Source organism: Nerophis ophidion, linkage group LG23 (genome assembly GCF_033978795.1).
Source record: "Nerophis ophidion isolate RoL-2023_Sa linkage group LG23, RoL_Noph_v1.0, whole genome shotgun sequence".
Taxonomy (NCBI): domain Eukaryota; kingdom Metazoa; phylum Chordata; class Actinopteri; order Syngnathiformes; family Syngnathidae; genus Nerophis; species Nerophis ophidion.
The window spans coordinates 1,248,319-1,536,676 of NC_084633.1; the positions used below are offsets into that span (position 1 = coordinate 1,248,319).

Sequence of the window (288,358 nt, forward strand, 5' to 3'; positions counted from 1 at the left end):
ATCAATATGAAAACACTCACACAGTATCAGTACACTGTCAATACAGGTAGTAAATGTGCCGTACACTCACTAAGGCGTCCTTTACCCATCACTAGTAAATGGCATCTGACCGCTTAACAAAATAGAGAACACTGCTCTGGGTTGTGTGTATTTCCAATGACTTGAAACATAATTGTAACTATACATATAATTGAATTGCAAAATGTTGGTACATTTTACTGCATTTGACATGTGTAGTGAAAAACCATGTGGAGAGTGGTTATAGGGTCCAGGCAGGGTTAGTGTAAAGACAACTAATGTTACAAATATCAGTAGGTAAGTATGTTGACATACCTTGGCCTTAAGTACTTCTGTGTCCATGCTGTGGTTAGCTTTGAATATCTTTTGTGCTTCTTGTTGAGGCCTAAGGAGAATTGACAAAAAAAACTTTACAAGACGCGCTGCATAATCTGACAAAACTATCAATGGCAGACGCTCACAGGCTCAGCTGTTTCCAACGCTGGAAGAAATCATTTGAGGACATTTCAGTGGGCTGAAAGAATTTGTTGATGGTGACGGGGAGCTTGAGGGTCAAGTTTTGCAGAGCTCCTCCGTATCTGTAACACACAATACATTTGACCTTTGTGGCCTCAGACAATTTAGGGATCTCTATTTGACTCCTGCATAAAACTGTGCTAAATGAAAAAACATTTTTTGGTGGATATTGTTCAGTGTCTCATTTGTGTCCAAAAGACTAGTTTGTGTAAGTGAACCAGAGGGACTCTATTTTACATGATGTACCATGATAGATGGATAGTACTTTATTGATTCTCCTGAAGGAATAAATAAAGTACTATATATCTATCTATCTATCTATCTATCATCTCAGAAATATGTGAGAAATTTGTTGTCAAAATTGGATCTCGAAATGATCATTCACGCGTTAATTTCGTCTCGTATTGACTATTACATTTCTCTTTTCACTCTTTACAACAAGTCAACGCGAAAGAGACTTCAGACTGTACAAAATGCAGCTGCCAGACTTTTGAGCCCATACACCCCCATTCTTCATTCTCCCTTCTCCAGTCTTCATTGGTTTCCAGTTAAATTCCGCATTGAGTTTAAACTTTTAGTCCTGACATTCCGTGCATTGCATGTAGGGCTGGCCGATATATACGATATATCGCAGGTTTGTCTCTGTGCGATACAGAAAATGACTATATAGTAATATTCGAATATACGTTCTCACACAGGACTTTTAGCTGCGAGTGTGTACTTCAGGCTCTCCTCGTTCTTTCCTGTCTCTCATTCTCACAGACAAGCAGGCGCACATTCTTACATACGTCACATACACACCCTCGCAGGGCAGAGAGGTAGCGGCGTGGCTAACGCTAGCTGCTAACGTAGCCGTATGAGAGAAAAGATGGTGCGGATCTGGTAACAAATGAAGGAAGACTTAATTCCCAATAAAAACAGCAGGGTTTCCATCGTCTAGCGTTGGTTCGGCTTCAAGGGGGAATATGTCGAAAAGACAACCGTAATTTGTCAAGTGTGGGGGGGAAAAGCGTTGCTATAAAAATTAGCATTGCTGCTAATATGTAGCATCATTTGAAAAGTCACTCGCTAGAGAATGAAGAGAATTTCATAATCTAGGTAACATACCACATAGTGAAGGACGAATACTATTTCATTTCTTATTATGCAGCTCATTTTTATTTGACACTTAAAATGTCTCTTACTTAGTTGTGATTTCCCTCTCTGCATGAAAGTTTAAAAGTAGCATATATTAATGCAGTATGAAGAAGAATGTTTTAATGTAGACACATAGAATCATCATACTGCTGTGATTATATGCATCAAGTGTTCATTCAAGGCCAAGGCAAAATATCGTAATATATATCGTATATCGCGATATGGCCTAAAAATATCGCAATATTAAAAAAAGGCAATATCGCCCAGCCCTAATTGCATGGTTGGGCCCGTCAGTACATCACTGACTTGCTATGGCCCTACTCTTCACAGCGCAGCCTCCGGTCTTCAGACCAGGTCTGAAGTCCCCAAAACTAATTTTAAAACCCATGGCGACCTGGCATTACAGGCTATAGCTCCCAGACACTGGAATAATTTGCACCAGTCCCGCAAATTATTTACAAATGTTTTAAGAAACATTTGAAAACTTCTCTTGATTAGTAAAGCTTTTAGTTAATTACCTTTTAACTATCAATTTTAATCTACTTTGTATCCATTTTATGATGTTGCCCCTGTTGTTTTGATTGAATTGTTGTTTTACTTCACCTATGTTTTCTACACCGCTTTGTGATTTTATCTGTGAAAAGTGCTTTATAGATAAAATGTACTTACTTACTTACCATAAGTCAATGCGTCACAAAAAATGTTGTTGAAATTATAAGCACATGGATGCTATAGGTCTTTTAAGCCTATGAAAACTAGGTTTGTTTATGTCGACGTGTGGTTAACTTCATCATTATCACTAAGCACCTCGAAACAACAACATCAACGGTATTACTGTCTAGATACACAGCATTACCAGTTACTTCCTGTTCAGGGCAAAATAATATTCAAAATAAAAGCTTTAGATTATTGTATCACAGCAATAATCATTTGTCTCTAGTTCAAGTAACAAATGTGTATACAATGGCTAGTTTCGGCTTCGATTTCGGTTATGTTGACAACCGCTTACGTCAGTCAGCTTGTCCCATGAACAGGTTAATTGTTCAGGAAGTGCCCAAACTTTTCCCCATATTAGTTTAGATAGAACCCACCTGAACTTGATGTTGAGCAGTGGAGCATCAGAAAAGTCAGTCAGACACTCTATGTTGAGGACTTGCTGGATTTGGGCTCCTCCCTCTACCAGTGGCTCCACTGGTTTGGTCTGTACATTGAGCTGTGGCTGGCTGTTACGGACCATTAAATGTCTTCTTACTGGGTCTAAATATTTTAATCAGTGTCACTTATAAAACCTTTGCAACATCAGGCATTTGCAAGAAAACGCTGTCAAAGTGATAGAGACAATTTCTATTTTAAATGGTATAACATCATACTGGTCCACATGTATCCTGCTCGACAGAAATGAAAGGATATGAGACTGCAGCTCTCCTGGACAGCTGACTGTGGTGGTAAAGCTGGCAAATTGCACCGATGTCTTGTTCCCATAGAATAAATACATTCTCCCTACGAAAAAGACAACTTGTTAAACAACACAGTAGGCTCTTGAAATACCACACTAAAAGTGCCTGCCTGGCATTTATTTGGTCATGGATGATCTTTTATGGATCTACGTAATCAATGTATTTCATTTCTACCCGAGTGTCATTTGGTTTTGATTTATTTATTTTATTTTTTCAAGTCAAAACATCAAACGTTAATTTGTAATAATATAGATAACTACTATATTGTGCATGACTGGTTGATGGAGGGTTTTGAAGTTGTTTTAGAGGGCTTTTTAGGGCTACAATGGTAACTCCTATTAACTGCATCTTCCAAGCATTTTTTATCATCTTTAGAATTCTTAAAAAAAAAAAAAAGAAAATAAATGTATGCTCCTGTCTCTCATAATGATTGTGAACGATAGGCAAAATTCCAAAAAAGTGCAGTTCCCCTGTAACTGAATATTATTTGAATATTTGATGCAGCAAACTATTCAATTATTTTGGTCATTTTAACCCTTTCCGAAACCAATATTCCAATACCTAAAATGTAATATTTGCTTGTCACTTTGACTTTTGATGTCAAAGCAGTTTCGATTTCCATCAATCCATTTTCTACCGTTTGTCCCTTTCGGGGTCGCGGCGTTTGCTGGAGCCTAACTCAGCTTCATTCAGGCGGAAGGCAGAGTTCATCCTGGACAAGTCGCCACCTCATCGCAGGGCCAACACAGATAGACAGACAACATTCACACTCACTTTCACACACTAGGGCCAATTTTAGTCTTGCCAATCAACCTCTCCCCAGGTGCATGTATTTGGAAGCGATTTAAGGGGCTTTATTTGTCATACCCGTACACATTTGAACATACACAGTACGAAATTTGGACTTTGTTTGTAAACAATAATACAGGTAGTCAAATCAATTGGCAATTGTTCAATATTATGAGGCGATTATACTGTACATTTGCACGGTCATATCATACAAGTTACAAGCGGCCCTTTGAAGAATTAGAATTAGAAATACTTTATTCATCCCTGAGGGGAAATTAAGATTTTCAGCACAATCCCATTCAAGAGCAGACAAACATTATAGGGAGACAAAACAGGATCGCTGACTGGTATGCCAACTTCCGCAGCCCCTTATAAAAAAGGTTAGAAACAGGTAAACACTGGGAAGGCCTGGGAGAGCGATCATTTTTTCCCATTTTATGATATAATAATTGGGAGTTTTGATTAGCTGTAAAAAAGATTAAGAAAGCAACACTTACACTATTTCAGCATGTGTGTACTCTGTAGTAAATTTATAGAGTAAAAACTATTACACTTTTTTAATTGAAAAAGTCTGAGATGCACCTGTATATTTAGAAAATTTTTTTTATAAAAAAATTATTTAGGGACTGATTTCTTTCGTAAGTATTTATTAATTATATATTATTTTTTGTATAATTATGTGTATCATATGTCCATACTTTAGGGACTGTATATTAAACAGAGAAGTGTTACACACTAAATAGACCCAGATGGTGCATTGGTAATGACCAAACGTTTATTTATCTACTCAAGCAGTATAGTTACTCACCGAGATTTTGACGATATTCGGACTTGATGCCAATCTGTAGAAGCTGATTTTCAAACAGAACTCCATTGTTCTTACACACAAACCTGTTAGATGATAAAAATCTTAATTGAAATGATAACTCATGGAAAAGCAAGCAAACACCACAACAATGACACATAGTGATTGATGCCAGGGTGGGTTCAGTATAAGGGTAAAACCAGATCCACAGGAAAACTTTTTCCCCTGGGAGCACCTGGTTAAAATTATCATGCTATATGGATTAGTGCGTTACTTTGTTCCTAACATTATAGCGCCATAGGCCCATCTTGTCTGATGAGGGGCTAACAATGGTTAGCATCCAGGTTGCCAAAGCCTGAAGGATATTATTAGTTTTGAATTCTGTTTTTCAGGTGAGATGAAGGCAAGAGAACAAACTACTACCACTTTTTAAGATGGGACAAAAAAAAAGTACAGTGAAGCATTTGTAGTGATCATGGACATGTAAAAAGAAGTTATCCACCATAAAATCAAGTTACATCCTCACAGATTAAGACATCTGACCAATTTTGTTATTGAAGTCAACAGTAGCCATATTGAACTATGCAGCGGGAACAGAAACGCAGGTACTTTTATTCCGATAATACCGCAACAATAAAATAATATCCATATCTGGGTCCATGATTATCATCACACGTTTGTTAGTAGCTATGACTCGTACTTTCCTGTGGCGGCATCATTTTTCCGTCCACGCATGACGCAATAGCATCTGCGCAACATTTATTAGTGTTATTTTGTTTAGTTTTTCGGTATGTTTTACTTTTATAGCTGAAACCTCTATTTTTCATACCAAGATGGCGCTGCGGATGGCACCACAGTATTGTGCTCTCTTGTAGTTGTTTCGTTTTAATTTGTTTCTTACATTGAACAAGGAGAACAGTATACCAAGTCAAATTCCTTGTGTGTTAAACATACGTGGCCAACAAAGTTGATTGTGATTCAAAAGAAGCAACACACACTTGAAATGATCATCTGTTAGACGGAGGAAGTCTAAACATTTTCCGAGGGTCATAGAAAAACCCTAACGGGCCCCTCTAAAGTTGACAACATTGGTACTTACTTCATAGTTTTGGGCCTAAAAATGTTGTCCAAAGGTAAAATTCCTCCCAAAATAGACAGTTTTGGTTTCAGGCGTGTTTTTAACGAGTTTCAGCACATTTTGAAACGGCCATTTTTAGATCCAAAATGTGGGCGGTTACTGCATCAACCCGCTGACGTCACCCACAGAACACTAGAGGCAATTGGATAGTCTTTTGGTAGCATCTTCATCCCGAATCACATCGTTTTCGCGCATATTTTAAAAGAATTAGCAAATATGGCTGCTAGATGCATTGTTGGAGGTTTTAGCAATACAAAAAAGAAGGTGGGTCAGCTCGTATACATTTCCAAATGATGGGAATATGAGGACGTTATAAACCTCCCCAGTGAAATTGACTCACACAAATTGTACAGACCAGGAGAGAGGACTGTAATTTGCGGTGATCAATTTAATGATTCTGACTTTGAATAAGAAAGGTATTGGTCAAAGTTTGGATCGAGAAAAATTTAAAGACTCAGACCAAATGTAGTACTGAAAATCAGGAACACCCTTGAGGAAAGAAAGACTGAGTCAGGAAATCCGGAAAAAGGGAGAAAGAAGTGAAGACCTGGCGCTTAAAAAATGAGATAAGGTAATGTTAAAGTACCAATGATTGTCACGCACACACTAGGTGTGGTGAAATTTGTCCTCTGCATTTGACCCATTCCCTTGTTCACCCACCGGAAGGTGAGGGGAGCAGTGAGCAGCAGCGGTGGCTACGCCCGGGAATCATTTTGGTGATTTAACCCCAACCCTTGATGCTGAGTGCCAAGCAGGGAGGTAATGGGTCCAATTTTTATAGTCTTTGGTATGACTCGGCCGGGATTTGAACTCACGGCCTACCGACCTACCACAAGGCCACTGAGCAAGTTAGGTAAACTGCTAGTATTCTTTTTTTCTCATCTTCTACTGATATTTTCCTCAAGATATTTGGGGAAATGCTGAAAGAGCATAAAACAAAGGTTCTGGTGTTTAGTGAAGAGAAGATGTTAGAGAAAGGAAGTCTGGAAATGGAGATTCGTTGATACAAATGTTAGGGGAATACAAATAAAATCTACCGGTATTATAATTATAATTATTACTTCTTACTTGCTCACAATGTTAACTACATCAGTTTTGAAGTAATCATGGACCCAGGCAACAAAAACAAGCAAAATATGTGATTAAAATTCAAATGTAATATGCTTTTCTGCACACTGTCTATGCGGGGAAATGGGCTTTAGTTCTGCGGATGATGGCCCACCAAGAGGGGGCGGCATGTCAAGTCTGGTGATGGGAAGGGGGCGTTCAAAGTACATTTACTGGTAGTTATCTACTGATTACTCAAACTAATTGATATTACGGGAAATGGCCGGCAGATTAATTTCCAGAAGCAAACAATACATTAAGAGAGCTTGTTAGTAAAATGTTGGCCATCCTTGAGGATGTGTGCGGATTACATTTATACGTTTTGTATATTAAAAATACTCAAACCAACCCAATGTAGATCAATATATGCAAACATCAACATCTTCCAACGCACAATAATGTAATATTTAACGTCATTTATTTTATTTCTAGACAATTCCAATTCAATAAAAATAAAAATATAAAAAATCAAATAATCAAGGGGAAAAATATATATATCTTCTCTGACAAGACAGAGTGCATGCACATAAAGAAAAAGCTTACTTGTTAAGAAGTTCATCAGCCTCAGACATAGGGGGAGCAGGATCCTCAGAGGGAGGAGCAGAGCTGAAAGACCACAAGACGCAAGGACGGAGAGACAGACAACAGAAAAAGGAGAGTCATAGATGTGTGTGAAGAAAAAGAAGACATCCACACAACACATGCACACAGGCAATGCGATGCAGATTTGTTAAGAAGAATAGAAGAGAAGAGGAAAAGGGATAAAATGCAGAAACGGTTAGTAACAGCATACAAAAATATTAATTACAAATACTAGCAGTATGTATTTGGACATTTTCTGATACAAATTGAATGAGCTAAAAAAGATGCTAATATTCGGCTTTGACAAGGTCATCATTTTACATGCAACACAGACAACACCCTGCAAAGACAAATATATAAAATAATGTAAAATCAGGACTTAAAATGTTTGCATTTGCAGTTTAATTGAATCTGGAACCAATAGAATAGAAAATGGGTAACTTTCCAAATACATTCAGACTGCACTCTACCACAGGCACAGTTCACATAACTAAAGCAGTGCAGTACACACATGTGTAGTAGCTTGATGCCAATTACTGCTTTGGTGTGCAAAATACGTTCGTGGTTTTTTTTTCTTCCTGTTGTGGAATGTTATTGTATAGACGTCGAGTTGCAGTGCATGTACTCAGAAATGTGTTTTGTTCTATTGTCTATGTTGTGCATTTAGTGGCCTAAACAAATATCTATAGCCCTTAAACTTTACCACATTTTGTCACGATGCGACAAACAAATACGATTGGAATTTATGTGAAAGACCAACACAAAGTGGCACCACTTGTGAAGAGTAAAGAGTGATACATATGATTTTGTAAATAGTTTTTTGTTTTTTTTACAAAAAAAACAAAACACAAAAAACTGATGTACAACAGTAATTAGCCCCTATAATTCAATCATTTGTGGTATCGCCTTTTGCTGCCATTAAGCTCCAAGTCTTTTGGGGTTAGTATATACCAGCTATACACATTGAGGCTGACATTTGTGCAACAACAGCTAGTGTTTTTAAAACAAACAGCAGTTTTCAGACATTGCCGCATATTCTCTATTGGATTTAGGGCTGGACTTTGACTGGGCCATTCTAAAACATGCATATGTTTCCTTTTAAACCATTCTATTGCAGGTCATTATCCTGCGAGAAGGCAAACCACCGCCCCAGCCTCAAGTCCTTTGCAGACTCCAAAAAGTGTCCTTTCAAGATTGCACTGTATTTGACTACAGACATCTTTTATCAACTTTTACTATTTTTCCTGTTCTTGCTCAAGAAAACTTGGTTCCTGGTTTTCTTTCAACTATAAGCTTTCCTCTTGCCAATGTTCCATCAAGGCAAGATTTGTGTAGTGCAGTTTCCTCCACCTAGGCTGTGGTTCTCTGCATTTTAACCTTAAGTAGCCTTTTAGTTGCATCTCTGCTCTTTGATCTCTTCGTTCGGCCTGTGTGTTTAGGTAGACGACCGTGTCAAGATGAGACAAATCTTTATTGTAACCTATCCCTTAGGGGTGTGAATCTCTGGGCACCTAACAATTGGATCCGATTCCAATTCCTGGGTTGACGATACAATTCAAAATTGATTCTCGATTCAAACCGATTCTCGCAAGATATTATTTAGTATAATTATAATGTTGTCTGCCTCTCTCATTCTGGTAGCACACGGAGATGGCCTAAAAACGTATTTTTTTAAAATGGATTCTCATAATCGATTTTTTAAAATTATTCATAGATTTAGAATTGTGGTGAATAAGAATCGCAAATCGGATGTGAATCGATTTTTTTGTGCTCAGCTACTAACTCTGCTTTAAAATGTTCCACAACTTTATCTCTGACTTGGGTGGTGTGTTCCATGTACTTGTGTTTGCTCCCCAATATTATCAAAACAAACCTCTGTGGCTATCAAACCAGCTGTATTTATACTAAAATTATTAGATTACTGTAGACTAATTAATAAATCGCATCAACATTTGACAACAATTAGGCAACCTTTAAAGAATTTGGAGTAAAGGTGGATGAATTCATTTGCATACCACACCATTCAGTTCTTTATTGGTTAAAAAAAAAAAGAAGTTAAAATCATATGTTTCATTTTCCTTGTACTTCACTATTTGTGTGCTGCTTTGTGTTGGCATTTCACTCAATGAAGATCTGCAATCTGTATTATTGGTCACTCATTCTTAGTTTTTAATTACATCTTACTTTTGCTACTGTATGTAAAAATCTGCACTGCAACCACTTAATTTATGTTACATTGCACTAATATGTAATTTACTGATAAAATATCCCTTCTTGGTGAATAGCTCCTTGAGACATTTGTGATTAAGGGATATATAAATAAACTTTGATTTATTGAATTAAATCTTGACAAATTCTGGATTTTTTTATGCAAATCTAAAGTGAATGTGTCAGCAAGCTACTTATTAACAGAAACATACATGAACAACATTCTACGATATCAATGACATTATGACAGTTTGATGGTGCCATAATAGTGCTTTTCTAGCTAATGTCTGTAGTTTACTACAAGGCCCTTACTCCGAGTCACAAGAACCCTCCACCAATAGGGAGTCAGAGGTCTCGGTGGGCTGTTCCAGATCTCTGTCAATGTCCAATCATGGTATAGGTCGGAGGACAGACGCACACAGACACACACAAGCACGCAGGAAAATAGAGAGAAGGAAAGGAGAGAAAAAGACCAAAGAGTCACATACACAGTAAGTTCAAATGAACAGACAAGTAAAGTAGACCTGCCAACCAAGGAGTAGTCCGCATTAACTCTCACTAAGAATCTTATGAAAAACAATTCAATAATCTGCTGACAACATTCAGTACGGCATTTTGGATACAATGTTCGGCGTGTGTTAAATAATATATATTACACAACACAAAGAACTAGTTCACACACATTCGAGGCACCCAAAACCCTTCGGAGTGACAGGATCTGCACCACTGAAATTAATTTAGCGGCAGAAGGTCAGCTGCGCGGTATCAAACACTTCTAAAGTAAATATGTACAACATATATGGGCAGGATGGATCTCAAAAAAATAAAACATTGTCAACTGTTTGATTTTTTTTTTTATCAATAAGGAATCGTTCCTAATAAAAATTAGGATTAATACAAAAATTTTTTTTTTTTTGACAACCTAATTCCTATTAACTTCCTTTGGCAAGATTGACATGTCCATCTATCTGTACAAGTATTCATTGACATCACTATAAAATAAAACGTAATTTTTAAGAATTGCAAAGATACATATATACATATTTTAAACCTGACTAATATCTAAATACATTTTTCTCCGGGTTGACAGGTCCCTCTATATTGGACAAAGATAGAGCAAAGTACAGCATGTCAAGTCAACCATCACACATAATTCACAATTACAGTAGTTGAAAAAGCAGTCTTACTGGACAAACATATAACACCAAAAAACTGTTTGAGGACAACAACGTGACAGAATCTATGATCCTCTTTATGGTCCAAAACCCTTTTTGAGAGGCTTGGTTTAAAATAACCTTTAAATATGTTCAGCAACTAAGTTCCCACTTTCTACATTAATTTTAAATTCAAGGTTCACTACACAAAAGAGAACTTGAAACATGGCCAATAAACACAGATCCCTGAATTGGATTACTTAAAATATACACAGAGGAGGTAATGTAACATTTTCTTAACTAGCTAACCAACAACACAATTAGGCTTGAAACCACACACAGTATTCAAAAGGCTCTACAGCAGTTTATACTGGACTTTGTCTGAGAGACCACAATGGAGTCTACATTTGCTCATTCGATTGACTTTTTACCTTAGGAAACCATCATCATTCACTGCAGTAGATTGACTTTTTACCTTAGGAAACCATCGTCATTCACTGCAGCAGAAGGTGCAGCGGGCCCTGCTTCAGAAAACACATCCACCAGTAGGCTACCGGCACTGGTTGGAGCCGTGCCAACAGGAGGTCCAGAACGAATGCCGAGGAGGTCTGCTGATGGTGATGGGGTGGACTGGAAGAAAGGTTACACTTAAATCACTTATTTTAGTAAGATGTTAGAAAGACAAATACTTGCTATTAGTAGAGGTTACATGTCAAGGGCCCTTCAAAGGAGAAAAAATAACTAGTTGGACTACAACTGGCGGACTTGTGCAAAGCTTTAATATCTATGGAGATATCCGCTGACGTCACCAATTGGAGAAACATCACAAATGGGGCAGATTCTAAACGGCTCATTTGGAGGAAGTATGAAGGAAGGCAAGATTATTTTAAAACCATCTCCACAATGCCACCATGGTTTTGATATCAAATGTGCAGGACTTATGCAGATTCCAAATACACAAAACAGGTACCAATCGAGAAGAATGGTTGGTTTGGGATAATAGGTATCCTTTAAGACCTAAAAATGTCACTTATTTGACATTTGCTTTTTGAAAGAGACAATCTAGAGGGTCTGAACACTCACTAATGACTAAATATAGCCGCTAAGTTGGCAACACTGATCCCTTTTCCTCGTTCTGATGGCTCAGGTGCCTACGAGTGTTGAAGCAGAGGTACCATCCTGCATCCAACATTGACATCCTGCAATCAGACAGCTCCGCTACAATATAGTGGGATATTATCTACAATATGTTAATGAGGGTAGCAGGTGGTGCTGACTCTAATTGTGACGGTCAATATATATTATACAAGTAAAATTATGTTTTAGATTGTATTTAAACATGAAGTGAATTAGAGCTGTCTTAAAATAGTCAGAGAGCTGACTTGGATGAATCTGATAGGACTATCAACCTCACAGTCAACTGATATTAATATTTGATGGATTTGATTGACTTGTGAGACAATGACAGCTGCTGGATTCATAGCTACAGCACTATTTTTCCCCCGCAAATGTTCACCATCAAACAACTTCAACATTATTTACAATGTAAAGCAGACAAAAGAGATCTGACAGTTAGAGGAGTGAATGCTGGATTGTGTGTACTGGTCTGCGTGTGTGACTGCAACTCAAAGTAGGCCGCAGAAAGTCTGCTTACAGCATTGGAGGCAGCCATTGCTGTTGTGTCGGGGCCCCGTTCACCGCCCCCATTCAGCTCCCCGCCTTCCCGTTTGTTGTCTTCAAGGTCTGTCACGGACACTGCACCAGGACCCTTCTTCTTCTTCAGCTTAGCCAAGATTGAAGATTCTCTCTCTGGGAAAGGAGGCATCTCCTCCAAAACGGTTGCCTAAAAAAACATGAAAATTTATGGAATGTTGACTTCAAAAATGTCAGGAAAGAAAAAGAGACAGAGGAGGCCAAAGCAAAACGCTAGTCATCTAGGTTGCACAAATGCCCAAAAGTGAACCAGAAAACTAGAGGTTCTAGAGGTCGTATCGGTCAAAAATCTGAGAATCAATGTGCTGGACTAATATTCTAATTTTGAGAACAAGTAACATTTATTTGTCTATTTCATGTCAGTTACAGGTTTCTGAAAGAAAAAAGGCCCTGCTGTCCAAAATACAAATGTCCTGCAATGGATTCTGGCTTTTAGGAGGTTAACAACACCTTGTAAGTCTTACTTTCCCAAATGGCTCTTCCTAAATTCAAACAAGCAATGTGTCTACACTGGTCCAAGTTCCTCTATACAACAAGAGCGCTTTGCTGTTTTTAAAAGCTTGTTTACTGCAAAAGAGCTATTCAAAGATATGACAGCGCTAAAATGATTTTAGAAATGTTCTGCAAAAATGTAAGTCCCTTCCAAGTTTTGAACTGAACCCAGGTGCCGGTCTGGTATCATTCCTAGACCGGATTTGAAGTAAATATTTTTGTGTTGGAGTGTTTCGACCCCTCCACTCATTTAATTGTCCCCCTGCATATTGTTAAAACAAAATTAACTCAATTAAAAATACTATATCTTACTACATATTACACAAATTAGCTTTATCTCTGAAAACACAAATCGTATATTTTGATGTTCTGTTCAGATATATCAGCATATACTGATACATTGGATTGGTTAGCATATTTGAAGCAGAAAATGGATCAATCTGCCCTTGCAATCTTCAATTGCTATGTATTCGACCACCTTTTGACACTCTTAGTCTTTAGATCAAACTGAAACTTTTAGTTTGAATAGTTACCCAGTAGCTTTTCTGATGCTCATTGCAACTTTACGGATGGGTTGTTTTTTCCCCCCTCCATTTTCAATATTAAACAAAATTGCATCCAACAAGAACTAACCAAGACATCGGTGCTGGCAATAGAAGAGAGCTTCAAATACTCCACAGCACGCTGCTGCAGTTCTACATCAGAGTTACGAATCTGGCTGTCGCAGCGCAGAACCTCCTGGATTGTAGTCTTAGTCTCTGGGAACAAGTTGATGAATTTGATGTAGGCTGACAGCAGCAGGGCACGAGTAGGCACAGAGCACAAATGGAACTTGGAGTGAAGGAGATTGAACTGGACCAAGGGGCTAGAAAAAACAACAAGTTACTCTTAGTGTTGCTAACGAAATATTATGCTGTTATTGAGGTTTAAAAAAAAAAAAAAAAAGAAGAAAGAAAAAAAAGACACCTGGAACGGGGGTCACCAGCAATGAGATTACCAAATTCTCCCAGAATGTATCCTCCAACCTTCACCATGTTTTCATGACAGGCAGGGGCCTGAAGGGCCTGAAAGAAAGAACCACTTATATTACATGCCATGATAACATGATTAAGGGCTATACAAATAAATATTGATTGATAACAGCAGGAACATCCTTGTGCAGTAAAACCTCTTAAATTGACATCTCTTGAATTAGCCAACTCACGCCGACATTAGCAGTTGTAAACACAACCCAAAAAAATATTGTATGCACATTTATCAATTAAATCAATGACAAGGAGAATTTGGAAAATATTTTTGAACCTACAGCAGTTTGGTGACTTTACCTATCCCTAATGTCTGCATTGACAGTTCAATGTCGGTTATTCCACCTTTTACACCACCCCCACTTCAAACACTAGAGTGCATGCATTAACAACACACTTTCAGAAGGTCAACACTCTTCAATTGCTATGCACAGGCCTATTTACAACTGATCTGAGTAGGGTTGTGCAGTATACCGGTATTAGTATAGCACCGCGATACTAGTTCATTATTTTCGGTACTATACCGTCCTTGAAACGCCCCTGCGCCCGCATCGAAGTCACGTCATGACATTGATGGATTACGAGTAGAGGATCGCGTTCGGCGGCACACAATCACAGAATACTTACAAGCAGACAGTGTGTAGACAGAAAAGAGAGAATGGACGCATTTTGACTTAAAAACTAACTATAAAGGTGAAGTTATAACACTGAAACGCCCTAAGGAAGATGTGCTTTAAGACATGCCTAGCTAGCTAACGACTAACGTCCATCCATCATGGCGACAAATAAAGTGAGTTTCTTACAAGTATCATCTCTGCAGGACGAGGAATAGCTAAACACGCTTCACAGCACACCGTAGCTCAACGGCATCAAATTATAAAAAGAAAAGCCATTGGTGGATCTATACCTAACATCCGCTGTAATGATATGAACAAGTACAGGCGCGTATCTAGTCGATACTACTATGATTACGTCAATACTTTTGCCATCACAACATCTTCTTTCGTAAAGTTTATATTATGTTTATAAACTCAGGAAATATGTCCCTGGACACACGAGGACTTTAAATATGACCAATGTATGACCCTGTAACTACTTGGTATTGGATTGAATTTGTGGTATCATCCAAAACTAATGTAACGTATCAAACAACAGAAGAATAAGTGATTAAAGTTAAAGTACCAATGATTGTCACACACACTAGGTGTGGTGAAATTTGTCCTCTGCATTTGACCCATCCCCTTGATCACCCACTGGGAAGAGAGGGAAACAGTGGGCAGCAGCGGTGCCGCGGCTGGGAATCATTTATGGTGATTTAACCCCCAATTCCAACCCTTGTTGCTGAGTGCTAAGCAGGGAGGCAATGGCTCCCATTTTTATAGTCTTTGGTATGACTCGGCCAGGGTTTGAACTCACAACCTGCCGATCTCAGGGCGGACACTCTAACCACTAGGCCACTGAGTAGGTTATTACATTTTAACAAAAGTGTAGATAGAACATGTTAAGAGAAACTAAGCAGATATTAACAGTAAATGAACAAGTAGATTAATAATTAATGTTCTACCACTTGTCCTTAATAATGTTGACAAAATAATAGAATGATAAATGACACAATATGTTACTGAATATGTCAGCAGACTAATTGGGAGCCTTTCTTTGCTTACTTACTACTAAAAGACAAGTTGTCTAGTATGTACACTATTTTATTTAGGGACTTAACTGCAATAAGAAACATATGTTTGATGTACCTAAATATTTTTAGTTATAATACAGCCAATAATTTATTAAGAAAAGTACCGAAAAGAATAGAAATATGTTTCGTTCCGGTACCGAAACCAAAATCTTGGTATCGTTACAACACAAGGTCTGAGGTTCCTTAACTGTTTAGAGGTCTCTTTTAAATTGCACATATTTCCTTTCCTGCACAGGTTATGTACATTTCTTTATAGAAGGATGACTCTATTTTTATGTTCAATTGCACACATTAAAGTTTGTAATTTGTTTACTCTGAATCATATAAGAGACCTTTTAAATCTGGTTTCGGGTTTATTATACGCGGAAGGGAGGGTAAGGGATACAGCGGTCATATTTTTACAGTTTATTGTAACTAATGACTTGCATTATGCTACTGGATGTCTTGAATTTCCGTCGGGATCATTGAGTATCTATCTATCCATCTATATAGGGGGAGTCATGAAGTCATTGTGTCTATTGCGCCCATATAACCCATTAAAAAAAAACATTAAAAAGTGTCAACAATACTCCACTTATGTTTAGTGATCTTTTTAGTGAATTTGTGAACTTTTTAGAGCGCTTTATAAGCTGAATAGAGTGACTTCTATTGGGTCCATTGTTGGCTGACTTTTGAAAACAAGTTAGAGTATATAAAAAAAACAAACGTGTGCTTGTTTTACATAGGTATTGTGAATGATGAGCAAAATACTTTCCGCACTATAAGGCGCATCTAAAAACCTAAAATTTTCTCAAAAGCTGACAGTGCGCCTTATAATCCGGTGCGCTTTATATATGGACCAATATTGAGCAACAACATGTCTCACAACTACGGTAAGCAGCCACCGATTTCATTTTCCTCCATAGGAGAAGAAGCACAAGGTGCATGCTGGGATATATGGCTGTGCCGTTTCATTTCCATTTGTGTTATGTAAAGACCCCAAAATGGCTCCTATTGAAAGACATGATTTCAGGAAAGCAGGAATTGTCACTGAACTGCTAGACAGCAGCAGCGACACTGACTCCATTAAAGATGTCTCGAAATAGTGCAAAGCAATAACAATATATCAATTACTCAACATTGCTCAAACGTTAATGTCACACAACACAACACACAAAATAAACAGGTAAAGCCCACTTTATTAAGTTATCCCTCATCCATGAATCCCTCAAATTCTTCTTCTTCAGTGTCCAAATTAAACATGCCACAAGAGGTCTTGCAACTACGATATCAGCAGTCTACCTAATTTCCCCCGTAGAAGAAGAAGTGTGCTTCTTCTACAGTAAGCAGCCGCCTACCTTATTTTCCCTTGTAGAAGAAGCGCTTGGTGCATGCTGGGATATATGACTGCGGGAGGCGTGCCGAGTTTAAACTCAAGGCGATCAGTCACACAGTAGAACACGGGAATAGAGCAGCAGCGAGAGATTAACATTAACAGCAGCGACACTGACTCGTTTAATGACGACTTCGACGAGACGTAGCCAGGAATTTTGGATGCTGTATTCGCCCAACTGTTTGATTCGAACACTGAAGAAGAAGAATTTCAGGGATTCGTGGATGAGGAATAACTTAATAAAGTGAGCTTTACATGTCTATTTTGTGTGTTGTGTTGTGTGACATTATCGTTTGAGCAACGTTGAGTTATTGATATATTATTGCTTTGCACTATTTCGAGTGTTACTATATTGTCATTGCACTAACGTTTGATTTACCGTAACAGTATCAGACTTTTTTTTACGTTTTTATTGAATCAGGGAAAAAAATAACAAAACAGCTGTTTATTCATTTTGGGATTGAACGGAGTTGTCAGAACGCTGGTTTGTAATCTATTAATTAAGTTTGACTGACCTATCTGACTGTTTTGTTATAAGTAAATGATAAATGGGTTGTACTTGTATAGCGCTTTTCTACCTTCAAGGTACTCAAAGCGCTTTTACACTACTTCCACATTTACCCATTCACACACACATTCACACACTGATGGAGGGAGCTGCCATGCAAGGCGCCAACCAGCACCCATCAGGAGCAAGGGGGAAGTGTCTTGCTCAGGACACAACGGACGTGACGAGGTTGGTTCTAGGTGGGATTTGAACCAGTGACCGTCGGGTAGCGAACGGCCACTCTCCCACTGCGCCACGCCGTCCCCGTTGACATTCCCTTTAGCGCAGCTCCATCTAAAGGGTGCATAACGTAACCCCAGCCTCTACTGTAGCATCTATTCTATGCGCCTTATAATGCGGTGCGCCTTATATATGAACAAAATATTGAAATAGGCCATTCATTGAAGGTGCACCTTATTATCCGGTGCACCTTAGTGCGGAAAATACGGTACATGAAAACATTTCAGGTCCCCTCTAAAGCACTCATCCTTTTTACAAAGCTTCTATTCAAGTCAGTTTCAAGAATGTAGAACTGAATCCATTCATTTCCTACCGCTTGTCTTTTTTGGGATCGCGGGGGTCGCTGGAGCCTAATTGTTTATCTCAGGATATCTCATTAAAGTAGGTCTTCACATATTTTTCATGACAGTAACCCTAATAATGTTAACTCAATGAACAATCCTACCGCTCAGCTCACTCAGAAGTTCTCGGCTCATTGCCGAACATCTGGAGTTTCCTTTTCATCCCATAAGCTCGTTTTGATTAGAAAGTTGTTAAAGTTGGCACATAGTTGCTAAGTCATACTGCCACGCTTTACTTTTTGAAAACTCTCGCCATTTCAGTGCCGTCCTTGCTCTTTTTACAGTCCATGTTTTTGATTTGTACTCTCTCACAAGCTCTGCATGAGCCAGACTGACGTGTTGTATAGTAACGATTTGCTGTACGTTAGAAAAAAATCCGTCAGTGCAGGCAGGAGGGACAGCGTCCAATACAACTTCCTGCTTGTGGCTTGCATACTTGCCAACCCTCCCGATTTTCCCGGGAGACTCCCAAATTTCAGAGCCCTTCCGGAAAGTCTCCAGGGGCAACCATTCTCCCGAATTTCTCCCAATTTCCACCTGGAGAACTATATTGGGAGCGTGCCTTAAAGGCACTGCCTTTAGCGTCCTCTACAACTTGTCGTCACGTCCGCTTTTCCTCCATACAAACAGCGTGTCGGCCCAGTCACAAAATATATGCGTCTTTTACACACACATAAGTGAATGCAATGCATACTTGATCAAAAGCCATGCAGGTCACACTGAGGGTTTATACGGCCTATAAACAACTTTAACAATGTACACCCGCCCCCCTACATTGTAAAGATGGGTTTCTATGTTGGTTGTTTGTTCCATTTTATTTTATAATTAAGTCCACCATGTTTACATGGTTAAGTTTTTAGTTATGTTACCTTGATTTCAGCTATGGTGTCATTTTGAACATTGTTTTGTCTGTATATTATATGTGTAATATTTGAATGATGATAAATTAATGTGTTGTGGCAATTGTGGATGTCTCCAATGCGACGGTTTGAGGAAACAGTTGCTTTTCCAAACACATCTTTAATGGTGAACTGCTAACATGAGAATGCTCAACCAAAAGTGCTTAAAGTTTAATGGCTTTGTAAATATGCTGAGACAATATATTTATTTTATTTTTGGCCAAAGTAAAACAAAGCAAACAATCTGAAGTTGTCTTTATTTTTAAGTTATAATGCCAAGATTTTACCAATCCAGCTCACGTGGAAATGGATTTTCCTCCATGCAGCATCTGAGCTAAAATTAGTTTGAGACCCCTGAGTTAAAAGGAAATGAGCATTTAATAGTAATTATTGCGTTAACTTTGACAACCCTATTTTTTACATAACTTTGTGATAAGTGTCAATGATGAATTTAAAAATACAACAAAACATATCAACATACTCAGAAACAGGCTACTATCGGCTGCAACCACATTAAAACATCAGCAAACTCAACTGTCCTACTCGTCGCGCACCCAAGCACACAAAGGCAGGACATGTTATGTTTACGGCAGTCAGAAATAACAAAACTCTTAATGCTACACAACTGCCAGGTCGCTACAGTAAGCCACAGTGATAAAGAACCACCTGTATTGTGTAAAGTTGCAATCAAAGTAACGTACCTCAAAGACCGTCTTAGCAGCATAGCCTTGGACATCATCGCGGTTAATGACAATCTGGATGACACGGTACCAGACCTCTTCACTGACATAGTCGCCAGCAATACGGATGAGGTTGAGAATGGTGTCAACGTACCACGAGTAATCAACAGCATACTTCTCAGCCAGTATGGCTACTTTGAGCACCTGGTAGACAACAAAAAGCTCAGTTATTAGATTGTGTTGACATAATTCTTGAATCAAATAGATTTGTTTTTAGTAAATCAATCTATTTAAATGCTATTGTTCAGGCTGAATTGCCTTAAATATTTGGCACTGAAGAGAAATTATCTAGAAATCTCATGTGGCAGTAGATCTAACCTAATTTAGTTTAATCACTTGAGTGTACAGTAACTACAAAGATAATAGCCCATTCTTATTTGAGCGGTTTTACGCACCATCTCCTCTCTGATGGAGTAGTCTGCTGTCTCTAGGTAACTGAGCATCTCAGCTACGATCTGTTTGGCATTGCTGCGATCGCACATGGCATACAACAGATCTGCCGCTCTCTGTCGAACACTAACATCTCTCTCCGTCTGCAGACACCAAAAAAGAATTTGTTAGAAACCAAAAGATGGGGAAACGGTAGAGATAAATCTATCAAACGGAAATATTAGGTACGTAGTGTGTCAGATGTATTGTATGGTTTTCCAAACAGGTTGTGATTTGTTGGAAAATGGAAACGGGTCATTAAATATAGTGTGGATTTAAATCAGAATGTTATTGATACACTATAAAACTCTAATTTGATCCTATATTCAAGTGCAATGCATCACCTTTAGGGCATTTATGACCGTCTCAATGTGCGTCTTGACTGCTTCATGTGAAAACTCAGAACTGGCCAAAGTACACATGCTTTCCAGAGCCAGGTAGCGCAGGTTAGTCTCTCTGTGCTGCAGGAACTGGCCCAGTTGATTACAGGCTCGCACAAGCAGATTGGGCTCACTGTGCAGGACAACATACCGTGGAAAGAACATTTCAGAAAAACACAGTTACAGTGGAACCTGCTTTAGTCAGACACATTTATGTCGACAACCCGTCTATGTCCACTAACTGAACAAGTGACAGTCCAGTTTTTTCTTATTACTAAAAAGTGCCTGCTGAAGTTGGTGTCGACACACGTGGATGACTTCTTTTGTTTACAAAAAATGAGGCCCAGAGGTATAATTTCTTTGAAAAATCAAAGCACCTTCACTTTAAAAAAAACTTCTAAATAATACCTTTTATTTTTCCACAGCAACTTTAGGATGTTAGCTACTGGAAGAAAGATTTTTGCATGTACAAAAGCTTTGTGACATGCAGCAGCTCAGTTAAATAAGAGTATAACATTTATGAAATCACAAGAATCTAAATAAAATATGCACAAATGAAAAAAAAATGTGTGTAGGTTAAAAAGCCTTTATCAACGGCCATTCATTTTAAAGCTAGTTTCGGTTAAGTCGACAACCGTTTGTCAGACAGTTCGAGGGCAGTCGACATAAATGGGTTCTACTGCACAAAAATTCAAAATTGTATCCTGTAGTGGTTATGTATGTTTTCTGTGTATTTTCTTGCACTAAAAATAAAGTTCATACCCTAAACACTTACCTGTCATAGTGGATGATCAGAGAAATAGCCTCAAAAAGGATTGCATTCTTAGCATTAGAATGCTGCACCTTCTTTGACTTGGGTGGTTCCTGGGCCTTGTTGAGGATGGTTTCTAGACACTCCACCAGACGGCCCTTTACAGCTCCATCTTCAGGTGGAGGATAGCATTGCAGAAGACGCAGAAGCTTACAAGAGAGCCATGGTGCTGGAACAAAGTAGTAGGTGTAGTCCTGCAGGTCGGTGGAGGCTGATGACACAATCTAAGTAACCATTATTACATGTTAGAGAAATAGGGGTGGTAATATAAAAACAAAAAAAATCACATTTGAATCAGGATTCTTATTTTTAAGGCCATATTCACGCTTACCTCATCGCAGGGCCAACACAGATACACAGACAACATTCACACTCACATTCACACCCATCCATCCATTTCCCACCGCTTATTCCCCCCTGGGGTCGCGGGGGGCAAAGGAAAACCTTCAGCAAATAAAGTGGAACATAAACGGCTGCATTACACTGTCAAGGAAGTTATCAAGTTAGACAAACATTGAACAAGTCAATGTTTTGTCACGTGAACAATAGATTTATATTCTGAACTTTGTACAATAATAATGTATTTCCAATCCAATCCAATCCACTTTATTTACATAGCACATTTAAACAACAGGGGATAGGTTGATTGGCAACACTAAATTGGCCCTAGTGTGTGAATGTGAGTGTGAATGTTGTCTGTCTATCTGTGTTGGCCCTGCGATGAGGTGCCGACTTGTCCGGGGTGTGCCCCAAATCATCACTTTCAATTACCGTATTTCCTTGAGTAGCCGCCGGGGCGCTAATTCATTTAAAACCTCTTCTCACTCCTGCGCTTATTCAAGGCATGCGGTAAAAGTAAGCAGGCGCTAATAATTTTAAAACCTCTTCTCACCCCCGCGCATACCAATGGCATGCAGTAAAAAATTGAGTGTGTTAAAACATTTTTTTATAAAAAATTATTCTACGGCCGCGGCCCGGTGGTTGAGGACCACTGCTCTACAACATGTCATTGCGCCCATCTTTGCACCATGCTATCTGCGTGCCAGTAGGACACATGGATTTCGCAGCTTCTCATACGAGATTGCAATGCATACTTGGTCAACAGCCATACCGTTTACACTGATGGTTGTGATATAAACAACTTTAAAACTCTTACTAATATGCGCCACACTCTGTGAACCCTAACCAAACAAGAATAACAAACACATTTCTGGAGAACATTGGCTCTGTAACACATTATAAACGCAACATAAGATTTACCCAGAATTCCAATGCATCCATGACTCTTGGCTATATTATACACTCGCCCCCAACCCCGCCCACCTCAACCGACGCATGTTTTGGCCATGTACATGGGGCAAACGACAGGGAAGGGGCCAGCATCTCCAACATGTGTGCTCAAATCTAAACGTGCCTGGATTCATGAACAACATTGCATGTTATTAGTAGCATGTTCTGCATGACAGTAAATACAATGCATTCAGTTCAAGTGCGACTTACTCTGCTGAGTCGAGACACCGCCAAGGAAACACAGGTCTTGAACTCATCTGGATTCTTCTGGCTCAAACAAGTGATAAGTGAGATGGCTGCAGTCACCACTCCCTATAAAAAAAAAAAGGGTGAATAAGTGTTAATCCTCAGTGATACCTCAGTGCAGCAGATAATTGACAAAAATCCTTTATCAATAGAAATAGAAAATAATTGATATAAACTGTTTATTTCAATTAGATTTACAATGTCCTTATAGTTACAGGCACACTTTTTGCCTTGCAGAGAGCACAATCAAACACTTACCATTCCCAGTTTAAAGCAAAGAAAATAAATCAATGAATATGCAGGGGAGCGAATGCCGGTGGTGATCAACTTTACTTAGACTCATATAAAAAGTGGCAGCGGATAAAAAGCCTGTAAAAATTACTGTCCCACAAAATGAGTAATATTATTAGGTCTGCTTACTGGCGGGGGGCCAGTTCATTGCCCAAGGACTGCAATGTGCCCTTTAGAAAAATACAGAGCCATATTTGCTTGGGGCACACTTCCATCATTGCATTGTATGAGGATTTAGCTTATGCACATATGTATTATATTGCTTATGTATCATTAGAACACTCAACGTATCAGTCTAAATAAAATAAATAAATGGGTTTTACTTGTATAGCGCTTTTCTACCTTCAAGGTACTCAAAGCGCTTTGACACTACTTCCACATTTACCAATTCACACACACATTCACACACAGATGGAGGGAGCTGCCATGCAAGGCACCAACCAGCACCCATCAGGAGCAAGGGTGAAGTGTCTTGCTCAGGACACAACGGACGTGACGAGGTTGGTACTAGGTGGGATTTGAACCAGGGACCCTCGGGTTGCGCACGGCCACTCTCCCACTGCGCCACGCCGTCCCTTATGGAACATCAGTAGTAATTTTTCCTGATTAAGATTAATTTTAGAATTTTGAAGACATGTTTTAAATAGGTTAAAATCCAATCTGCATTTTGTTAGAATATATAACAAATTGGACAAAGCAATATTTCTAACAAAGATATATCATTATTTCTTCTATATTTTCCAGAACAAATATTTTAAAAGAAATTCAAAAGACTTTGAAGTAAGAATTAAATTTGATTCTAAAGATTTTCTAGATTTGCCGGAATATTTTTGGGGGAATTTTAATCATAACAAGTTTAAAGAAAGATTTCACAAATATTCTTCGTCGAAAAAAGAGAAGCTAAAAATGAAGATTCAAATTAAAATGTATTTATTATTCTTTCCAATAAAAAAAAAAATAATTTTCTTGAACATTGATTGAAATTGGCAGGAAAGAAGAGGAAGGAATTTAAAAAGTAAAAAGGTATATGTGTTTAAAAATCATTTTTACGGTTGTATTTTTTCTCTTTAAAATTGTCTTTCTGTAAGTTATAAGAAGCAAAGTAAAAAAAATAAATGAATTTATTCAAACAAGTGAAGACCAAGTCTTTAAAATATTTTCTTGGATTTACAAATTCTTTTTGAGTTTTGTCTCTCTTAGAATTAAAAATGTCGAGCAAAGCGAGACCAGCTTTCTAGTAAATAAATCAAATAAAAAAAAAATTGAGGCAGCTCACTGGTAAGTGCTGCTATTTGAGCTATTTTTAGAACAGGCCAGCGGGCGACTCATCTGGTCCTTACGGGTCTAGAAGTGTTATTTCCTAGCAAACAAATTAGTCTATTATTATGCAATCAATATTTTAAAATCTTTTAATTTAAAATCCAATTAAACCCAATTCTTACCATATGTTGGTCATTGAGAAGGTGCACCACGCGGGATGTCCACTCCCCCATCAGCACCAAATCAGGGGATGTCTTATAGAGGCGCAGCAGACAGAGGGCAGCTGACTGCTTCACACTATCCATGGTATCACTAGGGAACAACGTTGAAGTTAAGTGTAGCCTCAAGGCGGCAAAATGACAAAACCACCATAAAAAACAAAATCAGATGTCTCCCACTTACCCAGCAACCAAGATGCGCGGGATTTCACTGGCGAAGGCCTCCGCCATCTCACGGCTGCCAACGTTGGCAATGCAGTGAAGAGCCAGGCACATGAAAGTGGGGTTGCGGCTGGACAGGTCATTTTTGATGGCGTTGTTAATCAGACGGATGAGCTCACTGTTGCTGTTGACCAGCACTGAGATGAAGAGATAGCCCTGGAGAATGAGAGGGAAGGATGAGATAGGAAAGATAAACAGTACCATTGCTCAACACAAAATGACCCAATCAAACATGTTCCTATTATGCACTCTCTGCAATCCCAATAAAGTCATACTATTTGTTTTTAATACACAGTGCCAGACCCAAACATACCTGATTTAAAGATATATTTCATGTCAAACAAGTCTTTAACTTGTTCTTTCTTTTACCCAAAATTATCTAGCCTTATCGCAAATGTCTAATTTAAATGGCATTTTTAATTTGTGTCTATGTAAGTTTGTCAGTGGGTCACAATTTATTATCTGCTTTTTCTATCTGGAGGAATTGCTTTAAGTAAATGAGATTATTAGTGTAATGCCTTCTAATATGAAAGCTGTATCTCTGTTTATGGAAATGGTAGACTTCACTGCATTATCAGGCAGATGGACAGGACCATGTACCGTAGAGTAAGCCAAGGTTTACAAATGGGTCTCCGGGCATGACAACAGACAAAAAAACACACCCAAGGCAAAAAGGGACTGTATCAAGAAGAAGCAAATTATCACATCATAATCCTCAAATGGCATACCCAATCTACAGACTTTAATCCTATTGAAAATTAGAGGCATACATTTAAATTTACACAATCAGAGATTGTTTTCCAATTGACTAACATTAATAGTTATTCAAATCTTAAAATCACAATAAAAAGGTCATATGTGGTTAAGCACTTTTTCTTGCAAGAGTTATCAAAAGAAGGGAACATTTGAAGACAAGGAATAGACATAACTACTTGTGCTTTGCAGATAAAAATTATAAATGGCACAATGGGTGATTAAACGTAGACTTCGTGACACAAAATAACCTTTTCTTTAGAATGTACAGCTCAACTAGCACATTTTCTTATAATCTCTATTGAGTTGCACATGTGAATTGGGCCAAGTGGATTTGTGTGGAACCCTGTGGGAACTCAAGGAATGTGGTGTAGTTTTGGACCTGCTCGTCACAGTTCCGTGGAAGTTGGGTCTCATACAATTCAGATATCCAGACCTGCCAACTTTAAGGAATTGGCCCTTGGGCCACAGTTTCGACAACCCTGTTTAATGGCTCATCAAGGTTGAGCGTGTGAAATGATGTCAACTCACATGAGCAACCAACTGTTGTCGACTGTATAGCTTGTTAGCCTCAATCATCCCAAGCGGTAATTAAAAAGAAAAGGGAAGTGTTATAAGAGCTGAACTTAATCATGGCTAGACAAGGAAACATCACTTAATTTGGCTGTGCCACAAAAACATTGCAAGTGCCCTTTAAAATCTTTTATAACCGTGGTTACCTGAAAGGCTGCGTGGGTTGCTTAACGGTTAGTCAAGACATATGTCAATGCAAAGAGGAGTATGGGAACTTTGACTGGTGTGCTGGCTGGTACATTTCACTACAAAATACACCCTAAAGGGACTTCAGATATTACTGTTACCATGCTTTGAGCAAATAAATGACGTGAATTCAATTAAATCATTCGGGGTCTTTTTTAAGTTGCTTTAAATTATGCAAGCAAATAACCTAATAACCTTACTCATAATTAATCTACATTCGAAAGTGTGATTATTCTAACAAAAAAAATATTATCTTTTAACTGACAGCACTAATATTTACATGTGTTTATTTATGGATAATGAGATGTGTATATTGTACAAAAGAAATCCTATATGGGGAATAAAATGCATCAATTGCGATAATTAAAATAATTATTATAATTGTTGAGCAATTAAATCAAATTGAGTTGTGCCCCAGATGATGCACAACTGCACACTTACTTATATTTTAAAATATGTCTTAAGTTCAAAGCCCTTTGGCTGTACAATTCCGAAGATGAAAAATAGGCCTTAAAAGTTGAGTTTGAACTGTCACCACACGACATCAATATTTCCGTCTAAGAGAACAAACACCAAAAGGATTCTCCACAAGTATGCTTTTTCTTTAGTGTATACCACTATGCACTGAATCAGTCTGATTCACTAAATACATATTTTTTCTATTTTCACAAGTGTATGTGAAGACCGTGAACTTGTTTACATGCACTCTCTAATCCGACCCTTGGCCAAATGCTATGTGCCTCCACCGTGCTGTAGTGCAGTATTTCTTCACCATAGGTTCATTGTTGGGCCTCCAAAACATATCTGTTTTTCAGCTGTGGTCCATATGAGCCGCTACGTAACTCAGTTCTAATACACATTTCCAGTCACTTTGGGCAGTAATGACAATATCAAACAAACAAAAACAGTCTGGAACTAAAGTCATAGAAAAACTTATTTAGAGCAAAAGACCATGCTGCATTTATTTTCACCTAAATTTTAATGACAGTTTATTTGAGAAACATATATCATCATCATTATTGCTATTAATTTTGTTAGAAAGCACATATTTAACACTGCATAATTGTACGTAAAAAGATTTTTTTGACATAAATGCTTTCCCTGATGTTACAGAAAGAGGATTATGTGTAAGCTTGTCTGCTCTTCTCATAAAATAAGTATTCTATTTGTCAAGCTATTTACACAATGTTTGGCTTTTGGGCAGACATATCTTTTCTGTCATCTTCATGTCCATCCATCTCTGTCGCTTTGTTATTTGATTGAATCAGGGAACATGAAACCCGCGACGTTTTTTCAATGAGTCCATGCTCCGAGTGGGTTTCAGCAAAAAAGGAACTTTTTTTCATGCAGGGAAAAAGGGCTAGTGGTTGAGAAGAGGTTGTTTCTATCTAATTCACTATATTTTTTTAATAGTAAATACTGGGCGAAGCGTGGCTAACTTGGTATAGTGGACAACCAGCAACTTGAGGGTTCCTGGTTCGATTTCATCTTTCACTTCACCTACATTTCTCCCAGTGCCACACTGGGGTAAATGCAGCATAAATGTAAATATTGGGTTTCTAAATATTAAACGCTTTGAGTCGCTAAAGTAAAAACACTAAATAATTATAATTCAGTTCACTCCACATTATGTGTATATATTGTGTTTGCTGATGTAGTGTGAAAAAAACAAAAACAAAAACGATACCAATAAAAAGACAGATATCGGCGCTGATAATCCACCCAGCCAATAATCGGTCGCTCTCTAATTTCATTCTTATGTCACTAACTAAAGTAAGATTACCGAAGTTGGCTGTGACTGTTTTTCCGCACTTGCTGAAATATTGTCATTAAGATACAGACAATACTTTTCATGTTATCTCGTACTGTTATGATTGTTTTCTACTTGTGACTGACTAAAGAAACTCAGGCATATTTAACTCCGTTTTAATTCCATTTTGAAGAAAAAAAGTTGTGATGTTAAAATATGCCTATCGGATATGTTTCTTACCCACGGGGATGTGCTGAGCCGGATTTAAAGGGTCTTCTTCGTAAGCAATTCGCCAACTATTAAACATGTTAGTTCTTAAAACAATTTCTTACTTCAGCTTCAGTATATTTATTTAATTGGTCTGCTTGTGGGTGTAATCACTCCCCATCTCTCTGGCTTTGTCTTCTTTGCTTGTAAATTTGACGTTTTTAAGTAAAATCATCATTCAGAGAGACAGGCGCATTTGTGGAAAGTTTGCTCAGATGATACCTTGATCAAAGAGTATACATGCATAGAGAACTGGACTCAAATCACATAATCTAGGTACAGTGGAACCTGGATTTACGAACCCCTCTAATTGTAAACGTTTGGATCGGCCCAAATAGACCTCTGTGCGCGAACGTTATTCTGTTATTCATTTCAATCTGCCTGTAGACAAACATTGGGCTCATCATTGTTGCCGGAGGCGTCACTTGCTGCACAGGACAACACACGCTGGTCACTCAGTTCTGCAGCAAGTGTTACTGCTTTCGCCATTCACCAAATTTGTTCTATTTTGCCAACTGAATATGGTCCAAAAAGCCAACAAACAAGCCTGGAAAGAAAGACAGATTTGCTGTGGACTAAAAAGGACTACCTGTATTTATGAGGAGTAAGGCCAATAACGACAATACAATGGGTCATTACAGACACATTTTAAAGCGCTGTCAAAAACAAGTCACGCTGGACAGATTGATGGTGTAGCGAGGACCAAGAGTCCTACTCAAGTTGGTTAAGTGGGATCAACACAACAGGAATAGATGAGAGTGAACCCCGGAAGATAATGACTTTCTTTTGGCTTGGAGAAGCACTACTGCTCCTCCCCCGACACCTCCTCCCGATATTTTTGCTCCCTCTCTACGTTAATCATTATTATTCATCTCTTTTCGCTTGCATGCCACCAATATTTGCCTACATAAGGTAAAATTTATTTGACTTTTTTAAGTGCAGCAACATTGTTAGATGTTTTTAAAAGCACCAAAAAGGGGCCTTTAGTGTGTGTGCGCGTGTTGACAGTGCAGCTTTCTGCTGATGTCGTGTTGTTTGGATGATACTGGTAAGATATTGTTGATCCATTATTCCATTATGTTTGAGATTATATATATATATATATATATATATATATATATATATATATATATATATTTACGCACACGCACACAGAATACATAAACTTTATACTGTCTCAAAAGTGTGTATTTTTTGTACTACAATTGGGACTTTTGTTAAGGCTAGAACCATTTATCTATGTTTACATACTTTTTTTTGAGAACACTGCTTCACTGAACGAATACAAACTTTTCAGTTTACAAATCATGTACAAGAAACAATTACGTATGTTAATGGAGGTTCCATTGTATACTAATCAGATTTTTAAATATAATTACTTTGTTTACCTGTGTTTTAAAGCTGGTTTCAAACCAATACATACATAAATTGAGTAAGTTTTTGTGAAACATACTGAGTGATGGCAAACAAAAGTGATGAAAACCATAGAGCCAGAGATGGACTTTATCCCCACCTGGGAATGTGGTATGCTCTGTCCTGACTGTTCAGCACAATAAGGCTTTAGTGTCAATAAGTTGAACATTTTAACAATAAAAGAACAGAATACACCTCAGAAACTCAGCTGCATCAAGTATATGCACTTTTTACACTTCAAGTGTTAAGAATGTTAAAATGCTCTTACCTATACAGTAAATAATGACCTAACAGATTAAAAAAACACTTAAAAACAAATTTAAAAAATCGCTTTTACATGATTTCCCATAGACAAAATGTGTCTGTCAACCAGAATGCCGGCATAGGATGTGTTTGACCTTAGATGCTTCGCTGTGCTACTAAAACAAAGACCTTTACGATAACTTACAATCTGCTTTTCTGTGTACTTGTTGGAACTCAGCAGGTTGACCGCCTCCATGTGTCCAAAGTCAATATCATGGCCAAGCAAAAAGATAAACAGCAACTTGCAGACATATTTCTTCTTGCTGTAGCCATCAAGAGCCTTGTCCCCTTTAAATTTGGAGCGAATGTTGGCCAGCTCCTTATTGATCCGTTTGATCTCCGCTTCCTTGCTTTTACCTGCCATGGGGAAAGACAGTGGTAGAGTGTAAATAATCAATAATATTGTAGCATTGTGGCTTAGGCCAATTCAACAGGATACTTTCAAACCAATTAATCATGCTACATTTGATGCCACTTTTCGAAAACATACACAGAGGGCTAAAACAAATACCCTTTGCGCTATTTGTTCGCCCTCACTTAACAATAGGGATGTGTACCTTTCACACTTCAATCGATACAGTACCATTTCCCCATACCTTACGGGTAACAATTTTTGGTACTTTTGATTGTGTCCAAATGTGTTAATAAGTGTTAATTGTTTAATAGTATTAAAAAAAAACATTTATTTAAGACTAGGCCGTGCTGCCCAGTTATTTGTTTTCTTACTCTTGTGGTGTAATATTGTTTGTGACATTTGAAAAAATATATATAAAAAGAGACAGCAGAAAAAAGTAAATTCATATTTGTAAATATTAATTTTTCATGGTTTTTACTCACAGTTTGTCTCCTCAGCATCCAATTACAATTACATGCACATGGGTCATGGATCAATTATGCAAATGAGAAAGTGGTGTCAACACTACCAATCATTTCATTTTTCATTTATTTCAGGCAATGACAGAAAAAGTACAAGGTGGACAACATATAATAATATTTATTAATATGATGCAAAACGGAATGTACAATATTACATGCTTTTACTTTGAAGTTTACTTCAGTCTAAACAATAAGTCATTGTGTGCATGTTGTAAAGCACAATGACCAGAACTTGATAAAGCTAGTTGTTGACATGGGCTGGACCCATCATATATGATTATGCTGAGATAGGCTCCAGCCCCCCCAGCGACCCTGAAAGGGACAAGCGGTAGAACATGGATGGATGGATGGATAGGTGGAGTGTTAACATGGATGGGCTACTTCTTGGTTCATGAAAGATTATGAACAGAAATGAATGCTGCCACTGTAATTTGTGGGGGTGGACAGCCCTATTGATGTAAATAACAGCTCAATTTATCCAGATCTTAACCAAAATTGTGTAATTTTTGTTGTGTGCTAAACAACATGTATTTAGTTAGCCCAACGACCCCATCGCTTCTGTATAATGTAGTTCATAAATTCTTTAAGAGATTTGGTATGTATATAAAACATTCTTCCAGTAGAGTTCTCTGTCTACCTGGTTTAGTGAGTATTCAGTTAAGAACATTCAATTTCAGCATTCCTTTTGGATTTAATCTCCCGCTGTAAATCTACAGCCCTTCAGCAACTTAACTTTATACTCACCCATGCAATATTTAAAGAATATTTAAAACAAGCGATTGGCTTAACGCTAGATGGATTAAATTCAACAAGTCTATTATCTGGATATTATTAGCTATCCTAATTTAATAATCTCCTTGCTAATTTCTCTTTTTAGCTGCTTATTCTCTGCTGTATCACAGTTCCAGTTAGACTTCTGTTTAAGTGTAAAATGTATATATTTTCTTGTTAACTCCTTCACATTCAAGCTAGCTTAGATCCACAACTAGCATAGGTTTTCCTCTACTCCTCACTCCACTTGTGTGTGTGTGTCTGCACTAGATCTGCATTTCAAATATGTCAGTATTTCATATAACATACATAAATTATCGGTATTTGGACATTTGTCCATTGATTCAGAATCATCCACATATCATTTGTGATTCATTGAAAGTTATTTTTGCACCTCTACTTATAAACATTTTAAATTCCCAATCAAATCTACTGCATTATCTTACCTTGTTGTAACCAACAAAATAACCTTGTCTAATATTGTGTGAAATAAGTAACTAATATGTTACTTATTTTTTATCTACTAACCCGAGTTCCAAAGGATGCGAAACGGCAGTGGAATGTCATCGCCACAACGGAGGACTCTTTACGTTTTAATAAAGTTAATGTGTCCGCTGCTCCACCACATAGACAGGAGCCAGATTACGTGGTTCGGGCATTTAGTCAGAATGCCCCCAGAACGACTACCTTGGGAGGGGTTTAGGACGCGTTCGACCAGTAGGAGACCACAGAGAAGACCCAGGACACGGTGGAGAGACTATGTCTCCCAGCTGGCCTGGGAATGCCTCGATCTCCCCCGGGAAGAGCTGGACAGAAAGAAGTCTGGGCTTCTCTGATTAGGCTGCTACCCCCTCAACCCGACTTCGAATTAGTGGAAGAATATGGATTGATGGTGTCCGTTTCAAACCACATGCAGAACGGCACCGACATGGCAGAGATGTTCGGCATCTCCGCGCTAAATATACTTATACAAAGCTTCTATATATGTCGGTCGTCGACACCAATTTGTTCAATTTAGCTAAAATCTGATTGTGATGTACTGGAAGTCATGCACAAACACCAAATAAAGTATCCGGTTTACTTTCAAAATAAAATAGTCTAAGAAAAAAATCTAAGAAGCATATCCTGAGCAGCTACAGTATATGGGGGCCTGTGTGAAAATACCATCTGATAACAAGGACCGGGAAGCATGGGAGTGGTTTGTAGTTGTTAAACCATGTGTAACACTTGCCAGGAATGATGTTACTGTTATGTTGTTGCTTGCTACAAAAAAATTAAGTTGTAGTTCTGCAAGGCAAAAGATTGTTGTCTTTTCTACATGTCAGGTCAATAAAATGGTGTTCATTTAAAAGAAAGGAAAGGCAAAGTGCTAAAACAAAAACAAAAAAACCCTGGTTTATGTATGGAAAAAAACAGTTCAAATAGCAGCAATAAAAACAAACTACCAAATCAACTTTTTCACAAAAAAAAAGAAGCACTTTTGTGATGATGTAGTTAAAAAGCTGCACCCTAGTATATTCACTAAATGACGAATTCCTGGCAGTTTTAGCACTATAATAGACGCATTGTATAAAATTGTATCATTTATTAATTCTTAATATGTTAGCTATCTAATATACCAGTATTATATGTTTAAGCTTATGATACATCCGCATTGGTCCACAACGCGTCTGATTGTTACTGTGCCTTTTATTTCTTGCATTGCAAATGGACGTTGCTTTGATTTACAAACACCGTTTCCATATGAGTTGGGAAATTGTGTTAGATGTAAATATAAACGGAATACAATGATTTGTAGATCATTTTCAACCCATACTCATTTCTAATATGCCATAAAGACAACATATTTGATGTTCAAACTGATAAACATTTTTTTTTTGCAAATAATCATTAACTTAGAATTTGATGCCAGCAACATGTGACAAAGAAGTTGGGAAAGGTGGCAATAAATACTGATAAAGTTGAGGAATGCTCATCAAACACTTATTTGGAACATCCCACAGGTGTGCAGGCTAATTGGGAACAGGTGGGTGCCATGATTGGGTATAAAAACAGCTTCCCAAAAAATGTTCAGTCTTTGGTGTAGTGGGTAGAGCGGCCGGCGAGAAACCTAAGGGTTGCAGGTTCGCTTCCCACCTATTGAAATCCAAAAAATCGCTGCCGGTGTGTCCTTGGGCAGGACACTTCACCCTTTGTCCACGGTGCCGCTCACACTGGTGAATGAATGATAGGTGGTGGTCGGAGGGGCCGTGGGCGCAAACTGGCAGCCACGCTTCCGTCAGTCTACCCCAGGGCAGCTGTGGCTACTAATGTAGCTTACCACCACAAGCTGTGAATGAATGTTGAGTCCCACGTCTCTGTGAGCGCTTTGAGTGTTTAGAAAAGCGCGATATAAATCTAAGTTATTATTATTATTATTTTACAAGAAAGAATGGGGTGAGGTACACCCCCTTTGTCCACAACTGCATAAGCAAATAGTCAAACAGTTTAAGAACAACGTTTCACAAAGTGCAATTGCAAGAAATTTAGGGATTTCATCATCTACGATCCATAATATCATCAAAAGGTTCAGAGAATCTGGAGAAATCACTCCACGTAAGTGGCATGGCCGGAAACCAACGTCGATCCCTCAGACGGCACACTATCAAAAATCGACATCAATCTTTAAAGGATATCACCACATGGGCTCAGGAATACTTCAGAAAACTACTGTCGCTAAATACAGTTTGTCGGTACATCTGTAAGTGCAAGTTAAAGCTCTACTATGTAAAGCAAAAGCCATTTATCAAGAACATCCAGAAATGCCGCCGGCTTCGCTGAGCCCGAGATCATCTAAGATGGACTGATGCAAAGTGGAAAAGTGTTCTGTGGTCTGACGAGTCCACATTTCAAATTATATTTGGAAACATCGTGTCATCCGGACCAAAGGGAAGCGAACCATCCAGATTGTTATCGACACAAAGTCCAAAAGCCAGCATCTGTGATGGTATTGAGGTGCATCAGTGCCCAAGGCATGGGTAACTTACACATCAGCGAAGGCACCATTAATGCTGAAAGGTACATACAGGTTTTGGAACAACATATGCTGCCATGTAAGCGCCGTCTTTTTTTATGGACGCCTCTGCTTATTTCAGCAAGACAATGCCAAGCCACATTCAGTACGTGTAACAGCGTGGCTTCGTAAAAAAAAAAAAAAGGGGTGTGGGTACTTTCCTGGCCCGCCTGCAGTCCAGACCTTTCTCCCATCGAAAATGTGTTGCGCATTATGAATCGTATAATATGACAGCGGTCCGGGGACTGTTCAACGACTGAAGCTCTACATAAAACAAGAATGGGAAAGAATTCCACTTTCAAAGCTTCAACAACTAGTTTCCTCAGTTCCCAAATGTTTATTGAGTGTTGTTAAAAGAAAAGGTGATATAACACAGTGGTGAACATGCCCTTTCCCAACTACTTTGGCAGGTGTTGCACCCATGAAATTCTAAGTTAATTATTATTTGCACAAAAAAAAAAAAGTTTATAAGTTTGAACATCAAATATCTTGTCTTTGTAGTGCATTCAATTGAATATGGGTTAAAAATGATTTGCAAATCATTGTATTCCGTTTATATATCTAACACAATTTCCCAACGTATATGGAAACGGGGTTTGTAGAAACATTTAGCTGACGTCATGACTTTGGCTAAAATAACAGTTATTTTTCACTTTACTTTGTCTTACTTAGCTAGCTAGTAAAGTACAAGCTAACACTCTTACCGAGGTTGAGACCGCATCCTCCCTCCGGACATCACACATCATGCCACCGCTTTAAATGCTCGCACATCACAGATGTATAGCTGTAAGAGCATGGTCCTCTTTGCTAAATGAGCAAGGTATCCATGTTTTTAATAAGAATAGTAGGAAGTATTCTCACACTGTACATGTTTTCACTGGCAATGTTTTTGAGAGTGGCGGCGGGGACCCGCTTCAACCCAGAAAAAATCAAGTGATGACGTTTCAACTATTGTCGACAAATATAATGTTTAGTCGACCATAACATTTCGACCATCGTTGCACCCCTACTTTACTTCAGTGTTTACTTAATGGTGAATGGGTTATACTTGTGTAGTGCTTTTCTACATTTGACACTATTTCCACATTCACACACACATTCCCACACTGATGGCGGGAGCTGCCATGCAAGGCCCTAACCACGACTCATCAGGTGCAAGGGTGAAGAGTCTTGCCCAAGGACACAACGGACGTGATTCGGACGGCGGAAGCCGCGAATAGAACCAGGGACCCTCAGGTTGCTGTCAAGACCGCTCTACAAACCGAGCCATGTCGTACTGTTTATCATGTGATTATACGCGGATTTGCGAGACCTCGTATCTTGAATTGCCAGCACACATAGGGGTGTGCCCTTCCGTGGCGGCTATGTTTTGCTGCCGTTCCGCATCCTGTGGAAATCAGGGGTTACCACCGCATAATGTGATTTTGCGAGTTTTAGTTTTTCGCTTCATTGTAGTTTTGAAATATCATGAGAGTGACACTTTGGACACTCCCATGTGACAGGATAGAACAAAAAACAAATCAAACTTCTTGCATTGTGTAATAGGGTACCAAATGGAAACGGTTAACATGGTTGTATTTGATCAAGCCTCGTTGAAAACTCTGTTATCCCTCCTGGAAACTGTAATTACTAACAAAACAGATCAGAATAGATTGTTGCTTTGCAGCCAACATGGCCAGGGCAATACACATAAAGCTTTTTGACACTTTAAATAAAAAAATAGTACACACCACTTTAAATCTAATTTAAAATATTTGTATGCTTGTGCAATATTTTAATTTTCCTGAAGGAACCCTACTGAAGGAATCAATAAAGTACTATTAAAACCTTTAGTACATCAGTATGTCGAATTAAATTATGGAACGGATTATCCACCCATCCATCCATTTTCTACCGCTTGTCCCTTTTGGGGCCGCGGGGGGTGCTGGAGCCTCTGTTAGCTGCATTCGGGCGAAAGGCGGGATACACCATGGACAAGTCGTCACCTCATCACAGGGCCAACACAGATAGACAGACAACATACACACACTACGGCCAATTTAGTGTTGCCAATCAACCTATCCCCAGGTGCATGTCTTTGGAAGTGGGAGGAAGCCGGAGTACCCGGAGGAAACCCATGCAGTCACGGGGAGAACATGCAAACTCCACACAGAAAGATCCCGGGCTCGGGATCTTTTTGTGTTGAACCCAGGACTACTCAGGGTCTTTGTATTGTGAGGCACATGCACTAACCCCTGGACCACCGTGCTGCCTTGTAACGGATTAACCAAAGAAATCAAACTAAGCACCATATGATTCAGTTTAATTGACTGTTCAAACAATAAGTGTTCACAAAGTACAAAGAACAAGAATTATGATGAACATCTTGAAATAATTTTTCCCCATTGAGACAAAGTATTTATGTAAGTAATATTTTATATGCTTACTATGGTATACTATGTATTTATCATTTGTTCACGGTTCTGTTACAGAGAAAGAGGAAATGGGATAAAATTGCTATGGTATGAAACGGGGTAGGATTAAATAAACTCGGCTTCTTCCCACTTCTTTTTGGACGTGCTGTAATGAAACAACCCGAAATGCGTGTGATGCATTACATTGTATCGTATGCATATTCCAAATAAACTGAAACTGAACTGAACTTTGGTAAAATGGACATGTTAGAACGCCGTGTTATAAAAAAGGGATAGGATTAAATAAGCTTGCCTTCTTCCTACTCCTTTTCGGACGTACGGGTAGGATTAAATAAGCTTGGCTTCTTCCTACTCCTTTTCGGACATGCTGTAATGAAACAACTCGAATTGCGTATGACGCATCACATTGTATCGTATGCATGTTCCAAATAAACTGAAACTGAACTGAACTTTTGTTAAATGGACATGTTAGAACACCGTGTTATAAAAAAGGGATAGGATTAAATAAACTTGCCTTCTTCCTACTCCTTTTCGGATGTACGGGTAGGATTAAATAAACTCGGTTTCTTCCTACTCCTTTTCGGACGTGCTGTAATAAAACCACTGGAATCGTGGGATACATAACATTGTATCGTATGCATGTTCCAAATAAACAAACTGAACTGAACTTTTGTTAAATGGACATGTTAGAACACCATGGTATTAAAAGGGGTAGGAGTAAATAAGCTTGGCTTCTTCCTACTCCTTTTCGGACGTGCCCGTAATGAAACAACTGGAATTGCGTGTGATGCATTACATTGTATCGTATGCATGTTCCAAATAAACTGAAACTGAACTGAACTTTTGTTAAATGGACATGTTAGAACGCCATGGTATTAATAGGGGTAGGATTAAATAAGCTTGGCTTCTTCCTACTCCTTTTCGGACATGCTGTAATAAAACAACTGGAATTGCGTGTGATGCATTACATTGTATCGAATGCATGTTCCAAATAAACTGAAACTGAACTTTGGTAAAATTGACACGTTAGAACGCCATGGTATAATGGGGTAGGATTAAATAAGCTCGGCTTCTTCCTACTTCTTTTCGGACGTGCTGTAATGAAACAACTCAAATTGCTTGTGATGCATTACATTGTATCGTATGCATGTTCCAAATAAACTGAAACTGAACTGAACTTTGGTAAAATGGACATGTTAGAACGCCGTGCTATGAAAAGGGGTAGGATTAAATAAGCTTGGCTTCTTCCTACTCCTTTTCGGACGTGCTGTAATGAAACCACTGGAATCGTGTGATACATTACATTGTATCGTATGCATGTTCCAAATAAACTGAAACTGAACTGAACTTTTGTTAAATGGACATGTTAGAACGACAAGGTATAAAAAGGGGTAGGGTTAGTAAAGCTTGGCTTCTTCCTACTCCTTTTCGGACATGCGGCAATGAAACAACTCGAATTGCGTGTGGTGCATTACATTGTATCGTATGCATGTTCCAAATAAACTGAAACTGAACTGAAAGACATGCACCTGGGGATAGGTTGATTGGCAACATTAAATTGGCCCTAGTGTGTGAATGTGTGTGTGAATGTTGTCTGTCTATCTGTGTTGGCCCTGCGATGAGCTGGCGACTTGTTCAGGGTGTAACCCGCCTTCCGCCCGATTGTAGCTGAGATAGGCGCCAGCGCCCCCCGCAACCCCAAAGGGAATAAGCGGTAGAAAATGGATAGATGGATGAATGAACTGAACTTTGGTAAAATGGACATGTTAGAACTAGAAAAAAGGGGAAACAACTGATTGCTATCAGCGTTGGTGAATAGGTGCCCAACAAGGATGCAAAAAAAATTTAAAAATACATGTACTTACAATTCCTGATGTCCGAAATAAAAACAGCTAATCCTCGCATTCCATCTCCTTTGGACACAGCCGGCATTTTTGCAGGTTTCTGTCCGGCCTAAAAGGTGGAAAAGGAACCGCTGCTGGTCAGCTTCTTCTTCGATGGAGAGGACTTGGAGCGTAAAGGCAAGCTATTTAGCACAACTAGTAAATCGCCCCCCCCCCCCCCCAAAAAAAGGTGTACTTAGCTGTTACAATTGTTGTATGTCTACACAAGGTCTTAGCGGCGGTGACCAAGGAGGAGCACGGTAAATAAAACCTTATCCCCGTTAACTGTCTCCTTTCCGCAGGCGATGTCAAGCTATTTCATTCAATCCTCCTCGGGCGACGATTTCAAAAAAAGCGACGGACACGACACACGGCAACGGGAGTTAACTGTCGTTAAAACAACATAATGCGTTGAATATTGTTGGTAATGTTAGGCGAAGAAACGTTGAGGAAATGACCGCACCGTTAAGTTAGCACGCAGCGTTCGGCTAGCTAGCTAGCTAGCTGGCTAGCAAATAGCCTTCAAATACTGCAATACATCCCAGGTTGACCGAAACAACGCCGTCGTCAGTCTCGGTGGGTTGCCAAGCGGCGGTATGAAAGTACAACGGTGCTCTCTTTTAGCGTGTGGCGCCAAAAAAATTGGGCGGAATAGGAGAGATGGTGTAATTTGTACCCGTTGTAAATTCTCCAAGCCTTCACCCCGCTGCCTGGATAAAGCTCGTGACAGCAGGACGACCGCGGGACCGCGCACTGAGGCCCTCGTGCACGCGCATGCTCATCCAAGTCCAGTAGGCTGCCAACATGCATCCATCATCAATTCATTGTTTATTGTCAATCGCAGTGGTTCTCAACCTTTTGTGAACATTTTTTTAATTAAGGTACCCCTTAATCGGAGCAAAGCGTTTTTGGTTGAAAAAAAGAGATAAAGAAGTAAAATACAGCACTGTCATTAGTTTCTGATTTATTAAATTGTATAACAGTGCAAAATATTGCTCATTTGTAGTGGTCTTTCTTCAACTATTTGGAAAAAAAAGATATACAAATAACTAAAAACTTTCTGAAAAATAAACAAGTGATTTAATTATAAATAAAGATTTCTACACATAGAAGTAATCATCAACATAAAGTGCCCTCTTTGGGGATTGTAGTAGAGATCCATCTGGATTCATGAACTTAATTCTAAATATTTCTTCACAAAAAAAGAAATCTTTAACATCAATATTTATGTAACATGTCCATAAAAAATCTAGCTGTCAACACGGAATATTGCAGTGTTGCATTTCTTTTCACAGTTTATGAACTTACATTCATATTTTGTTGAAGTATTATTCAATAAATATATGTATAAAGGATTTTGGAATTGGTGCTATTTTTAGAATATTTAAAAAAAAAAATCTCACGTACCCCTTGGCATACCTTTAAGTACCCCCAGGGGTATGCGTACCACCATTTGAGAACCACTGGTCTATTGCAGTGGTTCTCAACCTTTTTTCAGTGACGTACCCCCTTTGGACATTTTTTTAATTCAAGTACCCCCTTGAATTAAGTTGAAAAAAAAAGAGATAAAGATGTAAAATACAGCACTATGTCATCAGTTTCTGATTTATTAAATTGTGTAACAGTGCAAAATATTGCTCGTTTGGAGTGGTCTTTCTTCAACTATTTCGAAAAAAAAGATATACAAATAACTAAAAACTTGTTGGAAAATAAACAAGTGATTCAATTATAAATATAGATTTCTACACATCAATCAATCAATCAATGTTTACTTATATGGCCCTAAATCACTAGTGTCTCAAAGGGCTGCACAAACCACCACGACATCCTCAGTAGGCCCACATAAGGCCAACGAAAACTCACACCCAGTGGGACATCGGTGACAATAATGACCCAGTGGGACGTCGGTGACAATGATGACTATGAGAACCTTAGAGAGGAGGAAAGCAATGGATGTCGAGCGGGTCTAACATGATACTGTGAAAGTTCAATCCACAATGGATCCAACACAGTCGCGAGAGTCCAGTCCAAAGCGGATCCAACACAGCAGCGAGAGTCCCGTTCACAGCGGAGCCAGCAGGAAACCATCCCAAGCGGAGGCGGACCAGCAGCGCAGAGATGTCCCCAGCCGATACACAGGCAAGCAGTACATGGCCACCGGATCGGACCGGACCCCCTCCACAAGGGAGAGTGGGACATAGAAGAAAAAGAAAAGAAACGGCAGATCAAGTAATCATCAACTTAAAGTACCCTCTTTGGGGATTGTAATAGAGATCCATCTGGATTCTTCTTTGAACTCCTCCACTTGGGGCAGGGTCTCCTCCCCAACCCGGAGATGGCCCTCCACCCTTTTCCGGGCGAAAACCTAGGACTCTTGTTCACGAGTGGGGGTAGAGTGGATCGTGAGATCGACAGGCGGATCGGTGCAGCGTTTTCAGTAATGCGGACGTTGTATCGATCCGTTGTGGTGAAGAAGGAGCTGAGCCGGAAGGCAAAGCTCTCAATTTACCGGTCGATCTACGTTCCCATCCTCACCTAGGGTCATGAGCTTTGGGTCATGACCGAAAGGATTAGAACACGGGTACAAGCGGCCGAAATGAGTTTCCTCCGCCGTGTGGCGGGCCTCTTCCTTAGAGATAGGGTGAGAAGCTCTGCCATCCGGGAGGAGCTCAAAGTAAAGCCGCTGCTCCTCCACATCGAGAGGAGCCAGATGAGGTGGCTCGGCCATCTGGCCAGGATGCCACCCGAACGCCTCCCTAGGGAGGTGTTTAGGGCACGTCCAACCGGTAGGAGGCCACGGGGAAGACCCAGGACACGTTGGGAAGACTATGTCTCCCGACTGGCCTGGGAACGCCTCGGGATCCCCCGGGAAGAGCTGGACAAAGTGGCTGGGGAGAGGTAAGTCTGGGCTTCCCAGCTTAGGCTGCTGCCCCCGCGACCCGACCTCATCGCAGGGCCAACACAGATAGACAGACAACATTCACACTCACATTCACACACTAGGGCCAATTTAATGTTGCCAATCAACCTATCCCCAGGTGCATGTCTTTGGAGGTGGGACGAAGCCGGAGTACCGGGAGGGAACCCATGCATTCACGGGGAGAACATGCAAACTCCACACAGAAAGATCCCGAGCCCGGGATTGAACCCTGACTACTCGGGACCTTTGTATTGTGAAGCAGACGCACTAACCCCTCTCCCACCATGAAGCCTGAACTTAATTCTAAATATTTCTTAAAAAAAAAAAGAAATCTTTAACATCAATATTTATGGAACATGTCCACAAAAAAATCTAGTTTTCAACACTGAATATTGCATTGTTGCATTTCTTTTCACAATTTATGAACATACATTCATATTTTGTTGAAATATTATTCAATAAATATATTTATAAAGGATTTTTGAATTGGTGCTATTTTTAGAATATTAAAAAAAAAAATCTCACATACCCCTTGGCATACCTTCAAGTACCCCCAGGGGTACGCGTACCCCCATTTGAGAACCACTGCAATAGACCAGTGGTTCTCAAATGGGGGTACGCGTCCCCCTGGGGGTACTTGAAGGTATGTTCTCAACCTTTTTTCAGTGACGTACCCCCGAAAATGTCCACAGGGGGTACGTCACTGAAAAAAGGTTGAGAACCACTGCAATCGACCAGTGGTTCCCAACCTTTTTTCAGTGATGTATCCCCTTTGGACATTTTTTTAATTCAAGTACCCCCTAATCGGAGCAAAGCATTTTTGGTCACTGAAAAAAGGTTAAGAACCACTGCAATAGACCAGTGGTTCTCAACCTTTTTTCAGTGACATACCCCCTGTGGACATTTTTTTATTTCAAGTACCCCCTAATCGGAGCAAAGCATTTTTGGTTGAAAAAAAGAGATAAAGAAGTAAAATACAGCACTATGTCATCAGTTTCTGATTTATTAAATTGTATAACAGTGCAAAATATTGTCTTTCTTGAACTATACATAAATATATTTATAAAGGATTTTTGATATTTGCCCAGCCCTGGTAGTCAAAACTGTTAAAATATAACAATTTAGTGGAATATTTGACATGGCTTATCATGTTTAAAGCAAGAAGTTATCAATTTTCTGCAAATATTCAAAGTTTTTTGTGGGGTACAACCTCAGACGAACGGCAAAATATAAACACGCTTTAGCACTTGGCACAAGGAAAAGTTTTTGTGTCTCAATCTGTGGGGTGAAATTATGGAACAGCCTGAGTGACGAGCTGAAACACTGTTCAAACATTGGGCCTTTTAAGAAATTGTACAAATCTATTATTTTGGTCTGGTATAGGTGCAGCACAACGGGACAGGGGTTAGTGCATGTCCCTCACAATACGAAGGTCCTGAGTAGTCTGGGGTTCAATCCCGGGCTCGGAATCTTTCTGTGTGGAGTTTGCATGTCCTCCCCGTGAATGCGTGGGTTCCCTCCGGGTACTCCGGCTTCCTCCCACCTCCAAAGACATGCACCTGGGGATAGGTTGATTGGCAACACTAAATTGGCCCTAGTGTGTGAATGTGAGTGTGAATGTTGTCTGTCTATCTGTATTGGCCCATTTTTTAAATTTGTTCATTTCTTCCGTTATTATTTGTATTATCTTCTGTGTGTTCTCTCCTGAACAGAACGTTTATATAAAGATTAAACATTCTTGGTCCCAGTGTTGATCCCTGGGGTACACCACGAGATATATCCAAGATATATTGTATTAAAATATCATGATTAACTGTTTCCAATGCTGTTGTTAAATCCATGAATTCTGCGGCTCCACATTCTTTACCCTCTATTGCTTTGGTAATTTCGTCTGTTATTTTGATTAATGCTATTGATGTTGAGATATTTTCTCCAAATCCAAATTGGTCCCCCACGAGCATCCCACTTTTGTTGATAAATTTATCTAATCGGCTATTGAATAGTTTTTCCACAATTTTGGAGAATTGTGGAAGTAATGAAACTGGTCTGTAGTTAGTGAACTGGTGTATGTTTCCATTCTTATGAATTGGTACAACTTTTGCAATTGGAGTCAGCGTTGTAGTCAACAAGCTCCTTCATTTTCGCTATCCTCATGTCGTACCTGGACATGCATCCTCTACTGTTGCCAATTCTAATACCAAGAAGTGTTGAGTTTTAACTTAATCTGTTACTCGCGATGGAAGCTCAAAACACTACAAGAAAGATGACAGGGAGAAGACTCTCTTGAAGTGGAGCCACGTAAATAAGACCGCCCACAAAACAGGGCGTCTTGGACAGAAAATAGCTTTAAAACAGTCAGCAGAACATGATATATGCAAAATGTTGGCCAAAGAACCACCATTATGTGCTGTGTAGACGACAAAGAAGAGTTTCAAATGTGGAAAAACATACTACAAATAATATCTACTTAATGGCGCTAAATACCAGTACCATTATGCTCAGGAGGCACAAGGCATTAAAACAACGTTGAGAACTTGTGAAATTAGGTCCTGACGTTGAGCAACTCAAACATAAAGTTGGAGCAACACGATTTTTGACAACGTTTAATCACTGTTGGGTTTTGACGTTGATTTGACCATTCAACTTTGGTAATATCCAACGTTCCCCCTGCATTTGTAAACTGCTCACGCAATTGCACACTGCTCACGCGTCCTCTGCGCACGGCCAATCTAGGCCGCACACAAAATCGAATAAAAATATAAGCGTATAACACTGTGCACGTCTGCCGTCGCTCACAAGTGAGCCACTGAATGCTCAAGGAGTTTTGGCATTTGCTCACACATGAAAAATTGGAGGGAAAATTGGTAATATCCCAACCAACAACGTGGAGCCAACGTTAGACACCAACGTTGTTGTCAAGCTTGGTCAAAAGATAGGACTCAGATGCAGAGTAGGGATTAATTCGGCCGACTTTTTTTTAAGAATGGCACCTGAGTGGTGTTTTGTTATTGGACTTTTGTGCTCGTCACAGATTGTCCATAACGAACACCATGTTCAAACGAAAGGGTGTCCATATGTGCACTTGGCACCAGGACACCCTCGGCCGCAGTTCCATGATCAACTTTGTTGTTGTGTCATCGGATTTGCGGTCTCATGTTTTGTACACTCGGGTGAAGAGAGGGGCGGAGCTTTCTACCGATCACCACCTGGTGGTGAGTTGGCTGCAATGGTGGGGGAGGATGCCGGACAGACCTGGCAGGCCCAAACGCATTGTGAGGGTTTGCTGGGAACGTCTGGCAGAGTCTCCTGCCAGAGAGAGTTTCAATTCCAACCTCCGGAAGAACTTTGAACATGTCACAAGGGAGGCGCTGGACATTGAGTCTGAGTGGACGATGTACCGTACCTCTATTGTCGAGGCGGCCGATTGGAGCTGTGGCCGCAAGATGGTTGGTGCCTGTCATGGCGGTAATCCGCAGACGGGTACCGACAGGCCAAGCGGTGTGCGGCTTCAGCGGTCGCGGAGGAAAAAACACGGACATGCGAGGAGTTCGGGTAAGCCATGGAAAACGACTTCTGGACAGTTTCGAAGTGATTCTGGACCACTATCCGCCGCCTCAGGAAGGGGAAGCAGTGCAGCGTCAACACTGTATGGTGGGGATGGTGTTCTGCTGACCTCAACTGCGGATGTTGTGGATCGGTGGAGGGAATACTTCGAAGACCTCCTCTATCCTATAAGCACATCTTCCTATGAGGAAGCAGTGCCTGGGAAATCTGTAGTGTGCTCTCCTATTTCTGGGGCTGAGGTTGCCGAGATAGTTAAAAAGCTCCTCGGTGGCAAGACCCCGGGGTTGGATGAGATCCGCCCGGAGTTCCTTAAGGCTCTGGATGCTGTGGGGCTGTCTTCGTTGACAAGACTCTGCAACATCGCGTGGACATCGGGGGCGGTACCTCTGGATTGGCAGATTCGGGTGGTGGTTCCTCTCTTTAAGAAGGGGAACCGGAGGGTGTGTTCCAACTATCGTGGGATCACACTCCTCGGCCATCCTGGTAAGGTCTATTCAGGTGTACTGGAGAGGAGGCTACGCCAGATAGTTGAACCTCGGATTCAGGAGAAACAGTGTGGTTTTCGTCCTGGTCATGGAACTGTGGACCAGCTCTATACTCTCGGCAGCATCCTTGAGGGTGCATAGGAGTTTGCCCAACCAGTCTACATGTGCTTTGTGGACTTGGAGAAGGCATTCGACCGTATCCCTCGGGAAGTCCTGTGGGGAGTGCTCAGAGAGTATGGGGTAACGAACTATCTTATTGTGGCGGTCCGCTCCTTGTATAATCAGTGTCAGAGCTTGGTCCGCATTGCCGGCAGAAAGTCGGACCCGTTTCCAGTGAGGGTTGGACTCCGCCAAGGCTGCCCTTTGTCACCGATTCTGTTCATAACTTTTATGGACAGAATTTCTAAAACTCAAAATATTAACAAAGGAATTCTGGATCAAGATATTCAAACACGAGACGAGGCAAGGCATGGACAGGATGCTAGAGAGGCACGAATAAACGAGACAGTCCGGCACAGAACAAAGGGAGGCGTGGGCTTATAAGACACATGAGGGTAATGGGGAACAGGTGGAAACAATCAGGGATCAGGGATGACGTCAGACTGATGACACAAAAGGAAGGGCAAGTGACCTGAAAGGAGAGGAGTTACTCTTCAAACTAAAATATACAATTCACAAGACAGAAGAACCCAAGACAAGACATCCCTCAACACGGTGTGACAGTTGTCTCAATTTACAAATTGAGACAACGTTGTTGCAATGTCAGTTTGAAAGGACATGTATGTATTATTAACGTTGTATCAATGTCTTGTGCCAGACTGAAAAAAGATATCAGCGCCTCATTTTGGTGCTAAATGAATGCAGTCTCAGCCACTACCAACAAGTGCTTAGCGCTGGTATGGTGCAAGTAGTTGTTTTGTAAGTAATGTGGTGTCCCGACAGAAGCAGACAGAGTCTGACACTCTTTTTAAAATTCAATGCTGACCTTCACACACCAACGGCAGCCCTTAAAACACCGCTAGTGCTGCAGCGCTAGGCTGGCCAGTAGCCACTGCACACATCAACAACACAGCACTTCCGCATTATGCGTCAATGACAGTTCCTACAACCAAAGTTGCTTTCATGAACACTTGGAATTATGAGTTTCCACATTACACCACACTTAATGCATGTTCTTTATGTTCTGTATTGCTACAATAATTATGAAAATTTGTGTGGATTTTTTAAAATGTAATATTTAGCTGTCACTGAATATCAATCAATGTTTACTTATATGGCCCTAAATCACTAGTGTCTCAAAGGGCTGCACAAACCACAACACCAACCACTACGACATCCTCGGTAGGCCCACATAAGGGCAAGGAAAACTCACTCCCACTGGGTGTGAGTTTTTCTTGCCCTTATGAGAACCTTGGAGAGGAGGGAAGCAATGGATGTCGAGCGGGTCTAACATGATACTGTGAAAGTTAAATCCATAATGGATCCAACACAGTCGTATATATAATTGTAGTATTTGTTCAACTTGAATGTCACAAAATTCCATTAAAATAAAAAGGCATAAGCGATTGGGTTATTTTGCCAAAAAAGTGCATGTTTTCAATTTCTAAGTACAGTTTAGGCACTTGCACCATTTTAAAATGCCAATTTGGTAGTATCATTGGTTAAAATGTATACAATATCCATCCCTGGTGAACAGTGGAACAGGAATCAGTTTCTGAGGAGGAGGCGTTGAACAAAGGTTGAAAGTCCATGCAGAAAAACACAAAATTTAGGCACAAAAGAAAACTACAATCAAAAATAAGCACCATGATAAGCATAAAAAAAATAATGTAAACAAATCTCTAATATCTCAGTAGTATTTTTATTAGACAGTTCTGTGTTTGATAATGTAAATACTCTTCACTCTATCTGTTACTCCTGCCTATAGCCTAGGTTTGACCAAAGAATTAAATTTTTTATTGTGGGTGTGTAGTGTGTTTTACCTTGATTTGATACATGTACAGCATGTTATGTATACGTAAAAATGGCCTGAGCAGCGCAGCAGGGGCAATGCGGAGAACGGCAAGTACCCCATTGAAATTGCTGAGTTTTTTCTTCTATACGTTTGGACGACTTTTCAAGACCCTTAACAAGCACAAAAAGTCCACATACCTAGCAGTTGCATAAGGTATGGCAAAAAAATATATTATTTTGTGGGTCCCGAAAATGAAATTTCTAAATTGGCTCTCCAACACCTACTTTAAATGAGAAAAAATCAGCCTCTCCTACTATTTTAACGTATCGACAGAAAAATCGCAGGACACGTTTATCATGACGAGACGCACAAAGAAATCTCAGGAACCCATACCTGAAAAAAAACGGTAAATCAGGCATCTTGGCTTTCGTCTACCGATTTTCGGGGAACAATAGGGGTCGTACTTTAACAAACTAGGACTTTGAGCAAATGAGTCGGGGTTAAAATTACAGATACTACACATGCAGGCTTTTTTTGATTCATTGATTGATACTTTTATCAGTAGATTGCACAGTTCAGTACATATTCCGTACAATTGACCACTAAATGGTAACACCCGAATAAGTTTTTCAACTTGTTTAAGTCGGGGTCCACGTTAATCAATTCATGGTACAAATATATACAATCAACATAATACAGTCATCACACAAGTTAATCATCATAGTATATACATTGAATTATTTACATTATTTACAATCCGGGGGTGGGATGAGAAGTTTTGGTTGATATCAGTACTTCAGTCATCAACAATTGCATCAACAGAGAAATGGACATTGAAACAGTGTAGGTCTTACTTAGTAGGATATGTACAGTGAGCAGAGAACATAGTGAGTTCAGATAGCATAAGAACAAGTATATACATTAGAAATACATTCGATTATTTACATTAGGTTATTTACAATCCGAGGAGATTCGATGTAAATGGACCCGGAGGGTATTAGAGAGAGAAGGTGCGAATCTGGTAACAAATGAAGGAAGAATTAATTCCCAAGAAAAACAGCAGGGGGTCCATCGTCTGGCGGTGGTTCGGCTTCAAGCGGGAAGATGTCGAATAGACAACTTTATTTTGTCAAGCGTGGGGCACAAGTGTTGCTACCAAAAGTAGCATTACTGCTTGTACGTAGCATCATTTGAAAAGTCACCTGCTAAAAACTGTTTAATGAATACAGTTTTGGTCAATTGACTTAGTTGTGATTTCCTTTTCTGCAAGAAAGTTTAAAATGAGCACATATTAATGCAGTATGAACAATAATGTTTTAATGTAGACACATAGAATCATCATACTGATGTGATTATATGCATCAAGTGTTAATTCAAGGTTAAAGCAAAATATTGTGTAACACGATATGGCCTAAAAATATCGAGATATTTAAAAAAAGGCCATATCGCTCAGTCCTAAGACAAGCGCTTACTCAGTGGCCTAGTGCAGTGGTACTCAACCACCGGGCCGTGGCCCGATTGGTACCGGGCCGCAGAATAATTTTTTATTATTTTTATTTAAAAATATATATATAATAAATAAATAAATGTTACTTAAATCAACATAAAAAACACAATATACACTTACAATTAGTGCACCAACCACTAAAACCTCCCTTTTTCATGACAAAGAAAAAAAAAAAAAAGGATTCCCCCCCTCCCAACCCCCCCCCTCGCCACCACTCCCCCCCTCACCCCCCTGGGCCGCGGGACAACTTATTAAGCGTTGACTGGTCCGCGGATACAAAAAGGTTGGGGACCACTGGCCTAGTGGGGAGAGCAGGGGTCGGGAACCTTTTTGGCTGAGAGAGCCCAGAATCCAAATATTTTTAAATGTATTTCCGTAAGAGCCATATATATTTTTTTCAACACTGAACACAACTAAACGCGTGCATTTTTAAGTAAGACCAACATTTCCAGAGTATAATATGTCTCTTATTCTTTGTAATAACATTGTTATTCTGAAGCTAACTGTGGAAGGGGCGTGGCCTGCGGGCCTGCAGCGAAGCGGGGGGATGTAAGGACCGGCCTCGAAATCAGCGACAGGTGCGTAGATGGCCCACCTGGGCCTTGTTATCTAATCACCTTTCGCTCTGTTTATAAGCAGCGGCCAGGAGGAGAGACAGGGTTGGGGCTGGAGCCTGAGTGCGAGCGAGAAGGAAAGACAAAAAGAACATTGCTGTGAAGCAACTGAGAGAATTATTGAAAAATAAAAACATATTGTAACCCTGAAACAGGCTCTCATGTCAGTGCTTGGTGGTCTGAAGAACCCCCAGGAGGGCAAGCCCCACTCGAACCAATGATAAATAACTTCATACCATTAACGCAACTTCTTGAACAGGTGCGGTAGAAATGGATGGATGGATTAAAAATGCACGTGAATGTTTTATATTTTTTACAATATTTTTAGCACTGATTACAAGTGGAATTTTTCATTACTTATCGTGTTAAGCAATGTCAGCTCAGATTTATCCGAGAGCCAGATGCAGTCATCAAAAGAGCCACATCTGGCTCTAGAGCCATAGGTTCCCTACCCCTGGGGTAGAGTATCCGCCCTGAGATCGATAGGTTGTCAGTTCAAATCCCGGCTGAGTCATACCGAAGACTCTAAAAATGGGACCCATTACCTCCCTGCTTGGCACTCAACATTAAGTGTTGGAATTGGGGGTTAAATCACAGCTACTGCTCCCCTCACCACCCAGGGGGTGATCAAAGGTGATGGGTCAAATGCAGAGAATAATTTCGCTACACCTATTGTGTGTGTGACAATCATTGGTACTTTAACTTTAATTATCTGAGTGTTCACAATGTACTTCAATTCTGTTCATGACCAGCTGTAGTTAGTTTCTCCGAACACAGGGGGCGACACCACACATTGCCAGTCCCACTCGAGCTACCAAGCTGCGAAGAAGAGCGAAAGCAAGCTTTCTTAGGCGGCGCAAGGACAGCTGGACTCTGTTCGAGCTCACTCACTGAGGCCGCAGATCGAAATGGCGGCGCCACCAGAGAGGATGGAGGTACAGTTGTTTTAATTCTATTTAACAACACGACTAACTGATCATTTGAAGATGTTTTGCATTTAAATCTGTCGCCTACTTGGTATAGATACACGTTTTTATTTATTTTCCGCGTTTAGCTGTTTTGTTAGCACATTACGCACCGGGTGATTCATCCATTTTAATTTGGCTATGAACCTTAATAAATTGCCTTATATGAAAAATGTTGCCAGATATAAGCTGTCGTCTTCATATTCGTACCACCTTATAGTCTAATTCGTCTTTTAAATCATTTTAAGAGCCAAACGTTACATAAGATAATCCCGCTTTTGGGTTCGGTGTCTTAAGTGGAGACCGCATGGGGACCAACATGTTAGCTTCTAGCTAGTTAGCATCATTCAGAGGTGTTGAGTCATTCCTCTGCGGTCAATGTTTCTAAATTGTTATGGATTGCTTAAAGAATGTAATTCATCGCGTTCAGTTTTTTTATGGCCGTGTATAATTAATTTCGCATGGTGTTCACCATCGTCCATTGTTGGCGGGCGAACGAGTGGCATTACAACGGCAGAATAACACAACGTGGTAGCTAAACTTTACCTCAAACACAAACATGCGAGGGAGAAAGCGGCGAGTATATCAAGTTATTAAAGTCTGTCGTTTATGTCAATATTTTTTATATAATGTCCAACCTATTGTGCTAGTGTGATGAAGGCCAAGATCACGTCACAGTACTTTCACCATGTGCTCCATCCTTTGTTAAGGCAGTGGTTCGCAACCTTTTTTCAGTGATGTACCCCCTTTGAACATTTTTTTTAATTCAAGTACCCCCTAATCAGAACAAATAATTTTTAGTTGAAAAAAGAGATAGTTTTTCATCAGTTTCTGATTTAATAAACTGTATAACAGTGCAAAATATTGCTATTTTGTAATGGTCTTTCTTGAACTATTTTGAAAAAAATATGTAAAAATAACTAAATACTTGTTGAAAAATAAACAAGTAATTCAATTATAAATAAAGATTTCTACACATAGAAGTAATCATCAACTTAAAGTACCCTCTTTGGGTATTATAATAGTGATCCATCTGGATTCATGAACTTAATTCTAAACATTTCTTCACAAAAAAAAGAAATCTTTAACATCAATATTTATGGAACATGTCCACAAAAAAATCTAGTTGTCAACACTGAATATTGCATTGTTGCATTTCTTTTCACAGTTTATGAACTTACATCCATATTTTAATATATTTATAAAGGATTGTTGCTATTTTTAGAATATTTTAAAAAAATCTCACGTACCCCTTGGCATACCTTTGAGAACCACTGTGTTAACCTATACATTCATTGCATAACGTGCGTAGCTGACAGCATTTGTTCTATACATAAAAAAAAATGTTCGAGATTAACCATTGTTTTTCAAATTACTGAAATCAATTAGTTTTTCATTTGGATTTATATTTAAATCTGAATAGTGAAATTTAATAGGACCATCCAAAGGTCACTACCTATGTTGTTTGGTAAATTTATTACAAAGGATAAATAAAGATGGTGCACAGTTAAATAATATAAGCTTGTATACATGAATGACCCTTCAGTTAGAATAAAATAGTTCTAGCATTCCTGTTATTTCCAATTGGTTGGGGATAGGTTGATTGGCAACACTAAATTGGCCCTAGTGTGTGAGTGTGAATGTTGTCTGTCTTGGCCCTGGGATGAGGCGGCGACTTGTCCAGGGTGTACCCCGCCTTTTGTCCGAATCGCAGCTGAGATAGGCTCCAGCACTCCCCGCTACCCCGAAAGGGACAAGCAGTAGAAAATGGATGGATGTTAAACTTTCATGTTGCCCATTTATCTTAAGATATAATTGTGGTGGTAAATTATTCCTCATAATATCCTGTTAAGTATAGACCAGTGGTTCTTAACCTGAGTTCGATCGAACCCTAGGTGTTCAGTGACTCTGCCTTAGGGGTTTGGCAGAGCCTCCTCCGCAGCGGTCAAGACACACCAGACTCAGGAATTGATTAACGTGGACCCCGACTTAAACAAGTTGAAAAACATATTCGGGTGTTACCATTTTAGTGGTCAATTGTACGGATTATGTACTGTACTGTGCAATCTACTAAAAAAAGTTTAATTCAATCAATCGTGTAACTAAAAACATCTCCCTATCGCCGTACCTGCACTGTAAAGTTAACATTTGAATGACAATAAAAAGTATTATGGATACCCCCCAAACAATGGTCCCTCTAATTTTACATCTAGTTTGTGTGTAATTTGTTGTGAGTTCATGCACTGTGTAGGTTTTGTTCTATGAACAAGGTGATGTTGTGCACTATTTAAAAAATAAAATAAAATAACTTTGTCTTGAATTTGAAAATAAAAAAAACATTTTATTTTTCACTAAAGAAAGGTTCGGTGAATGTGCATATGAAACTGGTGGGTTTCGGTACCATCAACAAGGTTAAGAACCACTGGTATAGACAATTGAGTTAATTTGTACTATTTGTAAAGATTCAATCTGAACAGCTCATTTTGAATATTTTTGAGGTTAGATAGTGGATAATACTAATGTATATATTTTATTTAAAATGTGTTTTCCCCACCCACATTGTTTTAAACAAATATTAAGTGCTACAAAATGGTGAGGTAAAACACCAGCAGACATAAGGAATCGGTCTCTGGTAAACTGCAGTCTACCACCAGACTGAATGGAACAATGTAATAACATAGCTGATTTTTCTGATGTTTGTTTTTTAATGTAATGGTGTATTAGTCGAGAGTGAATTACAAGGGGAAAACCGAAAATACAGTCCTGCGCCAAATAAATGCATGTATGGGAAACACTGAAAGATGTCTAAAGACACTCACTCTTCTAATGATGCATTGCGACACCTTGTTTTAACTAATTGGTTTATTTTAATAATTTGTGATAGGTATAGATTGTAATTGTGCATCTTTTTGTTGAGGTTTCTCAGGGAGCTAACACAGCAAAGCCTGCTGCTGAAGATATGACATCAAAGGATTATTATTTTGACTCATACGCACACTTTGGCATCCATGAGGTAAAAACAAAACAGCTTTTTATACAAATGCAGTTGTCTGTTTATTACATAATATTAATCCTTCTGATGTTTTTTCCCCTTAATGTTGTAGGAGATGCTTAAAGATGAAGTCCGTACGCTGACCTACCGGAACTCAATGTTTCACAACAAGCATCTTTTTAAAGATAAGGTGGTGTTGGATGTGGGCAGTGGGACGGGCATTCTCTGCATGTTTGCTGCCAAGGCTGGAGCCAAAAAAGTTATAGGGGTAGGTTTGTCTGTTGACCCCCCAAAATGAGTGCATGGACAAGGTGCGGTGGTATAGATTTCAAACGTTGCTCTCTTTTGTGTTTCCGCATAGATTGAGTGCAGCAGCATCTCAGACTACGCTGTGAAAATAGTGAAGGCCAATAAGATGGATGATGGTGAGTGGATATTTCAAACTATAATCATGCAGTGACTATTTTAAAGTGAGACAATTAATTCTGTCTGTCGTTATAAAACTCTGTATAATTTTAATCCAATCTTCAGTGGTGACCATCATTAAAGGAAAGGTGGAGGAGGTGGATTTGCCTGTGGACGGAGTAGATATCATTATATCTGAGTGGATGGGTTACTGTCTCTTCTACGAGTCTATGCTCAATACAGTCATCTATGCCCGGGACAAGTGGCTGGTATGTATGACTTGCAGGTTTTCCATCAAGAAAACATATACCATTACAGCTAAAATACACTAGTACAGCAATTTGCAACTCCAGAATTATTGTAGTTTAATTTGAAATGTCACACTTGCTGTTAGCAGTGCCTACACAAGTGTTTGTGCTTAATCTGATAATTTGTCCCTCCCCCGCCTTCTTGTGCTGTAACAGAAGCCAGACGGACTAATTTTCCCGGACAGGGCAACTCTTTACGTGACTGCCATTGAAGACCGACAGTACAAGGACTACAAAATTCACTGTGAGTAGTTGGTCGCCCATTCAATCTTTTATTAAACATCAATAGGTGTGTATTTTTTTTATTTTGTTTTTTTTTGCCCTAAGCAGCTATGGCCAAATATTTATCAAAATGTAAAAGGATATACAAAAATGTATACCAGTCCTATGCCTGGAAAAGTATATGATGGATGATCGTGATAAATTTAAGGTTGATCATAATACCCTGATCAAACATGGCAGAAGTGTCTTGACACTAGCCAATCAGTCTAGGTTTTCCTGCTCCTTTTCCAGTTAAAATGTACTGCAGAATTAAACTTAATCTTAGGTCTGAACAATAAATGACTTGTACGCCTCACTGCAAATTTCAAGGGCGACATGTTCCAAAGATGTGTGAAAAACATTGTCCTGCTAATGCTAGCCAGTTGTGGATGCGATGGCGAATGCCGCGTTTTATATTTTTTCGCTGAGTTAATTAAAAATTGACTGCTTCTGATGCTAAAGTTTAGACACCATTGTTAAAATAACTGTTGCATCCTTGTTTCTTTTACTTGAAAGCATGTACATTACTGTGCTATTTCATCAATCCATCCATTTTCTACCGCTTATTCCCTTTGGGGTCGCGGGGGGCGCTGGTGCCTATCTTGGCTACAATTCATATTATGGTTTATTCACTCATAATGTATTGGACTAATCTCTAGTTTTTTTAGTTAAGTACAGACACTTTAACACTAGCAGGTTAAACACTATTAAAATGTTGATATTAATCAAGATTGGATTACATGAAGAAAAAAAAATACTAAATACAAATAAGCAGCTCACATCAATTAAAAGTTGGTTTTGCAAAATAGGGCCCCTTTTTAAATATTTTCCTTTTTCTTACAGGGTGGGAGAACGTGTATGGATTTGACATGTCCTGTATCAAGGAGGTGGCCATTAAGGAACCCCTGGTTGATGTGGTAGACCCCAAGCAGCTGGTTACCAGCGCCTGTCTCATCAAAGTGCGTAAAACTGTTCGCACTGGTCTGAGCTGTCAATAGTGTTGTCTTGACTTCACATCAAATACTAACACTTCGTCTGTTTGTAGGAGGTGGACATCTATACAGTGAAGTTAGATGACTTGACCTTCACCTCACCATTCTGCCTGCAAGTTAAGAAGAACGACTACATCCATGCACTCGTTACCTACTTCAACATCGAGTTCACTCGCTGTCACAAGAGGACCGGCTTTTCTACCAGTGAGTATCCAATTGCGACAAATATTGACACTATCATAAACCACGTCTCACTGTCTCAAGTACAGTGCATCTGGAAATAATTCAGTGCTTCACTCTTTGTTACAACCTTATTCTACGAACAATACCCCATAATGACAATGTGCAAGTTTTTAGACCTTTATGCAAATGTATTATAACTAAGAAATAACATGTACCTATTGTAAGCATATGCAGCTTTTGCTCAATACTTTGTTGATTCACTTTTGCCAGCAATTACAAACAGCCTTTTAAGTCTTTCCGAATACAATACCACATGCTTGGCACACCTATCTTTGTGGTTTCGCCCATTCCTCTTTGCACCTGTGGTCCCATGACAGTACCTGTCCTACGATGGTTTTTATATGCGACTAAATACAGCATTAGTTTAAAATAGTCTCTTGGATTCAACACAACTTGTCCTCTTACAGGCCCAGAGTCCCCCTACACACACTGGAAGCAGACCGTCTTCTACTTGGATGATTACCTGACTGTCAAGATAGGAGAAGAGATCTTGGGCACCATCAGCATGAAGCCAAACGTCAAGAATAATGTAAGTGTTGACACATTGTAATGGGAAGAAGTGTTGATTTGGCTAATATTGATCTTCTCTGGCTGACTTTTCATCTGGAGTATATTGTCATCGATGTCATTTTATTGAAAACGCCATAATGGATCATTGATTTCATGCTCTTGTCAAATACAGTGGAAACCGCTTAAGTTGATCCTGTTTGTCGACAACCCTGCCTCTTGGCTAAGTCATCTCGTCATGGTCTATTGTGTTATTACTAAAAATTGCCTGTTTATATCGACACAGACCTGATCAGCTACTTTTTTTGACAAAATTTGAGGCCTAAACCAGTTATTTGTATGAGAAATAGTTCATTTTACTTTGTGTTTTAGTATTTACTTTATTTCGAAGTCACCCAAAGACAAAAATGGCAACATAATCAGTGTCCATTTAAAATGTGCACAACTGGCTGTTTTGGAAAAAAATACAAGCTTTTAAAATAAAACATGGCGGCATATGTAAACATCTAATTTTTCCTGGTCAAATATGTCGCTGATGGTGAAGTTTATTTTTAGACAACCAATCGATGACCAAACTAGTTCTCCAACTATTTTAATATAACAAAGGACTGAAAAATGTATATATTTTTGATTTTGGCTTGTAAGGATCATAATATTTATTATAATAAAAAAAAAACGATTAGTGGGCCTTGCTGCGTGTATGCAAATTCCTGAGTTTGTAACAGGAGTAAGTGACCGTTTCAAGTGAAAACAAGACAGTGTAATACAAGTTTGGTAACTCACCATAGTTGCCACTTTTTGACATCGTGTTAGTATGCCGAATCAATCACTAAACTCAACAAAAGTAGGGGCAGATGTAACATAATTTGCCAATAAAACAGAATCTACTGATAAAATATAAAATGATATCAAGGAAGTTGACATAAATGCTATAATTGTGAGAAAATGATTATTCTTTGGGAAAATGTTTCCTGGTATCATGTATTCATTCTCAAAACACTCAACCAACCCGCCTAAACAATGTTGAAGCGGCCGCTTGCAACCGCGATCAAACTACGAAGCAAAAACAATCCATACAGTCACAACCCACCTGCTTTCATTGCTGTGAACGAACTCATCGATGTAAGATCAATGTACAGACAGGAAAGCTGTCGCAACATGAGAGGCTCTACGTTTTTGTTTTTTTATTCGACAGCCTCAAGTTGTCTCTTTACTTGTCTAACACAGAACAGCACACTTCCCTAACAGCGATGTGCGGCGCTAACAAAAGAAAAGGTTTCAGAAAACAACCGTACACAAGTATAAAGCACCTAATGATTAATAAAAAAAACACACTAATTAATAATGAGAGGATTTTGTAGTTAATAATATATGGCACAAAATCAAGTGCTGGTGGTAAAATAAGTGTAAAAGGTGAGAAAACAAATTCCAAAAATTTCAAAAGATTTATTTTATTGCAATTTTTAATGAAAGAGACAGGCATGGATGGATGGGTTATTTTACTTGCCATTTATTCATTACTAATATAATTTTTTTCTTTTGAATGATATTTCAAAGTTGATTTGAGTTTTGATGGTACAATACTGAATTGAAATTCATGATTTTAATATCTATCAAACTAATTTAACTATCAACTTTGTGTACTGCCTTGCTCACTACTATTCCTGCACAGAGGTAGCAGTCACTTTGCGCAGGTGCGGAAGTCGTCCTTGATTTCCAACCGGTCAAAAGTATATTAAAAACAGACCCCGAAATGTTTTCCCACACCTCAATGTGTGGGAAAACATATTCTCATTATGTCTCTTCCAAAAGTCACAATAAATGTTCAAGAAACAGCAAATTTAAATGTTTACCGGTATATCAACTTCAGCTTGCCAGTCAATATAAACAGGTTCCACTGTATATTTTGGTTATCTATTTTCCTTTTTCATAGGGAATGAGTCTCAATTTACAAGTTCACATCTTAAGTGTTATGTAGTTTTAATTGAAATCGTATTCTTACTGTGTAGAATTAAAGAAGCGGTGAATACTAAAAGTAGAAACACCAGTCAACTGTCTTCTTAAAAAATAATGCAAGCAAGTCAATGTTCATTGCAAGTGTAACCACTAATGTTACTCCTTGATGTCAATGTTTTCTGCAGAGAGACCTGGACTTCACCGTCGACATCGACTTCAAGGGTCAACTTTGTGAGGTGTCCAAGACGTCCGAGTACAGGATGCGTTAGAGGCCTCTCTTATCTCTCGGTGTTTAGTTTGTCTTTAAAGGCCGACTTGGAGTGTTGAAACAGTTTAAATACTCCCCTGCAGCAACGTTTTAAACACATTTCCCCTCAACCATTTGCTCAAATACTGTTCATCTTTAGGGTTTTTCACAATTTGGGGAGTGAGACGGCAGTACGACTCGCGCAGTAGTCAATCTCGTGTTTGTGACCGACGTCCTCTTGGGTTCACTTTGTTCTCTCATTCTTTGCACATGCAAGACCCGTAGACACAAACACTACAGCTCCCCATGACACATCTGCTTGGAGTCACTTACTGCCGTCTTTTATTTCTTTGGACTTTGTCAAAGCTGTAGGCGTGTGGGTTCCTGTTTTTTTTTTTTTTTTTTTTAAGAAAACTAGCAACCTAGATTCTTTATGGAAACGTAACTAGCTAGTATTAAACCCAAACTGATAAGACGCACTCCAAGTTAAGAGGCTTTGTCTTACGATCACATTGACTTTATAGAGATTTGAAATCATCTTAAAGAACATGGTCAATGTGTAGCGAGCTTGCCTTATTCTCTTGTCCCATAATGGTGACAGTAGGTCTTGTAGGTTCTGTCCTAGTGGTGTCCATCACCAAGCAGGCCGTCCTCCCTGATATTACTTTTACCAGGTCAAATCATTTTGAGAACCAAATGTCATGATTCAAAGTAAGTTGTTTTAGTGTTTTCATAATGCAAGTGTTAACTGCTGGGCACGAAGGAAGGAAGAAGACTGACTGGTTCCAGCTGTTTCACATGGCTCCACACCTGTTCCTTTGGAGCTTGTGTGTTCTCGCACAATTAGTATTGTGTCTGAGGCTCTTTGAGTTGATTTGAACTGAACTTACTAAGTTGGGCCTCAACAGACATGACTGGCCACACTGACTTTGTTTTGTATTTTTTTTTTTATTCTGCTGCTTTTTTATAATAAAACTAAACCTGTAAATTAAACTTGTTTTGCAGCAGTTCTAGTCTGGATGTTTTCTGAAATTGTAAGGTTTATGAGTATTCAAAGTGTCCTGTATTAATCTTGGCAGTGTTTTCTAACCTAATAGATTCCATTTTTGCAAACATTGAAATTTAAAGTTTGAGCTCATTCATTACATCCTGGCTTGTTTCACATTCTTAACATTTTCTGGACTAAAAAAAAAACTTTTTTTTTTCCTACACCATTTATTAACAGGTTCAATAAATTGTGTGTAATGTTATGGAAAACTACAGCTTTTTTAATACCCAATATTTGTTGGCAAATGATTTCCACTTCATGTGGAGACTTCACAACTCTGCATTTCTCATCTAATTCAAACCATTGCAAATTAAAATGGGTGTTTGCCTTCAGCTGAAAACTTTTTTGCCCAGCATTTAACAATTCCGATTAAAATGAATAGAGAACTGGTCTTAAAATTAAATTTCTCAACCCCTGCAAACTATCCCAGCATCAAAACCACATCTGTTTTTCCCCCCAAACAATCTACAGAAGCACACTGTTGTACAGTTAAAATAAAGGAAGAAATGCAGTTTTAAGAATTCCACAAATGGAGGAAATTGTTCATCTATGCCAGCGATGTTCTTCCATGAGAACGCGCCATGTAATCACATCCACCTGTTCATAAAACCGTTTTGTTTGTTGCTGTGTAATGAAATTTCCCTATATTAAAAACATTGGAAAGACTGGGAACTCCTGCCCTTATGTAAATATGTTTTACCAGTATTTTTTTTTACATTTTCAGTGTCCAAAATGCAGGGTTGCTGCCAAGAGTTCTGGGGCTCCATGGAAAAATTATCACATTGGGACCTCTAGTCAGTTCTCCATGACACATGTTTGCACCAAGCAGATATTTTTTTCCCACTCTTGCCTGGCGTTAAGTTGGACAGTAATTAATTTTTGTGTGAGTGGGGTAAAAATTCTTGTAATCCTCTGGTGCAGTGGTTTCTAAACTTTTCTACCAAGTACCACCTCAGAAAACATAACTTTTTATGTACCACCATAATGACCAAACCTTAAATTAAAATACTGTAGAGAAGTATGCCTCAATTTTAATTAAAACTCTGTTTTTTACGGTAATGCAACATTTTTGGCCACTAAGATTACATACAGTTTGAACGTTAAGACTGTTTTAATATAAGTAATTTTTTGGTGTTTGAGAAGCACTGCTCTAGTGGTAATATATAGGGGTGTGGGGAAAAAAATCTATTCGAATAGCGATTCTCACGTGTGATTCAGAATCGATTCTCATTTTTAAAAAAAACTTCTTTTTTTTAAATTAATCAATCCAACACATTAATACAAAGCAATAGCATAACAATGCAATCCAATTCCAAAATCAAACCTGACCCAGCAACACTCAGAACTGCAATAAACAGAGCAATTGAGAGGAGACACAAACATGACACAGAACAAACCAAAAGTAGTGAAACAAAAATGAATATCAACAGTATCAATATTAGTTATAATTCCAGAAGCAGTTAAGGCTGCAAATACTTGGGTGCCCCATGATTCGATTCAATATCGATTTTTGAGATCGCGATTCGATTATTTTCGATTCAACGTGATTCTTGATTCAAAAATGAAATTTTTCCGATTCAAAACGATTCTGTATTCATTCAATACATAGGATTTCAGCAGGATACACCCATCTGCTGACATGCTAGCAGCGTAGTAGATTTGTGTAAAAAGCTTTTATAATTGTAAAGAATAATGATTTATCAACTGATTGCAATAATGTAAATTTGTTTTAACTATTAAACGAACCAAAAATATGACTTTTTTTATCTTTGTGAAAACATTGGACACAGTGTGTTGTCAAGCTTATGAGATGCAATGCAAGTGTAAGCCACTGACACTATTGTTCTTTTTAAATTTCTAAAAAGGTCTAATAATGTCAATGAGGGATTTTTAATCACTGCTATGCTGAAATTATAACTAATATTGATATTGTTGTTGATAATATTCATTTTTGTTTCATTACTTTTGGTTTGTTCTGTGTCGTGTTTGTGTATTCTCTCAATTGCTCTGTTTATTGCAGTTCTGAGTGTTGCTTTGTCAGGTTTGGTTTTGGAATTGGATTGTATTGTTATGGTATTGCTGTGTAGTGGTTTGTTGGATTGATAAAAAAAATAGATAAAAAAAAAAAAAAAAGAGAATCGATTCTGAATCACACAACGTGAGAATCGCGATTCGTATTTGAATCGATTTTTTCCAACACCCCTAGCAGCAGTGATTAAAAATTCCTCATTGACATTTATTTAAAAAAACAATAGTGTCACAGTGGCTTACACTTGCATCGCATCTCATAAGCTTGACAACACACTGTGTCCAATGTTTTCACAAAGATAAAATAAGTCATATTTTTGGTTCATTCAATAGTCAAAACAAATTTACATTATTGCAATCGGTTGATAAAACATTGCCCTTTACAATCATAAAAGCTTTTTACAAAAATCTACTACTCTGCTAGCATGTCAGCAGACTGGGGTAGAACCTGCTGAAATCCTATGTATTGAATGAATAAGGAATCCTTTTGAATTGGGAAAAAAATCGTTTTTGAATCGAGAATCGTGTCGAATTGAAAAAAAACAAAACGCTTTTGAATTGAATCATGACCCCAAGAATCGATATTGAATTGAATCGTGGGGCACCCAAAGATACACAGCCCGAGTAATACACACTATCCAATCTTCCACTGCAAATATTCGTAAATTTCCCAAAACTTCCTGTCTTTTACCGCTATGTGTGGACATTCAAAATTATTGTTGTGATACATATGCCTCACCGGCGCCCCCTGCATTACTATGTAGTACTGCCGACTGTATTATTCTGAGTTATTTGTTTTGGTGCAATTACTTCAAAGACCAGTATTTAGTTTTTTTTTAATGAATTAACTTATATAAATGTCATGCTAAGTCTTGCATTGACTATTCTGTGCTTAATACCACAAATGTACTTCCAAATTAACTTCTCGAGAAGCATATGTTCATTCAAAATACTCTACTTGCTAGTTAATTTTTTGAGAAACAAGCCGTCGCGTAACCAAATTTTTTGCTCTTAAGTTGCAAACAAAAAATTTAACTATTAGCCATTTTCAGATACTTTGGTCTAGCGAACGTCTGAGTGAACCCCGTAAGATTCGTCAGAGTGTCTATAATCGAAAAACACTACCGAGGTGTGCGTTTTGCCCACTTGGCGAAACAGAACAAGTATAGTCTTTCATAATCTTTCTAAAGCCGGGGTCCAAAAAGAATAACCTGCGAGGTAAATGCTGTAAATTATTACTACATGACTTGTTTTTGGGGTGCATGGAACAAATTAATAGCCATTAAATTCATTTCAGTGGGGAAAAATCGATTTACGATACAAGTATTTTTAGTTCCGTTCCGCCACGTGACAAGTTAAACTTTTCTGTTGAGTAGTGGGTGTTAATCTTTGAGCATCTAATAGTTTGATCCGATTCTGATTCCTGGGATGATGATTCGATTGAGAATCGATTCAAACATCCATCCATCCATCCATCATCTTCCGCTTATCCGAGGTCGGGTCGCGGGGGCAACAGCCTAAGCAGGGAAACCCAGACTTCCCTCTCCCCAGCCACTTCGTCTAGCTCTTCCCGGGGGATCCCGAGGCGTTCCCAGGCCAGCCTGGAGACATAGTCTTCCCAACGTGTCCTGGGTCTTCCCCGTGGCCTCCTACCGGTTGGACGTGCCCTAAACACCTCCCTAGGGAGGCGTTCGGGTGGCATCCTGACCAGATGCCCGAACCACCTCATCTGGCTCCTCTCGATGTGAAGGAGCAGCGGATTCAAACAAATTCTTGCAATAATTAGTAAAACAATTATGATGAAACTTTTCCCAAAATAGGTCACAGATTAACAAAGCTTGTGGTTGCATAGAGGTGGCCTAAAAACGTCTTTAAAAAAATGTATTCAATTGAAAAAATATACATTTGTGGTAGCATTATTTTCCTTGTTTATTTTGTATTGATCAAATACTTATAACAGTTACATTTTAAGATTTGAGACAATATCAAGGACTTAGAATTTTTACATTCCCAGCAGGCACAATTAAGACATTGATACAACATTGATTTGATACATGCCCTTTAAAACAAACTTTGAAACAACACTGCAAAATAGTTGTATTTGTACATTGAGACAACGTTGATGTCCAACGTTCAATAAGTATTGGGAAATTACCAAATTTCAAAGGTAAAATCAACGTCACAACCTGACAATCAACGTCACAACCTGACATTGAATAAACGTCGTAAAAAACTATGTTGATGTATTTGTGTTGTAGGATATTGGTTGGAAAATGACCAAATTTCAATGGTCAAATCAACGTCACAACCTGACATTGAGTAAACGTCAAAAAGCATGTTTCAACTTTGTATTTGTGTTGTAAAATGACTAAAATTCAATGTTCAAATCAATGTCAGAAACCAACATTGAATAAACGTCGTCAAAAAAGATGTTTCAACGTTACATTCATGTTGTGAAATGACCAAAATTCAATGGTCAAATCAACATCAGAAACCAACATTGAATAAAAGTAGTCAAAAAGCATGTTTCAACCTTGTATTTGTGTTGTAAAATGACAAAAATTCAATGGTCAAATCAACGTCACAACCTGACAATGAATAAACGTAGTCAAAAATAAAAAATGTTCTTCCAATGTTGTATTTGTGTTGTAAAATGACAAAAATTCAATGGTCAAATCTACGTCAGAAACCAACATTGAATAATCGTCGTCAAAAAAGATGTTCCAACGTTCTATTTGTGTTGTAAAATGACCAAAATTCAATGGTGAAATCAACGTCAGAAACAAACATTGAATAAATGTCGTCAACAAACATGTTGTTTCAACGTTACATTCGTGTTGTGAAATTACCAAAATTCAATGGTCAAATCAACCTCAGAAGCCAACATTGAATAAACGTAGTCCAAAAGCATGTTGTTTCAACCTTGTATTTGTGTTGTAAAATGACAAAAATTCAATGGTCAAATCAACGCCAGAAACCAACATTGTATACACGTCGTCAAAAAAGATTGTGTTCTAACGTTATATTTGTGTTGTAAAATGACCAAAATTCAATGGTCAAATCAACGTCAGAAACAAACATTGAGTAAACGTCGTCAAATATAAAAAAAATTATTTCAATGTTGTATTGGTGTTGTAAAATGACAAAAATTCAATGGTCAAATCAACGTCAGAAACCAACATTGAATAAACGTTGTCAAAAAAGATGTTCCAACGTTGTATTTGTGTTGTAAAATGACCAAAATTCAATGGTCAAATCAACGTCAGAAACAAACATTGAATAAACGTCGTCAACAAACATGTTGTTTCAACGTTACATTTGTGTTGTGAAATGACCAAAATTCAATGGTCAAATCAACGTCAGAAGCCAACATTGGATAAATTTAGTCAAAAAGCATGTTTTTTCAACCTTCTATTTGTGTTGTAAAATGACAAAAATTCAATGGTCAAATCAACGTCAGAAACCAACATTGAATAAACGTCGTCAAAAAAGATGTTGTTCCAACGTTATATTTGTGTTGTAAAATGACCAAAATTCAATGGTCAAATCAACATCACAACCTGACATTGAATAAACGTCGTCAACAAACATGTTGTTTCTACGTTACATTCGTGTTGTGAAAAGACAAAAATTCGATGGTCAAATCAACATCAGGAGCCAACATTGAATAAACGTAGTCAAAAAGCATGTTGTTTCAACCTTGTATTTGTGTTGTAAAATGACAAAAATTCAATGGTGAAATCAACATCAGAAACCAACATTGTTAAACCCGCCCTCGCCGACTGACTCTTCGCCGCTGGTTGCGGTCCACCGCCTTGTCCTACCTCCATCAGCCTGTGACTTTGGACTTTTTGTTTGTTTGTTTGTTTATCTCGAACGTCTGGTGTCTGTTATCAGAAGGGGGGCTACTGTCAGGCTTGTCATTGACGGTTTTGTTTTGTTTGGTTTTGGTTTTTCCTCTGTTTCATTTCCTGTCAGCGCTCTGATTTTTGTTCAGTTTCCTGCTTGTCTCCCTGAGTGCTGTTTCCCCTAAACTGCGGTTGCTATTTATTCCTTCCTTGCCTGCTCTCCAGTTAGGGCTGGAGTATTGTGAGCGGTTTCCTATATGCTGTGGACTAGTTGCTGTCTCCAGTTTTCTTGTTTCAAGTTCACCTGGTATGCAGTTTCCTGTCTCCTGGTTCCTGGTTTGTGTTTTTCTTGCATTTTTTGGACATTAAAAATCATGTATTCCTGTATCAAGCCTGCCATCTTGGCATCTTGGAGTTTGTCACCGCCATTATTGGACAGGAGAATGACTGAAATTCAATGGTCAAATCAACGTCGGAAACCAACATTGATTATCGTCGTCAAAAAACATGTTTCAACGTATTTGTGTTGTAAAATGACCAAAATTCAATGGTCGAATCAACATCAGAATCCAACATTGATTAAATGTCGTCAAAAAGCATGTTTCTACGTTGTATTTGTGTTGTAAAATTATCAAAATTCAATGGTCAAATCAACATCGGAAACCAACTTTGAAAAAATGTCGTCAAAAAGCGTGTTTCTACGTTGTATTTGTGTTGTAAAATTATCAAAATTCAATGGTCAAATCAACATCGGAAACCAACTTTGAAAAAATGTCGTCAAAAAGCGTGTTTCTACGTTGTATTTGTGTTGTAAAATTACGAAAATTCAATGGTCAATGTCAGAAACCAAGGTTGATTAAATGTCGTCAAAAAGCATGTTGCAACATATTTGTGGTGTAAAATGACCAAAATTCAATGGTCAAATCAACATCAGAAACCAACATTGATCAAACGTAATTAAGAAGTATTTTAATGTATCTATTTTTCAATGTTTTATTGGGGTTGTAAAATGACCAAAATTCAATGGTCAAATCAACGTCAGAAAACATTGATTAAATATTATCAAAAAGCCGTTTTTTTCAACATGTTTGTGTTGTAAAATGACCAAAATTCAATGGTCAAATCAATGTCAGAAATCCATCCATCCATTATCTACCGCTTATTCCAGCCTATCTCAGCTACAATTGGGCGGAAGGTGGGGTACACACATGGATTAAATGTCGTCAAAAAGCATCTTTCAATCTTGTATTGGTGCTGTAAAATGACCGAAATTCAATGGTCAAATCAATGTCAGAGACCAACATCGATTAAATGAAATCTAAAAAAATTCAAATGGTCAAATCAACATCAGAAACCAACATTGATTAAATGTATTTAAAAAGCATGTTTCAACGTTGTATTTGTGCTGTAGAAAGATAAAGTAAACGGTCAAATTAACGTCATAAACCAACAATGATTAAATGTAATCAAAAAGCATGTTGTTTCAACCTATTTGTGTTGTAAAATGACCAAAATAAATGGTCATCAACATCAGAAACCAACATTGATTAAATGTCATCAAAAAGCATGTTTCACTCTTGTAGCGGTGTTGTTAAATGACCGAAATTCAATGGTCAAATCAAAGTCAGAAACCAACATTGATTAAATGTAATCAAAAAGCATGTTTCAACGTTGTATTTGTGTTGTAAAATGACCAAAATTCAATGGTCAAATCAACGTTAGAAACAAACATTGAATAAACGTCGTCAACAAACATGTTTCAACGTTACATTCGTGTTGTGAAATGACCAAAATTCAATGGTGAAATCAACGTCAGAAACCAACATTGATTAAATGTAATTAAAAAGTGTTTTGATCTATCTGAGTTGTAAAATGACCAAAATTCAATGGTCAAATCAACGTCAGAAACCAACATGGACTAAATGTCGTCAAAAAGCATTTTTCAATGTTTTATAGGTGTTGTAAAATGACCAAAATTTAATGGCCAAATCAACGTCAGAAAACATTGATTAAATATCATCAAAAAGCATGTTTTTTCAACATGTTTGTGTTGTAAAATGACCAAAATTCAGTGGTCAAATCAATGTCAGAAATCCATCCATCCATTATCTACCGCTTATTCCAGTGTATCTCAGCTACAATTGGGCGGAAGGCGGGATACACACATGGATTAAATGTCATCAAAAAGCATGTTTCACTCTTGTATCGGTGTTGTTAAATGACCGAAATTCAATGGTCAAATCAATGTCAGAAACCAACATTGATTAAATGTAATCAAAAAGCATGTTTCACTCTTGTATCGGTGTTGTTAAATGACCAAAATTCAATGGTCAAATCAACATCAGAAATCAATCAATGTTTATTTATACAGCCCTAAATCACAAATGTCTCAAAGGACTGCACAAACCAATACGACTACGACATCCTCAGAAGAACCCACATAAGGGCAAGGAAAACTCACACCCAGTGGGATGTCGGTGACAGTGATGACTATGAGAACCTTGGAGAGGACCGCAAATGTGGGCAACCCCTCCTCCCTAGGGGACCGAAAGCAATGGACGTCGAGCGGGTCTAACATGATACTGTGAAAGTTCAATCCATAGTGGATCCAACACAGCCGCGAGAGTTCAGTTCAAAGCGGATCCAAGACATCAGCGAGAGTCCCGTCCACAAGAAACCATCCCAAGCGGGGTCGGATCAGCAGCGTAGAGATGTCCCCAACCGATACACAGGCGAGCGGTCCATCCTGGGTCCCGACGAGCAGTCCATCCTGGGTCTCGACTCTGGACAGCCAGTACTTCATCCATGGTCATCGGACCGGACCCCCTCCACAAGGGAGGGGGGGACAGAGGAGAAAAAGAAAAGAAGCGGCAGATCAACTGGTCTAAAAAGGAGGTCTATTTAAAGGCTAGAGTATACAAATGAGTTTTATGGTGAGACTTAAATGCTTCTACTGAGGTAGCATCTCAAACTGTTACCGGGAGGGCATTCCAGAGTACTGGAGCCCGAACAGAAAACGCTCTATAGCCCGCAGACCTTTTTTGGGCTTTAGGAATCACTAATAAGCCAGAGTCCTTGGAACGCAGATTTCTTGCCGGGACATATGGTACAATACAATCGGCAAGATAGGATGGAGCTAGACCGTGTAGTATTTTATACGTAAGTAGTAAAACCTTGAAGTCACATCTCAAGTGCACAGGAAGCAGAGGTGGGTAGAGTAGTCAGAAATTGTACTCAAGTAAGAGTACAGTTACTTTAGAGATTTATTACTCAAGTAAAAGTAAGGAGTAGTCACCCAAATATTTACTTGAGTAAAAGTAAAAAGTATGTTGTGAAAAAACTACTTAAGTACTGAGTAACTGATGAGTAACCTGATTACGGCAAAAAATAATGCACAAAAACATAAAAATAGCAATGAGCAAATTCAGAGCCAGGAATATCTCTTAAGCAACAAAAACAATATCATATATTAAATAATAATACATTAAAATAAAATTTAAAAAATGGCACATTGAGCCACAATAACTTAACAGCACCATAGCCTCAGTAGGCATTTATTGATTTGATTGATTGATTAAAACTTGTAAAAGTAGATTGCACAGTACAGTACATATTCCGTACATTTGACCGCTAAATGGTAACACCCCAATAAGTTTTTCAACGTTTATCAATTACTTAGTAAATGACCAAGTCGAGGTGATCTACCTCATATATACATACACACACATATCATTTATACACACGCAAATCATACATATATATATATATACATATATGTATATATATATATATATATATATATATATATATATATATATACATATATATATATATATATATATATATATATATATATATAGATACATACATTTATATATACAGTATATAATTTATATTTATTTATTTTGCCGTTTTTGTTCACATGTTGAAGGTGTTTTAATGAATATACATGAATGTTTAACATATAGATTCCTATCTTTCATGAAGACAAGAATATAAGTTGGTGTATTACCTAATTCTGATGACTTGCAATGATTGGAATCAGACGTTCACGTTTTCAAATGGAGGAGAAAAAAGTTCCTCTTTTCTGTCTAATACCACATGAAAGTTGTTGGTTTTTGGCATCTCATCTGTCCAGCTTCCATATTCGTTTTTATACACTCTACAAGAAATACACTGGCAGCAAACTTCGTAGCTTGCTAGATTGTTTGCGCTGGCTTTGGGAGACTCTTATTTTGTTAGTGCAGGCGCGATGGAGCGGCACTTTTATTGTGAAGACAGGAACTGTGCGATCAGTCTTTAGGCTTTTGACGGGAAGTACGGTTGAAATAAAAAGTGTCTTTTTTTCCTTTACACTTTTGATTGATTGATTGAAACTTTTATTGGTAGATTGCACAGTACAGTACATAATCCGTACAATTGACCACTAAATGGTAACACCCGAATACGTTTTTTAACTTGTTTAAATCGGGTCATGTGACCGCCTGGCTATGTTTGATTGGTCCAACGTCACCAGTGACAGCATGTGATTGGTGAAACGCAGGCATGCGTAGATTCTACTTTGAAGTTCTGTCATTAACCAAAACAAACATTAATAGATCGATAAAAAAAGTAGCGAGTAGCGAGCTGAATGTAGATAAATGGAACGGAGTAAAAGTAGCGTTTCTTCTCTATAAATATACTCAAGTAAAAGTAAAAGTATGTTTCATAAAAACTACTCGTAGAAGTACAATTTATCCCAAAAGTTACTCAAGTAAATGTAACGGAGTAAATGTAGCGCGTTACTACCCACCTCTGACAGGAAGCCAGTGCAGGTGAGCCAGTATAGGCATAATGTGATCAAACTTTCTTGTTATTGTCAAAAGTCTAGCAGCCGCATTTTGAATCAACTGTAATCGTTTAATGCTAGACATGGGGAGACCCGAAAATAATACGTTACAGTAATCGAGACGAGTCGTAACAAACGCATGGATGGATCTCAGCGTCTTTAGAGGACAAAATGAAGCGAATTTTAGCGATATTACGGAGAGGAAAGAAGGCTATTTTAGTAACGCTTTTAATGTGTCACTCAAAGGAGAGAGTTGGTTCGAAGGTAATACCCAGATTCTTTACCGAGTCGCCTTGTTTAATTGTTTCGTCGTCAAATGTTAAAGTTGTATTATTAAATAGAGGTCGGTGTCTAGCAGGACCGATAATCAGCATTTCCGTTTTTTTGGCGTTGAGTTGCAAAAAGTTAGCTGACATCCATTGTTTAATTTCATTAAGACACGCCTCCAGCTGACTACAATCCGGCGTGTTGGTCAGCTTTAGGGGCATGTAGTGTTGGGTGTCATCAGCATAACAGTGAAAGCTAATACCGTATTTGCGTATGACGTCACCCAGCGGCAGCATGTAGATGCTGAAGAGTGCAGGGCCAAGGACCAAACCCTGGGGAACTCCACACGTTAGCTTAACATAGTCCGAGGTCACACTGTTATGGGAGACGCACTGCACCCTGACAGTAAGATAAGAGTTAAACCAAGACAGGGCTAAGTCTGACATACCAATTCGTGTTTTGATACGCTCTAATAAAATATTATGATCGACGGTATTGAAAGCAGCGCTAAGATCCAGGAGCAGCAATATAGATGATGCATCAGAATCCATCGTTAGCAATAGATCATTAGTCATTTTTGCGAGGGCTGTCTCCGTAGAGTTATTTGCCCTGAACGGATTTAAAGGTTTCACATAGATTGTTAGCCGCTAAGTGTTCATTTAGCTGCTCTGCAACAATTTTTTCTAGGATTTTCGGTAGTTTACCTTGAGGTCAGGATCGAGGTTAGGTCTTTTAAGGAGAGGATGAATAACCGCTTTTTTGAATGCTTGGGGAACAGTGCCCGAGGAACGTGATAAGTTTATAATATTTAGCACTGATGGACCTAATAATACAAAGAGCTCCTTGATAAGTTTCCCAGGAAGTGGGTCAAGAAAACATGTTGTTTGTGTTTTTCCATTTACACGTCGTAACAAATCTTCTAATGTTATTTCATCAAAACGGGAGAAACTATTTTGGATATTTGCAGTATCCGCCATATATACATTCGTATCTGTGTTAATAGAACCCAGTTGTAGCTGGGACGCATTATCTTTAATCTCCCTTCTAATAAGTTCAATTTTCTTATTAAAGAAATTCATAAAGTCATTTGCTGAGTGGGTGGAGCTACTGGAAGGAGTCCCTTGTTGGGTTAGCGATGCTACTGTACTAAACAAAAATTTTGGATCGTTTTTATTAAGGCAGATGAGATTTGAGTAATATTTAGCTTTAGCTAAGGTAAGCATGCGTTTATAAGTTATTAAACTATCATTCCATGCTTGATGGTGCACCTCAAGTTTAGTCGTGCGCCATTTGCGTTCCAGCTTTCTACATAATAATTTCTGAGCTCTAGTTTCTTCTGTAAAACATGGCGTACGCCTTTTTGGAGCCCTTTTTAACTTCAGTGGTGCTATACTATCAATGGTTTCGCGCAGGGCGTCGTTAAAGTTGTTAGTGAGGTTATCAAAAGAGCCCAAATACTTTGGGAATGGTGCCATTACCGAGGGCAGTAGGCCAGCAAGAGTCGTTGTTGTGGCAGCATTAATGTTGCGGCTGCTCTAGCAGTTATTATTATTATTAGCTTGCCGAACATGAGTCTGAACTTAGCATTTTATAAGGTAATGATCGGACACTACTTTAGTATACGGGAGTATCATAACTTTGGAAACGGCGATACCCCTGACAAGCACTAGGTCTATCGTATTACCGCTGCGATGCGTCGGTTCATTTATTATTTGTACTATCAATTATAGTCTGGAGCGCCACGCACGGTGGGTCCGATGGGGTATTCATATGGATATTAAAGTCCATCATTATAATTATATTATCGGCGTGCGTCACTAGATCAGCAACAAATTCTGAGAATTCACTGATAAAGTCCGAATAGGGCCCTGGAAGGCGGTAGATAACAGCCAGGCATAGAGCCAGCGGTGTGACAGACCTAATAGAAAGCACCTCAAACGATTTATATTTATTATTTAAGTTAGGACTAAGGTTAAAGTTTTCGTTGTATATTAGTGCGACCCCTCCCCCCCCCACCCCTTTTAAGGGGGACGGGCAATATGCGCATTCGTATAGTTAGGAGGAGATGCCACATTCAGCGCAAAAAACGTCGTCTGGTTTAAGCCAGGTTTCGCTGAGACCGATGACGTTAAGATTGTTGTCTCTAATGACCTCATTAACTAATAAAGTTTTGGGAGACAATGATCTTATGTTTAGAAAGCCCGTAATATAGGTAGTGGGCTGGTTTAAGGAGTTTTTGATAAAATTATCCGTAGTAGCAATATTAATTATGTTGTGTTTATTATTCGCAGTGCACGTAAAATAATTCCGACCATATCTAGGAATTGATATGACGGGAATTTTCAGACTGTCTAGTTGGTGCTGCGATAAACTGAACGCATCATAATTTGCCACCTCAGTAGAACGCATGTCTAACTCTGACATAGTCATAGCAGAAAAAACATTATGTGAGTTGTGTATTATTGTAAGAAAATTGCTATGTGTACAGGGATTATCCAGCCTGGCGCTGGCTAGTTCTAATTTAACTGACTCCTCACCCAGATTAGCAGGCTCTAGTGCAGTTAGTCAAATGTGGCTCAAAGAGAAATCTATGTTCCGAGACAAGAGGATAGCGCCTTCCCGGTTAGAGTGAAGGCCGTCTCTCAACAGCAAGCCAGGTTTGCCCCAGAAAGAGGGCCAATTATCAATAAACGTTAGTCCCTGTTGTCAACAGAAGCTAGCCAGCCACTTGTTAAGCGAGACTAACCTGCTATATCTCTCATCATTGCCTCTTCCAGGCAGGGGGCCAGAGACAATTACTCGATGCCTGGACATCTTTCTAGCGAGATCACAAGTCCTGGCTATGTTTCTCTTTGTAATCTCTGATTGTCTCATCCTAACGTCACTGGAGCCAACGTGTACAACTATGTTCGCATAACTAGTGGTGCGATTAGCCTGTCGTACGTGTTTACTAGGCCTGTTGTGAGTTAGCTCCCTAAGATTAGCTTCAATGTCAGGTGCTCTGGCCCAGGGAATACACTTAATTGTGGCTGGTTTGCTAAGCTTTATGTTTCGGGTGATGGAGTCTCCTATGACTAAAGTGTGGTGCCTGGTAGACTGGGGTGTAAGACTAGCTAAAGAGCTAAATCTATTATGTGTCTCAACCGGTACACCGCTAGTTAGCTCGCTACAGCTAACGCTAGCAGATGTGTCCGCAGCATCTAAAGTTACGAAATTACAGCGCTCTAACTGGCGGACACGGCTCTCTAGCAGAGCCAACCTATCCATGAGTAAGGTGCACGAAGCGCAGGAAGCCATACTCACAGAACTTTCTGTCGCCGAATGGAGTGCCAGCTGTCTTCGGGAAGCAGTGGTCATGGTGGCGGGGGAGTAGCTTCTTTCAGACCGGCGCTGCCTTTCTCCGCTAGCCTCGTTACTTAGCAGCTAGCTAGCTGAGGGCGGAGTGGTGAGACAGAAATCGCGATGATTTGCAAGTTAAATGGAACAATTAAATATGTTCGAGAAGTTGTAAAAAAAGCTACAAAACAGTTAAAAGCACAAAGATAGAACGATACTTAGCTTTTTTGCAACAAAAGCAGTCAGTGAGCAGTCAGCAAGCAGTTACTCACTTCAAGTGCATGTATTTGAACTAACTGTAATCGTTTTGTGCTGTAAAATGTAAAATTCAATGGTCAAATCAACGTCAGAAACCAACATTGATTAAATGTCATCAAAAAGCATGTTTCAATGTAGTACTTGTGTTGTAAAATGACCAAAATTCAATGGTCAAATCAACCTCAGAAACCAACATTGAATAAACGTTGTCTAAAAGCATTTTGAGTTGCTCAATGTCAGGACCTTTGTCGTGCCTGCTTTAACAGCCAAAAAAAAAAAGCTTTTGGAAGCTTGCCTAATTCCTAGAGAGGGTTTCTGATATACTATTTCCAACATAGTATTTCCAGATTTAATGACTTTGAAGTCAAGCATAAAGCTAAGACACATGTTCAGGCATTGAAAGTGTTGAGGGGTTAAAACATGTTATTTAGGGCCGCACTTTGGACAAGTGGTGGCTTGTACTTCACTCTTACATAACAATGTCAGGGTAAGAAGCAGAGGAGGTAAATACGTTCGTTACCTCGCACAACCTTGTCACGCCACGATGACGGCGCTATAATTACCTGCGAGGAACCACCTAAAGGTAGAGTGCAGATGGGGAAAAGGGATGACGTCAGCATGGGCGGGGCCACACGGTTAAGCAGAGGAGGCCAATACAGCAAATTATAGCACCGACCTGATACCAAGTAATCGCGGGGCCAGTAATGCGTCGATATGGCAACTTTTTACTTTAATATTCAATCTTCTGATTTTGCCGAAAATTAGCTGATAATAATTATAATTACATATTTTAGGCCAACAAATATTGCAAGTCAGCAGTTTAAGACGGATAGCAGTATCAATACAACAATGCATTTTTCACTTTTATTACAAGGGGTATTAGGTGGAAGGCCCACACACAATTGATTGTGCCAAATAAAAGTAAATAGGAATGTTTTAATCAGGGCTTTATGCTGCTGATTCAAATACCAATCATCCATGAGTGAACTCGGCTGATACCGATCACATGTATTAACTGTACATTTCCCCATGTATTTATGGTGAGTGCTACATTGACAATATCAACACATTGTTTTAAAAAGTATCTCCTCATTCTGTTTTATTAAACACAATTGTTTGATCAAAACAAACTCAATAGCACACAATTATTAAACAAAAGCAAAAAAAAAAATAAAAAATTATTGGAATCATTGGCACCTCTGGAAATGTTAATCTGGACGGCGTGGCGCAGTGGGAGAGTGGCTGTGCGCAACCCATGGTTCAATCCCCACCTAGTACCAACCTCGTCACGTCCGTTGTGTCCTGAGCAAGACACTTCACCCTTGCTCCTGATGGGTGCTGGTTAGCGCCTTGCATGGCAGCTCCTTCCATCAGTGTGTGAATGGGTAAATGTGGAAATAGTGTCAAAGCGCTTTGAGTACCTTGAAGGTAGAAAAGCGCTATACAAGTGCAACCCATTTATCATTATTTATTTCTACTCTGTAATAACTCAATTTATAGCAGCGTAATCGATCATTTCAACTGCACAAACCAGCACGAACAAATGAGACGATTTTGTTATTGTTTGGAACATAAATTAGACTGTTTTCAGGTTGGCTTGTGACGTCACTTCTGCAACTGTTTATCTTTAATAACGCTGAAATATTGCAAAATAGTCTTATATTAACTCCATAAAGAAATGAGACCATTTCCACGATGATGTCACCTCCAGAAATTTGAAATGTTAAGAAAATGAAAACTGTCACGCTTTGGTTGCCTGATAGCGATTATTTGATCCACGATGCAGATAGCAGGAGACGGGGTGTGGATACAAGGTATTTGATACAAACAAAGACAAAAAAAACACTAAGAGTCTTAAAAATGCACGCCAAACAAACAGTAATGCGCTTGGGGATGCACAAAAGAACCTCAGACTACTTGGGAACAAACGTACTGGGAAGTCTTAAACAAGAGAGCAGCGTTTGACAGCGCTCAATAGTGCTCGAAGGCGCTCGACAGCGTTACACAGCGTTCGGCAGCGTTACACAGCGCTCAAGAGTGCTCCAAAGCGTTCAACACCATTTAACAGTGCTCAAAAGCGCTCAACAACGTTACACAGTGCTCAACAGCGTTCATTAGCCCTCAACAGCGCTCGACAGCATTTAACCATGTTCACCAGCGTTTATAAGCGCGCAATGGTGTTGGACAGCGTTTTAACAGCGCTCAATAGTGCTCAACAGCGTTACAAAGCATTACACAGCGCTCAACAACATTCAACAGTTTTTGACAGCGTTCAAAAGCGCTCAATAGTGGTCGACAGCGTTTCACAGCGCTTGACAGCGTTATACAGCGCTCAATAGTGCTCAACAACGTTACACAGCGTTCAACACCGTTTAACAGTGCTCGACAGCCTTCAACATCGTTCAACACCGTTTGACAGCGTTACACAGCGCTCAACAGCGTTTGACAGCGTTACACAGCGTTTAACAGCACTCAACAGCGTTTAACAGGGTTCGACACCGTTCAACAGCGTTTAACAGTGCTCAATTGCCCTCAACAGCGTTCAACATCGTTCAACACCGTTTGACAGCGTTACACAGCGCTCAACAGCGTTTGACAGCGTTACACAGCGTTTAACAGCACTCAACAGCGTTTAACAGGGTTCGACACCGTTCAACAGCGTTTAACAGTGCTCAATAGTGTTTAACGATGTTCAACAGCCTTTATAAGCGCTCAATAGCGTTGGACAGCGCTCAACAGCGTTTGACAGGGTTCGACACCGTTCAACAGCGTTTAACGGTGCTTAATTGCCCTCGACAGCGCCCGACAGCGTTTAACGATGTTCAACAGCGTTTATAAGCGCTCAATAGCGTTGTACAGCGCTAAACAGCGCTTGACAGCGTTTGACAGCGCTCAATAGTGCTCGACTGTGCTCGAGGTGGGATGACCCGGAACAACTATGCACACTCCGCGCAGAAAAACCCATAGCCCGGGGATCGAACACAGAACTACTGTGAGGCACGAACGCCATCCACTGCTCTGTCACCATCACTAGTATCTGCAAAATGCATGTGTTTCACGAGACATGTGAGTGGTACATGAGGATTTAAACTTGAAAGTATTTGTACAACATTTCACTGGACAACACACGACACGGTTCCTTCAAGTGACCTATTAAATATAAGCCTTAAATGCTGTTAGATAGCTGCTTGTAATGAAACACAAAGACATAACCACTCAATGTCGGAAACCACTTGCCACAAAAAACATTGTTAGCCAAAAGTTAATTAGGCTAATGCTTTAAAATTGTCATTATTCCCACAGTAAAGTCATGAGATTTTTATGAATTATAAACATAGTAATTTAGGTTATCTACTGCCTTTTGGTTTTGCAGGAATGCACTGCATTTACTACTGGGAAACACTATTTTAGATTTTCCGGTGTTTTACTGTTGCTATTTAACAATCGCTTGCCGTAGTTTTTACGGTAATTTTCAACAGTGTACATCAACAATATACTGTAGAAGAACAAAATAAAACACATTTGTGAAAACTTGCCTAACCCATTGTGCTACTGACTGTGCTTGGTATCGACACAGTCAATACAGTATCTGGGTCGTTCCGCCCAACCCTCTTAAGCAGCGAGTCCGGCAGGCGCTTCACCAGAGAAGACAGGATGAAGGCGGCGGAGAAGCAGAAAGAAGTTCTTGTCAAGTCTCCGAGTAAGAAAGAGAAGGATCAGGTATGTGAGAACATTTTTTGGCAACGTTGCTGCCTTGTGTCACCTCGAGACTAAAACAAACATTGAACAGAGACTTATCCAGCACAGATCCTGCATTTTCACATACTGTCAAATGATTTCTAGAAGTCATGAAGCAGTAAACCAATAAGTTGTTTTGCAAGCATTGGCATACTATTACAGTAAAGAGTAACCTTAAAAATCATTACTAAGACTCAAAAAATGGTAGAGAATGAATAAGACATTTACTTTAATATAAAATACCAGTCATATAAGTTATTGTTGCATCGGTGGTAATACAATAGTAGTTTCAAGGTAAAGTCAGTTAAGTATATGAATGAGTACGTTGTGTGTAAAGAAAAGGGAGCTCAAGGCGGCAACAATGAAACAGGTCAAACCAGTCAGTCATTGCTCATTAAATACGTTTAACAACTTTTGTATTAAGGCCGCACAACTTGCTTCCACTCGAATGGCACACTGAACTGTTTCTTAAGGCCGTCTGATTGCCGCAAATTTGCCAACTTCATGTAGAAAACAAAAGTAAATCAGCCCATTGACCATGAAATGGGACTAAAAGCACCTGATTTAGTTATATGACCCAATCCAAACAACCTTCCCTAGTCATGGCGCAAACAAAAAAAATGCAACTTACACAAAAAGTCAACACACGTTGACACACAACACAACCTGCTCACTGCACTTAGTGGATATTACAAACATGTTCAATCCATCCATTTTCTACCGCTTGTCCCTTTAGGGGCCACGGGGGGTGCTGGAGCCTATCTCAGTTGCATTCAGGCGGTGGGCGGGGTACACCCTGGACAAGTCGCCACCTCATCGCAGGGCCTACACAGATAGACAGACAACATTCACACTCACATTCACACACTAGGGCCAATTTAGTGTTGCCAATCAACCTATCCCCAGGTGCATGTCCAATCACCACAGATAATTCAAAATTCACAACAATGCATGATGGGACAAATGCAAAACACTCATTGTAGCTGGTTGATATTTTTGATTGATTACAAAACTTAAGGGAGGTCGTTACGGAAGTAAAAAAAAAAGGTACAAGTCGAATTTTCACATATTTTTAATATCTAATTATGTTAATTACGAATTATATATCCATTATACTAGTATAATATGTACTGATGAATATGTATAGGCTTTATATCAGACCAGGGTAAATGGCGCCGAATAGTCCCTAATAATTTTTTTTAGATCTTTAAGATGGAAACTGTAGCTGCGATTATGATGTGCAGTGATGTTTTCAAATGACCATAAGTCTTGAACTATACAAAGTACTTCATTGGTTGGAATCTGCGCTTTTGCATGATATACTAGTTACTATGGTAATTAATTAGTTATTATGGTAATCAAAGTCACAGCAGCTCAGAAGAGGCACCAAGCAGTGTGGGTGGGGAGCATTTCCACAGAGTGTCAGCCTGAAATGTGGGTGTCAGGGACAGATGCGGAAGGAGATTTTTACAACGAAGTTCTAGAGCTTAGTGATATATCAGATATATCAGAGTGTAGGTGCTTTTATTACCCTTCATGTTCATATTTACCTGTTTTTATTGCATTTGTGTTATGTTCCCTTGATTGTAAAATATGTCGATCGATATTCAGTGTTTTATTGTTCATAGTTAATATTGTAAATCCCGCAATCTTTATTTTCATGTACATTCTGGGTGTCTCATTCAGTAAATAAATGTAAAATTCCATTAAGTTTTTTTCAGGCGGTCTGTCATAACGCTTTTAGCATTCAGACATACATTATTGTGTGGTATTGGTGGTTCCTAAAATTAGATATACTGGCCCCCAGACACATTTTCTTCTCTATATTTGGCCCCCCAAAGCAAAATAATTGCCCAGGCCTGCTATATATATTAGTACTTTACATGCAGTCCGATTGTTTGGTTTTTTTTGCGCAATATGAAGTGAAGTTAATTATATTTATACAGCGCTTTTCTCTAGTGACTCAAAGCACTTTTACTGTACATATTGAAACCTAATATCTAAGTTACATTTAAACCAGTGTGGGTGGCATTGGGAGCAGGTGGGTAAAGTGTCTTGCCCAAGGACATAACGTCAGTGACTAGGACGGCGGGAACGGGGATCGAACCTGGAACCCTCAAGTTGCTGGCACGGCCAGTCCACTAACCGGGCTATGCCGCCCTAATGTGGCCCCCAAGTAAAAAAGTTTAGACACCCCTGGAATAAAACAAACAAAAGAAGCACAGTGAATGTACCAGGGCCCTCATGTAACAAAGCTTGCGTACGCACAAAAACCTGACGCATGTCGTCTATCACGGCAAAGATGAAATGTATCAAGACCGACGTTGACGTGGAAATGTGCACTGCCTCACAGCAACTTCATGGCTGCTGTACGTACATTTCATCCTTGGCATAAAAAAGTGCCAACTTTTACCCCTCAGACTGATTGATGTGCGCTTTAGAGACATATGAACAATGACTGGCTTACGCACAGTGGCTACTTTAAATATAATTTGTGTATTCATGAGCGGGTGTGACAAGTCTCACTGACATCTGGGACCAATTTCAAGTTCAGTTCAGTTCAGTTCAGTTTCGGATTATTTGGAACATGCATACGATACGATGTAATGCATCACATAATAATTCCAGTTGTTTAATTACAGCACGTCCGAAAAGGAGTAGGAAGAAGCTGATCTTATTTAATCCTGCCCCTTTTCATACCATAACAATGTTATCCCATTTCCTTGTGCTCTGTAAAAGAATAGTGAATAAATAGATAATAAATAAATAATATACCTTAGTAAGTAAACAAATATTTAATGAGTAGTCATTATCTAAAAAAAAAAAGGGTTCAAGATTCTCATCATAATTGTTGTTCTGTGTACTTTGTTAACACTTGTAGTTTGAACAGTCTCTTAAACAGAATTATATTGGTGCTTTGTTTGATTTCTTTGGTAAATCCATTCCATAATTTAATTATGCCAAAGGTTTTAAGTGTTGTACGAGCATACACATGTTTTGAATTAGATTTTCCTCTAGTTATGTCCCCTCTTTAGTTGTGAAGAACTGTTGTACATGTTTGGGTAGCAGGTTATAGTTTGCTTTGAACATAATTGCAAATGCACTAAATCGTTGAATTTCAATAATTGGGATTCAATAAATAAAGTGTTTGTATGTTCTCTTTATCCAACATGATGTATTATTCTAACTGAGCTTTTATGTAACACCGTTAGTGAATGAAGCGCACATTTGTAGTTATTTCCCCATATTTCTACACAATAACTCAGATATGGTAACGCTAGTGAGCAGTAAAGAATATGAAGTGATTTTTGGTCTACAACATGTTTTGCTTTATTCAGTATTGATGTGTTTCTTGCTACTTTATGTTTTATATTTTTAAATGAGATTTCCAATTCATTTTATCATTTATTATTGCACCCTAAAATCAGTTTTCTTTTACCCCTTAAATATTTACTCTATTCGTGATTGTGTTTGACTTTCTCTTCTACTGTTACCAAATAGCATTGTATTAGTCTTACTGAGAATCAAAGAGTCTGTTTTTTTCAAACCATCTTTTTAATTTGTTCATTTCTTCTGTAATTATTTGTATTAACTTCTGTGTGTTCTCTACTGAACAAAACACAGTCGTACCATCTGCAAATAATACTTCCTTTAAAACCTTTTGTGAGTTGATTGCGATGTAAAAAATAAATATGGCTTTGTGAGTGCACACACTTTAACAGATCTGAACATCACAACCTGACATTGAATAAAAGTCGTCAAAAAGCGTGTTGTTTCAATGTTGTATTTATGTTGAAAAATAACCAAAATTCAATGGTTAAATCAACGTCAGAAACCAACATTGAATAAACATTGTCAAAAAGCATGTTGTTTCAATGTTGTATTTGTGTTCTAAAATGACAAAAATTCAAGGGTCAAATCAACTTCACAACCTGACATTGAATAAACGTTGTCAAAAAGTATGTTGTTTCAACGTTGTAATATTCTCAAATGTCCAAAATTTAATGGTCAATTCAATGTCACAACCTGACATTGATTAGACATCGATAAAAAAAGCATTTTGTTTCCGAGTTGTATTTGTGTTGTAAAATGACCAAAATTCAATGGTCAAATCAACGTCACAACCCAACATTGATTAAACATCGTCAAAAAGCACGTTGTTTCAACGTTGTATTTGTTTTGTAAAATGACCAAAATTCAATGGTCAAATCAACGTCACAACCTGACATTGAATAAACGTTGTCAAAAAGCATGTTGTTTATAATGTTCTAAAATGACCAAAATTCAAATGTCAAATCAACGTCACAACCTGACATTGAGTAAACGTTGTCAAAAAGCATGATGTTTCAACGTTGTTATGTTGTAAAATGTCCAAAATTAAATAGTCAAATCAACGTCACAACCCAACATTAATTAAACATCAACAAAAAGCGTGTTGTTTCAACGTTGTATTTATGTTGAAAAATGACCAAAATTCAATGGTCAAATCAACGTCACAACCTGACATTGAATAAACGTTGTCAAAAAAAATGATGTTTCAACGTTGTAATGTTGTAAAATGTCCAAAATTAAATAGTCAAATCAACGTCACTACCCAACATTGATTAAACATCAACAAAAAGCGTGTTGTTTCAACGTTATATTTATGTTGAAAAATGACCAAAATTCAATGGTCAAATCAACGTCACAACCTGACATTGAATAAACGTTGTCAAAAAGCATGTTGTTTTAAATGTTGTAATGTTGTAAAATGACCGAAATTCAATGGTCAAATCAACGTCACAACCCAACATTGATTAAACATTGTCAAAAACCGTATTGTTTCAACGTTGTATTTATGTTGAAAAATGACCAAAATTTAATGGTTAAATCAACATCAGAAACCAACATTGAATAAACATTGTCAAAAAAGCATGTTGTTTCAATGTTGTATTTGTGTTGTAAAATGACCAAAATTCAATGGTTAAATCAACATCAGAAACCAACATTGAATAAACATTGTCAAAAAGTATGTTGTTTTAATGTTGTATTTGTGTTGTAAAATGACAAAAATTCAATGGTCAAATCAATGTCACAACCTGACATTGATTAAACATCATCAAATTGCATGATGTTTCCACGATGCATTTGTATTGTAAAATTACCAAAAGTCAATGGTCAAATCAACATCAGAAACCAACACTGATTAAACGTTGAAAGGGTAAAGTAATTTTTACTAGCGTACGTAGTTTTCTGGATATTAACTTACGTCTGTTTTTAGTAGGATCGCCATGCAACTCTCGTTACATGAGGAGTTCCCCCCCAAAAAACTACAATAAAAAAGACTGCTGGGACCAGGTAAAAAAAAAAAAAGCGAGCAGGGGAAGAGTAAAAAACATGTTAATCACAAAATGTGTAAAGAACAAAAAACTTTGAAGAGCATACTTGGAAGTGGAAAATAAAGTACAATACTGTGTTTTCCTGCCTTGAACACAACACTCATTACCGAGCGGCTGTCAGTGTGCATGATAGACACAAGAAACCCAAAATAACACGAGAAGAGGGTAACCAATAGAACATACAGAGCAGAACATAACAACTTTAACACTGGCAATCCTAGAGAAGTGAAGTGAATTATATTTATATAGCGCTTTTCTCAAGTGACTCAAATCGCTTTACATAGTGACACCCACTATCTAAGTTACATTTAAACCAGTGTGGGTGGCACTGGGAGCAGGTGGGTAAAGTGTCTTGCCCAAGGACACAATGGCAGTGACTAGGATGGCACAAGCGGGAATCGAACCTGCAACCCTCATGTTGCTGGCACGGCCACTCTACCAACCGAGCTATGCCGCTCCATAGAAGTTCACTAATGTGAAAATAATAGTAATGAGTTTGCTCATTTTACCTCTAGGCCAGGCCTGGGCAATTATTTTAACCCGGGGGCCAAATTTAGAGAAAAAAATGTGTCTGGGGCCCGGTATATTTATTTTTAGGAACACTAATACAAAACCTCACCATAACGTCTTATTGAATGTTAAAAACGTTAAAAAACGGAATGGAATTTTACATTTTCTACTGAATTAGACACCCAGAATGTACATGAAAATAAAGAATGTGGGATTTACAATATTAACTATGAAGGATAAAACACTGAATATTGACAACATATGAACGTCACCCCCCCTCTCCATCCACATATTTTACAAACGCAACAAACAGTGAAATAGGAAGGTGAAGGGTAAATAAAAACAAAAAAACACCTACAATCTGATATATGTGATATATCACTAAGCTTTAAAACTTTGCTGTAAAAATCTCCTTCCACGTCTGTCCCCGACACCCACATTTTAGATTCTGGAAACCTTCTGTGGAAACACTCCCCACCCACACTGCTTGGTGCCTTGTCTGAGCTGCTGTGACTTACATTACCATAGTAACTAATTAGATGACCACAGTAACTAATTGGATGACCATAGTAACGAATTAGATGACCATAGTAACTAATTAGATTTGAATGTCCGGCAGGCCAGATTGAAAAGCTTAACGGGCTGCATGTGGCCCCCGGGCCTTAATTTGCCCAGGTCTGCTTTAGGCGATCAAGAGAATGTGGTCAAATGCCCATCCCAAGCGTTTCTTGAAAAGCAACGTCGTCAATTGCCACACTTTATTCTGCTGTCACGGTTGCTATGCTGTGTTTGCTTTTTGGCGGTCAAACTTTGTTTGTACCCTTCCATCTCCATTTATTAATATCAATCTTTTTCGTCATGTGTTTTCTGTGGTGGTACTCCGTGAAAAAAGATTCAGAACCACCGTTATCGAGGATTCATTTGTGGCGTATGGCAGAGGTCCCCAACCTTTTTTTGCACCAGGGACCGGTTTAATGTAGGGATTGTTTTCACGAAATATAGCAAATAGTGCATGAAAAGTTAATACATGAAAAAACTCATCATAACGTTGAATTAGTGGGAGTCCATTTTCTATTTTCCCTTTGCTAAAAAAACTCTCCGTAGACTTTTGTTTTTTTATTTGTTTTTGCTAGTAGTAGGCTTTTGTTGGCTTTAGTATCTGATGGGTTATAGGTGATACATCACATTCATGGACAAGAGCATGGATATATAATTAAGCTAGAACAGGGGTAGGGAACCTATGGCTCGCGAGCCAGATGTGGCTCTTTTGATGACTGCATCCGGCTCTCAGATACATCTGAGCTGACATTGCTTAACACGATAAGTAATGAATAATTCCACTTGTAATCACAGTATTAAAAATAACGTTCAATATATAAAACATTCTCATGCTTTTTTATGTTTAAGAAGTTGCGTTAATGGTAAGAAGTTATTTTTTTATTATTGGTTAGTGTGGGGGCTTGCTTTCCTGGGGGTTCTTCAGACCACCAAGCTCTGACATGGGAGCCTGTTACAGGGTTACAATATTGTTTTATTTTTCAATAAGTCTCTCAGTTGCTTTCCAGCAATTGTATTTTTCTCTTTGGTTCGCGCTCACGCTCTGGCTCCAGCCCCAACCCTGTCTCTCCTCCTGGCTGATGCTTACAGTATAACAGAGCGACATGTGATTAGATAACAAGGCCCAGGTGGGCCATTAACACACCTGTGGCTGATTTCGAGGCCAGTCCTGGGAACACCCCGCTTCGCTGCAGACCCGCAGGCCACGACCCCTCCACAGTTAGCTTCATAATAACAATGTTAATACAAAGAATGAGAGACCTATTATACTTTAGAAATGTTGGTCTTACTTAAAAATGCACGTGTTTAGTTGTGTTAAGTGTTAAAAAAAATATTATATGGCTCTTACAGAAATACATTTTTAAATATTTAGCTTTTTGGCTCTTTCAGCCAAAAAGGTTCCCGACTCCTGAGCTAGAAAATACTTGCCATTAGTTCCAATATATTTCTGTGGATTTCTATTTCCATTCTAAAAGTTATGTATTCATATTTTGTGCAATATTTCATACGTAAATACACTAATGTTTGCTTTTTTTGATCCAATTTTCCTTGCGTAAATACATCTGTTATTGCTAACTACTTGTGTAATAGGACTATGACTTAGACTTAGACTTCATTTTTATCGTCATTCAAATTTGAACTTTACAGTACAAATAAGAACGAAATTTCATTGCATTAGCTCTTGGTAGTGCAGGATAAAAAAAAAAGCAATAAGGTGCAGATATAAATAAATAGATTACTGTACAGATAAATACATTGCACTTTTTCACATGCGTCCATGTTTATGGATGTATGTTATATTTTCTTTTTTATTCCAGTAAGTTAATCTGTTATGCGTGGAGTTGGGGGGATAATTTAATTATGATGCGTTCAAGAGTGTTCCGGCCTGAGGGAAGAAGCTGTTACAGAACATGGAGGGTCTGCTACGGAGGCTACAGAACCTCTTCCTAGAGTCCAGCAGTGAAAACAGTCCTTGGTGGCGGTGGGAGGAGTCTTTGCAGATTTTCTGAGCCGTGGTAAGGCAGCGGCTTTTTGCGATCTCCTGGATATGAGGAAGAGGAGTCCTGATAATCTTTTCCTCCGTCCTCACCACTCTCTGGAGAGACTTCCTGTCTGAGGCATTAAAATGGGGCAAAGCCTGTGGTCTCATGCACTGTACAGTTGTAGCAAAACGTCAGAGTCTGGAGCATTTGTGGCCATCTGGACTTGGATTTCGGGGGAAGGGTCCAAATCATAAATCCAAAAGTTCTGTTGAATCTTTCAGTAATACCATTGCCCATTGGATGATATGGAGTCGTGTGGGATTTTTGCACTCCCGCCATCTGAAGAAGATCCTTGATAAGCCTAATTTCGAAGTTAGCTCCTTGGTCCGAATGAATCCTTTTAGGGAATCCATAGATGGAGAAAAACTTGTCCAACAGGCACCGGGCAACTTGCTCTGCTGATTGGTTTCTGCAGGGGAATGCAAGAGCCAACTTCGGGAAATGGTCTGTCACAACCAGGACATCAGTGCATTTATTGTCACCTGATTCCGCTGTCCAAAAATCAATGCACACTAATTCCATGGGAGCCGAAGTGCGGATGTTCTCAAGAGGTGCACGGGCTTCTGGTTCAGGTGTCTTACTCAAAATGCATCTCTGACAGTTGACAACATGTCTCAAGATATCTTTTTCCATTCCTATCCAGAAAAATCTTTCGCTGGCCAGAGAAAATGTCCTAGAGCGGCCCTGATGACCAGCTGCGTCATGAACGTCATGTAAGACCTGTCTCTTCAGCGAGTCTGGAACGACCAACTGAAAGATTTTCTTGTTCATGAAGCGGTCCTTCACTCGATATAGAATTCCACCACGTACTTTGAACTTATCCCAGTGTCTCAACAATCTGAGCGCACAGCTCGACTCAGTCGTTCTTTCATGTCTTGACGGTCTTTTGTGTCGGTTCACATAGAAGAGAACGCTGCTAATAGTGGGGTCCTGCTGCTGAAGATTTTGTAGTTGACTGTGAGGGACAACCACAGATGAATCTTCTTTGGGCAGCTGTAGCGATGTTGGGCTTGTTCCTGGCAGCAAAGAGACACCGCCAGTCCGGTGTGCGTCTAACACTGCGGACACTTCTCCAGCAGCAATTGCACCTCCAGGTGACTGAGAAAAAACTTGTCCTTCGGTCGATTGGCCTCCTGTAGATCGAACAGCTTGACAGTTGGTGGTCAAACGTAAAGCATGTTGTACAGTATCATTCACAACTTCATTCACTTGATCCAAAAAGGACAGATATGGCTCCTTTACCAAACGATGACTGACACAAGACTGCACAAAGGGCTCCCGACTCAAGGCATCAGCCACTGTATTCTTGGGCCCTGGCACATATTTCAGGTCAAAATCGTAAGCTGCCAGTTTTGCAACCCATCTTTGTTCACAGGCATCCAGCCTGGGCTTTGTCAAGACATAGGTCAGGGGGTTGTTGTCAGACCATGCAGTAAAGTGCCTCCCTTTTAGCCAGTGGGAGAACTTTTCACAAATGGCCCAGTTTAAAGCGAAAAATTCCAGCCAGTGAGCTGGATAGTTCAGCTGGGCTCTTGACAGCGTTTTACTAGCAAATGCGACTGGCCTTGAAACTTCTTCGCCAGCACTAAGCTGGGACAAAACAGCTCCGATGCCATCAAACGAAGCATCCACAGCAAGAATAAAAGGCTTTCCGAAGTCAGGATGACCGTGTTACCCCTTGGGGACAGGTCACATTTCAAAGTTTCAAAGGCTTTCTGACACTCGGTTGTCCAGTCCTCTGCTGACAGCTTGACACAACTCGACCGCTTCAATTTAGATTTCATTCCTCGCCTGGCCTTACCAATTGCCTTCTGACCCGAGATGAGCTTAAATAAGGGTCTACCCTTAATGGAGCAATCCTCAATAAAATGTTGATAATACAACACTATCCCCAAGAAAGATCGAATCTTCTTTTGAGAGGGAGTTACACCATCACTATCCATCAAGTCAGATGCCTGCACTCTGCAAATGGCTTCAACCTTTCCAGGGTCTGTTTGGACTCCTGACTCAGATATAACATGGCCAAGAAATCTCACTGATCTCCTGAGAAAGTGGCACTTCTTTGGTGCTAACTTGAGGTTGTGGTCCTTCAAGCGGGAGAAAACCATCTCCAACCGCTCAAGCGTTATCTCTTCTGTTGGACCAAAGACCATGAGATCGTCAAGGTAGCACAAGAGGCTAGTGAAATTCTCATTCCCGAAAATAGAGAGCATCATCCTCATAAATGTAGCTGGGCTGTTCGAGAGACCCTGTGGCATTCGGTTGTACTCATGAAGACCAAAGAGGGAGAAAAAGGCGGTGTACTTCTTGTGTCCTTCAAACAGAGGTACATTATAGAATCCTGACGTGAGGTCCATGGTGGAGAAAAAGACACTTCCTCCAAGTGCGGCGAGAGCATCAGCCTGATGAGGCAGTGGGTGTGCGTCTCTCACTGTCCTCGCATTGAGCCATCTGAAATCAGTGCAGATGCGCAAATTTCCAGCTTTCTTCCAAACAAGAACCAAAGGTGATGCATATTCACTTGTGGATTTCCGGATTATGCCCTTTTCTTCCATCTCACTGAGAGCGGTTTTTAGCTTCTCATAGTAATTTGGTGGCACCCTGCGATAGGGCAGGCGGAAAGGCCTCTCATACACCAGATGTATCTTGTGCACAAAGTCAGATGCTTCCCCACAGTCCATCTTGTTGCGCGAAAAGATTGTCTCATGTCTCTCGATGAGCCGGAACAGCCTGTCTCTCCAAAGGTCGGAGACAGCGCAAGCATCCAGATCCAGATCTTGCAGACCAAGCCTGTGCAGCGCTGCCTTGATGTCCTCTTTAGACTTTACCTCTGTAGCAGCAGACACAACTTGGGAGTGAACTTGGATGTGGTCAGGCTGAGACAAATCTTCAACAGCAACACAGGAAAACACATCTGCTAGCTTTGAGTTTTTCTTAAGCATCACAGGCTCACTGGTGGGGTTGATGATTTTCATAGGCAGACATCGATCACCCCACATTGGTGAAATCACCCTACCAACCTTGATCTACACCGTGACTGGGTCGGTTCGATCATCACTGTGCTGCCAACTGACAAAGGTGCTGAGGCAGGAAGCTTACCCCAAACAAGGTGTTCACTCATCGGCTGGAGCATGACACATTGCTGAAGCTTCAGCGTGCCAACCTTGTCAGGCACAGTTTCACCCCTCCATTTCTCTGTGTTAGAAAGGAGAGAGAAGAACCGGTGGCAATCTTCATCAATGACGCTACTAGGCTCTGACATGAGTCGCCAGTAGCTCTCAGTCCCTCTCATCAGTTGAAGAATCTTTTTTATGACATTACTGCCCAGCATCATGTCGTCTGTCTGTCCAGGCACAACAAACATGGGAACAGCCAACTTGCATTCATACACCACCACTTCCACATCATAAACAGCTGAAGGGGTCACTTGATGGCCACCACATCCAATAATGACAACACCATCAGTTGAGTGTCGCTTCATGTTTGGAATGTGCTCCAACCACCGCGCTACAACACGCTCACTTAATGTGGAACCTGTAGACCCACTATCAATCATCGCTGTCAGGGGAATACCACCTGATGTGACAGTAGTATAGAACAAGCTATCAGACTTCTGAATTCTGTGTGTGCCTTGGAAAACAACTGTTCTATCTGGGGGTATGTCGGAACTGAGTGACTCAAACATAGACTCTAAATCATCAGAAAAACTACTGGGAGGATCATTAACGGGATCTACACCGACCTCCCCCTGGTGCAAATCAATCAGTTTTCCGACTGTGCAGCTGGCGCGAACCTCGCCTGAGCAGGACAATCGCGCATGGCGTGGTCAGGTGAATAGCACTGAAAACAGAGTCTATCCCTACGGCAGTGAAAAAGTGCAGAGTGAGCCATGTCACCACAAAGAGCACAAGGCGAGTTATCCAGACCCATAATTCTGGAGAACCGTGTCTTTGGTGGTCTGGCCACAGGGGTACGGGCTTGAGCAGACCGCTCCAGCAAAATCTTTTCTAACATGGCTATGACACGTTCAAAGGCATTCTGGTCTGTACCCTTAGCCATGTTAGCCTCTTTAGTGTCAGAACGACCAACTGCAGTGTGAAGCATATCAACATTGTTCAAATACACACATTCATTGGGCTTCCTACTCATCTCAGCAGCATTCATTGAGCACAACTCTGTGTGATATTCATCCAGCACAGCCTGGACTTCCACAGCCGACCACTTGTCAATCGTCTTTGACCTGAATGTCATGGAAAGATCTCTGGAGGGGCAATTCTTTATAAACATTCGTGTCACCTCAATGGCGGAGCAGTCCAAATTCTTGCCTTGTTCCTTGAGGCGGTCAGCTGCAATGTCAGCAGCTTGGTTGAGTCTCAGCCAGTAGTCGTACGCACCTTCATTTGCCTTCGGCAACGTTGTGTAGAAGTCTGCCAGGGGAAGAGGTGAGCAGGGCACAGCAGCAAAATGCTTACGAAGAAGGCTATAGATCGCATCTGGATTTTTTGTAACATCAATGCCACTATTCCTCATGCCAAATTTCACAATGTCTCTTGCTCTGCCTCTGAGGTGGACAAGCATTTCTTCTGCCTGATTCTCCATGTTGATGTCAGACCTCCTTATGTAGTTCCTCATCAGGTCCTCCCATTCGTGCACATCCACCGCGTCCGTGTCATCTCCCCTAAAGGACGGAGGTTCTTTCACCTTCCTGTGTGATACTTGACGCACTTGTGAGGAGTCTTGACCTTGTGTTAGTGTGTTAATGGGCGTGTCACAAACACCTGAGGCACTAGGTGTCGGCATAGTATGAGCTGGCCCTAGATGTGTAACTATACTGTCAGCTAGCTGCTGGTCAACGTGCCTTATAATGTCACTCATCTGGCTGACTACATCGTGTGACTGTAAAGTGGGATCTGCTGTTGGCGTAGCAGTAACCTGTGTGTTCAATGTAGTATTCATGTGGTGGCTCTGAGAAGGAACCCTGTCTCCACTATCCGATTGAGCCTCTACTGGAACCTGTCTACCCCCCGCCACATGAGCTACATCCCCTTGAACAGGACTGTCAAACTGCAACACCAATGGGATCCCTCTACCTCTGCCAACACTTCTATGTAAGGGTGTACTAGTGTCAAACATTAAATAGCTCATTTTGAAATATCAAAATAAAATAGCATAAAACTCACAATATGGATACCAAAAAAAAAACACAGATAAAACACTCAAATCGGACACCGTGCACACAGCTTGAACCCTGTCCACCTGATGGCGTAATGAAGAAGCTGTCCAGAAAGATGGATCCGGTCCGATGTGAAGAGCTAAATTCGACGGGTCACGGCACCAATGTGACGGTCCACAACTGTATGTGGCAAAATGCAGCTCCACACTGCTGTCGCTTCAACATATCACTGGCACCAGGTGGATTATGAATTTCTTTAATTACAGTGTCCTGTAAAACAGTGCAAATTGTGAGATTGTGAGTCCACTTGGGTCACGGGATTCTCAGTTTGGAGGCGTCACAGTTCTGATGTTTGACATAACAAACCATAGTTTCATTGTACAAAAAACATGTTACATTTGGGTGTGATCGTATAGTGTTTATACCAAGTCTTTATACTAATTATCATATTAATTTCTTCAATGGTTTCACATGTACTGACAATGGTGTGCTCAAATTAACAATAATCCTTTCTTTTTATTTGCAAAATACACAGTAAATTTACAGAAACTACATTTTACAGGATGTCCCTAAACACACCTCGCATCCAATATGGCTGCTTCAAACCATGCGGTTGATAAACCAGGCTGCGGCCTAGCCATGCTAGCATTAGCATCATAACAATAAGTGAGGACAAAAATGTGAACAGCCAAACAAACAGAGTGGCATGAAATATAATATTACCTGTAAAACAGTGCAAATTGTGAGATTGTGAGTCCACTTGGGTCACGGGATTCTCTAAATAACACATCAATAATCACCAATTAGTTTACACAGTAAAAGTGTGTTATTGTCTTTAAAATATCACTCCAGGATACAGTTTTGGTCAATACCAATTAGCAAAACTTTTTATGTGTCTGTTACAAAGTCGTAATCAAAATATAAACAGTCAATATTCACTAATTAGTAATCAATCCTGGACAATACAAAAACGTGTCTCACCAGTTTGGAGGCGTCACAGTTCTGAGCACTTCCCACAGGTGACCGTACATACCACTTCTCGCCAGCAACAGGCGCTGTTGCAACACTTCATTCATAATTCAATCAAGCATAAGGATATTCTGTTTTCTACACCGCTACATATATATATATATATATATATATATGTATATATATATATATATATATATATATATATATATATATATATATATATATATATATATATATATATATATATGAAATATGTACATATTTAAAATAAATACATAAAACTCCTCTCTACTCATCGTTGTATTTGAAAGTGCAATGCTTTGCAGCCAGTAGCACATCCTTTAAAGGAGCATAGGTATGGGCAGCATCTGTGAAATTTAATTTGCAGGAAAGGAGTTAGTTCAGGGTTGGATTGTCCATCCTCGTTCTATTCTCTGTCACTATCTTTTTCTGAGCATTACTACTTGCCGTAGTTTTGAAGCAATGCATGAAGTGATTCCGGATGTTGTGTGTCAGTGAATTAACGTGCTGGCTGAAATAAACACACACTGAGAAATAGCTCTGTGCCTGCTTACTTTGTGGGTTATAGATAAACCTATGGATAACAGAGACATAGATAGATAGCTAGTACTTTATTGATTCCTTCAGGAGAGTTCCCTCAGGAAAATTAAAATATATAATAGCCTCCTTCTTGTTGTGTGTGCACTTGTGCACTCTTCAAAAGCCGTAGATGTTATAACGTGACTGGGCCGGCACGCTGTTTATATGGAGGAAAAGTGTACGTGACGACAGGCTGTCCTTACTCAGGTCCGGCTAAAAAACGGGAGAAATTCGGGAGAATGGTTGTACGGGAGATTTTTGGGAGGGGCCCTGAAATTCGGGAGTCTCCCGAAAAATTCGGGAGGGTTGCCAAGTATACTTTAAATTACTAGACCAAAGGAGATTTTTATTTTCTTCCTTCAGGACAATTGTTATATGCAACAATTTAGCATTTCTCCATCTGCCGTATGCACTTTTACTACCATGGTCACTTTGTTCCTCATCCTTAAGCCATCGACATGCCGCGGACTAAAGATGGAACCTAACTTTTGGCTGCGATTTGGCACCTTTACATTGTATGTTTATTAATGTGCATTGTCCTGTGTAACCAAGATGTAACAAATATAGCAAATGGCGACTTCGTATAAGGATTTTTATAATACATCTATGATCAAGCTTATTGGTGTGTCTGCTGGGACTGCCGAAAGTTAAGTATGAGAAAATACGGTCGGTTATAAATTATTTAATGTCTCTGTGCGGCCCGGTAGCAAATGTTTCAGGGACCGGTGCCTTGTCCCCGGACCGGTGGTTGGGGATCACTTGCGTATGGGACTACTTTGGCAGACTCACAGATATTAGTTACGAATCTCCTGGATTGTGATGTTTTTGTGTAGATACAAGATATTGTGGCTTTTGCCCCGCATGTTTAAAGGATGACGAGGACGTGGTCGACCAACCATCACTTCATTTAAAGGAACAATCAAGCCAAATCAACATTTACAACTTTATTAAAGCACACAACAGGGGCTTTAAGTCTTGCCCTCCTTTTCCATTTCAATCACAAGACAGAACACATTCAATGACTCTCAAACTGTCGGAAAATACAACTTTAAGGCAAACATTTGCAACGGTTATTTAAAGGGGAACTGCCCTTTTTTTGGGGGGGGGGGGGGGGGGGATTTTTGCCTATGATCCATTCATCAATGAGAGCCAACAAGACAAACATTTTTTTTTTCAGTCAAATTTGTAAACATTGGCTCGTTCTAGGTGGCTAGCAATGCAGCTAATGGGAGCAATCAATTCTACCTCTAATTAGCTTTATAAATGCATTACAAAAACGTCAATACTTCATTTACATTCTGTAACCTGTATAATACCCAAACTGTAGCGACGTTGTTATTAAAAGAGCGAACATTGAGTAACTGTTTTTCTAGCGTTGTAACACATCTGTAGCCGTTAAAGCTGGCTACAGAAAGAGATAAGCTAACTTCAACGTCGGCACAAAACTCCTTTGGGTTTATGATGCACAACACTGCAGTAAGACACCAATCTGTACTGACTGAAAACATGAACAGTTTCTGTAAAGTATTATCCCACATTTCATGTGTTGTTTGTACACAGCTAGCCAGAACGCGTATGTAGTTGTAATAGCACGCATGACGTGTAGTGTGTCTCATGAATGACAGAGTGACTCACTCAATGGACAGTTGTTTGTTTGGTCCAGCTGACCGGGAACGTTTTCCCCCCGATTTATTTTGGTAAGCATTCCACGTCGAAATAATTTGGCTACAAATTCCACATTTACAGCTTTCAGTCTCTTGGCTTCTGTCTGCTCCAACGTCTCACCCTTCTTTTGTGCTCGTTTCTATAACAAGCAGTTCATCTTCAGTATATTCAGCTTCAAAAAGATAAGGTTGTGAATCCTCATTTGTCCAAAAATAGTCGTCTTTGTTGTCTGTTACCAAATTTGCCATGATTAAAACACACTCGTGTTTCATTCCGGAGGTAGGAACACACATTTGGTGCCATTAGTTGGAAGTGAGCTGCTATGGAAACAGAAATAAATGCGCTAAAGAAATCAGTCAATGATTACAATGACCAAAATACTGTAAATATTGTACATATTACATATTGTTATGAAAGTGTATGTTACTACATTATATACAGTATATACTTGCATTGTGTATATAAAATGTTGATAGAGGGTTTTTTGAAGTTGTTTTAGAGGGCTTTGAAGGCTACAACGGTGACCCCCATTAGCCACATCTTCCAACCGATCTTTATCTTTAAAAAAAAAAAAAAAAGACATCTGTGTTCTTGTCTCTTATAATGATTGTGAACGATAGGCAACATTCCAAAAAAAGTGCAGTTCCCCTTTGAATTCACATTTCCTCCACACCATTGTTAAACAAAATGTCCATCCACGCGAGTGGAGTTTACATAAAAACTGTTATGCAGATTTAGTCCAGGACAGGAAAAAAAACGACCACAGATGACTGGCCCAGAACACCTCTGTTCATCAATATAGTGACACGTATATTAGATGGGCCATGATATACAGTACAGGCCAAAAGTTTTGAAAAACCTTCCCATTCAATGGGTTTTCTATATTTTCATGATTATTGTAGATTGTCACTGAAGGCATCAAAACTATGAATGAACACATGTGGGGTTATGTACTTAACAAAAAAAGGTGAGATAACTGAAAATATGTTTTATATTCTAGTTTCTTCAAAATAGCCACCCTTTGCTCTGATTACTTTTTCACACACTCTTGGCATTCTCTCGATGAGCTTCAAGAAGTAGTCACCTGAAATGGTTTTCACTTCACAGGTGTCATAGTTTTGATGCCTTCATTGACAATCTAAAATGTAAATAGTCATGAAAATAAAGAAAAGGCATAGAAATGAGAAGGTGTGTCCAAAATGTTGGCCTGTACAGTATATACTATCTTTAGAAACATTGCATGAGAGTCATCTCATAAATGAAAACCTGCAATCCATCATGAGAGTCTCTAGGGCACAGAATTTTACCCCAACAATTTATGAAGCTGTAGCCAAGTATCGAGCTTGGACAAAAATTCAGGGAAAGAGATCTAAAATAAATAAATATTCAATATAGGTTTTTGAAAAGGTGCAATTTTTTTTTAGCATTTTGTCATTAAAATGTTTCCTACTATCCAAAAGTAGAGACGGATTAGCCTTTTGACACACACGCAAGAATCCAATGAATTAACCCTAAAAAGGACATTTTGAAAGCTGGTACTGTTTCTCTTCACTCTGCGTTATTTACTTTGTCTCATCTTGTCTTAACTGTCTTGGAACCCTTTTTTGCATTGCTCTCAAAAATCTAAACAATAAAATTGACCAACTGGTCTCGAAACAAAATTGACAAGGTTTCTTGGACGAGAGGTTCGGATTCGGGTGAACCTGTATGTTCTGACGAAACATTTGCTGCCAGATATACCTGGAGAAGAAGAGGCAAATATAATCATTTAGTCAGTATTTGAGTCTATATTGAGCAGGTTTGAGAGGTATGCGTAAACTGGCACAGCTACGCATAAATGGCTGTGAGAAGGAGGCAATGTCTTATTGCTATTTGACTTTATTGAATGGTCTCTTGGGAGAAGTGGAGGGTCGTGTGCCTGGCGATTCTTCCAGTCGAGGACGACAAACACATCTGTCTATGCTATATGGAGTAAGCGTTGCCCATGGGTCTCTAAATCAAATCGTCACCCCAGGAATCAGAATCGGATAAAATCGTTTTGTGCCCAAAGATTCACACCCCTAATAAACAGGGTCGTCTTAAGGGTAGTTTCTCTGCACTCTTTCCTCCTTTTTATTTAGCGCACATTGCCAGAACACAAATATAAGTGTGTAATAGGGTTATACGATATACCGGGACTCGTATAATACCGGCGGTACTAACAAATAATATTCAATCGATCAATCAATCAATGTTTACTTATATAGCCCTAAATCACTAGTGTCTCAAAGGGCTGCACAAACCAGTACGACATCCTCGGTAGGCCCACATAAGGGCAAGGAAAACTCACACCCAGTGGGACGTCGGTGACAATGATGACCCAGTGGGACGTCGGTGATAATGATGACTATGAGAACCTTGGAAAGGAGGAAAGCAATGGATGTCGAGCGGGTCTAACATGATACTGTGAAAGTTCAATCCATAATGGTTCCACACAGTCGCGAGAGTCCAGTCCAAAGCGGATCTGACACAGCAGCGAGAGTCCCGTTCACAGCGGAGCCAGCAGGAAAACATCCCAAGCGGAGACGGATCAGCAGCGCAGAGATGTCCCCAGCCGATACATAGGCAAGCAGTACATGGCCACCGGATCGGACCGGACCCCCTCCACAAGGGAGAGTGGGACATAGGAGAAAAAGAAAAGAAACGGCAGATCAACTGGTCTAAAAAGGGAGTCTATTTAAAGGCTACAGTATACAAATGAGTTTGAAGGTGAGACTTAAATGCTTCTACTGAGGTGGCATCTCGAACTGTTACCGGGAGGGCATTCCAGAGTACTGGAGCCCGAAATGAGAACGCTCTATAGCCCGCAGACTTTTTTTGGGCTTTGGGAATCACTAATAAGCCGGAGTCCTTTGAACGAAGATTTCTTGCCGGGACATATGGTACAATACAATCGGCAAGATAGGCTGGAGCTAGACCGTGTAGTATTTTATACGTAAGTAGTAAAACCTTAAAGTCACTTCTTAAGTGCACAGGAAGCCAGTGCAGGTGAGCCAGTATAGCCGTAATGTGATCAAACTTTCTTGTTCTTGTCAAAAGTCTAGCAGCCGCATTTTGTACCAACTGTAATCTTTTAATGCTAGACATGTGGAGACCCGAAAATAATACGTTACAGTAGTCGAGGCGAGACGTAACAAACGCATGGATAATGATCTCAGCGTCTTTAGTGGACAGAATGGAGCGAATTTTAGCGATATTACGGAGATGAAAGAATTCGGTACTATACCGCCTCTAAAAAGTACTGGCATTGTTTAACGATAAGTATTTTTTCGCATCACAAAATCTTTTTTTTATTTTTTTTTATGTATAATATGCTTATAAACTAAGGAAATACGTCCCTGGACACTTGAAGACTTAAATGATGACCATTGTATGATCCTGTAACTACTTGGTATCGGATCAATACCCAAATTCGTGGCATCATCCAAGTAAAGCATCCAAACATTAGAAGAATAAGTGTTTGTTACAATTTAACAAAAGTGTCGATAGAACATGTTAAAAGAGAAAGTAAGCAGGTATTAACAGTGAATGAACAAGTAGATTAATAATCAATTTTTACAGCTTGTCCTTTATAATTTGGACTAAATAAGAGACACAATTTGTTACTGCATATGTCTGCAGACAATTTGGGAGCCTTTGTATGCTTCCTTACTACTAAAAGAAAAAAGGTCTTTTATGTTCACTACTTTATTAAAGGACAAAATTGCAATATGAAACATGTTTAATGTACTGTACGATTTTTGGGGCAAAATAAAACCAATAATGCCATTTTTTGTGGTCCCCTTTATTTAGAAAAGTATCAAAGTATCGAAATACATTTTGGTACTTATACAGGTACCAAAACATTGGTATCGGGACGACCCGAGTGTGTGCAGTTTAGGATATGCAAATATTGATACTATGAGGCAAACACAATTTACAAACAAACTCAAAAAGAGATTTTGAGTTTGGAGGTTGACGCATATGACTTAACTTAACTGCAGATTGTAAATGTTTTTGCTAACAAAGACCAATTTTCTGCTCAGAGCTGGATCCCCAACATCATCAAGAAGCGAGTGTGCACCGCTTTTGTTGAAGACTCGTCCAGGTAAATATCTGAAAATATCAATGCAAAAACAACTTTCATCACACGTTGCAACTACAGTATCTAGTGATCATTTGTCTTTGACTAAGTATTTGTTCTTGTTAAATGATCCGGTCTGGGATTATCAAAGGTTCGGACCTTGTTTCTGAATAAGCAACCATTATTGTGATCGTCAATACTACTTGTTACTACCTACGCCAGAAGGTTATGTAATCGTTGCAGTTGGTTTGTCTGTCAGTCAGTTAGTTAGTCAATAACTCAAAAGGTTATGGGCAGATTTTCATAAAACATTCTGGAAGTGTCCAGAATGGGATAAGAAACAACTAATATTTGTAGAGATTTGGGGTCTGATCCGCATACTTGCCAACCTTGAGACCTCCGATTTTGGGAGGTGGGGGGTGGGGGTGGAGGGGGTGGTCAGGGGTGGGACGGAGGCGCGGTTGGGGAGGGGGCGTGGTTAAGAGGGGAGGAGTATAATTCACCAACTCTAGTATTTCATATATATTTCATATATACCTGTATGTATGTATATATATATATATATATATATATATATATATATATATATGTAACTATATATAAATATATATATATGTATGAAATACTTGACTTTCAGTGAATTTTAGCTATATATATTGATTTTATTATATATATAAATGAAAGAAATAGTTGAATTTCCGACGGCACCTATCAAATACACAGTAATAAAAACACAGTTGTTCTGCTAACTGTACTGTGCTTGCTGGTTACAAAAAAACAACAACAACAACACTTACCTTTCACTATTTGAGTAACCTTTGTTCTTCCATTTGCGTATTGGCGAGCGATCTCCGAATCCGGGAACATATATCACGGATTTGTTGTAGACATCCGCATAGGAGAACGGGATGTTGCTTCCAACTATCAGCAGAGCCGTCTTTGTCTCAGCATAAGTTACACCATCGGGTCTATATTTTGCAAGGTGGCCCATAATACTGGGTTGTGAACAATGCTGCGCTGCGGACGATTTGTGCTTCGCTGACCGTTCATGGCCGAGTATATCTGTTCGGCTGCCGTGTTCAATGGAGAAGTCTGTTCTACAAAATTTACAGGCAACATACTCCTTCCCCTTCGAACTCTCCTGGATAAACTGAAATTCTTGTTTCCAATCGTTCTGGAACTTGCAAGCGTATTTCTTCATTTTGCTCGTCGATGGTGTAATATATTGGGTTGGAGTCAATAACCAGGCGATGTGATGAAGTTACGTCTCTTTACTGTGGGCTTCAGAACAGACTCCCTAATGCATGTTCCTTGACTGCACTTAAATGTAGAATATATTTACATTCTATTCTATTCCATGTACAGTAGATGGCAGTATTTTCCTGTTTAAGAGGGTCACAACATTGCTGAGTCAGGTTCTCATGGAGCTGGAGGAGCCCTGGCCTCCAGCTCAGCCTGAATTTCGGGAGATTTTCGGGAGAAAATTTGTTCCGGGAGGTTTTTGGGAGAGGCGTTGAATTTTGTGAGTCTGCCGGAAAATCCGGGAGGGCTGGCAAGTACGCTGATCCGGATAAATTCCATTCCATTACCTTACGTTTACGCTACAACAATAGTTTTTTGTTGGGATGTTCATAATCTTACATTGTTATCATTGATAGGTCCAGTAGTAATGTGTGTGCTTGTTTACTTTCTGTGATTTCTTCTGGGGGATACAATATAATACATTACTTTAATTTTGTTTTCAGGTAAAAAACAACAACCTCATTTTCAAGGTGTGGTGGTAATAAAAATGCCGTGGCATCGTGCCACGCCACATTCAGTTCCCAGCAGGCGCAAGACATTGAAACTTTGTTGAGAACTTGTTGAATTCGGTCCTGACGTTGAGCAAATCAAACATAATTTTGGGACAACATGCCTTTTTGACAACTTTTAATCAATGTCTGGTCCTGACGTTGATTTGACCATTGAATTTTGGTCATTTTCCAACCAATATTTTACAACACACATACGTTGAAACAACATGCTTTTTGATCACGTTTACTCAATGTCAGATTGTGACGTTGATTTGACCATTGAAATTGGTAATTTCCCAACCAGCAACATGGATCCAAAGTTCTCAATTTTCAAATACAAGCATTTTGCAACATTGTTTTAAGGTCAGTTTTAAAGGACATGTATGTATAGAATAGAATAGAAAGTACTTTATTGATCCCTGGGGGAAATTCAGCACCATAGTTCCCTCACAATAGACAATGATAATAATATCAATCAATCAATCAATGTTTACTTATATAGCCCTAAATCACTAGTGTCTCAAAGGGCTGCACAAACCACCACGACATCCTCGGTAGGCCCACATAAGGGCAAGGAAAACTCACACCCAGTGGGACATCGGTGACAATAATGACCCAGTGGGACGTCGGTGACAATGATGACTATGAGAACCTTAGAGAGGAGGAAAGCAATGGATGTCGAGCGGGTCTAGCATGATACTGTGAAAGTTCAATCCACAATGGATCCAACACAGTCGCGAGAGTCCAGTCCAAAGCGGATCCAACACAGCAGCGAGAGTCCCGTTCACAGCGGAGCCAGCAGGAAACCATCCCAAGCGGAGGCGGATCAGCATCGCAGAGATGTCCCCAGCCGATACACAGGCAAGACGTACATGGCCACCGGATCGGACCGGACCCCCTCCACAAGGGAGAGTGGGACATAGAAGAAAAAGAAAAGAAACGGCAGATCAACTGGTCTAAAAAGGGAGTCTATTTAAAGGCTAGAGTATACAAATGAGTTTTAAGGTGAGACTTAAATGCTTCTACTGAGGTGGCATCTCGAACTGTTACCGGGAGGGCATTCCAGAGTACTGGAGCCCGAACGGAAAACGCTCTATAGCCCGCAGACTTTTTTTGGGCTTTGGGAATCACTAACAAGCCGGAGTCCTTTGAACGCAGATTTCTTGCCGGGACATATGGTACAATACAATCGGCAAGATAGGATGGAGCTAGACCGTGTAGTATTTTATACGTAAGTAGTAAAACCTTAAAGTCACATCTTAAGTGCACAGGAAGCCAGTGCAGGTGAGCCAGTACAGGCGTAATGTGATCAAACTTTCTTGTTCTTGTCAAAAGTCTAGCAGCCGCATTTTGTACCAACTGTAATCTTTTAATGCTAGACATGGGGAGACCCGAAAATAATACGTTACAGTAGTCGAGGCGAGACGTAACAAACGCATGGATAATGATCTCAGCGTCTTTAGTGGACAGAATGGAGCGAATTTTAGCGATATTACGGAGATGAAAGAAGGCCGTTTTAGTAACGCTTTTAATGTGTGCTTTAAAGGAGAGAGTTGGGTCGAAGATAATACCCAGATTCTTTACCGTGTCGCCTTGTTTAATTGTTTGGTTGTCAAATGTTAGAGTTGTATTATTAAATAGAGTTCGGTGTCTAGCAGGACCGATAATCAGCATTTCCGTTTTTTTGGCGTTGAGTTGCAAAAAGTTAGCGGACATCCATTGTTTAATTTCATTAAGACACGCCTCCAACTGACTACAATCCGGCGTGTTGGTCAGCTTTAGGGGCATGTAGAGTTGGGTGTCATCAGCATAACAGTGAAAGCTAATACCGTATTTGCGTATGATGTCACCTAGCGGCAGCATGTAGATGCTGAAGAGTGCAGGGCCAAGGACCGAACCCTGGGGAACTCCACACGTTACCTTAACGTAGTCCGAGGTCACATTGTTATGGGAGACACACTGCATCCTATCAGTAAGATAAGAGTTAAACCAAGACAGGGCTAAGTCTGACATACCAATTCGTGTTTTGATACGTTCTAATAAAATATTATGATCGACGGTATCGAAAGCAGCGCTAAGATCGAGGAGCAGCAACATAGATGACGCATCAGAATCCATCGTTAGCAATAGATCATTAGTCATTTTTGCGAGGGCTGTCTCCGTGGAGTGATTTGCCCTGAAACCGGATTGAAAGGTTTCACATAGATTGTTAGACGCTAAGTGTTCATTTAACTGCTCCGCAACAATTTTTTCGAGGATTTTTGAAATAAAGGGAAGGTGAGACACCGGTCGGTAGTTTACCATGAGGTCAGGATCGAGGTTAGGTCTTTTAAGAAGAGGATGAATAACCGCTTTTTTGAATGCTAGGGGAACAGTGCCCGAGGAGAGTGATAAGTTTATAATATTTAGCACTGATGGACCTAATAATACAAAGAGCTCCTTGATCAGTTTCCCAGGAAGAGGGTCAAGTAAACATGTTGTCTGTTTTATTCCATTTACACGTTGTAACAATTCCTCTAATGTTATTTCCTCAAAACGAGAGAAACTATTTTGGAGGGCAGTATCCGCCGTGTATACCATCGTATCAGTGTTAATAGAACCCCGTTGTAGCTGGGACGCATTGTCTTTAATCTCCTTTCTAATGACTTCAATTTTCTTACTAAAGAATTGCATAAAGTCATCAGCTGAGTGGGTTGAGCTACTGGAAGGGGTCCCTTGTTGGGTTAGCGATGCTACCGTACTAAACAAAAATTTAGGATCGTTTTTATTACGGTGGATGAGATTTGAGTAATATTTAGCTTTAGCTAAGGTAAGCATGCGTTTATAAGTTATTAAACCATCACTCCATGCTTGATGGTGCACCTCAAGTTTAGTCGTGCGCCATTTGCGTTCCAGCTTTCTACATAATAATTTCTGAGCTCTAGTTTCTTCTGTAAACCACGGGGTGCGCTTTTTTGGAGCCTTTTTTAACTTTAGCGGTGCTATGTTATCAATGGTTTCGCGCAGGGCGTCGTTAAAGTTGTTAGTGAGGTTATCAATAGAGCCCACATACTTTGGGAATGGTGCCATTACCGAGGGCAGTAGGTCAGCAAGAGTTGTCGTTGTGGCAGCATTAATGTTGCGGCTGCTATAGCAGTTATTATTATTATTAGTTTGACGAACATGCGTCTGAACCTCGAATTTTATAAGGTAATGATCGGACAATACTTTAGTATACGGGAGTATCGTAACTTTGGAAACGGTGATGCCCCTGACAAGCACTAGGTCTATCGTATTACCGTTGCGATGCGTGGGTTCATTTATTATTTGTGTGAGACCACAGCTATCAATTACAGTCTGGAGCGCTACGCACGGTGGGTCCGATGGGGTATTCATATGGATATTAAAGTCCCCCATTATGATTATATTATCGGCGTGTGTCACTAGATCAGCAACGAACTCTGAGAATTCATTGATAAAGTCCGAATAGGGCCCTGGGGGGCGGTAGATAACAGCCAGGTGTAGAGGCAGCGGTGTGACAGACCTCATAGTAAGCACCTCAAACGATTTATATTTATTATTTATGTTAGGACTAAGGTTAAAGTTTTCGTTGTATATTAGTGCGACCCCCCCACCCCTTTTAAGCGGACGGGCAATATGCGCATGTGTAAAGTTAGGAGGACATGCCTCATTTAGCGCAAAAAAGTCGTTTGGTTTAAGCCAGGTTTCGCTGAGACCGATGACGTTAAGATTGTTGTCTCTGATAATATCATTAACTAATAACGTTTTGGGAGACAATGATCTTATGTTTAAAAAGCCTATATTATAGGTAGTGGGCTGTTTCAGGGAATTTTTGATCAAATTATCCGTAGTAGCAATATTAATAATGTTGTGTTTATTATGCCCAGTGCATTCAATATAATTACGACCATATCTAGGAATAGATACGACAGGAATTTTCCGATTGTTTGATTGTCTCTTTGATAAACTGCACGCATCATGGTTAGCCACCTCAGTAACGGGGATTTCCCGATTGTTTGTTTGTTGCTTTGATAAACTGCACGCATCATGGTTAGCCACCTCAGTAACGGGGATTTTCTGATTGTTTGATTGTTGCTTTGATAAACTGCACGCATCATGGTTAGCCACCTCAGTAACGGGGGATTTTCCGATTGTTTGTTTGTTGCTTTGATAAACTGCACGCATCATAGTTAGCCACCTCAGTAAAACACATGTCCAACTCTGAAACACTCAAAGCAGAAAAAACTCGTTCTAATTTAACTGACTCCTTACCCAGACCAGTAGTCTCGCATTTTCCATCTAAATCCGTCTTCGGTATGGAGGGAAGTGGTGTTCTGTGGTGATTAGCCTTCTGCTTTGTTTTTAGCCCCGCTCGACATCCGCGTTTCCGATCACACCGCTGGCGTCTGCTCCGTAGACGGCCCCCGCTGCTACTAGACTCCCCTGCTTCACAGGCCGCTGGATGTAGCCGCCGACGTATTCCCATGCTAGTTAGCATGTTTAGCACGCACGCGTCTATCAGTCCAAAACGGCCCGATGTGTCCACATCCAGAAGTGTCTGGCGGTCGTACGTGATCACGGAGTGACCACGATGTGAGCCAGCCATAAAGTTTGTAGAATTGTCCGGTATTTCTGCCAAATGTTCCATCTTTAGCAGGAGCTCCGCAATGTTGCAGCCCGTCCGGGCGCCGCCATCTTGGAATTTTAATAAATAATGATAATAAATAATATAATATTATATATATAATGTATGATATATGAATAGTATAAATATATTCTACATATATTCTACCTTTAAGATAAATAATCAACGTTGTATCAATGTCTTGTGCCTCAGCTCTAAATATCAGTTAAGGGCCTCCTTGACTACAAATTATTGGTCTTGGCCGAGAAAAAATGTTTTTGTTTGATACATTTTTCACAAATATGCCCGATTGTAGCTGAGATAGGCACCAGCGCCCCCCAAGACCCCAAAGGGAATAAGCGGTAGAAAATGGATGGATGGATGTTGTATGTTTGCCTAAAATCCTATTCTGGGTATTACCACGACCAGCAGATAAAAGTCAAAAAAATTCAGTGATCTTGACAGATTTTAAGTAAAAAGTATTGATATCACTCAATCAAAGTGTATTTATATAGCCCTTAATCACAAGTGTCTCAAAGGGCTTCACAAGCCACAACAACATCCTTGGCTGAGATCCCACATCAGGGCAAGAAAAAACGCAACCCAATGTGTTAAGGCGAAGACGGGGGAAGGAGACGGCACAACAACGGAAGTGCAAACTCAATATTTATTGAGTGATTTATGATTACATAGGGTGTGTATGCTACTATGTGTTTGAATGTGAACTATGTGCTGGAATTAACATATGAAGATACCGTAAAGAATGTTGTCATGCGTGTTGAATGGTGGAATACATATCCAGAGGGAGAAGGCAAAGAAGTCCGGTGTCCAGGCGTGGTCGTGTTGTAGGAGAGAGCGTCCAAAGTCCAGGCAATGTGTCGGGGAATCAGGAAGGCAATCAGGGTTCCGGGGAGTATGGCAGCGGGAATGGAGGCAGGGACTGTGGGATGAAGGAGAGACGAAGGAGATCAAAAACAAGGTAGGAGGAAAACAAGCACAGGAAAGGATCACTGGTGGAGAGTCAGATACGAAAGGCTTACTGCAAGCAAAAAGCAACGTTCCGACGACGAGGAGTCAGCGGCGAGGCTCTTTATGCTGTCGTCCAAAATCAGTGCCAGGTGTCTTGATTGATGAGTCTCTCCTGCTGTGTGTGGGAGCGTTGTTTGGGTGCGTGTCTGGACGCGCTCAGAGTGAAACTGTTGAGTGCTACCGCAGAAGATGGAAAAACGGAACGTGCGTGTGTCATAACACAATGGGATACAATGAGAAACCTTGGAGGAGACCGCAGATGTGGGGATGCCCCCCCAACCCCCTTCCCTCTCTGGACGACCGGTGCAATGGACGTTGAGTGGAACTAGTTAATAGTGTGAGAGTCCAGTCCATAGTGAATCTAACATATTAGTATGAGAGTTCAGTCCATAGTGGGGGGCAGCAGGGGATCACTTTGAGTGGAGACATGTCAGCAGCGCAGAGACGTCCCTAACTGATGCACAGATAAGTGGTCCACCCCAGGTCTCGACTTTGAACAGCTAGTGCATCATCTGTGGTCAACATAATAACCTCTCCACGGAGGTGAGGAGGGCAGAGCAGAAAAGAGACGGCAGATCAACTGGTCTAAAAGGAGGGCTCTATTTAAAGGCTACCGTATGCAAATTAGTTTTAAGATGGGACTTAAATACTTCTACTGAGGTAGCATCTCTAACTGTTACCGGGAGGGCATTCCAGACCGGGAGGGCATTCCAGAGTACTGGAGCCCGAATAGAAAACGCTCTATAGCCCGCAGACTTTTTTGGGCTCTGGGAATCACTAATAAGCCGGAGTTCTTTGAACGCAGATTTCTTGCCGGGACATATGGTACAATACAATCAGCAAGATAGGATAGAGCTAGACCGTGTAATATTTTATACGTAAGTAGGGATGATGTTCGAAATCGGTGCTCCCGGTTGTTCGATAAGAAAAGAACCGATTCCATGGACTCGAATCCCTTTTTGAGAACCGGTTCCTGTTATCGAGGCCACTATAGCAGTGTTTTTCAACCACTGTGCCGCGGCACACTACTGTGCCGTGAGTTACAGTCAGGTGTGCCGTGGGAGATTATCTAATTTCACTGATGTGGGTTAAAAATAATTGTTTGCAAACCAGTAATTCTAGTCTGCAGATGATGTGTTGTTGTTGAGTGTTGGTGTGGTCTAGAGCTCGGCAGAGTAACCGTGTAATACGCTTCCATCTCAGTAGGTTGCAGCAGGTAGCTAATTGCTTTGTAGACGTGGGAAACAGCGGGAGGCAGCGTGCAGGTAAAAAGGTGTCTATTGCTTAAACCAAAAATATTCAAAAAGCGAGTGCCCTTAAGAAAAGGCATTGAAGCTTAGGGAAGGCTATGCAGAACGAAACAAAAAAAGAACTGGCTACAAAGTAAAAAAAACTGAATGCTGGAAGACAGCAAAGACTAACTGTGGAGCAAAGACTTACTGCAGCGCAAAGATGGCCTCCACAATGTACATCCGAACATGACATGACTATCAACAATGTCCCCACAAAGAAGGATATAAACAACATAAATATTCTTGATTGCCAAGACAAAGTAGATGCGGGAAATATCGGTCAAAGGAAGACATGAAACTGCTACAGGAAAATACCAAAAAAAGACAAAAAGCCAGCAAAATAGGAGCGCAAGACAACAGGAAAACAGCAAAAAAGTCAAAATAGGTCAGGGTGTGATGTGACAGGTGGTGACAGTACACCTACTTTGAGACAAGATCTATAGTGATACATAATTGGTTATGCTTTAAAGTCATATCCAACAATTGCGACAACAATTTTTTACTGTCAACTGAGTTTTGTTTTTTAATGATTTCTGCTGGTGGTGTGCCTCTGTATTTTTTCAACGCAAAAAATGTGCCTCGGCTCAAAAAAGGTTGAAAAACCCTGCACTATAGTAAAGAAAAATAGTTGGTTATTTATTCGAATCCTTAGGGACGAATCCCTTCCCACGTACAGGAAATGCCCTGTGGAACCTGCAATGTTATGCCCATTTGATTGTAGACTCTTACTGACACCTTGTGGCGATATGAAAATACTACGCGTCATTAGTCTGGGCACTTCCGGGTAGAGACAATTGAGAAGTAGACAAGTTGTGTTAACTCTTACAAGCCTTGGAAAAGATAAGTCTGTAAGTAAACTGTTTAACTTGTTTATGTAACTCAATATTAAGGTGTAAACTGTTTAAATTTGATACTAAGATGTTTATTGAAAAACGATTTTTATGCACTATTTCAATGGATGTTTTGAGGACTTAAGATGGCTGCCAGTCATATATATCCACCATCGAAATAGTTTCAACACTCAGAAGTATTTGTTTGATGATAGTAATGTATATTTGTGTGAAGCTAATATTTACATATTATGTATTACATTTCAGTGTGTTAATTGAATCACATAGCTTATACATTTGTTATTGTGTGTATTTCAGTTTAAAAAAAAGTGCAAGATAAAAGTAAAGATAGGAAAAGACAAAGCAAGATCAACAACAATAAAGAGCCTAAATGGATTAATCTGCTTTGGATTGTTTGTTAGCTGTCTGCCATGCTGTATAACCTCAACACGTATAGTGAGGGCAGAACAGGCATTATGCAATTATTGCCAGGCTTCGCTCTCATGTAAGGTGAAATAATTGTTGATTGATGACAGTGGTGTTCTTAGTGTCATAGTGTGTGTAGTTGGTATGTTCCAATAGCAGCAGAAGCTCACTTTTAGGAGAGCGGTATTATTTTCAGTTTTGTGCCCAAAGGACTGGTTTTATTTAACACTATATTATTATTTTTACACCTAAAGTGATCACAGACACAGGTTGTTTTTGTGTTACTGTATATATTTTTTTTTCTGAAAAATCCCACTTAATATACTTTGGGTAACAACAGTCATATATTTTTTTAGATGGGTAACAGTCAATATTTATTTAACTTTTTTCTTATAAAATAAAAGTGAGCTTTTGTTAAAACAAATATTGTGTTTTTCTTCATATACAACAACCTATCTGGATTCGATAAGAGAATCGATAAGGAATCGGTTCGATGAGAGTATTTGATAATGGGCTCAAACTCGATAATTTCTTATCAAACATCATCCCTATACGTAAGTAGTAAAACCTTTAAAGTCACATCTTAAGTGCACAGGAAGCCAGTGCAGGTGAGCCAGTATAGGCGCAATATGATCAAACTTTCTTGTTCTTGTCAAAAGTCTAGCAGCCGCATTTCGTACCAACTGTAATCTTTTAATGCTAGACATAGGGAGGCCCAAAAATAACACGTTACAGTAATCAAGACGAGACGTAACAAACATCAGTATCGTTAGTGGTGGCCCTGTATTTACTTTACAAAGTTTGCCTCATCGCCCACCCAGAGAAAAACTCAAAGATGTATGAAACATACTTTTTAGTTGATGAACGATCCTATCTTATAGGGTTTACACTTCATTAGCGTTTTTACCTAACAATGAAGAGACAAGGTTGGCAATGGAACAGAGACATTCAAAATCGTGGGATGACAATCCTTGTGTGTGTGTTTTGTCAGTGATGGAGAGCTGTGTCTTTGTGGTGGCGTGCGGAACTTGCATAACACTTTCCCTGAGGAGAAAGAAGAGACCGAGGAGTCCCCGGATGCTGTCCACCTGTGGGACAGTAGCAAGCACACCACAGAGTGTCCCACCGATGCCTTCGGAGAGCTCGAGTTTGCTGGCGCCAGTTGCAGGCACAGTTATGTGAGTCCTTAGCACACTCTCACACAAGCATGCGGCTCTGCAGTCACATTTCAAGGAGCAAGAAGCAGGACTTTAAACCACGCCCACATGGCAAGCCCAACCTTGACACAGCAACTCGATCGGCTATTGTTTGCCAGCAAGCTGGTTCTCAAAGCATGTTTGCAATGGCTGTTGCATGTGTCTACACACTTATGGTTAGAGTATCTACAGTATGAACACTTTCAAGGAAAGTTACTAAGTCAGCATTCTATTGTTTGTAGTTTTACATTTGGGGATTAACATTTTATTCCGAAATGTACAGTTGTGGTCAACAGTTTATATGCACTTGTAAAGAACATATTTTCATGATTGTCTTGAGTTTCCAATAATTTCTACAGTAATGTGACAGAGTGATTGGAGCACATACATGTTGGTCACTAAAAACATTCATGAAGTTTGGTTCTTTAATGAATTTATTATGGGTCTACTGAAAATGTGACCAAATCTGCTGTTTCAAAAGTATACATACAGCAATGTTAATATTGAGTTACATGTCCCCCTCCCACTGCAATAAGGCACTTTTGGTAGCCACTCACAAGTTTATGGTTGAATTTTTAACCAATCCTCTTGACAAAATGCAGTTCAGCTGAATGTGTTGGTTTTCTGAGATTGACTTGTTTCTTCGTGTCCACACGTTTAAATCAGGATTTTGGGAAGGCCATTCTATTGTTCCTGGGATTAAAGGCCTCACTTTTTGTCCTCCAAACATATTGCTGTGTATTGTGGCCAAATGGCTCAATTTTTGTTTCAACTAACATCTCATGGACAAAGATAAGACCTTCTGGAGGAAAGTTCTGTGGTCAGATGAAACTATAATTGAGCTGTTTGGCCATAATACCCAGCAACATATTTGGAGGATAAAAGGTGAGGCCTTTAATCCCAGGAACACCAGCCCTACCGTCAAGCATGGTGGTAGTAGTATTATGCTCCGGGCTTGTTTTAATGCCAATGGAACTGGTGCTTTACAGAGAGAAAATGGGACAATGAAAAAGGAGGATTACCTCCAAATTCTTCAGGACAACCTAAAATCATTAGCCTGGAAGTTGGGTCTTGGATGCAGTTGGATGTTTCAACAGGACAATGAACCCAAACACACGTCAAAAGTGGTAAAGGAATGGCTAAATCAGGCTAGAATTAAGGTTTTAGAATGGCCTTCCCAAAGTCCTGACTTAAATGTGTGGAGAATGCTGAAGAAACAAGTCCAGGTCAGAAAACCAACAAATGTAGCTGAACTGCACCAATTTTGTCAAGAGGAGTGGTCAAAAATTCAACCAGAAGCTTGCCAGAAGCTTGTGGATGGCTACCGAAAGCGACTTATTGCAGTGAAACTTGCCAAGGGACATGTAACCAAATATTAACATTGCTGTATGTATACTTTTGACCCAGCAGATTTGGTCACAGTTTCAGTAGACCCATAATAAATGAATAAAAGAACCAGAATTCATGAATGTTTTTTTGTGACCAACAAGTATGTGCTCCAATCACTCTATCACAAAAAAATAAGAGTTGTAGAAATGATTGGAAACTCAAAACAGCCAGGACATTATGTTCTTTACAAGTGTATGTAAACTTTTGACCACGACTGTATCTATTCACACCTGAGGACAATACATTAGCCTCCGGTGCAAACTTTAACTTCTGGTTATTGTAGAACACTGACTAAGCTGTAGTGGTACGCAGGTTCCATTTGGGGTATCCCACACTTTTGTGTGCAATTAATTTTATTTTATTCATTATTTAAGTACAGTGTTTTTATTTCTTATATTCAAACACGGTGTTACTGTTCAAACTGTGTGTAATGTTACAATGGCCAAAAATATAAAATAAACTTGTCAAATAAAACTTCTGCCACGTTTTTAATGAATACTTAGGCATACTACGCTTCTGTATTTTAATGTTGGTCATTATGGTGGTATTTGGAGAGCCAAGTCTTTTCTGAGGTGGTACGTAGTGAAAACATTTTGAGAACCACCGTTGCAGAAGGCTGAAATTGTGCAAGTATAATAAGGGTGTAACCATACGGCATTATCACATTTCAGTACTTACCTTGGTTTTAAGGTCATGGTTGGAGTCATTTTGGGTAGACAAAGGGAACAAAATAAAAAACTGCTTTTCTTTTGTGTAAACGGCTTCAAGGCCTTTTACTTCTGCCACAAAGTTATGCAATAGTTGCTGTTGGTTTCACAGTTAGTTGAATAGTTAGAAACATAACTCAACATTTTTTTTGCGGATTTTCATGAGACTTTCAGGAAATGTCCGAAATGGGTTAAGAAACAACTGATTACATTTGCGTTACCTTACGTTAACATTTCTGTGTGTTTGTGTTAGAGTTGTTCGATATGGTCTAGGTCTAAGTCTATACCGGTACTAAAATTAACGTGGTACTAATAAATGAAAAACTTCTGAAAAATACCAGTACTTTTTTTTTCCCCCTCCGGATATGACGGTGCTGGTAGAACGAGCAGAAGCGCATGCTAGGCAATGCACACGCACGGAGTACTTTCAAGCAGACACAGTGTGGAAACAGAAAAGGGAAAATGGACGCATTTTGGCTTAAAAACTTACAAAAAAGATAAAGCTGTAAACACTGAAGCGCCGCTCTACAAGAAGTACTTTAAAACATAGCTAGCTAGCGGATAACGTCCGTCCGCAGTCAGCAGTGTTTTAGCTATTTCTAAATCACTAATCCTTGCCTCCATGGCGACAAATAAAGTGTGCTTCTTACAAGTATCATCCCTGCAGGACGGGGAATAGCTAAACATGCTTGACTACACACCGTAGGAAGATACAAGAGCTAACAGCTAATAGCAAGCTAGCGCTCTTCAATGTAAACAAATGCCATGGGTGGATCTACACAGACATCGACTGTAAGGATACCAAGTACAAGAGCCGTATACAGTCGATACAACAAGGATAGTTTGTATTATCACAAAATGTTTTTCATTTTTTATTGTTTATAAGGTCAGACAATATGTCCCTGGACACATGAGAACTTTAATTATGACCAATGTATGATCCTGTAACTACTTATTATTAGATTTATACCAGAATTTGTAGTATCACCCAAAACTTATCCAATTAATAGAAGAATAAGTCCATCCATCTATTTATTACCGCTTGTCTCGTTCGGGGTCGCGGGGGGTGCTAGAGCCTCTCTCAGCTGCATTTGAGCGGAAGGCGGGGTACACCCTGGACAAGTCGCCACCTCATGGCAGGGCCAACACAGATAGACAGACAATAATCACACTCACATTCACACACTAGGGACAATTTAGTGTTTCCAGTCAACCTATGCCCAGGTGTAAGTTTTTGGTGATAATTACATTTTAACGGAAGTGTAGATATGACATGTTAAAACAGAAAGTAAGCAGATATTAACAGTAAATTAACAAGTAAATAAATGATAAATGGGTTGTACTTGTATAGCGCTTTTCTACCTTCAAGGTACTCAAAGCGCTTTGACACTATTTCCACATTTACCCATTCACACATACATTCACACACTGATGGAGGGAGTTGCCATGCAAGGCGCTAACCAGCACCCATCAGGAGCAAGGGTGAAGTGTCTTACTCAGGACACAACGGACGTGACGAGGTTGGTACTAGGTGGGAACTGAACCAGGAACCCTCGGGTTGCGCACAGCCACTCTTCCACTGCGCCACGCCATCCCTTGTAGATTAATAATAGAATGGAAAATGACACAATATGTTACTGCATACGTCAACCAGATACTGTAAATTAGGAGCCTTTGTTTGCTTACTTACTACTAAAAGAGAGGTTGTCTAGTACAGTGGTCCCCAACCACCGGGCCGCAGAAGAATTTTTTATTAAAAAAAAAAAAAAAAATGAATTTTTTTATTTTTGTTTTATTATATTAACATAAAAAACACAATATACACTTACAATTAGTGCACCAACCACAAAAACCTCCCTTTTTCATGACAAAAACGTCCCTTTTTCATGACAAAGAAGGAAAAAAAAAAAAAAAAGGACACCCCCCCCCCCCCGGGCCACGGGACAAATTATTAAGCGTTGACCGGTCCGCGGATACAAAAAGGTTGGGGACCACTGGTCTAGTATGTTCACTATTTCATTTCATGTCAACATTGTTCTTTGATTGCAATAACAAACTTATGTTGAATGTATCCCGGTACCAAAATATTGGTATCGGGATAACCCTACTGTATGTATGCCAGATGGCCTCACACGCTTTTTTTCATTCCGCTGTCGATGGCTCAAAAGGTTATGGGGAGAGTTTCAAACGATTACATTTTGGGGCTGATCCGCATCACCGTCTGGATTCTGGACATTTTTACCATTGCTTTTCTCGTTTAAAACTAACTTAATTATAAAGCAGCTATAACAATTCTCGAATACATTTTCTTTTACAAATAATAATACTATGAATAACAAATCCCACAATCCTTTGTGATACATGAGCATATTAGGTATATGACCCAATTTTCAGATTCACACAGGCATGTGCCATGGTTTTTGCTACCTTGAAAATGACTTTGATTGTGAATTGGCATCTGAAAAGGTGTTTCTCAGAAGTTTTGAAAGTACAAAGAACATCCGGATTATTAAAAAAATATTGTGTGCATATAAAGGTAGCGTACAGTGTGTATAAAATTATACATGAGGACTGTGGTCCAGAGATAAGGGACTGATCTACTAAAGCAGTGGTTCTCAAATCTGTTTCACCAAGTACCACCCCTGAAAACACTTCTCTCTCCAAGTACCACCATAATGACCAACATTAAAAAACAGTAGTGTAGTAGACCTAAGTATTCATTACAATAAGAGGTTTTATTTAACAAGTATATTCAATATTTTTTGCCACTGTAACATTACACACAGTTTGACCAGTAACACTATGTTTAAAGATAGGAAAATAAAACACTGTACTTTAATCATAGGCTTTTTTTGGTGTACGTCTAGCGAGAGCCTGCGTACTACTTGTGGTACGTGGACCACAGTTTGAGAATAACAGTAGGTTTGCGTGTTCTAAATAAAGTGCAAACTTGATAGCGCGCGCAAAGCTGAACTCTGAAGCTTGTGGGCTGAGGATTGCGTCTCTTAATTGAGAAAAATAGCAAGCAGAATCCTTTCATCGTGTCTATATTTATTTATATGCAGAATATATGCCTATTATTAGAATATCCACAATACCCGGATGAGAAGATGCAAATATAATCATTTAGTCTGTTTTTGAGTCTATATAGAGCAGGGTTGAGAGGTATGCGCAAACTGGCACAGTTTCGCACAAAGGGCTGTGAGAATGAGGCGATGTCTTATTTGTATTTGACTTTAGTGAATGGATTTATATTAATGTTTGGTGCAGCCGGACTGGAGCAGGTGGGGATAGAAAGAGAAAAAAAGGAATAGATGGGGACATACCGGGGACAAGAGGAAGTAAGACAACAATCACAACAACAACAAAAACAGAATAGCATTGGCAAATACAATATGTACAAATAGGATTTTTGTAAAGACACAGTTGGTGAAGTAAATATTAATAACACAGAAATGACAATGAGCATTACTGCACTACAATTGGAGCAATAAAAATACCAATAGAAATAGCATTATTAATAATGAACAATACCAATAAGTAGTGGGAATAAACAAAAGGCACACTCAAATGGAGTGAAGAATAAGCTACACAACTGTACCAGGATGAAGCCACAAGAGGTAAGTGTTGGCTGAGGTGATCCTAATGGAGCCAAGCGAGTGGAAACGTCCTTGCAGCAGAGTAAATCATAGTCAATAACTGGCACTGGCTGTGGTGGTGAGCAGGGCTTAAAAAGGCCAAATTGCTAAACACCCGAAGGGGTAAGAGAGAGGCTCTGCCCACGACTGGAGGAAAACACAACACAAGCAAACCCTTAGCAAATCAGGCAACTCTGACTTTCTTGAGTTTTGTAGAATAGATTGTAAAGCTGCGAATCTTGGGACCAGATGATTCGATTAGATTTTTGGGGGGTAACGATTTATTTAGGAATCAATTCTCGATTCAAAACGCTACTCGTTTCAAAATCAATACTTTTTTTGAATAACATTGGGTGCAAGTTCAATGATTAACTACATTTCTTCATAAAATAGATAAACGGCTCTGATTTAAATTTTATATTGATTAAAAGAAAAATGGTTTTGCTTAAAAAAATTCTACCCATACATTTAATAAAGCCAAATACAAATAAGGCAACCAGAGAAGTATCCAACACTTATCTTTTCTAAGATATAACAGATATGATTTTCCTGAGTGGCTGGACAGGACAGATTAAAAAAAAATTTTGGGGAATCAATTAAGAATATTCATAAATAAAAATCGAAATTCATCCAGAATTTTTTTTGGACACCCCTAATAGATTGCCCTTTCTTTATTGCCTAGAACAAATGTCAGAGAATATAGTTGTGTGCTGCATGTTCCGCAACATGGCAAAACAGCACAGGTCGGAGCACGATGTCATAGATATTAGATGGATTAGATTAGATAGTACTTTATTCATTCCGTCAGGAGAGTTCCTTCAGGAAAATTACAATTTTCAGCACAATCCCATTCAAGATCAGACAAACATTAAAGGGAGACAGAACAGGATCGCTGACGGGTCTGCCGGCTTCCAGCGCCCCTTACAAAAAAAGATGAGATACAGGTAAACAAGGGGGGGAGAAAAAAATAGAAGATTAAAATAAAATTAAAAAAATCAGTCTTAGCCTGGGCCCTGGAGAGGGGGTGCAGACTGAGGCCAAGGGGAAAAAACTACAACTCATAGCCATAGTACACATCAGGGAAACATCAAACATCAAAGAACACATACGACATTAAAGACATTAAAGCAGCAGATACAACCAGACACTTCTACATACAGCTATGAATAAAAAGTAAAAGAAACATATCCACTGTGGTGGCCTCTGCGGTGTTCCACGCAATCGTCCGCTGGGGTGGAAGGAGGATGGCCAGAGACAGGAGCAGACCCAACAAAGCAACCAAGACAGCCGACTCCACTCTCGGCCAGTGTCCAGTCCGCATGGACGTCCAAGGAGACTGAGGTGTCCGACACCTGCTCACCCAGCCAAGACACCGCGAAGCCTCTCCGTCCCAGCGCTCAGTGCCAGCTCCGCAGCCCTGTCCCCTCATCCGCATCTCCTCCAGTCCCTCCAAACCGACTCCGGTGTAGCAGAGACCCAGCAGCTGGTCTCCATGGCCAAAAGGCTCCCGGGAGGCAGATCCAGAAGTCCACAAAAAAAGCACCACAGAGGTCACGAAAGTGACACCCCTTGTCACACAGTCCCAAAGGGTCCCGGACCAAAAGGCAAAAAAATATAATAACACATGAAAACAAGAGGGAAACACAAAAGGATGATGCAAGAGCACAGAGCTCCTGCCTACAGCAGCCACTACAGCAGGAAATGATTGTCTCCATGGGCACAGCCACTTTGCACTTGTTATAAAGTGCTTTCTACTTCTACTGGGTAGAATAGGGACTCTATTAATTACATAGGATACTGCTGCAACCTAGCTACAGGCGCGTGTATCGTATTAGTAGATCACTGGCAAGAGGGCCACTAATAGTACGTGCAATTTCCTAATTTTCACACGCTAATTAGTAGGTCAGGTCCTAGGTCTGCGTTCACACTTTTTTTTAATACTAAAAGGCTGACATTTTAATTTAAAAGGTAAAGTCCTGGCTTTTAAAACAAATGTAAGATCTTTACAGTGGAATTGGTTATCAAAAAAAAAGAAAAATTATCGATTGAGTACTGTAACACTGCACTGTTGTTTACCACTTCCACGTTTGTTTTCGAAGATACCCAAATGATCGTTTTGTCCTTTTTGTAGTTTCTGCGGTTATCATGTGACACACCACCTCAAAAAATCTACACCCTGCTGACCACACACTGGCGATTGCCCTCACCCAATTTGGTGGTGTCAGTGGTGGGAGGCGAAGGACGTGAGACGATCAAAACATGGGTGAGAGATGTCCTGAGGAATGGGCTGGTTCGAGTTGCACAGAGTACAGGTAAGAGTCCCGTGCAACATACATGGCCAACCGCTTTTGTCAACATCAAATTTGAGACTCAAGATTCTCCCTTGTACAAAAAAATAGGTACATTTATGTTGACATGTGTGGTTAACTTTATTATAAACACTTAGCAGTCTGATACAACAACAACAAATACTGCCTAGTTACACAGCATTCAGGCAACTGCACCCTTTTAATCGGAATAAAAGCCTAACCGGGATAAAAATGCTTCGTGTAAACATGCCCTTTGGAATATTGTGACCCGATCACACATGTTCGGATCAAAATTTCTTTCCATGAGACCGGTTCTTCATGCCGAAAGTCATTCGGATTGGAGCACATTAAAACATATTTTCCGTAATTCGGGTTAGATTGATCCTTACTGCGCACGTCTTTAATGTCAGACTAAATGTAATCGTCTCGGAATAAAGCGATCGTCTTGCTGCTGTCTCTCCCACCCAGTCACCGTGTACAGACATAGCATTATATACTGATGAGTTTGTTGCTTTAAAACGAGACTAGCAAAAACAAAAGTATGGTCTGGTGTGTCATGTGTCGATGTACCAATAAAATAATTTGTTAACTGCTAGCCAAAAACACATACACAGAATGTTGTAACATGAAGACCCGTACATAATCACAACATATAAAGCACAAAACATCAATCCATCCATTTTCTACCACTTTGGGGGTCACGGGGGGCGCGGGTGCCCATCTCAGCTACAATCGAGCGGAAGGGGGTGTACACTCTGGACAAATCGCCACCTCATCGCAGGGCCAAAGCACAGAACAGTTCCATTTTAAAAAGAGAGGTAAAACAAAAGAAGTGAACAGAAGGAAAAAATATATACAAATAAATACTGTAACAACGTCGGGTTAGCAGAATCAATCAATCAATCAATGTTTATTTCTATAGCCCTAAATCACAAATGTCTCAAAGGACTGTACAAACCACTACGACTACGACATCCTCGGAAGGGCAAGGAAAACTCACACCCAGTGGGCAAGGAAATGCACAAAGCCTTGTCCGTTTACAGTGGAAGTCTACTGCTTATTTAGCACCTGCAGTGAGCAAACTCGTCCAAAAGATGACGCCATTGCACAAATGATAAAACTCCTTTCCGAAGTCAAAGTAAAGTATTCCGATTTAAGGTGTGATGCATGCAAATGCATGTCATTTTCAGATAATTCTTTTCAGGGTCCATGTACACGGTAACGTTCTAATCCGAATGGGGATCCGATTGAATAAATGTTGTCCATGTTCAGGTGCCTTACTGTTTCAGTGCAAAATAAACTTCAAAGTAAAAGCATGGAGTGGCAAAGTATTTAGGCAGGGGTTAGTTAGATGTGGGAGCCGAGGTAAAGCCCGGGTGGATGTGGCAGGCAAGGAGAACAAAGGCAGGTAAATGGAAAAGTACGTTGGGTAATGAAGTAGGTGTGGCTCGTGGTTTGACAGCTTTTAGTAGCGTTTGAAACTTCTCACAGTGTTAAAAAAGCTCACACCTATTAATGAGAATTATCTAGGATTGATAAAATGAGTAAACAGGTGTGTAATGATACGCTTTAATGATGGTTTTGTATGTGGTAAGGTTCATGGTTTGGTGTGCACTTCTCATGTGGTCACATGTAGTCCAAGAAATGCTCAGGAAGTTGGTGTGTTTTGATCAGACACATGAAAAATTAAGAGGAACATTGGTCCAAGCCTTTCCCTATTGATGGTCACACACTAAAAAAGAATGTGAGGCCACTTTATTAATTTTGTATATTAAAAGATGCTAAAAAGCGTTACAAACTATGTCAATATATGCTAAGCTTTTTGAACAAAACATCTCAGATTTGTGTTGTAAATGACAAAGCAAAATTTTGTAACCTATAACAATAAACCCCATTAATAATGAATTGATTATATTTCTACAAAATGCCGGGGGTTGAAAATGGCAAGCCACGTTTTTCTTGTGGGAATTTTTGTTTTTGTTTTTAGTACAAGTTGTTACTCATTAGACTACTTTAATTACCACTGTATTGAACGTGGCTACTAGTTAATGCATTTAGTTTAATCATTAATCATAATCCTCACCCAAGTTTGGAAAAAAGGGTGCCGCACACTAGCGTTTTATCGTGTCTTTCTTGCCATCTCAAGTTAGATGTCAAAGTTGACCAATTTCTTGGTTTATGGCCACATCCTTGTACTATCCAGGTGAGAGGCATGCTTTCTTAATTAAAAAAAAAAGCAGAAATACTTTTTTAATCCCCGCATTTTTTTAATCGTTTTTTAAGATGCATAATTGACAGGAACAGACAAACACATCACATGCTTTTCATTTTTTACACCCACCCCCAACAAGTAACAACAACTAAACAATCATACTAATAATATTGATACTTTTTTAAATAAATAAATTAGGAAAAACGAATAAAAAACAAAAAAGCATACACCGATGGATATCAACATAAATCCACAGACCTCTGCATTCCTTAATAGCCCCAGAAAGATACAACATATAAAAAACATACAAAAGGCTCATAAACAACCCACATTTCAATTGTGTTTCAATCAGGGTTAATTTGGAGGGCAGTGTTTTCCTACATAAGCACCCTACAGTTCTTGAAAGTTTGCAGAACAACCATTCAATGTTGGCCTAATCTTCTCTAGTTTGAGAAAGTACAGAATATCTTTAATCCAGCGGGTCTGGCAAGGAGGTGGTGTTGCCTTCGAATTTCACACATTGATTCTTCTAGGTAACAGAGTAATGAATGATGCAAGTCCACTGAGAGGATTTGGTTCAATCCTTTTGCGAAAGACCAAAGACAAAGTGTTAAACATTTTCATCCGTTAGCTGTTTAGGGACGAACAGAACCAAAACATATGTATTAAATTAAAGTCGGAGGGGTGTGGCCACGGGTGTTTTGACGCCAGAGTCTTTGAGAGAAGTCACGCAGCAGGAGGACGCTGGCTCCGCTGATCTCCGGTAAGAGGCGACTTATTTCCACAATTTTCTCAACGAAAACTGCCGGTTGACATGTAGTCGTGATCCATGTTCGCTTGACCGCTCTGATCCATAGTAAAGCTTCACCTCCGGGAATTTTAAACAAGGAAACACCGTGTGTTTGTGTGGCTAAAGGCTAAAAGCTTCCCACCTACATTTTTCTACTTTGACTTCTCCATTATTAATTGAACAAATTGCAAAAGATTCAGCAACACAGATGTCCAAAATATTGTGTAATTGCGCGATGAAAAGAGGCGACTTTTAGCCGTAAGTGGTGCTTAGCTAATATGTCCCCTCCAACCAATAACGTCACAAACACGCGTCATCATTGCGTCATCATTCTGCGACGTTTTCAACAGGAAACTCCGCGGGAAATTTGAAATTTTTATTTAGTAAACTAAACCGTCCGTATTGACATGTGTTCCTTTGTTAAGATTTCATCATTGATATACAAACTATCAGACTGTGTGGTCGGTAGTAGTGGGTTTCAGTAGGCCTTTAAGATCTCTGTCCAGTTATCAGGATTAGGTCACCCCTAATCCTCCTTCAAAAGTGACTTTTTGAATTTAGAGACTCTGGGCGTAAAAAACAAATGTGGTTATAAATACATATAGTTTACCATGAATTGATTAACGTGGACCCCGACTTAAACAAGTTGAAAAACTTATTCGGGTGTTACCATTTAGTGGTCAATTGTACGGAATATGTACTGAACTGTGCAATCTACTAATAAAAGTATCAATCAAAAAACCTTTTTAAAGTTGGAAGCGGTGTCAGAAACGCATCTAAAACTGTGTCAGTCGGTAACTCTGGGAACCAAGGGAAAGTATTACAAACAAAACTGCGGATCTGCAGAAATCTAAAAAAGTGTTGATTAGGGAGTGAAAATTTAGCACTAAGTTCTACAAAAGTCAATGTATACATCTTTAATGTTGTTGATCCCCAGACTTAACCACCTTAAAAAGGCACTATCGACAAGAGAGGGAGGGAAAGCATGATTAGCAGTGATGGGTACAAGACTAGAAATAGTCTGGAAACCAAAATAGCGCTTGAACTGAACCCAAGTTTTTATGATTGGATTTTTTGTAACAGCGAATGTTGAGTAAATGTTACATTGAACCAGAGCCCCAAGAGATACCGGTTTGATTTAGTTTGCCTCCGTAACCAACCAGGAGGCATGATTTATAATTGGAAATATGAATTAACATTCACCAACTCAATATGTCAATATAGTAGCCTAAGCTTGTTAGCTCTCTGTGATCACGGCACCGCTAAAAAGATTGTCTGCACTGGCATTTATATTAACAATATCGCTAATACTTGGGTAGTATTCAGGTCAGAAGATGTAAATGGAGTATTGTTGGCAGTTTTTTTATGGGCTGAATAGTGGACTTCCATTATCTCCATTGTTAGCCACCTCGTCCTTGCCACATTTTACGACTTAGAATACATTAAAAAAAAAGTAAACCACATGTGTTCTTGTCTTACATAGGGAAAAAAGTGAAGTTCCTCTTTGAGGAGTTAGAAACTTGAAATTGCAACATATTATATTTTGGTATTTACTGTATATCCTTAATGTTTTGAAAAACCCATCAAAATCACACCCCCTCTCTCACCCAGGGGCCTGGATCTTTACGGGCGGTCTACGAGAAGGCGTGGCTCGCTGTGTCGGCGAGGCGGTGAGGGATCACAGCGCTGCAGCTTCGAAGCTCTCCAAGAAGAAAGTCATAGCCGTGGGAATCGCACCCTGGGGCATTGTTTTCGACAGACAACATCTCGTTAATGCAGAGGTACTCATTAAGCCCTGTACATTCCATGAACGGGCTTCACGGTGGCAGAGGGGTTAGTGCATCTGCCTCACAATACGAAGGTCCTGCAGTCCTGGGTTCAATCCCAGGCTCGGGATCTATCCGTGTGGCGTGTGCATGTTCTCCCCGTTAATGCGTGGGTTCCCTCCGGGTACTCCGGCTTCCTCCCACTTCCAAAGAGATGCACCTGGGGATAGGTTGATTGGCAACACTAAATTGGCCCTAGTGTGTGAATGTGAGTGTGAATGTTGTCTGTCTATCTGTGTTGGCCCTGCGATGAGGTGACGACTTGTCCAGGGTGTACGACGCCTTCCGCCCGATTGTAGCTGAGTAAGCTCCAGCGCCCCCCGCGATCCCAAAAAAGGAAATAAGCGGTAGAAAATGGATGGATGGAGGGCATTCCATGGTCTTGTTCTCCTCACGACTGAGGGTGGGTGGATCGATCCAAACAGGGTAACTACCAAGGGATTTTTTTTGTTTTTCAGTTGTCTTAGTTTTTTTGTTTGTTCACATTTTTACAATATTATAGGCCTGCTGAAATGCAAGCAGCCCATATTATTATTGCTCATACTTCAACTTTTATTATGGGCCTACTGCAATGCAATCGCCCATTCACATGTGGTGAATGGATGTTTGCAATGCAAGCTGTCCATGTTATTATTGCTCATACGTCAACTTTTAAAAACTTTAGGCCCGCTGCATTGGCAGCGCACATTCACATGCTGCAAGCAGCAGTGAATGGACGCTTGCAAAGCAAGCAGTCCATATTATTATTGCTCATACTTCGGAAGCCTAGAGAGTGAAGTGAAAGTGGCTCGAAGCTGCAAAATGTGGAAAATGAAGCCACGCTATTTTGAAATAAATTGAGTGCTTTCCCAAATAAACCAGAAAAAATGTCCCCGGCCAGCTGGACCAAACAGACAACTGTCAATCGAGTGAGTCACACTATATAATCATGATACACGCAGCACGTCATGCGTGTTTGTACAACTACAGTACATAGTCTGTCTGGCTAGCTGTGTACAAACAAAGCATGAAATGTGGGCTAGTACTTTACGGATACTTTAATATGATTGTTCATGTTTTTCAGTCAATACAGATTGGTGACTTATCGTAGTGTGTTATGCATTACAATCTCCAACGCGTTTCGTGCTGAGGTAGAAGCTAGCTTATCTCTTGCCGTGGTTAACTTTTATGGCTAATACCGTAGCACGCTGATGTGTTACTATGCTAGAAAAATAGTTCCTTAGTGTTCGCTCTTATAGTAACAATTTTGCTACTGTTTGGGTATTATACATGTTATGAAACGTAAATGAAGTATTGCAGGCGGTTTTTCAATGCATTTTTAAAGCAATTTAGAAGTTGAATTGATTGTTCCGATTAGCTGCACTGCTAGCTACCTTTAACAAGCCTATTTGTACATGTTAGAATGCAAAAAAAAACCTAAAACTTTTGTCTTCTTGTCTCTTATCATGATTGTAAATGATAGGCAAAATTCCCCCAAAAAGTGCAGTTCCCCTTTAAGAAGTATAGATAGAACCGCTACAGCGCAAAAATAAACAGCTATTAGAAGGAAATTAACAAGTAGATCAATAAGAGTTTAGCGAAAGGGTAATATAACAGATGATATTAAAATATAGAACGTATGTAATTGCATATAGTAATGTTTTATGTCAAAATTTAAAAAACAAATACATTTAGCCTTAAAGTGCATTATAATTTCCAGGCTCTCGTAGGCCACATAAATGATGTGGCAAGCTTCATAAAATATGTGGCGGGCCACACAGATTTCCTTGTGGGCCACGTAAAATTATGTGGCTGGTCATATTAAAAATAATGTGACGGACCGAAGAAAACGACGTGGCGGGCCACATGATGGTTGCCTCGGTAACCGAGACACAGTCACAATTTCACTTACATACAGTATAGAAGAAAAAGTATAGGTTCTATGACGGATGCTTGAGGTACTTCGCAAATTATGTTGCAATTTTAAGACTCTATGTTGTTTATTTTTATAGTGAACGTAAAGTCTTTCCTTAAGCCAGGCAGTGGTCTCCTGTTCTGCTGTGTGGAGGGTGACTATTCAGCCTCTCAGTCTTTGGGGAGGGCAGGCTTCAATGATGTGTTACGTTGTCTGCTCCTCTCTACTGCCCCATCTGTGAAGGCTGGCCAAGCACGGGTCACGTTCAGTACTGAATCTGATGATGGTCGACAACTGTCTCCTTGGGAGGTCATTGCCAGGGACCTGTTGGGAAGGGTCTGACACCAGATGTTTATTGGGGACCTCCTTGGATATTTCTCCCAAGCTGATTGGATGGTGAAGTAAATTCTTCAAAATGGGGTGTCTGAATGGGAGTCAAGCAGTAGGCGGGTTGAGGATGTCATTGTGGATTGGTAGATGAGGTGAGTTTTCAACCTGTTGAAGCATCCTTTGGGTGGTGCAATGTTTGATAGGACAGGGAGCCAGGGGAGTTCTTTTGTGCGAATCGTTCTGGTTATGGTTCTCATGGTTGTGTTGAGCTGCAGAGCAGGTTGTTCCAGACATGGAGCCTGGGTCTGTAGGCAGCTGTGATTCCTGAGACTAAACCATACACTACAGGGGCAACTGTGCTGCTCAACGGGTGTGGTTTTTACAGAGACCCTGGTCTTTGGCCTGAAGGAATGCGATCAATTTACGGTATCCGCCATCTCTTGTATATGTTCCTTGAAGGATAGGGTCCTGTCAATGGTCACTCCAAGGTAGGTTGAATTAGGGGCATGATTACATTTAAGCCCACTCAGATAGATGTTGAGTTCTCTAGAAGCATTTGCATTGTGGAGAGTGAATACACTGGAAACAGTTTTTGCTGGGATTGGTTTCAGATGCCAAGTTGTGAAGTTCTGATCCAGTTTAGTGAAGTCTTCAGTGAGCACCCGTTCCAGATGATTGAAATATGGTACTTGGAATGCCAGACAGATGTTATCTGCGTAGATTAATTTACGGGATTCGGTGCTGGGTAGAGGTTAAAGAGTGTTGGAGCTAGAACTGAGCTTTGTAGGTGACCATTTGTCTGTGTTCTCCATGCGCTCATGTTTGGTCCGAGGGGAACTGTAAACCTTGGTCAGCAGGGTTTTGATGGTGGTTGTGGCTTTTATTTTGCTTACTAAATAGTGCTTTTTATCTATTGCATTGCTGATTTATTCAGTTAATTCCATGATTGCTGTAGCAGTTGAATGATTAGGTCGAAACCCATATTGGCTGGAACTTCCATCCATCCATTTTCTACTGCTTATTCCCTTTTGGGGTCGAGGGGGGAGCTGGTGCCTATCTCAGCTACAATCGGGCGGACACCCTGGACAAATCGCCACCTCATTGCAGGGCCAACACAGATAGACAGACAACATTCAAACTCACATTCACACATTAGGGCTAATTTAGTGTTGCCAATCAACCTATCCCCAGGTGCATGTCTTTGGAAGTGGGAGGAAGCCGGAGTACTCGGAGGGAACCCACGCAGTCACGGGGAGAACATGCAAACTCCACACAGAAAGATCCCGAGCCAGGGATTGAACCCCAGACTACTCAGGACCTTTGTATTGTGAGGCAGACGCACTAAACCCTCTACCACCGTGTTAAAATCCTAAATTCATTTAGAAATGTATTCTGTGTAATTGTAAATAACTTCTCCAGAACTGTGAAAGTAATGATACCGGCCTATAATTAAAAAATCCTGATTCATTTCATTTTTTAGAGTGAAGTTACTTTCTCTATTTTCATGCAGTCTGGAAATATGTGTACAATACATGCAATCGGTATTGGTTGAACTCACTCATGGATGATCGGTATAGGAATCGCCACCATAAAACCCTGATCAGAACAGCTCCAATTTATAGCTAGTTAAACTGTTCCCTTTTTTATTTTGTCTTTTGCCTTTTGTTTTGTTCTGATTGTAATTATGATCAACAAATTAAACTCCAAATCTCAAAATCATTCAATGATTAAAAATGTTAAGCAAAAAGTATCAGTATCAAGAATATTGGCTCTATATTTTCTTGGTATCGGATTGATACCACTCCTACTAGCACCTTGTTCTTGACTTAGTTTGCTCCGGGTATCAGTGAGATCTATTAATTTGAAAAGTTGTTTTCCTACAATTTTATTAAAGTAATACAGTCAGGAAAGGTTTTATATGGCTCCATGTAAGGAAGTATTAAGTACTAGTAATAGTCTTGCAATTCAGTCTGCTGAAAATGATGGAAAGAACCACTCTACATAGCAACTGACGCTGTGGTCAAAGTTGGAATTGCCACTAAACACATTTCAAAATATTCTACACTCTACTGCCATCTGGCGCTCTACATAGCAACTGATGCTGTGGTCAAAGTTGGAATTGCCATTAAACACATTTCAAAATATTCTACACTCTACTGCCATCTGGCGGCTCAAGTGGATGGTGCACTCCCCAAATTCGTCAGGTTTCATGTGTCAGGTAAACCGCAAGGAATGGAGCCATATGAATCCCCTTCCTACCGTAATTAGTTTGGGTTGTCTCTCCTGACTTCTGACCAACTATTCTGTCATCCATTTAAAGGGAAGCTTCCCTGCTCGCTACTACGTCCAGAACACGGCACATGACTCGTGCCTCCTGGACAACAACCACCAAGCTTTCTTGCTGGTGGATGATGGGAGTAGCGGCCGAAGAGGAGGAGAGACAGCCTTTCGTGCAGGTCTGGAAGGTCATATCTCTCACCAGCGCACTGGCATTCTGGGTAAGATCCACACTTGATTCACGTGACTATTGACTGGGTAACTCACATAATACCATCAGTTCATAATGGAGTCCTGAAGAACTAATAGCAGCTCATGAGAGACCCATGCAAAAACATTGCTTTAACCTAGGAAAGGATCAATACATGCAAGATATTTGTCACGCGTCACATGCATCACATTAGGCGTGTTTTAACAGAATCCTGGTAAAACCTGTTTCAGTGTATCCCGTCTCCGTCCAACCCATCAAGTCCTGATCCACCAATTTCTAATTACTACTGAAGTGCACTCTTTAGTCCACATATACAGTAAACTGCTTTTGTCGACATTAAATGTATTTCTATGAAAATTGCTTATGTCCATGTTACTGCTTATGTTTGTAGTATTATCATTTTTAACTCCATTATGTTGCCAGTAATACAAAGCATTAAAACCTGTTAAGTGCAAAGTAAGCTTCAAAATAAAAGCATGTGTTTTGAAACTTTTCCTAATCCATAACAAAATCTCCAAAAGAAACCAAGGTAATTTTAAGTATTTGAGTAGTCAAATTATATAGTATTATGAAGAAGAATGGTTTAATTCTGCTAAGGAAATAAAGAAGAAAGAGAGAGAGTAAAGTGAGAGCACTTTCAAAGAGACGAGGGAGGGATTTAGGCAAAAATGTCCTGTCTCCTGGGAGGGTGAGAGAGAAAAGCAGAAGACTGATTGCGATAAAAGCAAAACCCAGGAATGTTTTGGTTAAGCATTGAATAAGGCAGTTGACATCAATCATAAAAAAAAAACGTTTGGAGAGTAACCTTCTGACTTAAATACAAGTACAACATAAATTAGTGATCGATCAACATCACAGCAGTCTTTGGCTTTGGAGAAAGTGGGGATCTAGAGATATCCGCAGCAAGCCCCAAGAATGCGTAAAGGTTCATAGAAGTGTCTTATCTCCGACAAAACCCAAGCAATGGCAGCTGACGAGATGAAACCACTATGAAGCCATTCCCACGGTGAACTCTCATAGGCACTGATTTTATAGTTTATTACCTCTCTGCGTGCAATTTGTACTTTCTACCCACAGTCTGAATGCTTCTGTATGTATGTACCTGTATATGGTATAATATTTAATATTCAAACAACAGGACTGGACTGTGCACCTTACCACCCTTTGAACTAGTTTTCTTTTCTTTCCCTCTATGTTTTGCATATTTGTAGTCTGTCGCACCGATACCGGAGTTGCTTTTAATCTCATTGTACCTGTGTATAGTGACAATAAAATGCATTCTATTCTATTCTAAAATCATTAAGACTAGGCATGTAACGATATCAAAAATCTTACAATACAATATCATCACGGTACGATATCATCGTGGAAAAAAATTACTTTAAAATGCCACAGTGTATAAAACGAAGACCTATGCCAAATAAATTATGTTTTCGCCTGAGTTTGTTTGTTTGTTAGCGACATAACTTAAAATGTTATGGATGGACTTTAAAGAAATGTACAGGAAATATCTATTAAATCAATTCTTCTTACCTACTCGATCACACTTATCTTTTCCTACTTTTCTCCCCTTTACTGCGTTCCACACTCCCATCTTCCGGTCCTGCTTGAGGGTCCTGTGCTGCGCGGTGGATTATAGCAGACCTAGTTTATTTTTAGACCAGCCAATGCGAAAGGGGCAGAAAACACGACACTCATTAGGTTTTTGTTTCATACCATCAGACGTCGCGGAATTTTTGTGATGATTTTGAAATATTAATGCCGCGATAACTACAATACCGTTACGCTCCTAATTTAAACTAAAATTGTGGTTTTAACAAAATATTACTAAAATAATATTTTTTTCATTACACACAACAGTATTAACCTGGATTATTTCGCAGAACTGAGAAAATGCGGGCATTTAATTTAAATATGGCTTTGATAGATAGACACAGAGGTGTAGACTGAGTCGCAATTTTGATGACTTTGGACTGGACTTTTGCCAATTGACCTGGAATTTAACATAACTGCACTTTTTTGGGGAATTTGGCCTATTTTTCACAATCATTATGAAAGACATGACAATGAATGAATTTTTTAAAATGTATTCAAAATATTAATAAACGTAAATAAGTCTGCTTACCGTAGAGACAAAGGTAGGTCCTCTATTCCGCCCATGAAATTCAATAAATAACCATCCGAAAAGCTGCAGCAATACTCTGTTTAGATTTCGTGGCTTGAATAATAACCGAATAGTAGTGTTGGAGCCTATTTATATTATTTATTTATTTATTGTTTTGACAATCTAATTCAATAATTCCAATGAAAATGTTGATTATTTATTGGATGTTTTAGATGAATTATAATTGATTGATTGTTTTCAGCTGCTCACGCTCCTCCTGGTGGGCAACTTCCTCCTATAATTAGGAGGACAGCACAGCTGGGCGCAGCCTTTGTCTGTCTGCATACCGAAGGAGTGTGGAGTGATATTGTTTGTTTACCACTAAATAAGTTTATTTGTATTATATAGAAAGTCAACCACGGTGAATATTTTTTGTTTGTGAAAATAAATTAACATTTTGAAACTGGAAGTATCTCCGCGAGTGCTTATTAGGAATTTAGTGCGTCATAAAACCTCCTCCTCAAGGCTACTGTGCAATCTTTATTTTTATTTTTTTTCGAAACGTTGGAACGACAGAGTGGCCGTAACAAGTAGTGATATTGTTATTGTAAGCGCCAACGCAGACAAACTTTTGATCACAAGCTGTTGTGTAATGTATACTTCATCGAGTGGTCGGCTGTTTTCTCGCGTCTTTGCTCCCTGGAAGTTTATTGTAGATCATAAATCATGCCTCTCACCTGGATAGAAAAAGGCTGAGGACATACCACGACAAGTTGATACACTTTGACAGCCAATTTAGAACCGCAAATGGCGAGAACGACATGAAAAGATGCTTGGCTCCACCTACCTTTTCTTCTTGAGGATTATAAGTCATTCTTCATTGAAATGGGAATATATCAACATCCTAGCAGTTGGCATCCCAATAACAGCAGACCTTTTACAGTAAGTGATGGTATGGTATGTTTGTTGGCCCCCTAATGAAGTCTGCAGTGAGTAATAATCAGTGATAATGTTAAAAAATAAAGCAAACATTGTGATTTGTTTTTTAAATAATGGGCCGTGTTTGCTTAAAATGATCAAAATACGTAAATATTAAATGTTATTATAAATGTGTTCGTTATTACATTACAAATATACTTACATCATGTACCTTAATGAAGATGTTTGAATGTTTTTTAAGGGCTTTATAGACAAAATAGAGCGGCTCCCATTAACTATATTTAGAATTCATTAAAAAAAAAATCCCTCTGTCATGTCTTTCATAATGATTGCTAATGAAAGGCAAAATTCCAATAAAGTGCAGTTCCACTTCAAGTCTGACAACTTAAGATGAAAGAAATTTGGTTAGTCTGTTTAGTAAATATGTCCCCATCAATAAAATACAAGTTTATTTTGAAATGGAATCAAACACAGGTATGAAATTCTTGCTCGCATAATAATAAAAAAAAGGTTTCCCGGTGGGCTGATCAATTAAGGACCGATCGACGGATGGCCGCTTATTTATTATTCATGTATTCATTATTTGCTGCACCTTGCCTTGGTGTAAGTACACTAACTCGGACAGTCTGGCCTGGGGACAAGCTGCTGCTGGCACGTGAGACATGCCAGACAACCAATAATAGCTTTTAATGTCAAATAAAAAATGTCAGGGCGCTTACGTTAAATTTTTGAATATTCATAGCACTTCCCTGCTTTGTCACTATTAAGTGGATTTTTCACCCTTTTTTTTAGTGTCCTGTGTTACAGTGGTAATCCTAGGAGCTGATTTTGGAAGCAGAGCGCTTGAGATCTATATGCAGTCAGGATTGTGTCAGAAAGTAAAATCGATGGCATAAGGCCCACAGTGAAAAAAATATTTTGTTTTAATTTGTTTTTGTTATTTAAATTGAAAAAATTGTTATCAATGTACTGTATTTGTAGTACTCAAAAACTTACGTCAAACAAATTCAGGTTAAGAGTCAAGTAGTATAAAAAACTTGGGCTTTCTGGGAAATGCAGTGGGCCAATCAGCACCAAAATGTCCATGGAAAAATTTTTGTCCCAGTGCGCCCCTGCTGATGTATAGAGAGGAACTGTTTATTACTGTTAGCGACGCTTGTCGTAATGCCAGGATGCAGAAGAAGATAGCCGGAAGTTTGCAGGTAAAAAGAGATTTATTGCAAGACTAAACAAACAAACAAAAGACGAGTGCCGCAAGGACAAGCACCCAAATAAACAAAATGCTGGATGACAGCAAAGACTTACCGCGTGTAAAAGTGAGTGTCCACAAGGAAAACAATTCGCAGTGTCCCAACACCAGCCAGCAGCAGTAGCTGAACATTCTTGTGGTGTCTTCCATTTGTACTAAGAAGTCGGAATTACCGAATTCCGAGTCAGAAATTTAACTGGAACGCCCCTCGAGGTTGGATTTGCGACTCGGAAAGTCGGAGCATTATCACCACCCCTCGAGTTCGTTTTAAAGATGGCTGCTCTGAATATGAACAATGATATGTATGCGCTTCTATAATATCCGCTATTAGCACTTCTGATTAGTTTTTGTTGTAGTTAATCAGCCATTTATGTACAATATATTGTTGTAAGTTTATACACGGTAACGTAACTGTATTGTACACTACATTTATTTCATGTGGTTTACACGCTGTACGTCACTAGCAATATTGACAACCGAGCTTGAAGGTTGTAGAAAAAGTCGATATTTTCCCATAAATTGTTTATATTCAGACTAGACAAGTGCAAAAATAGCTTTCGTGGATGGATGGTGGAAAAATTTAAAACAATGTGGCCATCTTGATTTCCGAACTCGTAACCGAAACACTCATAACTTGGCTGTGATGTCATTCCGAGCTCCGACGTCCAACTTCTACTAAATGTGACGCAGCGTTGATTACAAACACGGAAGTGGTGTTCTGGTAATCAACGTCAAGATGCTGCAGGACACAAAAAAACAGGATGTAAAAATTACAAAATAAGAGCACAAAAAATGAACATGGAAAAAAACCCACAAAGTCCAACTCAGACAAGACAGGTCATGACACGAGCAGTATTTGCCGAGCAGTAATCATGCAGCTGCAACGCAAGCTCACTTGGTGGAATTTGTTATTATAACGGGGATGGCGTGGTGCGGTTGAGAGAGTGGCCGTGCCAGTGACCTGAGGGTTCCTGGTTCAATCCCCACCTTCTACCAATCTCGTCACGTCCGTTGTGTCCTTGAGCAAGACACTTCACCCTTGTTCCTGATGGGTCGTGGTTAGGGCCTTGCATGGCAGTTCCCACCATCAGTGTGTGAATGTGTGTGCGAATGGGTGAATGTGTGTGAAAGTGTCAAAGCACTTTGAGTACCTTGAAGGTAAAAAGGCGCTATACAAGTATAAGCCATTTACCATTTATTCAATTGTTTCTTCTTTTTGGAATACACTTGCTACGCTATATATTGCTTTGCGCCTTTTTCCATAATGTTCAATGTCTGAGTTTTTCATCCAATCCAATCCAATCCACTTTATTTATATAGCACATTTAAACAACAAGAACGTTTCCAAAGTGCTGCACAGCCATGTTAAAAACATTATTAAAAACAATATTATGCTCCACCAATGACTGAATAAAAAAAATATATATATATATATAAAACCAATATAAAAACAATATAAAAATAAATATGATTAAAAACAATTTTAAAAGGTAAAAGCAATTAAAACATTAAAATAGAAATCAAAATGTATAAAAAACACAGAGGACAGAGGACCACACAACTCAGGTAGTGTTAAAAACCAAAGAATAAAAGTGGGTCTTAAGACAAGACTTAAAACACTCCACTGTGGAAGCAGTTTGAACATGGAAGGGCAGAGTGTTCCAGAGCTTAGGGCCGACCACAGAGAAGGCCCTGTCTCCCCTGGTTTTAAGTCTCGTCTTGGGCACCACGAGCTGGAGCTGGCTTTTGGACCTCAGAGTGTGCGCAGGAGTGTAAATTGGGATGAGGTCTGAGATATAATGAGGTGCCAGTCCATGTAAAGCTTTAAAAACAAACAGCAATGTTTTAAAATCAATTCTAAAATGAACAGGGAGCCAGTGCAAACTCTGAAGAATTGGGGTTATATGATGGCGTTTCTTGGTCCCTGTTAAAAGTCGTGCTGCTGCATTCTGGACTAACTGCAACCGGGAGAGAGCTTTTTGGCTAATGCCAGCATAAAGTGCATTGCAGTAGTCCAGGCGACTTGAAATAAAAGCATGCACGACTTGTTCAAAAAGGTTAAAAGATAAAAACGGTTTAACCTTTACTAAAAGACGACGGTGATAAAAACACGAATTTAAAACGGCATTGACTTGTTTGTCAAGTTTAAAATCGCTTTCTATAGTGACGCCAAGGCTGGTGACTTTGGGACGCACATAATTTTGCAATGGTCCCATGTCAGTGAGGGCCGGATCAAAAACTGAAATTTCCGTTTTTCCCTCATTCATTATTAAATAATTCTGGGCTAACTAAGCCTTGACGTCGCATAGACAATTGAGAATGGGTGTGAGGGACCGTGGCCTTTTGAAATTGGCATATAAATTTGGCAGTCGTCCGCATAAAAGTGATAAAACACTCCATGTTTCTTAAAAATCTCTCCAAGATTTTATGATATTGTAGCTACCGGGGTGTACAGTATGTTAGAATAATTATGTATAAGTTATCACACATATCTTATGCTTAAAGGCCGTTGCTGTAGTTATTATCTATTGTGCTCAAGTTGTACTTTTCTATCTGTGCAAAGGCACACAACTTATCTTCCACTGCAAGTTGTCTCGCAGCAACAGTTTCTATCTTCCAGCCTGCTAAACAGCTGAGGACAGACTTCAAGTACCTTAAGGAAGAGAAGACGATAAACAGTGTTCATGACAGCCGCCACCGTTTTAAATAAAAATTGTCAAAAAAACATGATTAATAACTGCACTTTGATGATCTTAAGGACTGACTGGCACCAACGTTTTGCGCTTGATGAGATCTTTTTGCCATTGTTATTGATATTTGTTGTTCTCCAACAGGTAGTGGCAGCATTGAAATTCCAGTGCTGTGTATGCTCATCTCAGGAGACGCCAGCATGCTGAAAGTAAGAAGTGGACTGGTTTCTCAAAAATAAGATTACATTATTGCATATAGCAGCAATTGAAACGATACAAGCTAGTGATCGCAACGTTTTAAAATGTTACTTTAAAAAGAAGAAAAATATAAGAGAACAGATTCTGTTTGTACTCCACTAAAAACTGCATACCAGATTGCCGTAAGCCAAACACAAATGTACAGATTTGGGAAGCACGTGTGTGTGTGCTGGTGTTGAGCCGAATGAAACTAGCCCTGGGCTGTCAAATTAATCGGGGGCCACAAGGAGAAAATTCTACTCCCAAATGGGCCGGACTGGTAAAATCACGGCACGATAACCTAAAAATAAAGACAAGTTCAGATTATTTTCTTTTTTTAAAAATAGAAGGAGCACATTCTGAAATTGTACAAAATCATAATGTTTTCTTTTCACATACATGTTGAGGTTAATAGTATTTTATCTTTATTTGTCGTTATTTACATTTTCTGAATAAATTATGTGATAATGTTCATCAGTCAACTCATTGGTGTAAATTTTCAATCTATCATGATAAAAAAATAATATCAAAATCAAATTACAGTATGTTATTTATGTAGTTGGATCATTTTCCTCGACTGATGTACACCATGTGGTTTATTTTATACATTTGTAGCATCATCTACAGAGAAAAAAAAATGCTATTGCAACATCCAGTGGACACATTTAGAACAGCTGTTTATTTCATTCAAAAATTTAAGGTTAATTTTTGTACATAGGAAACTCATCCCGCGGGCCGTAAAAAACCTGTTCGCGAGCCTGGTCTGGCCCTCGGGCCGTACGTTTGACACCCCTGTACTAGCCCAAACCCTATCGATAGTTCTATCGATCTGCCGGACCCTAACCGGCAGCACTTGAAAGACTAATTTAATCCACAAAGTAAGAAAAAACATTTTTAAATGTGTTTATGCTATATTTTCTGTGCACTGCAGAAGAGCAGCTGTTTAGGAGGGGGTTTGGGCGCCCCCCAAAACTGTATATAATGGTTGGGTAAACTCGATCAAGCATGTTTCAGGCTCATATTACCGAATCAGTGCCATTTGTTTGTTGTAACTGTCTCAAAATATACTTATTTTTCTTTCTTCAACACTAAATCTTATTGAGAACTGTTCCCAGTGCTGCAAATCGGCGAATGATTTGAAATTTTTGCAAACAATTTTTCTACCCCTTTTGGACTCTGTAAAGAACCAAATTTTTAAGCAAAACTCATATTGGAATCGGAACTATCTTATCAAACCCCATCCTTAATTATTTAGACACAAAAAAAGTAGATGAACGAAAGTACACAAAATGATCAAAATATAATTTACGTTATGTTACATCACTAGGCTGAGTTTTTATTAACTATCATCAAATAGTCAGTTAATGCACGGGCTTACCTGGGCGGGCCCATTCCCAATCAGGGGCCCCCAAGTTTGATGGCGCAATGCAATGATTGATGTTTATGGCTATCAACTCTGCTTCGAGTAGCGATTGTTTTACCCCTTTTCTCGACCCGCGTTGTTTTTTTCCCTAGTACTCCGAACGGGGCGCAATCCCAGGTCGTCGGTGTGAAAGACAAGCGTGCTGACTATTGAGCTTTTTAAAAGCGCAAGCAATCTCCCCGCTCGTAGGCACTGTTCCCTTTTTTTTGGGGACTTTTTTTCTGTGTTTAAGGTAGATAAAAAGTCTTTGAAATTATATTTGTTAAATACGCATTCAAATCTATGTCCAAGACTCTTTGCTGAATTAAAAAAAAAACTTTACAGTTAATTTATCATACCCAAATGGCACCGATTCCTTCTACTTGTTGATGAAGTCACTCCGATAAAAATGTCCTAACTTTTCTTTGGTGCACGTCTGTTCTATTGTGCAGAGACTAGAGAATTCTTTGAATAAATCCACTCCCTGGCTTGTCCTCGCCAACACTGGTCCAGCTGCAAACCTGATCAGTGAGCTTCTAATGACTCTTCCTTGCATCGCAATAAGCCCCTCTTCATTCGAGGCGGGTGATATGGACTGTATCTGCATGGACATCCGTGACAGGATCCACGACAAGATCCAGAAACACTTTCCAAATGAAAGTGACCAGGACAAACTGGTGGACAGCGTGAGTTAGATGTCACCCATAACTGTGTGTTTGTCTTACAGAAAAGGTTTACGAAAACAGTTGCTTTTTTTTGTTGTAAACATTTGTTTATTGAAGTCTTTGTTGACACACAGTTAACAGAAATACAACCCCCCACTGGTATAACGTGTGTGTATGTGTATATATATATATATATATATATATATATATATATATATATATATATATATATATATATATATATATATATATATATATATATATATATATATATGATTAATGTACACTCTTGGCATTCTCTCGATGAGCTTAAAGCACACCTGTGAAGTGAAAAGAATTTCAGGTGACTACCTCTTGAAGTTCATTGAGGTAATCCCAAGAGTGTGCAAAAAAGTAATCAGGGCAAAGGGTGGCTATTTTGAAGAAACTTGAATATAATAATAATAATAGTATATATATGTTTTCAGTTATTTCACATTTTTTTGTTAAGTACGTAACTCCAGATGTGTTGATTCATAGTTTTGATGCCTTCAGTGACAATCTACAATGTAAATAGTCATGAAAATAAAGAAAATGCATTGAATGACAAAACACAGAGACTATTTCATCCTTACAAGCCTATTCCGCAGGTTTCTCTGCTCTTCAAGGGAATTTTTAATTTTTTAAAGAGCAAAGAAACCTGCGAAACAGCCTCTGTTTTTTTATTTATATTATTTTATTTTATTTTTTGTAACAAAACTGTGCCATCAAATCCTCTATAGGTCAAATAAGTATGGGCAAATATTAATATAAAGCCACACATTACATTTACAAACGTTCCAACACGGTGCAACGATGCACAAAAGCAAACAAAAGGCTCATCAATCCTCCACAAGTCAACAGAATAGTTGCATTCATGTATAATAATTGAATACAAAAATGTGTGAAAGGTGACTGCCGTGGAAAATAAATGTACACTTTTTCTTTTCCTTGTGTCCAGGCTCTGACTATTCTTTTTAACAGAGAGCTCATCACTGTGTTCCACGCGGAGCAGGGACTTGATGAATTTGATAATGTACTCCTCAAAGCCCTTGTTCGAGGTATGTTTTGTGTGTTCAATACTGTAATGCAGCTCATGAACACATTTTTGTTCTATTAGTGATGATTTAATGACGTTAACAATACACATGTCGAAACAGAGCTATACTTTTCGTAAAATTTTTCCAACGAAAGTGGTTGACGATATATGTCGACTTAAACAGACGCTTTTTAGGGATAAATATATTGCGGAATGGAACTTGATTAATTGATCGACGTAAACGTGACCAACTTCCAACGGGTCCAATTGTATTCTTTTTATTTTTAGACTCTTCATTGTCTTGTTTTGCTTCAAAGAAACTTTTAATGCCCACTTTTTATGAGAAAACTCTCCCGTGTAAGGTGAGGAACATTTATGAAAGAAAGACTAAAAAAAAAAATTTCCAATCAAAAACATGGCACATTCGCATGTAATAAAGACATAATATGAATGAATTGGCTGATGAAAGCATGCAAGCGAGCCTTGCCTGTATCGTATACAAATAATAAATGGTAGGGCTGTGAATCTTTGGGCATCACACAACACGATTCGATTAAATTCTTTAGGGTAACAATTTGATTCAGAATTGATTCTCGATTCAAAACGATTATCGATTCAAAATCTATACTTTTTTTAAACAACAATTGGGGCCAGTTCTATGACTAACTACATTCCTCCATAAAATCGACAAACAGCTCTAATATGTTTGTGTATTATGTAAAGAAAAACTGTTTAATTTTTTAAATTTTACCCAAACATTTAATAAAGTCAACAAGGAAGAGACGTATCCCACACTTTGTTCTTCTTAAGTAAATCTGAACAGCAGGTATGGGCATTTACATCAACAATAAGATTTGGCTGAGTGGCTGGACAGGTCAAATTAAAATAAATATATTTTTTTAATCGATTAAGAATCGTTACAAAAAAGAATCACGTTTCAATCAAAAATATACTTTTTTACACCCCTAATAAATACTATTAAAATATAATAAACACTCGTGTACATAAATAATAATATAATGGTATAAAAAGAGTAAAATTATCTTGAATTATACATGCAGAAAATTTGTGTGAATCTTTGGGCATCACACAATTCAATTCGATTCAATTCTTTGGAGTAGCGATTTGAATCAGAATCGATTCTCTTTTTTAACAACAATGGGTGCCAGTTCTATGATTAACAACACATTAGACACACAGCTCTTATAGTTTTTTTTCTATAACTTAAAAGAAAACTTTTTTTTTTTTAAATGTATTTTATTTTACCCAAACATTTAATACAGTCAACAATGCAACAAGAGAAGTATCTTACACTTTTTTTTTCTAAAGTAAATCTGTATAGCGGATAAGGGCATCTACATCAACAATATGATTTGCTTGAGTGGCCGGACAGGACAGATTAAAATAAAAACATCAATTTTTTTTTTTTTTTTCAATTGATTAAGAATTGTTACAAATAAAAATCATGATTCATTCAAAAATAAAAATGTTTACACACCTAATCAATACTAATAAAATATGATAAACACTCAGTTACATATAATAACAATATAATGGCATAAAAAAGTAAAACCAGATTGACTTATACACACAAACTTTGGACATCACACAGTTTGGTTTGATTCAGTTCTTTAAGGTAGCGATTTGATTCAGAATCGATTCTCGATTCAAAATGTATACCTTTTTTTTAACCATAATGGTTGCCAGTTCTATGATTAACAACAAAAATAGACGAAAAGCTCTTGTAGTTTTTTGTATAACTTAAGAGAAAACTTTTTTTTAATCAATTTTACTTTACCCAAACATTTAATCAAGTCAACAAGACAACAAGAGAAGTATCTTAAACTTTTCTTTTCTAAAGTAAATCTGTACAGCAAATTTGGGCTTCTACATCAACAATATGATTTGCCTGAGTGGCTGGATAGGACAGATTAAAATAAATACATCAATCTTTTTAATTTTTGTAATCGATTAAGAGTCGTTACAAATAAAAATCGTTATTCATTCAAAAATGTATTTTTTTTACAGGCCTAGTAAATACTAGGGCTGCGAATCTTTGGTTCCACGATTCGATTCAATATCGATTCGATAATAAATCGATTTTTCCGATTCAACGCGTTTCTCGGTTCAAAAACGATATTTTTCCGTTTCAAAACGATTCTGTATTCATTCAATACACAGGATTTCGGCAGGATCTACCCCAGTCTGCTGACATGCAAGCAGAGTAGTAGATTTTTTTTCAAAAAGCTTTTATAATTGTAAAGGACAATGTTTTATCAACCGATTGCAATAATGTACATTTGTTTTAACGATTAAACGAACCAAAAATATGACTTATTTTTTTAAGTGAAAACATTGGACAAAGTGTGCTGTCAAGCTTATGAGATGCGATGTAAGTGTAAGCCACTGTGACACTATTGGGTAAATGTGGAAGTAGTGTCAAAGCGCTTTGAGTACCTTGAAGGTAGAAAAGCGCTATACAAGTACAACCCAATATTGTTCCTTTTTTTTTTTTTTTTTATAAATGTCTAATGATAATGTCGATAAGGGGTTTTTAATCACTACTATGCTGAAATTATAACTTATATTGATACTGTTGCTGATAATATTCATTTTTGTTTCTTTACTTTTGGTTTGGTTTTGGAATTGGATTGCATTGTTATGGTATTGCTGTGTAGTGGTTTGTTGGATTGATAAAAAAACAAACAAACAAAAAAATCGATTAAAAAAAAATCAGAATCGATTCTGAATCGCACAACAGATTCGATTCGTATTCGAATCGATTTTTCCCCACAATCCTGGTAAATACTATTAAAATACTATAAACACTCAGGTATCGGTACATACAATAATAATGTAATAGTATAAAAAAGTAAAACCAGATTGAATTATACATGCAAAACACTTGTGTGAATCTTTGGGCATCACACAATTTGATTCGATTCAATAATTTGGGGTAGCGATATGATTCAGAATGAAAATCGCTCAAACCAGAACGATTCTCGATAAAAAATGTATTCTTTTTTAAGAACAATGGGTGCCAGTTCTATGATTAACAACAAAATAGACGAACAGCTTTTATAGATTTTTGAATAACTTTTTTTAATTTTATTTTTTATTTTATCCAAACCTTTAATAAAGTCAACAAGGCAACTAGATAAGTGTCCCTCATTTTTATTTTCCAAAGGAAATCTGTACAGCGGATATGGGCATCTACAACAACAATATGATTTACCTGAGTGGCTGGACAGGACAGTTCAAAATAATATAAAAATTCATAGATTTTTATTTTTATTTATTCGATTAAAATAGTTACAAATAAGAATTGTGTTTCATTCAAAAATCCCTAATAAATACCATTAAAATATAATTAACCCTCAGGTACACATAATAACATAATGGTATAAAAAAGTAATACAAGATTGATTATACACTCAGAACACTCATGTAGTTTATGATAAAAGAACTAAATCTCCAGGTTTGGTCGTCAGGGTTCTCAACATGTTGCGTTCTGCTGCTTTATATACTAATTTACCCTCCTGCGTCCTTCTTTGTTTTCTTTTTTTCTAGCTTACTAGCTCTCAGAATCTGCCTGCGTTCTCCCACCTGTGTCTTTTTTTCTGCAGTTCAGCTTTAACTCTGTTCTTTACGTCTGCCAATGTCTTGAATTCTGTTAGCTCTGAAATTATCAAAGCTTCTTAATATGTTTCATTCTCTACTTGAACATGTTAGCTATCACTCTTACCATGAGAGTGTGTGTTTGTTTGTGTGTCTTCTGTCAAGCTAGCAAACGTTTGTCCAGCGACGCCAGTGAGTACACTGAAGAGTTGAAACTGGCTGTGGCCTGGAACCGAGTGGACATCGCCAAGACAGAACTCTTCACCGGGAACATACTGTGGAAGGTCAGAGTGGATTATTATTATTAAAAATGTCAACTTTTAGCCTAACATCTGGTAATATTTTTATAGATTTATTTTCTCTTTCTCCATCCTGTCAAGTCCAGTGGATTAGTTGAAGTTGTTGGTGATTCATGGCCTGGTTAACACTGAGTTTTACGTGTCCTAAGATCTAAATACTTTGTGCAATCTATATAATAGCATGTGTGGGCGTGTTGCGTGTGATATACTAAGACTGCATGTGCAATTGAAGTTTGACACCCCAGTCTACAGTAACCCTCAAAGTCTCCTTTACTTTAGCACCAAGATAAGTAGTTAGATTGCCTTAATGTAGAAATGTCATGTGATTTTTCAAAAAAATGATCGCATTAATCATGTATATGCCTGTAAATGTACATGCCTTTAAAGAAAATGACTATCAGCTGGTTGCCCGATAGACTAGATTTCCACTACATCTATTAATTTATCAATTAATCTGATAATATTAATTCAACGATTCAACAACTACAACCACTTGAGATTCATTGCAGTCGGTCAACCTGCAAGGGGGGGTATGTCCCTATATCTGCGATCCCTTCTCAAGGTTTCTTGTGAAACCCTTTGAGGCACTTGTGATCAAGGGCTTTACAAGTAAAATTTGATTGATTAATGTGTATACGCAGATTAGTAACACAATTATTTACTTTAAATGCGGATAGTAACCTGAAAGGTGGCGTGTGTTGCCATACAATCAGTGATCAGGTGAATGCATACAAATATGAGTGTGCAGACTCTGACTGTTCTGCTCGCTAACATATTTCACTTCAAAATACAACCACGTGTGGCTTAGATAAAACTGTAAGTAAGTTTTGAATAAATAAATTAAGTAAAGCATTTTATTTTATTTTTTTTAAAGTAGAAGAGTTTAAGTCTTGTTCACGAGTGAGGGAAGAACGGAACACCAGATTGACAGACGGCTCGAAATAGCGTCAGCAGTGATGCAGTCACTGTACCGGTTTGTTGTGAGGAAGAGAAAACTGAGCCAGAAGGCGACCCAGCAGGCACAAGACATTGATTATACATACATGTCCTTTAAAACTGACTTTGAAACCACCCTATGAAGGTTCTCATTTATCCAGGTCATGGTCATCTCACGGCTTCATTAGTTTGTGCTCATAGACTTAGATTGGTCAAATCTTGTCCAGCGGCTGGTGCCAAAGCCCCAAATATTTATACTCCAAAAACCAGGATGGTGTACCTGGGCAAGGATGGTTTCGCCCAATCGTAGTGAGGAAAAAAACAACCGTTGCAATGCAAACTAGCAGTCATAACTGTCAAGGCCAACGACAGTCGTTGAAGTGTAACTTCGCTGTGGATCGACTACTACAAGTCCAAAATAGTCGGAATCAGTTCAGTTGTAAACAAATGGAGTTCTGATCACCTTCATTGACCAGTATGCTACATCAGGAAGTGAGCAGTTCAGTTGCGAACGATTCAACGCCCTGAGATGACTTGGAGCAACGTTGCAAAATAGTTGTATTTGTTAATTGAAACAACTTTGATGTTCAACGTTGGATCCACATTGTTGGTTGGGAAAAGACCAAATTTCAATGGTGAAATCAACGTCAGAACCCAACATTGATTAAATGTTGTCAAAAAGCATCTTGTTCCAACGTTCTGTTTAAGTTGTTCAATGTCAGGACCTAATTCAACAAATTCTCAACGTTGTTTTAATGTCTTGTGCCTGCTGGGGAAGCTCTTGATATATGGGTCAGTCTACGTTCCTACCGTTATCTATGGTCACAAGCTGTGGGTAATGACAGAAATGTCAAGTTCGCAAATACAAGCAGTAGAAATTCGTTTCCTCCGAAGGATCTCTGGGATCACCCTCGGATATAGGGTGAGAAGCTCGGTCATCCGGGAGAGACTCAGAGTAGAGCTTCTGTTCCTCCACGTCAAGAGGAGTGGAATGGCTCGGGCATGTCGTACGGCTGCTTCCTGGATGCCTCCCTGGTGAGGTGTTTCGGTCATGTCCGAACGGGAGGAGGCCTCGGGGAAGACCTAGGGCACGCTGGAGGGACGGTCTAACAGCTGGCCTGGGAATGCCTTTGTGTCCCACCCACCTGGGTGGCTGGGGATAGAGAAGTCTGTGCATCTCTGCTTGGACTCTTGCCAAAGCGACCCGGACTATGATAAGCGGCGGTTATTGGATGGATGGACGGGTAGATGGTTTCTGTATGACAACATTCATGTGACAGCACCACTTAAATGTTTTTTTGTGTAGTTGGTGAAACACGGGATATATGTGCTTTACCAATATTGACAGGGTGATTGTATTTTCAGTACGATGACCTGGAAGGTTCAATGACAGATGCTCTCGTCAACGACAAGCCTCAGTTTGTGCGGCTCTTCTGTGAAAACGGTCTGAATATTTTGGACTACCTGACATACCAGCGCTTGGAGAGTTTGTATCGCTCGCTCTCGGACAGCTGCGTGGCCTACGTTCTACTGCAGAGGCGCCTGAGTGACCGTCTGAGTCTGGATGGATCTCGACCCAGTCTGAACGGAGTCATAGGGGCACCGCGCTTGAGCACACAGAGTGCAACATCCGGACCTGCTTCAGGGAATGACCTCAGCTTGTTTGAGGTGTGTTCATGACAATATGCCTCCTGCAAAATATGACACTATACATGTTTAATTTGGTCCGTCTTATATCGAAAACCTGTCTATGCGGGACCAAGTCATCAAATCCTGCATTATGCCCTCTTAAGTTGATACCGACATTCAGTAGATGGCCTTTGTTGACATTATATTTGAGACCCAAGAGAGTAATTGCTGTGAAAAATCAGTCAGTTTATGTCGACATGTTTTGTAGTTAGGGTTGGGCAATATGGCCTAAAATGTATATCGAGATATATATTGCAGTCTATTGCGATAACGATATACAGGGTGATGATTTTGATTTTATGCATGCAGCGTTGCAACGTAGCTTAACTACATTTCCCAGTAGCTTGGCGGTAACTTCACTACTTTTTGAAAAAGTAGCTCAACTACTTTTTGAACGAGTAGATCTACTAATTTTTAGAGAAGTAGCTTCACTACTTTTTAAAGGAGTAGCTTTTCTTGTAGTTACTTTTACACCAATGCAGCGAAGTATCTTACATAAAACTGCAAGCTACAAAGAGAGACAATGAACTGCGAATATAGGCAAAAAAATTCTGAGAAAATACAAAGACCTGGATGAATGATAACATCCATACATACAGTGAACATCCATAATGATTGGTTATAGATGGATAGATAGACAGTACTTTATTAATTTCTTCAGGAGAATTCCCTCAGAAAAATAAAGCAGGTCAACAAAACTAGTAAGCAAAATCATAACAAACACACACTCAGGACACATGACGATGAGGCAGTCAGAGACAGAGGGATGCTTCAAACTGACAACTCTAAAATAAAAAGAAACATATTTGAAAACGGCATAGAGATTCTCTCCTGCGGATTACAATTTTCTTTTCGTGATGAAGACAATGTGCAGGAAACCCACAATGATGCGTCTCCTTGCCTTTAGAAAAAACAATGCCCCAAACCTTAGTTTTTAGTTGTTTTTACTTGTCATTTTACTTGTGACTTTTTACTGATGACATTTATTAAACAGACAATAAGCAAGGAACCATGCAGAGACAATTTAGCTCATGAGGAGAACGCATGGAACTGCGTACTTAGTCACAGTCTCGCCCTACGCGCTAAGGTTCAGCTCCCACAACCCTCTACTTATTCAGGAGTTCCATAGTCAACATCACTGAGGCCACCTCTAAAAGGAGTTGTCACATATACTTTGTATTATGCAAAGCAGGTCCAGTACGCACAATATGTGATGGAATGTGCTGGGCCTTGTGATTTCCTTGTTTCTGCTTCGTCTTTGTGCTGTCAACTTATCTTTGTTGAGGTCCTTGAAGTCCTTGGCTGTAAGCGGGCTAAAACAAAGATAACATCTGTGCTGAGGCCACCTCTCAGACAAGAAGTTTTGTCCTTGCACAGATAGAAAAAATGCAGCTTGAGCACAACAGCTAATAACTATAGCAACGAACTTTAAGCATACTAAAGTTGTGTGATAATATATATGCATGATTATTATAACATTACTGTAGGCAGAGAATTGATTGCGTGATTGAGAGTTTTATTAGTAGATTGCACAGTACAGTACATATTCCGTACAATTGACCACTAAATGGTAACACCCGAATAAGTTTTTCAACTTGTTTAAGTCGGCTTCCACGTTAATCAATTAATGGAGAAAATGAATAACCTTATAGGGGTGGGGGAAAAAAAACCTTAAACTAAAATAAATACATACAGTGTGCATGTTTAGCGATCCCTTGTCCTCCAGTGATGATACTTGTAAGAAAAAATGTTTTTTTGTCGTTGTAAAGACAAGGGTTAGTGACTTAGGAGCTGTACTGTGGAGTTACAATAGCCGCTAACGAGGACTCGACCTTGCGTTGTTTGTTGCTGTCAAATTTGCGGCACACACGTGTCATCAACATGCATTGTCACGATATGACGATGGTATTGTATTCTCTATATCCCTATAGCATCAATGACTAATATATACTGTATATTGTATACCTAATCATCATGGCATACAAATGTGCACACAGTCACTTCATGTTCTGTACAAAGTTATCTTCAAAATTAAACTTTGGCACCATTAACCTAGCAGCTAAGAAAATTCACCCGTTTAAGTTTGTTTTTTTAGGTTCAAAAGCTTTATTGTCATTGTAATCAAGCAGTGATGGACTGCACAATGTGCCCACAGTTTCACAAACAATGACTAATTTTGGTAACCTCTCACGTATGTCAACGGGGCGTCAACATAAACGGTTTCCACTGCATGAAGTAATTCACATTTACACCACTGAATTGAAGACAAGTATCAAATAAACTTCTAGTTTCTTATTGAGTTTTTTTGTTGATACAGGTATCACGTGTTCTGTGGGACCTGCTGGGAGATGTCTGTCAGCCTTTCTACTATGAGCCCCTTGGTCTGGACTTCAAGATCGGCTCTTCAAAGGCCCTCAGAGTCTGTAGCCATCACTGTTCTCACTAAAACTTTTGCTCAATACTTAAACTTCCATACAAACATGAAGACACTAACATCTCTGCTGTTGATCTCTCAGCAAGTCAACAAGATGCTGCATGGGGGCAATTGTGCGTACCGGGACCAACGTTGCCACTCGCCATGGGCAGCGCTCTACATCTGGGCTATCTTGCAGAACCGCAGTGAGATGGCTGTTTATTTCTGGGAAATGGTGAGACACCTGAAAAAAAATAGACCTATTAATGGTCGGTTTATTGAAACTGTGAGAGACTGAACGTCAGTCCTTTTAGGAATCAAATGAATCAATCCCTGTTAATTATGCGCGGTCTCACATGTTTGCCCAATGACTGCAACTTTACCGCACGTTTTGGCCAATCTACGCTCATATGCATGCATCTATTGTCTAATTTAAAACTTATATTTGTTCCTTGCGTAAACAAAGCAGGAACAGAAAAGTGTATATAACTATGAAGGTTAATTTTGTGTCTTTATTACGAAATATATTTTTTTACACTGAATTTATGTAACTGAATTTTTTGCGTTTGAATTTTGCGAACTGAATTTTTTTACATCACTTTTCAAAATTCAGTGTATAAAAATTCAGCGTTAAGAAATTAAGTATATAAATTTTTTTGTAAAAAAATAAAATCTTAAAATATTCAGTATATAAAAAAATTTTGTCTAAAAATTCAGTCTTTAAAAATGTATTGTATAAAAAATTAAGTCTTAAAATGTGCAGTATATACAAAATTACTGTTTAAAAAGGCGGTGTCTAAAAATTCAGTGTCTTAAAATTCAGCTAATAAAATTTTAGTGTTTTAAATTTAAGTGTAGCAAAATTCAGTGCTAAAAAACTTCGAAATGAGAGACCCACTTCCGGTAAATTAAAAGATCATGTCTCAGAACCAGCCAATGAGGTGTCAAGTTTGAAGTTAGGTGACAGCATAAAAAGGCAGTTACCTGGGCATAAAGCAACATAATAAACATAACAAATGTGGCCTGCTACATATTTTCAAACTCCATAAATGATTCCACTGGTTAGAATCTGCACTTTTGAGTGACATACGGGTTACTACGGTAACCATAGGAAGCCCTGCTGCTTGAGAGGAAGTGTCAGACGAAGGCAGATTTCTACAACAAAGTTCTGTAGAACAGTGATATTATATTGAACATGTGGTTGTTTTTTACCCTTTGCATTTATGTTTTGCCGTGTTTGTTGCATTTTTGTTATTCTTGCTCGATTATAAAATATATCGATTGAAGAGGTGGTCCGTAGTAAAGGAACAGCGTTCATATATTCTAAATATTCAGTGTTTTATTGTGCATAGTTAATATTGTAAATCCCACTTCCTGTATTTTCATGTACATTCTGGGTGTCTCATTCAGTAAAGATCAAATATTGAATTGTTTTTGACACGGTCCATATCAGTCATTATTGTGTGATGATCAGCTTTTATCCGTTTTCATAAAATCTTGGGATTTTTTCACTAATGCATGGCAACCTCCTCTGTTTGAAGTGTTCCTAAAAAGGGACCCAACCACATACAGTAGATTACAGTATATAGCCTGTAGCATGTCATGCTACATTACCTGCCTTTTTTTATGACCCGTGTCACGTGACTGCAAATTTGACACCTCATTGGCTGGTTTTGAGACAGGATCGACTGCTTTAGTCCTAATTTGGAGGAAGTGGTTCTTGCGTTTCGAAGCAGCGATTATTTCAGCACTGAATATTAATACACTGAATATTTATACACTGATTTTTTTAAACACTGAACAAACCTAACCCTAAACAGCCTTTTTTTTAAGGAATTTGTCCGCATAATTTGATTTAAAAAATTCAATCATCTAAATTGGATGTCAAAAAAACCTTTGTAATAAAGATACAAATTAACCTCCATATATGACATACTGTATATATTCATATACAAATGGCACAATTGTGGCCCTCACATGTATCTTTAACTTTATGAACATTTACTTCCAAATTTATATTTATTTATATATGTATTAAAGGTTTATTTATTCAGAGTTAGTCGATTAATAAAGAACATTTTCTTATTTACAATAAGAGAGATGTTGAGGTTGTGATGATAATCCTCACCTTACAATACAAACGTAAATAGTACGGTCGTTTCAGAAACACGGTTGCCATGATGGTGTTCGAGTCGATGCTAAATTAGCAATTACATTGACGGCCTTAGAATGGACACAGCTTTGATGCTGCTAAACTGAACTACAACTATTACAAAGGTTGACTCAACGCTGAATACATGTTCAGCAGAAACATGAGGCAGTTCCGTTCGTCAAAGTAGTAATGAGTAAACCTCTGCAGAGCACGATGACCACGTTAATGGTCGTCATAATGATGTGGCCCCTTCTAGTGGTTGTGGCCCTAAACAACCACATAGCACCCTGGTTCTGGTCCTACATCACAATAGGTCGTTCACCTTCCTGGTGGCAAAACTGTTTTTTAGTGGCCACTCTTTCCGTCATGAGGCCATCTTTGTTGTTAACGACGGGTGAAGTCTCTTCCTGTTATGACCTGTCCCTGCAGGTTATATCCTGTTTAGGTTCCTCTCCTAAGCGTAGGTTTATTTCTCTTAGGAGCATGATTGCGATTGGGCAGAGGTGCGTGTCCCGATCAACTAACAGAGGCCGGTGTGTCCAAATCACCGCCCCTAGAAACCAGAGGTAAACATGGATCGCTGATTTAAACACATCCAATCGCAATGATGTCCCTTATTTATACCCATCTTGCCCGGACAGTCTTTACAGATTTCTTGTTCGCCTTACGCCATCGCTTATGTTTTGCTTCATGCTAAGCCCTAAGTTTATGCTTATTAGTTTCCATGCTACGCTATGTTAAGTTAGCATCAAGATTCTCGTAAGTTTTGCCTTGTGTATTTGGATTAAATCATCACAGCATGCTGAAACTTCCTGTTTTTTTTTGTGTGTGTTTTTTTTATTTTTTATTTGGTCTCGCTCTTTTATGGTAAACTATTAGGGGTGTAACGGTACACAAACATTTTGATTCGGTACGTACCTCGGTTCAGAGGTCACGGTTCGGTTCATTTTCGGTACAGTAAGAAAACAACAAAATATTAATTTTTTGGTTATTTATTTACCAAATTTGCAAAATCTTCCACCAAAAATATTTTTCTTAGTGGAATAGTTGATGTGAAGTAATGGGAAACTTGCATTGGTCAATAATTCATAATAACATTGATTTTGATTCGATATTATGTCTTGAGCAATGACAGTTTGAAATAAATTAAAAACAGCTTTGTTTTATTAGTCAATGTTGCAACTTTTTCTAAATTACATTAAGTCCTTAAGCTTTTTTATTTCACTTTTGTTCATGTTTTTGTTTATTTTAATAGTATTTTTAGAATGTGCCGTGGGCCTTTAAAACATTAGCTGTGGGCCGCAAATGGCCTCCGGGGCACACTTTTGACACCTCTGCTATAGATAATAAAAATTTAAATCTGATAAATCTATGGGTAAAAAGCAGAACCTGGCGACACATGCGCGTTTATCATAACTCTCTTGCTCTCTCTGTCTCTGCCCCTCCCTCACGAATGTTGCTGTGCACAATTTGTTTTGTTTTTAACCCCTTCTTAACCCTGAACGTACATTTAAAATACACACAATCCTAACTTAAAATGACATTTGAGGCATTTAGGAAATTCCACCCAGACAGCCCCGCTAAAGAGGACATATCCGGTAAAAAGAGGAGGTATGGTCAGTCTATCGTAGCTCGGTCGCTGCTAGCATGCCGTGTATTGTTTTTTTTTGATTGATTGAAACTTTTATTAGTAGATTGCACAGTACAGTACATATTCCGTACAATTGAACACTAAATGGTAACACCCGAATAAGTTTTTCAACTTGTTTAGGTCGGGGTCCACGTTAATCAATTCATGGTGCCTCGGTGTGCATTGTTTACACAACGTGCGGTGCGCTACTTATTATTTCCGTGTGGAACTCGTTCGGTACGCCTTCAAACCGAACCGAAACCCCCGTACTGAAACGGTGCAATACAAATACACGTACCGTCAGAGCCGGCCCAAGGCATAAGCGAACTAAGCGCTTGCTTAGAGCCCCGCGGCCGCCAGGGAGCCCCCAAAAGCAATTAACAAAAAATTCTTATTTTTTATTTTTTGCATGTACGAGTCTGACTGATGATTTATTTCTAAATGATCAAAGATATATTATTGTACAAAAACACAATTTTCTGTCAACAGAGTGCTGCTGCTGATCTGGTAACTCTGTTCATTAATATTATTTAAGTATTTGCTTGATATTTAATTTAATTATGTTGATTTTTGTACAATTGAATTTGTTCCCTTTTATATATATGTAAGTGATTTTATTGTTGCACTTTATTGTTTTTCTTGCACTACGAATTATTTTTGCACATTGCTGTTTCAGGTTTTTGTTACCAAAAATAATAAAGTGAATCAGAATCAGCTTTATTGTGCAGTTATGTTTAACACACATGGAATTTAACTTCAGTAGAATGCACTCTTTTTGTACAAAGTAAACATTAAATATGAACAATTAACTAAAAATATAAACTAGTAATTAAAGACTAATATGTACAAGACTGATGAGACAAGATGACACTTTTACTGTAAATACAAAGCTTTATCACTTGGACTGTTCAACCCCAGGCCACTCTTGTAGCTTAATGTTTTCTACATTTTAATATTAGGAACCATATGTGGCACATGCCAGGCTGACAATAGGATAATGTAAACAACACTGCCAGAGCCGCAATGAGTTTATGGTAGGTGTGTGAATGATCAACAATCAATATTATTGGCAGAAATAGAGGGCCCCAAAATCAAATTTTGCTTAGGGCCCCATGGAGGCTCGGGCCGGCACTGCGTACCGTTACACCCCTATAAACTATTATAACATTCATTGACTGTTCATAATTATTGTACACTTTCAAAATGATTGTTCTCCACAGGTTTTTGCTTGACTGACATATTATCGATTGTGTTTCCCTTGGTGGTCAGGCTGGCGAGTCGGTCATGTGTGCCCTCGGTGGTTGCAAGCTGCTGAGGGAACTTTCTCATTTGGAGAGTGAGAATGAGAGCAAAGCGGCCATGAAAGAGCTGGCACAGAAGTTTGAGGATCTTGCACACGGTGAGTGGGATAAGGGCGATCCCAGAGTTTCGTTGCAGACCGTGGAGAGGCTGCTAGAATCCTATCTGGATGAAGGCTGCAACTAATGATTGTTTTGTCAAGTCTCTTCGTCCTCATTGAGAGGGGCCAGATGAGGGGGTTCTGTGGCAAACAACCCCTTTAAATGGGAACTGGACTTTTTGGGGAATTTTTTCTATCGTTCACAACCATTATGAGCAACAAGGAGACAAAGGCATTTTTTTGTTCGCTTTCTAACTTAAAAAATGTCTCGTTCTAAGTAGCAAGCAATGCAGTTAATGGAAGCAATCAATTCCACCTCTAAATCACTTTAAAAATGCATTCAAAAACCGCCAACAATGCTTTATTTACGTTTCTTAACCTGCATAAGAAGCAAACTGTAGCAACATTGTTATTGTAAGAGCTAATACTGAGGAACTCTTTTTGTAGCATAGTAACATGTCGGCGTGCTATGGTATTAGCCATAGAAGCTAACTACGGCAAGCGATAAGCGACAGCATGAAACGCCATGAATACAATGAATTGATTAACGTGGACCCCGACTTAAACAAGTTGAAAAACTTATTCGGGCGTTACCATTTAGTGGTCAATTGTACGGAATATGCACTGTACTGTGCAATCTACTAATACAATTTTCAATCAATCGATCAATCAATCAAAAATACGTTTGGGTTTATAATGCACATCACTTTTTATACGACACTAATTTTTACTGACTGAAAAAACATGAACAATCATATTACAGTATCTGTAAAATATTGGCCCACATTTCATGTTTTTTTTTTTACACAGCTAGCGAGCCAGACAGCATATGAACTGTAGTTGTACTAACACGCATAATGTGCTGTGTGTATCATTATCGATATTAAAGTTACTCAGTCAATGGACAGTTGTCTTTCTGGTCCAGCTGGACAGGGACATTTTACTCCGTTTTATTTGGGTAAGCACTCCATTTATGTTGAAATAGCTTGGCTCCAAGTTGCATATTTATAGCGTGAAAATTGCTTTCATCACCCTCTCTCGGCTTCCGTCTGCTCTAATGTCTCACACTTCCTTCCTGCACGCTTCTATAGCAGTATATTCAGCTTAAAAAAAAAAAAAGTTCATAGTCGTCTTAGTTGTCTGTTACCAAGTCTGCAATGATTAGAAAACAGACTTGTGTTTGATTCCGGAAGTAGGAGCACACTTGTGGGCAGAAGTCAGAAATTGTGTTGCTCTGCAAAAAAAAATCAATGTGCGGAAGAAATCAGTCCGGGAAAATCATCAAAAAACTGTAAATATTGTACATATGACATATTGTTCTGAAGGTGTCTGTTACTACATTATATATATATATATATATATATATATATATATATATATATGTGTGTGTGTGTGTGTATATGAAACGTTGATGGAGGGTTTTGAAGTAGCTTTAGAGGGCTTTGAAGACTACAACGGTGGCTCCCATTAGCCGTATCTTTCCAGTGTTTTATATCATCTTAACAATTGTAAAATAAATTTAATGTGTTCTTGTCTCATAATGATTGTGAACAATAGGCAAAATTCCAAAAAAGTGCATTTCCCCTTTGAGTTTGAGTTTATTTCAAATATGCAAGCATACATCATGATACATCACAATTTCCAGTTTCTCTTTTCAACATGTTTGAAAAGGAATAGAAAGAAGCAGAGCTTATTTAATCCTACCCCTTTTCTTTTACATAACAGTTGCTTAAACTTTTGTTCACTTCCTGTTTTAATTTATTCACAATATACTCCATTAGTAATCACAATAAAAATGAATAAATAAATAATAATTGGTGAAGTAAGTCATATTTCATATCATGAGATAAGTAAGATTATTTTGAGAATAAAAAAAAGGATGGCTGAAATACATTCAGAATGTTTATCATGGTTGTTCTTCTTTGTACTTTGTAAACACTTTAAGAGACAAAATCCACTTTGTACACACTTCGTAGACCAGCTTTGCGTGTGCTATCATGTTTGCACGCGTTTTAGTACTTTAGTAAATCAAGGCCTTTTTTTGTTTATCTAGTGACGCAGACGCAACCCCGTACAATATCTAGATCTTCTGTATCTGAGCAGCAATTAGCTTAGCATTCTACCTCCGTCTTTTCTACCTGACAATCAAGTGTCTGTGCTGTTCAGATGTATTTGGAGAATGTTACCAGAGCAGCGAGAGGCGCTCCTTCACCCTCCTGATAAGAAAGTCTCCAGTGTGGGTTGGAGCGACGTGTCTGCAGATGGCAACTGCGGCTGATGCTCGCCTGTTCTTCAGCCATGACGGCGTTCAGGTACCCCACTATTGTGATTTATTCTAGACTGACCATACGTCCTCTTTTCACCGGACATGTCCTCTTTTATGGGACTGTCCGGGGTGTCCGGGCGGGATTGCGTTTTGTGTCAAGGTTGCGTGTATTTTCAATGTATGTACAGGATTAAGAGGTGTTAAAAACAAACAAATTGTGAAGGTGTATGCACGCAACAACATTCGTGAGGGAGGGGCAGACAGCAAGAGAGTGAGGTAGTGATAAGATTGTCAATCAAGGCATACTTAGTCAACAGCCATACAGGTCACAGTGAGGGTGGCCGTATAAACAACTTTAACACTATTACATATATGCGCCACACTGTGAACCGACACCAAAAAAGAATGACAAACAAATTTCGGAGGAACATCCGCACCGTAACACAACATAAACACAACAGAACAAATACCCAGAACCCCTTGCAAAACTGACTCTTCCGGGATGCTACAATATACACCCTCCCCTAACCCCCCCTCAACCCCGATTACGTCACATCAGATATTCCACTTTGAAAAATATTTTTGGTGGAAGATTTTGCATATTTTGTGTTTGCCATAAAAAACATAGTTGTGTCTGCCAAAAAAGGGCGGAAAACAAACAAACAAACAAACAAAACAAACATTTTTAAATGAGGAATGGATCTGAAATTGATGTAGACTCCAGAGATTTAAGCGTTAAATATAAAATGTATGTATGCCCTGGCACACCGTTATCATTTCATGACCGAAGAAAAACACTTTTTACATTTTTATACTGAAATAAATACACCTACACCTTATTAAATAAAAACATTGAAAAAACTACTAGGAGCGGTAAAGTTTAGATCCATAAAGGAAAGAAGAAAGTGAATGAATGTTTATAACTGAATACATTTACATATGTATACAAATTTGTCTTTTTTTTAATATTACTTATTTTAATAAATTAGGTACTGTTTATGACAACCTTTTTCCAAAACACAATATATAATGTGAGATACAACAGGATAATGCATATGTTTATCATTTGTTTTCAAAACGTTTACAAATAGTGGGACCCCAAAAATTTACTGTGGGACCCCATTTTAATGACTTGATGGTGTCCATGGGACCCCATTTTGAAAATTCCTAGCGCCAACACTGCTGTCAACAGAGGAGAAAAAATCCTTTATTTAAATAAATATATTATTTATGAAGCAAGTTCAAGTATCATTGGCAAATTTTCACCTAGTCCCGGCCTTGGCGTGCTTCCCGCCTTGGCACGCATATATGTGTCCTCTTTTCGGGATTTCAGAATATGGTCAGCCTAATTTATTCACCATTTTAAGTAGCTGAAATGTAAAATACTGTTCAATTGAGAGTATAGCCACATGAACAAGGGACACAATGAGTAGGCAGACTATGTTATGGAAAGGACTTTACCAGTCCACTATATGGACGAAGGTCAGCATAGTCAGACGTACTCAAGATGACTAAGGTGTTGGTTCTCATCGCATTGCTTCTGTAGGGAAGAACAGAGCAAGTGGTTGTCAAAGTGGACAGATGACGCACTAAACATGGAGTTCCAGCATGGCAATCGATGCATACAGTAGATGTTAGTCATATTTATTGTGGTCTTTATGGAAAGTTTACATGCAAACACTGATCCTTCCATCTTCTAGTGATGAGACCAAATGTGCCAAGTCTTTGAGGCGTGTGTCGAGTTACTGAGGGGCCGTTTCCATGAAGTGCGTATCGAGGCTTGCTTCATTTACCGGAGGAGCCGAAAACGATGACATGTGAAGCCTCGTTGCCAAGTTGTACCACGTGACCGCTTCGGGACACGGTTCAACCTAGCTGTCCACTAATCCTTGTGTGTGAAACTGTCAGTTTGCACATCCCTCTCACACGTGCGAAATAAAACGCAAAATAGTGCTCGCAAAACGGTGATGAGTGTTGACAATTCACATTGCGTGTGCTAAATTATTCATTTGTCTTATTTTATTTTATCCTCCCATTATTGTGTGCGTTTTGATGATCAACATCCATCCATCCATCCATCCATCCATTTACTACCGCATACCCTTTTGGGATCGCGGGGAGTGCTGGAGCCTATCTCAGCCGCATTCGGGCAGAAGGCGGTGTACAACCTAGACAAGTCACCATCTCATCACATGGCCAACACAGATAGACAGACAACAGTCCCACTCACATACACACACTAGGGCCAATTTAGTGTTGCCAATCAACTATCCCCAGGTGCATGTCTTTGGCGGTGGTAGGAAGGCGGAGTACCAGGAGGGAACGCACGTAGTCACGGGGAGAACATGTAAACTCCACACAGAAAAATCCAGAGCCTGGGATTGAACTCAGGACTACTCAGGACCTTCGTATTGTGAGGCACATGCACTAACCCCTGTGTCACCGTGCTGTCCTTGACGATCAACATATAGTTTCCATATTAATCAAGACAGAGACCCAAAATTGATTGCATACCTTATTCTACTCACTTAAAAGACGCAATCTACTTTGCACACGTTTACTAAATTAGCTTTGCATGTGCTATCAAGTTTACCCTTGTTTTAGTACACGCAAACCTTTAGTGAATTGGGCCCATAGTATCTTTAGTTTTGATGGGGAGAAGAGGTGCCAGGAACGAGACAAATTTGGAGGAACCTGGGAGGATTTTGCCCTGTAAAAGGGGAGATCTAAGAGCGCCAGGGAAACAAGCCCAATGCTCGAGCTGTGCTTGTACAGTTTACGCTTTTCACACAATTACTACAATATTATTACACCAAAAGAAATTCATCTTAAGACCCTTGTCCTTGTTTCCCTGCAACTCTTTTTGCTAGCTTACCGTAACTGTGTGCAATAATAGAGAAGGCTTAATATAGTACAGTGTGACATAGTGGCCATTCTTCCTAAATAAGATACCTGGAAGACAAAATTTAAATGAATGTCATTTCAAACATATTTATTTGCAGCTCTGTGTGAATCCGCGGACCAGGTGTTGAGGACCACTGCTTTTAAACTGACAATGTAAAAATAGAAATCTTTTTTTTTTTGCTGTGGTTAAATCCCGGTAAATACTGTCATTCTTTTATTTTGAAGTTTATTTAGGAAGTCACTCTTTTAATGCTATGTAACATTAGTCATGTTTCTGTTATTTTTTCACGCTGCTTAGCAAAAATTAGAATAAATGTCTTTATTAACTGACCTATTTTTCACAGAAATTATCCATTTGGCTCTGAAATTTTATGTTAAAAAAGCAGTTGACCATGGATGTCGATCTCGACTTAAGCGTGTGTTTTTTTTAGTTATAAGAAGAACACGATTGACCAGGATTTCATTACGTCGACTTGGACGAGTTATCGACAAAAACGGGGCCGACTTAAATGTGTTTTACTGTCCAGTAGTTCCGTTTTAGATGAGACTGAACAGGCTTATTGTTCAGAGCAGTGGTTCTTAAACTTTTTTCAGTGATGTACCCCCTGTGAACATTTTTTTAATTCAAGTACCCCCTAATCAGAGCAAAGCATTTTTGGTTGACAAAAATAGATAAAGAAGTAAAGTACAGCACTATGTCATCAGTTTCTGATTTATTAATTTGTATAACAGTGCAAAATATTGCTCATTTGTAGTGGTCTTTCTTGAACTATTTGGAAAAAAAGATATAAAAATAACTAAAAACTTGTTGAAAAATAAACAAGTGATTCAATTATAAATAAAGATTTCTACACATAGAAGTAATCATCAACTTAAAGTGCCCTCTTTGGGGATTGTAATAGAGATCCATTTGGATTCATCAACTTCATTCTAAACTTTTCTTCACAGAAAAATAAATCTTTAACATCAATATTTATAGAACATGTCCACAAAAAAATCTAGCTGTCAACACTGAATATTGCATTGTTGTATTTTTTTTTCATAGTTTATGAACTTACATTCATATTTTGTTGAAGTTTTATTCAATAAATATATTTATAAAGGATTTTTGAATTGTTGCTATTTTTAGAATATTTTTAAAAAATCTCATGTACCCCTTGGCATACCTTCAAGTACCCCCATTTGAGAACCACTGGTGCAGAGTAACAGTGTGTGTTTTTGTGTTAATGCTGATTTATTTCTCTCTAGTCGTTGCTGTCCCAGATCTGGTGGGGCAGCATGGACAGAACTACCGAGGCGTGGAAGCTGGTGATCGCCTTCTTCATGCCCCCTCTCATCTTCATAGATTTTATCAGCTTCAGGTTAGTGTCGCGCAAAATTCTACATTCTGAGATGGTTGAGTTTGCCAGGGAATTTTAGATTCAGAGGCTCATTAATGTAAGTGTGTAAGGAGTGTAAAAACACAAGTTTTTTGAATGAATCACGATTCTTACTTGTCATGATTAAAAAAAAGAGAGAGAGAAATTTAATAAATGAAAAACATTTTTTAATATGTATATATATATATATATAAATATATATATATATATATGTATGTATGTATGTATGTATACATATATATGTATACATACATATATGTATGTATGTATATATACAGTATGTGTACACTGTATGTACATATATGTGTATGTATATACAGTCAAGAAAAGAAGTATTTGAACACCCTACTATTTTGCAAGTTTTCCCACTTAGAAATCATGGAGGGGTCTGAAATTTTCACGGTAGGTGCATGTCCACTGTATGAGAGATAACCTAAAAAGAAAAATATAGAAATCACAATCTATGATTTTTTAACAATTTATTCGTGTGATACAGCTGAAAATATGTGAAGTGAAGTGAATTATATTTGTATAGCGCTTTTTCTCTAGTGACTCAAAGCGTTTCATATAGTGAAATCCAATATCTAATTTTTACATTTAAACCAGCGTGGGTGGCACTGGGAGCAGGTGGGTAAAGTGTCTTGCCCAAGGACACAACGGCAGTGACTAGGATGACGGAAGCGGGGATCGAACCTGCAACCCTCACGTTGCTGGCAAGACCGCTCTACCAACCAAGCTATACCGCCCCAAGTATTTGAACACCTGTCTATCAGCTAGAATTCTGACCCTCAAAGACCTGTTAGTCCGCCTTTAAAAGTCCTCCTCCACTCCACTGTATTATCCTGAATCAGATGCACCTGTGTGAGGTCGTTAGCTGCATAAAGACACCTGTCCACCTCATATAATAAGTAAGACCCAAACATTCAGCATGGCTAAGAGCAAAGAGCTGTCCAAAGACACCAGAGACAAAATTGTACAACTCCACAAGGATGGAAAGGGCTACGGAGAAATTGCCAAGCAGCTTGGTGAAAAAAGGTCCACTGTAGGAGCAATCATCAGAAAATGGAAGAAGCTAAACATGAAAGTCAATCTCAATCAGAGTGGAGCCCCATACAAGATATCACCTGGTGGGGTCTAAATGATGCTAAGAAAGGTGAGGAATCAACCCAGGACTACACGGCAGGACTTGGTCAATGACCTGAAAAGAGCTGGAACCACTGTTTCAATGGTCACTGTTGGTAATACACTAAGACGTCATGGTTTGAAATCATGCATGGCACGGAAGGTTCCCCTGCTTAAACCAGCACATGTTAAGGCCAGTCTTAAGTTTGCCAAGGACCATTTGGATGATCCAGAGGAGTCATGAGAGGAAGTTTTGTGAACACATGAGACAAAAATTGACCTTTTTGGTCATAATTCCACTATATGTGTTTGGAGGAAGAAGAATGATGCGTACCATCCCAAGAACACCATCTCTACTGTGAAGCATGGGGGTGGTAGCATCATGCTTTGGGGGTGTTTTTCTGCTCATGGGACAGGACGACTGTACTGTATGGATGACTACAGTCATGTATTGTGAGATTTTGGCCAAAAACCTCCTTCCCTCAGTCAGATCATTGAAGATGAGTCGTGGCTGGATCCTCCAACATGACAATGACCCAAAGCACACAGCCAGGAAAACCAAGAAGAGTCTTTGTAAGAACCATATCAAGGTTCTGGAGTGGCCTAGCAAGTCTCCCCACCTAAATCCAATTGAAAATCTTTGGAGGGAGCTGAAAGTCTGTGTTACTCAGCGACAGCCCAGAAACCTGACTGATCGAGAGAAGATCTGTGTGGAGGAGTGGGCCAAAATCCCTCCTGCAGTCTGTGCAAACCTGGTGAAGAACTACAGGAAACATTTGACCTCTGTAATTGCAAACAAAGGCTACTCTACCAAATATTAATGTTGGTGTTCAAATACTTATTTTCAGCTTCATCACACAAATAGATTGTTAAAAAATCATAGATTGTGATTTCTGGATTTTTCTTTTTAGGTTATCTCTCATACAGTGGACATGCACCTACCATGAAAATTTCAGACCACTCCATGATTTCTAAGTGAGAGAACTTGCAAAATAGCAGGCTGTTCAAATACTTATTTTCTTCACTATATATATATATATATATATATATCCATCCATCCATTTTCTACCGCTTTCTCCCTTACGGGGTCGCGGGGGGTGCTGGCGCCTATCTCAGCTTCAATCGGGCGGAAGGCGGGGTACACCCTGGACAAGTCGCCACCTCATCGCAGGGCCAACACAGATAGACAGACAACATTCACACTCACATTCACACACTAGGGCCAATTTAGTGTTGCCAATCAACCTATCCCCAGGTGCATGTCTTTGGAAGTGGGAGGAAGCCGGAGTACCCGGAGGGATATATATATATATATATATATATATATATATATATATATATATATATATATATATATATATATATATGTGTGTGTATATATGCGTGTATATATATTTGTGTATATATATATGTGTGTGTATATATATATACATATATATGTATATGTATATATATACATAAACACACACATATATATGTGTGTATATGTATATATATATATATATATATATATATATATATATATATATATATATATATATATATATATTTTTTTTTATCTGTCGTGTCCAGCCACTCAGGCAAATCATATTGTTGAGGAAGATCAGGAATGTGTAGACTGCGGCCCGCGGGCATATGACCCGCCAATGTCTTGAATTTGGTCCACGAGACGTCGTACCTTGGAGTGCTTTCAAATTACCTTATTTTTCGGACTACAAGGCGCACTTAAAATCCTTTGATTTTCTCAGAAATCGACAGTGCGCCTTAGAACCTGGTGCGCCTAATGCACGGCATAATTCTGGTTGTGCTTACTGACCTTGAAGAAATTTTATTTGGTACATGGTATAATAGGTGTGACCAGTAGATGGCAGTCATACATAAGAGTTACGTATAGACTGCAATATGATGGCGATAAACAACACCAAAACTTGAAATGCTCCATTGAGAATATAGAACATTACACACGATGCTCAAAAATCTGTCAAAAATGTTTTTAGTATGACTTCGGTGAGCTATGAAACTGCACCGCTTGATGGATTGTTGGCACAATAAACATACAAGTATTATGATGTTTGTATAAGGACCGCAAAATTGCCCCTATCAGCAGACATACTACCTGCCGTTTTGTTTCGCAATATTATGCAAAACCAACTTTCCTCACCTTCTTGTACCTGTTGATCTGTATTTTGGATCTGCGTAAGTCCTGAAAAAGTGCACAAGTCCGCAATTGTAGTCCGTGATGACACCGTAGTTATAAGCTTCTTCTTTTTCTCTACCTTCTTATGGGACATTCATCTTTCGCTCTTGCCATTTCTAATATAAAGTAGTGTAAAGTTCTTGCTTATATATGTCACTAGACTAGCTATCAAAGCGCTAAAAACTGTAGTGGGTTTACATAATTCACCCATAGAACTTTTGTTATAAGAGAGGTCTGTTCGGACGTTTTTTTACGGGACACATTTCCGGCGTTGTTGTTGCATCATTAAGCCACGGATGAGAAGATGCTACTCCGTTATTGATTTAAGTAAAGTCTGAATGTCTTTAAAACAGTTAGTTCCATCTTTTGACACGTCTTCCACTCCCATCCTTGCACGCAAGATGACGGGGAAAAAACACTGTCGAAGGTGAGCCACATAGATAAGACCGCCCACAAAACGGCGCATCCTGAAGAGACGCTTAGAAAGCTACCTGAAGATGGTCTGTAAAACATAATCTATGCAACACTTTCACCAAAAAAACACCATTACATGTTATGTAGACCGCAAGGAAGTGTTTTAAATTTAGACAAAAATCATAATATGACTTCTTTAATGTGCCTTTAGTATATCAAAAAAAGACCTGAATAGACTTGCTCATCGGCAGTGCACCTTTTAATCCGGTGCTCTCTATGGTCAGAAAAATTGGGTAATCTTAAATACCAGGCGGTTTCTGAATGCTACACATTTGCTGCCATCTTGTAGACAATGTGAGTAAATCAGATGAATGAACCTTGAAAGTGCTTTCAAATTATAGTAAAGCATTTACATATATGACAATATCCAAACAACCTTCCCTAGTCATGGTGCAACATAAAGGTCAACACAACCTGCTCACTGAACATTATATGAAAAACCCAATGTTATTAAAACAGGATTGATTTTAAATCAAGAATCCTTTTGAATCGAATCGATTCTGAATCGAATCGTTACCCTCAATCATGTGGTGCCCAAAGATTCCCAGACCTTAAGTAATTGTGTGTGTGTGTGTGTGTGTGTGTGTGTGTGTGTGTGTGTGTGTGTGTGTGTGTGTGTGTGTGTGTGTGTGTGTGTGTGTGTGTGTGTGTGCGCGTGTGTGCATGTGTGCGTGTGTGTTGCAGGCAGCAGGAAGACGAGGATAATCCAGTAGTTGTCCAGGTCAACCTCAAAGACGCTGACATTCTGGAGGACAATGATGGCGTAGTCTTCCCCCTTGCTGATATTGTACACAAGTACATACAGTTGATCCTAATCCCAATTATGTTTACAACCGTTTCCCAAACCTTTTTCCTTGTGTCGGCTTTTAGGGATGAAGAGGCGGATGAGTCCCAGGCTCTAAAAGAAAACCTAACATGTGGGTTTGCAAAGACAACGTTGATTACTCACCATGTTATGATGTGATCCCAGTTATTTTGCTTTTACCTCTTTATTTCAGCCTCTTCAACATCCGACATCAGGACACCACCGTTCATTGTGACGCGGTGGAGACAGTTTTGCGGCGCCCCCGTCACCACCTTCCTGGGCAACGTGCTGATGTACTTCCTGTTTCTCTGCCTTTTCGCCTACATCCTGTTGGTGGATTTCAAGCCCCCACCTCCAAAAGGCCCTTCTTCCCTGGAATTTGTGCTTTACTTTTGGGTTTTTACATTAGTTTGTGAAGAAATCCGACAGGTTGGTGTTTAAGAAGTTTAAACTATACCGTGGAACCCGTTTAAATTGGTCCTTATTAGGTCCAGGTCCAACATGTTTTTCTTATTACTAAATTGTGCACGCTTAGGTCGATATCCACATGCAAAGTCGAAATAAAAGTTGAGAGCCAAAAGAGGCATTTGTACAAAGAATGGTTCCAAAAATGTCAAAATTATGTCGCATTGCTAACGATAATTGCCAAATAATGTGAAATGACAAAAGCAACGTTCGAACTATAAGGTGCACTTAAAATCCTTTTATTTTCTCACTAATAAATTCAATCTAATGTACAGATTAATTTTGGTTGTGCTTACTGACCTCGAAGCAATTTTATTTGGTACCTGATGTAATGATAAATGTGACCAGTAAATGGCAGTCACACATGAGAGATACATGTGGACTGCAGGTTAACGCCTGTTCAATAAATGGCACTAGCAAGCACCCATAAGCAAGCAACACCAAAAGTTTGATGTTTCATTGAGAATATAGAACATTACACCCGGTGCTCAAAAATCTGTCAAAATGCGAAACGCTTGTTGAAATGTTGGCACATTGCGGCTACAGTATTCTGACGTACCGTGCTTCAACATACAGGTTTTATTATGGTGTGTGTATAAGGACCCCAAAATGGCACCTATTAAGAGGCATATTATCTGGCATTTTGTTTCGCCCTGTAATGTAAAACAAACTCTCTTACTTATTGATACCTGCTGTTGTGTATTTGGGATCTGCATAAGTCCCGAAAATGCTAAGATCCTTTTTTTTTCTCTGTCCTTTTGTTGCGGTACGGTCATCTTCCACTGTTTCCATTTCTAATATTAGGAAATAGTTCTAACATCTCTCAGTACACTCGCATTGGAAGTGCCGCAAACTACCGCTGCAACAAAACTGACAGGGAGAAGACGCTGTCAAAGTGGAGCCACAAAACGGCGCAGAAAGCGACTTGAAGATGGTCTGTAAAACCTAATTTATGCAACATTTTGACCAAAGAACCACCATTACATGCATGTAGACCACAAGGAAGTTTGTAAATGTTGGAAAAAAATTATAATATAACCCTTTTAATGCGCCTTATAATCTGGTGCGCCTTGTGTAGGAAAATAAACCTGAAAAGACCCTCTTATCGGCAGTGCACCTTATAATCCGGTGCGCTCTATAGTACTAAAAATATGGTGCTGTCTATTTACACATCATTAAAACCTGTTCAGCGAAAAGTATGGTTCAAAATAAAAGCATGGCAGTATTAACCTGAAATCTACCACAAAAGCGGAAGTTTTACTGTCATTGTAGTCAAGAAAAACAACAAAATTACCACGCCAGCTGTGTTAGAGAAGAATATAAAATATGTAAAAAAAAATTGAGGAAAGACCATTTTTAAAACACTTCCTTGTGGTCTACATAACATGTATAATGGTTCTTTGGTGAAAATGTTGCATAAATGATGTTTTACAGATCGTCTTCAAACCGCTTTCATTTTGACAGCGTCTTCTCACGTCAGCCATGTTGTAGTTGTTCACGCTTTCATATCGGGTCTACTGACAGATATAAGTTCGAACTGTATGCTAGTTTATATTAGAAATAACAACAGCGGAGGATCCATGTGCATGTACGAGCCAGTCTGCCCCACAACAAGAGGAAAAAGGGGAAAAAAAGGAACTTAGCGAATACAATGTCATACTTCAATGGCGGACTTGCGCAAAGCTCTTTGGGTAAAACGTTGCCGTATAAGGAGATCTCCGCTGACGTCGCATGTTGGAATAACGTCTCAAGTTGTGCAAATCTTAACGACTTGTTTGGAGGAAGTATAAAGGAAGGCAAGATTGTTTTATGAATACGGTTTGATTTCACATTTTCGGGACTTATGCAGATCCCAAATATACAAAAACAGGTACTGATAGGTAAAACAAGTTTGTTTTGCACAATGGGTCTTTTTTCAACAAACTGTAGAAAATCAGTTGTATCACAAACTCTTCTTACGTATTTGCTCACAAGTAAATGTGCAAGCTATGCCAATTTTGGTTCTGGTTACGTCAACAACCGCTTATGTGGACATTAATCAGCCACTCCGAGGCGCGTCAACTTGAACGGGTTCCACTCTACCGTTCTTGTATTAAAATGCGACGATGTGTCATAGACCCATTTGATGAAGTAATATTTCATAAGACTCTTCTCTCTCTGATTGACAGATCTTTTTTGTGTCCAGCAACTTTATGCTCCAGGGGATGAAGAGTTACATCAAAGATATTTGGAACCAGTGTGACGTCACAGCCATCACAATCTTCATTTGTGCTCTTGGCTGCAGGTGAATGAATTGCAAAACATATTGGATTATCCCGCCCTGTGATGAGGTGGCGACTTGTTCAGGGTGTACCCCGCCTACCGCCCGAATGCAGCTGAGATAGGCTCCAGCACCCCATGCGACCCCGAAAGGGACGAGCGGCAGAAAATGGATGGGTGGATATGATTATCGCATATCGCCAAGTATTCCTGTAGTATTTTTTTTTTCAGTCGTAAAGGAACTTTGTGGACGAACCTGCCAATGTTTGTATTGATCAAACACCAAGTAAATACAGGATCAGCATTAGTGGTATCAATACTGATACGTTGTATTACAATTGTTGAGGAATATTGAATGATTTTGTTATGTCGCCTTTAATTTTAAACGGAATCAGTCCTATTTGGATCCCAAATCAACCTATAGTGTAGTCAGTGACTTCACTATTAAAGTGGGTGACATTATTATCACCAGGAAAGATGAGGTCACCTACCTAGGTTCCAAACTAGAGGTTAACCTTTCCTGTGATAAAATGGTAACTAAGGTAATCAAAAAGGTCAACCAAAGAACAAGATTTTTCTACAGAATCTCCTCTCTGGTCAACAAAAACACCATGAAGCGGGAACTCTTTCAACCCTTTTTCAGTTACGCATGCACCTCCTGGTACCCTAGCACCTCCAAAACCCTAAAATCAAGACTCCAAACATCCCAGAAAAAGCTAGTCAGTTTACTTCTAGACCTCCACCCCAGATCCCACCTCACTCCTACCCACTTCTCCAAAGTGGGCTGGCTTAGGGTGGAGGACAGAGTAAAACAACTTGCACTGAGCTTAGTCTATAAAATTCGCTACACCTCCCTAATACCAAAGTACATGTCAAACTACTTCCAGAACGTAAATGACCGCCCTAACCACAACACCAGGGGGAGCACCACAAACCACGTCAAACCCAGATTCCCATCTAACAAAGGTCTTAACTCATACTCCTTCAATGCCACCTCAATATGGAATGCACGCCCAAAACCGCACTAAAAGAACACCTCCAGGCAGCTACAACCCTAGCCTAACCCCCGCCCCCCGCCACATCCCACCTCCCCGGATTATAAATAATCACATGTACAGTATATACTTGTATAACTTGTATGACGAATTGATTAACGTGGAGCCCGACTTAATCAAGTTGAAAATAAAGTGTAACCATTTAGTGGTCAATTGTACGGAATATGAACTGTACTGTGTAAACTGTACTGTTTCATATAATGTATTCTCTTCCTTTGCAAACTACTAATAACATTTTCAATCAATCAATCAAATTAGTTGATCATGAACACAGTTTTGGACGATTCAGCAATAGAGAAATATTTATTTATATTTAAGTACACCACTTTGTACTTCATATTTTGAGGCTTTATTCTATTGAGGTTTTTCAAAAATATATTCATGAAGAAATATGTTTTGGGTTGGACTATGGCCTATTCTTAGTGTAAAATATGCATATTAGAGCAAATTTGGTTATTAACCTAAATTAAGCATTTTCAAGCATAAAGACGGCAGGATTAACTTAAGATAAAAAATGTAAGGTACTGTACAGAATAGGCATCAAAAAGTTAAAGTAATAACTTATCAAGTCCCATCTTACTACAAACAAGTGCCTGCTTAAGCCGACATCAACAGACAGTTGACTGCTGTCGTCAACATAAAATCTGGCTATAAAGGGGTCATTATAGGAAAAATCTGTGTTGTAATACTGTCATGTTAAACATTGACGTTTGCGTGCATTAGCAAGAATTCTATACTATTTTGTTTGCAATAGCGCCAATTCAAAACAGAAGTTATCTCAAGGCACTTTACACATGCTGCAGCTCGAGAACCATGCTTCTTATACAATACAGAGAACATAAACTGAGCCCCACATGAGCCAGCACTCGACGACTGCGGCAAGGAAAAACTACCCATACGGAGGAAATATCGGACAGTACGAAGGCTTGGTGGGGCCCCTCGAGGCGTCACAATTTTAATAAGGAATTTGGCCCACGCGGTGCCAACAGTTTTATTTTAAGTAACAGAAATTGCCATAAATCTGCAGCTATTTTGTGGACAGTGTGAGTAAAATCGGTCAATGACAATGTACTCTACTTTGCAGGAAACATAGCACAGCATTCACTTATATGCCCCAATCCAAGCAACGTTTCCCACTCAAGGCGCAAACAAAAGGTTTTAGTGTTCTCTATATCAAACCAAGGCAAAGCTCTCAATTTACCGGTCGATCTACGTTCCCATCCTCGCCTATGGTCATGAGCTTTGGGTCATGACCGAAAGGATAAGATCACGGGTACAAGCGGCCGAAATGAGTTTCCTCCGCCGTGTGGCGGGGCTCTCCCTTAGAGATAGGGTGAGAAGCTCTGCCATCCGGGAGGAACTCAAAGTAAAGCTGCTGCTCCTTCACATCGAGAGGAGCCAGATGAGGTGGTCCGGGCATCTGGTCAGGATGCCACCCGAACGCCTCCCCAGGGAGGTGTTTAGGGCACGTCCAACCGGTAGGAGGCCACGGGGAAGACCCAAGACACGTTGGGAAGACTATGTCTCCCGGCTGGCCTGGGAACGCCTCGGGATCCTCCGGGAAGAGCTAGACGAAGTGGCTGGGGAGAAGGAAGTCTGGGATTCCCTGCTTAGGCTGTTGCCCCCGCGACCCGACCTCGGATAAGTGGAAGAAGATGGATGGATGGATGGATATATCAAACATTATGTATCATTCTGATTGATATTTTTTTAATACTGTTAATGAATAAATTGTACTATTATAGTTATTTCCCCATATTTCTACACAATAACTCAGATATGGTAACACTGGCAAGCAGTAGATAATATTGAGTGATTTTTGGTCTAGAACATGTTTTGCTTTATTCATTATTGACGTAATATTCTGCTACCTTGTGTTGTATATTTTTAAGAGATTTCAAGTTCGTTTTATCATCTATTAATATACCCAAATTTTTTATTTCTGTTACCCTTTCAGTATATATTCCGTCCGTTTGTATTTTGTTAGACTTTCTCTTCTACTGAATAGTATTATTTTAATTTTACTGAGATTCAAAGAGTCTGTTTTTTTCACACCATCTTTTTAATTTGTTCATTTCTTATGTTATTATTTGTATTAGCTTCTGTGTGTTTCCTTCTGAACAAAAAGCAGTTGTATCATTGGCAAATAATACTAACTTTAAGTCCTTGTAACTTTCCAAATATCGTTGATACAAACCTTAGACAATGTTGGTCCCAGTATTGATCCTTGGGGCACGCCACAAGATATTGCCAGTGCTGTTGAGGTACGATCACCTATTTTCACAAATTGCTTCTTGTTGGTTAAGTAGCTTCCTGACCATCCCTCAGGTGCCTCATTGTTGTAATTTATTAATTAAGATATTATGATTAATTGTGTCAAATGCTTTTGTTAGACACATACATGCTGCTGCTGCACATTATATACCATTTATTGCATTGACATTAGCATTTTGTTTTTCAGAATGTTCCCGCAGTCGTTCAAGTTCGGCCGAGCGCTGATGGCAATCGATTTCATGGTCTTCACGCTGCGTCTGATCCACATCTTTGCCGCCCACAAGCAACTCGGGCCAAAGATTATTATCGTTGGCAAAATGGTGACTCACACAATCACACCATAAATTAATGATGATATTAGGCTAATATAGCTAGTATAGACACTTACATCATGTGTTGTCTTCATTATAACACCTATATAGGACTTCTAAAGTCATTTTGATAGTAGGCTAATATAACTAATATAGACACTTACATCATGTGTTGCCTTTATTATAACACTTATATAAGACTTTTAAAGTCGTTTTGATAGTAGGCTAATTTAACTAATATAGACACCTACATCATGTGTTGTCTTCATTATAACACCTTTATAAGACTTCTAAAGTCATTGTGACAGTAGGCTAATATAACTAATATAGACACTTAGATCATGTGTTGCCTTTATTATAACACTTATGTAAGAATTTAAAGTCATTTTGATAGTTGGCTAATATAACTAATATAGACACCTACTTAATGTGTTGTCTTCATTATAACACTTATATAAGACTTTTAAAGTCATTTTGAGAGTAGGTTAATATAACTAATATAGACACATCATGTGTTGTCTTCATTATAACACATACATAAGACTTCAAAGGTCATTTTGATAGTAGGCTAATATAACTAATACAGGCACTTACATCATGTGTTGTCTTCATTATAACACCTTTATAAGACTTCTACAGTCATTGTGACAGTAGGTTAATATAACTAATATAGACACTTACATCATGTGTTGCCTTTATTAAAACACTTATATCAGACTTTTAAAGTCATTTTGATAGTAGGCTAATATAAGTAATACAGACATTTACATCATGTGTTGTCTTCTTTATAACACCTGTATAAGAATTCTAAAGTCATTTTGATAGTAGGCTAATATAACTAATATAGACACTTACATTATGTGTTGCCATTATTATAACACTTATATAAGACTTTTAAAGTCATTTTGATAGTAGGCTAATATAACTAATATAGACACCTACATCATGTTTTGTCCTCATTATAACACCTATATATGACTTCTAAAGTCATTTTGATAGTAGGCTAATACAACTAAGATAGACACTTACAAAATGTGTTTGAATTTGACACAAGAGCAAATCCAAACAATAATTTGTTTGCTTCCTTCAGATGAAAGACATTTTCTTCTTCCTCTTTTTCCTGACTGTGTGGGTCATCGCCTATGGAGTAGCCAACCAGGCGCTCCTCTATTCATACGATCCACGTCCCAACTGGATATTTCGCCGAGTCTTCTACAGACCCTACCTGTATATATTCGGACTCATTGACGTACAAGAAGTGGATGGTAAGTGGCTCACAATTGGATTACAATTACGATAAAGGAGCTTCAATTTGATAAAAAATCAATTATTAATGCATCTTTAATTTATGTATGTTGATGCAGTTTTACATTTCTTTTCGTTTCACTAAATAATGGTCTATCACTTGCAACTTTTAAAAAACGGTGCCTTTGTAAAAAGATACAGTTAAATTAATTCCAATCACATTTATTACATTAATGGAAATGTGTGCAATGTGTGGAACAGAAGTGCCCTACAATACATTACACTCCCCTGCATTTCTTTTACAATAAATAAATCCATTATCGATCATTGACGTTTACTAATCGATTTTCGTCCATGTCCGAATTGCGATGCATCAAAAAATCACATATTTCTCCCCCACCTGTAGTAGTGACACTGTGGTTAAGTCATTTATTTTTCCTACAGCACAATAATCTGAAAGGTAGGGAATCAATTTCAGTTTATTTTATTGAGTATTTTATAGTCAGTTCCATAATTTACATGTGATACATAATACACATACATATTTCCAGGAAACAATCATGTGCTTAATGGCAATATTATTGTTATTTCACAAAATAAAGACAATAACATTAAATTGAGAAAATACAACTGAATTAAACATATCTCAAAAGGGTAATGGGAAGAAGTAGACACTTTTTGAATCTCTGTACTTTTCCATAGTTAAACTTTAAAAAATAACATCCATTTTCCTCTGAACAACATTTTATCACATTTATCTGGGTTTACATAACTCAATTTGCTCAGAATAATGTGTTTACAATAACTCAATACTGCTATGTGATTCTAAAAACAGTGTTGACGTGGTTCAGCTTTGACCTTTTGAATACATGCATTGCATAAAATGTGCAAAAAGGCTTAAAATTAATACTAATATGATATAATAATATGCTTTGTCACCTATATAACACAAGATGCCAGTTGTTTGTTTTTTTTAAGTATCGGTTAAGCCTGTTTACATTTTTTTTTTTAAAGCAGAATGGTCCTAAATTAATTTTTTAGTGTGCCCTACCTATAGGCAAAACACGAGCTGTACTACGGTCCGTGAGGTGCCCCGTTTTGCATGACAAGTGCATCTCAAATGTCGATAAAAAATGACAGTGCTTCATATAGTACGGAAATTTTACTGCAAACTTATTCCCAGCCCCTTACTGTTCTGTCAATGATAATGATATAATGGCTTGTTTTCAGATTGCTTGTATCGTCTCCCATGGTGCATGTATAGACATTTGTCATTTTTTCGTCACCTACAGCAGAACTGCATCAACAGATACAATATATACACATATGATGCCAGTAATTAGTATTTTAAGAAATAAATAATTAGTAAAGTAGAAGTAATAGTAGTAATAACTACTGCTCAAGCACCAGCCCTTTTTGCTGTGCATGGGAAAAATTCTCTTTTTTGTCACTGCAGTAATAAGTAAAGAAGATTAGGCAGCAGCTCACATTCTCATACTTTCTGTAACGTACAAGAGGATGTCGGCCAGCTTGAAACAGGTATCAACTATAATCGACGTGAAGGAGCCCAGAATTGTTCGCAATATTTCAGGTTTCCTCATGTCTATGTGCTATAAAATTGTGTACAATCGAGTAAATGGCGAATTATTGCCATCTAGAGAAATCACATATTTTAAACAATTTTCCCATATTTTGAAATGCAAATTTTTAGACTCCCATAATAAAGGTGTTTGAGAAATCCTCTGGTGTTTTTTAACCACAACATTAGCGCCGCATTAAACATTAGGTCGCTACTGGTCTGACATTTCCTAAAAAATAATGTTAAAAAAATAACTTAAATCCTTGTCAAATATAATATTCATGTTTAATTAACTTTTTCTGCAAAATTGTCTCCAAATATTGGTTATTAGCCTCCTTGACTACTAATAATCAGTATCTGTATCGGCCCTGAAAAAAACTATCAGTCGATCTCGAGTGCATAGCCTTAGTGCTGGGCTGGTACTTTTGACATACAGGGATCGCATCTTGCAGGGCGCTGCCAGGAACATGCACAACTTTGCTTTTTTATTGGGAAATGTTTTATTTAGGACGAGAAACATAAATTACTGAACAATTTCTTTTAGTACAAAAAATGCTTGAAAGCAGGGGTACCCATACTTTTTCTGCAGGCAAGTTGCTTTTCAATTGGTAAAGTAGAGGGGATCTACCTCCTTCATATATCCATCCACTTTATACCGCTTATCCCCTTTGGGGTCGCGGGCATATATAATTTATCTTTATTTGTTTATGAAAGATACATTTTTGTTACAAGTTAAAGGTGTTTAATGATAATACAAATATGTTTAACATATAGATTCATTTCTTTCATGAAGAAAAAATTATAAGTTGTTGTATTACCTGATTCTGATAAATTGCATTGATTTAATCAGACAGTAGTGCTGATAATGTCCACATTTATTAATTTAAGAGATAAAAGTCCTCCTTTCTGTCCAATACCATATGAAAGTGGTTGGTTTTTGGCATTTTATTTGTCCAGCTTTCATACTCCTTTTTTACACTTACAAGAAATTAATTGGCGGCAAACTCTGTAGCTTGCTAGCTTGAGCATGCCAGTTTTCTGAAACTCTTTTTTTTTTTTATTAGTGCAGGCAGGATGAAGCAGCGCTTTTATTGTGAAAACAGGAACTGTGCAGTCGGTTTTTAGAGTTTTGACGGCAGGTATAGCGCGAGAGCCTGTTGAAATAAAAAGTGTTTCTCGCCTTCCTGTCGGTAATTTTTTCTTAATAATGAGCTTGCAGCAGCCAGCGTCACCTCACAAGACCCTCGGGTGCTGTGAATGTCAATCAAGTGACGAAAGTGACGTCAGAATGAAAATTAATGATCGTTAATTTTTAGGTACATTTTTTTAATGCCTGGCTGGCGATTAACTGACACGCCCTCCATGATCCACCGGTAGCTCGCGATCGACGTAATGGACACCCCTGATTTAAAGAACAGTAAATTGATTTAAAAAAGTATAAAAATTGCTCCAATTAAATAAAGACATGTAAAAAAATGTTTTTAATAGAGGTAGCCCGCATGGTTAGAGTCCCAATTGTCATGTTTGGATCGCATTTTTATGCAAGGTTTGTTCCCCCGGGATGCAAACGGATCACTCAGGACAAAGTCTTCTGGTAAAAACATGATTTAATCTTGAACAAAAACTCAAAGAGTTACAAAAAATGGAAAACAAGGCGAAGGAACAAGGTGCCAATCGCACTTGAAGCTAAATACTTAGCCTAAACTATGGCCTGGAACACTCATGGAACTGCGGCATGAAACTAGCAAGACTTATTGGCAAGCTAACAAAACGTACGTGGACACGGCATGAATTGAACAACATGAACTATGGCATGAAACGATCAAAACGGAGCAGCATGAACTAAGCGTGAAAGGAGCAGCAAGAACTATGGTCTCGTATGAAAACTAGCAATGTCGCCAGGACGACTAACTGGCAAACAGGCTTATATAATAGTCTCTGATTAGAGCAGGTGCGTGATCCGAACACATGAGGCAGGTTGAACTAATGAGTCGTCATGGAAACTAAAACAAACAAGAGTGCACAAAAACAGGAACTAATAGAGTCCAAAACTAACAGAACATAACTAAACAAAACATGATCTAGACCACAGATCATGACACCAATTCAACCTTTAGATTCCTATTTTGATGTATTTGTTGTATCTCAGACTAAACATGTGATACAACTTGCCATATATACAAAATAATTGCGTTTTTTTTTTTTCAGCACCATTTTAACGATCACTTTGTAGGGATTATACAAGGTAGCATATTAGGGACTTCAGTGTGCGTGTCATGAACGCTGACAAATTCTAGAGTGTGAAGGATTTTTCAGTGTAAAAGCATGCATTGCTCGTTTGGTGGAGTGTCCGTACGAGCAACTTGAGGGTTCCAGGTTCGATCCTCGTTTCTGCCATCCTAGTCAATGCCCTTGTGTCTTTGGGCAAGACACTTTGCCCACCTGCTCCCGGTGCCACACACACTGGTTTAAACATAACTTAGATATTGGGTTTCACTATGTAAAGCGCTTTGAGTCACAAGAGAAAAGCGCTATATAAATGTAATTCACTTCACATTTCACTTCACTTTTCCATGCAGCTGATTTGATCGGGGACAAGAGTTGTACCAACAATGTGACGCTAATCGAAGCGGGACACGAGCCTTGCACAAACGCCGACGTCAACTGGCTGGTTATCGTCCTTCTGGTCATCTATCTGCTGGTTACCAACATACTGCTAATCAATCTCCTCATCGCCATGTTCAGGTGCGCTCAAAATCCTTCCTTTCAGCTATGTTTGTGAGTGAATCCTGCTGACACGAGAAACCCAAAAAAATATTTTTTGCTTCCCGCCCGCAGTTTCACCTTCAACGAAGTTCAGGAGCGCAGTGACATCTACTGGAAATTCCAACGTTACAACTTGATCGTGGAATACCACTCCAGGCCTTCCATGGCGCCGCCATTCATCATCATTTCACATATTATTCTTTTTATCAAGAGAATCGTCCGCCATATACCCTCGGAAAAGACAAAACACTTTGGTGAGAGCAGCACTATCCACCAAAACAATAATGAGTAGTTAATACAACGGAACCTGCCAACAAGTCGTAGTTGATCAACTCTTCTGATTCCTAAAAATTATCCGCTTAAAGGGGAACATTATCACAATTTCTGAAGGGTTGAAACCAATAAAAATCAGTTCCCCGTGACTTATTTTATTTTTCGAAGTTTTTCTAAAAATTTTACCCATCACGCAATATCCCGAGAAACGGCTTCAAAGTGCCTGATTTACACCATCGCTATATCCACCCGTCTATTGTCCTGTGACGTCACTGCGTGAAGCCACCAGAAACAAACATGGCGGATAGCACAGAAAGGTATAGCATAGTAGCTCGGATTCAGACTCGGATTTCAGCGGCGCAAGCGATTCAACAGATTACGCATTTATTGAAACGGATGGTTGAAGTGTGGAGGCAGGTAGCGAAAACGAAATTGAAGAAGAAACTGAAGCTATTGAGCCATATCGCTTTGAACCGTATACAAGCGAAACCGACATGACAGACAGCGACACGGGAGGAAGTGAGGACGAATTCGGCGATCGCCTTCTAACCAACATGTTTGGTTGGCATTAAATGTGAATGCAGGGGAAAGCTCAAATATAGCTACAAATGAGGCATAATGATGCAATATGTACAGACAGCTAGCCTAAATAGCATGTTAGCATCGATTAGCTTGCAGTCATGCCGTGACCAAACATGTCTGATTGGCACACTACACATAAGTCAATAACATCAACAAAACTCACCTTTGTGCATTCATGCACGTTGGAAATGTATCTGCTTTGAGTGTCGCAGGATATGCACACATTCTTGCCATCTCTGTCGTAGCATAGCTGTCGTCGGTAAAGTGTGCAGAACAAACGAGGGACTTTGGCATCTTTTGGCCACTGGTGCAACTTGAATCCGTCTCTGTTCGTGTTGTTACACCCTCCGACAACACACCGACGAGGCATGATGTCTCCAAGGTACCGGAAAACAGTCAAAAAAATGGAAAATAACAGAGCTGATTTGACTTGGTGTGTGTAATGAGATTGAAAAAATGGTGGATCCGCTTCACGTTGTGATGTCATCGCTCCGACAGGCCTATCAAATGAAAGGCGTTTAAATCGCCAAACTCACCCTTTCAGAGTTCGGAAATCAGTTAAAAAAAACACATGGTCTTTTTTCTGCAACATCAAGGTATATATTGACGCTTACATAGGTCTGGTGATAATGTTCCCCTTTAAGTTGATGTTAACATAAAATGTGACACCTAACGAGGTCACCTGTTGATCTGTTTCTATAAAAACAGTTGATCTGTTTTACGATGTTTCGTTGTAACAAACACACACCCATTAATTATTAATACAGCAATCCCTCGCTACTTTGCGGTTTACTTACTGCTGTCTCGGTACACTGCGGATTTCAAAGTGCAGTGGTAACTAATTTAAAAGCTTAGTTGCTTCTGTGTAATTGTTTTTTCCATATTTAAACACTTCTTTGCAGTTTACATAACATGTAATAGTGGTTCTTTGTTCAAAATGTGGCAAAGATTATTTTTTACATACCATCTTCAAGCCTCTTCCTGATCGTCTCTTCAGGATGCGCCGTTTTGTGGGTGGTCTTACGTTCATGCCTCCACTTCGACAGCGTCCTCTCCCCCTCAGCCATGTTGTAGTTTAGCAATTCCATAGCGAATCTACACACAGATATAAGTTTGAACTATATTTTACTTTGTATTAGAAATGACAACAGCGGAGGATTCATGTGCATGTACGAGCCAGTCTGCCCCCACAACAAGAGAAAAATAAGTATCTTACTGACTACAAGCTCTTTGGGTAAAACTAGTTGGGCAAATGGAGGAAGTAGGGTTGTACGGTATACCAGTATTATATAGTACCGCGATACTAATTAATCATATTCGGTACTATACCGCCTCTGAAAAGTACCATAATGAAAAGTATCATCCAAAACTGATGTAAAGAATCAAACAATTTAACTCATCACCCATTATCACCCCTGGGAGGTAAGGGGAGCAGTGAGCTCAGCGGTAGCCGCTCTCGGGAATCATTTTTGTTTATTTGACCCCCAATTCCAATAGGTGATTATTACATTTTAACGGAAGTGTAGATAGAACATTTTAAAAGAGCAAGTAAGCAGATATTAACAGTAAATGAACAGGTAGAGTAATAATATTTTTTCTACCACTTGTCCTTAATAATTTTGACAAAATAATAAATTGGTAAATGACACAACATGTTACTGCATACGTCAGCAGACTAGTTAGGAGCCTTCGTTTGTTTACTTACTACTAAAAGACAAGTTGTCTTGTATGTTCACTATTTTATTTAAGGACAAACTTGCAATAAGAAACGTATGTTTAATGTATCGTAAAATTTTTTTGTTAAAATAAAGCCGATAATGCCATATTTTGTGGTCCCCTTTATTTTAAAAAGTATCAAAATAATTGTGGTACCGGTACCAAAATATTGGTCTCGGGACAACACTAGGAGGAAGTATGAAGGACGGCAAGACTCCATGCTTCCATGGTTTGATTTTAAATTTTCGGGACTTATGTAGATCCTAAACACACAAAAACCGATACCAATAGGTAAGAAAAGTTGGTTTTGCATAATGAGTCCTTTTTAACTCAAACACTCAATTCAAAGGCTCACATTTAAATAAATAGAAATCAATGTAATTGGTGTTGCCCGCTAAGATAGCAACATTTTAACATCTAACATGCCTTTAAAAAAAAAAAAAAATAACTTTTAGATGTGAAATGTTGGATGAAAACAAAATGACACTACTAACAACTACAAAAGTTTTATGAAGTAATGTAATAATAATGTACAGCTTTTACCTTGGAGATTGCGCTTCCACAGAATGTGCTTTTCCGTCAAACATACCATCCGCAGCTTTCCCATTTTTTTAAATTGATAAATGTCTGCTGTTCACCGTAATTTCCGGGCTAAAGAGTGCGCCTGTTTTTGAGCTTTCCTATGGGGTTCACTGTCACATTTTCTACGCCAACCAATCAACAAAAATGTTTGCTTGCGACTGAAAACACGCCAATTATCGGAGGGACGGCTGGTGTTTAAAAATCCTGGCACCACTCTACCGTTGATTACATTGCAGTTCCATGTTAAAATTACACAGGCTAAGACATGGCACCTCAAAAAGAACAATGTTAGATGCTTGAATGACCGTTGTCTCTGTTGTCAGTTTTGGATTTGCCGGACATCAAAGCCAGCCAGATCAACATGTGGGAGGCGATCCAGAAAGAAAACCTCCTCTCAGCTGAGAATAAGCGGCATCGAGATAGTGACACGGAACGCCTCAAGCGTACATCTTTCAAGTAAGTACTCTTTTTAATTTTAATTTTTTTATATCATCCAATACCCTATTCTGTATATACTCTATACCTAAGAATATATATATATGTATGTATATAATATACTCCATACCTAAGAATATATATGTATGTATATATATATATATATATATACATATATATACGTATATATATATATATATATATATATATATATATATATATATATATATATATATATATATATATATATATATATTAGGGCTGGGAATCTTTGGGTGTCCCACGATTCGATTCTATATCGATTCTTGGGGTCACGATTCGATTCAAAATCGATTTTTTTTTTTTTTTCAATTCAACACGATTCTCGATTCAAAAACGATTTTTTCCCGATTTAAAAGGATTCACTATTCATTCAATACATAGGATTTCAGCAGGATCTACCCCAGTCTGCTTACATGCAAGCAGAGTAGTAGATTTTTGTAAAAAGCTTTTATATTTCTAAAGGTCAATGTTTTATCAAATGATTGCAATAATGTAAATTTGTTTTAACTATTAAACGAACCAAAAATATGACTTATTTTATCTTTGTGAAAATATTGGACACAGTGTGTTGTCAAGCTTATGAGATGCGATGCACGTGTAAGCCACTGTGACACTATTGTTCTTTATTTTTATTTTTATAAATGTCTAATGATAATGTCAGTGAGGGATTTTTGATCACTGCTATGCTGAAATTATAACTAATATTGATACTGTTGTTGATAATATTAATGTTTGTTTCATTACTTTTGGTTTGTTCTGTGTCGTGTTTGTGTCTTCTCTCAATTGCTCTGTTTATTGCAGTTCTGAGTGTTGCTGGGTCAGGTTTGGTTTTGGAATTGGATTGCATTTTTATGGTATTGCTGTATATTGTTTTGTTGGATTGATTAAAGAAAAAAAAAGAGAGAGAATTGATTCAGAATCGCACAACGTGAGAATCGCGATTCAAATTCTAATGTTTTTTTTCACACACCCCTAATATATATATTTATAAAAGTGTATATATATATATATATATATATATATATATATATATATGTATTTGTGTGTATATGTATATCTATCTATCTATCTATCTATCTATCTATCTATCCATCTATCCATCTATCTATCTATCGTACGTGTGTAGGTATGTATGTATGTATGTATGACCTTTCTGCCTCCTACAGGATTAATTTTCTTTTACAAGCCGTAAAAAGTTAAAAATAAAATATACATGTGTGTGTGTGTATATGTATGTATGTATGTATGTATATATATATATATATATATATATGTGTATATTTATATATATATTTATATATGTGTATGTATATATATGTATATGTATGTGTATGCATATATGTATATGTGTGTATATATATTTATATATATATATGTGTGTATATATATATATGTGTATATATATGTACATATTTGTATATATATATCTATATTCTATATGTGTGTATATATGTGTATGTATATATGTGTATATATATGTATGTGTGTGTATTTATGTGTATATGTATATATATGTATATATGTATGTGTATACTGTATGTATATATATATATATATATATATATATATATATATATATATGTGTATGTGTGTATATGTATATATATTTTTATAGCAAATATGTAAGCACCAACAATTGAAAAATAGAGCAAAACAATATATAATAAGAACAAACATATTTTCTGACACTAACCATAGACTGTAAGTATATGTAGACATTTTTTTTAGCCTTTTAAAAGAAAATACATGCATCACAGCCAATCATGAAAATTATTGATGACATCATATTGCCCCGTCGCCCCACTGTCACAAATAGCTTGTCAATCAGTGGGAAACGCTGTGAGCTAAGTAGAAAAGTGAAGGGTCGTAAATTGCTGCGAGTTCTTTCTTGTATTCAACAATGTTTGCCACTTTCTTTTTAAGAGTGATTTTTTTCGCAGTCATGCTCAATTCAAACACATCGAAAGTTTTCATCAGGCCAAATCATACGGAAAGCGGGGCGTACAAAAACCAAGGCAACCACGATAACTGTATTATTTTGTTGTTATCGTCACATTGTCTTATTTTGCTGTTTTTACAGTATATATTGTTCATTTGTTCACAAAAACGTCTTTTGAAAATCTTTGTCATGTTTTATTATTTTGATTATGATCACGATCAGCAAGATGGAGGCAAAACCACAAAATCATTCAATGATCTTGAAAAATTGCAAGAATAAATATTGCCACCGATATTGGTATCGGCAAAACTGGGCCTGTATTTAGTCGATACTAGATTAATAACGTGGATTGATACCAAGTATGCCGAATCGCCCTTCCCTATTGAGTTATGTTAGACTTTAGCATAAAATATACTGTTGGTTTTAATGTGTTGCATGATGTTTTTCACACATTTGACAAATACTAATTTGATGTGTTTGTTTGCAGGGTGGACAATGTGCTGAAGAAAATGAACGCACATCATGACCACGACCAACGTTTGCAGCTCCTGGAGACAGAGGTCTGTACTGCATCAATTCTTTTCCATATTCACTTCAGACTAGGATCCAAATACCACCCGCTAAACAGCATGTGCAAACGATAAAGTTGCGATTAGTATAAGGGGGACTAGGATCTACTACGACTGCGTTTACAAATGATTAGAAGTGAAAAAGTGGTGCATACCCCCCTATATAAATGAGGTTTTTGTGTATACTTCTTGCATTATGTGCCCAGAGAAACATTTATTTCCCTCCTCATTCATGTTATCATGCTCCCCAACTTGGCCTGTTTTGCAATGATGTTGAACAAGCAGCAGTCATCTATAATCTGCTTCTTTTTTCCGCAATATCAAATCGCAATCATGTTCCTTAATTTGCTCACTTAAGAGACACAATTATCTGCGCACAAGCTCAGCAAATCTGCTTTGCGTGCGCTATTAAGTTTGCACATGTTTTAATACACGCACACCTTTAGTAAATCAAACCCATACAGTATTGCAGGCTTTATGGTTGAATACCAAAATGGATAAATGATTGATACAGCAGAGGATTGGAAGAATGTCATGTAGTCAGATGAAACCAAAATAGAACTTTTTGGTATAAACTCAACTCGTCGTGTTTGGAGGAAGAAGAATACTGAGTTGCATCCCAAGAACACCACACCTACTGTGAAGCATGGGGGTGGAAACATCATGCTTTGGGGCTGTTTTTCTGCTAAGGGGACAGGACAATTGATCCGTGTTAAGGAAAGAATGAATGGGGCCATGTATCGTGAGATTTTGAGCCAAAACCTCCTTCCATCAGCGAGAGCTTTGAATGGTTGACCAAATACTTATTTTCCACCGTAATTTACAAATACATTATCTAAAATTCCTACAATGTGAATTCCTGGATTTTTTTTCACATTCTGTCTTTCACAGTTGAAGTGTACCTATGATGAAAATGGCAGACCTCTGTCATCATTTTAAGTGGGAGAACTTGCAAAATCAGTGGCTGACTAAATACTTTTTTGCCCCACTGTATGTTATATTTAATATTGCTACTATGGTACATTTTTAGTCTACTTAAGACCAGCATTATTCTTCCCATCCTTAGAAACTGAGCTACTGTGTGGAACAATTTCCCTTGTGGATCAATAAAGTTTGCCTAAGTCTAATGAATGAAGTGTTAAATATCTGTATCTGTATATAAAAGACTGTGGCTTGGAAAAAAGTATTCATCCTGCAAATAAGTACCCAACTATGAAGCAGTAGATCAAAAACTGTGACCAAAGACGATGAATCAGCTTCTCTCAAGTGGGAACAACATGTCACAAATTCTCATTGAGTCAATTTATTTTTTACAAAAATATATTTCAAATTTTTTCTATCACCTCTCTCCTAGATGGAGTACTGCTGCAACTCCCTCTCCTGGATGATGGAGGCCATGTCTCAGAGTAACATCATCAAAGCCAACCGCCCCCCTCCAGTCTTAAGAGGTAAAAGAGCCTTCCCACCTTGTCACGTGTACGTCCATCTTTTTATAGGAACGCATACTTACCGCTTCATTGTTTCCTCTCTTGTGTAGACCTGTCTCCAAGCTGAACTTCCTAAACTCTCCTCACAGAGACATGTGTGAGCACACACACACACACACAATCTTGTATTTTTTACCTTCTTGAGACCGCCGAAAAAGGCCTACCTCTTTAGGAACAACCTTTCTAGATTTATAAAGATTTTTATTTACAATATTACTAATATATACATACTATGCAAAGATAAAAACGTAAGTTTTTAGTTGAATTTTTTTTATTTGATTATTTTTTGTTTGTAATTGGTTTTTAAACTTCATTTTTTGATAGGTTGATTGGCAACAGTAAATTGGCCCTAGTGTGTGAATGTGAGTGTGAATGTTGTCTGTCTATCTGTGTTGGCCCTGCGATGAGGTGGCGACTTGTCCAGGGTGTACGCCGCCTTCCGCTTGATTGTAGCTGAGATGGGCACCAGCGCCCCCCGCGACCGTAAAGGGAATAAGCGGTAGAAAATGGATGGATGGATATTTACTTCAATTTATTACAGTATGTCGCTATATACTGTACATATTTATTTATTTTTCTAAATACATTTTGACCAAAGGGGGTGCATTTCAATTTCTGACACACACTTGTCATTACATATGATGGCCAGAGGGGGGGGCCACTTCAGATTTTTACACACACTTGTTATTTCATATATTGACCATGCACTTTTAAAAACCGACAGTCAATTTGAAAAATCCCACTTTTTTGGGACCACCCTAATTTTGATAGATTTCACCACCATTCTCTAATAGATGCAATGGTTTTCTGTATTGGAACCATGATTTCGGTCCTAACTTGTTCACCGGTCCTCATATCGAAGGTACTTTTCCTTGTTGATGTCTCAAGAAGGGTGGAAATACAACTGCACACACACACACACACACTCACACACACACACACACACACACACACACACACACACACACACACACACACAGTGTACTCAAGAGTCAAATATGATTTAAATTGCTCTTTAAGTTGGGTTGATGTTGACATGCAACAATGTGTTCAACATAAAATGTTTGAGTTAAAATTGTATTTCCCTAATTGTGTTCATGGTTTTGTTTATTTGTTATTATTTCCTGTTTCCGCCTGCATTTCCTGTCCGTCTTTTGTTTCCCCATAAGATGCCTCAACTGACAACCTTAATTTGGATCTGTGACGGACCTCCTAACTCAAAACACTCAAGTTAACCATGAAATGAATTTAATTGGGGCTTGTTTCCCCCAAAACAGCACAATTTTAACACGCAACATGCCAAACATTTAGATAAGAATTATGGAAATAATTACACTATTTTTTGAAGTCTTATAATAATAATAATAATATTGTACAGCATTTACCTTGAGGAGCACACTTCTACAGTATCTACTTTAAGCTGCTTCTCCGTCAAACACGCCATCAGCAACATTTCTGTATTTTCAGGGATAAATGTATTATCTAAACATTCATGGCTGGCATTAGACTCATTCTGCTTCAGTATGGTGAATGCTTGTCCAAGTGGCGACCCGCTTAGTCATATTTTTAATGATTTCATTTGCTTTGCTTAGCTTGTCAACCAAAGAATGTCATTTTTGCACATGCTGCCTAAGTCTCTGCATCCCGGGGTCCAAACCGAAACCAATCATTGCTTTTGCCGATAACACTTGTTCTTGATGAGAAGATTTTTGAGAAAATGTTGTGAGAGATGATTTCAAATAAACTGTGTAAAACATCAATTGTATTCTTTGTTGAATTGTTTTGTTTTACTTGCAAGAATGAGGAGAGTTGCACCAAACCAGAAATACAAAATGCAGGTGTTCACAACACAACTCTCCCATCATACGATTGAGGTAACTTTCGAAATACTCAAAAGATGTCGTAGTGGTTTGTGTTGTGGTTTGTGCAGTCCTTTGAGACACTAGTGATTTAGGGCTATATAAATGAACATTGATTGATTGATTGAAAAGCGTCGTTAACCAATGACTCACAGGATCTACGTCCTATTTGCTCCTGAATGCCTAAACAGACATTAAAATCACAGGTGGGTGATACGGCACATTTTGGTATTCATACGATACCAAACAATTACAGTGCCAGCATTGCCAATACTGATACCGAACCTTTTTACTTGTAATTTTCTTAATATATTGTACATGATTAAAATCAAACAAAACACAGGGCATATGAGGGTATTACACGTTTTTAATAATTAACACATGAAAACAATATAATGTCACCTTAACAAAATGATGAAATTATTCCTTATAATTTCATACAAAGTGTTGTACAGTCAATAATGCAAAAATAAAGTCAACAAGAGCAAAAACTACAAAGGAATACAGGAGAATTAAGATGCTCTACTTTATTGTTACTTACTTGGGAAAATGTGTTAGCTTTAAATTATTTTTTTTAAATTTGAATAAAACAAAATGTACAAACTGCATAATTTTTTAATGCATGGACATCTGTATGTATATGCATAAAGCACCTGGGGATAGGTTGATTGGCAACACTAAATTGGCCCTAGTGTGTGAATGTGAGTGTGAATGTTGTCTGTCTATCTGTGTTGGCCCTGCGATGAGGTGGCGACTTGTCCAGGGTGTACCCTGCCTTCCGCCCGATTGTAGCTGAGATAGGCGCCCCCCGCAACCCCGAAAGGGAATAAGCGGTAGAAAATGGATGGGATGGATGGATATATATATATATATATATGTATGTATGTATATATATATATATATATATATATATATATATATATATATATATATGTATATGTATGTATATATATATATATATACACCGCACATTTTGGCATTAATTGAACAACATGTACAGTACATACTGTAAATATAGGGTCAGTATTCTCAATACACACACGGATACTTTGTCACAGGATTGATTGATTGATTGAAACTTTTATTAGTAGATTGCACCGTTCAGTGCAAATTCCGTACAATTGACCACTAAATGGTAACACCTGAATAAGTTTTTCAACTTGTTTAAGTCGGGGTCCACGTTAATCAATTCATGGTAGAACACTTTTAGGTTAATTAAATGTTATTTAAATTGTGCCTTTAATCTGTCAAACAGGAACACAACCAGAATAAAACACAGAAGGACAAGGATTTCAGGCAAAACTGTATTTATTTTTGCATTAATAAACTTGTGTGTGAAAAATAAGCACAAGTTCTAGCAGGCTTTTTTTCAACATGACAATGTACAGTCCGGCATTTTTGCTTTGTTCACATTCTAGCACAACATATTGCCCTTGTGAACTTTCTCATTCCGTCGTCTCAGATTGTCAACAAATCATTCGTTTAATTGCTTTTATCCGCCCCGGAAGAAGCGGGTTGTTGCGCAGCTGCACTTCTCACCGGCAGTTAGTACTTGGCACTGCTTCCCCCAAACCAGTCCAGCGTCAGCATGGAAAACCAGACACTGGTACAAGGATTGGGAGTAACCGCACCAAGACGTGCTTAGCCTGTAAGAACACAGCAAGTCAGGGATTACAGTTTCTATAGTCAGTCAATGCAATAATAATACAATCATATATGAATCTCTCCTTGGACTCTCTCTTGGTCGTTTGTGTCCATGTTGTGTTTGTCTACCTGGGTTAGTACATTGGATGCAATTTGGCTTTTGTGCTAATTCCAGCATATTTATGTTGAAGAGGTTTTTTCTGACCATCCTAATTCAAATGAATACCTCACATATATTATTATATTATGATCCCAAAAGGGACAAGCGGTAGTAATAGATGGATGGATGGATATTATATTATATCATATTATATTATATTATATTATATCATATTATATTATATCCATCCATCCTTTTTCTACCGCTTATTCCCTTTGGAGTGGCGGGGGGTGCTGGTGCCTATCTCAGCTACAATCGGGCGGAGGGCGCGGTACACCCTGGACAAGTCGCCAACTCATCGCAGGGCCAATATCCATCCATCCATTTTCTACCGCTTATTCCCTTTTGGGGTCGCGGGTGGCACTGGCGCCTATCTCAGCTACAATCGGGCGGAGGGCGCGGTACACCCTGGACAAGTCGCCAACTCATCGCAGGGCCAATATATTATATTATATTATTTATATAATATATTATATTATACATATATATTATATTATATTATATCATATTATATTATTATTATAAAACAAACATTATTATTATTATTATATACACATTAGTACAATGATACCTCAGTTGTCCAAAAAAAGTCAGGCAAAACCTGCAGCAGTTAATTACTATAAGAATTAATTAAAATAAGATTAATCTGTTCCTCACAAAAAAAATATCTTTAAAAATTGCAGCAATTAATTACTATAAGAAATAAATTAAATCAAATGAATCTCTTTCAGACAAAAATATGAAAAAATAAGAATAATATATAGTTTGACATGTAAAAAAAAAAATGTAAAATAGATATACATTTTGGATGAAGTTGGCAAAAACATTTACAAAAAACGAAATATGCAAAAAGTGGGGTGCGCAAAAACTGAGGTACTAATTTAGCAGTATTTGTGACAGTACTTTATGTAGGAAAGCGAAACAATTTGTTGAGTGCGGCATGTTTTATCGGATCTTAATCATGTGCACAGTATAAAAAAAACATGTTTCCTTGGAAATAAAAGTTCCTGAAAGCCAAATAAACGACATTAAAACAATATACAAGGTAAAAAGAATATACACAGTAGAGGCTAAACGTTTGGACACACCTTCTCATTCAATGTAATGTTTTCTTTATTTTCATGATTATTTACATTGTAGATTGTCACTGAAGGCATCAAAACTATGAATGAACACGTGGAGTTATGTACTTAACAAAAAAAGGGCAAATAACTTAAAACATAGTTTATATTCTAGTTTCTTCAAAATAGCCACCCTTTGCTCGGATCACTGCACATTTCACAGGTGTGCTTGAAGCTCATGGAGAGAATGCCACGAGTGTGCGAAAAAGTAATCAGAGCAAAGGGTGGCTGTTTTGAAGAAACTAGAATACAAAACGTGTTTTCAGCTTTTTCACCTTTTTTTGTTAAGTACATAACTCCACATGTGTTCATTCATAGTTTGGATGCCTTCAGTGACAATCTACAATGTAAATAGTCACGAAAACAAAGAAAACATTGCATTGAATGAGAAGGTGTGTCCAAACTTGTGGCCTGTACTGTATATTACGTAACAAGAAAAAAATGGTACAATGTGGCGGCGTGGCTCGGGTTGGTAGCATGGCCGTGCCAGCAATTTGATGGTTCCAGGTTCGATCCCCGCATCCGTTGTGTCCTTGGGCAAGACACTTTACCCACCTGTTGGATTAAATGTAGCTTAAAGATGTAGATAACAAGTTTCACTAAGTAAAGCGCTTCGAGTCTCTGGAAAGAAGCGCTATATAAACATAATTCACTTCAGTAAACCCCAATAAAAGTTAACAGTGCAATAACATAAGCAAAACTATGAATATCACAAAATGATTTCCCTGTTTCTAAGTCACCAAGGTTGTCTTCTTACCTCCTTGAGGTGTTTCCTCTGCCCGCAGCCTCGTCCCCTCTGAACCGTCTTCTGCCTCTGCCCCTTTTTTTATCTTCATGCACCCCCCACCCCTCAGTGGGTCAGAATCAATGTTGATCAGCGCTGCAGCCAATAGGGAGCGAGGCTGCCGGGCGAGGCACTTCCTCTGTGACAGGAAGCTCACAACAAACACCAGAGATGAGGGGGCGGGGGGGGGGGGGGGGGGGGTGAAGGTAATGAGCGATGGAGATAAAGAGATGAAGATATTTGATGTCTCCGGGTGGTACTGGATATTTAGGACATGTATTTCAAAATAACCACCGTGGACCCAAGTGCTGTGCAGAATATAACATGCAAATGACAGAAAGGCAAAAAGCAACTAAATTCAAGGATTCAACTTTTACCTAAATAGTATTTTTTAAGGAACATCAACATAAGTATATGGTGGGATAAGGAGTAAAAAAAATATTTTTGGTACTTATTTTACATTGAATGGTGAAGTCTAATTTTAGCAAGCAAGGCAGGCAACAAATGCTATTTTCCAGTATTTAATAAAAAATAATTTTAGGATTTTGTATGCCAGTGGTCCTCAAGCTTTTTTCCACCAAATACGACCTCAGAAAACACTCGGCCCTCCAAAAACCACCGACATCGAAATACAATGGTGCAGTAGGGCCTAAGTATTCATTAAAAATTAGGCCGAGGTTTTATTTAAATGGATTATACTTGTATAGCGCTTTTCTACCTTCAAAATACTCAAAGTGCTTTGACACTTTTTCCGCAATCAGCCATTCACACACACATTCACACACAGATGGCGGGAGCTGCCATGCAAGGCGCTAATCACCACCCATCAGGAGCAAGGCTGAAGTGCCTTGCTCAAGGACACAACGGACGTGAATAGGTTGGTAGAATCTGGGGATCGAACCAGGGAACCATCAGGTTGCTGGCACGGCCACTCTACCAACCGCATCACGCCTTCACCAGCTTTATATTTTCTATTTAACGTTTGTATTCAGCAAAACAAAGTGACACAGAATACATATAAGAACAACAAAAACAGCAACAGTCACACACCACATTTAAAAAATTCAATTACTTACATATGTAAACATAAAAACATGTGATAGGTCAAAACAATGTATAAAATGTTTCAGTAGAGACAAGTACAATCCCCAATAGAAACAGTTTCTCGATCTTTTAAAATGGCCTGAAATTCCCCCAAAGTGATGAGTTCAGGTAACCTCACATCCTTCTGTAAAATATTCCATGACCATGGAGCAGCATATCTCAAAACTTTTTTTTTCCAAGAGTTGTGTTATCTTTATGAACAAACATTCTAAGTATGATCTGCGACCTTACGCCGTAGAGACTGGAATCTCTACACACAAAAGAACACAAATAAGGGGGAACCAGTCCAAGAAGTAATTTATATATAAACACAACCCTCGAGAAAATCTGCATACTGAAAAAGATTAACCGTTTTCCTTTGCATATAAAGTGCAATGGGGGACAATGTTGCCATCGATGTGTATTTCTGGTCTTGTCATCCGCGTCCTACAGAAGGGTGACACGGCAGTGTGGCTGGATCAAAAGAGATGTCGGAGACGCTTTACTTAACTAAAAGTCGCTTTGTTACAAGCAAGCGTCTTTATACAGGACTGCAGTACCTGGAGGACGTAAAATCAAAAATTCTGTCTCCCCTCTCTTGGACAATCCAAACCATCATTTTTATATTCCTCCTTCCTGTTTCTGGGTGTGTGCTAAGTCAGCAGAATACACCCTGACCATAAAAGGAGATGTTTGTGTGTAAGTGTCTGGAAAACTTAGATGTTGACGTTGAGCAGAACTTGTAGTCTCTTCTCAAGGATAGGGCTATCACTTTTGCATGCCGAAGTCCCAATTAAAGCCTATTTCCTTCGTGAAGTGATCCAATCCACCTGCAAATGTCCAACTAAGGGGCTTCATCTTATTATCTGCTCAAATTGAAATCAATCAATCAATCAATCAATCAATCAATCAATCAATATATAAAATGTTACTTACTGTATATATAGCCCTAAATCATGAGTGTCTCAAAGGGCTGCACAAGCCACAACAACATCCTCGGCTCAGATTCTACATCAGGGCAAAAAAAAAACTCTACCCAATGGGATGCAAATAGAAAACTTGGAGGAGACCCCAAATGTGGGGATCCCTCCTGAGGTAGCATCTCTAAGGAGGGCATTCCAGAGTACTGGAGCCCGAGTAGAAAATGCTCTATAGCCCGCAGAATTTTTTGGGGGCTCTGGGAATCTCTTTGAACACAGATTTCTTGCCGGGACAAATGATACAATACAATCAGCGAAATAGGATGGAGCTAGACCGTGTAGTATTTTATAAGTAAGTAGTAAAACCTTAAAGTTACATCTTAAGTGCACAAGAAGCCAGTGCAGGGGAGCCAGTATAGGCGTAATATGATCAAACTTTCTTGTTCTTGTCAAAAGTCTAGCAGCCGCATTTTGTACCAACTGTAATCTTTTAATGCTAGACATAGGGAAACCGGAAAATAATACGTAACAGTAATCGAGACGAGACGTAACGAACGCATACCACACGGAACTACCACTACTTACCTAAAATTGGTGGTTTGCTTTCTCCAAGATGAATATAAACATTCACCATATGCAAAACATAACATGAGTTAATTAATTCACTTCACCACAACTAGTGATAAATTGTAAGGCACACTTATGTACAGTATCCAGTTTTTTCAAATATGTGTGCATTCATAAAAAGCAAGTCTCCGTAATTACGCAAAAAAGGCAAAAAAGTGGTCAGAATCAAGCGTTTCCTAACTTGTAGGGAAAAACAGGACTTGTTTCTGTCATGATCCGTGGTCCGGATCATGTTTTGTTATGTTCTGTTAGTTTTGTACTGCATTAGTTCCTGTTTTTGTACACCCTTGTTTGTTTCAGTTACCATGGTTACTTATTATTTCCACCAGTCTCTAATTAGTGTTCATCCGCTCACCTGCTTCCCGAGCACTAATCAGAGGCAGTATATAATCCTGCCTTTGCCAGTCAGTCGGCCTGGCGTCATTGTTTGCTTCATGCTACCCGCTATGTAAGTTTTGTTTGTTTCATGCCACAGTTAGTGAGTATTCCTTGTCCATTTTCCATGCTAAATAGGAGCAATAGCTTCGAGTGCGACTCGTTTTCTATTTTTTGTACTAATTTGATATTTTGAGGAATAAATCGTCTTCCAACCGGCACGCCATGTCCGGAGTGGTCTGTCTGCATTTCGGGAGTAAGCTGCGAAAACCCTGTCGTGACAGTTTCTCAAGAAAAATCCTAATTTAATTGTAATTTTAGCCACAAGTAGTTCCATGTGAGATTTAAAAGACAAGTTCTCTTCAATGACAATGCTCATTGAATGTATAGCTAAGTACTGTAAATACTGGACTATCCAAAAGTGAATTATCATCATTTCTAGGCCTTCATCCATCCATTCATCCATTTTCTACCCCTTTTTCCTTTTGGGGGTTGCGGGGGGCGCTGGTGCCTATCTCAGCTACAATCGGGCGGAAGGCAGGGTACACCCTGGACAAGTCGCCACCTCATCGCAGGGTCCAGGCCATCATATGGACAATATATTTTCCTGATATAAAAGGTTCTTTGAAGTCTGGATTTATTTTTGAAAAGCAAAAAGAGGCAATTGACTGAAGGGTGTGTTGGCACAGTCAAACCGAAGAAAATGAGCGGCAGGATGGGAAAGGACTCCAAATGAGCTGATGGAGCGATACAGCGAGACGAGCTTAAATAGCGGTGATAAAGACGAGTTAAACGCGCCCGATAACTGCTGGGCGGGCTCTCCATGGGGGATTGTTGTTTTAAAGGAGCTTTATTCGCTCTTATCATCCATTGCATCCTTTACCGCTCACAATGCATTTACTGTGTCGCCACGGCAACCTGACGCACCAACTTGCATGAGGTGGACCAGAGCGGTCAGCAGGTGTTGAAACTGCCTCAAGTCCTTGTTGTGCTTATACTATGTTTAACAGCAAAGAAAAAAAAAAAAAAATACACCTTTCTTTCACCATTCCCAAGAAGGAGAAATTTTCATCCAATTTCTGTCTCGGTCGGGTAAACGTAGGTTTCTGTAGTGGGTGTGGGGGCTGCGCTCACAGGAAACTTGCGGTCACATAGGCAGGAAATGTTGCTGTTGAAAGACGGGCAAATAAACAAGCCATCTGGTCCCGTCCATTTTATTTATGTAACGGAAATGATATCAAAGTACTTTACACGCAGAGCAGGGTCTACAACCACACTCCTGTTTCTCACAATAGTGGGTACACCACTCACTTTTCTCCAAATACAGCATTTTACTAAATATTTCCATGACACAAAGCTGAAAAATTACATTTTGAGAAACAATCTAAAGCAGGGGTCTCCAACCTTTTTGAAACCAAGAGCTACTTCTTGGGTACTGATTAATGCGAAGGGTTACCAGTTTGATACACACTTAAAAAAATTGCCAGAAATTTGCTCAATTTACCTTTAATAAATAAATCTATATATATAAAAAAAGTGGGTATTTCTGTCTGTCATTTCGTCGTACATTTTTTTTCCTTTTTACGGAAGGTTTTTTGTCGAAAATAAATGATGAAAAAAAAACACTTATTTGAACGGTTTAAAAGAGGAGAAACACAAAAAAAATTCAAATGTAATTTTGAAACATAGTTTATCTTCAATTTCGACTCTTTTGAATTCAAAATTCTACCGAAAAAAAGAAGAGAAAAACTAGCTAATTCGAATCTTTTTGAAAAAATGACAAAAATAATTTATGCAACATCATTAGTAATTTTTCCTGATTAAGATTAATTTTACAATTTTGATGACATGTTTTAAATAGGTTAAAATCCAACCTGCACTTTGTTAGAATGTATAACAAATTGGACCAAGCTATATTTCTAACAAAGACAAATCATTATTTCTTCTAGATTTTCCAGAACAAAAATTTTAAAAGAAATTCAAAAGACTTTGAAATAAGATTTAAATTTGATTCTACAGATTTTGTAGATTTTCCAGAATATTTTTATTTTATTTTAATCATAATAAGTTTGAAGAAATATTTCACAAACATTCTTTGTCGAAAAAACAGAAGCTAAAATGAAAAATTAAACTAAAATGTATTTATTATTCTTTATAATAAAAAAAATAAATTTACTTGAACATTGATTTAAATTGTCAGAAAAGAAGAGGAAGGAATTTAAAAGGTAAAAAGGTATATGTGTTTAAAAATCCTAAAATCATTTTTAAGGTTGTATTTTTTCTCTAAAATTGTCTTTCTGAAAGTTATGAGAAGCAGAGTAAAAAAATAAATGAATTTATTTAAACAAGTGAAGACCAAGTCTTTAAATTGTTTTTTCTGCGATTTTCAAATTCTATTTCAGTTTTGTCTCTCTTAGAATTAAAAATGTCGAGCAAAGCGGGACCAGGTTGCCAGGAAATAAAAAAAATAAAAAAATAAAGGCAGCTCACTGATAAGTGCTGCTATTTTAGCTATTTTTAGAACGGGCCAGCGGGCTACTCATATGGTCCTTACGGGCTACCTGGTGCCCGCGGGCACCGCATTGGTGACCCCTGATGTAAAGTAGTCAGTGAACAGCTTGTTATTGGCATCCCCCCAAAGATAAATGTAACTGTGAAATACAAAAGAATGAAGCAGAGTGTCCTACACGTTGATCTGATTGGGTATTTAATAATGCGATTTTAGATTGGCTGTAACATGAAATAGAGAAAATATGAATGTCACACCCACTTTCGATCGACACATTTTACAATCAAGTGAAACGCAACAAACAGTGAAATATGAACGCGAAGGGTACAAAATAAACCCTCCTACAATCTGATGTATATGATACATCACTAAGCTTCAGAACTTTGTTGTGAAAATCTCCTTCCACGTCTGTGGAAACGCTCCCCAGCCACACTGCTTGGTGCCTCGCTGATTTGCTGTGACTTACATTACCATAGTAACTAATTAGAGGACCATAGTAACTAATTAGATTACCATAGTAACTGGTATGTCATCCAAAAGCGCAGATTCCAACTATTGAAATACTTTGTATACCGTATTTCCTTGAATTACCGCAGGGCATGTAGTATGCGCCTGCCTTGAATTACTGCCGGGTCAAACTCGCTTCCCGAAATAATTAGCGCATGCTTAGTATTACTGCCTGGTCAAACTCGTGACGTCACGAGTGACACTTCCCCTGTCATCATTTTCAAAATGGAGGAGGCTGATTTCCATACCGGTAATTTAAAAGGGAAGAAGATTAAGAGCTATTCAGTATGATTTAAGGTCAAAGCTTAGGTCTCACTCAATTTTTTACTGCATGACTTTGGTAAGTGCCGGAGTGAGAAGAGGTTTTAAAATAATTAGCGCATGCTTACTTTTACCAAATGCCTTTGCTAAGCGCAGGAGTGAGAAGAGGTTTTAAATTAATTAGCGCCCCGGCGGCAATTCAAGGAAATACGGTAGATCAAGACTTGCGGTCGTTAGAAAACATTACCGCACATCATAATGGCAGCTACACTTTCCATCTTAAAGATCTAAAAAAATTATCTGGGAATGTCCGGCGGGCCAGATTGAAAAGTTCAACAGGCCGCATGTGGCCCCTGAGCCTTAATTTGCCCAGGTCTGGTGTAGAGTGTCTGTGCTGTCTGAAGATCAGCAGAGTAACCATGTAACACTCTTCCGTACCAGTAGATGGCAGCAGGCAGCTCATTGCTTTGTAATCCTACTTTGAGACAAGGGAATTAATTATGGTTTTGGTTTGAAGTCGTATCGAACCATTGCGTCAGGTATTTGATGAGAACGACTTTATTTTGTCAATATAGGCTATTGAGTTTCGTTTTTAACATTTTATACTGGTGGTGTCAGTCATGTATTGGTTACTCGGGTCACAGGACAATACCGGAACCATTGTATAAATAAAATAATGATAATTGGGTTGTACTTGTATAGCGCTTTTCTACCTTCAAGGTACTCGAAGCGCTTTGACACTACTTCCACATTTACCCATTCACACACACATTCATGGAGGGAGCTGCCATGCAAGGCGCTAACCAGCACCCATCATGCGTGTCATCATTCCGCGTTGTTTCTTGTTGAAAACGTCGCGGAATGATGACACGCATGATGGCGCGTGTTTGTGACGTTATTGGTTGTAGTGGACATATTAGTCCAGCACCACTCACGGCTAATAGTTGTCTCTTTTCATCGAATAATTAGACGGTATTTTAAACATCTGTGTTGATTAATCTTTTGCAATTTGTTCAATTAATAATGGAGACTCTGAAGAAGACTGCTGTTGGTGGAAAGCGGTGGTTTGCAGCTGCCTTTAGCACCGAGACACAGCCGGTGTTTCTTTGTTTGTTGTGAAGCTTTAACACAGAGCGATCAGGCGAACATGTTTCTCTACGTTAACCAGCAAGTTTTTGGATGGGAAAACTGGGATATTATGTCGGCTCTTACCGGAGACTTGAGTGGATTATGCGACCTCCTCCTGTTATTGTCAAAAAGGCAGCTGTGATCTTGGCTCCTCCATTGGCTTCTCTGAGAGACACTGGCGTTCACCGCAGCCCTCCGACTTTCAGGTATGACTTTATAATCTCACTAAAACACTATTAACACAATAAGCAGATAAGGGATTTTCCAGAATTATCCTAGTAAATGTGTCTAATAACATCTGAATCGCTCACACTGCCGTCGCATGGAGCCAGTGCTTCTCTTTTTTTAACTTCCCTCATCCACAAATCTTTCTTCCTCGCTCAAATTAATGGGGAACTCGTCGCTTTCTCGGTCCAAATTGCACCTACTGCTGGTGGCTCACATTATAAACAATGTGAGGATGCGAGGAGCTCTACAACCCGTGACGTCACGCGCACATCCTTTACTACTTACAGGCAAGGCTTTTTTATTAGCGACCAAAAGTTGAGAACTTTACCGTAGATGTTCTCAATTAAATCCTTTCAGCAAAAATATGGCAATATCGCAAAATGATCAAGTATGACACATAGAGGCTTCACGGTGGCAGAGGGGTTAGTGCGTCTGCCTCACAATACGAAGGTCCTGAGTAGTCCTGGATTCAATCCCGGGCTCGGGATCTTTCTGTGTGGAGTTTGCATGTTCTCCCCGTGAGTGCGTGGGTTCCCTCCGGGTACTCCGGCTTCCTCCCACTTCCAAAGACATGCACCTGGGGATAGGTTGATTGGCAACACTAAATTGGCTCTAGTGTGTGAATGTGAGTGTGAATGTTGTCTGTCTATTTGTGTTGGCCCTGCGATGAGGTGGCGACTTGTCCAGGGTGTACCCCACCTTCCGCCCGATTGTAGCTGAGATAGGCGCCAGCGCCCCCCGCGACCCCGAAAGGGAATAAGCGGTAGAAAATGGATGGATGGATGACACATAGAATGGACCTGCTATCCCCGTTTAAATAGGAAAATCTCATTTCAATATGCCTTTAAATTGCTAATAAGTGAACTAATAAGTGACACATTTGGCACACAACAATGGCGACAAGGATGGGATAGTGTCCCCCTGGCCTTTTTTCAATGAAAAAAATGTGCCTTGGCTCAAAAAAGGTTGAAAAACCCCGCATTCGTAGATTGTACGGTCAGTGTTGCACACTCCTGTAGGTGGCGGTATGTATCTTTAAGTCACGCTGCAATCCACCATTTTGACCAAAGACGAAAAAGCAGCGGAAGTTATAAAAAAAGAAACAGAAGCAATTGTTAGACATGTAATTCTTGCTAAAATTAATAATAACTATTTTGTGAATTCCAGCGATAATTTAGTTCCGACATGTTAATTATACACACTTCGTGTATTTTCCCCTCGTATCTAAAATAACCTCCTGTGTTTACACTCAGCTGCTCGCTAAATGCTACTAGCATTTTCGGATAATATAACTACTTTCACTGCAAAGATAACCGCCCACACGACTTTTTACAACTTAAACTGCCGACTTCTCACAGAGTACAATGACACGCCACGGAAAGAATTGCACGGCCGGGGCAGTCTACACGTACCACGAGAAAAGGAAAGATACAGGTAAGAATTGAGAATATCTTGTCGAGTACAGTTAACATAACTGCTGCTCTTTATGTCGCCTAACATTGTAGCTAAATAGGTCCCTCAACCACAACATTAACGCCTATTTGTGTAAAAAATATGTTTTACATACTTTTTAGACTGAATGTGGAACCAGATGAATGATTATGTATTGTGGTGTTATACAGTCGTGGGCAAAAGTTTACATACACTTAAAGGTGCTGGTCATATTATTAGAATATCATGAATAAGTTGATTTATTTCATTAATTCCATTTAGAAAGTCAGACTTGTAGATTGTATACATTCATTCCAAACAGACTGATACATTTCAAGTGTTTTTTGCCAAAAAGGAGATGATTATAGCTTACAACCAATGAAAACCCTGAATTCAACATCTCAGAAAATTAGAATATGGTGAAAAGGTCAGATATTGAAGACACCTGGTGCCAAACTCTAATTAGCTAACTAACTCATAACACCTGGAAAAGCCTTTAAATGAGGATGTCGTAGTCGTAGTGGTTTGTACAGTCCTTTGAGACATTTGTGATTTCGGGCTATATAAATAAACATTGATTGATTGATTGACAGCCAGCACCTCATCCATGGCCACCGGACTGGACCCCTTCCAGTGGGACAGAGGAGAAAAAGAAAAGAAACGGCAGATTTCTTGCCGGGACATATGGTACAATACAATCAGCAAGATAGGCTGGAGCTAGACCGTGTTGTATTTTATACGTAAGTAGTAAAACCTTAAAGTCACATCTTAAGTGCACAGGAAGCCAGTGCAGGTGAGCCAGTATAGGCTTAATGTGATCAAACTTTCTTGTTCTTGTCAAAAGTCTAGCAGCTGCATTTTGTACCAACTGTAATCTTTTAATGCTAGACATGGGGAGACCCGAAAATAATATGTTACAGTAATCGAGGCGAGACGTAACAAACGCATGGATAATGATCTCAGCGTCGTTAGTGGACAAAATGGAGCAAATTTTAGCGAAATTACGGAGATGAAAGAAGGCCGTTTTAGTAACGCTTATAATGTGTGACTCAAAGGAGAAAGTTGGGTCGAAGATAATACCCAGATTCTTTAACGAGTCGCCTTGTTTAATTGTTTGGTTGTCAAATGTTAAAGTTGTATTATTAAATAGATGTTGGTTTCTAGCACAACCAATAAACAGCATTTCCGTTTTTTTGGCGTTGAATTGCAAAAAGTTAGCGGACATCCATTGTTTAATTTCATTAAGACACGCCTCCAGCTGACTAAAGTTTGTTACATCCGACATCACATGGACAAATATAAGACCTCCTGGAGGAAAGTTCTGTGGTCAGATGAAACAAAAATTGAGCTGTTTGGCCACAGTACCCAGCAATATGTTTGGAGGAGAAAAGGTTAGGCCTTTAATCCAAGGAATGCCATTCCTACCGTCAAGCATGGTGGTGTGCTGGGGGGGCAGTACATCTAAGAAGGACAGCTCCAGACTGGAGAAACTGATCAGGCGGGCCGGATCGACAATCGGAATGAAACTGGACTCACTGGTGACGGTGGCAGAGAAGAGGACTGTGGACAAACTAGTGAGCATCCTGGATGATGCCAGTCAGCCTCTGCATACCGTTATCAGTAGCCACAGGAGCCTGTTCAGTGCTAGACTGCTTCATCCCAAGCGCAGGACTAATAGACTCAAAAACTCCTTTGTCCCACATGCTATTAGACTGAACAACTCTTCTCTGGGGAGGGGGGCGGGGGGTACTGGGATGACAGGGGATGCAAAACAATAACAGTGCAATACGTTTTCATAACATGGTCACTACTGCCTAGTTTCTCTTGTTATATTCTTATTTTACTGTTATATTTTTATTCCCAATGTTGCTTTTTATTTTTATTCTTATTGTAATATTTCTCTATTTTGTTTCCATTTAAACCCCCATTATTTACTTTTTACTTTTTAATATTGATCTCAACTCTGTACACTGCTGCTGGAATTTTAATTTTCCTGTAGGAACACTCCTGAAGGAATCAATAAAGATCTATCTATCTATCTATCTATCTATCTATCTATCTATCTATCTATCTATCTATCTATCTATCTATCTATCTATCTATCGTAGTATTAAGCTCTGAGCCTGTTTGGCTGCCAATGGAACTGGTGCTTTACAGACAGTAAATGAGACTATAAAAAAGGAGAATGACCTCCAAATTCTTTAGGACAACCTAAAATCATCAGCCTGGAGGTTGTGTCGTGGGCGCAGTTGGGTGTTCCAACAGGACAATGACCCACAAACACACGTCAAAAGTGGTGAAGGAATATCTAAATCAGGCTAGAATTAAGGTTTTAGAATGGCTTTCCCAAAGTCCTGACTTAAGCATGTGGACAAGGCTGAAGAAACAAGGCCATATCAGAAAACCAACACATTTAGCAGATTTGCACCAATTTTGTCAAGAAGCGTGGTCAACAATTCAACCAAAAGCTTGCCAGAAGCTTGTGAATGGCTACCAAAAGCGCCTTATTGCAGTGAAACTTGCCAAGGTACATATAACCAAATATTAACATTGCTGTATGTATACTTTTGACCCAACAGATTTGGTCACATTTTCAGTAGACACATAATAAATGATTAAAATAACCAGAATTCATGAATGTTTTTTTCTGACAAACAAGTATGTGCTCCAATCACTCTATCACAAAAAAATAAGAGTTGTAGAAATTATTGGAAACTCAAGAAAGCCATGACATTATGTTCCTTACAAGTGTATGTAAACCTTTGACCACGGCTGTAAGTCACCTTCTCTTTGTGCTTTAGCGTTAAGAGACATTACCCATGATGCTGTAGAAATGCAATCATAGTATACATAGTCTAGTATACAATCTATACTGAATCAATCATAGTCTAATATACAATCCATACTGAAAATGTAAGTCTGTGTTTGTGTTCCTATCTAGCGGCGTCTGGTTACGGCACACAGAGCATTCGCCTGGGGAAAGATGCCATTAAAGATTTTGACTGCTGCTGTTTGTCATTGCAGCCCTGCCAGAATCCGGTGGTGACGTATGTTTGTCAAACACACAACATATAAACATATTTGTCACATGTACTATCATCTGAAAACTCATCTGAACTGGAGTTAGGGCTGGGCGATATATCGATATAAACGATATATCGCAGATTTGTCTCCGTGCGATATAGAAAATGACTATATCGTAATATTCGATTATATGTTCTCACACAGTTGCTTTTAGCTGGGGGCATTACATTACTGGCGTTTCTCGCTCCTCAATCAATCAATCAATCAATGTTTATTTATATAGCCCCAAATCACAAATGTCTCAAAGGACTGCACAAATCATTACGACTACAACATCCTCGGAAGAACCCACAAAAATGGCAAGGAAAACTCACACCCAGTGGGCAGGGAGAATTCACATTCAGTGGGACGCCAGCGACAATGCTGACTATGAGAAACCTTGGAGAGGACCTCAGATGTGGGCAACCCCCCCCCTCTAGGGGACCGAAAGCAATGGATGTCGAGCGGGTCTAACATGATACTGTGAAAGTTCAATCCATAGTGGCTCCAAGACAGCAGTGAGAGTCCCGTCCACAGGAAACCATCTCAAGCGGATCAGCAGCGTAGAGATGTCCCCAACCGATACAGGCGAGCGGTCCATCCTGGGTCCCGACGAGCGGTCCATCCTGGGTCTCGACTCTGGACAGTCAGTACTTCATCCATGGTCATCGGACCGGACCCCCTCCACAAGGGAGGGGGGGACATAGGAGAAAGAAAAGAAGCGGCAGATCAACTGGTCTAAAAAGGAGGTCTATTTAAAGGCTAGAGTATACAGATGAGTTTTAAGATGAGACTTAAATGCTTCTACTGAGGTAGCATCTCGAACTGTTACCGGGAGGGCATTCCAGAGTACTGGAGCCCGAACGGAAAACGCTCTATAGCCCGCAGACTTTTTTTGAGCTCTAGGAATCACTAATAAGCCGGAGTCTTTTGAACGCAGATTTCTTGCCGGGACATACGGTACAATACAATCGGCAAGATAGGCTGGAGCTAGACCGTGTAGTATTTTATACGTAAGTAGTAAAACCTTAAAGTCACATCTTAAGTGCACAGGAAGCCAGTGCAGGTGAGCCAGTACAGGCGTAATATGATCAAACTTTCTTGTTCTTGTCAAAAGTCTAGCAGCCGCATTTTGTACCAACTGTAATCTTTTAATGCTAGACATTGGGAGACCCGAAAATAATACGTTACAGTAATCGAGACGAGACGTAACAAACGCATGGATAATGATCTCGGCGTCTTTAGTGGACAAAATGGAGCGAATTTTAGCGATATTACGGAGATGAAAGAAGGCCGTTTTAGTAACGCTTTTAATGTGTGACTCAAAGGAGAGAGTTGGGTCGAAGATAATACCCAGATTTTTTACAGAGTCACCTTGTTTTATTATTTGGTTGTCAAATGTTAAAGTTGTATTATTAAATAGAGGTCGGTGTCTAGCAGGACCGATAATCAGCATTTCCGTTTTTTTGGCATTAAGTTGCAAAAAGTTAGCGGACATCCATTGTTTAATTTCATTAAGACACGCTTCCAACTGACTACAGTCCGGCGTGTTGGTCAGCTTTAGGGGCATGTAGAGTTGGGTGTCATCAGCATAACAGTGAAAGCTAATACCGTATTTGCGTATGACGTCACCTAGCGGCAGCATGTAGATGCTGAAAAGTACAGGGCCAAGGACCGAACCCTGGGGAACTCCACACGTTACCTTAACATAGTCCGAGGTCACACTGTTATAGGAGACGCACTGCATCCTATCAGTAAGATAAGAGTTAAACCATGACAGGGCTGAGTCTGAAATACCAATTCGTATTTTGATACGCTCTAATAAAATGTTATGATCGACGGTATCGAAAGCAGCGCTAAGATCGAGGAGCAGCAACATAGATGACGCATCAGAGTCCATCGTTAGCAATAGATCATTAGTCAGTTTTGCGAGGGCTGTCTCAGTCGAGTGATTTGCCCTGAAACCGGATTGAAAGGTTTCACATAGATTGTTAAACGCTAAGTGCTCATTTAGCTGCTCTGCAACAATTTTTTCGAGGATTTTCGAAATAAAGGGAAGGTGAGACACCGGTCGGTAGTTTACCATGAGGTCTGGATCGAGGTTAGGTCTTTTAAGGAGAGGATGAATAACCGCTTTTTTGAATGCAACGGGAACAGTGCCCGAGGAAAGTGATAAGTTTATAATATTTAGCACTGATGGACCTAATAATACAAAAAGCTCCTTGATAAGTTTCCCAGGAAGTGGGTCAAGTAAACATGTTGTTTGTTTTATTCCATTTACACGTTGTAACAATCCTTCTAATGTTATTTCATCAAAACGAGAGAAACTATTTTGGATATTTGCAGTATCCGCCGTATATACAATCGTATCTGTGTTACTATAACCCCGTTGTAGCTGGGACGCATTGTCTTTAATCTCCTTTCTAATAAGTTCAATTTTCTTATTAAAGAACTTCATAAAGTCATCTGCCGAATGGGTGGAGCTACTGGAAGGAGTCCCTTGTTGGGTTAGCGATGCTACTGTACTAAACAAAAATTTTGGATCGTTTTTATTAATGCGGATGAGATTTGAGTAATAATTAGTTTTAGCTAAGGTAAGCATGCGTTTATAAGTTATTAAACTATCACTCCATGCTTGATGGTGCACCTCAAGTTTAGTCGTGCGCCATTTGCGTTCCAGCTTTCTACATAATAATTTCTGAGCTCTAGTTTCTTCAGTAAACCATGGCGTACGCCTTTTTGGAGCCTTTTTTAACTTCAGCGGTGCTATACTATCAATGGTTTCGCGCAGGGCGTTGTTAAAGTTGTTAGTGAGGTTATCAATAGAGCCCACATACTTTGGGAACGGTGCCATTACCGAGGGCAGTAGGTCCGCAAGAGTCGTCGTTGTGGCAGCATTAATGTTGCGGCTGCTATAGCAGTTATTATTATTATTAGCTTGCCGAACATGAGTCTGAACTTCGAATTTTATAAGGTAATGATCGGACATTACTTTAGTATACGGGAGTATCATAACTTTGGAGACGGTGATACCTCTGACAAGCACTAGGTCTATCGTATTACCGCTGCGATGCGTCGGTTCATTTATTATTTGTGTAAGACCACAGCTATCAATTATAGTCTGGAGCGCCACGCACTGTGGGTCCAATGGGGTATTCATATGGATATTAAAGTCCCCCATTATAATTATATTATCGGCGTGCGTCACTAGATCAGCAACAAACTCTGAGAATTCACTAATAAAGTCCGAATAGGGCCCTGGGGGGCGGTAGATAACGGCCAGGCACAGAGGCAGAGGTGTGGCAGACTTCATAGAAAGCACCTCAAACGATTTATATTTATTATTTAAGTTAGGACTAAAGTTAAAGTTTTCGTTGTATATTAGTGCGACACCCCCTCCCCTTTTGAGGTGACGGGCAATATGCGCATTCGTATAGTTAGGAGGGGATGCCTCATTTATCGCAAAAAAGTCGTCTGGTTTAAGCCAGGTTTCGCTAAGACCGATGACGTTAAGGTTGTTGTCTCTAATGACCTCATTGACTAATAACGTTTTGGGAGACAAAGATCTGATGTTTAGAAAGCCCATATTATAGGTAGTGGGCTGTTTTAAGGAGTTGTTGATAAAATTATCCGTAGTAGCAATATTAATAATGTTGCGTTTATTATGCGCAGTGTACTTAAAATAATTACGACCATATCTCCTCGTCTCTTCTTCTCACAGAGACATAAAACAAGCCCGCCTTCTTACATACGTCACATACTGTCGCGCGTCTATCGTCATACGCTCTCGCCGACCAAAGAGGTAGCGGCATGGCTAACGTTAGCTAAGGGCATTAAAATACAGGCGTTTCTCACTCCTCCTCGTCTCTCCTTCTCACAGAGACGGAAAACATGCCCGCCTTCTTACATACGTCACATACTGTCCCGTGTCTAGCGTCATACGCTCTCGCCGACCAGAGAGGTAGCAGCATGGCTAACGTTAGCTGAGGCAGCTTGCGACATTACAAGAGAGAGAAGGTGTGAAACTGATCACAAATGGCGGAAGAACAATTAATGCCCAAAATAAAGAGCGGGGAATCCATCATCTGGCGGAGGTTTGGCTTCAAGTGGGAAGATATTCACCAGACAACAGCAATTTGCAAAGTATGCAACAGAAGTGTTTCTACAAAAAGGTAGCAACACTATTAATTCGTTCTTTCATTTAAAAAGTCACTCATGAGAGAATGAAGAGTATTTAATAAATACAGTTTTGGTCAAATGACATAGTTGTGATTTCCCTCTCTGCATGAAAGTTTAAAAGTAGCATATATTAATGCAGTGTGAAGAAGAATGTTTTAATGTAGACACAGAATCATCATACTGCTGTGATTATATGCATCAAGTGTTTATTCAAGGCTAAGGCAAAATATCGTAATATATATCATATATTGCAATATGTCATAAAAATATTGCGATATTAATAAAAGCCAATATCGCCCAGCCCTAACTGGAGTCCACAGTTTCATGTTTAGTTCCATCTTAAAAAGGCAATAACAGTCCACAATTTTGATGGTAGGTTTATTTCAATAGAAATAAATATTTAAAAAAAATAACATACAGTAAAGGTTCTAAGTTAAATTGTATGAAGTAAGTATTTGATCCTTAAGTAGAATGTGAGTTAAAGTACCAGCAAAACGGAAAAACAAGTTGCCTCTAAATTGTCATCATTTGTATCTGATTTATAACACCAAACAACTTCCAATGTTTGTAAGTGATTAAATATGATCAAAATAATATAAATCTCAGAGATTCCAAAGCCATTCTGACAGATAATGAGCAAGCCGGTCACATGATCTGGGATGTACTGGTGGGAACCACAGATCCCTTCACCAACAACAATGTTAATCTTGCATGTTTAAGTCTGGGCTCAGGCCTCACCTTTCTCTAAATATTACACCAGTAAATGAATTCTTGCATGGAGCTCCAACAGACGAGTTTATGTTGTACTTTTTCTATTATCTAACTATTGAGCCAACAGTGGTCTCTGTCTCACCAAGCTTTTTGCTGATTGATTGATCGATTGAAACCTTTATTAGTAGATTGCGCAGTATAGTACATATTCCGTACAATTGGCCACTAAATGGTAACACCCGAATAAGTTTTTCAGCTTGTTTAAGTTGGGGCCCACGTTAATCAATTCATGGTAAATTCATTGATGGTCTTAAGTCATCAAGTTTTGTGCAGATTTACAATCTTGACAGGTCCCAAGGTGGTGGAGAGGTTTGAATGAAAATGAGTGTTCCTGTGACAAGTGTATTTTACACACACAACAAATTGACATTATGAGTAGTTTCGTAAAGGGACCAGACTTGAATGGATATGTTTCATGGACACATAGCTTGTCTGTGGGGGTAAGAATTCTTGCTGGGTAGTAGAAGGTCAAATATTTATTTCAAACCTACAATAAAAATTTAGGACCCTCAATGTCTTTTGTATTGTTGGATAGCATATAACGTAACGTCTGGTTGCCGTCGGCTCGGACTCAAGCACATGAATGTGGAACACAATTGAAAGCAACGTGAAAATGCAGCATATTCACTGTTCTAGCCAGTGGAAATGGTTCTATTAGAAATTTTGGCTTCAAAGCAGAGGTTTTAAACGGTGGTACGGGGAGGTACTGCAGAAAAACACAATCAGCTAACTGCTCTAAACCCTAGACCACCGTTTGATAAGATATCTTTAGGACTAGTTTAATATAAAGCACAATTTTACTGAAAATGTAGTATAAATATTGGTTCTCCGCCCCATTTCTCCATCATTTTGGGGGTCCTTGACCTGGAAAAACATTGAAGACCCCTGCTTTAAGGTATTTTCAGAGTTCCTAAGATACCCGTTATAGAGGGGAGAACGTTAAAATAAACAAAAGACGCAGAGAAATTTGGCTGGTGTTTTTAATAAGCCTCTGACTCACATCGAGTGGAGCAGAGTCAACAACATGATCGAGTACTTGCATATGAGCAATTTTCTTTTGAAACTCCCACATGAAATGGATGTGTGTGTTACTGTATAGCGTCTTTGTTGCAATGTCTAACATCAGTTAAATGGCAATAAGTAGTTTTAATAAACTTAATTAATACATCTCTTGTAGGCTGCATTAAACAATGTACCGATTCTGGATATCGCAACATTTTATGGAACACCACACATTGCTGAACAATCAAAGTTATTGAGTGTCACAATCACTGCAGTACATGACACTTGATGATGTCAATCAAACGTTTGGCATGAGCTTGACTATTGAATTGTGGTGGCCACTAGATGTCCCCGAAACACAATTACCACTCCATTTTGATTTTAAGACAGTGTATGTCAATCCTGGGCTCGGCATCTTTCTGTGTGGAATGTGCATGTTCTCCCCATGACCGCGTGGGTTCCCTCCGGGTACTCTGGCTTCCTCCCACCTCCAAAAACATGCACCTGGGGATAGGTTGATTGGCAATACTAAATTGGCCCTGGTGTGTGAATGTGAGTGTGAATGTTGTCTATTTGTGTTGGCCCTGCGATGAGTAAGCGACTTGTCCAGGGTGTACGCCGCCTTCCACTCGAATGTAGCTGAGATAGGCTCCAGCACCCCCCGCGATCCCCAACGGGACAAGCGGTAGGAAATGGATGGATGGATGTCTATTCCATATGGTTATTAATGAATACCTTAGTGTTTTTCTTTTCTTATCATTGTTCTCTGTTTGACTAATTCCACTCGATCAAGCCTTTTCTAACGTTACATTACAATTTTGCTGCTATTGTATCTGTTCAAAATTGGTATTGGTTAATACTCAAGGTGCTAATAATGTCATCATATTGGAAGTGTAAAAATTGACACCCCTTTGACACAGCATATGTATTTGTGTTCTTCTCAGTCCAGATGGATATTTGTATGAAAAACAGGCCATTCTTGAATACATTCTGCATCAGAAGACAGAAATTGCCAAGAAAATGAAGGTATGTCCTCAATGTTGTGCATGTTCTTTTTTACATACAGTTTTTCCTCTTCATTGTTCTCTCAAATTATTAATTATTTAGAATGTTATTAAGTATTTAATTTGTATTTTCCTGGATCTATTTTTTTAGTTGTATGAAAAGCAAAAACAAGCTATGAAGAATGACAGTCAGCTGGAGTCTAAATCAGAAGAAAGGGAGAAAGTGGAGAAATTTAAGACCAGAGAGAACAGCATTGTCTCCAAACCGATCAACCCGTTCACTTCTGGTACGTGTGATGAGCACCTTCATGCTCTCATTACTGTGTTTGCTGATCTATTAATCGGGAATGCATTAAACAAGTGTAAACTGTCATTCCACTGTAGGACAGAACAGAGGAAGTGACAAGGGCAGCAGCAGTTCATCAGCAGGAGCAGCAGCAGCGTCGACGTCCTCAGTGGCCTCCTCTAGCCAAAGTCTGCCCAGCTTCTGGATTCCCTCTCTGACACCTGAAGCCAAGCCTACGCTAATTAAGAAACCAGTGAGTGACTGCCAGGGAGGAAAATTGCGTTTGCATTTGTGAGGAAAGGTGCTCTCATATCTCACAATTTTTCTTAACTCTAGGGGCCCACTGTGGGGCCCACTAAAGGGCTGACAAAAATATGTGGTTCTTAGCTCTGGTCCGTGTGGGCCGCAGCGGTACTCTGTTGTAATACACTTTTCCACCACTTTTGGCAGTAATGACAATATCAAACAGAAGAAGTCTGGATCAAAAGTCAATTAACTATTTAAGCGCAAAAAATTTGCTAAAATGGTGTAACTGTATTTCTATTTGCACTTGAATTTGATCAAAGTTTATTAGAACATATTTGATCTATTATTTCAGTTTGATTTTTTTTTATTTTAGCACTGCAGAATCGTATGTAAAACATTTTTAGGTAATTTATGAGTCCTTTCTTTTGCAGTATATTAGTATTTTTTGTAATCAGCCTGAACTACGCCTTAATAATATTTTTTGTTGGTTGGCTAGATCAGAGGTTATCAACCCTTTTGACGTCCGGACCCAACTTATCCACTACCGAAGGGCCCAGGGCCCACTCAAGTATTAAAACTGAATAAGTAACCTTACTCTTGATTTTATCGTGTTCAATAATTACATCTAACCTACCTAAATTTTAACAGGATTAACCTCGTCAAATGTATGTGTTAATCACAAAGATAATAATCAAGCCTTAGTTCAGGCTGATTAGAAAATTGAATTCTTATTAAATATACAGCAAAAGAAGGGACTTATAAAAACTTTCGCTCCAGAATTCTTCTTTGTTTGATGTTGTCATTACTGCCACAGGTGGTGGATAAGTGTATTCCAACTGAGTACAGCTTTGGCCCATACGGACCGAATCTATGTTTGGTGGTCCAAATTTTATCCATGACAAATAAATTAATTGTGAAACTCTGTCATGATTTAAAGCCGTGTTTCCCAACCCTTATAAAGGCAAGACAAAATGTTACCTTACAAATCTCATGGCACAACACCAAACATGAATGTAGAGTGGCAACAGATGAACTTTTGCCATCTAGTGGAAGTGTTGAATTGTTCAGCTTGTTGTTATACGTTGCTGGCATTGATAGATGGTAAATGATCCATAGATGAATCAAGATACGTTATTTGTAGAAACTGAATAATATTTTCGAACCAAATAATTAAAATTTACGCATAATTTCCCGCAACATACCTGAATATTTCTCATTGCACCCTAATGTGTTGTGGCACTAGGGTTGCAAATCACTGCATAATGTTTTGTTTCTTTTTACAATTCACTTTTGTCCTAACAAGTGTTCATAACTTGTTTAAAGACAACAGAAACATCAGTGTACACAAAGAAAGTTTTGATTACAGGCTAGCAGCTTGGAATGCCTTCACTGACTGTACTGAAAAAAACAACATAAATGCTTGTTTTTCCTGTCTTTTGTATACTCTTTGATTTAAAATAATGTAACTTTTCTGTATACAAAAGCAGTGTAGTAAATGTACAGTTTACTGTTAAAGCTTTTGTCCTACAGCACTACTTTAATTTGTTGACAATGACATTTGACCAGACTGAATGAGTGTGACATTTTAGTGACTGTCCAGCAGCTAACACCTATTTGAACACGCCAAAGCCGAATACAAAAATTCGTAAAAAACATATTTAATTATTTCAAATACTTGTAGCTGGGGATAAGTTGATTGGCAACACTAAATTGGCCCTAGTGTGTGAATGTTAATGTGAATGTTGTCTTTCTATCTGTGTTGGCCCTGCGATGAGGTGGTGATTTGTCCGAGGCAGATGCAGCTGAGATAGATTCCAGCACCCCCCACAACCCCGAAAGGGACACATGGTAGAAAATGGATGGATAGAAATTACTTCTAGAACCAAATAGCTATCCCTGTCATTGCTCAGTGTTCTTGGACACTAAAAGACATTTATTTTTGCATCTTGTTTGCATTTCTCCTGCAGCCCACTAATTTAGCCTGAATTACTTGCACCCTCAGCTGTTGCTGCCATGTAAAGAAAACATGATGGTGCCACTACTTCCAAATGCAGTAACCACACAAAATAACCCTGCTGACACAAATGTCGGGCTATTCACAATGTATGATTTACAGCATGATAAAAAATAATTTTAATCATGCCCATTCCCTTGCTTTTCTAAAACCAAAATGTTTTTATTGTTGACCCTTTCCTGACGTAATTCACCCTCTTTATTGTCTGTGATAACTGTTCATTTTCACTTTTATAAAAGCGTTTGCCTTGCAAAATAGGGCTGAGCAATGAATGAAAAAAATATATATATATCAAAACCGACAATGGGAGCTTCTGACGTAGAAATTGCCTTCTTTCTCTTCTCTCATTCCCTTGACTAACACGATTTGTGTATTTAAATGACATGCAGCCAAAGCTGTGATGCAAGGCGTCAAGGCTGCCAGTAGAAGTACAAGAATATATCACTTTGCAATCCAGTCTGCAGCACAGTCATGGAGCAAAATCTAAACACTAAAACCGACGATACAGCACCAGCAGCTTGTACCTAAAAGAATGCTGTGTCAGTTGTTTGGACACACTTTGGCTACAATAAGGATTATGTTGACCAAAAAGGTTGAACGTTTCAGATTTAATGTCATGAAGACCTTTGTTTGTTTATGCATGTTTGATGAAGGAAAATTGATCTCTGAGTCCAAAGATCAAAACCACCCACAGGTGTCCACTTTCAACACCGATTGTTAAAGTAATGCCCATTTATTAACTTTTATCATCCACCCAAAATCTTTTCTTCACATCACGGACAACGCTATTAAATGATCTCACAGACCGGAAACAGTTTTTAAAAAATACTTAACTGCTCCTCCTCGACTGCCTCCCTCTTTCAAGGCGTCCTGCAGGGTTTAGTGCCTGGCCCTCTCCTCTTCATCCTCAACCACCCCCCAGATTATCCAGCTATGGTCTCCAATTCCACTGTTGCGCCAATGATATCCAACTATATATTGCTACAAAATCCATCAACCCTCAGACCCATTCTACCCTCTAAACCAGTGGTTGGTAACCTTGTTGGAGGCACCGAACCCCACCAGTTTCATATGCGCATTCACCGAACCCTTCTTTAGTGAAAAATAAAATGTTTTTTTTTTTTTCAAATTCAAGACAAAGTTGTGTGTTTTTGGTAACACTTTAGTATGGGGAACATTTTCTAAGTAACAAAGACTTAATTTTGAGTTATTTGGACACTAGGGGAACATATTCTAAGTAATAAAGACTTAATTTTGAGTTATTTGGTTAGGGTTGGGGTTAGGGTCAGGTTAAGAGGGTTAGGGTTCTAATAAGGCCATGCCGAATAAAGCATTAATTAGTACCTAATGACTAGTTAAGAGCCAATATGTTAATAATTTGCATGTTAATAAGCAACTAAATAATGGTCAATATGTTCACCATACTAAAGTGTTACCATATTTTTTTTACTGGTGCACAAAATGAACCGTGCATGAACATCACCTTGTTCAAACAACAAAACTAAGGCAGTGCATAAACTCACAACAAATTACACACCTGCAAATCAATCAGCTGTTGCCGTATCCGTAATATGCCAACAGGGAGAAGTTTGTATTGACACGAAGAGTCGGGTGTGTTTTGACCTTGGCCGAACCCCTGAGGTCGACTCACGGAACCCCTAGGGTTCGATCGAACCCTGGTTAAGAACCACTGCTCTAAACGTTTCTTTCTATTATCAGCTTCTTGATACAAACAATTTTCTCTTATGTGTATCAATCCAACATCCCCATCATTGATCCAAACTCCCTCACCTCTACATCCAAAGTTCTTTGATAACTGTACCCTCTCACTATTACGGCACTTCCGGAGTCATCCCTTGGAGTCATCTTTGACAGTTTACTCCCTTTACACATTAGTCACTAAAACACCTTTTCACGACAGCCTGAACATTATCCGCCTCAATCCTTCACAATATTACGCATAGACTACCGTAAAGCATTCTCTTTGGCACAACCATCAGTCTCCTCGACAAACATATTCAGAGGTCTGCTGCCTGCCTCCTCACCAGTTCCGGAGACAAAATCTCTCTGTCTTTCAAAATCTCCATTGGCTCCCTATCCCCTACCACATCAAACTCAAAGTCCTCCTACTCACCCCTGAAGTACTTCATAACCAGGCCCTCTCCTACCTTTATAGAGTAACTGCACTTTTTTTTTTTAAATTTTGCCTATCATACACGTATGTGTGCGTGTGTGTGTGTGTGTGTGTACGTACAATGCTGACTCCCATTAGGTCTTATTTATTTATTTTTAGAATCCTAGAAAAAAAAAAGACGTGTTCTTGTCTCTCATAATGATTGTGAATTATTGACAAAATTCCAAAACAAGTGCAGTTCCCCTTTAAAGACTGGCTCCAACTCTAGAACTCCTCCTGTACCCTCCACTCCTCAGACGCACACCTCCTGACTGTCTTTCTGACCAATAACCGGGCCTGGGGTGGAGGACATAGCCTTTTCTGTTGTCGCCCCCTCCCTGTGGAACATACATATGTGACACTACTGAACCTAACACCTTCAAGATTAACTTACAAGCACACATGTTCCAGACTACTTTTAACTGATGAAAAATTGTCACTTTTTGTATATAACAACATTTTAATCTTTTAAAGAGGCTGTTTGCAACAGGCTCAGTTAGATTTTTCAAAACAAAAGAAAATAACATGAACACCATCACAGCTCACGGTTTACCATTAGTGGTTTAACAAAACATATACTTTTTAAAAGAGTCTGTTTTTTTGTATTTACTAATTAAATCGGCTAAAAATTACTTCTCGGTCCAAGGAATTTGTTTGGCTTTCATGCTAGTCACTCACTGGTGTCATGCCACACAAACACACACTCATCTTGTGCATGCAAACAAAAGCAGACCCAGAGAAGCAACTAACAATTTGTCATGTGGTTGATATGATAGAATATGCATTCATTAATAGATAAGGTTAGCTATCTAAATGTATATCATTAGCTGACAACACACAAAGCTAATGCGCGAGCACATGTTATGAACGGGCATAGTTACATTATTACGTGCTGAAAGTGTAAGAGGGCCAGATATAATGCTTAAAATACAATGCAAAGTTAGGGCCATGCGTTAAGGCTGAAAACAACCCATTTAATCTTGATTTGCTGTGTTTCTTGTCTTGTTTTTCCAGTCCTATTTGTTGTTTTACCCAATGAAGCGTCTGAAATAAAAAAAAAAAGCGCTCTACAAATAAAATGTATTATTAATATTATTATTGTACTGTTTCCTCTCATTGCTTCTTTCCCTACGTTTGACAGAGCAAGACTGTGCTGTGTCCGATGTCAGGACAACCTATAAAGATGAATGAGCTGATTACAGTGCGCTTTACCCCAATCGACCCGAGCCTGAACCGAGTGGCCCTGATCAACCGCCAGGTCAGTTTGTATCAACAATTATGTCAGCCAACAGCTACATGGCAAAAGCTCATCATTTATACTAGTTAGTGTTTCGAAGACTCCATCTCTTTTGACAGCAAGAAATGGAAATTTTATTAGCCTCAATTGTAAAATGTCATGTGACTATTATTGTTTCTCCACTCTAATAAGTAATGGAAGCTCACATGTGTAGAGACAATCGGGTCACAAATGAACCAAGCGATGCCTCAGGGATCACAGCTGCCTGCAGTTTTTGTGTTCTGGTTCAATGCAGTCTTAAATCAATCCCCAGGGATTCAGAAAATACAGTGAAACCCGTTTAAGTCATAAATATATATAACATAACATAAATGTTACTTGCCATAATGTATGTGCGTGTAATGTAATTGTAGTGGTAGCAGAAATAAAATGAGACAAAAAGTGAGTAAAAAACATGAAAAACCAAAGAACTGTTACTAACGGTAAATTTCTTTTTTCACCTTTTTTATGTCACAATCAAAATACAGCCTGTGAGTGCAATTTAATGGGGGATGGGCCACCACAGCACTTGTTCGTTGAGAAGAACGATAGATACATTCATGTAATTTACCTCCCCAAAAAACAGACAACAATTTTAGGGGTGCTTTCGAATAGTCTACTATTTGACAATTCGATTCAGAAGAGTCTTAATAAACACTCAACCTCGTAGTCATTGGACATTGAATTTTTAAAGATTCACGCGGTCTTCAAAGCGACTCACAAAGAAGTCATTAATAAAGTTGTTCTTTTACTTCAAACCATTCTTATTTTTTTTGTCTTTATTTTCAAAATAAATTAAATTGCCTAATCAATTATGATCGTTTTTGACAGCTCCACCAGCTTATTCTTTTTCCATGCTACTGCACTTGTGCTGACTTGATTCCAAAAGGCAGACCAAAACAAGCCTTTTGGCGTGGTTATGAACTGTTTTTATAAAGATGACGCGGGGTTACCCAAGTGGAGCGGAGAAGGCGAAAAGAAAGCAAACTGTTTTTTAAGACCACCCTAGGTGTCACCTAACAAGATCTCCTGTCAGTGCAGGATACAAGTGAAGGATGATGCTTTTCATCACCAATATGTGAATATTATAGTACTCGATGTGGTAAACTAAATGAAGTGAGGTGAAGAAGCAGACTTACTGGATGGAGTTGTAACGACAAACTACATTCACAGACCATCGCACTATAATTTGTATGTAAGTTAAGGCGAACATTTTTTTTAAACTTTTGTATTTATTTTATGGAGTGTGTCCACGATACATTATTCACAAGGATTCGACGGTTGCACCAGACTAAATTGTCATCTGTAGACAATCTAACATACAACACACGGGAAAAACAAGTAACCCAACCACCAAAACACAAGGACAACTTATAGAAAAGACAGCAACATATTCTAAAAGTACATCACACGTCAGCCCTTACGTATCCAGGCACATACTATTATAAACCCCTGGTATTCAAAAGGGGACTTATAGAACTGTTCTTTTATAAAATGCATATGCTGGAAATTATAATTCATAAAGTAACTGTTTAGAGAGGCTTAAAATTCATAAAATGCCCAAGGACACAATGCATAGATAAAAAAAACTCATACTTTAAAGCTTGCAGCAATATAAAATACATAAAACACATGCTAAAAACCTGTAATGTATACGGTGAGTAAATGAATGCATACATTTAAAAGCTATGCTAAAAACACTACAGTATTACATGGGCAAATTACTACAGTGTTCCATCGGCAAACATGCCACGCTACATACGGGTTTTCATGTTAAAATACTAATCAGACAATGTTTGCAACACTGGTTGCTCAATAACCGATCTTTTGCAAAAAATAAATTATTGTAATTTCTTAGATTTTTCAGGTCTGTGGGAAGCTTATATTAGTCTTTTGTTGCTTTCGTAGGCAAAGCCGTTTGAGCAAAGGCAGTTTGTCTCTGTGGGTTCTTGTTGCACCAAATCCTATTTGTTGTACAAACAAATAAATGGATGTATGGGAAACAGTTTTTTTATATAGTATAAAATATAAAAACAGAAATTAAAAACATGAACAAAATGATGGAAAAAGATGTTAGCGAAATTTTGCAGTTTCTTTATTACGACTGACAAAATTACCAAAAAATGAAAGCAGTGATTGTTTTTGGTCTCGATAATATATCGACAGCCTGCCAGAGGGAGGGCTGTAGACCATGAATTGAATAACGTGGACCCCGACTTAAACAAGTTGAAAAACTTATTCGGGTGTTACCATTTAGTGGTCAATTGTACAGAATATGTACTGTGCAATCTACTAATAAAAGTATCAATCAATAAAAAAACACACAACTGTTGTTTTGAAATGTCTCAATTGTTGCTTCTTCCTCCTTTCAGGACAGGTACGTCTGTGCAGTAACCAAAGACGTGCTGGGCAACAGCATTCCCTGCGCTGTCCTGCGACCTTCGTGAGTCACCACGCCATCTCATATATGCTTTCACTTACATTTGAATCCTAAAAGACCGATTCCATCCTGTGATTAGGGGTTGTGTGGTGACGCAGGAGTGTGTGGAGAAACTCATCAGGATGGACATGATGGATCCTGTGAGTGGAGACAAGCTCTCTGACAAAGACATCATACCTTTGCAGAGGGTACGTGCACACGTCATATTGGACTTGACAAACTGACTTCCCTATTCATTGTGAAATATGAGTTATCTTTCACATATCACCTTATTTATCATTAAAGTTAAGACTTATTATCGTTGCTCAACCTATTTTTACACCTGACCGCAAAGAAGGTCACATAAGGAGCCATACCCATTTTAAGTGTGGGAGTCAAATTGCATTGCATGGAGCAATAAAATAAAAATATTTTTGAAAATGCAGGATAACTCATCAGGAAACATTATTATGTTCCTTTTATGATTCAATGTGGCACTGACTTTTTAAAAATTTTCTAGTCATTCAACATTGAAAGTGTATATATATGCAAGTGGTTAGGGGGTAGGTGGATCGATCCAATTATGGATAAGATTGATGCACAAAGCATTATCAAATCAATACCAGCCTATTTGTGACTTATATATTTTAGTTCCAATGTGTTTTTGATGTTACTCCTACCCTTGACTGTTAAATTTGTACCTGCATAGTAATATTGTAGTTTGGTTTTAGTTAGTAGTTTGTTCCAAAATGTCAGATGAAAACCGAGTCGTATAAAAATGTAATTAATCTGTTCCAAATACAATTTCAGACCCCCAAAAATATGCAAAACATGCAAAAAACAAAGCCAAATACACATGAATGATCTCTTACATGGATGCATGAACATTTAACGTTACTTTTACCTTCATTAAAGACTCTCCTAGGTGAACAGAGGGAGGAGGGGAAGGAAGAAGTCTTTGCTGAGTGTTCTGTCTTTAAATTCAATGGTGTTTTTCTGTCTCTATCAAAATGCTGGCACTCGCAACATTATTTGGTCCCAAGGTTACTTATTTTGCAGTTGTACTCAATAACAAAAAGAACAGAGACTAAGTCACCAACCCATGAGAATCTCTGCTTTGGTTCTCAATTGATGATACGCAAGCCAACGGATTGGTTTGTTCACATTTCGATACAGTAGTAACTGGATAGTAGACAAGAACCGTGTTAAAATGGTAGGTATACGAAACTGAGGTACCGCTGTATTATTAAACTGTTCACACATACTGTAAGTTTGTTGATGCATCTTATATTTGTTTCCCTAAAATCCTGTGTGACAAATCATGATCCACAAATTTAGAAACAAATTCACTCAATGAGCTTGAAATATGTCTGTATCAATATAGGTCTTTGTTTACCTGACTAATATGCAAAACCAGGAATCTCTTTTACTTATAATTTCTAGTTTTAAGATGACCGTCTTTTGTCCTCGCAGGGAGGAACCGGCTTTGCTGCATCTGGTGTGGATCTCAAGGCCAAAGAGGCTCGTCCAGTGATGCAAGTGTGACGGGTACTTTTCATGCACACACCACCAATATTCTGGCACAAATCATTAACAAAATTTATGAACCCCACAAAAAAACTCTGATGTGTAAATTAGTGTTAAGATTTCTCCTTTTTTCGTGAACTAAGGCCAGACCGAAAATAATTTGTTTTCATAGTGCAGCATGACACCTTGAACATACTCACTATAGTAATTATAATGGAAGGGTCTTTGTCTTTTTGTATCGTGGAATAAGAAAATAAAAAGGGGGTCTTGGTCAGTTTTGTCATTCGACACATCTATTAATATAGCATTGTTATTAAAAGTAATAATTTACTGTACCAATGGTATTTTATTTATATTTTTGGTCAGCGACATTTGTATTGTCCTTTATTGACCGTAGTAGAATTGTACTTGACTTCAAGCTGGAAGTTGTTTATAGAAAACAATTTGAAGTTGATCTCATTTGACTATCCCAGGATATGATATAAAATAGTAGTGTTTGTAGCATATTTTTGCCATTAAATGACATTTTAAACACATTTAACAATTCTAACGCTTTAATAGTGGCTCAAATAGTTCTATTCACCAATTCTTTCTTATATTTTTAATTCAATGCAAAGCTAGGGCTATCAGCTGTTCGCTTTAAAATTGCTATGGAAATCCTGTTACGATAGCAAAAATAGAAGGGCACTCAATAAATGTATATGTATCCTATATTTTAAATAATGCAATTTAATTAGATTTTGTGGTTCAATAAAAAAAAGTGTCAAGTAGAATTATTTGGAAATAAGGAATTTGTTTAATGAACAGGCAATGTAACTTCACACAACTTTGACATTAATTAGTAGTACTTAAGAAAAAACATTATAGTCTGTGGTATATCTCACACTATTTTCCATCCAGAAAAACTGGCTCTGGCTATGTGTTAAGCAGAAGTAAAAATCCTCCTCATTTGATCAGTTGAACACCTGGGGCTTCACATATTAAACATGTGTAAGCACAAAAACCTGGCTTATGCACTTTTTCATGACAAAGATGAGATGTATCAAAACTAAACTAGACTTGGAAATGCGCGGTGCCTCACACCAACTTTATACTTCACATACGCACATTCCTACATGACGTGGATACATCTTTGGACACACACAGGTGGTCGTTGGGGTTTGCCATCATTTTATTTCATTAATGTAAAAGATCGACGCAAGGACACAAAATTCACTTTTTCGCCAATGCATTTAGTGCCTCATATTCACATTAATATTTGTGAGGACGTCTAATTTATCTAGACCAGGGGTCCCCACACTTTTTGACTCTGGGTCCGCATTGGGTTAAAATAAAATTGGCCGGGGGCCGGTCTGTGTATATATATATGTGTGTGTATATATATATGTATATATATATATATATGTATGTATATATATATATATATATATATATATATATGTATATATATATATATATATATGTATATATATATATATATATATATATATATATGTATATATATATATATATATATGTATATATATATATATATATATATATATACACAGTGGGGCAAAAAAGTATTTAGTCAGCCACCGATTGTGCAAGTTCTCCCTCTTAGAATTATGGCAGAGGTCTGTAATTTTCATGATAGGTACACTTCAACTGTGAGAGACAGAATGGGGAAAAAAAATCCAGGAATTTACATTGTAGGAATTTTAAAGAATTTATTTGTAAATTATATACAGTATATATGTGTGTGTGTGTGTGTGTGTGTGTATATATATATATATATTATAAAAATATTTAATTATTTTTTTTAGATATATATAATTTTTTATTTTTTTTACCTGGGACTTCCGGCGGGCCAGATTTTGGACGCTGGTGGGCCGGATCTGGCCCGCGGGCCTTAGTTCAGGGACCTCTGATCTAAGCGATCATTTTGCCACCTATTGCTGTCACAATGTATTCCTGTGACTCTAGAATAGCTTCATGGCCAGTCGGGCGGGCAGCAGCAGTCGGTGGTTGCGGCACACTAATGGCACCGGTGACGTGGAGGAATGGCCCGACTTTTTGTCACGTACAGCTCTCCTGAGTTGTAGTACTAAATTGAGTAATCAAACAAAGGTCGAAGTCTTTCGTATGTTTTTAGATATGCTGCATGTTTAAATTTAAAAGATTTCAAACCAAATATTAAATAATTTTCACACGAAACTAACCTGGCTGTGAGCTGGCTACTGTATGAAGACATTTTATTATAAGTTACACATATTTATATTGGGGTAATGAGATTTTTACGTATCATTGCAGCGTCTATCTTTTCAAATGGGGTGCAGCGCTACGTTTATCTCCAGTCCCCTCGTCTGCTTTGGCCATGCACATTCCTCTTTTTCACCTTCTTCCTGATTTCCTAGCATTTATGTTTTTAATACTGCCTGTGTGCTGTACTCGAAACCCACATCATTGACAGGCTCACAACCTCTTTTGTGCGCTCCAACCATGAGAAAGAAACCCCTCTATTGATTCCACGCGCATTTCCGGGATAAAAACATCCCATTTCGATGCAACCAACTAGCTCACCCTGAAAAATTTTAGCATATTAGCAAACAAATTATTCCCAATTACAATTCAACAGGAACTGAATTGTGATTTGGCAGTGTGTGCAGATTTCAGGTAGGTTGATCATTTCAAAATGATTTGCGTTTTTATCAAAGAATGTGGTCTGGGCCACGCATACATCTGCGTCCAGTTCCCCATTTATTGGGATGTAACAAAGAATTTTACATATTGAACGTACGCCAATTGTCTTTGTAGGAAATCCCCAAAACTCTTAATACGTGAGACCCCTTTAGTATTTATTATATTATTTGCAAAACACATAAAAAATCCTAACTTCGTAGACTATAAATATTCACAGTTCATCATGCTCTTCGACCTTCATGGCGCCGTAGTCTGTGATGGTGCTGATCTTGATGTCGTCAAATTTGTCAATCATCTCAGACAGTGTTAGAAGTCCATCCTGATGGACACACAACAGGGACGTGAAACACTAAAAGTTAGGGTGGGGCGCGGGGAGGTTGCACAGATGGTCTGACAATTTCTTAGAACAAGAGAGAATAGGGTACAGAAAGACTTTAAAGGGGAACTGGAATATTGCCAATCATTCACAATCATTATGGGTGTCTTTAAAAGAAAAAAAATTATTTGTCGATTTTAAAGATTAGTGATTGATTGTTTGAGAAGTTGATTGACATCTTAAAGATTTGAATCCATGTATTGCTTTAAAAAGGCAAATGGATGGCAAAAAAAGCCAAAAGGCTTGTTTCCATTGTGGTCCAATAATCATCACATTTGATACATTCAATTATAAAATATATATAACCTATAACATATGTATAACAAATTATGTAAAAAAATTAATTATGTAGATATACACAGTATACATGTCAGGTGATTTGTAAAACTATATATACAAAAAGAACATGATTAAAAAAATGCTTGAAAGATGCGGCTAATGGGAGTCACCGTTGTAGCCTTCAAAGCCCTGTAAAACAACTTCAAAACCCTCCATCAATGTTTTATATACACAGTGCAAGTTTACATATAATTTAGTGACAGACACCTTCATAACAATATGTAATATGTTCAATATTTATCATATTTTGATAATTGTATTCATTTCCGCGACTTATTTATTTTGCACATAGATATCTGAATTCATAGCAGCACACGTCTGACTTCTGGCAACGTGTGTTCATACTTCCGGTAAAAAAACTTTCTGACGACCGCCTCCAAATTTTGCTGTAAATTTGAATTGTAAACGAAAGTTTATCCTCAGTTTGTGTATTTCTCATTTTCCCATGCCGGCAGTCGCACAGGGCGTAAGAACGGGTAAATATGTCCCTTGGCTTTCACTTCAGCTGCCCTGACTCCACCATCCTCACCAGGGCATGTCTTGACTACTCTGCCGATTGGCCACTGCGACCTGGAAAGTTCCCGATCAACCAACATCACCACTTGTCCACTTTTTTGATTGTCCGTGTCCTTATGCCACCTGAGCCACTTCTGTGGGTCAGGAAAAAGTTGTAGGTCAGTCAGGACCTGGCTGTGTCGCCATCACCCTCTGCTCAGTAGATCACTGGATGCATAGATGTTCTGAGGAAATGTACCCAAGGGGCTTTGCATTGAGTATCCCTTCCACTTCAAGTAGCACGGTCTGTAGAACAGGTTCTGACACCGTCTAATCCTGCAGTACCACTTGGTTGAGCTGGCTTTATTGGCTTAATTTCTAGGCCCCATGCTCCTCCAAAATGTGGGGACCACAGAGTGTCGAAGCGAAACTCTGTTTGGTTCTGGTAGTTGTTCGGGAAGTGACGAAGCATCGCAGTACCATTAGAAAGATGTCAGTGTTGATGCTCTCCAGTAAGTCAAGATGCACACAGCCTGTTGTCATGCACTCTTTGTCGGCCCACTTTGGGCTGAAGTTGTCACCCCAGTACACTAGCAGGGTGGCTTGACAGAGACATGCAGGGGGTAGTGCGACCATCTGGTATTCCATGAACCTATTGGTGACGTTTTCATATATTCTCTTCCGCTCAGAATCTAGTACTTCCTCCTTACCTCTGCAAATACTCTTTCAGAACCTGTTGTCTGGAATACTAACCATAACATCTCAATTAGCGATTTAATAAACAAATTAGAACGGTATGGCATCAGAGGGCTGGTGTTAAACTTGGTAAGCTTCTTAACTAACAAGAAGCAATACGTGAAGCGAGTCAAACACACATTTGGAACGGTAAATATAGCTTGTGGCATGCCCCAGGGATCAATACTGGGATCAAAATTGTTCAATCTCTGTATATAATTATAAACTTCCAAAAGACTTAGTTTTATTTGGTTTTGTTCAGGAGAAAACATAGAAGTTGATACAAAAAAAACAGAAGAAATGGATTGACAAAAACAGACTGTCCTTGAGTTTCAGTAAAACATAAATGATATTTGGAAACGGCAAAAGAGAGAGTCAAAACTCAAATACAAATACATTTGAAAGGATAAAATACATTTTAAGTTTTAGGTGTAATTATACAGTAGATGGATACATTTAACTGAAAATCTCACCTAAAAAAATTTATAAGGTAGCAAGAAACATTTTATGAATAAAGCCAAACATGTTCTGAACCAAAAATCACTCCATATTTTCTATTGATCCCTGGATTTACCATATCTGAGTTATTGTGACAGTAGAATTTTGAGGAAATAACTACAAAAGTACACTTCATTCACTAAATGTGGTTAGAGTGTCCGCCCTGAGATCCGCAGGTCGTCAGTTCAAACCCCGGCCGAGTCATACCAAAGACTATAAAAATGGGACCCATTGCTTCCCTGCTTGGCAGTCAGCATTAAGGGTTAGGATTGGGGGTTAAATCCCCAAAAATATTCCCAAGCGTGGCCACTGCTGCTGCTCATGTTCCCCTTACCTCCCAGGGTGTGGAACAAGGAGATGGGTCAAAAGCAGAGAGTAATTTCACCACACCTCGTTTGTGTGTGACTATCAGTGGTACTTCAACTAACTGTTTTACAAAAGAGGTCTTTTCGAATAATACGAAAAGTTTGCTATCGAGAACATTCAAACCCTTTTATTTATTGAATCAAAAGTAATGAAACTCTGTGACCTGGTGCATTTGTGAACAGCTAACATTATGCACAAAAAGAATGCACAACAATTCTTCTCAACATAAGAGGAAAAATATAACCTCAGGGGAAAACATTTGTGTGCGTGTACAGCACTTAAAATATTTAGTATATCAGTATGTGGAATTAAATTATGGAATGGATTTAGCAAAGAAAACAAACAATGTACTAATATGATTCAGTTTAAGAAACTATTCAAACTAAAATTTTTCCCATCTCTCTGCTCTTTGGTTTTTTCCACTCCTCAACCAAGAACTTGATTAGACTTTCTTTGTTGGAGGAGCTCCAGAGCAATTTCTTCCACTGTTGAAAGCTGTGCTCCTGAACTGGATTGTTGCATATCTCTGCGTCTTTTTTGGGTGTCTCTCGGTCAACATTGAAGATAACATCCATGCCTTTACTCTGTACTCCATCATTGACAGAATTGATTCAGCCAGCTGTAAAAACATTTTTTCATTCCCTTCCATCTTTTGTACCAAACTCATCAGTGACACACAGAAATGGTCTTTTATATCTCTGGCAAGAGCAGAGATCCACCGCCGTTATGGCAGATCGTGAATGCCCAAACAGGTTTCTGTCAGCCTTAAGAACAATTTCTTTGGCCTGCACTTTTGTGGTTGTTTTCTTCCGAATGTGGGGGAATGTTTTCAAGTTAATTTTTGTCATCTTGCCATGGAACTGTTCTGATGGTGGATATTGTCTCCAGGCGTTTCTCTTTCAAATCCTGGTCTGTCTCTTCCAATACTGTCCGAGCAACGAATATGTCATTTTGCCTCAAGATGGTCCCCCCCAAAAGTCACTATTTTAGAATGGCAAACATGTGGAATACATACACAAAGATGCTCTTCTGGAACAGTTATCACGTATTTAAATAATCATATAGTCCCTACCAATAACTTAAGAACCCTAAAGTTTGGTTTCCTCTGATGGTACTGATATATGCCTGGGCCCATGGACTAAAATGACTGGTTCCATGCTTGGATGGTTTTGTACAAATTAGATGGATACCCTTGAGATCTCTTGTCGGACATTGCTGACCTTGCATGGTCTTGGAACATGTAGGATGAGCCACATGGCCGTCTCGATTTAGGACTTTAGGATTGGGGGGGTAGGACCTGGAAGAGGTCTGTGCTCTCCGAGGGCTTTTTGTGAGTTACTTTCTGCTGGTTATTTTTTATGCCTTTATTAATATTCAATAAAAAAAAAAAACTGAATATTTGCTATCTTGGCTACATAAGAGAAGTGGAAAGAAGGAAAAACAGAAGGGGGTCATAAATACTGGGTTCATTTAGGACTCAGTGTACTTATTCAAATGTACTGACACAATTACTTTACAACTACAGTAAAAAAAATTTAAAAAAAAACTATTTCCTTGTTAGTTATAATGAGTTAGTAACTGTGACAAGTATGAAAAGATAATATCACCACATGTTGGAAAATATTTTATTTGTAACAGTTATTTTGTTGGTAAACATATTTTAGTAGCCAACATTTCTGACTCACGTCACCCCTCACTGGGCGCAGTCGTACGTTCTTTGTATCCAAAAACTGCTACTATCTTGCCTTTGTTTCTTACATATGATATCGTAAACAAACGTGAAAGTGGTTGTTGGAGTGTTACACCACGGCGGTTTTCAGTAACCACTTTTTAAGCTGAAACTCAAAAAACACTACTGTACCATCAAATTGTGAAGATTGTCATTCAGTCAAGTCATTGTATTGTCAGGCCAATGGATTGGTCACAACTGGACTGTTCCGGTTGCCTTGGAAGATGTCGGTTTCATGCTAGATAGACCTGAACACTCTGGTTGTGATACAATCAAAGTCCTGAGAATATCAAATTGAAATGTTTTGGTAAAAAAAGTGGGAGTGCGTCACCTGTATCCACATACACGGTATGTGACAGTGTGTTGAACAGTAACTGAGCATGAGCGAGTATGAACAAGACTACAAGTTCGTACTCTGGATCAGAGTCCAAGTCGGCGACCTGTCCTCCCCTGCCCACCCGTCCTGTCCTCCCCTGCCCACCCGTGAACAAAGGTCAGAGAAATAAAAATGCAGATGAGCACCTCTTGGAACACAACAGCTCATCAAAGTTCGTCGTGTCTCTTAGTTAAATCCTCTCCGTAATTGGTGGCCCGGCTTCCCACAAACATGTTCCAGTTGGCCAGGATTTCCTTCTTGCTTATCTTCTCGTCCTGACCATCCATTCCCCGCATTGGTTTGATTGACAGGGGAAGATGCAGGAAATTAGACATGAAAGGCAAGAGTAAGAGAGAGAAGAGTAATTAAAAGAATGAATTACATCACAATTACAGAGAATTAATCCCATCATGTTTAATAATTCACATTTAGCTGCATCTGTTGATTCATCTAGCTGGCTATTGTATTGAGCTGCACTATTTGTGCACTATATGTATTATTACAGGTGATTTTTTTTAGTTTTTCATTGTTTTAGCATTGAAAACTCTGCTATTTCAATGTATTATGGTTTTTTTTTTTTTTTTTGATATTTACTTTTTTATTTTCATGTATTTTTACTTTATTTTTTGTCGTCTTTTTGTATCTGCACTACAATCAATTAATTTCCTCATTGTGGGATAAATAATGCCTATCCTAATATTATAATATTTAGGTATGTCTTCTGAAGCATTTTATTGGGAAACGTGCATTCTTAAGTATTAATATATGTGCCGATTAGAATTTCTTTTAACCAGCTGCACTCTTTTTGTATTTTAATTCTAAATGCTCGATTACGACTTTAATATGATTTCCTTTAGTACCGCGTATGACTGCAATATTTTCAAAAGATAATTTCCCGCTCATACATTTCCAATAAGCGTCATCGCTACTCGAGACTTTTTGTTTCCTGCAGTCAATTTATGTCAATTCGTTAGCTAAGTTGGGGCGTTAAACATAATTTCATTTGGAGGATTCCCTACCCCTTCTATATATTCTCAGAATCGTTCATGTAAAACGTTTGTTTTATAATTTTTTCAACCAAACTTGAATTTAATTTGATGCATGTTTTGTACTAAAACCAATTCATGGGAAATACATCATTCAATACTATTGTTTCCCATGCAAAATATCACATTTTACACAATTAAAAACATTAATTTACAATATTTATATTAAAATTGGCCAATATATCTTCCTGGCCACATGATTGACCGGTATCAAACCCACTTTCTCTACTTACTTGCCTAGCACAAGCAGTGACTCATGGGGGGGCTTTGTGAACACCTGCAGAAATTTGCTGTTATATTCTAATTAGTGACGGAGCAGGAAGAGTCTAAGAATAAGTTTGTGGTAAAATTTTATCTGACGCGCCCTGTCATTCATTTTACATGGACCTCTTCATGCAAAATGGGGACCTCCACCAATCACAGCCTGGCTTGCAGTATTCTTCTAGCATCACACATTTAAGGACAACAGCAATGATAAATTGAACTGGAAATCTCATGTAAAAAATATACAACATAAAGTAGCAAGAAACACGTCAATAATGAATAAAGCAAAACATGTTCTAGAATAAAAATAACTTCATAATCTCTACTGCTCGCTAGTGTTACCATATCTGAGTTACTGTGTAGAAATATGGGGAAATAATTACAAAAGTACACTTCATTCTCTAACAGTGTTACAAAAAAGATCAGTTACAATAATACATAATGTTGGATATGGAGAACATACAAATCCTTTATATATTGAATGAAAGATACTGAAATTCCATGACATAGTGAATTTGCAAACAGCTAAAATTATACACAAAGCAAACTGTAACCTACTACCCAAGAATATACAACAATTATTCTCTAAAAACAGGAGAAATGTAATCTCAGAGAAAAATGTAATTTAAAACGTTTGTACGCACGTACAAGACTTAAGACCTTCAGTATAACAGTATGTGGAATTAAATTATGGAATGGATTGAGCAAAGCAATCAAACAATGTACTAATATGATCCACTTCAAGAAACTTCAAAATTAAAGCGTTTACAAAGAACAAGAACAAAGATAAACATTCTGAATGTATTTCCTCCATTCACTCATTCTCAAAATAATCTTACTTATCTCCATCTGTCCATCCATCCATTTTCTACCGCTTATTCCCCTTTGAGGTCGCGGGGGGCGCTGGTGCCCATCTCAGCATATAAAATATAACTTACTTCACCGATTATTATTTATTTTTTTATTTTTATTTTGATTACTTATGGAGAATATTGTGAATAAATTGAGAACAGGAAGTGAACAAACGTTTTAGCAACTGTTATGGAAAAGAAAAGAGGTAGGATTAAATGAGCTATGCTTCTTCCTGCTCCTTTTCGAACATGTTGAAAAGAGAAACTGGAAATTGTGATGTAACATGTTGTATGCTTGCATGTTCGAAATAAACTCAAACTCAACACAACAGCCAAATACTTAAGAGAAGTTGATTTACGCTAACTGAAATCCCTTTTTGAGCACTTTTTTTATGTTGTGCAGCATTTTTATTATGTATTTCATATGGACATCTATAAAGAAAAATAGCTTTAAAAATGTACATAAATGTTTACTTGCGATACTTAAGTACATTTGCCTTCCGCCCGATTGTAGCTGAGATAGGCGCCAGCGCCCCCAAAAGGTAATAAGCGGTAGGAAATGGATGGATGGAAGTACATTTTGCAAATTGCTCAAAGGTATCAAAAAATACAACAAGAACACCACCGCCTATCTTAGGTTAGGTTAAAGAGGACTAATATTGTTGATATGTCTATAATTTTTTACAATTACTACTGTATTTTCCGGACTATAAGCTGCTACTTTTTTCCTACTCTTGGAACACTGCTGTTTACACAAAGGTGCGGCTTATATATGGATTGTTCTTCAGTAATGGCTAAATTATGGAATGGATAAAAGCAAAGGAATCAAACCATGTACTAAAATTATCCACTTTAAGAAACTGTTCAAACTAAGAGTGTTCACAAAGTACAAGGAAGAAGAATCCTGATAAACATCTTGATCCCTATTAAAAAAAAGGATAGAATCTTCTTAATCTCATAAAGAATAAATAAACGTTAATGACTTTCCTGTTTTATTTGATCAGCCGTTTTACTGCCATGTTACAGACACTGTTTGGTAACAATTATGATTAATGTATATGATTTACACAATTTTGTATATAAATAACTAATTTCACAATTTACCAGTATAATGTATATCTGCGGCATAAAGTCTTGTACGGCTGAAAAATTCCCCCCTAAAATTTAGTGGGTGCGCCTTATAATCCGGAAAATATAGTAAATATATTGAATGATAAATACATTTATTGAAATAAAAAAAATCACACAAAAGCAGTCCAAGAGAAGCAACTAACAATTTGCAGTTATGTTGTTGTTATGATACAATCATTCAATATATTCAATAATAGCTAAAGTTCGTAGCTAAAATTTTAAAATATTTATATTACTGACAACAATAAAAACTAATGTGTGTGTGTGTGTTACGTGGCGTGTAGTTCACATGCTCAACGCCGAAAGACGGCGGGATATAAAGCTTAATGGAAACAAACAGTCCCTTTTAATATACCAACTACTTCAAGACTTGAGTCATTTTCCCGCTAGCTAGCTAGCGGGAAAAGACAATAAAAGGCCAACAAAATGTGTTTTGGAAACCCGGGTTGACATGTTTACTATTCAGGGCCCGAGCAGCGTCATGGTTACCTTGTTGGTGTCCGTCTCTTGGATCAGATGAGTGGCTTCATTGTCAGCATGGTCCACTTCTCCTGGCAAAATCCAGTGGGCCACTTCATTGGAGTCCATGTAACCATCCTGTGTGACACATGGCGATGTTACATGGGAAGCTATTGTGAAAAGGGCATTGCATAAATTAACCACTACACGAAAATAAAAAGAGACAAAATTATTGCAAAAAAGAATCAGGAAGGATAAATTGTGATTTTTAACCTAGAGTGATATATTTGATATACAATATCAATTTGGCGGACGACAGCGCTTTAAATACATTTGTTTTATCGTAATACTGTAATAATGTTGTTTATACATTTTAGTGTCTGCAAATTTAACTGCAGCAAGCCAACAAAACAATGTAGCATGTTGGCTAGCGGCTAATGTCCCTCCACAGTGTAGCTTCTAAATCACTAATACTCTCCTCCATGGCGGACGTTATCACTGGAGGACTACAGGATAAGGAAAAGCTAAACATGCTACACTACCACTGTAGGAGGATACACAAAAGCATATCTAAGCTAGAACTCTTGACTTTATTACACATTCTGTATTAAATAAAAGTGAATAAGAAAATTATTTATATTTGAATTCATATTGTTACACTGCCATGCTGGGATTTTGTTGGATTACAGTTGGGCGTAAAAATTGTAATAAATTAATGATCCTGTATGTATGAACATCATAGGTATGGTAACTACTAGGGGTGTGGGAAAAAATCGATTCGAATACGAATCGAATCGTTTACGTTGTGCGATTCAGAATCGATTCTCATTTTTAAAAAATCGATATAAATATATATATTTTTTTTTTAATCAGTCCAACAAACCACTACACAGCAATACCATAACAATGCAATCCAATTCCAAAACCAAACCTGACCCGGCAACACTCAGAACTGAGGAGACACAAACACGACACAGCACAAACCAAAAGTAATGAAACAAAAATTAATATTATCAACAACAGTATCAATATTAATTATAATTTCAGCATAGCAGTGATTAAAAATCCCTCACTAACATTATCATTAGACATTTATAAAAATAATAAAAAAGAATAGTGTCACAGTGGCTTACACTTACATCGCATCTCATAAGCTTGACAACACACTGTGTCCAATGTTTTCACAAAGATTAAATTAGTCATATTTTTGGTTCGTTTAATAGTTAAAACAAATTTACATTATTGCAATCAGTTGATAAAACATTGTCCTTTACAATTATAAAAGCTTTTTTATTTATTTTTTTTAAATCTACTACTCTGCTAGCATGTCAGCAGACTGGGGTGGATCCTGCTGAAATCCTATGTATTGAATGAATACGGAATCGTTTTGAATCGAGAATCGAATCGAAAAAAATCGATATATTATCGAATCGTGACCCCAATAATCGATATTGAATCGAATCGTGGGACACCCAAAGATTCACAGCCCTAGTAACTACTATAAGTCACAGTCTTTATCAGCCTTCGGTAAATCAGATCACTCCGCCATGTTGGTCGTACCAGTGTATAAACAAAGTTTGAAGCGCGTCCCCGTGGTGACGCGAGAAGTCAAGCGCTGGTCTGTGAACTCAGAGTGCGCGCTCCAGGATGCGCTAGATTGCACAGACTCGAGCGTGTTCCGCGAGGACACAGACAACATTGATGAATATGCAGACGCTGTGCTGGATTTTGTTGGAAAACTGGTCGAGAAAATAGTGCCCACAACCACAGAACGGGTTTTTCCAAATCAGAAACCCTGGGTTGATATATCGGTCCGAGAGGCTCTGAATGCGCGCGCCCTCATGCACGCGTACAAGGCAACGTGCTATGACGTCAGGCGCGCAGTGAAACAGGCAAAGGGAAGATACAGGGACAAAATGGAGTTTAAATTTCAGCAGGCTGACTCCAGAGCTGTATGGCAAGGAATCAGAACCATGACAGACTATAAAGGCAGCTGCCCCATGGTGAATGCTGATGTTTCCCTGGGGCGGCTTAGCTCGGTTGGTAGAGTGGCCGTGTCAGCAACTTGAGGGTTGCAGGTTCGATTCCCGCTTGTGCCATCCTAGTTACTGCCGTTGTGTCCTTGGGCAAGACACTTTACCCACCTGCTCCCAGTGCCACCCACACTGGTTTAAATGTAACTTAGATATTGGGTTTCACTACGTAAAAGCGCTTTGCGTCACTTGAGAAAAGCGCTATATAAATATAACTCACTTCACTAACTCACAAATGAGCTAAATTCCTTTTTATTCAAACTGCAGCCTTAATGGCATCTTAAAAGAGGGTATGGCCACTGGCAATGGTGACTCAGCATTCAGAAATGACAGAACATGACGTGAGGAGAACCTTTAAGAGGGTGAATACCAGGAAAGCCACAGGGCCAGGCGGCATCCCCGGCTGTGTCCTAAGTCTGTGCTGACCAACTGGCACCGGTATTTAGACATATTCAATCTGTCCCTTGAACCTGTCTGAAAAAATCCACCATTGTCCCTGTTCCAAACAAATCTGCCCCAGCCAGCCCTCACCCCCATAGCCATGAAGTGCTTTGAGAAGCTAATCAAAGACCACATATGCTCCTCCCTTCCCCCCACTATAGACCCCCTGCAATTTGCATACCGCCCAAACAGGTCAACTGACGAAGCAATCGCACACGTATTGCATACCGCCACGACAGGCCTGGACAAAAGGCTGGGGAACTATGTGAGAATGCTGTTCATAGACTACAGTTCAGCATTCAACACCATAGTCCCATCTAAACTTGTCATCAAGCTCAAAGACCTGGGTTTGAACTCAACCCTCTGTCAGTGGGTACTGGACTTCCTGACAGGCAGACCACAAGTGGTGAGAGCAGGGAACTGCACCTCATCACCCATTATCCTCAACACCGGTGCCCCCCAGGGCTGTGTTCTGAGCCCCCTCCTCTATTCACTCTACACACATGACTGTGTGGCTAAAAACACCACCAACTCCATTGGGAATTTGCTGACGACACAGCTGTGGTGGGCCTGATCTCCAGAAACGATGAGACGGCCTACCTGAGTGAAGTGAAGAACCTGGCACTGTGGTCTCAGGAGAACCACCTCGCCCTGAACGTCAGCAAGACCAAGGAGATCATAGTGGATTTTAGGAGACGGGAGGCAAGGAACTACAGTCCCCTTAGCATAGAAGGGACGCCGGTCGAGAGAGTGACCAACTTCAAATACCTTGGAGTGACAATAACAGAAGACCTGTCCTGGACCACACACACAGACAAAGTGGTGAAAAAGTCACAACATTGTCTACTTCCTCAGGAGACTGAGGAAGTTTAAGCTAAACCACAAGATCTTCAGAACTTCTACTCATGCACAACGGAGAGGGTTATGACTGGAAACATCACCTCCTGGTATGGGAATAGCACCGCACACGACCGCAACAGACTGCAGAGTGGCCAGATCAGCCGAGCGCACCATCGGAGGTGTACTCCCAACCATCTGCAACATCTACACCAGGCGGTGTAGATCCAAGGCCAAGAGGAATGTGAGGGACTCTAGCCACCCAAGCAACTTCCTCTTCTCACTGCTGCAGTCAGGCAAGCGCTACCGGAGTCTCAAGGCCAACACGGAGAGACTCAGGAGGAGCTTCTATCCCCAAGCCATCAGACTGCTCAACTGCACCGCTGATTAACACTCATCACAATTGCACAAAACCGCACGTGCAAAATCACTTTATTTAGCACTATAATTACTGGACTACAATACTCTTCATTCAATGACTGTAAATAATGTAAAAACACTTTACTTACCAATGTAATTACCGGACTACAATACTTTTCATTCAATGATTGTAAATAATGTCAAATAATGTAAAAACAAGAGTATAAAGAAGTCATACTGTTCCATTACCTTTGTTCATACTACTGTCACTACTCAACTGCCAAAGAACTGTAGACACCTTATTTGTTCCTTCCTATACTGTATATACTAGGGCTGTGAATCTTTGGGTGTCCCACAATTCGATTCAATATCGATTCTTGGGGTCACGATTCGATAATATATCGATTTTTTTCGATTCGATTCTCGATTCAAAAACTATATTTTTCCGGTTCAAAATGATTCTGTATTCATTCAATACATAGGATTTCAGCAGGACCTACCCCAGTCTGCTGACATGCTAGCAGACTAGTAGATTTAAAAAAAAAAAAAAAGCTTTTATAATTGTAAAGGACAATGTTTTATCAACTGATTGCAATAATGTAAATTTGTTTTAACTATTAAACGAACCAAAAATATGACTTATTTTATCTTTGTGAAAACATTGGACACAGTGTGTTGTCAAGCTTATGAGATGCGATGCAAGTGTAAGCCACTGTGACACTATTGTTCTTTTTTTATTATTTTTATAAATGTCTAATGATAATGTTAGTGAGGGATTTTTAATCACTGCTATGCTGAAATTATAATTGATACTGTTGTTGATAATAATAATTTTTTTTTCATTACTTTTGGTTTGTTCTGTGTTGTGTTTGTCTCCTCAATTGCTCTGTTTATTGCAGTTCTGAGTGTTACTGGGTCAAGTTTGGTTTTTGAATTGGATTGCATTGTTATGGTATTGCTGTGTAGTGGTTTGTTGGATTGATGAAAAAAAAAAAAAATCGATATAAAAAAAAAAAGAATTGATTCTGAATCGCACAATGTAAAGGATTCGATTCGTATTCGAATCGATTTTTCCCCACACCCCTAGTATATACTGTTACACTATTTGATCTTGCACTGGTACTTTATTTGACTACTGTACTTCTACTTGTACTGATACTTCTCAGAGGTGGGTAGTAACGCGCTACATTTACTCAGTTACATTTACTTGAGTAACTTTTGGGATAAATTGTACTTCTTCGAGTAGTTTTTATGCAACGTACTTTTACTTTTACTTGAGTATATTTATAGAGAAGAAACGCTAATTTTACTCTTTCATTTATCTATTTAAGCTCGCTACTCGCTACTTTTTTTTATCGATCTATTAATGTTTGTTTTGGTTAATGACAGAGCTTCAAAGTAGAATCTACGCATGCTTGCGTTTCACCAATCACATGTAGTCACTGGTGACGTTGGACATATCAAACAGAGCCATGCGGGCAGATGACCGTGTTACGTAAAACCCGACTTAAACATGTTGACAAACTTATTCGGGTGTTACCATTTAGTGGTCAATTGTACGGAATATGTACTGTACTGTGCAATCTACTAATAAAAGTTTCAATCAATCAATCAAAAGTGTAAAGGAAAAAAGACACTTTTTATTTCAACTGTACTTCCCGTCAAAAGCCGAAAGACTGATCGCACAGTTCTGTCTTCACAATAAAAGCGCCGCTCCATCGCGCCTGCGTTAACAAAATAAAGTCTCCGAAAGCCAGCGCAAACAAGCTAGCAAGCTACGGAGTTTGCCACCAATGTATTTCTTGTAAAGTGTATACAAACGCATATGGAAGCTGGACAGATAAGATACCAAAAACCTACGACTTTCATGTGGATTTAGACAGAAAAGAGGAACTTTTTTTCTCCTCCATTTGAAAACGTGGACGTCTGATTCCAATCAATGCAAGTCATCAGAATCAGGTAATACACCATTTATATTCTTGTCTTCATGAAAGATAGGAATCTATATGTTAAACATGCATGTTTAACAGAACACCACTTTCCTCCATCCCGAAGACGGATTTAGATGGAAAATGCGAGACTACTGGTCTGGGTAAGGAGTCAGTTAAATTAGAACAAGTTTTTTCTGCTTTGAGTGTTTCAGAGTTGGACATGTGTTTTACTGAGGTGGCTAACTATGATGCGTGCAGTTTATCAAAGCAACAATCAAACAATCGGAAAATCCCCGTTACTGAGGTGGCTAACCATGATGCGTGCAGTTTATCAAAGCAACAAACAAACAATCGGAAAATTCCCGTCGTATCAATTCCTAGATATGGTCGTAACTATACTAAATGCACTGGGCATAATAAACACAACATTATTAATATTGCTACTACGGATAATTTGATCAAAAACTCCCTAAAACAGCCCACTACCTATAATATAGGTTTTTTAAACATAAGATCATTGTCTCCTAAAACGTTGTTAGTTAATGATATTATCAGAGACAACAATCTTAACGTCATCGGTCTCAGCGAAACCTGGCTTAAACCAAACGACTTTTTTGCGCTAAATGAGGCATGTCCTCCTAACTTTACACATGCGCATATTGCCCGTCCGCTCAAAAGGGGTGTGGGGGTTGCACTAATATACAACGAAAACTTTAACCTTAGTCCTAACATAAATAATAAATATAAATCGTTTGAGGGGCTTACTATGAGGTCTGTCACACCGCTGCCTCTACACCTGGCTGTTATCTACCGCCCCCCAGGGCCCTATTCGGACTTTATTAATGAATTCTCAGAGTTCGTTGCTGATCTAGTGACACACGCCGATAATATAATCATAATGGGGGACTTTAATATCCATATGAATACCCCATCGGACCCACCATGCGTAGCGCTCCAGACTGTAATTGATAGCTGTGGTCTCACACAAATAATAAATGAACCCACGCATCGCAACGGTAATACGATAGACCTAGTGCTTGTCAGGGGCATCAACGTTTCCAAAGTTACGATACTCCCGTATACTAAAGTATTGTCTGATCATTACCTTATAAAATTCGAGGTTCAGACGCATGTTCGTCAAACTAATAATAATAATAACTGCTATAGCAGCCGCAACATTAATACAGCCACAACGACAACTCTTGCTGACCTACTGCCCTCGGTAATGGCACCATTCCCAAAGTATGTGGGCTCTATTGATAACCTCACTAACAACTTTAACGACGCCCTGCGCGAAACCATTGATAACATAGCACCGCTAAAGTTAAAAAAGGCTCCAAAAAAGCGCACCCCGTGGTTTACAGAAGAAACTAGAGCTCAGAAATTATTATGTAGAAAGCTGGAACGCAAATGGCGCACGACTAAACTTGAGGTGCACCATCAAGCATGGAGTGATGGTTTAATAACTTATAAACGCATGCTTACCTTAGCTAAAGCCAAATATTACTCAAATCTCATCCACCGTAATAAAAACGATCCTAAATTTTTGTTTAGTACGGTAGCATCGCTAACCCAACAAGGGACTCCTTCCAGTAGCTCAACCCACTCAGCTGATGACTTTATGCAATTCTTTAGTAAGAAAATTGAAGTCATTAGAAAGGAGATTAAAGACAATGCGTCCCAGCTACAACGGGGTTCTATTAACACTGACACGATTATATATACGGCGGATACTGCCCTCCAAAATAGTTTCTCTCGTTTTGAGGAAATAACATTAGAGGAATTGTTACAACGTGTAAATGAAATAAAACAGACAACATGTTTACTTGACCCTCTTCCTGGGAAACTGATCAAGGAGCTCTTTGTATTATTAGGTCCATCAGTGCTAAATATTATAAACTTATCACTCTCCTCGGGCACTGTTCCCCTAGCATTCAAAAAAGCGGTTATTCATCCTCTTCTTAAAAGACCTAACCTCGATCCTGACCTCATGGTAAACTACCGACCGGTGTCTCACCTTCCCTTTATTTCAAAAATCCTTGAAAAAATTGTTGCGGAGCAGTTAAATGAACACTTAGCGTCTAACAATCTATGTGAAACCTTTCAATCCGGTTTCAGGGCAAATCACTCCACGGAGACAGCCCTCGCAAAAATGACTAATGATCTATTGCTAACGATGGATTCTGATGCGTCATCTATGTTGCTGCTCCTCGATCTTAGCGCTGCTTTCGATACCGTCGATCATAATATTTTATTAGAACGTATCAAAACACGAATTGGTATGTCAGACTTAGCCCTGTCTTGGTTTAACTCTTATCTTACTGATAGGATGCAGTGTGTCTCCCATAACAATGTGACCTCGGACTACGTTAAGGTAACGTGTGGAGTTCCCCAGGGTTCGGTCCTTGGCCCTGCACTCTTCAGCATCTACATGCTGCCGCTAGGTGACATCATACGCAAATACGGTATTAGCTTTCACTGTTATGCTGATGACACCCAACTCTACATGCCCCTAAAGCTGACCAACACGCCGGATTGTAGTCAGCTGGAGGCGTGTCTTAATGAAATTAAACAATGGATGTCCGCTAACTTTTTGCAACTCAACGCCAAAAAAACGGAAATGCTGATTATCGGTCCTGCTAGACACCGAACTCTATTTAATAATACAACTCTAACATTTGACAACCAAACAATTAAACAAGGCGACACGGTAAAGAATCTGGGTATTATCTTCGACCCAACTCTCTCCTTTGAGTCACACATTAAAAGCGTTACTAAAACGGCCTTCTTTCATCTCCGTAATATCGCTAAAATTCGCTCCATTCTGTCCACTAAAGACGCTGAGATCATTATTCATGCGTTTGTTACGTCTCGCCTCGACTACTGTAACGTATTATTTTCGGGTCTCCCCATGTCTAGCATTAAAAGATTACAGTTGGTACAAAATGCGGCTGCTAGACTTTTGACAAGAACAAGAAAGTTTGATCACATTACGCCTGTACTGGCTCACCTGCACTGGCTTCCTGTGCACTTAAGATGTGACTTTAAGGTTTTACTACTTACGTATAAAATACTACACGGTCTAGCTCCATCTTATCTTGCCGATTGTATTGTACCATATGTCCCGGCAAGAAATCTGCGTTCAAAGGACTCCGGCTTATTAGTGATTCCCAAAGCCCAAAAAAAGTCTGCGGGCTATAGAGCATTTTCCGTTCGGGCTCCAGTACTCTGGAATGCCCTCCCGGTAACAGTTCGCGATGCCACCTCAGTAGAAGCATTTAAGTCTCACCTTAAAACTCATTTGTATACTCTAGCCTTTAAATAGACTCCCTTTTTAGACCAGTTGATCTGCCGTTTCTTTTCCTTTTCTTCTATGTCCCACTCTCCCGTGTGGAGGGGGTCCGGTCCGATCCGGTGGCCATGTACTGCTCGCCTGTGTATCGGCTGGGGACATCTCTGCGCTGCTGGTCCGCCTACGCTTGGGATGGTTTCCTGCTGGCTCCGCTGTGAACGGGACTCTCGCTGCTGTGTTGGATCCGCTTTGGACTGGACTCTCGCGACTGTGTTGTATCCATTGTGGATTGAACTTTCACAGTATCATGTTAGATCCGCTCGACATCCATTGCTTTCCTCCTCTCTAAGGTTCTCATAGTCATCATTGTCACCGACGTCCCACTGGGTCATTATTGTCACCAATGTCCCACTGGGTGTGAGTTTTCCTACCGAGGATGTCGTGGTGGTTTGTGCAGCCCTTTGAGACACTAGTGATTTAGGGCTATATAAGTAAACATTGATTGATTGATTGATTGATGTATATTCATTAAAACACCTTCAACATGTGAACAAAAACGGCAAAATAAGTAAATATAAATGATATACTGTATATATAAATGTATGTATATGTGTGTATATATATATATATATATATATATATATGATATGTGTGTGTATGTATATATGAGGTAGATCACCTCGACTTGGTCATTTACTAAGTAATTGATAAACGTTGAAAAACTTATTGGGGTGTTACCATTTAGTGGTCAATTGTACGGAATATGTACTGTATTGTACAATCTACTAATACAAGTTTTAATCAGTCAATCAATCAAATCAATGAATGCCTACTGAGGCTATGGCGCTGTTAAGTTATTGTGGCTCAATGTGCCATTTTTTAACTTTATTTTAATGTACTATTATTTAATATATATTGTTTTAGTTGCTCAAGAGATATTCCTGGCTCTGAATTTGCTCATTGCTATTTTTATGTTTTTGTGCATTATTTGTTGCCGTAATCAGGTTACTCATCAGTTACTCAGTACTTGAGTAGTTTTTTCACAACATACTTTTTACTTTTACTCAAGTAAATATTTGGGTGACTACTCCTTACTTTTACTTGAGTAATAAATCTCTAAAGTAACAGTACTCTTACTTGAGTACAATTTCTGGCTACTATACCCACCTCTGACATTTCTATCACAACTTCTGTGACTTATTGTGCAACTTAACTGTCTTGTAATTAATGTACATCAGAGCTATTCAATTGTTGTATGTCTTTGTATTTAGGTTATTAGATTCTGCAACTAGTGTTTGGAACCCACTGTACGCAATATCTGAAGAGCATGGAAAAAAGCATTTCACTGTGGTGTAGTCTGCATGTGACAAACAAAAACTTGAACCTTGAACTTGGTATCGGATCGATACCCAAATCTGTAGTATCAGCCAAAACGAATGTTAAGTATCCAAACAACAGAAGAATAATTGCTTATTACATTTTCACAAAAGTGTAAACAGAAACATAAAAAATAATAGTTTTGAGAAAATAATACAACTGAAATAACTCATGTTACCGCATACGTTAGCAACCAAATTTGGCGCCTTTGTAACCTGTTTTAAAATGGTCCTATTGTTAAATATATGCCAACTAATACTGTATATTGTGACACATTTTGTTATTGCCAGATACTGTGACATACTGTATATATAGCTTTCAGGCTGTATCGCCCATCCCTACTGTACCTTGTTGGCGTCTCTCATCTCGGTGAAATGTTTCTTCTCAGTCTGGACCCACTCAGGTTCACTTTCTCCATCCTCTGGTGTGTATATGTCCCCTACACACGCACGCGCGCACACACGCACGCACACACGCACGCACACACACACACACACACACACACACACACACTCTTAGCTCCCCCACTAGGAGAGGAAGGGGTTAACCTGTGAGAAGACGCCTACCGATGTATTCGTTTAAATCGATCTTGCCGTCGCCGTTCTTATCGATGTCCTCGATGGTTTCCTAACAATTGAAGGAACGTATTAATGGAATTGATTTCAGAGGGTCTATTCTGCTGGGGATTGAAAAGTACCTGAACAACCAGGTCTTTCATGTAATCAAACTCCTCCGGATGCAGGAAGGCGGTGAACTCCTCACGCGTGGCAATACCGTCCCCGTCCTTGTCGGCCATCTTGAAGCGCCTTTCGTCTCGGGTGAGCATAGACTTGTAAGTGGCTTTGTCGTCCACGTCGTCAAATTCCTCACCTGAGTGGGACAAAAAAAGGGAATATTTGAGCGTTGATTGACAGAAGACGCAGTGAGAGGCGGACAGACCAAGATAGTAGCCATAGGTGGTGTTTTTGTACTCCTCCCAGGCGATCTTGTCATCCTGGTTCGTGTCATAGTCCTTCCAGTGTTTGTTGACGTTCTCATTGATGTAACTCCTCTGGCGGTGTTTGATCCAATAATGCAGCTCTGCGTGGTTGACAAAACCATCTTTGTTTGTATCGATGCGGTCCACTATCTTCCTGTGGGGATGAAGAGGACGCTGGGGTCAGGTTGGAGAGTCCAGTTCACCAACGAGAAATGTTTTGTCAGTGTGGTGCATAAAAAACATGGCACAGAACTGGTCTGACAGTGAGGTAAAGTCAGGTGGTCGGATATTGACAATCGCTTAAAGGGGTCGTAAAGGGGGCTGGACGATTATGGCAAAAAATCTTTTGATTGATATTGTAATCACGATGAATTTACTCGAATATTGAAAACATTAATATTTATTGTGCCACCAAAATTAAATTTTAAATATAGTTTAAGAAATTAGTAACGAATAAACAATAGGTGAAATAATAACAATAATAGTAATAACACATTTAAATTACGATAACAATTAAAAAAAAACAATAACATTCAGTTTTTTCGTTTTTAATATAGTTTTTTACCTTTCACACTGATTTTACCGCCACAGAGTGTGTGATTTTTGTGTCAAATAAAATGTTTTCTAAGTAAATACAAAAATCCTCAAATTTTTTGGACTATTTTGACCAATATTTTACCCAGCATTGATACAACGTTGATTATACATACATGTCCTTGAAAACTAATACTGAATAAATGTCGCTAAAAGTACTGTATTTTTCGGATTATAAATCGCACCGGCCTAAAATGCATAATGAAGGAAAAAAACGTGGGAATTTTTTTAATCGGTTGAGAAATGTTGACGTAGTAACGCTTTGAATTGAGAAATAGTATTTTGGAATTCCTGATATTTTGGGAAAAAAGAGGGAATTTCTACGGGGGAAAAAACGTTTTTATGTCCCAACTAAGAGGAATGTTTTGTTAAAGTTAAAGTACCAATGATTGTCGCACACACACTAGGTGTGGTGAAATGTGTCCTCTGCATTTGACCCATACCCTTATCACCCCCTGGGAAGTGAGGGGAGCAGTAGGCAGCAGTGGTGCTGCGCCCGGGAATCATTTTTGGTGATTTGACCTCCAATTCCAACTCTTGATGCTGAGTGCCAAGCAGGGAGATAATGGGTCTCATTTTTATAGTCTTTGGTATGACTCGGCCAGGGTTTGAACCCACAACCTACCGATCTCAGGGCTGACACTCTAACCACAAGGCCACTGGCCATAGATGGTGGAATGGTTGAAAAATGTGGACTGTGGAAAAACTCTAGAACAAAAGGTGAAAATAAGGTTTTGGAAAAACTGGGAAATATGGTACTTCCTGGAATCTTTTTTTTAACGTGGTAGTTTGATTGTCCAGGGTGAGTGGAAGGTGTAGAATGTAGAACAGGTCCCATTGGGTGAGAAAAGTAGGAATTGTCAACGTTTGAAAAATGGCCCATAATTTTCAATGGGAAAAATGTCCTGGAACCTGGGAATTCTGGGTAATCTGGGATATTTTTTTAACAGTTTTTTTTCATGGGCTCACGATTCTTGATCGAGCCGAATGTTTTGACACTCGAACGGTTCCGATGGGATGAAAACGGTGGGCTGTGTAAGCCGGCGGCAAACTTTGGCGGAATAAGAAGTGGAACAATAAATGCTGTAGATGATTGGTGTGGAACACTATATGTGTGACACTTCTTACTTAAACTCAGAGACAAGGTTTTATACGATATAACTGCTCTACATGCTTTACGCAGATTACTGGCAGCCATTTATTTCCTTTTTTTGCATCGAATAAAACCTACGCCAGTCTGTCTTTGCTCTCCTCTGGAGTCAGCTGGTCGAATGTCTTGGCCTCCTCCTTTCCCAGGAAGGCATCGTGGTCATACTTGAAGCTATGTTTGTCGTCGTGGTCGTGGTCGCTGAGATCGGCTTGGTGATGGACACGTTTCTCCTGAGCCGGGACTGCGAAGGCGACAGCGGCCAGGAGGCAAAGCGGTGCGAGTGACCTCAGGAGCATTGTGATTGCCTGTCAACAGCTAAAGGAGGAAATCAAAATATGAAAGCATGTTGACTTTCCAAAAGACAACGACAGCTCTTTTGATGCTAGAATTGTCAATTGTTCATTATGTCGACACTTTACGAAGTCCGCTTAAGTTGACCTCAACTCCAAATAAAATTAGACACCCGAAGGAGTGATATTCATGGGAAATTGGTCGGTTTATGTTGACAAGTGTTGTCATATTTGAAATGACATATCAAAGCAGCGTGAAATTTCTGCAACTTCCTGTTCGGGGCAAAATAAAAAGCAAGAAATTCCACCACAGTAACAAAATAATGAATTTTTTTGGCTACCAGAAGAAAGATACACAAGTTTTACTGTTATTGTATTGAAGAAATGCAACAAAGAAATCACAGCAGCTCTGTTAAAGGGGAACTGGAATTTGGAATTTTGCCCGTCGTTCACAATTATTATGACAGACATGACAATGGATGTATTTTTTTTTTTTGTAAAGCATTCTAACCTGCTAATGGGACGTCCTCTTGTACATCCCTTAAAACCTAATAAAATAAAATCATCCACAAAGCACCAACAATACTCAATTTACATTTCAAGAGTTTAATATTAAGCAAGTATTAGTGATATTGTTATTATAAGCGCTAACGCAGACAAACTATTTATAGCGGCGCCATGTTTACTAGCGTGTATGCGTATGTTTACATCATCGAGTGGTAACCTGTTTCCTCGCTTCCTTTGCTCAGGAAATTGTAGATTATAAATATTGCCTTTCACCTGGATAGTAGAAGGATAAGGATGTAATCCAACAAGTTGGTACACTTTATCAGCCAATTTAGACCCGGGAAATGGTGAGAACAACATGAACACGCTTGGTTTGTGAGAATTTTTCATCAAAAACGGGAAAAGATTCTAGTAGTCAGCATCCTAATGACAGCAGACATTGTACAGTAATGTTTGTTGGTTCACATAGACTGCAGTGAGTAATAATCAGTGATGAAGGGGGGAAAAGCGAACGTTGTGATGCGTTTTTTAAGTCAAATGATGAAAATACGTAAATGTTCAATTTTATTATAAATATGCTTGTTGATACATTACATATATACTAACATCATGTAAATAAAACCTAATGAAGGGGTTAGGATGTTTTTAAGGGCTTTATCAGGCAGAATAGAGCGACTCCAATAGGCTCCATTGTAAGCTGACTTTTGGTTGCATTTATTTAATATTTAGAATGCATAAACAAATTAAAAAAATAATGTGTTTACAGAAGGATTGTGAACGATAGGCAAAATAAAAAAGTGCAGTTCCCCTTAAGAGTATAAAATTTATGACAACACAAAAATTTGAATAAAAATATACAGATGGAGGAAAAATAACATATCAAACTACAGTAAGTTCAAGAATATTTCATCATCACCTATTCTTATGCAAGCAATGGCTAGTGTCACTTATGTTGACAACTGCTTATTTTATTCTTCTTATGTTTGCAAGGTACTATATCTTCTCAGCTGTCCTCTTTTGGGGCCGCTGCGGTAATCAAAGGCAATACACTTTTTCCACCACTTGTGGCAGTACAAGTGGTGTAACTACCTCCTTTTGCACTAGTTTTCTTTTTCTTTTCTTCCTATCTTTTGCACATTTTGTAGACTGTGGCACTGATACTGGAGTTTTTTAAAATCTCATTGTACCTGTGAATAGTAGTGACAATAAAAGGCATTCTATTCTAGTAACGTCAATATCAAACAGAAGAAGTCTGAAACAAAAGTCATAGCACATCTATAAGCGCAAAAAATATGACTAAAGTGGTGCAGCTGTAGTTGTATTTGCTCTTAAATTTTGTCAAAGTTTAGTTAAAAATATCTATTACTTTATTTCAGTCCTTCTCAAATAGTGGGGCGGGACCCCTTGGGGCCGGCGCTGTGCGATGTGTGACCTTGGAGATGCCCCCCCCCTCGAACCAGAATATGACGAAGCATATATAGCACTTGGCTTCACTGAGACGAGAAAAGGCCGGTGTGTTGTTTCCTTTATGTTGATAAAAGTACAATGTTATGCACAGGTATAGTTGTAACAATTTTATAGACACATACTTTTTATAAGCACAATGGGCCCTGCGATGAGGTGGCGACTTGTTCAGGGTGTACACCGCCTTCCGCCCGATTGTAGCTGAAATAGGCACCAGCAACCCCCCGCGACCCCAAAGGGAATAAGCGGTAGAAAATGGATGGATGGATAGGCACGGTGGGGGGTGGGCGCAAAATATTTGACCTTCCAAGGAGGGACGTAACAGAAAATAATTGTAAAGCACTGCTTTAGTTTGATTTTATTTATTTTTTTAACACTGCGTAATTTTATTTTACATGAGTTATTTATGAGTCCCTTGTTTTGCAGTATAGTTATTTAGTATTTATTTTGTAAGCAGCCTAGATATAAGGTCACCAACCCGGTGCCCGCGGGCACCAGGTAGCCCGTAAGGACCAGATGAGTAGCCCGCTGGCCTGTTCTAAAAATAGCTCAAATAGCAGCACTTACCAGTGAGCTGCCTCTATTTTTTAAATGTTATTTATTTACTAGCAAGCTGGTCTCGCTTTGCTTGACATTTTTAATTCTAAGAGAGACAAAACTCAAATAGAATTTGAAAATCCAAGAAAATATTTTAAAGACTTGGTCTTTACATGTTTAAATAAATTCATTTATTTTTTTACTTTTCTTCTTATAACTTTCAGAAAGACAATTTTAGAGAAAAAATACAACCTGAAAATTGATTTTAGGATTTTTAAACACATATACCTTTTAACCTTTTAAATTCCTTCCTTTTCTTTCCTGACAAATCAATGTTCAAGTAAATTTATTTTTTTATTGTAAAGAGTAATACATAGATTTTAATTTAATTCTTCATTTTAGCTTCTGTTTTTTCGATGAAGAATATTTGTGAAATATTATTTCAAACTTATGATTAAACATTTTTTTTAAAATTCTGGCATATCTAGAAAATCTGTAGAATCAAATTCAAATCTTATTTCAAAGTCTTTTGAATTTCTTTTACAATTTTTGTCCTGGAAAATCTAGAAGAAATAATGATTTGTCTTTGTTAGAAATATAGCTTGGTCCAATTTGTTATATATTCTAACAAAGTGCAGATTGGATTTTAACCTATTTAAAACATGTCATCAAAATTCAAAAAATGTATCTTAATCTGGAAAAATTACTCATGATGTTCCATAAATTATTTTTGTCATTTTTTTTTTTAAAAGATTCGAATTAGCTAGTTTTTCTCTTCATATTTTTCGGTTGAATTTTGAATTTTAAAGAGTCAAACTTGAAGATAAACTCTTTCAAAATTGAATTTTAATTTTTTTTGTGTTTTGTCCTCTTTTAAACCGTTCAAGTAAGTGTTTTTTTCATCATTTATTCTCTACAAAAAACCTTCCATAAAAGAAAAAAAAAAAGTACGACGGAATGACGGACAGAAATACCCATTTTTTAAAATATATATATTTATAGATTTATTTATTGAAGGTAAATTGAGCAAATTGGCTGATTCTGGCAATTTATTTAAGTGTGTCTCAAACTGGTAGCCCTTCACATTAATCAGTACCCAAGAAGTAGCTCTTGGTTTCAAAAAGGTTGGTGACCCCTGGCCTAGATAAACGTATATTATGAATAACTCGTGCTTATAATATCGTTTGATTGTTCAACTGTAAGTAGGTTAGATATAATTGAATAAAAATGAATACATCAATAGTTCAGTGTTATTTGAGAGGGTCTCTCAAATAACAGTAGTGAAAAAGTTGGGGCCCCGAGGTCAAAAAGGTTAAGAACCCCTGAAGTGCAGTATATCGATGGGTCACTCAGCCCTTGGTATTGCCATATTTCAAAACAGGGAGGGATATCAAATATTCAAACATGGCCTGTAGTCACAAATAAACATTTGCTGCTGAGTTTGTTACAAGGATGAAAAGTTTGGAGAGCAGGACACACCCTTTGTTCATCTATTTAAAAATAAGCAGAACATGTTTAAAGGATCTGCTCACATTTTGCAGTGCAAAGTCAACCTTGTACACACACACACATACAATAATAATAATAATGATGACGTAAATATAAAATAACTGTTTAGCTATATATGGAACTAATCCTTGGTCAGCACTTAAACTTTACACTAATCATTGTTTTGCATTGCACCTTAATAGAGTTTATGTAGATGTTAATCATTTAAAAGACATTGTTTGTCATTCCCATCATCTCTGGTCTCTACTTTAGTCGTGACTGCCATCACAAACCAGCTTCACGTTACTTAGCAATGCGCCAAAAAGCGAAGTACACGAGTCTTCAGTCACAAAAAAAATCGCCGTTCCGCGGTTTTATCAAGCATAAAAGTAGTTGGGAATAGTTGAAAACTTACCACTTTCTTGTAACTTTCTTCACTCCTCCTCCGTTAGTGGTTGGTTCCTGAAGAAAATCGGTCCGCGTTGGCACTCGGTCCCTAAAACCGCTGTTAGAGGAGGAGGGGCTTGTTTGACTGACCAATAAGGTTCGCCCTGAAAAAGCTTTCATCCAATCACATTCGCACCCTCCTTCCGATTATTCTCATTGGCTGCGAGGCGCCACGTTGTCACGCAAAAGGCAAACTGTCTCGTAATTGAAAAGTGGCTGAAAAATGACGAAACACTTGACAAAATATGCGAAATAAACAGAAAAGGCGGTGGAAGCGTCCCAACATGTACTAAAATAACGTTTTGTGATTATAATTTCATAATTCCATCCATCCATCCATTTTCCTACCGCTTATTCCCTTTTGGGGTCGCGGGGGCGCTGGTGACTATCTCAGCTACAATCGGGCGGAAGGCGGCGTACACCCTGGACAAGTTGCCACCTTATCGCAGGGCCAACACAGATAGACAACATTCACACTCACATTCACACACTAGGGGCCAATTTCATAATTCTGTAATGGTTCTTCATGTGGATTGTGGTGCTTTTATTCAGTATTTGAATGTTTTTTTAAAGCAATCAGAGTGTATAAAGCAGGGGTGTCAAAGCCAAGGCCCGTGGGCCAGATCCAGCCCGCAAATTAATTATCTTTGGTCCCCTGGATGATATTTGATTAGTATTAGAACCGGCCCGCAGGCCACAGCCGCCTGCTGCTGTTTTGCACGCAATAATCTAATAGAGTGATCCTCAACCTTTTTTCAGTGATGTACCCCCTGTGTACATTTTTTTAATTCAAGTACCCCCTAATCAGAGCAAAGCATTTTTGTTTGAAAAAAAGAGATCAAGAAGTAAAATACAGCACTATGTCATCAGTTTCTGATTTATTAAATTGTATAAGAGTGCAAAATGTTGCTCATTTGTAGTAGTCTTTGTTGAACTATTTGGAAAAAAAGATATAAAAATAACTAAAATCTTGTTGAAAAAAAAAACAAGTGATTCATTTATATATAAAGATTTCTACACATAGAAGTAATCATCAACTTAAAGTGCCCTCTTTGGGGATTGTAATAGAGATCCATCTGGATTCATGAACTTAATTCTAAACATTTCTTCACAAAAAAAGAAATCTTTAATATCAATATTTATGGAACATGTCCACAAAAAAATCTAGCTGTCAACACTGAATATTGCATTGTTGCATTTCTTTTCAAAGTTTATGAACTTAAATTCAGATTTTGTTGAAGTATTATTCATTAAATATATTTATAAAGGATTTTTGAATTGTTGCTATTTTTAGAATAAATAAAAAAAATCTCACGTACCCCTTGGCATACCTTTAAGTACCCCCAGGGGTACGCGTACCCCCATTTGAGAACCACTGATCTAATATATAACTATATAATAATATAATGTTATATCTCACATTCGATATTACGTTTTGGAAAAATCTTGTCAAAAACGCTACTTAATTCATTAAAAAAAATAATTCAAAAGGAAACACATTTTTATGCATATGTGAAGTGAAGTGAAGTGAAGTGAATTATATTTATATAGCGCTTTTCTCCAGTGACTCAAAGCGCTTTACATAGTGAAACCCAATATCTAAGTTACATTTAAACCAGTGTGGGTGGTACTGGGAGCAGGTGGGTAAAGTGTCTTGCCCAAGGACACAACGGCAGTGACTAGGATGGCGGAAGCGGGGATCGAACCTGCAACCCTCAAGTTGCTGACACGGCCGCTCTACCAACCGAGCTATACCGCCCTGTTATAAACATGTATTCTGTTATAAACAGAATACATGTAAATGTATTCTGTTATAAACATTTATTCACTTTCTAATAAAAAAATTATAATAATTAATTACATTTGTAATGTACTTTAATTTGTTAAAATCTTAAAGTGCTACAAAGTATAAAAATATTAAAAACAAGAAAAAATGAAAATAAAAAGTTAGAACATATAATACAAACATAAAATGGAAATAAAATCATGAAAAACAATAGATAAACACTAGATAAAACAGAAACATAGATACAAATAGAAATAAAAGCTTGAAATCACTGGATAAAACAGATAAGCAAGCAGTGTATTTAAAAACAAGAAGGTAGAGAAATTAGATAAAAGCTGTGCTAAAAAGGTGGATTTTTAGTCCCTTCTTAAAACGGTTGACCGACCTAAGATGGTCGGGGAGAGCGTTCCAGAGTTCGGGAGCGGTCAGGCAGAAAGCCCAGCAGCCCAGTTTGTAGGTTTGTCCTGATAGGTTTGAGGATGTTGGTGTTTGAGGATGTTTGTGTTTGAGGATGTTGGTGTTTGAGGATGTTGCTGTTTGAGGAGCGGAGGTTGCGGCTGGGAGGTTGAGGGGAAATTAGGTCCTTAAGGTAGGAGGGGGCGTTGCCGTAGATGCATTGGTGAGCTAGCAGGTTCATCTTAAATTGCGTCCAGGATGCAATAGGGAGCCAGTGGAGTGATTTGAGGATGGGTGTGATATGATCACGCTTGCGCAGTCTCGTCAGGATCCTCGCTGCGCTGTTTTGAATGCACTGGAGCTTTTTGATGCTACAGTACTTTCTTCTTTCCTTCATGGATCTAGTCTTTACCGCTGTCGGGTTTTTTTTTCTGTATCAATCAATCAATGTTTACTTATATTGCCCTAAATCACTAGTGTCTCAAAGGGCTGCACAAACCACAACACAAACCACTACGACATCCTCTGTATATATATATCTTTATTGTAATATTTTCAGAATTTGTTTTTTCTAATTTTGGCGAAAGTAAGACATGAAAACAATCTCAAGTAGTCTTTATTTTTTATGCCATTATTTTAATAGTCCGACCTGCGTGTGCAAAGATTTTCCCGCATGTGGCCGCTGTGCTAAAATGACTTTGACAGCCCTGCTATAAAGTGTTACACAAAATATTTCAAAAATAAAGTATTTTGACAAATCATCAAAATAAACTAGGCCCAATAGCACTGGTGTCTAACTCAAGGCCCGGGGGCCAAGTATGGCCCGCAAAAGCGTGGTAATGTGTTTTAAAGCGCGTCACATTTCTTACGGAATGTATTTATAGTTTCAATTGACACTAAAATATTATGTACTGCATGCAATTGCAAATATTTTCAACGGTATTATCTGATCATGCAACAATTGTTATATTACCATGTATTCCAAACATTCTTTAGTGGGAATATTTCAAAGCAAGTTGTACAAAAAAAAATAGACACTCGATGGCAGTAGTGTTTTTTTTTACTTTACAAATATCATTAATAAATCCATAGGCTGTTGCGTATTATTGTGAGGCAATCATATTTTCATATTTTCATGACTATGACGCAGCATTCAATAAGAATGGTTTTGACAATATATATTGATGCCATGGCATCCGTATCGGATTGATATCTGTGTGGTAAATCGATATGTCATTTCTCTTATGTTCCATCCATCCCCCCCACCCCCAAAAAAAATATTTGCTGTAATGTTTGTATGATAGGTCCAAAAGACAAAGTATTAAAAAAAGTAGTTTTATGTTGTTCAGTAATTTTGCACTATTGAATTTATTTTGCTCCAACAAAAATGGTCAATGGGGGTGATCTAAACCGTTTAACCATGATAAAAATATTTAAGATGGTAAAACAGTCACAAGAGCATCCAATGATCCTGAAACATGTCATGTAAAAATAATCGATATCATCAACACTGTACTCTATTTAGTTGGTATCGATAGCAATGTTTACAGTATCGCCCACCCTTAATGCATGATGATATAAATACTTTATAGTGTGGAAGGAAGAGTCATAAAGGACAAAAATATGAATCAAGTTAGGCAAAATGTATTTTATTCATCACAGTACATTGACAGTATATATTAAAGACAACAGTTAAAGCCATCTAAGATAATTACATCAATAATTATCTGGTTCTGATCACAAGTGCAAAAATGTTTAACAAAGAAGTGCCTTATCTGCAACTTTAAAGAAATCCAGCAGTATTATTTTGTACTACTGCTATATTCCTCAGCTTTAACACTCTAACCCAGGGGTGTCCAAAGTGCGGTCCGGGGACCATATTTGAGTCACAAGCAGACAACAAAATAACGTAACATATCTACATTAAAAAATATTCAATGTCTAAATGGCCCTCGTTGGATTTTTCAATTATTTTAACACCCCTGATTTAATAACCGAACAACTTCCTTTTAGATTGAAATATTTGTTAAGGTGTAAATTATAGGGGACACACGGACCATGTTAGCCTGGCATGGAACATTCACCACCACAATTATGTTGTACGCAAATGTCCTTATTTTAAAAGCGTGCTTTTCTGCCACTTTGAACGATGCAAACATTGAGTTGTTAATGACCCTGTGCTACTTCATCTTTAAACCAAGTTAAGCCTTCATAGATCCCTGCTCAAATCTCAAGTTTCAACACTGGCAACATGTCAACAGAGCGTCGCTGTCAGTGAAGGTTTGTGTAAAAATCACATTGTTGTGGGATTCCTACTTCTGGGGGGGAACAATTAAAAAGCCATTTACCGTTGCTGTTTAAGCTATTATGTACAGTAGAGGCCAAAATTTTGGACACACCTTCTCGTTCAATGCAATGTTTTCCTTATTTTCATGACTATTTACATTGTAGATTGTCACTGAAGCATCAAAACTATAAATGAACACATGTACTTAACAAAAAAGGTGAAACAACTGAAAACGTGTTTTATATCGTAGTTTCTTCAAAATAGCCACCCTTTGCTCTAAATACTTTTTCACACACTCTTGGCATTCTGTCGATGAGCTTCAAGAGGTAGTCACCTGAAGTTAAAGTACTACTGACAGTCAGACACACGCACACTATGTGTGGTGAAATGATCCTCTGCATTTGACCATCCCCATGTTCACCCCCTGGGAGGTGAGGGGAGCAGTGAGCAGCAGCGGTGGCTGCGCTCAGGAATCATTTTGGTGATTTAACTCCCAATTCCAACCCTTGATGCTGAGTGCCAAGCAGGGAGGTAATGGGTCCCATTTTTATAGTCTTTGGTATGACTCGGCCGGGGTTTGAGAACTCAGAACCTACCGATATCAGGGTGGAGACTCTAACCCAGTGGTTCTTAACCTCGTTGGAGGTACCGAACCCCCCCAGTTTCATTTGCGCATTCACCGAACCCTTCTTTAGTGAAAAATAAAATGTTTTTTACTCAAATTCAAGACAAAGTTATGTAGTTTTTTTTTACTGGTTCACAAAATGAACCATGCATGAGCTTCATCTTGTTCAAAGAACAAAACCAGCAGAGCATGAACTCACAACAAATTACACACCTGCGAATCAGATGGAAAATTAGAGGAAACATCCATAATGCGGCGAGAGGGAGGAGGTTTGATTTGCACGATGAGTCAGGCATGTCTTGACCTCCGCAGCGGAGGCTCCGCCGAACCCCTGAGGCCGACTTCTCGAACCCAGGTTAAGAACCACTGCTCTAACCACAAAGCCACTGACCAGGTGTGCTTGAGGCTCATCGAGAGAATGCCAAGAGTGTGCAAAGCAGTAATCAGAGCAAAGGGTGGCTATTTTGAAAAAACTACAATATTCATTCATTCATTTTCTACCGCTTATTCCCTTTGGGGTCGCGGGGAGCGCTGGTGCCTATCTCAGCTACAATCAAGCGGAAGGCAGGGTACACCATCACAGAAAAAAAAAACTAGAATATAAAACATTTTTTTCAATTGTTGCACCTTTTTTTGTTAAGTACATAACTCCACTCCTGTGTTCATTCATAGTTTTGATGCATTCAGTGACAATCTACAATGTAAATAGTCATAAAAAAATTAAGAAAATGCTTTGAAAGAGGTGTGTCCAAACTTTTGGCCTTTACTGTACCTCAAGAAGAGAATAAGACAAAATGAATAGCAGTCTTTACGCGATCGATTCGTGAAGGGAAAAAAGGAACTAGCTCTTGACTATGAAGCAGAGTTGCGGTAAATTGTATGAGTAGAAAAACAAAAAAACAAAACAGCGCATACAAGTATCATGCAGGCACTAAATATGCAGAGACATTTTAACGGTCAAACCAAGATTAGCGTTGGTCTGGGCTACGAAGTCGGTCCAAGGCGACAGGCAGAAGAACTAGGAGGACATTTCCAAATGGACACCGACATGCAGGTTGCCTTGGAAATCATCACAAACACTGACTCCTCTATCAAAGGTAAGATGTCCGCCTCTTTAAACCGACATTCACGTTAAATTAGGAGACATGGACGGATAGGTTAGTCCATAAGTGCCATTTTTTTGTCGTTGGGTCGCAGTTCGGACGGCCCGGGTCGGACCAAACCATTTGTTGACATGGTATCAGATTGCGTCACACATTCACTGGGAGGTAGTGATGAGAACAGACTACTCCATGCTCGCACTGTGGTGCGTGAAAGCCGGTGTACCACATGAGAAAGTATGAGGAGACTGAGATGAATAAGGTGTCCACACATTTGGATTAATGTCGACTGAATGAATGGATTACAGATTCACCACGTCACACGTTGTTATCGTTGTCCTGGCCGAGACTCAACTGACCTTCTGATTTCGTTTGATTGGTGTGTTTTGTGCTTTATCCTGCGTGGACGGTGAGGAGAGTTCCCTCCCCGTATCCTGGTGTCGTGTCATGGAACCCACGTCCCCCGCTGTTTTTCATTTGAACTGGGCCAACACCTCGTTGAAGATGTTGAGGAACATGTGCACGTGGTACTCCTTGAAAACCAGCGACGGACGGAAACGGATGGCCTTATCGCCACACCCCCCCAGGAGGATACCTGGTGGCAGAACATAGTCAGACATTGGAATGTTGTACATTGCCCCTTTGAGGAAAACAGACGAAAATGTAGAAAATCCCCACATTTCCTGCAATTGGGTGCATTTCTACTCTTTATTTGACCTTTATATTTATTCTCATCTACCAACCTTCTGGCTGTCTTTTTGACACTTCCATGTCCAATTTAAAGGGGAACATTATCACCAGACCTATGTAAGCGTCAATATATACCTTGATGTTGCAGAAAAAAGACCATATGTTTTTTTAACCGATTTCCGAACTCTAAAAGGGTGAATTTGGCGATTTAAACGTCTTTCAATTGTTTGCCTGTCGGAGCAATGACCTTTTACCCATGACGTCACATTGTGAAGCAATCCGCCATTTTCTCAAACACATTACACACACCAAGTCAAATCAGCTCTGTTATTTTCCGTTTTTTTCGACTGATTTCCGGTACCTTGGAGACTTCATGCCTCGTCGGTGTGTTGTCGGATGGAGGAACAACACGAACAGAGACTCATTCAAGTTGCAACAGTGGTCAAAAGATGCGTAAGTCCCTCGTTTGTTCCGACGACAGCCATGCTACAACAGAGATGGCAAGAATGTGTGCATATCCTGCGACACTCAAAGCAGATGCATTTCCAACGATAAAGTCAACGAAATCACAAAGGTGAGTTTTGTTGATGTTATTGACTTATGTGGAGTGTGCTAATCAGACATATTTGGTCACGGCATGACTGCAAGCTAATCGATGCTAACACGCTACTTAGGCTAGCTGTATGTACATATTGCATCAATATGACTCATTTGTAGCTATATTTGCATCCAGCCTTTCCCTCCACCCACATTTAATGCCAAACAAACACATACCAATCGTTGGTTAGAAGGCGATTGCCAAATTTGTCCGCGCTTCCTCCCGTGCCGCTGTCTGTCGTGATATGGCTCAAAAGCTTCTGTTCTTTAATTTAAATTTCGGTACCTGCCTACACACTCCAACCATCCGTTTCAATACATGTGTAATCTGTTGAATCGCTTACGCCGCTGAAATCTGAGCTACTATTCTATACCTTTCTTTGCTATCCGCCATGTTTGTTTCTGTGTGGTCGCGCTGTGACGTCACAGGACAATGGACGGGTGGATATAACGACAGTTAAAATCAGGCCGTTTATCGGGATATTGCGTGATGGGTAAAATTTTGAGAAACACTTTGAAAAATAAAATAAGCCACTGGGAACTGATTTTTAATGGCTTTAACGCTTCAGAAATTGTGATAATGTTCCCCTTTAATGGAACACAAACTTTAGATAATTTACTAAAAGTGTTATCATTGAAAACAACAATGCAGGCAATGAAGTCAGAAAACGTTTCTCATTTGGCATCCTGTAGCCACGCCCCCTCGGGTGATATACTTCCTGGGTTGTGACCTCTGTTTACATCAGTCACGTCAAATGAAGTTTGGTTGTTTTATAAATTTATTATGGGTCTACTGAGAATGTGACCAAATCTGCTGTGTCAAAAGTATACATACAGCAATGTTAATATTTGGTTACATGTCCCTTGGCAAGTTTCACTGCAATAAGGCACTTTTGGTAGCCATCCTCAAGCTTCTGGTTGAATATTTGACCATTTCTCTTGACAAAATTGGTGCAGTTCAGCTAAATTTGTTGGTTTTCTGATATGGACTTGTTTCTTCAGCATTGTCCACATGTTTAAGTCAAGACTTTGGAGTGGCCATTCTAAAATCTTAATTCTAGCCTGATTTAGCCATCACATGGACAACAATAAGACCTTCTGGTGAAAAGTTCTGTGGTCGGATGAAACACAAATTTTGGAGGAAAAAAGGTGAGGCCTTTAATCCCAGGAACACCATTCCCAACGTCAAGCATGGTGGTTGTAGTATTATGCTCTGGGCCTGTTTTCCTGCCAGTGGAACTGGTGCTTTACAGAGAGTAAATGGGACAATGAAAAGGGAGGATGACCTCAAGCACATCAAAAGTGGTAAAGGAATGTCTAAATCAGGCTAGAATTAAGGTTTTAGAATGGTCTTCCCAAAGTCCTGACTTAAACATATGGACAATGCTGAAGAAACAAGTCCATGTTAGAGAACAAACAAATTTAGCTGAACTGCACCAATTTTGTCAAGAGGAGTGGTCAAAAGTTTAACCAGAAGCTTGTGGATGGCTACTAAAAGTGTCTTATTGCAGTGAAACTTGCCAAGGGACATGTAACCAAATATTAACATTGCTGTATGTATACTTTTGACCCAGGAGATTTGGTCACATTCTCAGTAGACCCATAATAAATTCATAAAAGAACCAAACTTCATGAAAGTTTTTTGGTGACCAACAAGAATGTGCTCCAATCACTCTATCACAAAAAAATTGTAGAAATGATTGGAAACTCAAGACAGCCATGACATTATGTTCTTTACAAGTGTATGTAAACTTTTGATCGTGACTGTAAACATACATAGTCATGCATATAATCACGTTTCATCAAACATATATTAACATTGTCCTCCCTCCCCTAGGGATAACTGGGTAACACACGGCACACTGACAAAGCTTAACCTATTGATACTATAACAATCTACAAGGTTAATACAGTTGGCCTCTCTTTTCTTCTCCATTTATCTGCTTTCTTTTGTATTTAAAGTTATCATTACATATATGTAGTGTTGTATTTGAAACAATTGTATGGTTGATAATAGAGGTAATTGTTGTTATCATTTATTATTAATAGCGCTATATCTATTCCTCCATTTGTAGTGTAATAATGTCCATTGTAATTTCTGTATTAATAATATTTAATTCACTAACTGCTTCTTTGCTATCACCTTTACTATCATAGTTGTACATATCCCATTTGCTGTTTGTTGTTGTCTCTCTGTCTTATCCTCCTCTTGTCCCTGCAATATCCCCCACTATCTTCTTAATTTTCCTCTTTCTATCCTCTCCTGCTCCGGTACAGCAAATATGGGCGTCTACATCAACAATAGGATTTGCCTGAGTAGCTGGACAGGACACAAAACCTACCTTCTGGCTGGCTACTATTGAATACTCTAGAACAGGTGTGTTGAAAATGTTTGACTTAGGGGCCACATTGGGCTAAAAAGAAAGGTGTCCGAAAGCAGACTGCATGTGAAGAAACAATATATACAGCCTATAAATATGTATGTGTAGATAGTATATTAATTTAATGGATATATGATTAATAATTAAAGACCTACTGAAACCCACTACTACCGATGAAATATTAACATTGCAACACATGCAACACACGGCCTTTTTAGTTTACTAAATTGCAATTTTTTTAATTTCCCGCGGAGTTTCTTGTTGAAAACATCGCGGAATGATGACGCCTGCGTGTGACGTCACGGACTGTCAGGAAATATTAGCGCAGCACTATTTGCGGCTAAAAGTCGTCTCTTTTCATCGCGCAATTAAACAGTATTCTGAATTCTGAATCTGTGTTGCTGAATTTTTGCAATTTGTTCAATTAATAATGGAGAAGTCAAAGTAGAAAGATGGAGTTGGTAAACTTTAGCATTTAGCCACACAAACACACGGTGATTCCTTGTTCAAAATTCCCGTAGGTAAAGCTTTACTATGGATCAGAGCGGTCAAGCGAACATGGATCCCAACCACTTGTCGACCGGCAGGTTTCGGTGAGAAAATTGTGGCAAAAAGTCGCCTCTTACCGGAGATCTGTGGAGCTTGCGCCGTTCTTGTATCTGACTTCCCTCAGACACTGGCGTCAACTCACCCGTGGACAAACCCCTCCGGCTATCAGGTACTATTTAACTCACTAAAACACTAGCAACACAATAGAAAGATAAGGGATTTCCCAGAATTATCCTAGTAAATGTGTGTAAAAACATCTGAATCCGCCCCAATGCAATCGCCTTTTTTTTTTTTTAAACTTTCTTTAAAAAAAAAAAAAATTCTAGTCCTTCGCTATCAACATTATCATCCACAAATCTTTCATCTTTGCTCAAATGAATGGGGAAATTGTCGTTTTCTCGGTCCGAATAGCTCTTGCCGCTAAAACAATGTGAGGACGTGAGGAGCCCTCACCCTTCTGACGTCATCGTCTGCGACTTCCGGTAAAGGCAAGGCTTTTTTATCAGCACCAAAAGTTGCGAACATTGCCGTCGATGTTCTCTATTAAATCCTTTCAGCAAAAATAATGCAATATTGCGAAATGATCAAGTATGACACATAGAATAGACCTGCTATCCCCGTTTAAATAAGAAAATCTCATTTCAGTAGGCCTTGAATGTAACTGGATATTAAGTGTATGTGAAAGTTCGACTCCTACCTTGTTTACCTACGTGACAATCTCCTCAAAGTTGTGTAATCAATCAGAAATATCAAGCAGCTAAAATGTGCCCAACATGGATAAGTGTAAAGAGGGGTTTGCATTTTTTCCCATCATGCATTGTAATGGATTTGAATGGGTGTAATTGTGCATTTTTATGCCGCTTGGAAATTATTTTTTTATAATATAAATCAATATAATGTCAATCATCATGATTATTCCAACTTCAAGGGCGTGATTTATCTGATTTTTCAAAAGTGAATAATTTCAGAAGACTACTTTAACATCAACACAGGGAGAGAGGGATGAATGAGGAGTAGTGCGTTACATACCCTTGTTCCGTGCCTTCAGAAGGATGTTGTTGCGTGTTGAATCATCACGGATATCGACGGCACAGAAGGTTCCCTGTCCTCGGGCTCGGCTCAGAAGGCCAGGGTACTGAGCCTGAGGAGCAAAGGCATCTGGGTCGTCATCTCAGCGAGCAAGAGCCGAGTGAACAAGAGCTAGTGGCCTATTTTCTCAACTCAACAGTAAAAATGGGCAACGTTTTAGAACAGTTTCAAAGGGGAATTGCACATTTATTTATTTAGCCCATCAGTCAAAATCATGACGAAAGACATGAAGGATTAAATTTTTTTAAATGCATAAAGCACTAACTTGGAAATAAACGTAAATAAAAGTTTGCTTACAATGGAGCCAACAAAAGCTCCACTATTCTGCCCATAAAATTACATTTCACGACTTGAATATTAAGTATTAGTGATTTTGTTATTGCAAACGCTAAAGATCAGTAGCTTATGTAGCTTTGTTGAGCTCAGAAGGTTGTTTCCACAACCTGGTGCTCGTAAAAGTATTTTTTCTAGATCATATATCACACCTCTTACCTGCATAGAAGGATGTGGACGTAATCCGACAAATTGGTACACTTTGACAACCAATTTAGACCCAAAAATGTTGAGTAAGACACAAAAAGACTCTTGGTTCCACCCTCCTTTTCTTCGCGAGGATTATGAGTCACTCTTCACTTAAAAAGGGGATATAACAAGTTGTTCTACCGGTTGGCATCCCAGCGAGGGCAGACATTGTACAGTAAGTGATGTTTTACCATCTTTGTTGGCTCTCATGAAGTCTGCAGTTACTAGTAATCAGTGATGGAAAAAGGAAAAGTTGTGATGCGTTTTTGAAATTAACGCGCCACGTATGCTTAAAATGAGCAAAATACATAAATATTAAATGTTATTACAAACATGCCTGTTACTACATTACATATAAACTTGCATCATGTATATAAAACCTAAATGAAGGTGTTTGGATGTTTTTTTAAGGGCTTTATCGATAGAATAGAGTGACTTTTGATCACAGTTATTTACTTGTTAGAATGCATGAAAATGGAAAAAAATGGGTGGATAACATTAACATTTTGAATAATAAGCAAGATTTAAAAAAAAAAACTGCAGCTGCCCTGTTAGAAGTTAAAACACTACCTACTGTGTAGTGCATGCAAAAATAGTACACTTACCGATATAGAGGAAAAAACGGAATATTACAGATTTGTTAAACTTGTTACCTGTAATTCATACAGCCCATTTAGCAGGGCTTTTCCCGAACGAGTCACTTCCTCCAGGAGGTTCTCTCTGCGAATCACGTTGAGGACCTCAACCAGGAACAAGTTCTTTGATGGGTCACCCATCCATGTGTTGAAGATGCGGTAGGGCTGAAAACAGGTAAATGATAATACAATAATTTCGGACATCGAAATGTGGAAGTTTCGCCAGAAAATGCCTCTTCAGGTTATATTTCAGACCCGCTCCACATCCATTGCTTTCCTCCTCTCCAAGGTTCTCATAGTCATCATTGTCACCGACGTCCCACTGGGTCATTATTGTCACCGATGTCCCACTGGGTGTGAGTTTTCCTTGCCCTTATGTGGGCCTACCGAGGATGTCGTAGTGGTTTGTGCAGCCCTTTGAGACACTAGTGATTTAGGGCTATATAAGTAAACATTGATTGATTGATTGAAGAATGTGTTTACCTAATTGCAAAGTAAACACATCGGTTTTCACACTGCACTGTCAATGAATTCATTATTCTGCCCCCGCTACTCATTTCCAGCGTGTGCAGCTAGTTAACAGCATAAAGAAAAAGAAGCTCTCGAAGTTCTGGTGAGGATTGATGCTGAGGGTGGTGTTTCTTTTGAATCATTTTCCTCCCTCAGTTTTATTTCTTTACACGTCTTTCTTCATTTAAGTTTGTAATATAAAACATCAAATAAACGTGACAAAAGTATAACGTTCATTGTGTATTTCACATAATGTCCGTTGTGTATTTTACATAATGTCCATTGTGTATTTTACATAAATGTCCATTGTGTATTTTACATAAATAATGTCCATTGTGTATTTTACATAAATAAAATTGAAGGTTGAGTGTTAATGTATTCACACAATAAACTAAAAATGTTTACATTAACAGAAATTACGCAACAATCACACACCAAACATTGCACACACTGTATATGACTTTTTACAATTAAATCTAAGGTTTGTCGCCCTCGACTGGACAAATTTAGCACTACATGTATTAAACAAGGTTTACTCTAAGACAAAAAACAACCACGAACACAAAAGTTATCACAAAGCAAGCAATTTCAATACAAAACAAAGTCGATCTCTTTATGCACAAATTATATAAATGTTTGACCAAGTATTGTGATGAAGTTTACAAACCGGGATTAACCCATTTATCATAAATAAAACTAATCTGCGTCATTGAGAATTTGCACCACATGTAGGTGTAAACCCCCAACATTTAAGCAACTATTTTATTATATCTCCTCTGGGGACAATACTGTAGCAACGAAAACTCCAGAAATGTTGGATTGTCTTCAGTTGATTGTTGGCAACAAAATTATCTTGGTTGTCATTGTTACCAGCCACAGTATTTAGACAATAATGGTTTTTCATGCTGTACAAGCTGTACCCTGACTACTCTAAAGTATGTCTAAGTTTCATTTGTAGGGTGTTGTTTGAATAAGGTATAGACCAGGGGTGTCCAAATTACGGCCCGCACGCAGTCACAAGTTTAATAAGGAATCTTAGCCACAGAGAGATTGCATTCATTTAAATGGTCTGATAAATTTGATGCTACTATTTTGTCAACATCTGGTAGTAAAGAGTAATTCAGGTTAATGACATTTAATTAGGCTCTGACCAAAAGTTTGTGGAGCTTTTACTTATATAACCCAATACAAACAACCCTCCCTAGTCATGTTGCAAAAAATAATAAAAAAATCCAACCAACACAAAATGTCAAAAGACATGGTCACAGATAACCTGCTCACTGAACTTTTTTGGGACATTATAAAAATAGTAAAGATTAATTCAGGCTAATGATATTTAATTATGCTCTGACCAAAAGTTAGTGGGTTATTTAATTATATGACCCAATGCAAAGAAACCTTCCATAGTCATGGTGCAAAAAAAAAAATCCAACCAACACAAAATGTCAAAAGACATGGTCACAGATAACCTGCTCACTGAACTTTTTTTGGACATTATAAAAATTGACCATGCACCATAAAAAAAAAAAAAAATGACACCCATTACAAAGCATAATGGGAAAAATGCAAAACACCCACAACACTTATCCATGTGTGGCGCATTTTAGGGGCTTGATATTTCTGATTGATTACAAAACTTTAAGGAGTCTGTCGCGGAAGTAAACAAGGTACGAGATCCACCTTTCACACACTGTTAATATTTAATTATATTAATTATTTATTACACATCCAATATATAAATATAATATGTACATGCACGCACACACACAGTTACTTTACATGCAGTCGGCCTCCAAGTCAGAAAGTTTGGACACCCCAGGTATAAACAAACGTTTTGACAAGTTATACTCCATAAGCATTAGCATTAAACAGGCACTGAGTTAGCACAATGAGTCCATCATGTGTCATGTCTTTTTATTTTTTCGGACTATAATGTGCAATAATGTGTGTATATATGTATATATATATATGTGTGTGTGTGTATGCATATATGCATGTGTGTGGATATATATTAATTAAATTAAAGTACCAATGATTGTCAAACACACAGTAGGTGTGGTGAAATTTGTCCTCTGCATTTGACCCATCCCCTTGATCACCCCCTGGGAGGTGAGGGGAGCAGTGGGCAGCAGCGGCGCTGCGCCCGGGAATAATTTTTTGATGATTTAACCCCCAATTCTAACCCTTGATGCTGAGTGCCGAGCAGGGAGGTAATGGCAGAGGTGGGTAAAGTAGCCAGAAATTGTACTCAAGTAAGAGTACTGTTACTTTAGAGATTTATTACTCAAGTAAAAGTAAGGAGTAGTCACCCAAATATTTACTTGAGTAAAAGTAAAATGTATGTTGTGAAAAAACTCATCAAGTACTGAGTAACTGATGAGTAACCTGTTGGTTTAATAATTACGGCAACAGATAATGCACAAAAACATAAAAATAGCAATGAGAAAATTCAGAGCCAGGAATATCTCTTAAGCAACTAAAACAATAATATTAAATAATAATACATTAAAATACAAAAATTAAGGCAAATTGAGCCACAATAACTTAACAGCACCATAGGCTCAGTAGGCATTTATTGATTGATTGATTGAAACTTGTATTAGTAGATTGCACAGTACAGTACATATTCCCTACAATTGACCACTAAATGGTAACACCCCAATAAGTTTTTCAACGTTAATCAATTACTTAATAAATGACCAAGTCGAGGTTATCTACCTCATATATACATACACACACATATCATATATATATATGTATATATACACAGTATATCATTTATAGTTTTTTTATTTTGCCGTTTTTGTTGAAATGTTAAAGGTGTTTTAATGAATATACATGCATGTTTAACATATAGATTCCTATCTTTCATGAAGACAAGAATATAAGTTGGTTTATTACCTGATTCTGATGACTTGCATTGATTGGAATCAGACAGTATAGTGCTGATAATGTCCACATTTTCAAATGGAGGAGAAAAAAAGTTCCTCTTTTCTGTCTAATACCACATGAAAGTCGTTGGTTTTTGGCATCTTATTTGTCCAGCTTCCATATTCATTTTTATACACTTTACAAGAAATACATTGGCGGCACTGAGTGTGTGTGTGTGTGTATATGTATATGTATATATATATATATATATATATATATATATATATATATATATATATATATGCATATATATATATATATATATATATATATATATATGTATATATATATATGTATATATGTGTATGTATATATATATATGTGTATGTATATATATATATATTTATGTGTATATATATATATGTATATATATACGTGTATGTATGTGTATATATATATGTATATATATGTGTATATATATATATATATATGTATATATATGTGTATATATATATATGTATATATATATGTGTATATATATATATGTATATATATATGTGTATATATATGTATATATATATGTATATGTGTGTGTATATATATATATATATATATATATATATGTATATGTGTGTATATATATATATATATGTGTGTATATATATATATGTGTGTATATATATATATATATATATATATATATATATATATATATATATCCATCCATCCATCCATTTTCTACCGCTTATTCCCTTTCGGGGTCGCGGGGGGCGCTGGCGCCTATCTCAGCTACAATCGGGCGGAAGGCGGGGTACACCCTGGACAAGTCGCCACCTCGTCGCAGGGCCAACACAGATAGACAGACAACATTCACACTCACATTCACACACTAGGGCCAATTTATATATGTGTATATATATATATATGTGTGTATATATATATATATATATATATATATATATATATATATATATATATATATATATATACATATACATATACATACATATATATACATATACATATACATACATATATATACATATACATATACATACACACACATCTCTTATTTTCTATCTTTTTTTACTATTTATATCACCAAATTGTATATGCACCTTAGGGGATCTGCTCCAATTTCATTGTTCTTTGAACCTGTTCACTGCAATAATGACAATAAAACTCTATACTATTCTATAACCCATTCAGTTTTGGACAATAATATTATATGAAGTTTTTAAATTCAGGACTGACAACATCTAAAAGTGAACTCGTGTGGCGTCCACTCCAGGAGATGTTAAAATGACCAACCTTATCGGCCTGTAATTCCAGTTTGTGGTAGTAGCCACCGGTCAGAAGCTTCTTGCTGAAGGACACGATGTCAGCGGGGTCGTCCATACCCCAGTGCTCGTGGGCCCAGAACTTTCCTGTGCACCCTCCTCCGGTTTGGACTTCGTCCACATGGAAAGCACAGCCATGCTGGGTGGAGACAAACATAATAAAGCACATGTAAGCGACATCACAAATGGCTTCATCACCAGTAAAACATAGCTAATATGTAGATGTTTTCAGAAAGCTTAGCATATAGTGACCTACATTAGATTGGTTTTCATATTAAGCTAGGGATGTCCCGATCCGTTATTGAAATCGGTCTGATATTGGCACAAACCAAGTATTATAGTATAAGTATTACATATATAAGGACTTCAATACAAGGAGTTCTGCAGCACATTTACTTGTGCTAATCTGCCAGTTAACACCTCAATGTACTTTAATAAGCACCCAAGGTTTATATTTTAGTGATGTAATTTACAAAAGGTTAACCAATTGGTTATACGATACTAGGGGCTAGCAGCTACATAACAGCTAAGCACACATTAGCACACAAGCTAAACATTCTTACAAGTGTCTTTAATTGAACAATATTGCAGTTTAAAACATGGCATTTGTCAATTTAAACAAGTAACAAATAATTATAGTTGCATATGAGAAACTGGGGCTTCACGGTGGCAGAGGGGTTAGTGCGTCTGCCTCACAATACGAAGGTCCTGCAGTCCTGGGTTTAATCCCAGGCTCGGGTTCTTTCTGTGTGGAGTTTGCATATTCTCCCCGTGAATGCGTTGGTTCCCTCCGGGTACTCCGGCTTCCTCCCACTTCCAAAGACGTGCACCTGGGGATAATTGGCCCTAGCGTGTGAATGTTTTCTATCTGTGTTGGCCCTGCGATGAGGTGGCGACTTGTCCAGGGTGTACGCCGCCTTCCGCCCGATTATAGGTGAGATAGGCGCCAGCGCCCCCAAAAGGGAATAAACGGTAGAAAATGGATGGATATTAGAAACTACCCAGTAACAGACATGTCTGCATCATTGCTTCATGAATTTTTGTGGCCACTAGATGTCGCCAAAAACATTTACCACTCCACTCCTGTGTAAAGTCTATTCTAAATAGTTAATAATGATAATAATAAATAAATAAATAATACTTTTCTCTGAGTAATTTCACTTGATAAAGTATTTTCTAACATTCAACATGTATGATTGGTGCCGATATTGTATCAGATCAATATCAGTATTGGCCAATATCCAAGGCTCCAATTGAAAGTGAAAAAGGTAAATGTATCCGGCTACCTAATTTATAAATGACTTTCTAGAAATTAGAAAAGTTTAGCATCATTAACGTGCACAAAGTATCAACATTTTTTTTTCTTTGGACATCCCTGCTTTGTGTAAACCGTGAAGGCCGTTACTTTGCGTGCAATGTTGCGGAGACTCTTGAAAAAATCCGTGGTGGCGTGGTTATCTCCTCCTTCAGCTTGGATGGGCTCAATCACAATCCCAGCGACAGGCTTTCCCTTCTGCCTCCACTTCACAATCAGATCCTCCACCTGCAGACATTCAAGAAGTTAGATTGAATGATTGAAACTTTTATTAGTAGATTGCACAGTACAGTACATATTCCGTACAATTGACAATGGTAACACCCGAATAAGTGTTATCATGGTAATGTCAGTATTAAGGCGGAGATTGAGTGATCAAATGAAAATAGTGCAAAAACAATTTTGAAAGAAAAAGGGACCACTGAAATACATCTGAACATTGAAAAAATCAAATGTATTCTCAAAGGTCCCCGTCACAAAAAATGTAGTTTTTTCAATATTATAGCAGTAATGTCTATGAACAAACATGAGAGACTACAACTAGCAATGGGTACCAAAACATGGTCGGTGCCGTTGAAAGTGACAAAAGAAGAGTTACGATAAAAGCAAACAGTTTTTTTGCACTCTCTCCATGTTCTGCATTGCTACTGGGTTTACTGCAATAAGTGTGACTGTTTGTTGTGGATTTCACTTCTTAGTTTTGAATGTAAGTACTACCTAGTTATAACTGTATCTATATTGAATTGAATTGAATTATATTTATATAGCGCTTTTCTCTTGTGACTCAAAGCGCTTTACATAGTGAAACCCAATATCTAAGTTACATTTAAACCAGTGTTGGTGGCACTGGGAGCAGGTGGGTAAAGTGTCTTGCCCAAGGACACAACGGCAGTGATTAGGATGGCGGAAGCGGGAATTGAACCTGCAACCCTCAAGTTGCTGGCACGGCCACTCTACCTACCGAGCTATACCGGCTATATTTTTATATTGACATATAAAAATTAATAGGCTTTTCAACTTGAACGTTACTAAATTATGTAAAAATAAAGAGGCAATGTTCATTTATGTACCAGTTCGCACACCGTTTAAGCATGACCACAGTCACAGTTTGAAAAGTACCCATTTGGTACTAGAAACCATTAACATGTAAACGATACCCATCCCTATCTAGCACATTTGTTTGCTCCAGGTCTTGCTACACGTGTTAAAATAAAGACAGATACACGCACGCACTAAAATAGCACAATTTTTGACCGTTATGCTATTTTAATTCAACTATTAAGCCTACCTCTTCCAAACAGCGAGCCTCTTCCTGTGCGTTCTCTCTGGCGAACTCTTCCAGTGGGTACTGCAGTCTGGGGAATGGTGCGATGGGCCAATCAAACGAGGGCACATCCAGCTTATGGATCGCCTTAGAGTGTGTTGTTGCCAAACAACCTTCGCAAGACATAGTCAAAAATCAATGAGTGACAACAAATCAGTTTAATAACAAATCAATAATGGTACTACCAACGTGATTTCAAATTAGTGTGTACTTTAAAGGGGAACATTATCACAATTTCAGAAGGGTTAAAACCAATAAAAATCTGTTCCCAGTAGCTTATTTTATTTTTTGAAGTTTTTTTCAAAATTTTACCCATCATGGAATATCCCGAAAAAAGGCTTTAAAGTGCCAAATTTTTGCTATCTGTAAATCTACCGTCCATTTTCCTGTGACGTCACATAGTGATGCCGATACAAACAAACATGGCGGATAGCACAGCAAGATATAGCGATATTAGCTCGGATTTCAGCGGCTTAAGCGATTCAACAGATGGCACGTATTGAAACGGATGGTTGGAGTGTGGAGGCAGAAAACGAAATTGAAAAAGAAACTGAAGCTATTGCGCGAATAGCTATTGAACCTACTCGCCGATCGCCTTCTAACCAACGATTGCATCTTTTGACCACTGGAGCAACTTAAATCCGTCGATTGGTAAGTGTTTGTTTGGCATTAAATGTGGGTGGAGGGAAAGGCTGGATGCAAATATAGCTACAAATGTACATACAGCTAGCCTAAATAGCATGTTAGCATCGATTAGCTGGCAGTCATGCCGCGACCAAATATCGCTGATTAGCACATAAGTCAATAACATCAACAAAACTCACCTTTGTGATTTCGTTGACTTCATCGTTGGAAATGCATCTGCTTTGAGTGTCGCAGGATATCCACACATCTCTGTGCCATGTCTGTCGTAGCATCGCCGGTAAAATGTGCAGACCAAACGAGGGACTTTTGCATCTTTTGACACTGGTGCAACTTGAATCCGTCGATTGGTATGTGTTTGTTTGGCATTAAATGTGGGTGGAGGGAAAGGCTGGATGCAAATATAGCTACAAATGAGGCATAACAATGCAATATGTACATACAGCTAGCCTAAATAGCATGTTAGCATCGATTAGCATGCCGTGCTAATCGATGCACACTCCACATAAATCAACTTGAATCCGTCCCTGATCGTGTTGTTACACCCCCCGACAACAAACCGACGAGGCATGATGTCTCCAAGGTACCGGAAAACAGTCGAAAAAACGGAAAATAAAAGAGCTAATTTGACTTTTGTGTTTAATAGTTTTGAGAAAATGGTGGATTGCTTCTCATTGTGATGTCACGGGTGAAAGGTCATCGCTCCGACAGTGAACTATTAAAAGGCGTATAGATCGCCAAATTCACCCTTTTAGAGTTCGGAAATCGGTTAAAAAAACATTTGGTCTTTTTTCTGCAACATCAAGGTATATATTGACGCTTACATAGGTCTGGTGATAATGTTCCCCTTTAAATTGGTTTGCTTACCCATAGTTCTGCCATGGAAGCCTCCCATAAAAGATAAAATACTGAACTCCGGACATCCTGGACCCTAAGATAAAAGGAAAAAAAAAAAAAGAGATCCAAACTAAAACCGATATTTTCAGACAGGGAGAAAAGAATTAGAAACAATGGCGGTGATTTTTTCCACCTGGTTGATCATGCAAGAGCTGAGGTCCTCATCAGATGGAGAGCTGTGGCCTCGCTCTTTATTCTATGAAATAAAAAAATACCCTTAACAGTTGACCTGCAAAGATCTCATTTACAAATTAAATTCGATTTTGCATCTGCAGAACCCAAAAAACATTGATAAAAGATTCAACAGGTCTGAAAGAAGGAATCTATTCATTATTGTCTAAAGTGGTGGGGTCAGGGGCGTCATCTATTGGCCTGTAGAGGGTGAATGAGTTGAAATGATTAAATTACTTCTGGGCAAAGGACATTAAACTGATTAAAAGTGTTGAATAAGTGTAGTACAAGGATATAACCCAGAGCTTTGTTAGTAAGAAAGTTGAGTTTGTATGTTGAGAGCGTGTGCCTTTATAAGTGAGAGACTACAACTAGGAATGGGTACCAAAACATGGTCGGTGCCAAAGTAAAGTGTAGTAAAAAGAAGATGCTTCTATACAAGTCAACAGTTTTTATGCACTGGTTTTACTGCGATAATTGCGACAGTTTGTTGTGAATTTTACTTCTTAGTTTCCAATGTAAGTAGTAATACCTAGTTATAATTGTATTTATATAATTGAAGTATTGAAATTAGTAAGCTTTTCAACTTGAAAGTTACTAAATTCTGTAATAATAAAGAGGCAATGTTTTTTTCTCAACAACAAATTGTATGTTTCCAAATTTTATGTTCTAGTTTGCACACCGTTCAAGCACGAGCACCGTTTGAAAAGTACCGATTTGGTTCTAGTATCCATTAAAATTAGAGATGTCCAATTACGGCTTTTTTGCTGATTTCCGATATTGTCCAACTCCTAATTACTGATACCGATATTGACCGATACTGATTTACCGTATATTACTAAATAACCGCCCATGTCCTATTAGCCGCCCGGGGTCTGAGCCCATTTTGTGAATTAACCGCTTCTTCCTAATAACCGCCAATGGGCTGTTATTTGCATCATTTAGATTAAATCATATTGATTTCATTTCTCCTCTCTGAGCTGCTACCTTACCGTGGTAGAGGAGTTTGCGTGTCCCAATGATCCTAGGAGCTATGTTGTCTGGGGGTTTTCATGCCCCCTGGTAGGGTCTCCCAAGACAAACAGGTCCTAGGTGAGTGATCAGACAAAGAGCAGCTCAAAGACTTCTATGGAATTACAACGAAATGAACCCAGATTTCCCTCGCCCGGACGTGGGTCACCGGGGCCCCGCTCTGGAGCCAGGCCCGGAGTTGGGGCACGATGGCGAGCGCCTGGTGGTCGGGCCTGTTCCCATGGGGCCCGGCCGGTCACAGCCCGAAGAGGCAACGTGGGTCATCCCTCCAATGGGCTCACCACTCATAGGAGGGGCCATAGAGGTCGGGTGCATTGTGAGCTGGGCGGCAGCCGAAGGCAGGGCACTTGGCGGTCCGATCCTCGGCTACAGAAGCTAGCTCTTGGGACGTGGAACGTCACCTCACTGGGGGGGAAGGAGCCTGAGCTAGTGCGCGAGGTAGAGAAGTTCCGGCTGGATATAGTCGGACTCACCTCGACGCACAGTAAGGGCTCTGGAACCAGTTCTCTCGAGAGGGACTGGACCCTCTTCCACTCTGGCGTTGCCGGCAGTGAGAGGCGACGGGCTGGGGTGGCAATTCTGGTTGCCCCCCGGCTCAAAGCCTGTACGTTTGAGTTCAACCCAGTGGACGAGAGGGTAGCTTCCCTTCGCCTTTGGGTGGGGGGACGGGTCCTGACTGTTGTTTGTGCTTACGCACCAAACAGCAGTTCAGAATACCCACCCTTTTTGGGTACACTCGAGGGAGTACTGGAAAGTGCTCCTGCGGGTGATTCCCTTGTCCTACTGGGAGACTTCAACGCTCATGTTGGCAACGACAGTGAAACCTGGAGAGGCGTGATTGGGAAGAATGGTCGCCCGGATCTAAACCCGAGTGGTGTTTTGTTATTGGACTTTTGTGCTCGTCACAGTTTGTCGATAACAAACACCATGTTCAAACATAAGGGTGTCCATATGTGCACTTGGCACCAGGACACCCTAGGCCGCAGTTCCATGATCGACTTTGTAGTTGTGTCATCGGATTTGCGGCCTTATGTTTTGGACACTCGGGTGAAGAGAGGGGCGGAGCTTTCTACCGATCACCACCTGGTGGTGAGTTGGCTGCGATGGTGGGGGAGGATGCCGGACAGACCTGGCAGGCCCAAGCGCATTGTGAGGGTCTGCTGGGAACGTCTGGCAGAGTCTCCTGTCAGAGAGAGTTTCAATTCACACCTCCGGGAGAACTTTGAACATGTCACGAGGGAGGTGCGGGACATTGAGTCCGAGTGGACCATGTTCCGAACCTCTATTGTCGAGGCGGCTGATTGGAGCTGTGGCCGCAAGGTTGTTGGTGCCTGTCGTGGCGGTAATCCCAGAACCCGTTGGTGGACACCAGCAGTGAGGGATGCCGTCAAGCTGAAGAAGGAGTCCTATCGGGTTCTTTTGGCTCATAGGACTCCGGAGGCAGTGGACGGGTACCGACGGGCCAAGCGGTGTGCAGCTTTAGCGGTCGCGGAGGCAAAAACTCGGACATGGGAAGAGTTCGGGGAAGCCATGGAAAACGACTTCCGGACGGCTTCGAAGCGATTCTGGACCACCATACGGCGCCTCAGGGAGGGGAAGCAGTGCACTATCAACACCGTGTATGGTGCGGATGGTGTTCTGCTGACTTCGACTGCGGATGTTGTGGATCGGTGGAGGGAATACTTCGAAGACCTCCTCAATCCCACCAACACGTCTTTCTTTGAGGAAGCGGTGCCTGGGGAATCTGTAGTGGACTCTCCTATTTCTGGGGCTGAGGTCGCTGAGGTAGTTAAAAAGCTCCTTGGCGGCAAGGCCCCGGGGGTGGATGAGACCCGCCCGGAGTTCCTTAAGGCTCTGGATGCTGTGGGGCTGTCTTGGTTGACAAGACTCTGCAGCATCGCGTGGACATCGGGGGCGGTACCTCTTGATTGGCAGACCGGGGTGGTGGTCCCTCTCTTTAAGAAGGGGGACCGGAGGGTGTGTTCCAACTATCGTGGGATCACACTCCTCAGCCTTCCCGGTAAGGTTTATTCAGGTGTACTGGAGAGGAGGCTTCGCCGGATAGTCGAACCTCGGATTCAGGAGGAACAGTGTGGTTTTCGTCCTGGTCGTGGAACTGTGGACCAGCTCTATACTCTCGGCAGGGTTCTTGAGGGTGCATGGGAGTTTGCCCAACCAGTCTACATGTGCTTTGTGGACTTGGAGAAGGCATTCGACCGTGTCCCTCGGGAAGTCCTGTGGGGAGTGCTCAGAGAGTATGGGGTATCGGAATGTCTTATTGTGGCAGTCCGCTCACTGTACGATCAGTGTCAGAGCTTGGTCCGCATTGCTGGCAGTAAGTCGGACACGTTTCCAGTGAAGGTTGGACTCCGCCAAGGCTGTCCTTTGTCACCGATTCTGTTCATAACTTTTATGGACAGAATTTCTAGGCGCAGTCAAGGCGTTGAGGGGTTCCGGTTTGGTGGCCACGGGATTAGGTCTCTGCTTTTTGCAGATGATGTAGTCCTGATGGCTTCATCTGGCCGGGATCTTCAGCTCTCACTGGATCGGTTCGCAGCCGAGTGTGAAGCGACCGGAATGAGAATCAGCACCTCCAAGTCCGAGTCCATGGTTCTCGCCCGGAAAAGGGTGGAGTGCCATCTCCGGGTTGGGGAGGAGACCCTGCCCCAAGTGGAGGAGTTCAAGTACCTAGGAGTCTTGTTCACGAGTGGGGGAAGAGTGGATCGTGAGATCGACAGGCGGATTGGTGCGGCGTCTTCAGTAATGCGGACGTTGTATCGATCCGTTGTGGTGAAGAAGGAGCTGAGCCGGAAGGCAAAGCTCTCAATTTACCGGTCGATCTACGTTCCCATCCTCACCTATGGTCATGAGCTTTGGGTCATGACCGAAAGGATAAGATCACGGGTACAAGCGGCCGAAATGAGTTTCCTCCGCCGGGTGGCGGAGCTCTCCCTTAGAGATAGGGTGAGAAGCTCTGCCATCCGGGAGGAGCTCAACGTAAAGCCGCTGCTCCTCCACATCGAGAGGAGCCAGATGAGGTGGTTCGGGCATCTGGTCAGGATGCCACCCGAACGCCTCCCTAGGGATGTGTTTAGGGCACGTCCAGCTGGTAGGAGGCCACGGGGAAGACCCAGGACACGTTGGAAAGACTATGTCTCCCGGCTGGCCTGGGAACGCCTCGGGATCCCCCGGGAAGAGCTAGACGAAGTGGCTGGAGATAGGGAAGTCTGGGCTTCCCTGCTTAGGCTGCTGCCCCCGCGACCCGACCTCGGATAAGCGGAAGATGATGGATGGATGGATGGATGGATGATTTCATTAAGCCCAATGTATAAGCTAAAAGGAAAAGCAAAAGTGCAATAATTCTGGTAATTACGGTAACAGCAGACGCTTTGAGTCCAGAGAGTTTAGGTGACAAACAAAGGCTTAACGTGGGGATTCTAGGTAATCAACATTTTGCAAAGGGTCACCGCATATAGCGTAACACACACTCAACGACAACCAACAAAGCCACGAGGAAAAGTGTCAACATGGCAAGCAACAGTAGCAGTGAGTTGAATGAACAGGATACCGGTACACAACTGATGGACGGGAATACTTTAGGCGGGAAGAAGAACAGAGAGTTTGACTCAAAGTTCAAGCTAGCGGTTGTGAAGTATGCGGAGCAGAATTCTGGTTTGGCAGCGGCCAGGCAGTTTAACGTTGACCCAAAACGTGTACGAGAATGGAAACAAAAAAAAAGGGAGATCTACTATCTCAGTCGGCAATCGATGGAAAACGGGCTCAGTTATCTGGTGGAGGTAGGAAGAAAGTGAGCGACGATCTTGATGCTAATTTGTGTCAGTGGATACATCACGGTCGTTGACTGAACCCCCGTGTGTCCCGCAAAATGATCCGCATTAAGGCCTAGGAGTTGTATGACACCGCGAGTGGTATTTGGTGCAACAAGTGGCTGGCTTAATCGATTCCTGCGTGGGAACAACTTTACCCTCGGGAGGAGAACAACTGTTGCACAGAAGGACTCTCCCGTCGAGAAGATTGTCAACTTCCTCGTTTTCTCTACTAAACAGATAAAGGCCAAGAAAATCCAGTCCAAGAATTACATCGCCATGGATGAAACAGCTGTCTGCTTTGACATGGTTGGTTCCAGTACGATCAAAGAGAGGGGCACCCGCTCCATCTGCCTCAAAACCACTGGTCACGGTGGCTCTTGCAGCCAAAGCAGACGGGACAAAGCTGAAGCCTTATATTGTGTTTAAAGGTGCTGTCCGCAATGTAAAGGCTATGCAGAGCATCCCCAGATCATAACTTCCTCCAAGAATGGCTGGTTTAAAAGTTAAAGTACCAAAGATTGTCATACACACTACGTGTGGTGAAATTTGTCCTCAGCATTTGACCCATCACCCTTGATCACCCCCTGGGAAGTGAGAGGAGCAGTTGGCAGCAGCGGTGCCGCGCCCGGGAATCATTTATGGTGATTTAACCCCCAATTCCAACCCTTGATGCTGAGTGCCAAGCAGGGAGGCAATGGGTCCCATTTTTCTATAGTCTTTGGTATGACTCGGCCGGGGTTTTAATTCGCAACATACCGATCTCAGGGCGGACACCCTAACCACTATGACCTGACAAAGGATTTGCTCCAGAGGGCAGTGGGGAAATTTCACTTCGGACCGAGGCTACTTGCATGGGACTTGCACCGATGCCATATCAGCGAGGCCACGAAGGCAGAGCTCAAAAGGGGCTACAAAGTACCTGCAGGCCCCCGATGTTGTGTGGAATGGCCCTTTCAAAGTGCAGCTCCGTGACTACTATGATGGTTGGTGATAAAGACAAGACCTACACCAAGTCAGGGAACCTGAGAGCCCCTTCCCGCCGCCTCTTGGTCGACTGGGTCCTGGGATGCACTGGATCGGGACACTCTGATCAACTCATTCAAGGTAGGCTGGCTGTGTGTGTGTGTGTTCAGTTCTAATCTGTTTATTTTCACAAATGTGTTATTTTGTTTTGTGGTTCATGGTGTTCCATTGGTGATATCGCGCATGTATTTACTTAGTGGCATGACGCTCCATGAGACTTCTGGACTCTTTTTTATTTTCCTGTGATTGGTGTTTTTCTGTTCCAGCGCTCTTGTTTTCACTTCCTGTGTGTCGTCATTTCTTGCCACTTCATCCCTGGCCTGAGCGCTGCCTCCTTCCCCTGTCCATGACTGGCAATCAGAATACATCTGTTGCTGGTTGCCAATAAGGATGCTTCTCTGGACAGGGCTGGATCATTGTTTGCTGCTACCTGAACAAGTGTACACATTTTTGTGCAGTTCCGAGCTGCACTTGCTCTCATTAAATACATTTTTTCCTGACACTTGGTCTCCAATTGATACTGACATTTTTTGTATTATCACATTATTTTATATTATTATATATTATAACATATTTATATTTATATTTGGTATATGAACAGTAATGTACCAGATGACACTTTTCCACTTTGCATCTGTCCATCTTAGATGAGCTCCGGCCCAGCGAAACCGAGGCGTTTCTGGGTGTTGTTGATAAATGGCTTCGGCCTTGCATAGTAAAGATTTCACTTGCACTTATAGATGTAGCGACGAACTGTAGTTACTGACAAAGTGTTTTTGAAGTGTTCCTTAGCCCATGTGGGGATATCCTTTACACATTGATGTTGATTTTTGATGCAGTACCGCCTGAGAGATCAAATATTACAGGTATTCAATGTTGGTTTTTGGCCTTGCCATGATTTCTCCAGATTCTCTGAACCTTTTGATGATATTACGGACCGTAGATGGTGAAATCCCTAATTTCCTTGCAGTAGCTTGTTGAGAAATGTTGTTCATAAACTGTTGGACAATTTGCTCATGCATTTGTTCACAAAGTGTTGTGAATGACTGAGCATTTTTTGGAAGCCAATCATGGCACACACCTGTTCCTAATTCACCTGTGTGATGTTCTTAGTCTTTTTTGCCACTTGTGCCAGCTTTTTTGAAACATGTTGCAGGCATCAAATTCAAATGAGCTAATATTGGCAAAGAATAACACATTTTACCAGTTCAAACGTTAATTATCTTGGTCTCCAATTGAGACCGCCTTTTTTGTATAATCATAGCATACATTTGGTATATAAACAGTAATGTAAATAACCTCACCCTGTACCAGATGAACATGGCCTTGTACGCATTCTCGTTGGAGCACGAGCCACAAGCCATGGTCTGGACACGACTCATTCCACTGGGAGCCACCTGATAAAATAACAAAAGATAAGATTAGTGCTGTTAGATAACTTCATCCAGTCTGTAATTGTGTGTACAGGATTTGTTTACAGTTATCTTACTACATACTACAATGCATAGTAAATCATTTCAATCAATGAGAGTGTTCTCGCGTGTGAGTGACTGACTGAGAGAAGACTTTCGGTGAGTTTGTCTGGGAAATTCTCAGGTGGCAAGATTCCAAGTGCAGGTCGGTTCACAAATGCACTCTGGGAGAGAGCAGACAATCAATATTAGTTACTGATATACATTCAATAGTTAGTTATTGGTTCATTAAGAATACACACGTTGAAACCCTGCATGGGCCTTTCCACCAAATTAGTCCCATGTGTGTCCCCGGGAAATAAAATGTAGAAATGCATGATAATATTAACTGTAAATGTCATTTTTTTCAAATGAGTAAAAGTATCCTGCACATTGATTTGTGACCGTCTACTTAATATATACAATTTAAAATAAATAATCGATTGATGGAGGGATACCTTAAACACTGAAACAATTCTGAATTTAGTAGTTGTTTTTTTTACATACTCTATTTGTGTCACTATTTACACCATTTAGTCCACATTTGCACTTCAGCCATGTCCATGGAATTTCATGCAATCCTGTGACCCTAACACGGGGGTCAGCAATCCGCGGGTCTTTAGTGCCACCCTAGTGGCTCCCTGGAGCATTTTTTTAAAAAAAATGATAGAAAATAGAATAAGATTGGGGGGGGTGTGTTGGGAAATACAAAAAAACGCAACAGTTTGTTTACATGTAAAGTCTTCCACTCCTTTGTCTCATTTAGCTTGTCAAAGATTTTAATGAATCCCTTAGAAGAAGACAGCCTGCCATTTCCTTTAACTTGGACACACGCATCTAAACCTTTGGCCATCAAAAGCCAGTCATTTCCAGGAGTTATCTCACCTTCTGAGTAGCCTCTGATAGAAACTAATGGTTTCTAATGTTGTAAAAATAATTATTACATTTCAACATTTCTGTCAACGAAGATTTCCGTCGGCCTGCGACACAGTCATTTTGATAGTAGGCTATTATAGCTACTATAGACACTTACGTCTTGTTTTGCCTTCATTATAAGACTTGTATACTTTTTTGCGGCTTGGGACATTCTTGGGACATTTTTAGTTTTTTGTATTTTTGGTCTAATATGGCTCTTTCGACGTTTTGGGTTGCCGACCCCTGCATTAACACATTTCCTCGTCTGAAAATTATGAAATATTCCACTAGTCACATGGTCCAAAGGAGTTTTTATCATTCAGGTCCTCTGCAGGCAATGGGAAGGCCAAAAGTAAGTTCACTTATTTATTTTTCTGTATACTGGATTATATTTTAACAATGATTGGCATAGTTAAATTTTTTTTTTTTTTTTATATATATATAGTGGCACTTCGGGATACACGTTTAATTGGTTCTATCGTACCTCAAAAAACTGCAAAAGAGCATTGCCCATTGAAATAAATGTAATCAATGATTGGCCGCCCCAAAACAGCCCCGTTTTAAGATGTAACCTGCCTTTTAAAAAGAACAACTTTTAGATGGAAAATATTATATCCAAATAAAACTATACGACAAACAACCACAGTAGTTTTATAAAGTAATGTAATAATAAAGTACATAATTTACCTGGTAGAGCGGACTTTTTGAGTACACCCTTCCAGCTGCTTTTACATCAAACACACAATCAGTAGCTTCCCTATATTTTCATGGATAAATGATCGTCGTTTGGATTATTTTAACGTCCTTGTCTGGCGTTATCGACTGATTCTGCTTCAGTATGTTACAGGCTAGTATTCCGAGGTACCACTGTACTATTTTTTGTCTTATCACTGTAATATATTTAATGTCAACATGATATTGGCATAAATTCCATGTAACTATAGTTGGGGTTTTTGGCTAATTTTATACAAAAAGAAACAACCTTACTCCTCTTAATCAATGAGTTACCATCAACTTAGGAACCTTATAAAAAAGTTGTCTGACATGGTCCAAAGTAGTTCAATATGTGTATTATCAGATTTAGCGCTGTAAAATGACAGAAATGTAAGTTTATTTTTAGAGAGCTACAACAACGGATGGCGTCGATTTGGTGGAATGGCCCTTGTATCGATGGCTAAATCAGCTCCTGAAGGCTTAGACCCTTACCAGATTGTTGGGATTGGACATTAGTTTGATGAGAGCAGGGTGGTTGTATCCTGAGAGAGAGGAGAAAAGGGAATAGGGATTACTTTAATGTTTATAAATGTTTTGTACCAAAAGGTCTACCAGTCACACTCTGGCAGTTTACATCATTGCATGAATTCATATTTTCTCTCCAAAAGAGTGTTATCATTTCCGAGCTGGATGCAATGCAATCACTGAACAGTTCTATGTGATAAGCACCAACTTTCATATCAAAACTCACTGCAAAAACAAATTAAAGAATCAATATTTTAGCGGCAACATAAAACTGTCCTGGGAGGTGAAATCAATAAGAAATGTGATGTTCCTCCAGACTAGTGTTGTCCCGATACCAATATGTTGCTACTAACATTATTACCAACATTATTTTGATACTTTTCGGTACTTTTTTAAATAAAAGGGCACCACAAAAAAAATGCATTATTGGCTTTATTTTAACAAAAAAATCTTACGGTACATTAAACATATGTTTTATTGCAAGTTTGTCCTTAAATAAAATAGTGAACATACAAGACAACTTATCTTTTATTAGTAAGTAAGCAAACAAAGGCTCCTAAATTAGTCTGCTGGCATATGCAGTAACATATTGTGTCATTTATCATTCTATTATTTTGCCAAAATTATTAAGGACAAGTGGTAGAAAATTAATTATTAATCCACTTGTTCATTTACTGTTAATATCTGCTTACTTTCTCTTTTAACATGTTCTATCTACAATTTTGTTCAAATGTATCCATCCATCCATCCATTTTCTACCGCTTATTCCCTTTCGGAGTTGCGGGGGGCGCTGGCGCTTATCTCAGCTATAATCGGGCGGAAGGCGGGGTACACCCTGGACAAGTCGCCACCTCATCGCAGGGCCAACACAGATAGACAGACAACATTTACACTCACATTCACACACTAGGGCCAATTTAGTGTTGCCAATCAACCTATCCCCAGGTGCATGTCTTTGGAAGTGGGAGGAAGCCGGAGTACCCGGAGGGAACCCACGCATTCACGGGGAGAACATGCAAACTCCACACAGAAAGATCCCGAGCCTGGATTTGAACCCAGGACTGCAGGACCTTCGTATTGTGAGGCAGACGCACTAACCCCTCTGCCACCGTGAAGCCCTGTTCAAATGTAATAATCACTATTTTCCGGATCAAACTGTATATAACAATAACTATGTATTGAAAAATTTTGGAACAAAAAAAAAAAACCAAAACATCTTTCACATATTAGCCGCAGCGGACTATAAGCCGCAGTTATACACCAGTATGTTGTAAGGTGTAAGGTGTCAAACTCGTTTTCATTAGGGGCCAAATCGCAGTCATGGCTGCCCTCAGAGGGCCACTTGTAACTATGAATATTATATACATTTTATATTGCTTCATTACACAAATATTTATCGTTATATATTTTTCCGTACACTGTAAGAAAAATATGTATATTTTAGAGTAAAGTTTAGCTGCCGAAATTTGACCATAAAATGTACCATGTTTTTTATACTGTAAATGTAAAGGGGAAAACAGTACCACTGTTTCACTGTAAAACCTACACTCGTTGTTTTTACGGTGTGTTACTGGAAATGGAAAAACAATATTACACATTTTATTGTCTCGTGTTTTTACGGTAAAATTCTGGCAATTGAGCTACCAGGTTTTTTTTACTAAAAAATAATTTTTACATTGTACAATTTTATGGATAAGTTGCTTCAAAATCATGAGTCAAGCAGATCTTCAAGTACTTATTTTGATGTTTGGAATGCGTGACAATATATGTGCTGCAATATTAGATTAAGTTTGAAATATGAAATTGCAAACAGTACATGTATTTTTTTCTGTCAAAATAGAAACAAATAAGACGCATGGTAATTCCAGGCCTTTGCAGGCCACATAAAATGAGGTGGCAGGCCAGAAATGAATTTTTTGAAGTGGATCATATGAGTACATTGTTTGATTTCTTTGCTTAATCCATTCCATAATCTAATTCCACATACTGATATACTGACGGTCTTAAATGTTGAATGTGCGTACAAATGTTTTAAATTACATTTTTCTAAAATATTATATTCCTCCTCTTTTGTTGAGAACATCCATCCCATCCATTTTCTACCGCTTATTCCCTTTCGGGATCGCGGGGGGCGCTGGCGCCTATCTCAGCTACAATCGGGCGGAAGGCAGGGTACACCCTGGACAAGTCGCCATCTCATCGCAGGGTCAACACAGATAGACAGACAACATTCACACACTAGGGCCAATTTAGTGTTGCCAATTAACTATCCCCAGGTGCATGTCTTTGGAAGTGGGAGGAAGCCGGAGTACCCGGAGGGAACCCACGCATTCACGGGGAGAACATGCAAACTCCACACAGAAAGATCCCGAGCCTGGATTTGAACCCAGGACTGCAGGAACTTCGTATTGTGAGGCAGACACACTAAACCCTCTGCCACCGTGAAGCCCTTGTTGAGAACAATTGTTGTATATTCTTGGGTAGCAAATTACAGTTTGCATTGTGCATAATTTTAGCTGTTTGCAAATTCACCAAGTCGTGGAATTTCAGTATTTTTGATTCAATAAATAAAGGGTTTGTATGTTCTCTATATCCAACATTAAGTATTATTCTAACTGATCTTTTTTGTAACACCGTTAATAAATGAAGTTCACACTTGTAGTTATTTCCCCATATTTCTACACAGTAACTCAAATATGGTAACCATAGCCAGCAGTAATGATTGAGAATATGAATTGATTTTTGGTCTACATGTTTTGCTATAGTCATTATTGACGTGTTTATATTTTTGACATGAGATTTCCAGTTAAATTTATCATTATACCTAGAAATTAGGTTTGATTTAATCCTTCTATTTCTACTCCCTCTATTTGTATTTGTGTTTGACTTTGTATTTTAGTTTAATGTTGTCAGCGACTCAGTCTTGTGTCAGTCCAGGTTTTTAGAGCTTGTGTGTTGTGCTTATATGCTTATATTGAAAGTCTTCTAACTATGAATTTCTACACTTGGTTTGTTTACTTGACTTGTAAGTGGAAGATCAAACTCTACAGAATTCTAAAAAAAATGACTGTTGAAATTGTGGGAAACCCCCAGAAGGCTTTGGGCCACAAATAGTCTGACAAGATGAGAACAGCAGAGAGGATCCTGGCAGACGACTCACATCCTCTGTCCTGTCAGTTTGGGCTTATGAAGTCTGGGAGGTTCTATAGAGGTCCTTTGGTCAAAGCTCCTTTTATCCATCCATCCATTTTCTACCGCTTGTCCCTTTTTGGGGTCGCGGGCGGTGCTGTAGCCTATCTCAGCTGCATTCAGGCGGAAGGCGGAGTACACCCTGGACAAATTGCCACCTCATCGCAGATAGACAGACAACATTCACATTCACATTCACACACTAGGGCCAATTTAGTGTTGCCATTCAACCTATCCCCAGGTGCATGTCTTTGGAGGTGGGAGGAAACCGGAGTACCCGGAGGGAACCCACGCAGTCACGAGGAGGACATGCAAACTTTAAAAAATGTTTTATACCAAATGCTATTGCTATTTATAGAGCGATAAAGTGAACAAAGGACCTGAACTGCTCTACTTCTATGTTTTACTGATACTTTTTTAGATCTTATTATCTTTCCTTTTATTTGACCTAACCCCCGTTTTATTGTTTTATACATTTTATACACACACACACATATACATACATACATATATATATACAGACACACACACACAACACACACACAAAAATATACACATATAAACAAACATACACACATATACACATTCATACACACACACACAAATATACACATATAAACAAACATACACACATATACACATTCATATATACACACACACACACACACACACACACACACATATACATACATAAAAAAGTTTATATAATAGTAAAAGTTGGACTCGTACCTTGTTTACGTCCATGACAATCTCAGAGTTTTTTAAACAAGCAGCAAAAACGCGCCAAACATTGATAAGTGAGAAGGTAGTGTTTTGCATTTTTTTCCATTATGCTTTGTAATGGATTCAAATGGGTGTAATTCTGAATTATTTTATGGTGCATGGATGTTTTTCTATAATATCCACAAATGGTGTTGTATTGCATTATGTGTGACCCTATCCCTTGGCATCTTTTTTTGGTTAGATTTTTTTTTTTTGCACCATGACTAGGGAAGGTTGTTTGCATTGGGTCACACAAGTAAATGTTGCGCTTGATATCATTCAAAGCATGATCATTGGTCATAGGCCTGAATTACTCATGTTGTCCACATGATAGTGACAAAGCAGCAGCAAAAAAAATGGACATTTAAATTGAATTGAAATCTCCCAACTCATGACGTCTCTCGGACCATAGTTTGGACACCCCTGGTTTAGAAGGATTTATAGGGTAATTATGGTTAGTAAATGAGGGATGATGAGAGACTTTTTAATCATAGAAAATCTTGGTCATGTAAATACTGCCTCTTTGTTAGGTTGGCATTGCAAATGACAATGTGTTCTTTATTGCCTTACCCCCCGGATACATAAAGGTAAAAAAAATATATATGAATATGTTGTTGCTGAATGTTTACACATTACGTTACTCAGAAGGCTTAGAGCGCTGCAGACAGAAACCAGAAGTAGGTCAGAGCAACACGGAAGGACGACAATTGTGTCGTTTGAGTTGATACACGTTGTTGCTGTTCCTGCTTTGTCTACACAAACTAGTATTAATTAGACAGTTGACGTTCATGTGAGACAAATTTGACTGCGAAACTTATGCAAAATAATTACAGATATTGGACAAAATTTGCAGGACTTGGTTGAATTTGTGTGAACTGGCCTTATTGCAACGTCACAAATCCCTGGAGGGCCCGAGTAAGGCACGACAAAGAATATTGCTTTTAGTAATAATTTGAACAAGTAAACACTAAGTGGCAATTTTTACACCTCAAAATGAGGCTAAACTCTCTCCATGACAATTACACATGATAACAATAAGGCGTCCAAAATGACATCTTACATAAACTACTGTGGCTGCCTTACATAAATTGGAGTTGTGTTTCTCTTTGAACCAGCAGAGTGCAGTAAAGTCCAGCAGTGAAACGGAGCCAACAGTGTTGCAATTTAAACCAGCTGGGTTTTAATTACTCTTCTGGAGGATGACATAACGCAGACATTGTACTATTTTCAATCAGTTTACAGTCTTGTCAGGGAGTGAGTCTTCCCTTGAATAATCAAGTAGAAATTCCGATAAAGTGGTTAAAAAGAGTATTTTAACTTTGGTTTCCTGACAACATCATTGCTACTCATAATAACCAATGAGAGACTATGGCAACACATTCTTGAAACTAACAAGAGTGTCTGGTTTTATGTAGATTTCATTAATACCCTTTTTATAGTTGCAAATTTCAGATAAATGAGCAAAAAGCACAAAACAAAAAAGTTTTTGGAGGGAATACACACACACAAACATATTATTGTATTTGTTACCTTCTTGAGACCTCTGAAAAATGCCTACCTGTTTAGGAACACATTTTCAAGATATCAAAAATTTGTATTTACAACATTAATAATATATACATACTATGCAAATATAAAAAAGGTAAGCGTTTAGTTATTTTTTTGTTTGTAATTGTTTTTTAATCTTCATTATTTACTTCAAGTTATTACAGTATGTCTCTATATACCGTATTTTTCGGACTATAAATCGCTCCGGAGTGTAAGTCGCACCTGCCGAAAATGCATAATAAAGAAGGAAAAAAAACATATAAGTCGCATTTTTGGGGGAAATTTATTTGCTTAAATTTAACACCAAGAATAGACATTTGAAAGGCAATTTCAAATAAATAAAGAATAGCGAACAACAGGCTGAATAAGTGTACGTTATATGATGCATAAATAATCAACGGAGAGCATGCCTGGTATGTTAACATAACATATTATGGTAAGAGTCATTCAAATAACTATAACATATAGAACATGCTATACGTTTACCAAACAATCTGTCACTCCTAATCGCTAAATCCCATGAAATCTTATACGTCTAGTCTCTTACGTGAATGAGCTAAATAATATTTAATATTTTACGGTAATGTGCTAATAATTTCACACATAAGTCGCTCCCGAGTATAAGTCGCACCCCCAGCCAAACTATGAAAAAACCTGCGACTTATAGTCTGAAAAATACGGTACATATTTATTGTTTTTATTGATTTTGGCTAAATGGGGAGCACTTCAATTTTTTACACACACTTGTCATTTCATATGTTGACCAGAGGGGAGATCTTTTAAAACCGACACACTGTCAATTTCAAATAAATCCCTCCATTTTGGGACCACACTAATTCTGATAGATTTCACCACCAGGGGTGCAAATGAGACATTCTCTATTAGATGCAATGGTTTTCTGTATTGGGACCGGGATTTCGGTACTAACTTGTTCACCCGTCCTCATAGACTGTAGTTTTCCTTGTTGACGTCTCAAGGTAGAAATACAATAACACGCACACACCACATACAGACACACACACACAGACTGGCTTTTGTATGGTCCATCTGAGCAGAGCCTTTCATTTAATTGATGGTATTCAGACGGGGGAATGCAGAATGTGCGAATGGATCAAAAAGAAGAAATTCATGTCTTTTGAGTAGCAGATTGGAAGTAATCAAATGTATTATCTGTATCACGTTGCTTGCTGTTATGTAACTTGGGAGGCAGACTCAGTAGTTAGCCTTTCAGCTACTGAATTCATTAATGTGCAAGCACAAAACACTCTTTTTTGGGGGGTTGCCTGAAGCCTGGTCCCTAAAAGCAATGAGTGTGCTTTCATACCCCTTACTCAAGTGGAAAGAGTGATAACTTCTGGTAATTGGTAGAAAATAAATGAAAATGACTTAAAAATATATCGGATCATGCAAGAAAAAGCAGCTTTGGTTGATAAAACACAAAAACACATTGTGCTAATGTTGATGTGAGCACGGGATTGCAGCACTTTTGTCAGTTGTCAAATATTTCAGTGATTTTTACAGTGTTTCTCTTTCTTTGGAGTAAAGATTGCAACCTTTTGAGTGGACACAAAATTCCCTAAACATTAAAAGGCATTGTTGTTTAACAAAAATGTGGATGTTTTCTATATTTTAAGTGCCGGTTCAGGCACCAATTTGGTAGTGGTACCACTTAAAATCTGGGCTGTCAAAAATAACGAGTTAACTTATGTGATTAATCACAAAAACAGATTAATTAGGCAATTTATTTTGAGCTCCTCTACCATAATGGTATTTCAAATACGGAGCAGGATGGTATACACTCAGTGATCAGGTCAATGCATATGTTGGATGAGCGAGGAGACTTATGCTTCAAAATACACCCAAACGGGATTTAAGGTGCAACGGTTACCAAGTGTTTAACAGATAAATGTTGTACTTTCTTTTTTGTTTATTTGAAAATATGTAACCAAGTAATTCACTGTGATTATTCACAGTTAATCAACCTTTAAGTATGATTAATCTCGTTTAAAAAATGATTTGACAGCACTAAAAGGCAAATGATATTCATCCTTAAAGATTGGTGAAGAGACTCCGATCAAAATACATCCTGATGGGACTTTAGATAAACCTCTTTTGAACAAATAAATGACATGTACTCAACTAGCGTAAAACCTTTAAATAATATTTATGTATAACATTCTGGTAATAAACTTGAGTTTATGTGAAGATATTGTGGTAATTTTTAAAGTTAATTCAAATGATACAATTAAGTACTGTAAATTCCGAACTAAAAGCCGCTTCTTTTTTCCTACATGAAAAACCCTGCTGCTTATTTGAAGTGAAGTGAATTATATTTATATAGCACATAGTGAAACCCAATATCTAAGTTACATTTAAACCAGTGTGGGTGGCACTGGGAGCAGGTGGGTAAAGTGTCTTGCCCAAGGACACAACGGCAGTGACTAGGATGGCAGAAGCGGGGGATCGAACCCGGAACCCTCAAGTTGCTCACACGGCCACTCTACCAACCGAGCCATACCGCCCCGGATGGATTTCTCTTCGCTGGCGGCCATAATAAAAATAAATGTATAACAAAAACAAGCAAAACACTTTAAAGAGTGTTTTCTTGTTTGTGCTGTGGCGCCATCTTTTCGATGGGTTCCCTCACTGCAGGTGCTGCAGTGTCCATCCATTTACCGGCAGTGTTTTTAAAAAAAAAATTCAAACAACTAAAATGTCATTCAGTCTTTGAGCCTTCCACAGCATTTCTACTCGTATGTATTCTTCATTTATCACTCCAAGCATTGTTTGTAAGTTTTACAATACAACTAAAACTGTAGGACTGTTTTTTATGTATATTTCTACATGCTATCATAATGTATTGATGCTAGTGTTGTTAGCATTAGTCAACATGCTAACATGTTTCCGAGTGTCTGTGTTAGTATTACTAACTTACAACTGAATTCTTTTGGAACCGTTTCAGTTTCATAAATTCCCCAGTGAATTCACCAAGACGTTTTTTTAGTCAGTTTAAATAATTAGAGAGATAGCTTTCGCAGCTTGTGTGTCCATGACGATGACTTCCGTTAGGAAACAATTAAGGTATGTACATAAATATTTACAGAATCTTGCTGTGTAAATAACTCTTTAAATCTGTGGCTTAAAGTCCTCTGTGGCTGATATATGGAAAAATATTTTCTTCTAAAATGTAGGGCAGGGGTCACCAACGCGGTGCCTGCGGGCACCAGGTCTCCCGTAAGGACCAGATGAGTAGCCCGCTGGCCTGTTCTAAAAATAGCTCAAATAGCAGCACTTACCAGTGAGCTGCCTCTATTTTTTAATTTGTATTTATTTACTAGCAAGCTTGTCTTGCTTTGCTCGACCTTTTTAATTCTAAGAGAGACAAAAATCAAATAGAATTTGAAAATCCCAAAAAATATCTTTAAGACTTGGTCTTCACTTGTTTAAATAAATTAATTTCTTTTTTTATTTTGCTTCTTATAACTTTCAGAAAGACAATTTTAGAGAAAAAAATACAACCTTAAAAATGATTTTAAGATTTTTAAAAACATCTTTTAAATTCCTTCCTCTTCTTTCCTGACAATTTAAATCAATGTTCAAGTAATTTTTTTTTTTATTATTGTAAAGAATAATAAATACATTTTAATTAAATTCTTCATTTTAGCTTCTGTCTTTTCGATGAAGAATATTTGCGAAATATTTTGTAACTTATGATTAAAATTCAAAAAAGATATTCTGGCAAATCTAGAAAATCTGTAGAATCAAATTTAAATCTTATTTCAAAGTGGATTTTAACCTATTTAAAACATGTCATCAAAATTATAAAGTTAATCTTAATCAGGAAAAATTACTAATGATGTTCCATAAATTATTTTTTTAATTTTTTCAAAAAGATTCGAATTAGCTAGTTTTTCTCTTCTTTTTTTCGGTTGATTTTGAATTTTAAAGAGTCGAAATTGAAGATAAACTATGTTTCAAAATTGAATCTTCATTTTTTTCCTGTTTTCTCTTTTAAACCGTTCAATTAAGTGTTTTTTTTCATCATTTATTCTCTACAAAAAACCTTCCGCAAAAGGAAAAAAAATGTACGACGGAATGGCAGAGAGAAATACCCATATATATATATATATATATATATATGTATGGATATATATTCATTAAAGGTAAGTTGAGCAAATTGGCTATTTCTGGCAGTTTATTTAAGTGTGTATCAAACTGGTAGCCCTTCGCATTAATCAGTACCCAAGAAGTAGCTCTTGGTTTCAAAAAGATTGGTGACCCCTGATCTAGTGGGTGCGGCTTGTATCCCGGTGTGCTCTATAGTCCGGATTTTAGGGTAAATTATTGTGATTAATCGCATA

General features: G+C 38.9%; 6 protein-coding genes and 1 long non-coding RNA gene across 14 annotated transcripts in view; 3 read left to right on the forward strand and 4 right to left on the reverse strand.

Moving 5' to 3' along the window:
- The window catches only part of LOC133541684 (AP-2 complex subunit alpha-2-like), a 45,451-nt gene extending 5,307 nt beyond the window's left edge, over positions 1–40,144 (reverse strand). Inside the window, exons 1-20 of one of the 5 annotated variants that reach the window (XM_061885228.1) lie at positions 39,344–40,116; positions 30,511–30,722; positions 25,083–25,276; positions 24,863–24,992; positions 23,094–23,195; positions 21,558–21,817; positions 20,747–20,915; positions 20,369–20,506; positions 19,935–20,117; positions 14,083–14,180; positions 13,750–13,981; positions 12,566–12,754; positions 11,387–11,541; positions 10,070–10,132; positions 7,511–7,573; positions 4,726–4,808; positions 3,090–3,171; positions 2,763–2,894; positions 480–596; positions 334–403 (exon numbers count right to left, since the gene is read on the reverse strand). In XM_061885228.1, the coding sequence (XP_061741212.1) occupies positions 334–403; positions 480–596; positions 2,763–2,894; positions 3,090–3,171; positions 4,726–4,808; positions 7,511–7,573; positions 10,070–10,132; positions 11,387–11,541; positions 12,566–12,754; positions 13,750–13,981; positions 14,083–14,180; positions 19,935–20,117; positions 20,369–20,506; positions 20,747–20,915; positions 21,558–21,817; positions 23,094–23,195; positions 24,863–24,992; positions 25,083–25,276; positions 30,511–30,722; positions 39,344–39,410 (2,739 nt within the window). In that variant the 5' untranslated portion in view covers positions 39,411–40,116. The other 4 variants (XM_061885229.1, XM_061885227.1, XM_061885226.1 and 1 more) reach the window with 4 other exon arrangements.
- Positions 40,145–51,197: 11,053 nt separating this feature from the next.
- LOC133541659 (protein arginine N-methyltransferase 1) lies at positions 51,198–61,001 on the forward strand. 2 transcript variants are annotated; one of them, XM_061885185.1, is made up of 10 exons: positions 51,198–51,340; positions 54,297–54,383; positions 54,475–54,630; positions 54,724–54,787; positions 54,894–55,036; positions 55,232–55,319; positions 56,180–56,295; positions 56,382–56,532; positions 56,979–57,100; positions 59,220–61,001. In XM_061885185.1, exons 1-10 carry the CDS (start codon positions 51,314–51,316, stop codon positions 59,301–59,303), a joined length of 1,038 nt encoding a protein of 345 aa, XP_061741169.1. In that variant the 5' UTR covers positions 51,198–51,313; the 3' UTR covers positions 59,304–61,001. The 2 variants fall into 2 exon arrangements, with proteins under 2 accessions (XP_061741169.1, XP_061741168.1); XM_061885184.1 differs by having other exon boundaries at positions 51,207–51,340; positions 54,288–54,383.
- Positions 61,002–78,501: 17,500 nt separating this feature from the next.
- LOC133541481 (transient receptor potential cation channel subfamily M member 5-like) lies at positions 78,502–185,370 on the forward strand. Its single transcript, XM_061884921.1, has 28 exons — positions 78,502–78,614; positions 99,595–99,656; positions 110,618–110,804; positions 118,688–118,868; positions 123,479–123,648; positions 128,238–128,415; positions 135,532–135,596; positions 137,479–137,712; positions 138,671–138,770; positions 142,532–142,650; positions 144,967–145,269; positions 147,608–147,709; positions 147,807–147,938; positions 152,755–152,884; positions 155,051–155,196; positions 159,303–159,415; positions 163,911–164,021; positions 164,097–164,143; positions 164,225–164,460; positions 166,665–166,780; positions 170,272–170,404; positions 171,486–171,660; positions 175,799–175,964; positions 176,058–176,239; positions 179,462–179,594; positions 182,042–182,114; positions 183,478–183,571; positions 183,661–185,370. Exons 1-28 carry the CDS (start codon positions 78,549–78,551, stop codon positions 183,675–183,677), a joined length of 3,771 nt encoding a protein of 1,256 aa, XP_061740905.1. The 5' UTR covers positions 78,502–78,548; the 3' UTR covers positions 183,678–185,370.
- A 1,389-nt stretch (positions 185,371–186,759) lies between these two features.
- On the reverse strand, positions 186,760–189,200 carry LOC133541482 (uncharacterized). The gene is made up of 2 exons (XR_009803895.1): positions 189,152–189,200; positions 186,760–187,115 (listed from the first exon to the last, which is right to left on the reverse strand). It is a non-coding gene; the product is annotated as an uncharacterized LOC133541482 (long non-coding RNA).
- An 8,667-nt stretch (positions 189,201–197,867) lies between these two features.
- On the forward strand, positions 197,868–218,481 carry LOC133541155 (nitric oxide synthase-interacting protein-like). The gene is made up of 9 exons (XM_061884271.1): positions 197,868–198,250; positions 201,189–201,294; positions 208,207–208,288; positions 208,418–208,553; positions 208,651–208,805; positions 214,127–214,243; positions 216,634–216,704; positions 216,781–216,889; positions 218,154–218,481. The coding sequence occupies exons 1-9, from the start codon at positions 198,181–198,183 to the stop codon at positions 218,223–218,225; spliced, it is 918 nt and encodes a 305-aa protein (XP_061740255.1). The 5' UTR covers positions 197,868–198,180; the 3' UTR covers positions 218,226–218,481.
- Positions 218,482–221,023: 2,542 nt separating this feature from the next.
- Positions 221,024–247,374, reverse strand: LOC133541043 (reticulocalbin-1-like). 3 transcript variants are annotated; one of them, XM_061884088.1, is made up of 9 exons: positions 247,250–247,374; positions 242,630–242,863; positions 240,765–240,958; positions 240,523–240,695; positions 240,392–240,452; positions 240,173–240,264; positions 229,585–229,692; positions 225,950–226,078; positions 221,024–221,208 (listed from the first exon to the last, which is right to left on the reverse strand). In XM_061884088.1, the coding sequence occupies exons 2-8, from the start codon at positions 242,842–242,844 to the stop codon at positions 225,971–225,973; spliced, it is 951 nt and encodes a 316-aa protein (XP_061740072.1). In that variant the 5' UTR covers positions 242,845–242,863; positions 247,250–247,374; the 3' UTR covers positions 221,024–221,208; positions 225,950–225,970. The 3 variants fall into 3 exon arrangements, with proteins under 3 accessions (XP_061740072.1, XP_061740071.1, XP_061740070.1); XM_061884087.1 differs by lacking the exon at positions 225,950–226,078; XM_061884086.1 differs by lacking the exon at positions 221,024–221,208 and having other exon boundaries at positions 225,310–226,078.
- A 3,717-nt stretch (positions 247,375–251,091) lies between these two features.
- The window catches only part of LOC133541709 (4-aminobutyrate aminotransferase, mitochondrial-like), a 74,017-nt gene continuing 36,750 nt past the window's right edge, over positions 251,092–288,358 (reverse strand). Inside the window, exons 6-16 of the mRNA XM_061885267.1 lie at positions 278,466–278,515; positions 276,449–276,529; positions 276,198–276,290; positions 268,971–269,033; positions 268,808–268,871; positions 267,263–267,411; positions 266,065–266,202; positions 264,631–264,798; positions 259,957–260,103; positions 258,722–258,833; positions 251,092–254,070 (exon numbers count right to left, since the gene is read on the reverse strand). Coding sequence (XP_061741251.1) covers positions 253,949–254,070; positions 258,722–258,833; positions 259,957–260,103; positions 264,631–264,798; positions 266,065–266,202; positions 267,263–267,411; positions 268,808–268,871; positions 268,971–269,033; positions 276,198–276,290; positions 276,449–276,529; positions 278,466–278,515 — 1,187 coding nt within the window. The 3' untranslated portion in view covers positions 251,092–253,948. The remainder of the gene's footprint in view (positions 254,071–258,721; positions 258,834–259,956; positions 260,104–264,630; positions 264,799–266,064; positions 266,203–267,262; positions 267,412–268,807; positions 268,872–268,970; positions 269,034–276,197; positions 276,291–276,448; positions 276,530–278,465; positions 278,516–288,358) is intronic.

Bases quoted from the DNA above. Each gene is read 5' to 3' on its own strand.
- LOC133541155 (XM_061884271.1), top strand. From the start codon at position 198,181: ATGACACGCCACGGAAAGAATTGCACGGCCGGGGCAGTCTACACGTAC. The intron at 214,244-216,633 runs GTCAGTTTGTAT...TCCTCCTTTCAG, and splicing joins TGGCCCTGATCAACCGCCAG to GACAGGTACGTCTGTGCAGT. The intron at 216,890-218,153 runs GTACGTGCACAC...TTGTCCTCGCAG, and splicing joins ACATCATACCTTTGCAGAGG to GGAGGAACCGGCTTTGCTGC.
- LOC133541659 (XM_061885184.1), top strand. From the start codon at position 51,314: ATGGCGGCGCCACCAGAGAGGATGGAG. The intron at 55,320-56,179 runs GTGAGTAGTTGG...TTTTTCTTACAG, and splicing joins CAAGGACTACAAAATTCACT to GGTGGGAGAACGTGTATGGA. The intron at 57,101-59,219 runs GTAAGTGTTGAC...TGTTTTCTGCAG, and splicing joins AGCCAAACGTCAAGAATAAT to AGAGACCTGGACTTCACCGT.
- LOC133541043 (XM_061884087.1), bottom strand. From the start codon at position 242,844: ATGCTCCTGAGGTCACTCGCACCGCTTTGCCTCCTGGCCGCTGTCGCC. The intron at 240,959-242,629 runs GTAGGTTTTATT...TCATCCCCACAG, and splicing joins GAGAGCAAAGACAGACTGGC to GAAGATAGTGGACCGCATCG. The intron at 221,209-229,584 runs GTAACCATGACG...TGTGTCCATCAG, and splicing joins AAGAGACGGACACCAACAAG to GATGGACTTCTAACACTGTC.
- LOC133541481 (XM_061884921.1), top strand. From the start codon at position 78,549: ATGAAGGCGGCGGAGAAGCAGAAAGAAGTTCTTGTCAAGTCTCCGAGT. The intron at 155,197-159,302 runs GTACCCCACTAT...ATTTCTCTCTAG, and splicing joins TCAGCCATGACGGCGTTCAG to TCGTTGCTGTCCCAGATCTG. The intron at 171,661-175,798 runs GTAAGTGGCTCA...TTTTCCATGCAG, and splicing joins TGACGTACAAGAAGTGGATG to CTGATTTGATCGGGGACAAG.